This window comes from Loxodonta africana, chromosome 16 (genome assembly GCF_030014295.1).
Source record: "Loxodonta africana isolate mLoxAfr1 chromosome 16, mLoxAfr1.hap2, whole genome shotgun sequence".
NCBI lineage: Eukaryota > Metazoa > Chordata > Mammalia > Proboscidea > Elephantidae > Loxodonta > Loxodonta africana.
Window position 1 is genome coordinate 68574687 of NC_087357.1, and position 268587 is coordinate 68843273.

Genomic DNA, 268587 nt, shown 5'->3' on the forward strand with positions numbered 1-268587 from the left:
GGATCATAACAGAATCCTATAAAAAAAATTACACTCCAACAAATTTGAAAATCTAGAGGAAATGGATGAATTTCTAGAAACACACCACATACCTAAACTATCACAAACAGAGGTAGAAAATTTGAACAGGCCCATAACAAAGGAAGGAATTGAAGGGGTCAAAAAAAAAAACTCTCAACAAAAAAAAAGCCCTGGTCCACACGGCTTCACTGGAGAATTCCATCAAACGTTCAGAGAAGAGTTGATATCAATTCTACTCAAATTATTCCAGAACACGGAAAAGGAAGGGATATTTCCAAATTCATTCTATGAAGCCTGCAAAACCCTAATACCAAAGCCAGGCAAGCACAGCACTAAAAAAGAAAACTGGAGACCAATATCCCTCATGAATATAGACGCAAAAATTCTCAACAAAATCTTGGCCAACAGAATACAACAGCATATCAAAAAAATAATACACCATGACCAAGTGGGATTCATACCAGGCATGCAAGTTAGCTTAACATTAGAAAATCAATCAACGTAATCCACCACATGAATAAAACAAAGGGAAAGAATCGCATGGTCATATCAGTCGATGCAGAAAAGGCATTTGATAAAGTCCAACACCCATTCCTGATTTAAAAAAAAAAAAAAACTCTCAGCAAAATAGGAATAGAATGGAAATTCCCCAACATAATTAAAGGAATTTATATAAAGCCAATAGTTAATGTTATTCTCAATGCAGAGAATCTAAAAGCATTCCCCCTGAGAACAGGAACCAGACAAGGATGCCCTGTTATTCAACATTGTATCGGAAGTCCTAGAGAGAACAATCAGGCAAGAAAAGGAGATAAAAGGCATCCACATTGGTAAGGAAGAAGTAAATTATGCCTATTCTCAGATGATATGATCCTGTACATGGAAAATCCAAAGACTCCACAAGAAAGCTATTGAAACTATTAGAAGCATTCAGCAAGGTGGAAGGATACAAGATCAACATACAAAAATCAGTTGGATTCCTCTACATCAAAAAATAGAGCTTTGAAAAGGAAATCAGGAAAACAATACCATTTATGGTAGCCCCCCCCCCAAATATAACATACTTAGAAATAAATCTAACCAGGAATGTAAAAGACTTATTATACAAAGAAAACTACAAAACGCTACTGCAAGAAACAAAAAGAGACTTACATAAGTGGAAAAAAATATCATGTTCTTGAATAGGAAGACTTAACATTGTGAAAATGTCAATACTACCTGTGATGGTTAAGGTTGTGTGTCAACTTGGCTGGGCCGTGATTTCCAGTGTTTGTATGTGATAACCCCCATGATGGGATCTGCAGCAAGTAGCCAATCAGTTGAAAGGGAGTTTCCTCAGGCTTGTAGCCCACATCTGAATATAAGTGGACATTATGCCTTTTGACCTCTCTGGATCCTGCAGCTGTCTCTCTTTTGCCTGACCTCTTGGGACATGAACTAGCAGCTTACTTGCCAATCTTGGGGTTTGTCGATCTTCACAGCCTGTGAGCAAAAGTCCTTCTCTCCAACCTGCCAATCTTCTCCAAGCTAGCAATCTTGGGTTCACCAGCCCCTGCGGCTACGTGAATCAGGAGAAGCCTCTATCCTGATCCATGGACTCGGGATGTCCCAGCCTCTACAGTCACATGAGCAGTTTCCTTGATGTAAATCTCTCTCTATATATACATATTTATAAGCTTTACTTGTTTCGCTTCTCTAGAGAACCCAGCCAAAGACGCTACTCAAAGAGATATAACACAATCCAGATCCAAATTCTACCAGTATTCTTCACTGAGATGGAAAAACTAATCACTAACTTTACATGGAAGGGAGAGAGGCCCTGAATAAGTAGAGCTTTATTAAAAAAAGAAGAAAGTAAGAGGCCTCACACTACCTGATTTCAGAACCTACTATATAGCCATGGTAATCAAAACTGTCTGGTACTGGTACAACAACAGACACATAGACCAACAGAACAGAATTGAGAACCCAGACATAAATCCATTCACCTATGGAGCCCTGGTGGCACAGTGGTTAAGAGCGCAGATGCTAACCAAAACGTTAGCAGTTCAAATCCACCAACCACTCCTTGGAACCCTATGGGGCAGTTCTATTCTGTCCTATAGGGTCGCCATGAGTCGGAATGCACTTGAGGGCAACAGGTGTAGTGTTTTTTTTTATGGACACCTGATCTTCAGCAAAGGACCAAAGGCTATTGAATGGGAAAGAGACATTCTCTTCAACAAATGGTGCTGGCAAAATTGGATATCTATCTGTAGAAAAATGAAATTGGATCCATACCTCACACCATACACAAAAATTAACTCAAGATGGATCAGAGACCTAAACATAAAACCTAAAACTATAAAGATCATGGAGGAAAAATTAGGTACAACACTAAAATAAATTAAAAAAAAAAATTTTTTTTTTATACTACACTAGGGGCCTTAATATATGGGATAAATAGATTACCAAACATAACTAAAAATGCACACACAGAAGAAGATGAACTAGATAAACGGGACCTCCTAAAAATAAAACACGTATACTCAACAAACAACTTCTCTAAAAGAGTAAAAAGGGAACCTATGCATTGGGAAAAATTTTTTGACTATGACATATCTGACAAGGGTCTAATCTCTAAAATTTATAGAAAAATTCAATACTCTGATTAAAAAAAGACAAATAATCCAATTGAAAAATGGGCAAAGGATATGAACAAAAGAAGACATTCGGGCTGCTAAAAGCATACAAAGAAATGTTTGCGATCAGTAGCAGTTAGAGAGATGCAAATCAAAATTATAATCAGATACCATCTTACCCTGACATTACTGGTACTAATTAAAAAAACAGAAAATAACAAATGTTGGTGAGGATGTGGGGAGATTGAAACTCTTATACACTGCTGGTGGCAATGTAAAATGGTGCAACCACTATGGAAAATGATATGGCACTTCCTCAGAAAGCCAGAAATAGAAATAGCATATGATCCAGCGATCCCACTTCTAGGTATATACCCTAAAAAAAAACAAGAGCTGTGACACAAATTGACATACGCACACTCATGTTCATTGCAGCATTATTCACAATAGCAAAAAGGTGGAAGCAACCTAAGTGCCCATCAACAGATGAATGGATTCACGAACAGTCGTACATATATACATAGTGGGATACTACACAGTGATAAGAAATAATGATGAATCTGCAAAATACCTCACAACATGAATGAATCTGGAGGGCATTATGCTGAGCGAAATGTCAATCCCAAAAAGACAAATATTATATGAGACCACTTTTATAAAGTAACAACAAAAGGTTTACACACAGAAAAAATTAAAAAATAAAAAATGAAACACTCTTTGATGGTTACCAGGGATGGAAGGGGCAGGGAGGGATATTGCCAAAGAGACAGTAGACACCCTATGCATCTGTCAGTTTGTCTTACTCTGGTGGCTTGGGTGTTGCTGTGATGATGGAAACTATGCCATCGGTATTTCAAATACCACCAGGGTCACCCATGGTGGACAAGTTTAAACTGGACTTTCAGACCAAGACAGATAAGGAAGAAGGACCTGGAGGTCTACTTCTGAAAAAAAGTTAGCTACTGAAAACCTTATGAATAGCAACAGAACATTGTCTGATATAGTGGTGGAAGATGAGCCCCCCAGGTTGGAAGGCACTCAAAAGACCATTGGGAAAGAACTGCCTCCTCAAAGTAAAGTTGACCTTAATGACATGGATGGAGTCAATCTTTCGGGACCTTCATCTGCTGATGTGAAATGACTCAAAATGAGAAGAAACAGCTGCAAACATCCATTAACAATTGGAATGTAGAATGTACAAAGTATGAATCTAGGAAATTGGAAACCGTCAAAAATGAAATGGAATGCATAAACATCAATATCCTAGGCATTGCTGTTTGTTGTTGTTGTTGTTACGCACTAGTGAGCTGAAGTGGACTGGTATTGGCTATTTTGAATTGGACGATCATATTTTTTTTTTTTTACTATGCCAGGAATAACAAATTGAAGAGGAATAGCGTTGCATTCATCATCAAAAAGAACATTTCAAGATCTATCCTGAAGTACAATGCTGTCAGTGATAGGATGATATCCATACACCTACAGGAAAGTCCAGTTAATACGGCTATTATTCAAATTTATACACTAACTACTAAGGCCAAAAATGAAGAAATTAGTGGGATTTATACCAGGTATGCAAGGTTGGCTCAAAATTAGAAAAACAATTAATGTTATCCACCATATAAATAAAACAAAAGACAAAAACCACATGATCTTATCAATTGATGCAGAAAAGGCATTTGACAAAGTCCAATACCCATTCACGATAAAAACTCTCAGGAAAATAGGAATAGAAGGAAAATTCCTCAACATAGTAAAGGGCATCTATACAAACAGCCAACGTCATCCTAAATGGAGAGAGTCTGAAAGCATTTCCCCTGAGAACAGGAACCAGACAAGGATGCCCTTTATCACCGCTCTTATTCAACATTGTACTGGAAGTCCTCGCCAGAGCAATTAGGTGAGACAAAGAAATAAAGGGGATTCGGATTGGCAAGGAAGAAGTAAAATTATCTCTATTTGCAGACGACATGATCTTACATGCAGAAAACCCTAAGGAATCCTCAAGAAAACTACTGAAACTAATAGAAGAGTTCAGCAGAGTTTCAGGTTACAAGATAAACATACAATAATCAGTCGGATTCCTCTACAACAACAAAAAGAACACTGAAGAGGAAATCATCAAATCAATACCATTCACAGTAGCCCCCAAGAAGATAAAAATACTTAGGAATAAATCTTACCAAAGATGTAAAAGACCTATACAAAGGAAACTACAAGGTACTACTGCAATAAACTAAAAGGGACCTATATAAGTGGAAAAACATACCTTGCTCATGGATAGGAAGACTTAACATTACAAAAATGTCTATTCTACCAAAAGTCATCTATATATACAATGCACTTCCAATCCAAATGCCAACTACATTTTTTAATGTGATGGAGAAACAAATCACCAACTTCATATGGAAGGGAAAGAAGCGTCAGATAAGCAAAGCATTACTGAAAAAGAAGAACGAAGTGGGAGGCCTCACTCTATCTGATTTTAGAACATGTTGTACAGTCACAGTAGTCAAAACAGCCTGGTACTGGTACAACAACAGACACATAGACCAATGGAACAGAATTGAGAACTCAGATATAAATCCAACCACATATGAGCAGCAATATTTGACAAAGGCCCAGTGTTGGTTAATTGGGGGAAAGACAGTCTTTTTAACAAATGGTGCTGGCATAACTGGATATCCATCTGCAAAAAAATGAAACAGAACCCATACCTCACACCATGCACAAAAACTAAGTCCAAGTGGATCAAAGACCTAAACATAAAGACTAAAACGATAAAGATCATGGAAGAAAAAATAGGGACAACGTTACGAGTGCTAATATAAGGCATAAACAGAATACAAAACATTACTAAAAATGATGAAGAGAAACCAGATGACTGGGAGCTCCTAAAAATCAAACACCTATGCTCATCCAAAGACTTCACCAAAAGAGTAAAAAGACCACCTACAGACTGGGAAAAAATTTTCAGCTATGACATCTCTGACAAGCACCTGATCTCTAAAATCTACATGATTCTGCTAAAACTCAACCACAAAAAGACAAACAACCCAATTAAAAATTGGGCAAAGGAAATGAACAGGCACTTCACTAAAGAAGACATTCAGGTGGCTAACAGATACATGAGAAAATGCTCTCAATCTTTAGCCATTAGAGAAATGCAAATTAAAACTACGATGAGATTCCATCTCACTCCAACAACGCTGGCATTAATCAAAAAAGCACAAAATAATAAATGTTGGAGAGGATGTGGAGAGATTGGAACACTTATACACTGCTGGTAGGAATGTAAAATGGTACAACCACTTTGGAAATCGATTTGGTGTTTCCTTAAAAAGCTAGAAATAGAACTACCATACAACCCAGCAACCCCACTCCTCGGAATACATCCTAGAGAAATAAGAGCCTTTACACAAACAGATGTATGCACACCCATGTTTATTGCAGCACTGTTTACAATAGAAAAAGATGGAAGCAACCAAGGTGTCCATCAACGGATGAATGGATAAACAAATTATGGTATATTCACACAATGGAATACTATGCATTGATAAAGAACAGTGAGAAATCTGTGAAACATTTCATAACATGGAGGAATCTGGAAGGCATTATGCTGAGTGAAATTAGTTGCAAAAGGACAAATATTGTATAAGACCACTATTATAAGAACTTGAGAAATAGTTTAAACTGAGAAGAACACATCCTTCTGTGGGAGGGAGGGAGGGTGGGAGAGGGTTATTTACTGATTAGATAGTAGATAAGAACCACTCTAGGTGAAAGGAAGGAGAACACTCAATACAGGGGAGGTCAACACTACTAGACTAAACCAAAAGCAAAGAAGTTTCTTGAATAAACTGAATGCTTCAAAGGTCGGCAAAGCAGGGGCAGGGGTTTGGGGACTATGGCTTCAGGGGACATCTAAGACAATTGGCAAAATAAAATCTATTAAGAAAACATTCTGCATCCCACTTTGAAGTGTGGCACCTGGGGTCTTAAACACCAGCAAGCAGCCATCTAAGATGCATCAATGAGTCTCAACCCACCTGGATCAAAGGAGAATGAAGAACACCAAGGTCATAAGGTAATTATGAGCCCAAGAGACAGAAAGGGCTACATAAACTAGAGACTACATCATCCTCAGACCGGAAGAACTAGATGGTGCCCGGCCACAACTGATGACTGCTCTGACAGGGAACACAACAGAGAACCCCTGAGGGAGCAGGAGAACAGTGGGATGCAGACATCAAATTCTCATAAAAAGACCAGACTTAATGGTCTGACTGAGACTAGAAGGACCCTGGCGGTCAGGGGTCTCCAAATCTTCTTTTGGCCCAGGACAGGAACCATTCCCAAAGCCAACTCGTCAGACATGGGTTGGACTGGACAATGGGTAGGAGAGAGATGCTGATGAGGATTGAGCTACTTGCACCATGTGGACAGTTGAGACTATGTTGGCATCTCCCGTCTGGAGAGGAGATGGGAGGGTAGAGGGGGTTAGAAACTGGGAAAATGGTCATGAAAGGAGAGACTGGAAGGAGGGAGCAGACTGACTCATTATGGGGAGAGTAAATGGGAGCATGTAGTAAGGTGTATATAAGTTTCTATGTGAGAGACTGACTTGATTTGTAAACTTTCACTTAAAGCACAATAAAAATTATTTTTAAAAAAATGAAGAAATTGAGTTTTCACCAACTTCTGCAGTCTGAAATTGATCTAACATGCAATCAGGATGCATTGATAATTACTGATGATTGAAATTCGAAAGTTGGAAACAAAGAAGAAGGGTTGGTAGTTGGAAAATATGGCCTTGGTGATAGAAACAATGCTGGTGACAGCATGATTGAATATTGCAAGACCAACGACTTAGTCATTGCAAATACGTTTTTTTGACAACATAAATGGCAATTACACACATGGACCTTGCCAGATGGAATGCACAGGAATCCAATCGACTACATCTGTGAAAGAGATGATGGAAAAGCTCAATGTCATCAGTCAGAACAAAGCTAGGGGCTGACCGCAGAACAGACCATCAGTTGCTCATATGCAAGTTCAAGCTGAAGTTGAAGAAAATTAGAACAAGTCCACGAGAGCCAAAGTATAACCTTGAGTATATCCCACCTGAACTTAGAGACCATCTCAAGAATAGATTTGACACACTAAACACTAATTACCAAAGATCAGACAAGTTGTGGAACGACATCAAGGATATCATGCATGAAGAAAGCAAGAGGTCATTAAAAAAACAGGAAAGGAAGAAAAGACCAAAATGGATATCATAAGAGACTCCGAAACTTGCTCTTGAACATAGAGTAGCTAAAGCAAAAGGAAGAATTGATGGAGTAAAAGAACTGAACAGAAGATTTCAAAGGGCTGCTCGAGAAGACAAAGTATTAGACTGACACGTGCAAAGAGCTGGAGATGGAAAACCAAAAGAACATGCTCGGCGTTTCTCAAGCTGAAAGAACAGAAGAAAAAATTCAAGCCTCGAGTTGCAAGAGTGAAGGATTCTACGGGGGAAATATTAGGTGACACAGGAAGCATCAAGGTACTGAAGGAAGAAGTCCAAGCTGCGCTGAAGGCATTCGTGAAAAACAAGGCTCCAGGAATTGAAGGAACACCAATTGAGAGGTTTCAACAAATGGATGCAGCACTGGAAGTGCTCACTTGTCTATGCCAAGAAATTTGGAAAATAGCTACCTGGCCAACCGACCGGAAGAAATCCATACCATAGCCTTCAGTATGGATTACACCTCAACATAAAGAAAACAAAAATCTTCGAAACTGGACCAATAAGCAACATCATGATAAACGGAGAAAAGATTGAAGTTGTCAAGAAATTCATTTTACTTGGTGTCTTAGTGCTGCCATAACAGAAATATCACAAGTGGATGGCTTTAACAAAGAGAAATGTATTCTCTCACAGTCCAGTAGGTTACAAGTCCAAATTCAGGCTGTTGGCTCCAGGGGAAGGGCTTCTTTCTCTGTTGCCTCTGGAGGAAGGTCCTTGTCATCAATGTTCCCCTGGTCGAGGAGCTCCTTGGGTGCAGAGACCCCATGTCCAAAGAATGGGCTCTGTTCCTGGTGCTGCTTTCTTCCCTTTCCTTTTATCTCTTGTAAGATAAAAGGTAGTGCCCGTCACACTGCAGGGAAACTCCCTTTACATTGGATCAGGGATATGACCTTTGTAAGGGTGTTACAATCTCATCCTAATTCTCTTTAATATAAAAATGACAAAAAGGAGGACAACAGCACAATACTGGAAATCACGGCCCAGCCAAATTGATACATGCAATTTTGGGGGGACATAATTCAATCCATGACAGTTGGATCCACAATCAACACCCATGGAAGTAGCAGCCAAGACATCAAAAGATGCTTTGCATTAGGCAAATCAGCTGTAAAAGATCTCTTTAAAGTGTTGAAAAGCAACGATGTCACCTTGATGACTAAGGAGCACCTGACCCGAGCCATGGTGTTTTTGGACACCTCATATGAATGTGAAAGCTGGATGATGAATAAGGAAGACCCAAGAAGAACTGATGTCTTTGAATTGTGGTGTTGGCGAAGAATATTGAATATATCACAGACTGCCAAAGAACGAACAAATGTGTCTTGGAAGAAGTACAATCAGAATGCTCCCAGAAGCAAGGATGGCAAGACTATGTCTCACATACTTTGGACAAGTTATCAGGAAGGATCGGTCCCTGAAGAAGGACATCATGCTTGGTAAAGTAGAGGATCAGCAAAGAAGAGGAAGGCCCTCAATGAGATGGATTGACGCAGTGGTTGCAGGATGGGCTCAAGCATGGCAACAATTGTGAGGATGGCGAAGGACTGAGCAGCGTTTTGTTCTGTTGTACATAGGGTCTCTATGAGTCAGAACTGACTTGATGGCACCTAACAACAACAACAAACTCTAGCACACACAATTCTGCAACAATAGAATCAACAAACAATAATCCACAAATGGATACACAGATAGATGCATATGCCAAGATGTGAGATGGGGGTAAGGGAAAACACCCACTGGCAGATACAGATTTAGTGGTAGAAATTTCTAAATGCATGACTGTAGGCACTCCTCATATATTAACACAGACAATAGAGCACACAAGTGGCGCAGACAGGGAAATCCCTCAGACATAACTAAACGCTTTACAGGATGAAGTTCCCAGGCTTGAAGGCAAAGGATCATTAGCTATGGGAACATCTATGGCAATTGGCACGACATAGTTCTTAAAGACAATGTTCTACAGCCTACTTTGGTGAGTAGCGTCTGGGGTCTTAAAAGCTTGCAAGAGGCCATCTAAGATAAACTATCAGTGTCTTCCAGTCTGAAGCAAAGGAGAGTGAAAAAAACTAAAGACTCAAGGGAGAAATTACTCCAAAAGACTAATGGACCACACGAACCACAGCCTACACAACCCCAAGACCAGAAGAATTAGATGGTGCCTGGCTACCACTACTGACTGCTCTGACTGGGATTACAACAGAGGATCGGACAGAGTGGGAGAAAAATGTAGAACAAATTATCGAATTCACAAAAAAGACCGGACTTACTGGTCTGACAGAGACTGGAGGAACCCTTGAGACTATGGCCCCTGAACACCCTTCTAGCTCAGAATCGAAGCCACTCCTGAAGTTCTCCTTTCAGCCAAAGATTAGACAGACCTATAAACACAACACATGTGAAATCAACCAAGTATATGAGATCGAATGGGCTACATCTGCCCCAAAACAAAGATAAGACAGCAGGAAGGGACAGGAAAACTGGAGGAATGGAACTGGGGAACCCAGGGTGGAAAGGGAAAGGGGGAGAATGTTGACAAAATGCAAGATGGCAACCAATGTCATGAAACAGTTTGTGTATAAATTTTTGAATGAGAAACTAATTTGCTCTATAAACTTACACCTAAAACACAATTAAAAAAAAAAAAAAAGACCCAAAAAACTAAGTAAAATAGAGACAAGCATCATTCCTGGAACCTGAAGTGTCAAATGAAGAGATAAAGAACTCAGCCAAACACTGACTGGAATAAGAAACTGACAGAGGACAGAGAGCAAGGAGAGATACGTGCAGAGGTTCCTTACGAGCTAACACAGCAGGGATTTGCCATCTTGGACTCCTGTCGGAGATCAGCTGACAGGGAGCACAGGAAAGCAGCATCACAGAGCTCCCAGCAGGAGACAGAGCACCTGGTAATCAGTGATACATGCTTTCCCATCCCCCATTCTCTTCCCACTGCTCTATCTCCAAGCTTTCTGGCTGGCTACGGTGGCTCGACTGGCTGGGAAGTGCAGCGTCCATGCTGCTTGGATTAGCCCCACCTGCTTCACAGATCAGTGGACAGGGAGTACAGGAAAGCAGCTTCCGAAATTCCCAGCAGGAGACAGAGCACCGGCTCCATACATCACAATCTCCCCCCTCTTTCCTGTCTACCTGCACCATGCACTGAACATCACACCTCCGAGCAGCACAAGCATGGCCTACTGGAACCTGCCTGGCACTGATTCCTGCCCCACCCTGTTGGCCCTAGCACGTGCCACAAACAACCCATCTCTGCCCCTCCCCTTCAGCTGGACCTGCCCTGCTGCACCATAGCTGAGTAACTGGCCCCGCCCATTAGATAAGGAAGTGAAAAGGATCGTGAGTACAGGCGAGCAAGCAACAAAGAAAGTATTGCCCACCCGCTCAGACATAACCAAAAAAAAAACAAAAAAGCAGGACGAAACAAACAAATCTACAACCAGGAAATGAAGAAAATAACTACTGAATGTCCCAAAGACAGCAGACAATAGCAAAACATGAAAAAAACAAGACAGGATTGTTCCAGTAGGTGTCCAAAATAAAACACCAGATGGCCTTCCAGTAGAAGAGAAGGCATTAGAACTACCCGACAGGGAATTCAAATCTTTAATATTCAGAGCTATACAAGAGTTGGAGGAAAAAGCAGACAAAAATGAGGAAAAAACAGACAAATTTATGGAAAAGGCAGACAAATTCATGGAAAATACAGGCAAAAAAATGAAACAATTCAGGAAAATAATACAGAAACAAAACGCCAAAATAAATTCACAACTAGAAATCATACAAAAACAACAATTAGAAATCCAAAAGATAAACAAGATTTCAGAAATGGACAGTGTCATAGAAGGGCTGAGGAGTAGGTTTGAAACAATGAAAGACAGGGTAAGTGAAATTGAAGACAAACACTTGGATACAACTCTGAGGAAAAATCAGAAAAGAGAATGAAGAAAAATGAGGAAACCCTGAAAATTATACGGGATACAATCAAAAGCAAAAATTTGCGAGTGATCAGACTTTCAGAACAGGAAGAGAAAATGGAAAACACAGAGAGGATCACTGAAGAATTGCCAACAGAAAACTTCCCTAATATCATGAATAATGAAAAGCTGACCATCCAAGAAGCTCAACAAACCTCATATAGGATAGAATCCAAAAGAAAAACACCAAGGCACATCATAATCACACTCGCTAAAACCAAAGACAAAGAAAAAATGCTGCAAGCAGCTCGAGAAAAACAAAAAGCCACATACAGAGGAGAAACAATAAGACTAAGCTCTGATTATTCAGCAGAAACCATGCAGGCAAGAAGGCAGTGGGATGACCTATATAAAACCTTGAAAGAAAAAAATTGCCAGCCAAGAATAATATGTCCTGCAAAACTTTCATTTAAATATGATGGTGAAATTAGGTGATTTCCAGATGAACAGAAATTAAGGGAATATGTAAAAACCAAACCAAACCTACAAGAATTATTAAAGGGAGTCCTTTGGTCCTTTGAACAAACAACATCAGACCACAGCCTGACTCTAGGACACAGTATTGTAAGAGCCAGATACCAACATAGAAAACGATCTCTCAAGGATTATCCAAAATCAAAAGAATTGCTACAGAGAGCCAGAGAGGTTACTCAGTAAATGACAGCAACATCAGAACAATAAAAGAGGGACTTTCTAAAGAAAAGGAAGGCAAGGCGATACCAAGTAATAATAGACTGGTTCAAACCTAGGAAGATAAGGGTAAATTTCAAGGTAAACACAAAGAAAGTTAACAAACCTACTCATCGAAATAATGAAGAAAAACATAAAGTCTCAATAAAAACAAAATCCACAAAAACAAACAAAAGAAATCCACAAACAAAAGGAACTCAGCACAGGAGAGTAAGAGGAACAAAGAAAATGTTAGCATCACACACACACACACACAAAAAAAACTATAAAATCACAGCAATGAGCTCACACCTATCAATAATTACACTGAATGTAAATGGCCTAAATGCACCCATAAAGAGACACAGGGTGACAGAAGGGATAAAAAATCAGGATCCACCAATATGCTGTTTACAAGAGACACACCTTAGAAACAAAGATGTAAATTTATTTAAAATCAAAGGATGGAAAAAAACACATCAAGCAAATAAATACCAAAAAGAGCAGAAATGGCAATACTAACCTCAGATAAAATAGACTTTAAAACAAAATACACCATAAAAAACATCTCAATTGACATTCCAATTCAGATGTTGCAACAAACAGATGCAGCACTGGAGGTGCTCACTCGTCTATGCCAAGAAACATGGAAGACATCTTCCTGGCCAACTGACTGGAAGAGAGCCATATTTATGCCTATTCCCAAGAAAGGTAATCCAACCGAATGTGGAAATTATAGAACAATATCATTAATATCACAGGCAAGAAAAATTTTGCTGAAGATCATCCAAAAACGGCTGCAGCAGTATATTGACAGGGAACGGCCAGAAATTCAGGCCGGTTTCAGAAGAGGACGTGGAGCCAGGGATATCGTTGCTGATGTCAGATGGATCTTGGCTGAAAGCAGAGAATACCAGAAGGATGTTTACCTGTGTTTTATTGACTATGCAAAGGCATTCGACTGTGTGGGTCATAACAACCTATGGATAACACTGCGAAAAATGGCAATTCCAGAACACTTAATTGTGCTCATGAGAAACCTTTACATAGATCAAGAGGCAGTTGTCCGGACAGAACAAGGGGATACTGATTGGTTTAAAGTCAGGAAAGGTGTGCCTCAGAGTTGTATTCTTTCACCATGTCTATTTAATCTGTATGCTGAACAAATAATAGGAGAAGCTGGACCATATGAAGAAGAACGGGGCATCAGGATTGGAGGAAGACTCATTAACAACCTGCATTATGCAGATGACACAACCTTCCTTGCTGAAAGTGAAGAGGACTTGAAGCACTTACTAATGAAGATCAAAGACCACAGCCTTCAGTATGGATTACACCTCAACATAAAGAAAACAAAAATCCTCACAACTGGACCAATGAGCAACATCATGATAAACGGAGAAAAGATCGAAGTTGTCAAGGATTTCATTTGACTTGGATCCACAATCAACAGCCATGGAAGCAGCAGTCAAGAAATCAAAAGATGCATTGCATTGGGTAAATCTGCTGCAAAGGACCTCCTCAAAGTGTTGAAGAGCAAAGATGTCACCCTGAAGACTAAGGTGTGCCTGACCCAAGACATTGTATTTTCAATCACATCATATGCATGTGAAAGCTGGTCAATGAATAAGGAAAACCGAAGAAGAATTGATGCCTTTGAATTGTAGTGTTGGCGAAGAATATTGAATATACCATGGATTGCCAAAAGAACGAACAAATCTGTCTTGGAAGAAGTGTGGTCAGAATGCTCCTTAGAGGCAAGGATGGCGAGACTGTGTCTTGCATACTTTGGACATGTTGTCAGGAGGGATGAGTCCCTGGAGAAGGACATCATGCTTGACGGAGAATGGGGTCAGCGGAAAAGAGGAAGACCCTCAACGAGGTGGATTGACACGGTAGCTGCAACAATGAGCTCAAGCATAGCAACGAATGTAAGGATGGCGCAGGACCGGGTGGTGTTTTGTTCTGTTGTGTGTAAGGTTGCTATGAGTCAGAACCAACTCGACGGCACCTGACAACAACAACAACACCATAAAAGACAAAAAAGGGCACTATATAATGATTAAAGAGACAATCCATCATGAAGACTGAACCGTAATAAACATCTATGCACCTGATGACAGGGCTCCAAAATACATTAAACAAACTCTAACAGCACTGAAAAGAGAAATTGACAATTCCACAATAATAGTAGGAGACTTCAACACACCACTCTCGGTAAAGGACAGAACATCTAGAAAGAGACTCAACAAATATACAGAAGTGCTAAAGAGCACAATCAGCCAACCTGGCCTCATAGACATATTATAGAACACTCCACCCAAAAGCTGGAAATTACGTATTATTTTTCCAACGCACATGAAACGTTCTCCAGAATAAACCACATCTTAGGCCACAGAGCAACCATGAACAAAATCCAAAATGTTGAGATAATACAAAGTATCTTCTCTGACCACAACACCATCAAAGTAGAAATTAACAACAGGAAGAGTAAGAAAAAAAAAATGAACTACATGAAAACTGAATAACATCTTGCTTAAAAATCACTGGGTAATAGAAGAAATCAAAGATGGAATCCAAAAATTCCTCGAATCAAACGAGAACGAAAATACATCGTATCAAAACCTTTGGGACACAGCAAAGGCAGTACTCAGAGGTCAATTTAGGGCAGTAAATGCATACATCAAAAAAGAAGAAAGAGACAAAATCAAAACATTAGCTACACAACTTGAACAAATAGAAAGAGAACAGGAAAAGAAGCCCACAGCCACCAGAAGAAAGGAAATAATAAAGATCAGAGCAGAAAGAAATGAAATAGAGAATAGAAAAACAATAGAAAGAATTAAGAAAACCAAAAGTTGGTTCTTTGAAAGGATCAACAAAATCAACAAACCACTGGCCAAATTGACAAAAGAAAAACAGAAGAGAATGAAAAATTAACCCAAATAAGAAATAAAATGGGGGACGTTACAACTGAAATTAAAAGGATCATAACAGAGTATTATGAAAAACTGTATTCCAACAAATCAGAAAACCTAGAGGAAATGGACAACTTTCTACAAACACACTACCTACCCAAACGAACAAAAAATGATGTTGAAAATCTGAACAGGCCCATATCAAGAGAAAAGATTGAAAAGGTAATAAAAAAAACTCCCAACAAAAAAAAAAACCCTGACCCAGATGGTTTTACTGGAGAATTGCACCAAACGTTCAGAGAAGAGCTTGTACAAGTACTATTCAAACTATTTCAGAACATAGAAAAGGAAGCAATACTTCTGAATTCATTCTATGAAGCCGGCATAACACTGACACCAAAACCAGGCAAAGATATAACAAAAAAAGAAAATTACAGACCAATACCTCTCATGAATATAGATGCAAAAATTCTCATGAAAATTCTAGCCAAAAGAATTCAGCATCATCTCAAAAAAATAATACACCATGACCAAGTAGGATTCATACCAGGTATGCAGGGATGGTTCAGCATTAGAAAGTCAATCAACATAATCCACCACTGTCATGGATTGAATTGTGTCCCCCCCAAAATATGTGTCAACTCGTTAGGCCATGGTTCCCAGTATTATGTGGTTGTCCTCCATTTTGTGATTGTAATTTTATGCTAAAGAGGATTGTGGTAGGATTGTAACACCACCCTTACTCAGGTCACTTCCCTAATCCAGTGTAAAGGGAGTTTCCCTGGGATGAGGCCTGCACCACCCTTTATCTCTCAAGAGATAAAACGAAAGAGAAGCAAGCAGAGAGTTGGAGACCTCATACCACCAAGAAAGCAGCACCAGGAGCAGAGCACATCCTTTGAACCCGGGGTCCCTGTGCCTGAGAAGCTCCTCGACCATGGAAAGATTGAGGACAAGGACCTTCCTCCAGAACCGACGGAGAGAGAAAGGCTTCGCCAGGAGTTGACACCCTGAATTTGGACTTTTGCCCTACTTTACTGTGAAGAAATAAATTTCTCTTTGTTAAAGGCATCCACCTGTGGTATTTCTGTTATAGCAGCACTAGATGACTAAGACAGTCACATAAATAAAAAGAAAAAAAGAATCACATGATCATCTCAACTGATGCAAAAAAGGCATTCGACAAAGTCCAACACCCATTCCTGATAAAAATTCTCAATAAAATAGGTATAGAAGGAAAATTCCTCAACATAATAAAGGGCATCTATGCAAAACCAATGGCCAGCATTATTCTTAATGGATAGAGGGTGAAAACATTCCCCTTGAGAACAAGAACAAGACAAGGATGCCCTTTATCACCATTCCTATTTAACATTGTGCTGGAAGTCCTAGCTAGAGCAATAAGGCAAGAAACAGAAATAAACGGCATCCAAATTGGTAATGAAGAAGTTAAACTGTCCCTATTTGAGGATATGATACTATACATAGAAAACCCAAAAGACTCCATGAGAAAACTACTGGAACTAATAGAAAGATTCAGCAGAGTATCAGGATACAAGATAAACATACTAAAATCCGTTGGATTCCTATGTAAAGAAAACAATGAAAAGGAAATTGGGGAAACAATACCATTTGTAATAGCCCCTAAAAAAAAAAAAAAATACTTGGGAATAAATCTAACTGGGGATGTAAAAGATCTATACAAAGAACCTACTATACAGCTACAATAGTCAAAACAGCCTGGTACAATGACAGATACATTGACCAATGCAACAGAATTGAGAACCCAGATGTAAATCCATCTGCCTATGGTCACCTGATCTTTGACAAGGGCCCCAAATCCAACGAATGGGGAGAAAGAGTTTTTAACAAATGGTGCTGGCAAAACTGGATAACCATTTGCATTGTCTGATATAGTGCTGGAAGATGAGCCCCCCAGGTTGGAAGACACTCAAAAGATGACTGGGGAAGAGCTGCCTCCTCAAAGTAGAGTGGACCTTAATGACATGGATGGAGTGAAGCTTTCAGAACCTTCATCTGCTAATGTGGCATGACTGAAAATGAGAAGAAACAGCTGCAAACATCCATTAATAATCGGAACATGGAATATATGAAGTATGAATCTAGGAAAATCGGAAATTGTCAAAAATGAAATGGAATGCATAAACTCCAATATCCTAGATATTAGTGAGCTGAAATGGATGGTTATTGGCCATTTTGAATCAGACAATCATATAGTCTACTATGCTGGGAATGACAACTTGAAGAGGAATGGTGTTGTATTCATCGTCAAAAAAGAACATTTCAAGATCTATCCTGAAGTACAACTCTGTCAGTGATAGGATAATATCCATACACCTACAAGGAAGACCAGTTAATACAAGTATTATTCAAAATTACGCACCAACCACTAAGGCCAAAGATGAAGAAACAGAAGATTTTTATCAGGTGCTGCAGTCTGAAATTGATTGAACATGCAATCATGATGCATTGATAATTACTGGCGATTGGAATGAGAAAGTTGGAAACAAGGATTGGTAATTGGAAAATATGGCCTTTGTGATAGAAACAATGCTGGTAATAGCATAATTGAATATTGCGAGATCAATGACTTACTCATTGCAAGTACCTTCTTTCATCAACATAAACGGCGACTATACACATGGATCTCACCAGATGGAACACACAGGAATCAAACTGACCACATCTGTGGAAAGAGATGATGGAAAAGCTCAATGTCATCAGTTAGAACAAGGCCAGGGGCCGACTGTGGAACAGACCATCAATTGCTCATATGCAAGTTCAAGCTGCAACTGAACAAAATCAGAACAAGTCCACGAGAGCCGAAATATGACCTTGAGTATATCCCACCTGAATTTAGAGACCATCTGAAGAAGAGATTTGACTCATTGAACACTAGTGACCAAAGACCAGACGAGTTGTAGAATGACATCAAGGACATCATTCATGAAGAAAGCAAGAGGTCATTGAAAAGATAGGAAAGAAAGAAAAGACCAAGGTGGGTGTCAGAAGAGACTCTGAAACTTGCTCTTGAGCGTCGAGCAGGTAAAGCAAAAGGAAGAATTGGTGAAGTAAAAGAACCGAACAGAAGATTTCAAAGGGCCTCTCGAGAAGACAAAGCAAAGTATTATAATGACCTGTGCAAAGAGCTGGAAATGGAAAACCAAAAGGGAAGAACACACTTGGCATTTCTCAAGCTGAAAGAATTGAAGAAAAAATTCAAGCTTCGAGTTGCAATAGTGAAGGATTCTATGGGGAAAACATTAAACGACGCAGGAAGCGTCAAAAGATGGAAAGAATACTTAGAGCCATTATACCAAAAAGAATTAGTTGATGTTCAACCATACCAAGAGATAGCATATGATCAGAAACTGATGGTATTGAAGGAAGAAGTCCAAGCTGCTCTGAAGGCATTGGCAAAAAACAAGGCTCCAGGAATTGATGGAATATCAATTGAGATGTTTCAACAAACGGATGCAGCGCTGGAGGTGCTCACTTGTCTACCCCAACAAATATGGAAGACAGCTTCCTAGCCAACTGACTGGAAGAGAGCCATATTTATGCCTATTCCCAAGAAAGGTGATCCAACCTAATGCAGAAATTATAGAACAATATCCTTAATATCACACGCAAGCAAAATTTTGCTGAAGATCATTCAAAAACGGCTGTAGCAGTATATCAACAGGGAACTGCCAGAAATTCAGACCAGTTTCAGAAGAGGACGTGGAACCAGGGATACCATTGTTGATGTCAGATGGATCCTGGCTGAAAGCAGAGAGTACCAGAAGGATGTTTACCTGTGTTTTATTGACTATGCAAAGGCATTCGACTGTGTGGATCGTAACAAATTATGGACAACATTGTGAAGAGTGGGAATTTCAGAACACTTAATTGTGCTCATGAGGAATCTTTACATAGATCAAGAAGCAGTTGTTCGGACAGAACAAGAGGATGCTGATTGGTTTAAAGTCAGGAAAGGTGTGCGTCAGGGTTGTATCTTTTCACCATACCTATTCAATCTGTATGCTGAGCAGATAATACAAGAAGCTGGACCATATGAAGAAGAACGGGGCATTAGGATTGGAGAAAGACTCATTAACAACCTGCATTATGCAGATGACACAACCTGGCTTGCTGAAAGTGAAGAGGACTTGAAGCACTTACTAATGAAGATCAAAGCCCACAGCCTTCAGGATGGATTACACTTCATCATAAAAGAAACAAAAATCCTCACAACTGGATCAATGAGCAACATCATGATAAACGGAGAAAAGATTGAAGTTGTCAAGGATTTCATTTGACCTGGATCCACAATCAACAGCCATGGAAGCAGCAGTCAAGAAATCAAATGACGCATTGAATTGGGTAAATCTGCTGCAAAGGACCTCTTTAAAGTGTTGAAAAGCGAAGATGTCACCCTGAAGACTAAGGTGCGCCTGATCTAAGTCATGGTATTTTCCATCGCATCATATGCATGTGAAAGCTGTACAATGAATAAGGAAGACCGAAGAAGAGTTGATGCCTTTGAATTGTGGTGTTGGCGAAGAATATTGAATATGGACTTCTAAAAGAGTGAACAAATCTGTCTTGGACGAAGTGCAACCAGAATGCTCCTTAGAAGCAAGGATGGTGAGACTGCATCTTACATACTTTGGACATGTTGTCAGGAGGGATCAATCCCTGGAGAAGGACATCATGCTTGGCAGAGAATGGGGTAAGTGGAAAAGAGGAAGACCCTCAACGAGGTGGACTGTCACAGTGGCTGTAACAATGAGCTCAAGCATAACAACAATTGTAAGGATGGCCCAGGACCGGGCAGTGTTTCTTTCTGTTGTGCATCGGGTCGCTATAAGTCAGAACTGACTCGACGACACCTAACAACATCTAACAGCACAGACTGGGAAAAAGATTTTGGCTATCACAAATTAGACAAAGGTCTAATCTCTACAATCTACACAAAAATCCAACACCTCTACAATAAAAATACAAATAATCCAATTAAAAAATGGGCAAAGGAAATGAACAGACACTTCACCAAAGAAGACTTTCAAGTGGCCAAGAGACACAGGAGGAAATGCTCACGATCTCTAGCCATTAGAAAAATGCAAATCAAAACCACAATGAGATACCGTCTCACCCTGGCATTACTGGCACAAGTAATAAAACAGGGAATAACAAATGTTGGAGAGGTTGTAGGGAGATCGGAACACTTACGCACTGCTAGAGGGAATGCAAAATGATACAATCATTTCAGAAAATGATATGGCACTTCCTTAGAAAGCTAGAAATAGAAATACCATATGATCCAGCAATCGCACTCCTAGAAATATAGAGAATAAGAGTTGTCATACGAATAGACGTATGCACACCCATGTTCATTGCAGCATTGTTCACAACAGCAAAAAGATGGAAACAACCTAGATGTCCACCAACAGATGAATGGATAAACAAACTGTGGTACATACACACAATGGAATATCACACAACTATAAAGAACAATGATGAATCTGTGAAACATCTCATAAGATGGATGAATCTGGAGGGTATTATGCTGAGTGAAATAAGTCAATCACAAAAGGACAAACACTGGATGAGACCACTACCGTAAAAACTGATGAAAAGGTTTACATACAAAAAGAAACAATCTTTGATGGTTATGAGGGAGGTGAGGGGTGGGGATGGAAAAACACTTAATAGACAATAAAACCAAAACCATTGCCGTAGAGTCGATTCGGACTCATAGTGGCCCTGTAGGACAGAGTAACTGCCCCATTGGGGTTCCAAGGAGGGCCTGGTGGATTCAAACTGATGACCTTTTGGTTAGCAGCTGTAGCTCTTAACCACTCAGCCACCAGGGTAGACAATAGATCAGTGGAAATTTTGGTGAAGGGTAAGACAGTACAAAATCCTGGGGAAACCAGCACAACCTGTACATGGCAAGGTCATGGTAGCCCCATAGACACATCCTAACTCCCTGAGGAACCAAAATGCTGGACTGAGGGCTGTGGAGACCGTGGTCTCAGGGAACATCTAACTCAATTGGCATATCATAGTTTATAAAGAATATGTTCTACATTCTACTTTGGTGAGTAGAGTCTGGGGTCTTAAGAGCTTGTGAGCCGCCATCTAGGATACTCCACTGGTCTCACCTCTTTGGGAGCAAGTAAGAATGAAGAAAACTAAATATACAAGGGAAAGATTAGTCCAAAGGACTAATGGACCACATCTACCACTGCCTCCACCAGACTGAGTCCAGTAAAAATAGATGGTGCCTGGCTGCCACCACTGACTGCTTTGACAGGGATCACAATAGAGGGTCCCAGACTGAGGTGGAGAGTAATGTAGAATAAAATTCTAACTCAAAACGAAAGACCAGACTTGTTGGTCTGACAGAGACAAGAGAAACCCTGAGAGTACGGCCCGTGGACACTCAACTCAGTGATGAGGTCACTCCTGAGGTTCACCCTTCAGCCAAAAATTGAACAGGCTCATGGGACAAAACAAGACTAAAGGGGTGCACCAGCCCTGGGGCAGAGACTGGAAGGCAGGAGGGAATAGGAAAGCTGGTAATAGGGAAACCCAGAGTTAAGAAGGGAGAGTATTGACATGTCATGGGGTTGTTAATCAATGTCTTAGAACATGTGTGTACTAACTGCTTGATGAGAAACTAATTTGTTCTGTAAACCTTCGTCTAAAGTACAATTAAAAAAAAAAAAAAAAGAACCAATGGAGGGTTTTAAGCAAGGAAGCGAGGTTACTGGGTTTGTGTATCTTAGCTGATTTCCCCAGAGGCAGACCCTAAGATGAGGATTTGAAGATAGTTTATGGGAGAGATGACCTAGAAAATATCAGTAAAGGGTTGGGGAAGTGAGGCAGGGAAGGGAGGCAGCCAAGAAATCATATGTGGTCAAGGAAGTCACCACTGTGGGCCACTGGAGCTAAATCCTGCTGGAGAATTTTGGGAGCCATCGTAGAATATGTACCTCAGAGTTATTCCACCTGAGGGGCAAGGGAGCTGGGGTATTTATACACCAACTTCTATCCACATTGGTTGAAGGCTGTTCTGGGGTTATGTGGAGAATGGGCACCATTCCCTAGCACTTCTGGCCTTCCAATTAGGCAGGTGGAGTGGGCTTCAGAGAAGGTCCTCAGACAAAGAGATGGAGGTACAGGGACCGGCAGTTGAAAGTTGGGCCTGAGGGGATGTGGACAGGTTGCTGACATCACAGTGGCTGTGGTGTGAAGGGAGGGTGTGGGGCAACACAGGCCTGGAGACCAGTGAGGAGGCTACAGGAAGATTAGTCTAAGCAAGAGATTTTGCTGGCCTAGGCTGGAGAGGCCAGTGGTTATGGGCGAAGTGGACACGTTTCAGGATGTGGAAATGACTGGTTTTGGTGGTAGATGTGGGGGAACAAAGGACACTGTAGAGAGAATCAGAAGGACGGATGAATTCGAGGGAGCTAAAAGAGCCCTGTATCCTCCCCCAGGGCTCTCCGACCCGTATGCTGCCTGTCTTCCAGCAAACCCTGCCTCTCCTCAAACACATCAAGACTGCAGGGCCACCATCCCAGCCTGTCGGCATTTGGTCAGAGACACCCACACAGCCCCAAGCAACTGAGGCCCACACCCCAAAGACCACCAGGGTGTGTGTGAAGGGAGATGAAGGTGCTGTGGCAGCTGCTTAAAAAGCAAAAACTGGACCATCGTCAGTGCCATCCCCCAATCCTGAAAGAGACCCCTTGGGTCAAGAAGCTATGTGTGTGTGTGTGAGTGAGAAAATAAGGGTGAAGCAATGTAACTGAGCCCCTCCCCTAAATGCCATCATGACTTCCTTCATGCGTGTATCAGTCTCCCCCGTCAGACGTGAGCCTCGGAGGACGGACACTCTGCCTGGCTTGTTACCACTATGTCTCCAGGACCTGGCTCATGAAAGGTGCTCCGGAAGCATCTGTGGAATGAAGGAACATGTGAATGGCCAGGAGTGAGTTCCACGTGTTCTACGCTTCATGCTCTCTGAAGGAGGGAGATGCTGGGCGACAACTGAGTGGGACCTGCTGGGGGGGGAGGGGCATGATGCTGCGGAAAGGGGTGGTGGTACCAGAGCAGTGAGGGATGGTGTCATTCGCCAGGGTTTTGAGTTGCCAGCGACAGAAGCTAAGTCTGGATGAAATAAGTAGAGAAAGAATTAATCACAAAGAATATTGACTGGGTAGCTCATGGAGTCACCGGACAGCTGGAGAAGCTGAGCATCCAAAAACAGTGCTCAAAAGTCCTATCTGGGGACTGGTCCAGTGGGGATACTGCTGCAGAGCCCGAGATGCTCCTGTATGCATCTGGTAAGCATCAGACATTCTTGTTAGCCTCACCGCTACCACTGGCCCAGGAATTCCCTTCTCCTGCAATGCTAGTTCTGGATTTCAGGGGGGCAGTGTTGGTACCCCACCTGTACCCCCTTGAACAATGTCATTTCAGTTCACGTTCTGGACTTCAACAGTCAGTCTCCACTTCTTGTTGCTTGAGGGCTTCCTCAGGCCACTGGAGTCCACTCAGTGAGAAGATCAGTGAGGCAGCTGCCTCCAGGAGCCTTTAACCAGTGACTGCTGGGAGTTGGTGTATCAACGACCCAGCTCCCTAGACACCCAAGTGAGACAACCCTGAGGTGTGTGCTCTTCATTGAGTCCTTGAGTTCTCTGGTGAGATTCAGCTTCATTTGCCCATAATGGTGACTTGCTTGATAATCACCTTCCCTGGCTCACTTCCCCTCTCCCTTATGGTGGATCCTGAGATCACCTCCTACAAGTATCATTTGTACTCAAATCCTTGTCTCAGGATCTGTGTCTGAAGGGACCCCATAGCTGGGGTAGATACATCTGATTGGCTGACCTATGTCACAGGTCCTTTCCTCGTTACAAGGGAGGTTTGAAAGTAAGAATCGGGCATTTTCAGCTTCTGGGGAGAGGGGGGCTCTGGGGAGAGGGGACTTCTGGGGAGAAGGGACTTCTGGGAAGAGGGGGCTCTACTTCTCACCGGTACTCGCGAGGTGATGTGTTGCTTAGGGTTCCGACATGAAGCAGATGGCGTGTTCAAATTGTAAAAATGCAAGAAGGGTTTATTCATAAAAGGGACTTTTTACAAAGATATCAGAAGCACAAGGGACAGTGCAGTAACTGAGGATCACAGCGGGGCAGGTCCGAAGGGATGAGCGGGGCAGTAGTTACTGAAATCGGGAAAGAGAGCCCAGTAGAAGCCTCCTGGAGGGGGCGGTGACCTTCACAGCCCAGGCACAGCCAGCTTAAGTCCTCCGCACCGAGAAGGACTGATGGAAGTAAATACCTAGTCTCCACCTCTCCCCTCCCTCCAGTCTCCTGCCAGGATTCCTCATTGGCTGGCCCAGCCCAAGGGCTGGGATCCCACTGAGGGGACTCATACAGGGTGGAGAAGGGTAGGGATACGATCTGCAGGGCAAATGGAAGATACTTGGCACAGTGGGGCATTTCCTGAACAAACAGAGGAGGCCCAAGTGTGACAAAGTGTTCCAGTGACCACATGAAGTAGAAATGAAAATATCATGTTGGGTCTTGAGTTAGGGCTGAGGGCTCAACTGTTGCTGCCTCTCAACAACAGTGGGTTATTCCTTCTCGTTCATACCATACCTTTCGTTTTCAAGAGCCTTCCTTTTGGAGTCAAATTTACCTCTCCAAACTGTGCTTGGAGTGGAGTACCCAGGACTCAGAGAGGCCTGGTCCATTTTGCCACTAACTTCTTCTGTAACCACAGTTAAATCTCTTCCTTTTTCTGGGCCTGTTTCCCCATATGTAAGACCAGGAGAGTTAACCAGGTGACTTTTCAGGACCCCTTCAGGAGAATTGAGCCTTCTAGAAAGACTCATGTAGGTTCAAAATAGCCCTGGGAGGGGAGTTAAACAAAAAGATTGCCCTTTTGGGGAAACAGAGGCTGAGGGAGCAGCAGGGACTTGCTGGAGGTCACTGACCAAGTGGATATTGAAAAAGGCTCCCCACCTCTTGCTAAAGCTGTCAGCCAGGCCCACCCTGCCCCTCGGCTCTGCTTTGTGAGTATGACGCACAGCCATGTTTATTTTCAATTAGCGGAACAAACTGTGTGAAGTTTCAAGATTTCTCTGTGCTCTTGTTTGTATGTGTGGCTGTGAACGGAAATGTGTAAGAACAGTGGTTTCCATTCCAACCAGGTTTTCAGCAGTTGCTGTCAAATCAACTCTGACTCACGGTGACCCCACGTGTGTCAGAGTAGAACTGTGCTCCACAGGGTTTCCATGGCTGATTTTCTGGAAGGACATCACCTGGTCATTCTAAGGGGCCTCTAGGTGGATTTCAACCTTGAGTCGGAATTGACTTGACAGCATCGCATTTGGTTTTCGGTTTATTAGCAGCTGCCCGTATTAAAAATTTGCTCCACCCAGGGACTCTACCTAGGTTTTTAGACACCACCAATCCCTCCTGTCCCACTTGGGGACTCAGGTTCAGTGTAATACTGCTGCTTGTTTTTTGGTCCAACAAAAAACTCAAAGAGGTTTTGGGCTTTACCTATGATCTGAATGGAGTTTCAAAGGGCCTCAGGGGAGGCCGTGCCAGTTCCTCTGAGCTGCTCTGACGATGGTCTTATTCAAACAAGCCCCACCACATCTGGGAAACCCCCCACCCCAAAATACACAAAGAAAACCATTGCCTTTGAGTCGATTCCGATTCATAGAGACCCTATAGGATGGAGTAGAACTGTCCCATAGGGTTTCCAAGGATCGGCTGGTGGATTTGAACTGTCGACCTTTTGGTTAGCAGCCAAGCTCTTAACCACTGAGCCACCAGAGCTCCAAGCTGTCCGGAACCTTGCCACCCACTCAGTGGGCCTCTGCACACAAAACAAAGACCATTTTGTTTAATGTAAGAGCCCGAGGCTTTGGGGTTTGCTGCATGCCAAGGCCAGGGGTCCCCCTTGGTGGAACCACTGTCCCTCCTCCATGAATTGTGAGACAGGAGAGAGCTTTTTAGTGCGTGCAAATAGGTTCTGTTGAATTTAGAGTTTTCACACTGATAGCCTGGACCGACTGTGGCCATGTTCTCTCTGGCTTGTACCACATTTGCCCACGTAGGTTTATTTTTTTTACAAGGTGAGATTGCCAACAGTTAGAAATCAGAAGATGTCTTATAAAATCTGGGATTTCTAATTCTTTAAAAAAAATTAGAAAATCTGGCAGCACTGGGCTCAGATTCCTACAGGCTAGAGCACAGCTGTAACTACCCCTCTAGATAAGACATGCCCTCTTCAGTTCACCACAGTCCTCACCATTCCCTATTGTCTCCCAGCTGGAAGCTGCATCCCCATTGCCATTTATCACTGAGCTTATGCTGCTATTTCTAAGAGCATTAGAAGGAAAGTAAAATATTTTGGATTCCCAGGTTTCCATCAAAAGCGGGTAAGCGACTTATTTACATTACGTGCCTGCCTCTGGAGTAAACCACCTGTTCCATTGCGCGAGTGGCTAATGTAGAAGTTTAACTCCAGGGCTGTGCTTGGTCCCCGTCCTCGTTTCTGCCACAACCACCACCATCATAGTCACCATCACGTCATATTTATTGGCCCTCAGTAGGGCTGTGTACATAGTGAGACAGGTCAAGACAGCCCCTGGTTTGTCTGCGAGGCAAAGCGTGTTGAACCCAGAAGACAGAGGACACAGAGGCTGGGGCAGCAGAAAGGGTTAGATCAAATATGATGAAAAATTCGTCACACCAAAAAGGGCTGCAGGGGAAGGATCTTAAAAGACAAGCACAGAACAGCCTGATGGGAATAGCCTCCTGGCCTTCTGCCTGCTATGGGCCTAAGCTGTGGTCTGTGTAGCAGGAATTGTGGGACGTGGCCCGGCTCCAGCTCAGTTCCAGGGCTCAAGAATACTAGAGAGCTAAGACAGATTGGATGGGGAAACTCAGGGCTGGCTTGCCAATTCAGCCACCTCAATTAACAAAGAACAGCTGAGCTTCAATTTTCTCTCTGTCTAGTAGAGATATGAGTACAGGCCCTGGATCCCTCTGTGAGAACCCTTTCAATCTGGGCGTACTGGTCATCTCAAGGCCTGCTGTCCTCACCACACTGCCCCACTCCGGTTTCCTGGAGGCTCCCCCAGAAGCCCTTGGGGGGCATACTCCAGGCAGGTATTCCCTGCCAGGTGAGGCAAGCACCTGGCATGATAGTGGAATATCAGTTGACCGTGGGGCAGGGCACACTTCACTTCATGTATGCCAGATTGTGGAGACCTATCACAGGTGCCAAGGAGGTCATCATCCCAGCCATGATCTGCATCCCAGACCTGCACCCTCAGGCCACCCCCCGTGGCAAGATACACGTCCCCAAAGTCCAGCTGTGTCATCCACCTGGGGTTGTCATTGTTCCACACGGTGCTCGTCCTCCGTTGCTGGTTCCCGAAGAAGACCTTGAGGTAGGCATCTGTGGCCGTGAAAGTGTCTCCCCACAAACCTGTTGCCTGGAAGTTCCTTACCTCCAGCCGGGCCAGACCCCTCTGCCGGGGACAGCAGTCCTGGGTGGTGACCGCCGAGCCATGGCACACGCACTGGCATGGGTCATGGGGGTGCTTCTTCTTCCCCGGGGGGCAGGGCCGGCTGCAGTTCTTCCACCGTGCCCTGTCCGTCAGGTACTTGCTCACCGCCCACCTCAGGGCCTCCCGCTGCGGGTTCTGGCCCCCCAGGAGCACGTGCAGAGGCTCCAGGCTGTAGTCCACCAGGCCGGGGCTGTCCCGCAGTGAGGTCACCCAGGTGGAGAACTGCTCGGGCCCAGCCTCTTTCCCAAACAGCAGATCGTGAATGGAGGTGTGGTGGCCCCCAACCACTTCGGAATAGCGCTCCCGATAGGCCTGGTGGAAGGAGCCCTCCACCTTGTGCTGCCGCTTCTTTTCCTCACAGGCCTTGGCTTCTGCTGAAGAGTCAGCTTTGTCACCTATGCTGACCGCGGCCTCAATGGCGAGGCAGTCACTCACCTGGTTGTCTGTGAGCCCTTCAAGGGCCAGCTTGCAGGTGCGCAGGGCAGTGATGGCTGAGATCTGGCCCCCCAGCTTCACAGCCTGGATGAAGTGGGTGCCGTACTTGGAGATGAGCCTGAAGTAGTCAGGCTCGGTGGAGGCATTGAAGTAGGGGGGCAGGGTCTTTAGGGCTCGCTTGAAATCGGGGTGTATTGGGGGAGTGTGTACCAGGTGAAAGCTGTGAGGGAAGAGAGAGAAACATCAGCTGGGACTAGGGTGGGTAGTATTGTCTCCACTCAGAAACTCCCTGTAGATTGCCCAAGGGCACAGGTAAGTGGAGAACCAGGGGTTGAGGCCAGATGGCCTGGCTCCAAAGCTGAAGCTCTGACCGACTGAGCTGACAGGGAAGCCTCACTCTGTTGCTCTTTGGTGACCCAGACACTTTGTATATGTTTGTTCTCTTTTCCTTTCAACATAAGGTTTTTGGGTTTTTTTTGCCTGATTTTCTTATAAAAACAACAATACTATGTTGCAGCACTATTCACAATAACCAAAATGTGGAAACAGCCCAAATGTCCACCAACAGATGAATAAACAAAATGTGGTCTATCCATGCAATAAAGAAAAATGACATCTTGATACACGTATGGAGCCCTGGTGGCACAGTGGCTGAGAGTTTGGCTGCTAATCAAAAAGGTCGGCAGTTCAAATCCACCAGCCGCTCCTTGGAAACCCTATGGGGGCAGTTCTAGTCTGTCCTATAGGGTTGCTATGAGCTTTTTGGTTTTTTTGATACATACATGCCACAACATGGATGAACCTTGGAAACCCTATCCTGACTGAAACAAATCAGTCACAAAAGGACAAATATTGTATGGTCCCTCTTATATGAAATATCTAGAAAAGGCAAACATATTAAGACAGAAAGTAGATTAGACGTCACCAGAGGCTTCACGGGAGGGGGAAAGAGATCATTGTTCAGGAGCCTCTGACCTTCTGTGAAGGGGGATGGGAAAATTTGCAAACAGAGAGTGATGTACAACGTGTTGAACATAATTAATGTGCTGAATTGTACAGAAAAAAAAAGTTGAAATGACAATTTTTTTTTTTAACAGAAAAAAAGGTAAACAAATAAACAATTATACCATGCGGTTGGTATCCACTTTGCTTTGGAGCCGGTTATGTGGCCTTCATGTGTCTGCCCCAATGGATGGTGCCCTGTTTATACCTTGGGTCCTGACAGTGCTTGGTGATGCAGGCAGGAGGCACCCTGCTTCACTGGGAAAGAATCAGGGCTTCTCAGGCTGACAAATTAGCGTAGGTGACTCAGGGCAGCCTGTGAAGACCCTGCACTTCTTGGGCAAGGTCTGAGGGCTGGGGTAGTGACAGCAGCCACTCTCTACTGCAGCCCTATTCCTAGCTCATTGCCTGACCCAAAGCATACGTGAATATGTGTTGAACAGATGGGTGAGGCCCAGAGAGGAGGGGTGAGGTGCCCACAGTCACACAGTGGAGGGTGAGGGGGCACTCAGGTCTCCTGCCTGCCCGCCATGGAGGAGGAACCCCATGGAAGGATGACAGTGCCAGCAAAGAGGCTGCTAAGTGCTCGATAGACTTCCATGGCACCATGCCAGGTTCTTGGCACAGTCTTGCTCCCTTTCCCTCCATCCGCTCTCATCCTGACACTGTCACTTCCAGATTCCAGCCCTTGTGGATGAGAGGAGGCCGCAGGACACTACAGCACCTGATGTGTGGGGACCAGGATTTCTGGTTCCTCCTGGTGGAAGCAGGACTCAGAGACTCTATCCTGCCATTTCAGATCACCTGGTGTTACCCCTTCCCACACCTTTCTCCAGCCCCCTCCCACCTCCTACATCAGGCTGCTCACCTGTAGAAGTGACACTTCACCAAGTCCCTGCTGAAGATGTACTGGTCCTGGTGAGACTTCCCTGCTGCGAAGTTGGCCGCCTCGGAATGCGACGCAGCCACTGACACCTTCACGTTGACGTCTGTCTTGGGGCTCACGTGCAGCCCCATCTTCCAGTCATTGGTGATGCTCTTGGCCACTTCTCTAGCCACCGCCTCTGTGGAGATGGCGTTGGTCTTGATCACCTGGTGTTGGCAGCTGGAGCTATGGGCGCGCCAGTGGGTGAATGCTAGGGGCAAGAGCCAGAGGGTGCCCGGACGCAGGGCGCTGCTGCAGAGGGTGCAGGTGCCATCAGGCCGAAGGAAGCCCTGTGTGTCCACTGGGAAGGAGCCTGAGCGCTGGAGGGTGGTCACGTCCACACCTTCCCCAGCCAGCCCCATGCCAGGCACGAAACGGCGGACCCGCCGGCACTCGGATCGTTTGGCAGTGTGGCAGGGGGCTGGGATAGGTGGAGGCAGCAGCAGAAGGAGGATGCCCAGGAGGAGCGCCTGGGCAGCCATGGAGCTGTGAAGTCAGGGAACTCTGAGGGCAGAGAGGGTTGGAGGAAGGTTGACATCCTTCTCCCCAACTGTGGATTATCAGGGCACGTGGTAGGGGGAGGGATTTAGACATCTCAAATCACTGAATGCCAGAGCTAGAATGGCACTTACAGACCTTGCCCACTGCTGTCATTGGACAGATGGGCTCTGAGAGGGAAAGTGACTTGCCTAAGGTCATATAGCCAGGAGTAGTCCCTTGCTAGGATTCCACTAGGGTCTAATGGGGGTCCAGATTGATGGCTTTGTCCTCAGGGCCACAACTGCTGCTGGCGGGGAGGGGGCTCTGGGCACAGAGGAGGGGACACAGCAGCTGTATAGATTTGAGGAGGGGCCTCATCAGCCTGGATTCTGGAGGAGTGTCATCCTTGGCCCCAGAACAGGCCACTTGTTTCCTACCTGCCCGTTGCCTTGAGTCCTCCCTTCCTCTACTTTCCCTTCCTTCTTCCTATTCCTTCCCTCCTCTCTCTGTCTCTCTCACTATGCCTAGGCCCTTAGATCTTGTGTAGGGAGACACCTGTAAGTCTATAATTTAGACCACTGCACCCCACCCCATGGAAACCCTGGCGGCATGGGGTTAAGAGCTATGGCTGCTAACCAAATGGTCAGCAGTTTGAATCCAGCAGGCGCTCCTGGGAAAACATATGGGGCAATTCTACTGTGTTCTGTAGGGTCTCTATGAGTCAGAATCGACTTGATGGCAATGGGTTTGGGTTTTTTTTTCTTTTTTGGTTACCCTACTGCATGTTGAGCCTCCACTCTGACATTTCCTCCCAACCTGGCGAAGACAGGGAGCTGCTTATCACCAACTATGAGACTACTGGCTAGAAGGTCATTCTGAGGTGGCTCTGGGGCCTCACCTGGATTTGCTATGATCTGGCCTCTCCTCTCTCCCACAATTCCAGCTGAGCTCCTGTGAGACCTTTCTTTTTGGCACCTTCCCGGGACAGTAGCTTTTGGAGACTCAGGGATTACAGAGAGCAGAAATTTCCTCTGCATTCTAGCTGGAGCCTTCCATTCCTTCACCCACAAGAGTGGCTTTGTTATTGGGAGCATGGAGGGCCCAAAGGGAGAGGAGTAGGCCAAGGGGAATCTTTGAAAGACTCTAGGATCATCCCACTTAGGAGGCCAGCCTGTTCCCTGTTCTCAGCCCAGGAACTCACTTTCCATCCTGGCCCTCATCATATTATCTCCCAGGGAGCTTGTTTGAAGCTTTCTTAGAAGATTTAACTGTCAGTGTTCAAAGGAGCCTTGATGACTAGTACTCTAGTCTCTTCATTTTACACATGAGGTAACTAAGGCCCAGAGCAGCACAAAAAACCCCGGTCTCTGGTCTTACAGGTCGAGGTACTTCCTACTCCATTGACTCTCCCCACAAAGGAGGGGCCAATGCTCCTCTGTCCCCTCCCAGGAGCTCCTAGCCCCTTGGACCCTCAGCTTCCTCCGTACCTGGAATCTGATGTTGAGCAGCTTCCTTGCAGTCCTTACTCCCCACCAGAGGCTTCTCAAATGGTGGTGTCAGCCCCAAGCACAGCCCATCAACTAGGTCATTATCACATCACTGCTGCTTCCTGCCCCGCCCCCCTAGTGTGGTCACAGATCCCGTCTGCTTTCCTCCCTCCCACTAGCACCCACCCTTCAGCTCTTCATCCGGCCCTGCTGACAGCCCTCCCTCAGGAAGCCTGCTGTGAGGGTCAGAGGCTCTTCTGTGAACACCACAACCTGGGTGTGGGAAGCTGAGGCTCAGAGTGGCGAACTCGGGTGTTGATGAACAGGCCAGCAGAGCCAACTTACCTGCTTCTGACCCACAGCTCAGGTGTAAGAGGCAGGAACTAGGCTGCCTGGGCTTGGGTCAGTTCTGTTATTAAATAGCTGTGTGGCCTGGATAAGGTTTGTTAGCTTTTTTGTGCCTCAGTTACCTCATCTGAAAATGAGGTTAATAATAATGTAGGTCCCATAAAGATTTTGTGAGGATTAGGTGAGCTAAAAACAAACAAACAAACAAAAAACGCACAGTTGAATAGTGGTGATATTTGTACAACTTAATTGGTGTCACTGAAACACACATGAAAAATGTTGAATTTGCAAAAAAAAAAAACCACGGTTGCTATGGGGTCGACTCTGACCGCATGTGTGTCAGAGTAGGACTGTGAGCCATAGGGTTTTCAATGGCTGGTTTTTTGGAAGTAGGTCTCCAGGCCTTTTTTCTAAGGCGTCTCTGGGTGGACTCGAGCCACCAATCTTTCAGTTAGCAGCCGAGCACGTTAACCATTTGTACCATCCATGGACTCCAGGGGAGCTGCTACATAAACTAAATCAAGTAAGACAAATTAAAGTCTTAGAAGAGTGCCTGCCCTCAGGAAGTGTTAATAAATGTGACCATCCTCTTCTCCCTGAGCAGTGGGGAGCAAGTAGACTTTATTCAGGACTTGCCGCCCACTTTCTGCCCCTACCTAACATCCCAGCCCAGGCTCTGAACCACAAGCAAGTATCCCAGGACAGAGTCTTCTGCTCCCCCCTTTGTGAGGGTCACCTTTGTGAGTTTGCCTTTGTGAGATGAACTGGTGGCTCCCACACTGGCCCTCAGACTCCTCTCCAGCTCTGGCCTGCAGTTACAGCCACAGGGTGGGTGGGTGGAGAGCTGTGGGACCCCAATGGTGAGAAAAATCTAGGCGAGTCCAGAAGCCCAGGGTCTTCTTCACTTTTTGTCTTGCCTGAGGTCAGGGTGGGGTTAGGTTTCCATGGGTTGAGTGACTCACAGAGGTGATTTCTGGGGGACAAACTCAGACCGGTTCTGAGGTGGGGACAACTGGGTAAGTGAGGTGACTGTTATCACACACTCACCCTCCCACTGCGTATGTGATGGGAACAAACAGCCACAGGACCCAGACCACATGTGACGCCATGGGTGGCTCATCCCTTGAGTTTATGTCCCCAGCCAGTGCCCTGCTCTTACGGGAACAGGGGCTTCACTGCCTTCTTCCCCGTTTCTTCCTCCCTTCCTCTTCCAGAAACTGCAATCTCTGGACCCCTTCCAGCTCCCTCCCGTGGTGTAACCTGGAGGCCTAGACTGTCAGGAGTTTAGCTCCTGAGGGTGCTGGGAAGACTACCTTGAGGGACTTGGAACCTTGCCATAAATATGTAGGCATAGAGAGGTGGGAAAATAGAGTACTGGAAATGGTATAACCAGAATGGAATGAATGAGAATGATGACACATTGTGAAAAATGGAACCAATCACTGAATAATTTGTGTAGAAATTGTTAAATGGAAACCGATTTGCTGTTTAACTTTTACCTGAAACAAAATAAAATATTATTTTTAAAAAGTGTATATTCAAAGTGGTGCAATCATCACATATTAGAATATTTTCATTAATTTTAGAATTTTTTCATCACCCCCAAAAGAAAATGAATATCCATTAGCAGTCATTCCCCATTTCACCCTAACCCCATCTCCAGTCCCAGGCAATCACTAACCCGCATTCTGTCTCTTTGGAACATTTCATATAAATTGAGTCACAGAACATGTGGTCTTTTGTGACTGGCTTCTTTCACTTAACATAATACTGTCAAGGTTCCTCTATGTTGTAGCCTGTATCAGTACATCAGTAGCTCATTTCTTTTTTATGGATGAATAATATTCCATTCTACCACTGTCTGTCAGTTTGTCATACTGCGGTGGCTTGCATGTTGCTGTGATGCTGGAAGCTATCCCACTGGTATTTCAAATACCAGCAGGGTCACTCATGGTGGACAGGTTTCAGTAGAGCTTCCAGACTAAGACAGAGAAGGAAGAAGGACCTGGCAATCTGCTTCTAACAAAACTAGCTAGTGAAAACCTTATGAATAGTGGTGGAGCATTTTTTGATGCAGTGCCAGAAGATGAGCCCCCCCAGGTTGGAAGACACTCAAAATACGATTGGGGAAGAGCTGCCTCTTCGAAGTAAAGCCAACCTTAATGGCATGGATGGAGTCAAGCTTTAGGGACCTTCATTTACTGATGTGACATGACCCATAATGAGAAGAAACAGCTGCAAACATCTGTTAATAATCAAAACATGGAATGTATGAAGTATGAATCTAGAAAAATGGGAAGTCTTCAAAAAAGAAATGGAGTGCATAAAGATTGATATCCTAGGCATTAGTAAGTTAAAATGTACTGGTATTGGCCATTTTGATTCCAACATCATATAGTCCCCCATGCTGGGAATGACAAATTAAAGAGTAATGATATTGCATTCATCGCCAAAAAGAACATTTCAAAATCCATCCTGAAGTACAACGCTGTCAGTGATAGGATAATACCCATATGCCTACAAGGAAGACCAGTTAATATGACTATTTTTCAAATTTATGCATTGACAACTAAAGCCAAAGATGAAGGTATTGAAGATTTTTATCAGCTTCTGTAGTCTGAAATTGATTAAACATGTTATCGGTATGCATTAATAATCGCTGGTGATTGAAAATTGAAAACAAAGATGAACCGGTAGTTGGAAAATATGGTCTGGTGAGAGAAATGATGCTGGAGACTCCATGATAGAATTTTTCAAGACCACTGACTTTTTCATTGCAAATACCGTTTTCAACAACATAAACAGCAGGCAACTAGACACGTGGACCTCACCAGATGGAATACGCAGGAATCAAATTGACTACATCTCTGGAAAGAGATGATGGAAAGGCCCAATATCATCAGTCAGAACAAAGCCAGGGGCTGACTGCAGAACAGACTATCAATTGCTCATATGCAAGCTCAAGTTGAAGCTGAAGAAAATTAAAACAAGTCTACAAGAGCCAAAATATGACCAAGTATATCCCACCTGAATTTAGAGACCATCTCAAGAATAGATTTGATGTACTGAACATTAATGACTGAAGATCAGACCAGTTGTGGAAGGACATCATACATAAGAGAGCAAAACGTAATTAAAAAGACAGGAAAGAAAGAAAAGACCAAAATGGATATCAGAAGAGACTCTGAAACTTTCTCTTGAATGTAGAGCAGCTAAAATAAAGCAAATGGAAGAAATAATGAAGTAAAAGAGCTGAACAGAAGATTTCAAAGGGTGGCTCCGGAAGACGAAGTATTATAATGAAATGTGCAAAGGCATAGAGTTAGAAAACCAAAAGGGAAGAACGCACTCAGCATTTCTCAAGCTGAAAGAACTGAAGAGAAAATTCAAGCCTCGAGTTGCAATTTTGAAGGATTCTATGGGCAAACTATTGAACGATGTGGGAAGCATCAAAAGAAGCTGAAAGGAATATAGAGTCATTGTTGATGTTCAACCATTTCAGGAAGTAGCTTATGATCAAGAATCAAATAGTATTGAAGGAAGAAGCTTCCTTCAAGCTGCACTGAAGCCACTGGTGAAAAACAAGGCTCCAGGAACTGACGGAATGAACACCAATTGAGATGTTTCAACACACGGATGCGGCACTAGAGATACTTGCTTGTCCATGCCAAGAAATTCGGAAGACAACTGCCTGGCCAGCCAACTGGGAGAGATACATATTTGTGCCCATTCCAAAGAAAGGTGATCCAACAGAATGTGGAAATTATCAATGTCATTAATATCACATGCAAGTAAAATTTTGTTGAAGATAATTCAAAAGTGGTTGCAGTAGTACATCGACAGGGTACTGACAGAAATTCATGCCTGATTCAGAAGAGGGACATGGAGTGAGGGATATCATTGCTGATGTCAGATGGATCTTAGCTCAAAGCAGAGAATCCCAGAAAGATGTTTACTTGTGTTTTGCCAACAAATTATGGATAACATTATGAAGAATGGGAATTCCAGAACATTTAATTGTGCTCATGTGGAACCTGTACATAGACCTAGAGGCAGTCTTTTGAGCAGAAAAAGGAGATAACTGGGTGGTTTAAAGTCAGGAAAGCTATGCATCAGGGTTGTATCCTTTCACCATACTTATTCAATCTGTATGCAGAGCAAAGAACCCGAGAAGATGGACTACATGAAGAAGAACACAGTATCAGGATTGGAGAAAGACTCATTAACAAATGATACAACCTTGCTTGCTGAAAGCGAAGACGACTTGAAGCACTTAATGATGAAGATCAAAGACCACAGCCTTCAGCATGGGTTACACCTCAACACAAAGAAAACAAAAATCTTCACAACTTGACCAATAAGCAACATCATGATAAACAGAGAAAATATTGAAGCTGTCAAGAATTTCATTTTACTTGGGTCCACCATCAATGCCCATGGAAGCCGCAGTCAATCACATGACATATTGCATTGGGCAAATCTGCTCCAAAAGATATCTTTAAACTGTTCAAAAGCAAAGATGTCACTTTGAGGACTAAGGTGTGCCTGACCCAAGCCATGGTACTTTCAGTCACCTCATGTGAAAGCTGGACAACAAATAAGAGAGACCAAAGAAGAATTGATGACTTTGAATTATGGTGTTGGTAAAGAATATTGAATATACCATGGACTGTCAGAAGAACCAACACATCTGTTTTGGAGAAAGTACAGCCAGAATGCTCCTCAGAAGCAAGGATGGTGAGACTTTGTCTCACGTACTTCGGACATGTTATCAGGAGGGACCAGTGCCTGGAGAAGGATATCATGCTTGGTAAATTAGAAGGTCAACGAAAGACCTTCAATGAGATGGATTAACATAGTGGCTGCAGCAGTGCGCTCAAACACAGCAATGATTGTGAGGATGGTGCAGCACTGGACAGTAGTATTTCGTTCTGTTATACATAGGATCGCTATGAGTCAGAACTGACTTGATGGCACCTAACAACAACAGCAATATTCCATTATATGGCTATACCACAGTTTGTTTATTCATTCCTTTTTGATGGACACTTGGGTCATTTCCACTTTTTAGGTATTATGAATAAAGCTACTATGAACACTCATGTACAAGTTTGTGTGCGGACATACAGTTTCACTTCTGTTGGGTGTATACCTAGGAATGGAATTGCTGGGTCATATGGTGACTCCGTTTTATATTTATTTTGAAGAGCTGCTTTCCAAAGTGGCTGCACCATTTTACATTCCCACCAGCAGTACATGATGGTTCCAATTTCTCCACATCCTTGCCAACACTTACAGTTCTGAAGAGGTATTTCATTGTGGTTTTGATTTGCCTTTACCTTTGGTTAATGAGTGGATTGGAGGAAGGCTCATTAACAACCTGCATTATGCAGATAACACAACCTCACTTGCTGAAAGTGAAGAGGACTTGAAGCACTTACTAATGAAGATCAAAGACCACAGCCTTCAGTATGGATTACGCCTCAACATAAAGAAAACAAAAACCCTCACAACTGGACCAATGAGCAACATCATGATAAACGGAGAAAAGATTGAAGTTGTCAAGGATTTCATTTGACTTGGATCCACAATCAACAGCCATGGAAGCAGCAGTCAAGAAATCAAAAGATGCATTGCATTGGGTAAATCTGCTGCAAAGGACCTCTTCAAAGTGTCGAAGAGCAAAGATGTCACCCTGAAGACTAAGGTGCACCTGACCCAAGCCATGGTATTTTCCATCGCATCATATGCATGTGAAAGCTGGACAATGAATAAGGAAGACCGAAGAAGAGTTGACGCCTTTGAATTGTGGTGCTGGCGAAGGATATTGAATGTACCATGGACTGCCAAAAGAATGAACAAATCTGTCTTGGAAGAAGTGAGGCCAGAATGCTCCTTAGAAGCAAGAATGGCGAGACTGTGTCTTACATACTTTGGACATGTTGTCAGGAGGGATGAGTCCCTGGAGAAGGACATCATGCTTGGCAGAGTACAGGGTCAGCAGAAAAGAGGAAGACCCTCAACGAGGTGGATTGACACAGTGGCTGCAACAATGAGCTCAAGCATAACAACAATTGTAAGGATAGCGCAGGACCGGGCAGTGTTTCGTTCTGTTGTGCATGGAGTCGCTATGAGTTGGAACTGACTTGACGGCACCTAACAACGACAACAACAGTGGTTAATGATGTTGAACATCTTTTCATGTTCTTATTGGCCATTTGCATATCTTCTTTGGAGAAATGTTCATTTTTTAAAATTGAGTTGTCTTTTTATTGTCAAGTTGTACTAGTTCTTTATATATTCTGGGTGCTAAGTCCTTACGAGACATATGATTTGTAAACATTTTTCTCCATTCTATGGGTTGTTCTTTTTCTTCATGGTGTCATTTGAAGTGCAAACATTTTTAATTTTGATGAAGCACAATTTACCTATATTTTCTTTTGTCACTTGTGCTTTTGTTGTATCTAAGAAAGCTTTGCCTAACCCAAGCTCTGGAAGATTTACTCCTATGTTTTCTTCTAAGAGTTTTATAGTTTTAGCTCTTACACTTAGGTCTATAATCCACTTGGTGTTAATTTTTGTGTCAGGAAAGGGATCCAGCTCAGTATTTTGCATGGGGATGTTCTGTATGGTTTTGGTATCCTTTTTTTTTTTTAAGGTTAAAAAATGGATACTCCGTGTAGAATGCATGAAGGAGATAATTGATCCTGATTACATCTACTTACATAAACCGTATCTACTACATAGCCTATAGACATGAACTAAAATCTAAGAGGTCTTTTGAAAACACAAGTGTTGAGATTGTAATTATTGTGCATATTTTTAAGATCCAAAATGCAGTTACAGGTGATATTGCTTTCATCTTGTGATAGCTCTTTGCTTTTTTTTTTTTTCTTTACAGGTGTGTGAAACTTTGGGATCCTTCTTCTTCACCTCCGCCCCCCCATCCCCCACCCCATATGTTACCCACAGCGCTGGTAGAGTTTTTAGCCTTAGTCTCATAAAATGGGTTCAGGAGTGCTTCTTCTTTTTCCATTCTGTAAAAGAGTTTGTATTAGATCAGCCTGCTGTTTTTGTAACTGGGTAGAGTTTTAAAGACTGAGTCCATTCCTTTGACAGTTACAGTTCTCTTTAGATTTTCTCCTTTTTTTCTGGAATCAGTTTCCGCAAGCTACGTTTTTTAAGGGAAATTTTCAGTCCATCTAAAATTTCGTGCTTATGGGCCTGAAGTTATTTACAAAATTTTCTTCTTCTTTTTTAAATCTTTCTGAATTGGTAGTGATGCACTTTTTCCAATCACAAATTTTTAAATAATTGTCGTTTTTCTTTGTTTTCTTGATCATTCTTGCCAAAAATTAAAAAATTTGTTTTATTATTTTTTTCAGAGATCTATTCTTGGCTTTATCCTCTCTATTGTTTTTTTATTGTACCATTATTTTCCATTTTATTAATTTCATTTCCTTCCTTCTATATTCTTACCGTATCTTCTATTGTCTTTTTCTAACTTAGGTTGAACCCTGACTTTGTTAATTTTCAATCCTTCGTCCTTTTTTTTTTTCTCCTTTAATTTATTTCATATATAAAACAGAACAACACATCCAAACTACAGATATAGGTGAAAAAAATGCTTTCCAGCTAAAAATTTTGATATTATTTCATATTAACAAGAATAAAGCAGAAATTAAAGAAAAAATAATTTCTAGGTTTTTTTTGGTCTCATCATTTTTATATCATTGGAGATAAAAATCAAATCACAGTTAAAAGAGAATATGACAAATACTTTCTTAATAAAATAACTGAGAGTTGAATATAGCCAAATGTTAGGGATCTAATTTTATATGTCTTGCATCATAGGGGAAACCCTGGTGGCGTAGTGATTAAGTGCTAAGGCTGCTAATCAAGAGGTAAGCCGTTCAAATCCACCAGGCGCTCCTTGGAAACTCTCTCGGGCAGCTCTACTCTGTCCTATAGGGTGGCTGTGAGTCGGAATGGACTTGACAGCAGTGGGTTTTTTTGGTTTTTGCATTATAGGCAGTCCCCACATTACGAATTCCTTTCCTAAGTCTATCTTAAAGGTACGGTTCGAATCTGATGGCAGTTAGTCAAACGTTTGTCTTAGTATATACTATAGAGTGTATCTTTCTATGCATAAAAAACATTAAACATTTTTGAATACATTAAAACATCTTTAACATAATAATACAGTAATAATAATTAAAATGTTTTGATAAGTGTTGAAAATTAGCACCTGTTTGTTACGATGAACCTTTGCATGTACACTGAATTTTTAATGAAATAGGCTTTACGGGGGTTAATTTGCAACCATGGTTGTATGTAAGTTAGACTGTCATAACCCAGGAACTGCCTGAAATTAATAATGATATTATTACCTTTATTATTTATTATTATTATTTTATAGATACCAAATCTATAAAAAATAATTACTTCTACATAGTTAACCTCATTTTCCCATACAGACATAAAAATATAGACAGTGTTAAAACTTGTCATTATTTTGCTTGTACCCCTTCATATACTTAACTACCCCTTGCCATCAAGTTGTCTTCGACTCACAGCAACCTTAAGGACAGAGTAGAACTGCCCCATAGGATTTCCAAGGCTATAATCTTTATGGAAGCAGACTGCCACATTTTTCTCCCACAGAGCGGCCGGTAAGTTTGAAACCTCAGACCTTTCAGTTAGCAGCTAAGCGCTTTAACCATTGCACCACCAAGACTCCTCATATACTTACTAGTGTCCATGTAAAACAATCTCAGTAAATATCCTAAAAAGATCCTAAACAGGAAGAATGTACTTACTCTTTACAGCTATTGATTTCAGTGAAAGATAAAAATATCTACTGGATGTACTAAATGTAATAATAATTATCATTATCAGTATTACATTTCATATAATTATTGCAAGTTCTAATACATGTACGTTCAAACATATGCATGCTACACTATACTATATATTATATTCTATTAATTATATGATATGTATTACATCATATCATAAAAATTATATCATATCATACCATACTATATATCATATATATCTCTGTAGAGATATAAATGTTCAAACATATATTTATTTTCTTAAAAATCTTTTACATATAGTTATACAAGCTACACACTGGACTAATCCATTTTGTGATATAGTTGAGAAAACTCATAATTGAGAAGATAAGTGACTCTTCTTCAGCATTTAAAAAATAAGAAGCAAAGCCAGGAGAATAAAACACTTCCAAATATCTTATCCAGTAGCAATTACTTCATGTTTTAAGAAAGTTTAGAAGTATGAATTTTCAATCAATTGGGAAAAATAATTCTGTATTAGGAGCCAAAACACACATCATATAGCTATCATTAAAACAAAATTAAAAATAAAGAATCGACTGTGCTTATGTCACATCATTTTTCTGATTCATTATTAATCCTTTCACTCGAGCAGAATTAAACCTTATAAATAGCCACTACCTAAATTTTGATTAATGGGCTATGATTCTCAATATCCAGTTACTCCTTATTGCGTGTAAGTTTGCCTGTGTCACCAAATGCTAATGTCTTAAAAATATTAATGCGCTCCTATAAGGTGTAATTACCAAACCCACTGCCACCGAGTCGATTCCGATTCATAGCAACCCCACGGGATAGTGTAGATCTACCCTATAGGGTTTCCAAGAAGCACCTGGTGGATTCAAACTCCTACCTTTTGGTTAGCAGCTGTAGCTCTTAACCACTACGTCACCAGGGTTTCCATAATGTGTAACAGTGACCAATAATTTGGTTTAATCACATTAAGTAAAGGTATAATTAATGACAGAGTTTATTTTAAATATACTGTAGTCTACCTGCATTATAAATTTATAAATTTAAACCTGCAATGATAGAAAGAGGACTCAATGTTTTTAAAATACAATCACGCTGTTCACACACCGTGTTTGAACATCATTCCAATCTCTCAGAAGCCTTTCGTTTTCTTTCTGCAGGTGCTGGTTTTTGGCTTGGTTTTCTGCGATGGTGTCCGGGCAGTCAGAAATAAGTTCTCTAATGACCTCAGCTGGGCTTGAAACTTTCTCTAGGTTGAAAGAACCAAGCCTGAATGAAACATTTTTCAGGTTTTTCTCAAAGGAGAAATGACAAGACTCTTTAGAAAAATTAAACTTGTATGCGTCAGCTGGCCCTGCTCCCGACACCAATGCTTTTCTCAGTTCGTCAATATATTTCTCTTTTTCCATTGCCATGTCATCAGCTTCTCGGGAAATCTCTGATGCAGAAACTGTCCCAGTCCACACTGACTGACCACCAGTAAGTATAACATCAGAACCAGATCCTAGCGTCTTCACCCAAGGTGCTTGTAGAAAATGAATTCTATTGGGTTCCGAAGCAAGACAGACTCTGCTCACTTTTCTCTCCATTCTCTCATCACCTCTCGGTCACTCCACTTCCCTTTTCCCTTTTTCCTTTCTAATGGCAGCATTTAAGACTCTACTTTTTCCTCTTAGAATTTTTTAAACCATGCCTCTTATGTTTTGGTATGTAGTGTTATTGTCTAGTTTCTTAATATTTTCTAAATTTCAATATTTCACCTTTGACCTGTCAGTTATTTAACAGCGTGCTTTAAAAAATTGCAGGCGTATGGAATTTCAAACGTTATTTCTTGGTTATAGATCTCTGACATAGTTGCATGGTAGTCAGAACATGCTGACTATGTAGCATTCATTCTTAGACGTTTGTTGACATTTCCTCTGTGGTCCATTAAATGTTCAGTTTTTGCGAATGTTCTTACGTGCTTGAGAAGCGTGTGTATTTACTAATTTGAGGTGAAGGATTCTATATTCAAATCTATGGTGTCTTGTTGTGGTAATTACTGAGAGAAACATGTTAAAGTCATGCTATGAAGGTAGGTTGTTCAATTTCTCCCTATAGTTATTGAGCTGACAATTTTTGCTTTATATATTTTGAGGCTGTTTTAGTAAACAAGTTTAATATTGTCCTGTCTTCCTGGTGAATTGAACTCTATCATTAGGTAGTGGCCTTTTAGATCCCTTATAATGATTTTTGCTTCATGGCTACCTTGTCTGACATTAACAGAGCTCTCCCAACTTTCTTTTGATTAGTACTCACCATTGAGATTTTCTTCTCTCTTACTTTCGAACTCTCTGTGATCTTACGTTTTAGGTGGGTTTCTGTCACACAGACTTTAGTTGGATTTTGTTTTGTCATCCAGTCTGAGTAATTCCATTGTTCTAATAGTGATTCTTATTACTGTTTTGTTAGAGTTTACTTCCACTGTCACAGTGTATGTTCTCTCTCTGTCCCACTTTCTCTGAACTTTGTGCCCTCCTTTCTTACCCTTTTAAAAATCGATTGAACTTTCAAAAAACTACATTTTTCTCTACTGATTGAGAATGTTATACCATTTATTTCTGATTGTTTAGTGTTACCTGTAAAATGTTAACAGGCATTCTTTTTTTTTTTTTCAGTTAAAAAGTTACTTATTCAAAAATATCTCTCAATTCTTATTCCATATTAAATCAAGGAGTGATGTTACAAAGCAATAATTGATCAGTTCATCTTGTATAAAAAACCAAACCCACTGCCTTGAGTTGATTCCTACTCATAGCAACCTTATAGGACAGAGCAGAGCGCCCTACCACGCATTCTTAACAAGGTCTAAAGTGGTTTACTTCCGCTCTCCTTCCCTGGGATACAAGGACCTTAGAATACTTCGAACTAAAATCACCCTTTCTCATTCTGAGTGTTACTTTTGACCAGTATTTTAGTTCTACCTTATTTTTTATTCTCCCAAGTTTGTCATTAGTACTATCATTTGATACAGCTAATGCTTGCTTATATTTGTCCACATATTTGCCAGCTTTTCTGTTCAACATTCTTTCATTGGAGCTTCCTTTGGGGATAAGTTTCCTTTTCCTCAGAGTACTCCCTTCGAAGTGCTTTGAGTGAGCTTCCCTCATGACACACGCTCTCCGTTCCTGTTTGTCTGAAAATGTGTTTATTTCACCCTTGTTCTTAAACCGCAGTTCTAACTGGTTGACATCTCTCAGCGCGTTGACATTATTTCACTGTTTTTGGTTTCCACTGTGGTTGCTGTTTAATTGTCATTCCTTTATAGAGAAAGTCTTTTATTTCGGTTGCTTTTAAGATCTTTAAAATTTTTGGTCTTCTGAAATTTTACTACAAAGTGCCTGTCTAAAGGGGGATTTCTTTTTCATTTATTCTGCTTGGGAACCGTGGTGCTTCCTGAATCTGAGTATTCACATCTTCCATCATTCTGGAAAAAGCCTGGGCTGGCATCCCTTCATATGTTACATCTCTCTCATTCCAGGTTTTGCTGTTTGGAATGCCAGTTAGAAATGTAAGAGACCTTTTTATTTTCTCCTCCATGTGTCTTAGGTGCTCTTATTTTCTACTTTTTGTCTCTTTGTGTTGCATTCTCATTTTTTCCAGATCTTTGTTCCAATTCATCAATTCTTGCTTCAGCTGTGTCTAATTTGTGAGTTGACAGAATTCCATTGAGTTGTTAAATTAGGTAATACATACACCAAGATGCAAAAATTAAAACCATGTAAAAAGATTTATAATGAATAATCTTGTTCTTGCCCTTCTCCATTCACTTCATTTCAACTTACCTCTGCAGGTACCAGGTTTTTTTAATTTCTAGTGAATATGCTCAGAGGTTCTTTACACACATATAAGCAAATACTAATATAAATATTTTCTTATTTTCCCCCTTATACAAAAGGAAGTATATTCCACATTTTATACTGTACTTTTTGTTATTGGATAATTTAAAACCGAATTTATTATCCAATCATATTGGATAATACAAACCTCAAATTTCCATATCAGCATCTCTTGCTCTTACAAACAACGTTGCAATGAAAAACTTTGTGATGCCTCATTTTGGACATGTGCAGATGTATCTGTAGGATACATTTCCAGAAGTTTAATTGCTGAGTCAGAACCTTATGCATTTTCAATTTTGTTATAAATTACATACACACACATACATAAAGTTGAAGTTGTCAAGGATTTCATTTTACTTGGATACACAATCAACACCCATGCAAGCAGCAGTCAAGAAAGCAAACGGCACATTGCATTGGGCAAATCTGCTCTTTAAAGTGTTCAAAAGCAAAGATGTCACTTTGAAGACTAAGGTGTGCCTGACCCAAGTCATTTTCAATTGCTTCACATGAATGCACAAGCTGGACAATGAATAAAGAAGACCAAAGAAGAATTACTGCCTTTGAATTATGGTGTTGGTAAAGAATACTCACTATACCATGGACTTCCAGAAGAACGAACAAGTCTGTCTTGGAAGAAATACAGCCAGAGTGCTCCTTGGAAGCGAGGATGGTGAGACTGTCTCACATACTTTGTACATGTTATCAGGAGGCACCAGTCCCGGGAGAAGGACACCATACTTGGTAAGGTAGAAGGTCAGTGAAAAGGAGGAAGAACCTCTACAAAATGGATTGACACAGCAGCTGCAACAATGGGCTAAACCATAGCAAGGACCGAGGATGGTGCAGGACCCGGCAGTGTTTAGTTCTTTTGTTCAGAGGGTCACTATGAGTTGGAACTGACTTAACGGAACCTAACCTAACAACAACAGCAACAAACATACATACATGAGTCAGTTCTGACTCACAGCCACCCTATGAATAAAAGAACAAAACCCTGCCCAACCCTGCGCCATCCTCTCAATTGTTGATATACGTATGTATATAAAACCCTCATAGGCTTGGCATCAGTTCTAATTTCTACCAGCAGTGCCGAGTGGGCTTGTTTTCCCTCGGTCTTACCTACAGGGCGTGTGATCAAACTTTCAGATTTTTATGCAGTTCACTTTTACTTTCAGTGATTTACTTTTTATTTGTAAACTATTTCATTCTTTTCTAGATTTCATGATTATATTTTCTATCTTTTTTTTTTTTAATTTTAAAAAAACATTCAAACATACACGTTTTGGATTTTACATCTAGTCATTCCAAAACCTGAAGGCTCAGGTACATCTAATTTTGTCTCTTGTTATTTTATTTTTTATATCAGCTGAATATCCCCTCTTGGTGTGTGTGCTGAGTGTCTGGTTTGTAATTTTAGATTGGGAATTCATGCTTGGCTGGGTTTTATCTGTGGGAATCCTGCAAAAACTGGGTTGGGAGCATTCCTCCAAAGAAGGTCTACATTTGCTTTTGGGAGGCACCTCCCAGTTTTACTAACTCAGACCTCTTTATGTTTATTTTTGGCTCAGCATGTCCTGACCCAAACAGGTGGTGTCAATTTGAGCCCCAATGTACAGGAAAGTAGGCCAGTGGTTATGATGTTTTAGGAGGGACTTTGTCCTTTCATTCAGATTTGAGACTGAGAAAAGTTTCTTTCTTGACTTCCTTCCCATTAACTAGATCCTTTTTTTTTTTTTTCTAGCCTACCCTTCCATATTAGCCCTTTGAGTATTTATCTAAGTTTTGTGTGGAATGGTCTGTGCTTCAATTTCTCTACTCCTCAACCTTAAAAGACCTTATATCCTAAAACTCTTGTGGCCATTACAACCCGGAGAGGCACGTGCCCTTGGGGCACCCATGACGGCTGTACCTGCTTTACCCTCTAGCTCCTGCTTCTCTGGTTTTGGCTCCTTGAGATTGGCTTTACCTTTTTTCAGTTTACTGTATGTTTTTTGATACATGCTATTATGTTTAATCCAGCCCTTCTAGGTGTTATCTGGCAGGGGAGATTTTAAGCTTAGTTATTCTATAATGCTTTATACCTATTCTTCCTTTCAATAAATATTTATTGACTATGTGCTAGACTGCTCCTGTATTTCTAATTTAGTCCAAAAGAGTCTGGTAAGTATAGCAACCACCAGTGTATTTGCACCATTAGGTGGGGGCGGGGTGGGGGACTTGTTTTGACAAAGAAATCTAATGACACGGTAAATGATGGCTATGAACAGATTTAAGGTGATCACAAATTTCTGCAGACATTTTCATGAGATTAGCCCATTAGGAAGCATTAAGGGGTATTTATATCACCCTTAATTTGAGGCTCATTTCCGCCACATCAATCTCTATTGGTTAATAAGACATGAATCTATAATGCTAATGTATCATACATTTACCAAACCAAAACCAAACCCAGCACCGTCGAGTCAATTCCTACTCATATCGACCCTATAGGACAGAGGAGAACTGCCCCATAGAGTTTCCAAGGAGCACCTGGCAGATTCAAACTGCTGACCCTTTGGTTAGCAGCCGTAGCACTTAACCACTACGCCACCAGGGTTTCCATCATGCAAATAAGTAGAAATAGAATCTCCTGACTTTTTAAAAAAATTGATCAATGAAAAAAAACTAAGGTTATGGGGGAATCTCCTAGAATGCAGCTGGTACTTAGCGGAACTGGAAAGACATCAGGCTTTACCCTCTCTCTTCTTTCTATAAATATCTCTTTCAGACTTCATAATCTTTCATCTCCTTTGTCTGCTTCTTTCTCCACTTTCACCTGACTGCCTTCTCAGCTCACTCATCTGCTTCAATGGTCCCATCATGGCTGTTTAGAAATGGCAGCCCCAGCCTTCTTATTTGGCTCCATGGCTCACTCTATTGGCTTTGTATAGTACAAGCTTTACAGTTTACAAAGACCTGCACAAACATTCTATCATCTAAGCCTGACAATGTAGTCACGTAGGCCGGATGTTGTTATCTCTAATTTTTTAAGGAAAAAGCTGAGACCCATCAAGAAGAAGTACTTGGCCAACATTACATAGCCAACAAGTGGCAGAGAAGGGACTAGACCTGAGTTTTCTGATTTGAGACTCATGCTGTCTTAGGAACCCAACTCACATACAGCTGCCACATAAATCTACATTCAATTGGAATTCCAGTGTCTGGAAAAATTGGATTTCTAACACATCAGTGAGCTCCCATTTTCTGATATTTCTATTAAAGAATAGTAGGCCTGGGATTTTTCTGTGAGAATGGTGGCCTAGGATTATACAGTTTAAAAAATTGGTGTGGGCTTTGTGAATGTTCTGAGGGTCTGCCTACCAGCCATGCTTGGCCATGTCTGGGAGTTTTGTGACGGGTTACAAGTGGTCAAGGGCTTGTGAAAACATAAACGTTTTACTAAGCTCAAGCCTGAATGGAAAAAAAAAGTTCTGAGTAAGAGTCTGACTAATGGCTCTGGAAGAAAGTGAGCAGTGTCTGAGACATTTCCATCCACCTTTTAGCTAGAAAAGTTCCTTTCCAAACCCCACAGCCCCATGCATTTGACTGTGTACATCCGCCTATGATGTCGCCCATTGATGAAGTCTTTACTGAACACCTACCATGTTCCAGGGGCTGTGATACTGCTGTTGCTGTTAGTTGTCGTCGAGTCAATTCCAACTCATGGTGACCCCATGTGTGCAGAGTAGAACTTCTCCATAGCTAGGTCTGTCTTCCGAGGTGCCTCTGGGTAGGTTGGAACTGCCAAACTTTTATCTAGTAGTCGAGAGCCTAATCGTTTGTGCCACCCAGGGACTCTGCTAGGGGCTGCTTTGTTGCCGTTTTTGCTAGTTGGCGTAGAGTTGATTCTGACTCGTGGTGACCCCACGTGCTACAAAGCAGAACTGTGCTCCATGTGGTTTTCTTGGCTGTGACCTTAACAGGATCAGATAGCCAGAGCTTTCCTCCTGCGGTCCCACAGAGTCGGTTTGAACTGCCAACTTTTAGGTTAGCAGTTGTCCACAAACCATTTGTGCCATCTAGAGACCTTTCTGGGCCTGCTTTGTTGTGGTGTGCTGTTGAATTGACTTAACTCATAGCAACCCTATATGGCAGAATAGAACTTCCCCATAGGGTTTCCTAGGCTATAATCTTTAGGGAGCAGATTGCCAGGTCTTTCCCCAGTGGAGTCCCTGGTGGGTTTGAACCACCGACCTATTGGTTAGCAGCCGAGAACTTAACCATCGCACCACCAGGGCTCCTTCCAGGGGCTGCTAGGTGCTGATAATTATAGGAAGTGCTACAAAGACACACCAGACAAGGTCCTACCTTTAAAGGAACTTCTAATTCAGTCAGAAATATGACAGCACCATGACTGAGCTTACAGTCTCTAAAGCCAGGCTGCCTAGTCAAAATTCCTGCTCTACTACTTACAACTAACAAGCAACCTTGGATAAGTTACCTAATGTCTTTAAGCCTTAGTGTCTTCAGCTGTAAAATAAGGCCAATAAATATGCCTACCCAATGATGCCTATAACTCACAGTGTTGCTGTGGAGGTTAAATGAGGTAATGTGTCTAAAGGACCTGGCAGAGAGTTAAAGGTCTAAATAAAAGTTATATAACAGAATGAAGAGAAGTAACTGATATAAAATCTTAAAAGTGGTTTGGGATATGTGGCTTAGAAATGAGGAGCTATAGTGATCGAGAGAGGGGAATGGTGGTTTTGAGTTGGGTTCAGCTATTGGTGCCACCAGAATAAGAAGGCTTTTGAAGGATTGGCAGGTGGAAGAGACTGTACAGAGGCCTCCAGAGAGGGGAACAGCAGGAGGAAAGGTGTGAAGGCGAGAAACAAAGATTCATATTAAGGGAATATCATATGTTTATGAGTAGGACTAGAATGTAGGGTACAATGCAAGGGTTTTAATAAGTACAATTATTATAAAAACCCAGAAACTTTTATTATAAGTATTCCATATTTAACACTGGTACCTTGTGAAGAGCCTTTTAATTATCACATAACCCCAGCAACACACGAAACCTTAAAACTAACTGACCAGATATTCCTTCTTGGACAAAACCCCACCTTGAGGAGAAATGGTTGGGAGTAGAATCTAAACTGAGTAGGACAGTGAGGAGCCAGTAAACAGAAGGTTCAAATAAAAGTGGGGGAGGGTAATAAAGGAAGCAGTTCTCAAACCCCTTTAAAGCCACATTTTTAAAACATTTTGCAGTACAACAGAAGAGGAAGCCCTAGAGGCATGAGTCTTGGCCAAGATATCCTTGCCCATTTTACCCTTTGAAGAGTAGAGGAAAACCTATTTCACTGAAGTATAACCTCCAAAAAACCAAACCCACTGCACCACCAGGGCTCCTTCCGGGGGCTGCTAGGTGCTGATACGAATCCACCAGACACTCCTTGGAAACCCTATGGGGCAGTTCTACTCTGTCCTATGGGGTTCAACTCATAGCAAATCCACAGGACAGAGTAGAACTGCCCCACAGGATTTCTAAGGCTGTAAATATGTATGGAAGCAGACTGCCACATCTTACGCCTGGGGAGTGGCTGAGTGGGTTCAAACTGCTGACCTTTCAGTTAGCAGCTGAGCATTTAACCGCTGTGCCATCAGGGCTCCTTCACTGAAACATAAGCAAAAGTGTTACCGGTGGAAACCCCCGGTTTTTGTTTGGCATGACTGGTATTCGCCAATAAACGAGAGACGGAGGTGGGAGAACAAGAAAGGCACCTTTATTTCATTGTACAAGGAAAAGGAGCCAGTTGGAGCTGTTGTTGCCAAGACTGCTCCCCAAGGGTAGGGAGGCAAGTTACTTTTTAGGGGTTTACAAGTAGGGAGTTCATACAAGTTACATCAGCAATATCATACTACGCAGGCCCAATGGGGTTTGCACATAACTTCTACACAAAACCAGGATTCAAATGCAAAGCTGAGGGTGAGGAAACCCAGCAAAGGAAACAGGACCTTTAATACAACACTGTGCGGAATTAAGCCAAGCAAAGAAAACAGGATTTCCAACACAGTTTTTTTTTTTTTTTTTTAATGCGTACTATAGCAAAAGTATCACAGAAAAAGAACCCAGTCCATTCAGAGTTATAAGAAAAAAGAGACTAATGAGCATAATAAAAACCCTAGTGGTGTAGTGGTTAAGAGCTACACCTGCTAACTAAAAGTTTGGCAGTGCAAATCCACCAGACACTCCTTGGAAACCCTATGGGGCAGTTCTACTCTGTCCTATGGGGTCGCTATGAGTTGGAACTTACTCAACGGCAACAGGTTTGGCTTGGTTTAGGCAATGAAGATCTCTAGGAAGACATGCCCATAAAACAAATGAAAAATTAAATTTAATGTTTTATGATGAGCTGAGAGAAGCTATAAACCTAAAGCATAAATCAGGATTATAATATACAGATGAGACGATTGGGCGAAAGGGAGATTTAAAAACAATTCACTCAGAATTCAGTAAATAAAAACCATTTTTCTTTTTTTAAAAAGAAAAACTATTTCAGAAATGAAAACTAGAGTGAATATAAGAGTGAATAACACGAATAATGTCATAAGAGAAATAGAAGATAAAAAGGAAGAAAGTTAAAAAGCAATCAAAATAAAATGGACAACGGTGAAAAAAGGTATGAGAGAAAGTCATGTAGAAGATATAAAAGAAAAATCCAGTCTGTATATGAAAGAGGCCCCAAAGAAAAAAACTGAAGCAATAGAACAGAATAAATACACAATCATTATGAATTTTAATTTACCTCTCTCTATAACTGATAAAACAGGCAGAAAAAAATAGTAAATACCCAGCAGATTTGAATAGCAATTGATAAGCATGACCTAACTAACATACATAGAACATTGCACCCATGTACTAAAGAATATACCTTCTTTTCAAGTGCACATAGAACATTTACCTAAATAGATGACAGACTAGACTCTAACACAAAATAAGTCTCAACAAATTTCAATGGACTGGAATTTTACAAAGAACATTTTGTGACCCAGTGGATTAAGCTAGAAATCAATAACAACAACAAAATCCCAGCGTGTTTGTAAATTAACCAGTACCTTTCAAAATAACACCTAAGTTAGGAACTAGAAAATACTATGAATTGAATGATTATAAAAATATGACCTACCAAAATGTGGGGGATGCAGCTAAAATCGAACTAAGAGGCAAATTTACGGTCTTAAATGCATACATTAGAAAAGAGATATTTAATAACAATAATTAAAGTATCCATCTCAAGATGTTAAAAAAAAGAACAACAACAAAAATTAAATCCAAACAGTGGAGAAAAGAAATAACAAAGAGCAAAAATTAACGAAATAGAAAACAAATTTGCAATAAAGAAAATAATGCTGTAAGTCGGTATTTTTGAAATACCTAATAAAATTTATTAACATCCAACAAGATGAATAAAGAAAAAGAGAGAGAGAAAAAAGAGAAGACACAGATAACCAATATCAGGAATGAGAAAGTGGATGGCACTGTAGAGTCTACAGATGTTAAAAAAATTATAAGATACCGTGAGCAATTTTATACCAATAAATGTAACAATTTATATAAAGGAGTCTTGGTGGCACAGTAGTTAAATTCTTGGCTACGAACTGAAAGCCCTGAAGTTCAAAGTCACCAGTCATTCTGTGGGAGAAATATGTGGTAGTCTGCTTCAGTAAAAATTTATAGCCTTGGGAACCCTATAGGGCAGTACTCTGTCCTATAAGGTTGCTATGAGTTGGAATCAACTCAACAATAACGGGTTTATATAAAATTAACAAATTTCCTGAAAACAATAACTTATAAAAACTGACATGAAAATAAATAGAAAATCTGAGTAATGCTATATTCAGAAAATAAATTTTTAAATTGAGGTTCACATATGATAAAATGTATCCTTTTAAGGTGAATTTAATTCAATTCAGTGATTTTTAGTTTCAAAGTTGTCCAACCCTCATCATTATCTAATTCCAGAACATTTTCATCATCCCCCAAACAAATCCCGTATGTATTAGCAGTCACTCCCCATTCCCTCCCTGCTCCCAGACCCTGACAAACACTGATTTATTTTCTGTCTCTGTGGATTTGTAGATTTTGGAAATTTCATGTAAATGGAACCATACAATATGGGGCCTGTGTGTCTGGTTTATTCTACTTAGCATAATAATCTCAAAGTTCGTTCATGGTGTAGCATGTATCAGTACTTCATTTCTTTTTATGGCTACATAATATTCAATTTTGTTTATCCATTCATCAGTTGTTGGGAATTTGGGTTGTTTCCACTTTTTGGCTGTTTTGAATAATGCTGCTGTGAACATTTGTGTACAAGTTTTTGTGTGAATGTATATTTTCATTTCTCTCGGCTATGTACAAGGGAGTGAAATTGCTGAGTCATATGGTAACTTTTTTTTTTTTTTTTAGTTTTAACTTTTTGAGAAACTGTTAAACTGTTTACCAAAGTGACTGTACCATTTTACATTCCCATCAATGGTGTATGAAGGTTTCAATTTCTCCACATCTTTGCCAACACTTGTTATTATCTGTCTTTTTGACTATAGCCATCCTAGTGGGTATGAAGTAGTATCTCATTGTGGTTTTGATTTGCATTTCCCTGATGACTAATGAAGTTGAGTATCTTTTCATGTGCTTATTGGCCATATGTACATCTTCTTTGGAGAAATGTCTATTTAAATTATTTGCCCATTATAAAATTGAGGTTTTTTTTTTTTTTATTGTTGAGTTGTAAGAGTTCTTTATATTCTGTATACTAGACCTTTATCAGATATGTGTGTTGCAAATATTTTCTCCCATTCTATGGGTTGTCTTTTTACTTTTTAAATAGTATCCTTTAAGGCACAAACTTTTAAAAATTTTGGTGAAATCCAATGTATCTGTTTTTTTGTTTTTGTTGCTTATACTTTTGGTATCATATTTAAGAAACCACTGACTAAACCAAGGTGATGAAGATTTACATCCGTTTTCTTCTAAGAGTCTTATAATTTTAGCTCTTATATTTAAATTTATGATCCATTTTGAATTAATTATATGGCATGAGGTAGGGGTCCAACTTCACTTTTTTGCATGTGGATATCCAGTTGCCCCAGAATCTTTTGTTGAAATGGCTATACTCTCCCCCATTGAAAGGTCTTTGTACCTTGTCAAAAACCAATTGGTCACAGTGAGTGGGAGGGGGAGATTGGAAGGTATTGCTTAAAGGGTAGTGAATTTCTGTGAAGGGTGGTGAAAACATTTGGAAACAGACAGCGATGATGATTGCACAACCTCAGTGCTCAATGCATGCTTAACGGGGGTTCCCTTAGATGAGTTCCAGGAAACTCAAACCCACCATGTCCTAAATGGAACTCTTCTCTTTGCCTTTTGAACTTCTCTTTCTCTTTTCAAGGATGACTCCCATCCACTCCCAATCACCAAAGCAAGAACCCATGGAATCATCTTTATTTGCTCCTCCTTCTTCTTGCCCCCACCATATCCCATCAACTGTCATGTACTAGCTAGTATATTCACTTGACTTCTTGAGTTTGTATCCCCTTTACTGGACCTGCAGCCTGTGTCCTAGGTCAGGCCTCCCATTCTCCCATGGCCCGTTGCACAGCCCCTTGTGTGTGCAGATCCTCCCCTGTTCAACAATCCCTACTACCTTCTACGACTTCCTATCACCTAAAGGATAAAAGTCCAACTTGGGAAGCGAACCAAGTAGGAGTCAGACAGCTAAACAACACAATCTTGGGACAAGGGAGCAGGTAGTGGAGGAAGAGTGCATATTATAGAGACTGAAGGATTGAAGAGCAAATTTAAAAATATGGTTTTTTTACTTGGGGAAGACACTATTAAGCACTTAACGTACATTATGCCATTTGATATTTACAAGGACTGTATGAAGTAGGTATAATTATTTCTATTTTGCAGACAAGGAAACTGAAGTTTAGAGGGTTTACATAAGGTCACATAGTAACTGACAGGGCTGGGATTTGAACGTAGGTCTGCCTGAGCCCAGAATCCATGCTCTTAACCACTAGGTGGCTTTCTTTGCAATGTTGTCCACAGTCAGTCCTGGGCTAGAGCACAAGAGCAGTTATTGCCTTAATAATCTCTAGCTGTTTTTTTTTCCATTTCCTCGTCTTGACTGGTATTTTGCAGATGAAGAAAATGATGCTAAGTGAGGTCCTACAGCTTGCCGGAAGCAAACTGAAACTCTGACACAGACTGACCCCAGTTTTCTGGGAAAGACATCTGACACGACGGATGTGGCACTGGCCAAGGAATCAGGAGACCCGGCTTCTAGGCTGGGTGTTCTCATTTATGCACAAACAAGCAGTGTTGGGAAAGGTTCCTAACTTCTCTGAGTGTCCACATCTCCATGTGTGCCCAAATTAGACCCATCTACATTGCAGGGTTATAGTGAAGGTCAAACAGTTCTGCCTGTCAAAGTACTCAAGGAACTGGGAAGCTTGCAATTTGTGACTAAAGACTCCTCTGCAGACTTCAGGGAGTCCTCAGTGCTATCCAGCACAGCAATGTAAAGGAGTGAAGATAGTTGCTCTGGGTGCCCAGAGAAGGGACTAGAACCATTAGGTAGAAGGAAGAAAGAGGCAGATTTGAGCTTAGGCAAAGAAACAACTGTCTTAACATGTTAGAATTGTTCTATCATGAAATACACATCCTTTGTAAGTAGTGAGCCCCCCATCATTAGAGAGAGGCAAGCAACTATTGGAGGGTGCCCACTGGGGGAGGAGATGCAGTACTACCTAATCTCAGATTTAGATTCTTTTTTTTTTTTTTTTTGAGGAGCTCTGCTTTTAAATATAAAGGGCAGTTGAGTTTAGAGATTTTTATATTTGAAAGCTTGCAGTCAAGAAGTGAGAGAAGATTCTAAAAGATGCAGGAATTAACAGACCATCATTCGAACCCTCCCCAAGAAATACGACAAGGAAATGGCACTTGGCTTTGAGTCAATGGCACTCTGAATCAGAGAGAAGGGAAAGCAGCAGGGAATTGCAAACAGGCAAGAATCAACAAATCAACAATGAGTCGCGTACTGTAGGAAAATTGCTTCTCCCACCATCCCTGCCCCTCCCTGCAACTACACAGGCAGCTGGCGGCTGTGAACTGGGGAAGTGGCTCCATAAAGAGCATATTTCCCTAACCACCACATTTCCTGCCTGTACAAAGAGACTGGACCCCAAGCTTCTGCTCTAAAATCAACAAGACTGACTTCCCCAGGGGTCCATTTGAAGTATGCCAGCTCTTCCCCCACCAGGACACTGTTGGCTGCAAGCCTACCACGAATTGCTACAGAAGGCCTCTTGCAGTGGAGTCTGCTCTCATAGTCAACACTCTACCTGACTCCCTGTGCACCCCATAGCTCAGGTCTTTGAAACCAATAGGACAGACCTCCTGGGGAGTCAGTTTGGGGCTGGGTGTGCCCCTTTCTGGTATGCACTGAGGACTGCTGTCTGAGGCTACTGAGTGGTAGGAAGCAGACATCTGCAGTGGAGGTTAAACCCACAGCCAACATACTATGGGGGGAGGCTCTGACACAACAAGGCAGACATCACTAGGAGTCCATTTGGAGTGTGACAACTCCTTCCCCAACCAGATACTGTCACCTACAAGTCTGTAGTGAATTGTTACAGAAGGCCCCTGGAGTGGAGCCTACTCCCATAGTCAGCACTGTACCTGCCTTTCTGGGTACCCCAGAACTCAGGCCTCTGAAATCAAGAGGATAAGCCTCCCCGGGGGTCAGTGTGGGTTAGCCTGACCCCACTTCCAGTTGGCACTGAGGACTGCTGTCTGAGGCTGCTGTGTGCTAGGAAGCAGGCACCTTAAGTGGAGTCTGAATTCATAGCCAACAGTCTACCTGAGGGGAGGTACTGATAGCAACAAGGCAGATCTCCATGGGGATCTGACCCGAGTGCAACACCCCCTTCCCCACCTGGTAACCATTGGCTGCAAGGGGGGTTCAAACTGCTGCAGAAGGCCACTGGAGTGGAATTTACTCCCACTGTCAGCACTCTGCCTGAGCATCCCATAACTCAAGCCTCTGAAACCAACAGGACAGACCTTCCTGGGATCAGCTTGGGTCTGTCTACTTCCCATTCTGGTTGGCACTGAGGACTGCTGACTAAGGCTGTTGTGTGCTAGGAAGCAGGCATCTTAAGTGGAGGCTATACCCACAGCCAATATACTATGGGGCAGGCTTCGATAGGAACAAGGCAGACCTCTCTGGGGGTCTTTTGGAGTGTGATTACCCCTCCCTCAACAGGTAACTGTTGGCTGCTGGACTGATACGAACTCCTACAGAAGGTTCCCTATGGTGGAGTCAGGAGGAGGGTCACCTAAGTGGAGGATGCTCCACCAACAACCACAGGGTCACTGGGTCTCTGAAAACAAAAAGACAGTTCTCTCAGAGGTCATTCTGGGGAGTGTCAGCCCCTCCTCCTCCTGAAATGAAGGAAATTCTGCCTGTGCTTCCCCTGAATGGCAGCTCAGACCTAAGCAGCTCCCACAGAGCAGGAAAGGCAATCTCAGGCAAAGCTACAGGGCAACCCAAAAGTGGACTCACTGGGTGTGGGTATTCTGACTAAACATACTGTTGCAGAAGTAGAGATGGGAAGGCAGTAATAATCACAGAGAGGGGCCTGTACCCCCGGTGGACAGATTAATTAGTACATGATATCTCGCCTGAGTGGCAGTGCCCCCTGGTGGAGAGACTGATCACAGTGTGTTCTCTGATGTGACTGGGAGAGACTGAAAGTCGAAAAACGAGATCTGGAATTTTCAAACTCCAATTAAACCAGGGAGGGAGAAGGAGCTATCACATACAGGGAGAGGAAACAGTAAGCAAAGCTGAAGGCTCTGCCAACCTAAGAGATTCTTGCAGAAAATAGTGAGGGTGAAAACATCAAATACTGGGAAAACTGAGAAGGTTAAAGCCCTCAAAAATTCCATGCCTCAACAAAAAATCACATGACACACAAGGAACAGAGAAACAGTTCTTTAGCCCATCCAAACTAACATGACAAAGGGAGTGAAAGTGCATCTTCGGATGATCAAATAATGAAAAAAAAAGGAAGAATATAATACAACATTAAACATAATTAAAGAACTAAGAGAAAGCACAGCTAAAAGAAATAAGGAAAATAATGCAAGAACAAAACTACGATAAAAAAAAGAGATATTGCAACTGAAAGGAATAATAACTGAAACAAGAAACACAATAGAAGGATTTACCAACAGATTTAACCAGGCAGAAGAAAAAAAGCAGTGGATTAGAAGATAGGATAGTTAAATTACAGATGCTGAAGAACAACAAGAATGGAGGCTCAAGAAGACTGAGCACAGTTTAATGGAATTATGGGACAAGAACAAGAGACCTAATATATGCATCATGGGGATTCCAGAAGGAGATGGGAGAGTGAAAGGAACACAAAGAATATTTGAAGAAATAATGACAGAAAATGTCCCCAAGGACGTGAATTTACAAGTCCAAGGAGTTCAAAGAACCCCAAGTGGGTTAAACCCAAAGAGATCTATACCAAGACACATAGTAGTTAAAATCCATTGCCACTGAGTCAATTCTGACTCATAGTGACCCTATAGGACAGAGCAGAACTGTCCCATAGGGTTTCAGAAGAGTGCCTGGTGGATTCAAAGTGCTGACCTTTTGGTTAGCAGCCATAGCTCTTAACCACTATGCCACTAGGGTTTCCAAGTTAGGCTCTCAAAAATTAAAGATAAAGAGAGAATCCTGAAAACAGCAAGAGAGAAGCAGTCACATACAAAGGATCTCCAATAAGGTTAAATGCTGATTTTTCCTCAGAAACACTGGAAGATAGAAGGCAAGGGATTGATATATTTTAAGTGCTGAAAGAAAGAAAGAAAAAAACTATTAACCAAGAATACTACACCCAGCAAAACTATCCTTCAAAAATGAAGGTTAAATTAAAATATTCGTAGACAAACAGGAGCTGAGAGAGTTCATATCCACCAGACCAGCCTCCCAAAAAAGCACTAATAGGAGTTTTATAGACGGAGGGGAAAAGACTCTAGAAAGTAATTCAAAGCTATACATAAAAAGAATGATCCCTAATAAAGGGAAATGCATGGACAAGTGTAAGGGCTAGTAATAAGATATTCATGCTTGATAATTTTAAATGTTTTGTCTCTCATGTTTTCTAATAACAAATGTATAAAAGGCAGAACATATGTAATATAAAGACATAATTAGTGATAACAACAAAAGTGGTGGGGGGAGAGGAATGGTACAGATATAGAATTTCTTGTATGTTACTGAAGTTAAGTTGTTACCAACTTACCCTAGAATGTTATAAATACAAGCTCTTATATGTAATACTCATGGCAACACTAAGAAAGTGTATAAAAAACATACTCAAAAGGAAAGGAAAAGGGAACCAAAAAAGGCTCACTACAATAAACCAGTGAAACACAAAAGCAAGCAATACTAAAGGCCAAAGACAAAGAAGGCTTAAGACACACCCCCCAAAAAATAACAAAACAGCAGAAGTTATGTCTTATCAGTAATTACAGTAAATTAAATGTACTACATGCTCCAGTCAAAAGGCAGAGAGTGGCAGAATAGATTAAGAAACATGATCCGACTATCTGCTGTGTATAAGAGACACACCTTAAACCCAAGGACACAAATAGATCAGAAGTGAAAGGAGGAAAAAATATTCCATGTAATTAATAACAAAAGAGAACTGGGGTGGCAATCTTAAATATCACACCAAGTAGACTTTAAGACAAAATCTGTCAAAAGAGATAAAGATGGACATTATATAGTGATAATCAATTAATCAAGAGATTTAACAATCATACATATATATGTACCCAACATCAGGGCACTTAAATATATAAAGCAAACACTGATAGAATTGAAGGAAGAAATAGAAAGTACTACAAGTACTACAACAATAGTCGAAGACTTCAATACGCCACTTTCAATATTGGACAGAACATCTAGAAAGAAGATCAACGAGGAAACAGAGGACCTGAATAACACTATAAAACAACTAGGCTTAACAGACATATACAGACCACTCCACCCCAAAACAGCACAATATATACTCTCCTCTAGCGCACATGGATCATTCTCCAGGATAAACCACATTTTAGGTCACAAAGCAAGTCCTGATAAATTTAAAAAGACTGGAATCATACAAAGTATTTTCTCTGACTACAGTGGAGTGAAGCTAGAAATATATAACAACGACAACAAAACCCTGGAATATACATAAACGTATGGGAATTAAACAACACGCTATTAAACTACCAGTGAGTCAAGGAACAAATCAAAAGAAAAGTCACAAATTTCAGAGTCAAATGACAAGGAAAGCACAACATACCAAAATTTATGGGATGCAGCGAAGGCAGTACTCAGAGGGAAACTTGTAGCAATAAATGCCTACCTGAAAATAAGAAGAAAGATCTCAAATCAACAGCCTAACTTGACAACTCCAGTAACTAGGAAGAGAAAGCAAACTAAGCCTAATCCTACCAGAAGAAAGGAAATAACAAAGTTCAGAGCAGAAATAAATAAAATTGAAAACAGGAAAAAACACAGAGAATCAATAAAACCAGAAATTGGTATTTTGAAAAGATCAATAAAATAGACAAAACTTTAGGTAGACTGACAAAGAAAAAAAGAGAAAAAATGTAAATAACCAAAATAAAAAATGAAAGACAGGACATTACAACTGATTCAACAGAAATAAAGAAATTTATCACAGAATATTATGAACAACTGTATAGCAGCAAACTGGATAATGATGATGAACTGGACAGATTTTTAGAGGTACACGACCTACCCACATTGACTCGAGAGTAAATAGAGAGTCTCAACAGACCCATAACAGGACATAGAATCAGTGATAAAAAATCTCTCAACAACAACAAAAAGTCTTGGACCAGATTGGTTCACTGGGGAGTTCTACCAAACATTTAGAGAAGAATTGACACCAATACTGTTTAAACTCTTTCAAAAGATAAAGAAGGAAGGAATATTCCCTAATCCATTCTATGAGACAAACAAAAACCTGATACTAAAACCAGACAAAGACATCACAGGAAAAGAAAACTACAGGCCAATATCTCTTTTAAATATATATGGAAAAATCCTCAACAAAAATACTAGGGAGCAGAATCCAGCAGCATATTAAAGAGCCATACACCATGACCAAGTGGGATTTATCCCAGGAATGCAGATGGTTCAACATTAGAAAATCAATGAAAGCATTCACCATATCAATAGAACCAAGGAAAAGAACTACATGGTCATCTCTATGGATGCAGAAAAAGCATTTGATAAAATCCAACATCCTTTTTTGATGAAAACCCTAAAAAAGATTGGAATAGAAGGGGATTTCTCAATATGATCCAGGGCATATATGAAAAGCCAACGGCCAACATTATACTTAATGGAGAAAGACTGAGAACTTTCCCCTGAAATTGGGAGCAAGACAAGGGTGCCCACTTTTACCACTTCTATTCAGTATTGTATTAGAAGTCCTAGCCAGAACAATAAGGTAAGAAAAAGAAATGAAAGATATCCAGATTGGAAAATAAGTAAAATTATATCTGTTTGTGGATGATATATAACCCTAAACATAGAAAATTCCACAATGGGCTCAAGCATAGCAATGATTGACGGAATGACACAGGGAAGTGTTTTGTTTTGTTGTACATAGGGTCACTATGAGTTGGAACTGACTTGACAGCACCTAACAACAATTTCAAATAGAAAATAGAAAATTCCAAATAATCCATAAGAAAACTTCTAGAGCTAATAGAGGAATTTAGCAAAGTTGCAGCTTACAAGGTCAACAAACAAAAATCGGTTGGGTTTCTATACAATACCAATGAGAAATCTGAAGGGGAAATTAGGGACACAATTCCATTTATGATAGCATCTAAGAGAATAAAATACCTAGGAATAAATCTAACCAGGGATGTGAAGGACTTACACAATGAAAACTATAAAATACTGCTGAAAGAGATTAAAGAAGGCTAAATAAATGGGAACATGTTCAATGCTCGTGGATTGGAAGAGTTAATATTGTTAAGATGTCAATACTACCCAAAACAATCTAGAGATTCAACACAATTCCAATAAAAATTCCAACAGCCTTTTTTTTTTTACAGAAATAGAAAAACCAATCCTCAATTTTATATGGAATGACAAAGAGGCCCCAAATAGCTAAAGCAATGTTGAGAAGAACAAAGTAGGAAAACTCACACTTCCTGATTTTAAAACAAATAGTCTTATATGGCTACAGCAATCAAAGCAGTCTGGTACTGGTGTAACAATAGCACATAAACCAATGGAATATAATCGAGAGTCCAGAAATAAACCCACATTTCTTTGGTCAACTGATTTCTGATGAGGGTGCTAAGTTCGTTTGATGGGGAAAGGAGAGTCTCTTCAATAAATGGTGCTGGGAAAATTGAAATTTCCACATGCACAAAAATGAAACAGGATCCCTTCCTCACACCATACAGAGAGACAAATTCAAAATGGATTAAGGACTTAAATGTGCAAATCGAAACCATAAGATCCTTAGAAGAATAAACAGAGGTAATGCTGTCAGGCTTAGCTTTCAACAATGGATTATCTAGTATAATAACAAAAGCACAAACAGCAAAGACAAAATAAATAAATAAGACTTCATAAAAATAAAAAATTTTGTTCATCAAAAACTTTACAAAAAAATGAAAAGACAAGCTACCAACTGGGAGAATATTTTTAGAAACCATACATCTGACAAGAATCTAATAACCAAAATACACATATAAAACTCTGACAACTTAACAACAAAAAGACAAATAATCATAAAATGGACAAAGGACTTGGAAGGCATTTCACAAAAAAAGACATTCAAATGGCCACCAAACACATGAAAAGATGCTCAGCGCCATTAGCCATCAGAGAGATGCAAATCAAAACCACAATGAGATACCATTTCGCTCCCACTAGAACATCTAAGTTTAAAAAAAATAACAGAAAATAATGAATGTTGGCCAGTATGTGGGGAAATTGGAACCTTTATTCATTGCTAGTGGGAATGCAAAAGGGTACAGATGCTGTGGAAAGCAATGTGGCAGTTCCTCAAAAAATTAAAAATGAAACTACCATATAATTCAGCAATTCCCCTCCTAGGTGTATACCCAAAAGACTTGAAAGCAGAGACTCAAAAAGAGACTTGTGCACTAATGTTCTTTACAGCACTATTTACAATAGCCAAAAGGTGGAAACGACCTACATGCCCTTCAACAGATGAATGGATAAACAAAATGTGGTACATACATACACACAATGGACTACTACTCAGCCGTTGGAGAAATGAAGTCTTGATACATGCTATGGTATGGATGGAGCTTGAAGACATGCTGAGCGAAATAAGCCAATCACAAAAGGATAAATATTGTACGACCTTACTTATATAAAAAGACGAGAAAAGGCACATGTATAGTTTTTTAGTGGTTTCCGGGGTGGGAGTGAGGGTAAAAGGGAGTTAACGATGTTGGAAAAACCACACTGATTAAGGGTAGGGTTGCACAGTCAATTATCGTGATTGCTATCAATAAAAAGGTGAATTGGCGAAAGCTGTATTATAGATGTATTCACAACATCAGCAGTAACAACAACAAAAGAACAGGCGCTGACTCTGCTTATATGCAACCAAAAACTTCATGGGATTTGGTTCCTTGGTTTTGAGGTTCGGGGTTATGGTTTCATGGGACATCCCAGTTAATTGATCTAATAATGTATTCTACTTCCTAGCTCGTTTCGTAGGGTCTGGAGTCTTTTTTTTTTTTTTTTTAACCTTTTTTTTTGTGTCTGGGGCCTTAATAGCTTTCAAGGCGCAATAGTTAGTCTCTACTGGCCTGGAGTAACAGAGGAAGGGGGGAGTCAGGAATAGGAGGAGGATATGGAATGTGTGGCTAATCGCCTCCATGAAAAACTGCCTCCTTTGCCATCAGACCAGGAGAACTGGATGGTGTTCAGCTACCATTTTTGAAGATTTTGATCAAAGATTCCACAGAAGAATTCTCAGCAAGAGAGAGAAAATGCAGAACAGAATTTCAAACCCTCGTAGAGTCCAGACTTCCTGGGGCCATGGAGTTTGTATGAATCCCTGAAACTATTGCCCTGAGATCATCTTTAAACCTTAAACCAGAAATATCACCCAACATCTTCTTAAAACCAAACAATAGCTTAAATTGACTAGTAAAAAAGGTCTGCCTGGAGCATTATGCTGTTTTAAGAACTCTCTATATGGGATCAAATTGACAACGCCAACTTGATAGGAACGTTAGAAAGCAGTGAGTTTATGTTAATGGAGGAGGAACAACTCAGAAAAAGAGGGTGAGAATGGTTACACAACTCAAAGAATATAATTAATACCACTAAATTGTACATGTAGAAACTGTTGAATTGGTGTGTATTTTGCTGTGTACATTCTCAAAAAAAAAAAAGAAGTGAGGGAAAATGCTATTTTAAGTTTACCAGCAGTCTCCCCCTCCCCCCCATTTAATTTGGGGTAGAGTCAGAAGACAGAATTTATCTTTGGAGCAAAGACTGAACTTTTGTTATAGAAAAAGAACATTAAAAATGGGCATTGGAGAAGCAGAGGAATAGGCCAGACCCCGAGGGGCCTCTGGGGACAGGAACGATCTTGAATGGAAGCTGGTCTGAGTGGGAAATGAGTGATGGAGGGATTTTTCCTGAGATTAGGCCCCCCGAGACAAGGCTTCAGGGCCTGGCCTCCAGCTGAGGGCTGGGGGAGTGTGGTTATCTCCTCTCCCACCAGGGCTGGTAATGCACCAGGCAGCAGGTGTGAGAGGGTGCTGAGTCAGGGGCTGGTGAGTCTTGAGTCTCCTTGGAGGTGTTGAGTCAGGAGACTCCGTGTGCATCAAATCCAGTGAAGCCTTCTTTGCTGTGGTCTAAGTCCACCTTCTACCAGGCCAGAGGCAGAGTGGGAATAAAAGGTGGGCTGAGCAGGGACCAGCAACGTGTGGAACTTGCCACCTTTCCTCAGGGGCTGGCAGAATTTACCTGGATGGGGAAAGCTTGGATAAAGCCTGAGTTCCTCTGGTCAATTTGATAAGGGCTTGGATGAAAGCAAATCGGTTCATGGCGGGAAGAGTGATCCCTTAGAGTTGGAGAAGGACAAAGGATTCCATGAGTCTAAGGCACTTCAGAAGGAGGACATCAGTAGAACGGTCCATATTACAGAAAGACTTGTATGAATCTTTCATTTTCCTTGGAAAGAGTTTCCATCAAGAGAAATGGACTCAAGACAGTCATGTTTTTGTTTCTTGCAACCCCAAACCAGCTTCTGCCAATTTCAGAGTGTTATTTTTCCATAAATACACGCACTTGGAGAGGGTTATTAGGACTAGGAGGAGATGGAGGAGGTGGAGAGAGCGATAAGGAGGTAGGAACATCTCATTCCAACACTGGAAGAAGGAAAGAAGGCCAATAAGTGGTCCGAGGAGATTTTGAATTTAAGCAAAGCGAGTATCACTGAAGCCTATTGGCTGCCCAGCAGCAAGGGGCTTTGAGAGGGCAGGCAGGACCAGCAGCAGCCCAAAGCCCACATTCCAGAATGCTCACACTTTGCAATGGGCCATCCTCATTCTCAGAGCGCGGCAGCCCCAGGAACCAGCCTCTCAGATCTTATCACCCACCGTCAGAGTCCAGTTAAGAATTTTATAAAAATTTGTGAATGCATTACGTTGCATGCATTCATGTCCAGAAAGCAGCTGGTGGGATGAAAAGTGGATGAGGTCCTGTTCCCATCCCTACCTCCCCCCACTAGCCCTTGATCTGCCCCTGCACCAGCCCCCGGGTAAATGACGCCATCTTTTTTCTCTCTTTCCTGGGACACAGGCCCTGGGAGCAGCTACGCACCTTGCTTTCCAGCTTCCTGGTGACCCAGCTGCTCTTGAAGAAGCTAGCGGGCCAGGCCTTGGGTGGGTGGGATGAGCCGCCAGCCCTCACCACAGGGCACTGCTGTGGTTCTCCAGGCGCTCCCCTGTGACTCCCCGAGGGCTGTACTGCACGCACCTAGGACCTCTCAGGTAAGGGGCCCAAGTCACCTTGTATGTGAACTCCAGAGACCCTTCATTTAAATAACAGGTGTCTTTGATCTCTGACTTCTGGGCAGTAACCTTCCAGTCACAAGATCTGAGGAGGTCATCATCCCAGCCATAGTCCGAGTTCCAGACCTGCACCCTTAGGGGTCCCCTCGTGGCCAGGACCACCTCCCCAAAGCCCAAGGGTGTCATCCACCTGGGGTTGTCATTGTTCCATACGGTGCCTGTCCTCAGCTGCTGGTCACCAAAGAAGACCTCACATGGGTGTATGTGACAGCGACACTGTCTCTCCAAAGATTCCACACTTGGATGATGGTTATGTCCAGCTACCTGGGCCAGACCCCTCTGCCGAGGACAGCAGTCCTGGGTGGTGACCACCGGGCCATGGCATACGTACTGGCATGGGTCATCGGGGTTCTTCTGCTGCCCCGGGGAGGGGAGGGGCAGGGCTGGCTGCAATTCTTCCACCACGCCCTGTTCACAGCCTGCCTCAGGACCTCCTGCTACGGGTTGCGGGGAGGGGGCCCAGGAGTATGCGCAGAGGCTCCAGGCTGTAGTCCACCAGGCTGGGTGGGGTCTGCAGTGAGGCCACCCAGGGGGAGAACTACTCGGGCCCAGCCTGTTTCCCTAACAGTAGGTCACGAATGGAGGTGTGGTGGCCCCCAACCACTTTGGAATAGCGCTCCCTGCAGGCCTGGTAGAAGGAGCCTACCACCTTGTGCTACTGCTGCTTTTCCTCACAGGCCTTGGCTTCTGCTGAAGAGCCGGCTTTGCCACCTATGCTGACCGCGGCCTGGAGGCAGTCACTCACCCGGTTGTCCATGAGTGAGCCCTTCAAGGGCCAGCTTGCAGGTGCGCAGGAAAGTGATGAGTGAGACCTGGCACTCCAGCTTCACAGCCTGGATGAAGTGGGTGCCGTACTTAGAGATGAGCCTGAGGTAGACGGGCTCTGTGGAGGCGTTCAAGTCAGGGGGCAGAGTCCTGAGGGCCTCCGTGAAATCAGGGCAGAGAGGAGGAGTGTGCACTAGGCAAAAGCTGCAAAGGGAGAAAGCAGAGAAAAAAAAAATAGAGACATCCATTAATTCATTTACACAAACTGATTGAGTACCAGTTCTGTTCAAGTTGATAAAAATATATATGAAAGACCCTGAAAGTACTTTCCAATGGACTAAAGGAAGGAGATGAGCAAATGCCCCTGTCACCTTTAGCGAGACAAACGCTGCAAAAGCAGAAGCGGCGCACTGCCCAGGGCTGGGTGTCTGGTATCAGCAGGAGGGTCGGTCAAGGCTCCATGGAAGAGGAAACATTTTAAGATGGATCTTGATGGACTCGTAGCCTTGATTTTGTTTGTTTTTTCCTGATTATCAAAGCAATAGTTGCCAATTTTGAAAATTTGGAAAGTACAGAAAAATCATTTGAATAATGTATTAAGCATTCTCCCATCCGAATTTTCCATCCACATCACCGAGAGCACTGACCTTCCTCTTAGTTACTGTCTGCTTGATTCTGACTCATGGTGACCCCATGTGGGTTAGAGCAGAACTAGGCTCCATAGAGTTTTCAACGGCTGATTTTTCAGAAGTAGATTCCCAGGTCTTTCTTGCAAGATGCCCCTGGGTGGACTCGAACCTCCAACCTTTTGGTTAGCAGCCGAGTGTGTTAACTATTAGCACCACCCAGGAACAACTCTTAGTAAACTAGCACTGCTCAATTAGCCTTGACCCAGGTGAGGTTTCCAGGTGGCATTTTAAGGGACTTTTGTTCTAGCCACCTAAGGCCTCCGCTTGTCCACATGTTTATGTCTGTATTGTCTCTCGTCGCAGATAGAAAGATGCTACTCCTTCCTCCTTACCAACATTACGCTCACCTTGACCTTTCCCCCAGCCCGGCAAGCTCCCCTGTGCCTGCTCACCTGTACGAGCAACACTCCACCAAGCTTGTGCTGAAGCTGTACTGGACCCAGAGCATCTTCTGGGCCATGAAGTCAGCTGCCTTGGAGTGTGAGCCGGCCATGGTCACTGACGTGCTGACTCCCGACATTAGGGCTACTTTCAGCCCAACCCGCCAGTCATTGCATATGCTGCCAGCCACCTCCTGGACCACTTCCTCTGGAGAGCCGAACTTGGCATTGGCCATGTAATGGTGGCAGCTGGAGCTTTGGACATGCCAGTTGGTGAGTGCCGGGCCAGGCGCTGGAGAGTGCCCTGCTGCAGGGTGTTTTCACAGAGGGTGCAGGAGCCATCTGGCCACTGGAACTTATATGTGCCCCCTGGGAAGAAGCCTGAGCCACAGAGGCTGGTCACATCCATGTCCTTCCCAGCCAGCCATATGAGGGGTACAGACCTTTGAACAGGGTGGCACTAGGAGCTGTTGGCCGTGCAGCTGTTGGCCAGCAACTGCAAGAGGAGGCTGCCCTGGAGGAGCACGCAGGTGGCCATGGATCCTCAGAGAGAGGCAACGCCATCTCCCATGGAGCTGAGTCCGGAAAGGCAACATAAGGAGATCAGGTATCTGTAGTTTCTCACCCTTTCCATACACTGCTCCAGTCCCCTTTCTAGCACTTCTATCTGCCGTCAGGAGTACCCCCGGGCAGGTCCCCTGTGTGGAGCTGTGGAGTGCACAGCTGGAGCCAGGAATGGCTCAGCTCACGGTACTTTGGGGCTTTCAGGAAGGGAACAGGCTCCATTCTGGGGCAAGGGGTTCTTGGTCAAGCTGCATGACCAAACATCTCAGTTTGCCCGGGCGGCATCCTTTTATCAGTTTGATACCCTTTTGGAAGGAAACTTCCTTGCCGCCTCTCTTTAGGTACCTGGCTTCCCCACCAGCACTCACCTGGATTGTCCCTGACCCTGCTGCCAGGTGCCCCAGTCCAGTGCAGGGCACGGTGGAAGGAAGAAAAGAATGTGACTCATTTCTTCCCCTTAGCTTATGGAGACAGGTGACGTGTCAGGCCACGGGCTTATAGGGAGTATCTGTTGGAAGGCATTCCTGTGTATCTCTGTAGGAGCTGTCTCAACTTTTGTTTGGGACTACCTCTTGAAGAATTTTGACATAGCAAACAGCCTTGGAAGATAGACTCTTACCTCCCTCCAGGGCAGGGGCAGGCTTGTTTGCTGTCCCCTGGGGCAAACTCCAGGATGCTCAACTGTGACACAAACCCGCTGTGGGCACAGCATCCACCTGGGCCTGCCTCTGAATCACCCCGTGGGACTTGGGGGGCAAGGGCACCCACGTGAGCACGAAGCTCATGCTGCCTGCTGGGCTGTGAGCAATAAAGGCCTTGGTCTCTGACATAGGAGTTCAGTGTCTCCTGCCAGTACCTGTGTAAGACCTCAGACCCTCCATAGGCCTTGGCAGTTTTGGTGATGAGGATAGGATTGGAGAGTTGGCTTTCTGGAAAGGACAGGGCCCTATGCAGGCTGTGGAGTGGGGTATGAGAAGACCCCCAAAGATCTGATAACAAAGGCTCTCACCCAAATGGTGGTGAGGGCTGGGAGTAAGGATCCCACACCATCCTCCCTGTGAGCGAGGCTGTGAGGCTGGAGGTGGGATTGAAACAAGTTGCCAGAATGGTACCTTGGCTGTTGTTCCCTCTCCTGCAGGCAGGAGGAGGAGAAAGGGTCAGGAGTCCCCAAAGCTGACCGAAAGCTCTGGGTGGATGCAGAGCTGCAGGCTTCTGGGTACCAAAGCACAGGCGCTGCCCCTCCTAGCGGACTGATGACCAACCACCCACTGTTGGCATTTCTTGATATTACTGATAAACTCACCTTTGCGGCCCTAGAAAGGAATCTGTGTCTTGTGTTTGGCTTTCTGGGCTATTTGCAGTTTGACAATGACGAATGGCATGTCTTTCATCACCAAAGCCATTCCAAAAGGGATTACCGGTCTCACTCTACCTGTCCCAGCTCCTCCTGGTCTGTGTGCCTTAGTAAGGCAGTCTGGTCAGAGCGAGGCTGCCCCCAGCGAGGGGCTATGTCCTCTTGGCTGTTTCCTGGTAATAATCAGGATGAAAGGGGTAGGGTGCTATACCCAAACCGAACCCACTGCCGTTGACTAGATTCTGACTCATGGCAACCCCATAGGTAGAACCGCTCCATGGGGTTGTCTTGGCTGTAATCTTTATGAAATTCCCTAGGTGGTGCAAATGATTTGCACTTGACCCCTAACCTAAAGGTTGGCAGTTTGAAACCCACACAGCAGTACAGTAGAAGAAAGTCCTGGCAATTTTGCATCCATGAAGCTTGTAGCCAAGAAAACCCTACGGAGCGGTTTTGCTCTGTAACATGTGGGATGGCCATGAGTCGAAATCTACTCTGGCAATGGGTTTTTTTGTTTTAAATCTTTATGACAGGGGCTACCTGAGTAAAGGTAGTGAAATCACTTTTAACCTGACATTGGGTCCTAAGGAAAGAAGCTATCCTGATTGGGTTTGCACTTGGTACATCCAGTGCTCCTGGCTGAAGGTCTGTGCTTCCTAACTACAGCCTGTACTGCTCACACTTTGCTCCATGAACATATTATTATTACTATTGACGTGTTAATACAAGAGGTTCTCTCCTTGGGGATTTGTTTTTAAGCCTGGGAATGCCCCCAGGTCCATAAAGCATGGTGGTGATGGTCGTCTTGGGCATGTTATGAAAGCAGATGGGGTTTTCTTTGGTAGCACCACTCTGCCACCATGGGCCTGGCCTGCGGTCCCCACAGTAGTTCAAGTGTGGATATTTTGATTCTACTCTCATCCCTAATCCACACGCTCCTCCTGGGAATGCGGTCACCCTGCTCAGAGAAATCTTTCGGTCCCCTGGAGAGAGCTGTTCACCCAGTGCAGAGGCCTTGGAGGTCGGTGCACCTCAGTGCCATTCAATGCAATATGCATTTATTGAACACCTCTGTGTGCTGAGCTCTTGTGAGACAAAAGGTAAGTGATTCCTACCCTGGAGGAATTCATGAGAAATGCTTCAAAAAGAGGTGGTACGTCTTTCTCCAGATCTTAGTAAACCAGTTGCCACTGAAACAATTCTAACTCATGGCGACCCCATGTGTTGCAGAGTAGAACTGTGCTCCATAGGGTTTTCAAGGCCGTGACCTTTTGGAAACAGGCATATTTCTTCCAAGGAGCCTCTGAGTGGGTTTGAACACCAACCTTTCGGCTAGCAGTTGAGTACATAACCATTTGCCACCCAGGGACTGCCCAAACCTTAGTAGGAATCTCTTAACACTACGTAGGCTTTGCTGTGGTGGTGGTGTGCTATTGAGTTGATTCCGACTCATGGCGGCCCTATAGGACAGAGTAGAACTGTTCTATTGGATTTCCTTGGCTGTAATTTTTACGGGAACAGATTGCCTGGTCTTTTCTCCCGAGGAGTGTGGCTGGTGGGTTTGAACCACTGACCTTTCAGTTAGCAGCCAAGTGCTTAACCATTGCACCACCAGGGCTTCTTACATGGGGTTAAGAAACCATAAATAATTAATTCATGCATGCATGCATTCATTCATTGATTCATCAAGCATTTTTTGAGCATCTACTGTGTTCCAGGCCATAGGAAGGCAAGGGAAAAAGACTTCTCACGCACAGCTATTGAGCCAATGGATATTTCAGTGCAGGGGGTCTCACAGTAGACAAGCTACAAGCGTGGAGTGGAAGAAGGAGTGGTTGAGTGGTTTGCTGGTGGGAGGGTGTGGTGGCCCTGTGTCTGGATGTGTTTTATGGAGCAGATGACCACTGAAAAAGGATTTAAAGGAGAGTCAGACCTTGCCAGGTGGAGAGGAGGCATCCCAGGCTGAGAAGACAGCCTGTGGAGGGCAGTGGCTGAATCACGGGCGGTCAGCCGCTCCACAGAGATGATCTCAACGACCCACTCCAGCTGCAGATAGGGCTGGGGGCAGAGGGTGGAAGTGGCTGCCTAGAGCAGCCCAGCCAGCTGACCACAGGGTTTTGACCAGGACTCTGGTCTCCTACCCCCCTGGCTGGAGGTTTTCTCTAGCTGGACAAACACTAGACATTCTGTAAAATGCCATCTTCACCACTTGATGAATCACAAGCAGGTGTAAGTTCAAAGCTTGACAATGGAGAGCAGATCCGGAGGTGCCCACTGTTCTGGGCTCTGTCTGTTGTGCAGGGCTTTCCTGTGGGCCAGGCACAAGCTACCTGCTTGCTGAATGCTTGCTGAATGCATGCTGCTTTTTCCATGGCTGAGTGAGGGGCACACAGGCCACAGCTTTCCACTTGTGACGATTCATATGAGAGCCTGTAAAAGCTCTGGGCACATTGGAAGGCAAGCATTCTGTAGGCAGAACTCAGGTAACGGTGGTGCCTGCAGTGTGAAACGGGGAGTTCCTCTGGAAATAAGCCAATGTAGATTTACCTCTAGGATCTTGGGTGGCCCAAGTGGTTTTCAATTGCCTGCTAACCTAAAGGTTGGTGGTTTGAACCCACCCAGAGTCTCTACGGAAGAAAGGCCTGGAGATCTGCTTTTGTAAAGACTACAGCCCAGGAAACCCTATGGAGCACATGCGATCACCATGAGTCAACAGCTGCTAACAACAAGATTCACCTCTGCCCGGGTCTGCCCTTTGAGCGGGAGCAGTGAGAGGCCTCCTCAGTCACTCAGGACCTTTCCGTTTTATGGAACTAAGAAGGAAGCAGAAATGCCAGTAGTACTCTCCCTCTTCTGCCCCTGGTTCTTAAAGAGCTTCTGGACATTTGGCTGGTTGTATGTATCATTTCTGGCAGGAGATAGGTAGTACTGTTCTCATTTAGCAGATCTAGAAAACTGAGATTCAGAGAGGATGTGGCAGAGGGTGACATACTGGAGCAAAGTTAGCCATGAGTAAAGGGAAAAATCTTCACCTCTGTGGTGTGCTTGGAGCCCTGGTGACGCAGTGGTTAAGAGCTCAGCTGCTAACTGAAAGGTCAGCAGTTCAAATCCACCAGCTGCTCCTTGGAAACCCTGTGGGGCAGTTCAACTCTGTCCTTTAGGGTCACTGTGAGTTGGAGTCAACTCAACGGCAATGAATTTGGGTTTTTTGGTTTGTGGTGTGATTGCAGGGGCTCAATTCGACCATTGGATCACTACCCCACCAAGTTTAAAAAATACACATGTGCACAGACACACGTATGTATATACATATACGTAACCCATTAAACCTGTTGCTATCAAGTTGATTCGGACTCATAGCGACCCTACAGGACAGAGCAGAACTGCCTCACAGGGTTTCCAAGGAGTGGCTGGTAGATTTGAACTGCTGACTTTCTGGTTAGCAACCTGAGCTCTTAACTCACTGATGGCACACTGGTTAAGAGCTCGGCTGCTAACCAAAATGTCAGCAGTTCAAATCTACCAGTTGCTCCTTGGGAACCCTGTGGAGCAGTTTTACTCTGTCCTACAGGGTAGCCATGAGTTGGAATCGACTCGACAACAATGGGTTTGAAATATACATATACATAATATTAAAAAAAAACCAAACCCACTGCCATGGAGCCAATTCCGACTCATGGCAACCCCATGTGTTACAGAGTAGAACTTCCCCATAGGGTTTTCTTGGCTGTAATCTTTACGGGAGCAGATTGCCAGGTCTTTCTCTCATGGAGAGGCTGGGTGGGTTTGAATCGCCAACCTTTTGGTTAGCAGCCAAGCACTTAACCAAGGCTCTTTTATATATATATTGAACATATTATATATTTTAAAAAATACAGAGAATAATATTACAAGCACGTATTCCGCTATAACTTGAAGCTCTCACCCTGTTTGGCTCTAAAGACCCCAGTTCACAAACACGGTTTACTGGAATGCCTCAGTGTGGGTGAGGAATTCGAGAACAGGTTTTACATCTTAACACCTTTCTATAGCACGCTTCTGCTCCTGTTCCCTTCTAAGAACACCCCCAGTGTCTCCCAGGAACCTTCTTGGATAAAGGCCCTAAATATGGCCTTTCAGGCTCTCTGCAGCTGGATCCCTGCCCCCTTTTCCCCATGAGCCCCTCAGGCTCTTTTCTTCAGCCATACTGGCCTTAATTTAATTTCTTCCATCAGCCAAGGGTTTGTCTCTGCCTTAGACCTTCTCCCCATCCACTTGCCCTCGCTAACACCTGCGCATCCTTCAGGTCTCTGCTGAGATGGTGCTTCCTCCAGGAAACCTTCTCTGACTGCTCAGGATGAGTTTGGTGCCCCTTCTCGGTGCCCCTTCTCTGTGCCCCCACAGTGCCTGTGACCACCCGCATCCCAGCATGTCATCCCCCACTCTGGAACGCCCTGCTCCTTGGCACCCAGCATTGTGGATGATGTTGTTTTGTTTTTAAAGAAGAGAAAGTTCTCATCTATTAGCTATAGATACTGAATGAGAGAAGACTTCTGGGGTTCGCTTTCAAATAATCCAGGGTTCAGAGGAAGGGGCTAAAGTTGAAATATGACTGGCCATGTGATGATAATTATTGAGGTTGGATGATGGGTAAATGTGAGATCTTCATGCAATTCTGTCGTCTTTTGTGTATGTTTAAAAAATCTTCATAATAAAATCTTTAAAAATGGGGGATGAAAGAAGCCTCTCTTCCATTACCTCTGGTCACTAGACAGTGAGTTCAGAACCCGAGGACCAGTCTACCATGGTCATCCCTATACCCTGGCGTCCAGCACAGAGCTGGGAGAGGGTGTGCCCACCAAGTGCTTGTTAAACGTTGAGCAAACATTGGAAGATAGAGCAGGAGAATCTGTGTCCTGGCAGTTGAGGGAGGAGCCCTGAACGGTTAGCGCTAGCTGAAGGAGACTTGACCAGCTCTGCCATTTTGCTGAGTTGGTCCATTCTGGAAGGTTGGAATCATCCTTGTCTCCTGCTTAAAACCCATTCACTACCCTTCCTCCTTTCTGATAAAAACCTGATTTTGTTCATCTAACGAGCAACCATGTGCTCCTGAGGAGGGGACTCAGCCCTCTCAGGGACTGGCTAAGGAAATAAATGAGGGTAAGTCTGGGCACTCACACTTGAAGAAAAAGTCTGCTACAAAGGTTTCTGGAAGGCCTTTACCTTGCTCGTCAAAAGGGGCAGAACAATACATGAAATTCTACAGGACAAATGTCCAGGTTTCTTCAACCAGAAAAAAAAAGGGAAGGGGAAACTGTTTAGATCACAGCCAGTAAACTTTTCCTGTAAAGGGTCACATAGTAAACATTTTAGGCTTTGCAGCCCATACTGTCTCTGACAACTACTCAGCTCTGCCTTTGTAGCAGGAAATGAGCCACTGACAATAAGTAAACAAATGGATCTGGCTGGGTTCCCAAGAAGTTTATTGACAAAAATAGGCAGCGGACTGGCTTTGGCCCCAGGTGTAGTTTGCCCACCCACAGTGGCTCTGAGATACATGACCAAATGCAATGTATGGACTTTGGATCCCTATTTGAACAAACCAAGTCTTAACAACAAAACAAAAATGAAGGCCTGATTGATACATGCTACAATATAGGTGGAAACTGAAAACATTATGGGGAGTGAAATAAGTCAGTCACAAAAGGACAAATGTTGTATGATCCCACTTATATGAAATATCTAGAACAAGCAAGTATATACAGACCAAAGCTTATTAATGGTTACCAAGGTTGGGTGGGAGGGAGGGGAAAAGGAAGGTGCAAAGCCTAGGGGGACCGAGCTTCTGTTAAGGGTGATGGAAAAATTCAGGAATGGTGATGAATGAACAGCACGATGAACGTATTTAATGTCACTGAACAGTGCCTGTGACGATGGTTGAAATGGCAAGGGTTTTGTTACCTATATCTTTACCACAACAAAAAACACAAAACAAAGCACGTTTTTCCAACAGTTGGGAAAATCTGAACAATGATTGGGCATGAGATGGTTTTAAGGAGTTTATTGTTACTTTTGTTAGATATGACAAAGGCATTATGGCTTTTGTTTTATTGTTTTTGTTTTTTTGAAAAAGAGAGAGTTCTTATCTGTTAGCTATTGATAAGAAATGGGAGATGATGCCTGGGATTTGCTTTTAAATAATCCAGGGTATAGAGGGGAGGGGGATAAAGATGAAGTAAGACTGGCCTTGTGATGATAATTATTGAAGCTGCCTGATGGGTAAATGGGAGATCCTCATGCTATTCTCTCTTGTGTATGTTTGAAATTTTCATAATAATATCTTTAAAAAGAGGGGAGAACAAGGCAGAACCTAGTCACATTGGGTAAACATGTGATGCCTGGAGCTAATGCAGCCATCTTGTGACTAAGAGAAGACAAGCCAAAGGACAAGACTAACTACCAAGCATGGCCGAGTAGAAAAAAGGAGGAACTGGGGGCTTGATGATTCTGTTGGGCTGCCAAACTAGTTCCAGAACATGTCTGCTTCAGGATTTCTTGTTATGTGATATAATAAATTAAGCCATATTTAATTTGTTGTTACATTTTAGCAAAAGCATCCTAACTAATCTACAAAGGGAACAGCATGGAGACCAAGTCACTCTTTGCTGCAGGATACCAGCCATGGCATCTAAAGGGGTAACAGAGTTGGAAAAAACTTGTGAGACATAGGCCCTTGCCAAATCTGAGTCCTTTTATCGCACCCAAGGGGCCCCAGGAAATGGAGGGGAGAGTATCTGCTTTGTGCCTTTTCTCTCTTGAACCTCAATGCCAGGGGCCGCACTGGACTTTGGTTATGAGGATGTTGATGTTGCAATCATAGACCTACAGTTTTGGGAGAGGAAATGACCGAGAGCTCCCAGAAGGACAGCTGGCCTTTCTGGCAGCCCTTATTACAAGAACAAGGAGCCCTCCTCTCCCTGTGCCCCTCAACATGCAGCAACCACAACCACACAACGTCTACACACAGGGCACAAACAGCATTGTTTCTAGCTGATCTCATGGTTCAGCCCGTCTCAGGGGTATCGGCTGTTCTATAATGGATGACAAATCACTGTGGTTAACTTAACCCTCTGAGTTTCCTAGATACAGCCATGAGACGCTTGCCAAAAGCTGTGCGGAGGGGGCCCTGGGAAGAGAAAGGAAAGGGGTGATGTGAAGAGAGGCCCTGAGGCCTGGTCTCTGGTTCATCTGGAAGCCCCTGGAGCTCTGCCCAGGCCCCTGGAGTTCAGGTCCAGCTCCAGCTCAGGCTTTGGAGACCGGAGATAGGAGGTGAGGGCCACAGCCTTTAACGAGGGGCAGACTACAGAGCCTCAGTTAGTGAGCCTGTTCCCTGACATAATTTGGCCCCAGTTTTCAAAGCTTTGCTTAGAATGGAGATTCTTAAATTTAAGCGAGCATCAGAATGCCCTGGAGGGTTTTAAAAACACAGACTGCTGGGCCCCACCCCCCTGAGTTTCTGATTCCATAGGCTGGGGTAGGGCCTGAGGATTTGCATGCCTTACAAATTTTCAAGTGAGATCAATGGCACTGGAGGTGGTGGGGACACCCCAAGGTGAGAAGCCAGTGCCCTTGAAGTGGAGTCCCTGGGTGGTGTAAATGGTTAACACGTTTGGCTGCTAACCTAAAGGTTGGAGGTTGTAGCCCACCCAGAGGTGCCTTGGAAGAAAGGCCTAGTGATGTACTTCCAAAAAAATCAACCATTGAAAACCCTGTGGAGCACAGTTCTACTCTGACATACATGGAGTCGTCACGTTAGAATCAAATCCATGGCAACTCATTACAGGTTGGCCTTGAACTTCTTAGGAGAGCTGTGGCCCTCAGGAGGCTGGAGGAAGAGATCCACACTCTTCCTCCTCTTCCTTCTGGGCTGATATGTGAACTGAAGAGGAATAGTCAAAGGGCTTCACAGTCTTGGGTGAGAGGAACCAAGAGCCTGGATGTTTTCAGATCACTGGGTGGGTGTCAGAAGACCTGCGGTGTAATCCTGCCCCAGAACAACCTCAGTGTGACCTTGGGGAAGTTATCTCTACTCTCTGGGCTTCAGTTTGCCGCTCTGTAAAATGAGCGAAAGGACACTTTTTCTGTATGTATTATTTTTCAAAACAACAACAAAGTTTAAAAAAAATAAGGCAATAGCCAAAAGGTGAAAACAACCGGCAGGTACATCAATAGACAAAGGGATAAGTCAATTGGCAAAATAATTCTATTATGAAATCATTCTGCATCCCACTTTGAAATGTGGCGTCTGGGGTCTTAAATGCTAACAAGCAGCCATCTAAGATGCATCAATTGGTCTCAACCCACCTGGAGCAAAGGAAAATGACAAACACCAAGGCCACACGACAACTAAGAGCCCAAGAGACAGAAAGGGCCACATGAACCAGAGACCTACATCATCCTGAGACCAGAAGAACTAGTTGGTGCCCGGTCACAATCGATGACTGCCCTGACAGGGAGCACAGCAGAGGACCCCTGAGGGAGCAGGAGATCAGTGGGATGCAGACCCCAAATTCTCATAAAAAGACCAAACTTAATGGTCTGACTGAGACTAGAGGAATCCTGGCAGCCATGCTCCCCAGACCTTCTGTTGGCACAGGACAGGAACCAGCCCCGAAAACAACTCATCAGACATGTAAGGGACTGGTCAGTGGGTGGGAGAGTGACGCTGATGAAGAGTGAGCTAATTATATCAGGTGGACACTTGAGATTGTGTTGGCAACTCTTGTCTGGAGAGGGGATGGGAGGATAGAGAGAGAGGAAAGCCGGCAAAATTGTCAAGAAAGGAGAGACTGAAAGGGCTGACTCAAGAGGGGGAGAGCAATTGGGAGTAGGGAGTGAGATGTATGTAAACTTATATGTGACAGACTGATTGGATTTGTAAACGTTCACTTGAAGCTTAATAAAAGTTATTAAAAAAAAAAACACTAGGGAAACTTAAAAAAAAAAATGTGATACAATCATACCATGGAATATCTGGAGCTGTAAAGAGAAATGAAGTCCTGATGCATGCCACACCGTGGGTAAACTCAGAAAACGTTATGCTGAGTGAAATAGTTGCGAAAGACCAAATACTGTACGATCTATCTTGTTGATATGAAATAAGTATATAGAAACCAAAGGTTGTTAATGGTTACCAGAGGTGGGAGGGAGGAGGAGAGGGGGAGTGTCCGTTTGGGAGGCATTGAGTTTGTGTTAATGGAGGGGGGGAATATTCTGGAAAAGGATAGTGATAACGGTGGCACCACAAGGAAAATGTAATCAATCCAAGTCACTGAATTGTAAATGTGGAAGCTGCGCTGAAGATGTTTTGGTGAGTATATTTCCACCACGATTTAAAAAAAGAAAAAGAAAAATGAACTAGGTGATCTGTAAGGGTGGATGAGCCTGGAAGTTATCCGCCCCTCCCCCAGCCTGCACCCCTTTGTGATTTCAGCCAGCCCCTTCCCTGCTCCACTTAGAGCTTTCGCACCCCCTCCTCCCCCACTGCTTTCCAAAGCTCCAGGGTGGGGTGGGCCTGGGAAATCTCTCCCAGGCGTCACAATCTGCCTGGAAGCTTGTGGGTTGGAATAAGACTCTGGTTTGTCTATGGCTCTGACGTTTACTAGCTGGTGTCGCCTAACCTGGGTTACCTCATCTGTAAGTGGGGATAATGACACTGACCTCGCAAAGCTGTTGTGGTAATTGAAATAAATATGTAAATGCCTGGCCAACAAAAACCAAACAAAACCCGTTGCCGTGGAGTTGATTCCGACTCATAGTAACCCTATAGCTATAATGCTCTTTGTTGTCATTGTTGTTATTTTCATTTTGTTTTCAAGGCTTGGGGGGACAAAAAGGCAACTCTTCTTTCCCACTCCCACTCTGCAGCCTGGTGACCTTCATGTGGTTGGTGGACTCAGGACTCGAAAGTGTGTGTCTCAGATTTTCCCCTGGAATGATTATTATGGAAAATGCGTAACTTCCCAAAATTTCCATGAACTACTCCTTCCCCAGCTCCTGCTCATTTGATTATTAATTTAACTAATATTTATTGAGGGCACTGGGAATACAGTGGCAAAAAAAAAAAAGCAACCCAGTGTGGTCCCTGTGGATTTCACAGTCCGGGAAGAAGCAGATGTTGATCAAGAATGGAACAGGATCAAGTGAAACTCAACAGTGAGGAGGCTGGGAAGGAGGCAGAGCTTGTACAACAGGGGAATTAACGTAGCTGGGAGGCCTGAACAGGCTTCAGGAGGTGACTGAGGATATCTGAAGGATAAGCAGGGTGAAGAGGGAGGGTAGAACGCTCAGGGCAGGGAGAACAGCCTATGCAAGGGCCTGTGGCAAGATAAGCATGGTGAGTCCAAGGAGCTAGGCTGGAGCGCAGCGAGTGTAGGGGATGTGGAGGCAGAAGGGTTGGCAGGACCACCCCATGCAGAACCTGGTACACCAAGTTGGGAATCTGATCTTTATCCCCAAAGCAGTAGGAAGACTTCAGGTTTTACAGCAGAGCGGGTGACACGATTTGAAGTTCGTTTCAAGTATCTTCTCCACCAGGAATGCCTCCTCCTCTCGGCCTTCTTCTGGGCCCTTTCTTTCCCGGCAGCCCAGTGACCTCACTTGTGCCCCAGCTCCTTAATCTAGAGCACGTTTCTCTTTCCATTCCTACCTGGCCTTCAGGCTTTCTCTTTTAAGTGTCTGGGCTTCCCATTGGCTGCTGGTTCCACGCCCTGCAAACTTCTCACATCTTCCCCCACCCCCTCCCAGAACCTTGAACTGAAAGAGTTGGAGAAGTGTTGGGGATACATTTGCAAGAGAAACGCCTAACCCATTCTCCCCTGTGAGAACTGCCAAGACGAGAGACTGGGAAACCCAGAACCTGCTTTCCTAGGAGGGTCCCAAGCTGACACCTGTGGGTGTCTTTGCTTTGGCCCTGTTCATCTCCAGAAACGGGGCCACCCAGCCATTCCCCACCTTCTACCCCAGATTCTGAGCTGTGCTCCTGAGTCCCCTCTTCCAAACAAAGGCTTCCTCAGTAGGAAAGGGCTCGGACACACAATACTTGCCAACAAAAGCAAGCATTGTAGCCCCGCAGAACGGGGTCGGGGTAGCCAACCAGGGAGAGGTTTTGCTAGAAAGCCCCAGCCCACAGCTCATGGGGTCTTGGCTGTATTGGGTCGCTTTAAACTTGCCCTGTCCGAGGCAGGAAGTAGGAGGTGGGAGAGGAGAGGGGGGCTCAGGCCATAAGTTTTCTGGGTGAGCTTTCCTAGGATTGTCCCGTAGCAGGGAAAAAGCAAGCAATCTTCGTGCCATGACTTTTCCCTCCTGTCCCCACAGGGTCTCCACTCTGCAGCTGGGAAAACTGAGACCCTGAGAAGGGAAGCCATTTTATCCTAGGTCATTTAGCAGGTTTGGGGAAGACGGCTAGAACCAAACAGCTCCAGCCTGCTTATCTCACACCTTCTCCACCAAGCTCCCATTATCTCCCTCTCTCACTCTCTCTCACACACACACACAAACACGCCCCTCACATTCTTGCTCCATCAGCCCTCACACACAAAACCCACAGCCTGGCTCTTGCCTTAAGGAATCTTAAAGGGCCAGAGGAGTCCCTGGGTGGTACAAATGGTTAGCACACTTGGCTACTAACCAAAAGGTTAGAGGTTCAAATCCACCCAGAGGTACCTTGGAAGACAGGCCTGGTGTTCTGCTTCCAAAAAAAAATCAGCCATTGAAAACTCTATGGAGCACAGTTCTACTCTGACACACAGGGGGTTGTCATGAGTCAAAATCTAATTGACTCGAAGCCAACTGGTTTTTAAAAAAAGGACCAGAGAGAGGAGAATTAACTACTCTTTGTGAATTTAATATAAATCAGTTTGGTGGTGTCATTTCTGAATAACTGGGTGCTCTGATGTTGCCTGGATATTATAAACTTTGCATCTCCACAGGACTTCAGAGTTTATGTCCCTGTCTTCCCTGATCCTCACCTTTGGCAGGTGAGGTACTGAAACTCACAGAAGTAAATGACTTGCCCTTGGCCACATGGCCCGTACTTGGCAAAGTTCATTCTAGAACAGTCTCCGGACCCTCAGTGTTGTCTCTCTCTACTTCTCAGCCTTTACCCTGGGTTCTGTTTCTAGCTCTGCTACTAACACCTGTGTGGCCTGGGACATATCACTTCAGCCCTCTGAACCTGCTTCATAAAGGCACTGGACCTCCAGAGCCTCGGTGCCATTTCCTGCATCCTTTTCTTCATCAGCACCGCCTCTCAGGTGGCCCTGAGCCAGGTGCTGGGTCCACAGAGATGAAGAACCCACTCTTAGAGCTCAGTAAGGGTGTAAGACTGGAAGAGCTCACACGGGGAGAAGCATGCAGGAATCCGTCTTTCTCTCAGGGGCCCAGGATTCCCAAGAGAAGTCTGGTCAGATTTTTTCAACCCACAAGTCAGCTTCCCTTTAAGAAAGCCTCACAACAAAATGACTGAACTCAAAACCAGAAAGATTAGGGGGCTGCTTTAAGTCCTTCACACAAAGATTCTTTATTCCACAGTTCTTAAAAAAAAAAAAAAAAAACTCCTTTCTCCAATTCCCACTTCTTGATTGCTTGAAACAGCACTGGCTTGCAGACTGTGAGGAACACATTTACAGAGTTAAGCAAGTTGCACCAACTTTCTGTGGTCCTGGGCTGGTCACCCTGACTGCTGAGCCGGTCTCAGCACTGTTTGGATGAGGCATTATACCCATTCAGTATCCAGTCTCCTCTCCTTGCCTCTTCACGCTTTCCACCTTGGGCTGTGGCAAGTGTTTCTGGTGCCATGAGTGGAAGTGGACCAAAACCAAACCCATTGCCATCGAGTTGATTCTGACTCATAGTGACCCAGTTATCATTTATTGAGCACCTCCTATGTGCATGGGGTTTTTTTTGTTGTTGTTGTTTATGTGCTATAGGTCTCGGGGTGTCACAAACGGTTTGCACCTGACTGCTAATCTAAAGGTTTTCAGTTATAATCTACCTAGCAGCACCATGGAAGAAAGGCCTGGCAATCTGCTTTCATTAAGATTGCAGCCAAGAAAACCCTACAGAACAGTTCTACTCTGTAACACATGAGGTTACCATGAGTGGAATCAATGCTAGGACAACAGGTTTGGTTCTTTGGTTTGGTTTACTATGTGCTATAGTTAACACCCTTTTTACAGATGAGGAAACAGGCTCAGAGCTAGGGTTTCAGTCAGAGCTAACTGATTGGAAAGCAAGAGCTCTCAATTCATCTTGCTCTTGACTAGGATGCGGGCTAGTCATTGTACCCTGGGACTCAGGGGAGCTGCAGTCTGCAAAATGGATAGATCCCAGAAGTCAGTGGTTAGTGGAGACATGGAGACCACCACGAGAGACAGAGACAGGCGTCCTCTCTTCCTGAGGCTTACAGTCTCCCTTCACTAAAGTAGTTGGCCATACCTTCTGCCAGTGGCTGCGGAACAGCGCGGAGTGTGGGACAGTGGGCCCTACTGCCCAGCAAACAGTGCTCAAGGGCCAAGGAGAGAAGATTCGGACTGTCACTCTGGCAGAGGCGTCTGAGGGGGCCGTCGCCCCGCGCGCCGGGAGCCCCAGTCCCGGCTCCGCGTGGCACTTCCGATCCTGGGCCAGGCCACACGCGGCTCCGCGCCCCAGCCCCGCCCCCGGGCCGCGGCGCCCCTGGTTCCGACCCCCTCCCGGCCCCGCCTATCCCGGTGTGCCCACCCCCGGCCCGCCCCGCCGTCCCCTCGCCCGGCTACCGCCGCGTCCCGGAGCGTCACGGTATGAGCTGACCGGCCGACAGACAGTTGGCACCGGGGACGCTGGCGCTGAGTGACTGCACTCTCCCGCCGGCAGCCTCGGGCGCCCGGAGCCAGCGGTCCAGGCGGCGGTGCCGCGCGGGGGGCCGGAGCTGGCAGGCGGGAGGCGGCAAGGACCGGAGGAGGCGGTGGTGGAGGTGGTGGCGGAGGCAGGCCGGCTGGCTCTGGGGCAGCCCAGCGCGCGCGGCAGCCTCTCCCGTAGCCGGGGGCTCGGGGCTTGGGCGCCCACCCGGCCCGCATCCCCTCGCCGCCCCATGGCTCGGCTCCGCGCGCTGCTGTCCTGCCTGCTGTCCCTGCACTGCGGGCTCTGCGCCGCCGCAGGCAGCCGGATCCCAGGTGCGTGCGTGCGTGCGTGCAGGCGCGCGGGGCCCGGGGTGCACTCGGGGCAGGGTTGCCAGAGGGAGCCCGAGCAAGCCGGAGAGCGTTTAAGCGGGAGGCAGGCGGTGCGCACGCTAGGGCTGAGGTCACTTCTCCGTGTGCCACCGGCGCTGTCCCGCGCTTTCTCTCCCTTTCTGGCACAAGAGGGAGGGGGGGACCCCAGGACAGGGCTTGGGAAGCGGGCCCGGCCGAGGAGGGAACACTGGGTATCTTTTTAGGGGCTGTGTATCTTGGTCTTTCTCTCTACATCTCTCTCACTATCAGTTTCTCTTCTTTGCACCCTTCTCTGTCTCTCCCTCTCCATCTTGTGTGTGTGTCTGACCCTTTCACACACGCAGGCAGGCCGGCAGGTGATTACCCCCACCTCGGGGAACACAGAAACACATCTACACACCTCTGCCCTCCCACACCCCAGCCTTCTCACACTCTGGACAGACATCCTCACACACGGCAGGCACACTTCACCCTCACCTTGCAGGGTGGGGTGGCCCTCCTGGTGGCTCGGGGCATGGGCAGGAAGCTCCTGTCATTTCCAGGCAGGGTGCCTGCTGGCCTGTGAGCTCTGTCCACGCGCCAAAGTGAGGTTCCTTTTGCAGCAGACCTGGGGGTCTTCTGCTGGAATGGGTAAAAACAGGGGGGGAGAGTTAACCCCCCTACCCATAACCACCTTGGGCATAGGTGATTTTCCGAACACATCACTTCTGGGTTTTATCAGTGCTGTGATGAGGGAGGCAGTGTGGAAATGAAAATTCCTCCCAAACTCCTATCCATGAATCACCAGGCCTGGAAGCCAGGGAGCTGTCATTCCCATCCGGCTGGCGGACTCAGGGAGAACCGTGTGAGGACGGGGCGGCTGGCGTGCAGCCTGGAGCATGGGGCCATGACCTCACACTTAATTCAGCCCAAATGGGCAGGTCACCCTGCGAGTCTCCTTTTATTTTTGAAGATCTATATTTACCCAGCTTGGAGCTGGGCCATGGAGAAATCTCTGCTGCCCCTGTGCTTCTTAAAAAAGTTTTCTTTCTAAACTTGGAAAAACAGAACCGTGTCTTCCCTCCTTCTCTCTCTGGCTCCTCCTTTCTCCTAGACTCGTGCCCACGGTCCCCTGGGTTTCTAGGTGTGTTTGTTTTGCCAGCTGCATTCTTGAGAGTGTAGTGAGGAGGGCCCTACCCCAGGTGGGCCGGTGACTTCAGCCCACTGGGGGAGTTTGGGCAGACCTGGCTTTTCCTCTTTGCCCTGGGGGCTTTTGGGGAATTTCAGTCCTTTCCGAGGCAGTCCCATGGTTGGATCACTGTTGCTAGAGTGACAGTCCTGTTTGGCATGGTTTTCTCCCCTTCTTCTGCTAAGTTTAAAAAAAGGAGTCCCTGAGTGGCGCGAATAGTTAAGCTCTGGGGTACTAATCAAAATCTTGGTGGTTTGAACCCACACAGAGGTGCCTTGGAAGAAAGGCCTGGCAATCTGCTTCTGAAAGGTCATAGCCTTGAAATGGAGCTCAGTTCTACTCTGCAACACATGGGGTCACTCTGAGTTGGAATCAACTCGATGACAACTGGTTTGGTTTTTTGGTTTAAGTTTAAAAAGGCCCTGGGGATAGAGGGGGTAATTTATGTCCACAAAATATTTGAACACCATTCATCCAAGTGTAGAGACCTAGAGGCTCAGAAAGCAATGGATGGAAAATGGGTGAACTTGGGCTAAGGGGTGCATGCAGTTGACACTCAAGGTTGCCTACTAGGCAGCGCATCCAGTCTTCTGCCCCCATGGGATTTCAGGCTTCCCCTTACCTCTGCACGGACTGCATTGAAGTCACTCCTTGTTTACCTCCACCAGAACTGCGCCTCTCTGGAAAGCTCCACGACTATGGGGTGACGGTGCCCTGCAGCACAGATTTTCGGGGACGGTTCCTCTCCCATGTGGTGTCGGACCCAGCAGCAGTCTCTGCGAGAAGCACAGTGGTGGGTAGGCCACCCACACCACCGTCACGCTCCAGGCACCGCCGGGTGGCCCGCAGCCCCCTGCACCCCGACAGAGAGAACCTGCAGCCTGGCAGGATGGGACGCCACTCCCTGTACTTCAACGTCACTGTTTTTGGGAGGGAACTACACTTGTACCTGCGGCCCAACCGGCGGCTGGTGGTGCCGGGAGCTTCGGTGGAGTGGCAGGAAGACTTTCAGGAGCTGTTCCGGCAGCCTTTGTGGCAGGAGTGTGTCTACACCGGTGGTATCACAGGCATGCCGGGGGCAGCTGTCGCCATCAGCAACTGCGATGGATTGGTAAGGGACGAGCTTCTTGTCAAGCCGCATTCCCCCCACCACTCCCCTGCCCAAGCCCGGCCGGCTGGGCCAGGCCGACATGGTTTTCTCCTTGGTTGCCCTGTGTTTGGGATTCCTGTGGGTATACTGTAGTTGGAGCCAAGTCAGGGGATGTGCTGCCTTCCAGACAGAGAGCAGCGCACTTGGCCTGATGTGAAGTGGCTGAGTTGGGATAGGTCCTTTTTCTCATCCGTTCCCTTGTCATCCATGGGATCCATCTGGACCACAGCTTACCTGGTTGGGACCTTTGAGCCCAGACAAACACAGGGGTTAGGAAGGCGGGCTCTGGTGGCTGACTGCTGAGTTTGAATCCTGCTGAGCTACTTGCTAGCTATGAGGACTTGGATAAGTTACTTAACCTCTCTGCGGTTTTTTCCTTTACGCACAAAATGAGGATTTATTTATTCACTCTGCACATATTTACTGCACATATCCTGTGTGCTCAGCACTGTCCCAGGCACTGGGGGATATGGTAGAGCCTGGGCAGATGCAGTCCCTGCCCTCGTGGAGCTGCTGTGCTGGTGATAGCGATACGAACTACCTCTCCGGCAGCGCACTGGGTGGGTGGCACATGCCTGGCACGTGGTCAGGGCTCTGCATTAGCTGCTGTTGTGTGTTATTCTCACTGTTACTTCCTTCTTCTTCTCCTATGGACCTCTCTTCCCAAAGCCTGCTGGCTCTTTCTGGCTGCTCTGATGTTCCCTTTCTTAGCACCTCCCCTCCTCCCAGGTGCTGGGAATGCCCCCTGCTAGTTGGCTCCAGATTGCAAATGAGAAAGCCATAGGGTGGGTCCTCTCCCTCACTGTCAACTTGAGCTAGGTCTCCTTCCCCTCGCCACCGGTCCTGGGGGAGCTCAGGCCCTCAGGAGCCTGTGTGGCAGCCCCTGAGCCCCAGTGGGCAGCTCTTCCCATGGTTTCTACTTTGCCAGCGACAGCAGGTATGAGCTAATGTTTCCCAAGAAAGGACCTGCTTGTCCTCTGTCACACACCTTTAAGAGGGGTGAGTCAGATGGGGACGCTGGTAAGGGGGTGGGAGTCCCCTTCACTGGCAGGACTGAAAGGACTTCTCACTTATCAATCTCTTCCATCCTCAAGAGGTGTCTTCCTGCTGAATATCGTGGCTGCCTTTGTCTATGCCAGTATTTTCCAATCTTTTTTTTTTTTTTTTTTTTATTGTCCCCCTAAGGAGCCTTTTTGGGGGCATTGGTTGTTCAGTGGTAGAATTCTTGCCTTTCCTGTGGGAGTCCTGGGTTCGATTCCCAGCTGATACACCTCAAGTGTAGCCACCATCTGTCTGTCAGAACAGGTTTCAGAGGAGCTTCCAGACTAAGACAGACTAGGAAGAAAGGCCTGGTGATCTATTTCTGAAAACCAGCCAATGAAAGCCCTGTGGATCACAATGGTCCAATCCTCAGTTGATGATGGGGAAGGTGCAGGGCTGGGCAGCAATTCATTCTGTTGTACTTAGAGTCCGGGGCCAACTTGACAACAGCTAACAGCAACAACAAGGAAACTTTTAAGAGATTTTTTCCTTAATCATCCCCCCGCCATGGAATTTTAATACCAGCACTCCAATCTCTGTCTCTTTTGTCACATGGCTGTCTTCCCTCTGTGTCTCTTCTCCTCTTTGTGTAAGGGCATCAGTCATTTTAGATTAGGTCCCACTCTATTCCAGTATAACTTCATGTTGACTAATAAAAGTCAGAAACCCTATTTCCAAACCAGGTCACATTCATAGATACTAGGGGTTAGGACTTCAACATGTCTTTTGGGGGACACATTCAAGCTGTAACACCCCTGCTTTGTCGCAAGTCAAGTTCCTGCCTACCTAGCAGAGGGGAAACCCCACATGTAGTAGTTTTAACATCTACTTGGTTGGTTTTCCAGAACACTATGGGTACTCAGTAAATGGGAATGATGATTATTTTTTGTATCGGAGGTGGTGATATTTGAATTGGGCCTTGATGGATGAGTAGAAGTTGGGTGGAGGCAGAAGATGGGGAGTGGCCTCTGCTGGGCAGAGGAAAGCTTGAGCAAGACAGTGATGGTTGGACAGAGGACAGAGCGCCCTGTCCAGTGGGGCTAGGGAGTGGATCCCAGAAGCTGTGCTGGGCAGGTGGGCTTTGTTGTGACCTTGAGGGAATGCTAGAGGGGGCATGAGGCAGGGATGGACCAGCTTGCTGTAGGAAAAGAGGCTGGGCTAGGAGTTGGGAGACACCTTTGCATGGCTGTGTGGCCCCAGGCAAGTTGCCCTCCCTGTCTGGGCCCACTTGCCTCCTTGGTGCCTGGAGGAGGCTGGAATGGATGAGGTCAGGCCCCTTCTAGCTTGATATTGGTGCTTCATGACCATGGGGCAGGCCTGGCTAGAGGAATTTGAAGCCTGGCCGCTGTAAATAGACTCCTTCCTCCCCTGGTGGGTACCGGGGCCTGCTGGTGCCAGGCCTGGGCAGGGCTGCAGGTACAGAGCGGATGGAGAACTTCCCAGTAGAAGACATGGTCTGAACAAGCCCTGCTCTGTGTGGACAAGTCCCTGAGGTAGAGTCGACTTGATGGCAGTGGGTTTTGGTTGGGTGTGGACAAGACTTGCTGCTACTTGGCTCTTCACTGCTCTGGTGAGGAGTGCAGTGTCTAAACTGGTGGCCCAATTGTCTTTTCCAGCTGGAACCTACAGTGGTGGGGAGAGACCACCATCCTCCACTTCTGCCATCTGGTAGTGCCGCTCGCCTTTGAGCCCCTGAGACAGATGCTGGGTAGGGTTGTGTGCAGTGCGGTTAATCAAGCTTAAGAGTGACCTCCCTTCCCATCCACTTTTCTGGAGGGCCTTGTATGTGTCACAGCTGGTGGTGGTGGTAGTGGGGTGGATTCCAGGAATGAGGAAGCCAGCATCCCTGTCCTGGATGAGTTCCTAGGCTAATTGGAGTCCCAGAGATGGAAGCAGACCGATTGTAATCCTGTGAGGGGCAGCAGCAGCGGGACCAATTTATTTTGGTTAGAGCATTTAGGAAGGCTCCCTGGAGGAGGTGGCATTGGCTCAAGATTATTCAAATATTGTAAACATGAAAGAGAAGTTCTGGATCCCTGGCCCGCAGAGAGAATGACTGACCCAGCCAGGCTTGAGGGTATTTGGGGCAGGAAATAAGGAATGTAGCAGAGGCCCAGTTCTACTCCCAAAACATTCCCTCTGGGATCAGGAGCAGCTACTCTGGGATGCTGTCAGGCCCGAGGGTCCCCAGATTGAGAAGCAACCCAGTGGGCACCTGTTCACAGAGCCTTCCTTAGGGTGCCCTGCCAATCAATCCAGGACTCCTCCCGACACCCTGTGACGCCCAACCTCTGTGATTGCCTATGGGCAGGGAGAGCCTGGGTCTTCTTGAGTCTTCTTCAGACTCTCTGTCAGTGTTTGTGGCTCTGGATTCCCGGGAAGAACATAGGGACCTGGGATGGGGGCCGGTTCTTTGGGTGCCCTAGAGGGAGTGTGGGCAGCAGGGTTCATCAGAGGGGGGTCCCCACTCCAGGGTGAGGCCATGTGACCCCTCCTGCAGGTCTGCCTCCCAGTGTCCTGGCCTTCTCCTGGCCTGGCTGTTCCTGCACTGGCAGGATCAGGGCTTGGCTGCACTGCGCTTCCCTCTTTGCTTCCAGAGCCTTCTGTGAGTCACGGGCCTGGCGTGGAAGCAGCCACACATGTAGGATTTGTCACCATCTGGTTCCGCTTTCCCCTCTTCGGATGCCGCATTTTTGATGGGTTACACTGAGTGGAGCCCTGGCAGGCTGTGTTGGGGGTGGGGGGCTGGCCCCCAGGCTGGCCTCTTCCAGCAAGTCACTGATTCTCTGAGCTCCTTTTGTGTCTAAAACAGATCACCTTGGAGCGGCTGGGGGCTGATAGGTAAAGGGTGTGGGGCTTCTTTCTAGGGTGATAAAATGTTCTAAAATGGACTGATGACGGTTACACAACTCTAAATGTACTAAAAACCATTGAATGGTACACCGTAAATGGATGAATTGTATGGCATTGTGAATTAGATCTCAGCTAGCTGTTACCAGAAAATAAGAAACAAAACAAAACAAAAAACGGGATCGCAAAACCTTCTTGTGGGGTTGCTGTGAGCATGAATGGTATTATACACATAAAGGGCCCGGCCTGCCTCTCAGTGCCTGTGAAGGGCATCGTGAGTATAATCCCAAGGAGGCAGTCTAACCCATTGCCCTTGAGTTGATTCCGACTCATAGAGACCCTATAGGACAGGGTAGAACTGCTCCATAGAGTTTCCAAGGGTGTAAATCCTTACGGCAGTAGACTGCCACATCTTTCTCCCAAGGTGGATTTGATCTGCCAACCTTTCAGTCAGCAGCCGAGCGCTTAACTGCTATACCACCAGGGCTTCTTGGAGGCAGTCTACGGTGGTGGAATGTATGAGGTTGTTTTACCTGGTACAGACTAGTTGTGTGACCTTCAGTAGTTTCTCAGCCTCTCCGTGAGGATTAAATGAGATGATAAAAAGTGCAGTGTCTGCTGTATGGTGGGGCCCTAAAAAATGGGCATCATTTCAGTGATCACTATGAGGAGTGAAAAACGGTGATAAATACTAAAAATATTGTTAGAGTCCCTCCTACCGTGGGGATACATAGGTCATCGGGGTTATTGCTTCCAGTCATGTGTCTAGGAACCGAGGCCACCTCTGGTTCCTGGGCTGGCCATGCCCTGTTCCCTTCTGCCCTGCTGGGTTTTTTGCAGAGTGCTCCTGCATGCGTGGGAGACTTGAGTATCACAGATGACCCGTAGTAACCCAGGTGCCTCCCTGGGCAGCAGTGCTGAGAGGGGCCAAGTGGAGTATCTGCTAAGCATCTGTGGGCCTCTGCCCCAGGCCAACCCTGGGCTGGGACACAGGGATGAAAGTCACCCCTCCATGCCCATACTGCAGAGCCCACAGTTTAAAGAAAAGGCTGACATGCTCATGAGACAGCATGGAACCACACATACCATGCTAAACCTCTGTGGGAGTGCAGGGAAGCCGTATGGACTCAGTGGGGGCTCCTGGAGGCAGGTGCCAGGAAGGAGATGTGGTCCAGGGAGAGGACATTTGGGCTGGGTTTTAAAAGAGCTGGAGGATTTTTTCAAGCAAAGGGGTAAAAATTATGGGCATTAAATTTTTTTCTATGGTGGTAAAATAGAGCAAAATTTGCCATTTTATCCATTTTCAAGTGTACAATTCAGTGACATTAATTACATTTACAATGTTGGGCAACGATCACCTGTCTAGTTCCGAAACTTGTATCACCTCAAACAGAAACGCTGGACCTATTAAGCAATAACTCTTCACTCTTCCCTCCCCCTGCCCCTGGTGACCACTCATCTGCTTTGGTCTGTATGCATTTGCCGATTCTAGATAGTTCCTATAAGTGGGATCATACACTATTTGTCTCTCTGTGCCTGACTGATTTCAGTCGGCATGATGTTTTCAAGGTTCGTCCATGTTATAACAAGTATCAGGACTTATTTCTCTCTATGACTAGATAATACTCCATTGTATGGATATATTGCATTTTGTTTATCTGTTCATCTGTTCATGGACACTTGGGCTATTATAAATATCAGTGCAGTGAACATTGGTACACAGGTATCTGTTTGAGTCCCTGCCCAGTTCTCCTGGGCATATACCTAGGAGTGAAATTGCTGGGTCGTATGGTAATTCTGTGTTTAAATTTTTGAGGAACCGCCAAAATTGTTTTCCACAGTGGCTGCTCCATTTTATATTCCCTCCGGCAATGCATGGGGGTTCCCATTTCTCCACATTTTTGTGAACACTCGTTGTTTTCCTTTTTCTGATAATAGCCGTCTTAGTGGCTGTGAAGCGGTATCTCATTGTAGCTTTGACTTGTATTTTCTTAATGACTAAATGATGTTGAACATTTTTTCGTGTGCTTATTTACCATTTGTTTATCTTCTTTGGAGAAATGCCTCCTCAAGCCCATTTTTTTGATTGGGTGGTTGGTCTTTTTGTTGTATGGTATGCATTTTTTTATGCATTTTTCAGGGAGGAAAATTGTATACCTTCACAGGGTTCAGGAATAGAGAGTCATCCCAGCTCTCCGTGGGAGAGAGGGAGAAGCGAAAATGTAGTATGGAAAATCACCAGGGACCTTAGACTTGTTCTGGGGCGCTAGGGAGCCATGGGAGGTGTGTAAGCTGGAGTCCTGTGAGTATGTTTGGAAAAGGTACTAATCTTTCTAGCCGAGATGCTGTGTGGGTCGATTTGCCTGTGGCTTGTTGGTATCCTTATGACAAATGCACGCCCTGGGCCCTGGAGCTGCTCCTTTGCTGTCAGTAAAGTGAATACGCTTTCCCAGTGACCCCTTGGGAAGCCTCTGGCTCTGTCCCACTTTCCACCCCTGACCTGGGGATGTGGAGTATGGAGGCCAGAAGTCTTGGCTGTGGCTGTGTCGCCACCCAGCCACCCAGCTGGTCTGTCCACATACATGTTGGTCTGTGGGCTGCCTGCCCTCATGCCTCTGGGAGGAGGGGGTGCCCTGGAGCCTCGTATCTGACCCCGCGCTGTGTAGGTCTCACCACCCTGCCCCACCTACCTCTCTGGCCTCATTGCCAGCATCTCCTTGCAGATGCCGGGCCCCAGCCAGGCTGGTCAGCTCCCTCCTCACCTCCAGCCTTTGCTCCTGCTGGTCATTCCTCCCACAGTGCCTTCTCTTACCTCATTTCTAGGAGGTGCATCACCCATCTCCACTACCTGGCTCCTAGAAATCAAAGACTGTGCCATCGTTTGCGTTCCTCTGAGCACCGAGCACAGGGCTAGTGTTTTAGTTCCCGGAGGCTGCTGTAACAAAGGTCCACAAAGCAGACGGCTTTAAACAACACTTCAGGAGGTCAGAAATCCAATATCAAGATGTCAGCCAGGCTGTGCTTTCCCTGAAGTCTCTAAGGGAACATTTTTCTTGTTGACCTAGGGGGGTCCTTGGTTTGTAGCTACAGCTCTACAATTTCTGCCTCTGTCTTCATATGGCCGTCTTCCCTGTATGTCTGTCTCTCTGTGTCACTTTTCCTTTTCTTAGAAGGACACGGTCATATTGAATCAGGTCCACCCGACTCCAGTATGACCTCATTGAACTAATTACATCCGCACAGACCCTGTTTCCAAAGAAGGTCATGCTCACAGGTGCCTGGGATTTTCAAACTTCAACATATCTTTTTAGGAGACAAAATTCAACCCATAACACAAGAAAGAGAAGAGGCCCACATAATAGTAGGGAGGGGTGGGTGTTGTGGCAAATTGGGGAATTCTAGTCTAGTGTTGCAAGATCTTTGAATTTTTTAAGGAGAAATCAGAAATATGAATTTGTAAGTAAAGTGTTCTAAGTTTTGTAAGTCAAGTGTTCTAACAGCCACAGCATGGCTGTTAGCAGTATGTATATGGGGATGAGAGTGTAACCCCTGGATGCAGACTGCCTGGATTGACATCCCAGCTCTGCCCTTTACACGCTGTGTGACCTTGGGCAATTACCTAACCTCTCTGTGCCTCAGTTTCCTTATCTTTAAAATGGGGCTAGTCATAGGACTCAACCTCATAGAGTTGTCATGTATATAAAGGGTTTAGCACAGTACTCGGTACTCATTGCTATTCATTGGAAACCCTGGTGGTGTAGTGGTTAAGCGCTGCAGCTGCTAACCAAAGGGTCGGCAGCTGGAATCCTCCAGGCGCTCCTTGGAAACTCTCTGGGGCAGTTCTACTCTGTCTTGTAGGGTTGCTATGAGTCGGAATCGACTCGACAGCAGCCGGTTTGGTTTTTTTTTTTTTTTTTTGGTTTATTCAATAATGACGATTTATTGGTTGTGTTGGGGAGTTTGAGGAGATATGTGGCAGAAAAGAAGAGGAAGTCAAGAGCACCCCATTGGTCTGGCTGCTACCCCCCAGATTGCCTTGAGGTCTTCAGCTTGCAGGCAGAGCCTATCCTGGGGAAGACTAGCAGGAGTCCCAACCTCACCCAAGCCTGCTGGTTTTTCTAAGGGTGCAGTCACAGTTTTTATTCTTACCTGAACATTCCCGCTGGCAGTTCTGGAAAGGCAGGGTCTGAGGCTTGGTCCCCATGTGTCGTTAAGGCTTTGGCATGGGCCTGACCAGGGTAGACTCTCAGCGACACTGGGTCTACCGACCAGGAGGGGAAACGTGAGGAGTCTCGCTCTTGGAGGGGATGTAAGGCGCACGTCTGGATCTTTTCACCCCAGTAGGTGAGGAGGAGCATCACATCTGTCACTCTACCCCTGGCCAGAGATGACAACTGGGTCATGCACTCCCAGGGGCCCCCTCCTGTGCCCTGGCAAGCCTAGCAGATCAGCTGTGGCCCGGGGGTGAGGGGTGAGGCCTGCTTGCCTTCCTGCCCTCAGCACTCCCTTCACAGGCAAGTTTCTCTCTCCGTGAGTGTGACCTGGTTTCTCATGTTTGTTATTCACATAAACCAGTTCCCTGAGAAACACAGCCCGAGACTGTCTCTGGGCCTACTTTGCAAAACTTATGCATGTAGAATGAAAATAAGGAATTGTCTATTTGCGGAGGAGGGGGGAGTACCGTGACCTAAGGTGACCTGCCATGGTGACCATGTGTCTTCAGTGGGGAAGTTGGCCTATAGCTCCCTCTTGTTCTTTGTACATTGGTCCTTCTATGGCCACTCCTTGATTGTGGAGGTGTAGGGCCTGGAGGCCGCAGGCAGGGGCAGTGGTCAGGAGAGGCAGCCAGGTTTTCCCGGAGAGACAGGCAGATGGGGAAAGGGTTCTGCACTTGCCCCCTTGGTAACTGAGTGCCTGTATCAGTCGTTCATTGCTGTGTAACAAACCAGCCTGAATCTTAGGAACTTAAAACAACAACAGTTAATTCTTTCTTATGATCCTGTGGTTTGACCAGGCGGTTCCTGGTGGCGCCTGGTTCCTCTGGAGGGTTGGCTGGCCTGGCAGGTCCAAGCTGGTCTCATTCACATGTCTGGCAGTTGATGCTGGCTATTAGCTGGGCAGCCTCAGTTTTCCTCCATGTCGCCTCTCATCCTCCAAAAGGCAAGACAGGCTTCTTTCACTCCAGCCTCAGGGTGACATTCCAAGAGGGCAAAGGTGGAAGCTGCAAGGCCTCTTAAGACCTAGCCTCGGAAGTTGCACAACATCACTTCTGCTGCATTCTGCTGGTCAAAACAAGTCACGAGGCCATGCAGAGTCTCTGCAAAGAAGCGTGTGTACAGGAACAGAAGGAATTACTGCAATCATCTTAGCAAACATTCTTCCATGTTGACCTTTAGGCAAGTGATTTGACCTCTGGGAGCCCCAGATTCCTCATCTGTAAAGTCGGTGTGCCTAACTTATGGTTTTGTTGGTTAGAAAGCGTGTACTTAAAATGCTGTCAGCGTGCCTGGAACGATAATGGTAACTTTTATTATTATTATTGCTGATGTCTTGAAATAAATAAGGAAACTGAGCATGACCCAGAATAGGTTTGTTTCCAGACCCTGGATGTCCATTCCAGTGCCCTTGCTCTTGCTTCCTAGAAGGCCCCATCCTGTCTGTGCCCCTGTCTGAGTAGAGTCCAGCGCCTGGGTCCCGGGTGGTTTTCCAGTCCTCTAGGCGGCCTGGTCTTGTAGGGTTTCACCTCCGTAGTCTACTCCTGGCCCTGCTTCACTGTCTGCCCTGGATTCAGATATGGAATACAAGTCAGCTGACCCCTCACTGCTGTGCCCCTGGAGCAGGGCCTTCCATTCCAGCAAGGGCTGCTCTGGGGGCTGGTTTTATTGTTCTTTCTCTGCATCTTCAGGCAGTGGCTGGAGGGAGGCGGCCTCTGGGCTGCCCTGGGGCTGGTGATGTGGCGGGGGCTCAGCTTGCCTTTCCATCAGCCTCACAGACCCAGAGTGGTAGAGGCCCAGTGGTGGGCTGTCAGTGAGGACCCAGGGAATTTCCACATTCCCTGGCCTCCGCAGTGGAAAGTTCCCAAACCATCTCCAGGCCCAGCATTCCATTTCCCGCATGTGGGCTGGCCCTGCCTGCAGAGCTCTAAGAAATAATAATGATGATGATGATGATAATAATATTTACAGGCTACCTCACCCCTGGCAGTCCAGAAAGCTCCCTGTCAACACAAACCCAGCATCTTCAGATCATCCTCGCATTATGAAAACCTCCTGTCCCGAATCTCAGTTCAGCGGAATTTCAACAATTCACTCTGCCTTTGGTCTCAGTTGTAGACAGATGTGGTGGGAAGAAACTTCAGGCGCCTCTAGGTCCTGTCTTCATTTTTCACATGAGGAAACCGAGGCTCAGGGAGAGAAAGAGACTCACACGCAGGGCCACACAGCAGGTGAATGTCAGAGCCCAGCAGGGTCCAGGGTCTCTGATGCCCAGTCCAGTGCCTCTCCCATGATCCCACGTGGCCTCTCCTGAGTCAGTGGTAAAGCACTGAGTATATTGAAATGGAGGAGCCCCTGTGTGGTGCAAATGGTAAACACATTCAGCTGCTAACCGAAAAGTTGGTGCTTTGAATCCACCCAGTGGCACTTCAGAAGAAAAGCCTGGTGATCTATTTCTGAAAAATCCACCATCTAAAAACCTATGGAGCAGTTCTACTCTGACCTACATGAGATTGGAATCAACTCCACGGCAATGTCTTTTTCTTTATTTTTTTTCTAATAGTATGTGAACTAGGAACTCAAGTCACAAACCATGTGACGGCCAGTGATACACGGTAGCCATAACAACAATTTCCGAGTGATGAATGCTAAAAGCAATTGGTCCAATGGTTGCCCTCTGTGTGTGTGTGTGTGTTTGTGGGGTCTCATGGGAGTTCTTGGGCCTGGGTACTTATTCAAGCTGTTTACACAGCCCCCACAGCGTTTCCAAAGGTTGGAAGGAGGGAGGACAGCGGGGTGGGGTGCTCAATTTTCGCATGTCATTCTCATCCGCAAAACTTGGAAAGCAACTGAGAAAAAACAAATGCACAGTTAGTGGGATTTGAAACTCGGGGAACCTTTTGGCATGTTTTGGCCCAAGATACCATTGCTGCTCGCTGCCTTTTCCATTTTCAGAATATTTAGGGGTGGGGTGGGGTGCTGTTATGTACACATGATTTGTCATGGAACATTAAAAAAAAAAAAACCCTGTAGTCTAATTTTCTTCCGCATTCAGTAACACAACTGACAAGGCAACAGAAGGGGTCCCTTTCAGAGACACAGCTGAAGGCGCAGTGATTTGTCAGGACACGGTGAGGCCTCAGTGAAACCCTGTTTAAGTGTGTTGGTTGAAGCCCTTTGTCAGCCTTTGCTTTTCAGTCAACCAAATATTTACGTCTTTGATCTGACTGGAAAAGTCCCCCCCACTCCCCACCCCAGCCGCCCCAGCCCAAAGTCCGGGTTCATTACCGTCCATGCTCTGGATTGGCTCCACCAGCCCAAAGCGGCCTGTGTTCATAGCCTGGCAAACCGCTGGCCTGGACCTGTGGAGACTTTGATACTTTGTCACCTCATAATTCATGGGGAGACTTTGGGTAAAATACGCTGCCACTAATCTACGGCCACATTTTGTTGGAGAGCAAATCTCTCGTTAAGGGCGATATACCCAAGGGAGCTCAAACTGGAAGTCTGACCCAGAGGATGTTGATTTAAGGTGGTTTCATTCTGAAGGCAGTCTCACGGCTGGGAGCAGTACTTGTCCTCCTGAAACTCACATCTAGAAGACGGACAGACAGAAGTACCTGGAAGCAGGGAGGAGGGAGCAATGCTGGCCATCTGAGCTGGGCCGGAAGGGCTTCCTGGGGAGTTCACAACAGAAGCAAATGTGTGAAGTGTGTGAACACGTGGGGCCCGTGGGTGGAGCAGGCACCGGGCAGACGTTTGTTTGCTAGTGGTCTTAGTTTCCCAGGGCGGCCGTACGTAACCACCACAAAGTAGGTGGTTTTGAAGAACAGAAATTTATTGCCTCACAGTTCTGAGGCTAGAAGTCCACATCAGGGTGTCGGCTGTGTTGATTCCATCTGAGGGCTCTGAGGGAGGGACTCTTCCATACCGCTCCCCTAGCTTCCGATGACTGCCAGTGATCCTTGGCGTTCTTCGCCTTGTAGATGCATCTTCCCGTGGTGTCTTCCCCTGTATCTGTAACTGTGTCTGTTCTCCTCCAGTATGACCTCATGCTAACCTAACTGGTAACATCTCAAAGAAGCTATTTCCAGACAAGGTCACTTTCCTTTGCCCCTCTAGATGTATATCCCTATGGCGTCTTCCTCCTTCCTGTAATTGTCTTCTTCTCTGTTTTCCCCTTTTATAAAACACGACTCAGAAGGGATTAGGACTAGGACCCACCCTACTCTGGTATGACTTAACAGATAATATTTACAAAGAAGGACTTGATTTCCCCAAATAGGGTCACATTCACAGGTACAAGAATTAGGACTTCAGTGTATCTTTTGGGGGGCTACAATTCAAACTATAACACTGCTAATTCCAAAGGGAACCAAACAAGGCTTAACAAGAATGACAAGTGTTGGGGTAGTCTGAGCCCCTCTCTCTCCTAGATTATGGCAGTGGCCTTCCTGACGGACACCCCTGCTTCCACCCTTGCCCTCTGCAGTCTATTCTCCAAGAGCAGCCTGAGCTGTTGTGAGCTGCTGGTGAGTTGACCCTGGCTCATGGCACCCCATGCACATCCGAACAAAAACCTGCCTGGTCCTGCACCATCCGGGTGTTTGGCTGGGGATCAGACCGTTGTGATACATAGGCTTTTCAAAAGTAGATCACCAGGCCTCTCTTCCTAGTCCTCCTTAGTCTGAAAAAGCTCTGCTGAAATCTGTTAAGCATCATAGTGACTTGCAAACCTCTCTCCCGCAGAGTGGCTGGTGGGTTCAAACCGCTGACCTCTTGGTTAGCAGCTGAGCACTTAACCACTGCGCCACCAGGGCTTCCTGTTTGATGCCAAATGGCAGAGATATACATGAACATGTATGAATGGGAACCTGGCGAATGGGCCCGAGTGCTGGAACATGGGCATTTTTGTTGCTAGTAACTAACAGGGCTTAACACAAACTAACTTCAGTAGAGGTTCAGCGTTCTGAGAAATCTGGAAAACTTGCCAGTGGAGCTGGTCCCTGGGCAGGATGAAAGATGGCAATGTGCCACATTGGATGGGGCTTTGTAGTAAACGGCGTTTTCTCTGCTCCCCGACTTGTGCAGAGGAACGCAGTGATGCATGGAGGGTGAAGTATCTTAGGGCACGAGAGCTGCACCCAGCACAGGGGCTCAGGTGTCTGGGTCCCTGGCTCTTTCCATTCTGTCGTGCTCCCCCTGCACTTCTGAAGGGAACCCTGCCTATCCCTCCACATCCTTCATTTTACCTCTCAATACAGATCTGCCATGTGTGTTAGACCCTGTGACAGTGAGCATCTTACCTGCACGATCTCACTTAAGGAAGACATGGTTGAAAACCAAGTCAGCACCCCTGGGCCCAGCCAATTAGGGATTGAATGAAACAACCTCTGCAGGAGGGAGGCCTGGCTGGACCATGCCCGTCAGGGCCCTATCTCGGACTGCCCTCAGCTGTGGGAGGGACTAGAGGTGCCTTTCCCCGGGTGCGCCCCTGCTGTCAGCTCCCCCTTGCATTTGAGCAGTTGGGGTCCAAATGCAGAGCCTTACTTGGTGAAGAAAGCTGCTCCTCAGCTCGGGGCCTGGCAGCCTGCATGGCCTCCTGGCTGCTTCCTGTCTCCTTGTCCCAAAGCCACTGGGCTCTGCCAGGACTTGGGGCCAAGCAGGGCCCAGGTGACGCTCCCAACCCTGTGGTTGGTGAGCCAGGGTAGTGACAGAGGGGAAGCCTTTGGAGCACGTGGCTCTGGGCACTGGGGAGTGGAAAGTGGGGGTGGCTGCAGGCCTGGCAAGGGCTGCCCTGGGCTCTGGCTGGACTCCAGAGTGGGGGTTTGCAGCAGAAGCTCATCTCTGAGCACCTGCAGTGTGAGGCCCTGCCTGCCTCTAGGCTGGGACCCCTCCCACTGGGGGTGAAGTGGTCGGGGAGGGGGTAGGAGGGGAGTAAGTAGAAAAAAGCAAGCACACTTTTTGGGGGGTCTCTGGATGGTGCAAATGGTTAACCCTCTGGACTGCTAACTGGAATGTTGGAAGTTTGATTCCATCCAGAGGCATCTCAGAAGAAAGGCCTGGCAATCTCCTTTGAAAAATAAACCACTGGAAAATCTATGGAGCACAGTTCTGTTCTGACACACATGGGGCCGCCATGAATTGGAATCAGTCATTGCCAGCGTCAGCATCACCATACAGCTCATACTAGTAATTGTCCCCACTCTGCGCTGTGGGCTCCCCAGCTGGGTTGACATCGCTGACTTGCCGTTGGCTGCCCGGCAGACCACGCCCCATACTGCCCTGGGCGGTTTTGGTGAATCACAGTGGGGTTGCAGCTGGTAGGGCAGGAGGTCAGTGAGTTGTAAGACAGCACGTAGGGTGCAAATCATAGATGTTCCAGATGATCATTGGTTTCATTCCCCCAGATGCACTCGATGCAAGAGGTAGGCAGGAACCTAGCCTGGTGCTATCCCCCTTCCCTTGCTTAGGGTCTGCACCGTTGTTCTTTCCTCTCTTTCTTACCCATTTCCTGTATTATGACTAACAAATTCAGGTCAGACAGCCCCATGCTGCTGCTACTCTCTAAGCAAAACATGGGTGGATCACTCAAACATTCCTTTTAGTACCATTCCATTGCTTCAGAGCGTCCAGGATTTAGATCCATGGTCCTCAGCCCTGGCTGCACATTACAAACCCCTGGGCAGCTTTGAGAAAATGCTGATGCCCTTGCCTCCCTCGCTGAGATTCTGATTTCATTGTTCTGCGGTGTGGCCTCGGTGTCAGGAGTTTGGGAAATTCCTCAGGTGATTTTAATGTGCAATTCAGGGTGAGAACCACTTTGGTGTCCTCTTGGGCAAGTCTACTGTGTGTATGACAGAGAAGCTGGGGTCAAGCAGGTAAGCCAGGCCGAAGAAGGGAAGAAAGGAGAACACCGCCACTCAAAGGCCCTGAGATGGGCATTTCTTGTTCAGTATTTCATTGAATCCTCCCAACAATCCTTTGGCTTTAGATGTGGAAACTGAGGCTAAGAGAAGGTGGGTGACTTGCCTGAGCCCCAATCTGGGCAGGGGCCTGGCTGGGAAGGAACCCCTGTGCAGCCTCCTCTACCTCATTAGACGGCAGGAAGTTGAGGAGAGAAAAGGAGAGCTGCATTGTGTTTGTTTCTCTCCCTTTTCAGTTTTGTTTTGGGGGAGGAGGATTACACGGTGATGACCTGCTCCCTGGAGTAATGCATGTGTTACAGATTGAATTGTGTCCCCCAAAACGTCTGTCCACTTGGCTAGGCCGGGTTCCCAGTATTGTGTGATTGGCCTCCATTTTGTCATCTGATGTGATTTTCTGTGTTGTAAACCCTACTTCTATGATGTTAATGAGGCAGGACTCAATCTACAAGATTAGGTTGTGTTTTGAGTCAATCTCCTGTGGAATATAAAAGAGATAAGCAAGCAGAGAGAAGGAGGGACCTCATACCACCAAGGAAGCAGAGGTCCTTTGGACCTGAGGTTCCTGAGCTGAGAAACTTGTAGATCAAGGGACGATTGATGACAAGGACCTTCGTCTAGAGCCAACAGAGACAGAGAGCCTTCGCCTGGAGCTGGCGTCCTGGGTTCCGACTTCTAGTCTCCTAAGCTGTGAGAGAGTAAATTTCTGTCTGTTAAAGCCAGCCACTTGTGGTATTTCTGTTACTGCAGCACTCGATAACTGAGATGACATGTGTCCACAGACATCCTGCGAAGAGTTGGCTTTCCTTTTGAGATAAGGAAAATTATAGCAAAGTTAAAAAAATACCTAAGACTTTAAAAAAACAGTTGCCGTCGAGTCGACTGTGACTCATGGCAACTGCACGTGTGTCAGAACAGGACTGTGTGTGCTGCACAGGGTTTGCGATGGCTGAGTTTTGGAAGCATAGCTCCGGGCCTTTCTTCTCAGGCACCTCTAGGTGGACTCGAACTGCCAACCTTTTGGATAGCAGCTGAGTGCATTAACTGTTTGCACCACCCCAGGGACTCCCCTAAGAGTTTAGAGAAAAGGCAATTGCTGGCAATTTTGCCACCCAACCTTCTGTCTCTGCGTGTGCTTTTTCATCTTTACAATTACCCTGTTCCCATCTCTCTTTCTGGGTAAGGACTTAGCCCTCCTAAGGGCACTCAGCCACTGGTGTTTTTTTCTCATGGATTTCTTTCAGTTTATAGGCAGATGGAAGCCAGTCCACATTGGAGCCAGGAGTTAAGGACACACCCTCACTTGGTCCCAGGTTGTCGCTCCCATCACTGGACCACTGGCTCCTCCCGTGAGCCACTGGGGTGCCAAGAATAATTTGGACAATGGTCGTGGCAGGAAAGGAAGATACTTGAATAGCCCTTGCTGCACGGCAGGGACCATTCTAGGCGCTCCGTGATATTACTTTCCTGGAGCGACCCTACAAGATAGGTGCTGTTATCATCCTGAGGCACAGGGATATTACATGATGGGAGAATGACAGAGCCGGGATTTGAACCCAGCCTCTCTGGCTCTAGGGCCTCTGCATTTACCCACCAGCCCCACCATATTGCTTTTTCTCTCCTGAGAAGGATTCTTGCTGCAGATGGGCTGAGCCCAACAGGACCTCAGTAGCCTTTCACTCAGCATCTCCCAGGTCGTGCAGTCCAGTGGCCATGCCAGATAACTGCGTCCAGCTGGTGGAGCCTCTCCACTTCCTGGTGTTTCTTCTGCACCTCTGGCCTGTTCCGGAGTTCTCATGGTACCAGCGTGGGGCGTGCCAGGACATGCCAGTGCAGGGCCAACCTGACAGTTCTCCATCCTCCAAGTGCTCCTGCTTCTTGCCTGTCCCCAAGGCTGTGGCTCCATGTTAATCAGCTTCCAGACTTTCCTTGGCTGGGGCCTGAGGCCTTGGCAGCCCCAGCCTCCAGCACAGCTCCTGGGGCTCAGGGCTTCCACATCAGGTTTGAATTATATGGAATCTCAGCATCACAGGCCTTCATCTGAGCCACCCTGACTCATGCTTCCGTGGAAGCTGGTAGCCTAGGCGCCTCATGCTTGTGTGCCGTCTCCCTGCATGTGCGCCATCTGCCTGCCTGTGTGCCGTCTTCCTGCATGTGTGCCGTCTCCCTGCATGTGTGCCATCTCCCTGCATGTGTGGCGTCTCTCTGCAAGTGTGTCGTTTCCATGCATATGTGTCATCCTATGTGTTGTGTTGCCTCCGTGTGTGCCTGTTGGTTCTGCATGTTTGTCATCTCCATGCATACATGTGATTACCATGAGTCTCTTGTCTCCTCCCATGTCCGTCTTGTCTGTGTGTGTTGTCTTCCTGCATGTAGGTTGTTTCTATACATGTGTGTCACCTTGGGGCGTGTGTGTCCTCTCCATACGTGCTGTTCATTTCCATGTGTGTTGTCCCCATACATGCATGCCATCTCGGGGGCTGTGTTCTCTCCCTGCATGCATGTTGTTGTCATGCATGTCTCATAGCTTTGTGTGTGAGTGTCATTTCCACATCTATGAGTTGGAATTGACTCGATGGCAGTGGGTTTGGTTTGGTCATCTCTGTGCATCTCTGTCGTCTTCACTTGCATGTGTTGTCTCCATATGCGTGTGTCAGCTCTGTGTGTATGTGTGATCTTTGTGCATGTGTGTCACCTTCTGGTATGTGTGTTGTCTCGATGTATGTGTGTCAGTTCATGGGTTCCTGTCATCTCCCTCCATGTGTCATCTCCATATATGCATGTTGTCTCCACACGTGTGTTATCTCTGTACCTGTGTGTCATCTCTGTGCATGTGTTGCCTCCCTACATGTGTGTCATCTCTGCACATGTATGTCTTCTCTGTACATATGTGTCATCTCTGCATGTGTGTCATTTCTGTGCATGTGTGTATCAGAGCACACATGTTCTCTCTGCTTAGAGTTTAGCAGCATGATCTACACATACAGCTCAAACACCCTGATGTTTTAAAGCCCAGCCCAGGCCCCATCCTCCAGAAAGCCCTCCTCCTTCTAGAAACAGTCACTGTTTGCGCCTCTCACTCTCCACTTAATCTCAATTGCCAGGTCTGATTTCCTGACTTAATTTCCTTGAGAACAGAGGCTGGCCTTTCCCCCTCTTCCTTCCCCCCATTAAGCCCAGCCTGTGGTAGAAGCTTCATAAAAACATAAAGATGTCTTGAGTGAGGCTGAAGGTGGGAGGGATCTGGACCACCTTGAAGAGTCCTGGCAGTGGAAGTATTCCCGGGGTCTGGGGGTTAGTAATGAATTAGGTCTTGTTGGGTGCAGCCCTGGGTTTTCAGCTGAACTGACCATGACAGAACCACATGAGAACTTGAAAAGACTCAAACCCTTGGGTCCCGCTCTTCCTTGATTATTGGCTTGAGCAACTGGGAAAATGATAGTGCTATTTACTGAGATGGAGAAGACAGGGGAGGACTAGGTCTGGAAGTCAAACCAAGAGTTCTCCTTTCAAGTTTGAGATGCGTAGTGGAGACCCTGGGCTTCTGTCAAGAATAATAATGTATTACATTGCTATGGAATCATATGCAATTATTATGGAATCATACATATGGTCAGGAGCCCTTGGGTAATGCAAACGGTTAACACACTCAGCTCCTAAACAAAAGGTTGGAGGTTCAGGGCCTGGCGATCTACTTCTAAAAAATCACCAGTTGAAAGCCCTGTGGAGCACAGTTCTGCTCGGACACACATGGGGTCGTCATGAGTTGGAGTCAACGGCAAATGTATTTTTTATATGGGATCAAGGCCAGAGATGCAATTTGGGAGTTATCTGCAGATGCATGATACTTAGAGCCATGGGATCAGGGGAATGCCTGGGTAGAGCCTGTGGCTGGAGGAGCTGAGTAGAACCAGGTTAAAGTCGTGATCATGGGCTTTGGTCACACCGAGGGTGAACCTGGTGAGGGCAGTTTCAGGGAAGTGGTGGCTTTAGAAGCCCATCTGGGGCAGGTAGAGAAGAGATACTGAAGTATAGAAGTGAAGGCAGTGAGTGAAAATGGTGTGGGAGTGGCGCCTAATCTCCTCTAACTTCACAAGGGAGGAAGGAGAATCAGGATCAACAGCCTAAGGCTGATTCCTATGAGGTGGAAGTCAGACATGCCTCCTCTCTCCGCCATCTATACCAATTTCGACACCAACTGTCACTCCATGGGCACTCTCTACTTCTCTCCTGAGTTCAATAATTCGTTGCAGTGTCTCACAGAACTCAGAGCAGTATCAAGGAAATGGCTCACATGGTTGTGGAGGCTTTTTGTTGTTGTTAGGTGCCATCGAGCCAGTTCCAACTCATAGACCCACGCATGACAAAACGAAACGCCGCTGGGTGCTGCACCGTCCTCACAATTTTTGCTATGCTTTAGCCCATTGTTGCAGCCACTGTGTCAGTCCATCTCACTAAGGGTCTTCGTCTTTTTCTCTGATCCTCTGCTTTACCAATCATGATGTCCTTCTCCAGGGACTGATCCCTCCTGATAACATGTCCAAAGTATGTGAGATGCAGTCTCGCCATCCTTGCTTCCAAGGAGCATTCTGGTTGTGCATCTTCCAAGACAGATTTGTTCATTCTTTTATCAGTCCATGGTATATTCAATATTCTTTGCCAACACCACAATTCAAAGGCGTCAATTCTTCTTCTGTCTTCCTTATTCATTGTCCAGCTTTCACATGCATACGAAGTGATTGAAAACACAATGGCTTGTCAGGCTGCACCTTAGTCCTCAAGGTGATATCTTTGCTTTTCAACACTTTAAAGAGCTCTTTTGCAGCCATTTTGCCCAATGCAGCACGTTTTTTAATTAAAAAAATTTTTTTTATTGTGCTTTAAGTGAAAGCTTACAAATCAAGTCAGTCTCTCATACAAAAATTTATATACACCTTGCTATATATATATTTTTTTATATACACATACTCCTAGTTGGTCTCCCCATAATGAGACAGCACACTCCTTCTCTCCACCCAGTATTCCTGTGTCCGTTCAGCCAGCTTCTGGCCCCCTCTGCCCTCTCATCTCCCCTCCAGACAGGAGCTGCCTACGTAGTCTCATGTGTCTACTTGAGCCAAGAAGCTGACTCCTCACCAGTATCATTTTCTATCTTATAGTCCAGTCTAATCTCTGTCTGAAGAGTTGGCTTTGGGAATGGTTCCAGCCTTAGGCTAACAGAAAGTCTGGGGGCCATGACCTCCAGGGTCCTTCTAGTCTCAGTCAGACAATTACGTCTGGTCTTTTTATGAGGATTTGAGGTCTGCATCCCACTGCTCTCCTGCTCCGTAAGGGATGCTCTGTTGTGTTCCCTGTCAGAGCAGTCATTGGTTCTAGCCAGGCACCATCTAGTTCTTCTGGTCTCAGGCTGATGTGGCCATTTCTGTCTTTTGATTTGACTGCTGCTTCCATGGATGTTGATTGTGGATTCAAGTAAAATTAAATCCTTGACACCCTCAATCTTTTCTCCGTTTATCATGATGTTGTTTATTGGTCCAGTTTTGGGGATTTTTTTTTTTTTTTTATGTTGAGGTATAATCCATACTGAAGGCTCTGGTCTTTGATTTTCATCAGTAAGTACTTCAAGCCCTCTTCACTTTTAGCCAGCAAGGTTGTGTCTTCTGCATAGTGCAGGTTGTTAATGAGTCTATCTCCAATCCTGATGCCCAGTCTTCTTCGTATAGTCCACCTTCTCGGATTATTTATTGGCATACAGGTGATGAAAGGATACAACCCTGATGCACACCCTTCCTGACTTTAAACCATGCAGTATCCCCTTGTTCTGTTCAAACAACTGCCTCTTGATCCCTGTACAGATTTCTCATGAGTCTGATTAAGTGTTCCGGAATTCTCATTCTCCACAGTATTATCCACAATTTGTTATGCTCCACACAGTCAAATGCATTTGCACAGTCAATAAAACACAGGTAAACATCCTTCTGGTATTCTCTGCTTTCAGCCAGGATCCATCTGACATCAGCAATGATATCTCTGGCTCCACGTCCTCTTCTGAAACCGGCCGGAATTTCTGGCAGCTCCCTGTCAATATACTGTGGAGGCTGGCAAGTCCCAAATCCATAGGCCCAGCGTAGGCTTTTCCTGACTCACGTGGACATCGGGGCCGACAAACCCAGATTGGTGGGCCAGATGACACACAGCTGGTTCACAAGGATGTGGAAGCTGGTGCATCTGGTCAGAGGATAGACTACTGGCACATGGGGCTGCAGAAGCTGGTGAATCCCAGGACTGGCAGATCGGATGGCAGGCTGCTGGCTCAGGTCCGAAGAACCCGAGGTCAGCAGTGATGCAGGATCCAGGGGCAGAGAAGTAGAGAGTGCCTTAGGAGGAACCTTTGGTGTCAGAACTGGTAAAGACGATAGAGAGAGAAGGCGTGTCTGACTTCCATCTCCCAGGAATCAGCTTCGGGTTGTTGATCTTGATTCTCTTTCCCTCTTGTGAAGTTAGACGTCAGACACCATGCCCACGCCATTTTCACAGTTGGTGTCAGAAGCGGGCACCTTGCAATGACTCCAGACTCTTGGAAGCATGTTGTTGTTGTTGTTGTTAGGTGCCCTCGAGTTGGCTCCGACTCACAGCGACCCTATGCACAACAGAATGAAACACTGCCCGGTCCTGCACCATCCTCACAATCGTTGTTATGCTTGAGCTCATTGTTGCAGCCACTTTGTCAATCCACCTCGTTGAGGGTCTTCCTCTTTTCCGCTGACCCTGTACTCTGCCAAGCATGATGTCCTTCTCCAGGGACTGATCCCTCCTGACAACATGTCCAAAGTATGTAAGACGCAGCCTCACCATCCTTGCCTCTAAGGAGCATTCTGGCTGCACTTCTTCCAAGACAGATTTGTTCATTCTTTTGGCAATCCATGGTATATTCAATATTCTTCGCCAACACCACAATTCAAAGGCGTCAGCTCTTCTTCGGTCTTCCTTATTCATTGCCCAGCTTTCACATGCATATGATGCAATGGAAAATACCATGGCTTGGGTCAGGCGCACCTTAGTCTTCAGGGTGACACCTTTGCTCTTCAACACTTTGAAGAGGTCCTTTGCAGCAGATTTGCCCAATGCAATGCGTCTTTTGATTTCTTGACTGCTGCTTCCATCGCTGTTGATTGTGGATCCAAGTCAAATGAAATCCTTGACAACTTCGATCTTTTCTCCGTTTATCATGATGTTGCTCGTTGGTCCAGTTGTGAGGATTTTTGTTTTCTTTATGTTGAGGTGTAATCCATACTGAAGGCTGTGGTCTTTGATCTTCATCAGTAAGTGCTTCAAGCCCTCTTCACTTTCAGCAAGCAAGGTTGTGTCATCTGCATAACGCAAGTTGTTAATGAGTCTTCTTCCAATCCTGATGCCCCGTTCTTCTTCATATAGTGCAGCTTCTCACATTATTTGTTCAGCTTACAGATTAAATAGGTATGGTGAAAGAATACAACCCTGACATACACCTTTCCTGACTTTAAACCAATCAGTATCCCCTTGTTCTGTCCAAACCACTGCCTCTTGATCTATGTAAAGATTCCTTGTGAGCACAATTAAGTGTTCTGGAATTCCCATTCTTTGCAGTGTTTTCCATAGTTTGTTATGATCCACACAGTCGAATGCCTTTGCATAGTCAATAAAACACAGGTAAACATCCTTCTGGTACTCTCTGCTTTCAGCCAAGATCCATCTGACATCAGCAATGATATCCCTGGTTCCACATCCTCTTCTGAAACTGGCCTGAATTTCTGACAGTTCCCTGTTAATATACTGCTGCAGCCGTTTTTGAATGATCTTCAGCAAAATTTTAGTTGCGTGTGATATTAATGATATTGTTCTATAATTTCCGCATTGGGTTGGATCACCTTTCTTGGGAATAGGCATAAATATGGATCTCTTCCAGTCAGTTGGCCAGGAAGCTGCCTTCCATATTTCTTGGCATAGACGAGTAAGCACCTCCAGCGCTACATCTGTTTGTAGAAACATCTCAATTGATATTCCATCAATTTCTGGAGCTTTGTTTTTCACCAGTGTCTTCAGAGCAGTTTGGACTTCTTCCTTCAGTACCATCGGTTCCTGATCATATGCCACCTCTTGAAATGGTTGAATATCGACTAATTCTTTTTGATATAATCAGTCTGTGTATTCCTGCCCTCTTCTTTTGGTGCTTCCTGCATTGTTTAGTATTTTCCCCATGGAATGCTTCACTATTGCAACTCGAGGCTTGAATTTTTTCTTCCATTCTTTCAGCTTGAGAAATGCCGAGCGTGTTCTTCCCTTTTGGTTTTCCATTTCCAGCTCTTTGCACAGGTCATTATAATACTTTACTTTGTCTTCTCGAGAGGTCCTTTGAAATCTTCTGTTTAGTTCTTTTACTTCATCAATTCTTCCTTTTGCTTTAGCTGCTCGACGCTCAAGAGCAAGTTTTGGAGTCTCCTCTGACATCCACCTTGGTCTTTTCTTTCTTTCCTGTCTTTTCAATGACCTCTTGCTTTCTTCATGGATGATGTCCTTGATATCATTCCACAACTCGTCTGGTCTTCGGTCACTAGTGTTCAATGCGTCAAATCTATTCTTCAGATGGTCTCTAAATTCAGGTGGGATATACTCAAGGTCATATTTGGCTCTTGTGGACTTGCTCTGTTTTCCTTCAGCTTCAGCTTGAACTTGCATAAGAGCAATTGATGGTCTGTTCCACAGTCGGCCCCGGCCTTGTTCTGACTGATGATATTGAGGTTTTCCATCATCTCTTTCCACAGATGTAGTCAATTTTATTTCTGTCCCCCGCATGTCTGTCAGTTTGTCGTACTGTGGGGGCTTGCATGTTGCTGTGATGCTGGAAGCTATGCCACCGGTATGCAGATACCAGCAGGGTCACCCATGGAGGGCAGGTTTCAGCTGAGCTTCCAGACTAAAACAGACTAGGAAGAAGGACCTGGCAGTCTACTTCTGAAAAGCATTAGCCAGTGAAAACCTTATGAATAGCAGTGGAACATTGTCTGATATAGTGCTGGAAGATGAGCCCCCCAGGTTGGAAGGCACTCAAAAGATGACTGGGAAAGAGCTGCCTCCTCAGAGTAGAGTCGACCTTAATGACGTGGTTGGAGTCAAGCTTTTGGGACCTTCATTTGCTGATGTGGCATGACTCAAAATGAGAAGAAACAGCTGCAAACATCCATTATAATCGGAACCTGGCATGTACGAAGTATGAATCTAGGAAAATTGGAAATCATCAAAAATGAAAGGGAATGCATAAATATCGATATCCTAGGCATTAGTGAGCTGCAATGGACTGGTATTGGCCATTTTGGATCAGACAATCATATAGTCTACTATGCTGGGAATGACAACTTGAAGAGGAATGGTGTTGCATCGTCAAATAGAACGTTTCAAGATCTATCCTGAAGTACAACGCTGTCAGTGATAGGATAATATCCATATGCCTACAAGGAAGACCAGTTATTCAAATTTACGCACCAACCACTAGGGCCAAAGATGAAGAAATAGAAGATTTTTATTAGCTGCTGCAGTCTGAAATTGATCGAACATGCAATCAAGATCCATTGATAATTACTGGTGATTGGAACGCGAAAGTTGGAAACAAAGAAGAAGGATCAGTAGTTGGAAAATATGGCCTTGGTGATAGAAACAATGCTGGAGATTGAATGATAGAATTTCGCAAGACCAACGACTTCTTTGTTGCAAATACCTTCTTTCACCAACATAAACGGCGACTATACACATAGACCTCGCCAGATGGAACACTTGGAAGCATGGGACTTGGGAAGTGAAACTTTCAGTTCTTGGGTGGTTACTTAGGTTATTGTTATCTGTAATGGCTGAAAGGAAAGTGAGAGATGGTATGCTGCAGCTAAGGGGAGAAAAGCCACATCTGGAGTGGTGAGGGGCAAGGGTCAGGCCTGTTAAATGGCATGATTGGTAGGGGGCAGCAGCTAGAGGCCCAAGGCCATATGCGTATGAATGGGTGGAGAAGATGAAACTGGAATGTTTTTTAAAAGGGTCAGGTGTTTATCTGAATGTACTATGAGTATTGGATGCTTCTCCTACCTAGTGTTGTAAACATAAAACAAAAATCCTCACAACTGGACAAATAAACAACATCATCATAAACAGAGAAGAGACTGAGGTTGTCAAGGATTTAATTTTACTCAGATCCGAAATCAACACCATGGAAGTAGCAATCAAGACATCAAAAGACGCATTGCATTGGGCAAATTGGCTGCAAGAGATCTCTTTAAAGTGTTAAAAAGCAAAGATATCACCTTGAGGACTGAGGTGCTCCTGACCGAAGCCATGGTATTTTCAATCGCATCATATGTATGTGAAAGCTAGACAATGAATAAGGAAGAGCTAAGAAGAGTTGATGTCTTTGAATTGTGGTGTTGGCGAAGAATATACACCATGGACTGCTAAAAGAAGGAACAAGTCTTTCTTGGAAGAAGTACAACCAGAATGCTTCTTAGAAGCAAGGATGGCGAGACTGCATCTCACATACTTTGGACATATTGTCAGGAGGGATCAGTCCCTGGAGAAGGACATCATGCTTGGTAAAGTAAAGGGCCAGTGAAAAAGAGGAAGGCCCTCAAAAAGATAGACTGACACAGTGGCTGCAATAATGGGCTCAAGCATAGCAACAATTGTGAGGATGGCACAGGACGGAGCAGTGTTTCGTTCTGTTGTATGTAGGGCTGCTATGAGTCGTAACCGACTTGATGGTACCTAACAACAACAACAATGTTGTAAAACAAACCTTAATGTATGATAGAAGTTATATTGGGTATTATAGATTACAGAGGGCTTGCAATTCAGCCTTCAGCCAGTATTTGATCAGATATGCTAAAAGGGGAACTAGGATTTGCCTGAAAAAAACAGAGGCTTTTTGTTTCAAGCCAGTAGACCTGTGCATAGAGTGGGGGCTTAGGTCAAAAACCTGAGCCCCACCCAGATTTTGCGTTTGAAAAGACATGCAAATCTATTCAGCGTGCTGGGAGAGGAGAAGCTTTGCATTTGAAGGAAAGAGCTGCAGAAAAAAATAAAATAAAATCAATGTTCTGCTTTTTGAATTTCCAGCAAGCAGTTTGCCTTTGGATGCATTGAAGCAGGAAAAAAGACAGTGACCATCAGAAGGAGCCCCCTTCCATGACTGGAAGTTAAAGGGAGCCAGTGACCTACCTGGGTCCACTCATGAGTGGACGTGGGGGAAGTGCAGCAGTGAGGAGACAGGCTGAGTTTGGACATGTTCCATTCGCAGCTGTTGACTAGCCCATGGGGGCTAGGGATGGGAGAGAGAGAGGAAGGTCTGGTTGGTCAGAAATGCAGGGAATTGTGTGGAGTTCTGAGCTTAAGGGTGGTGCCTGTTGACCTAGCCCATTGCGGCTAGGCATGGGAGAGAGAGAAAGGGCCGGCTAGTCTGAAGTGCTGGGAGGTGTGAGTGAATTCCTGAGCCTACATGACCTAGCTTGGATGGCTAGGCATGAGCTGACCAGAACTTGAGTGAATGAAGAGAAAGATGTTTGACACTGGGAACTGGTGTAGATTGCTGCAAGTCAGTGGCTTCTTCTGGACTGAACTTTGCTTACGGAAGCAGATGCTCAAAGTTCCAGTTGGAACAAAAGATTCTTCAAGGCCAAGGAATACAGTCTCCTCAGAGAACTGATTTGATAGGGATGGGAGATTTAAACATTGGCTATCCAAAACTGGGGGTTGCGGGGGGCAGGAAGATAAAGGTATGAAGTGCCTGGTTTACACACTTTTGTAGGTGTGGTTACACTCAAAATGAGAGGGACAGGGAGGATCCCCACTGAATAGATTCTTCTTTTCCTGTTGGATCTGGGAAAGAGAGAGTGGGGGAGGATGCTGGTAGGATTATATGACTCAGCTGTGAGTGTTGATTGTTAACGGGGTTCAACGTGATTGTAAAAAATGTAATTGTGGAGGCAGGAACTGTGAAAGAGTGGACTAAGAGGGAGGCACTGCTGGACTGGAGTACAGTGGCCACCGAGCCTAAAGTCTCTTAAAGGTTTTGCTGTGCTGATACCTGTGTGAGGCTCAAAGCAAGGGAACATTCTTCTCTCAGTCAAATTTTATCAGACGCTAGGAAGGGCGAAGCTGAGATGACTTTTGGAGAACCTGACCAGATCGGATGGATACCTGCAGCAGACGACCTGAATGGCTGGTACCTGAGTAGTCTCACCCTTAGAACCCTTGCGCTACCTACCGCAGGACTAATTGTTAATGACTGTTTTGGACTGGTGTGATGGTTAAGGTTGTGTGTCAACTTGACTGGGCCATGATTCTCAGTGGTTTGCAGTGATGACGTAGTTCGGCAGTCGTATGATGGTGTAATCACTTCCATGATGAGATCTGATATAATGTGATCACCTCCACGATGGGATCTGCTATGAGTAGCCAATCAGTTGAAAGGGAGTTTCCTTGGGTGTGGGGCCTGCGTTGAACATAAGTGGACATTCTGGCAAGGCTCGTGGGCTTTTGCCTGCTTTGGAGCCTGCGGCTGGCTCGTGTGGGTTTGAACTCTGGCTCTTGAGCCAGCAGCCTACCTGCAGTCTTGCCTGCAAATCTGGGAATTCATCGATCTTCACAGCCTGTGAGCAAGAGCCCTGGTCTCTGACCTGCGGCTCTTGGGTTTGCCAGCCCCTGCAGATACGTGCGTCAGGAGACGCCTCTATCCTGACTCAAGGACCTGGGGTGTTCCAGCCTCTACAACCATGTGAGTCATTTCCTTGATATAAATCTCTGTATGTATTTATATGCTTGAGTGGTTTTGATCCTTTAGAGAACTCAGTCTAAGACAACTGGTAAAATGATTGGGAGGGACAAGTTAATCCTTCAATTATGAAAGGGTCAATGGCTAGAAGAGCTAGGGGGTGGCCTGTAGTGCAATGAATTACTTAATATGGCCCTTCTAGCCATGGTCTTTGTGACTCATACAGTGATTGAGTAAGTAAAAAAAACCCAAACCCAGTGCCGTGCAGTCGATTCCAACTCATAGCAACCCTACAGGACAGAGTAGAACTGCCCCATAGAGTTTCCAAGGAGCGCCTGGTGGATTTGAACTGCCAACCCTTTGGTCAGCAGCTGTAGCACTTAACCACAATGCCACCAGGATTTCCAGTGATTGAGTGGGACTATGCAAATAAGGTATATGGAACCTGTGATTGTTGAGGTTATATGTCAACTTGGCTAGTCCATAATTCCCAGGATTGTGTGGCTGTCTTCCATTTTGTGATCTGATGTAATTATCCTCCATTTTATGTGTTGTAAATCCTAACCCTTATATGTTAACGAGGCAGGATTAGTGTGGGGTGTGTCTTGCAATAGACAGCTCTGCTGTGTAGGGAAGCAGAGAAATGGGGCAATTGCTGGACAGGGATAGAGCAGGGGAGTTTTAAAGATAGGAGATGCTTGAGTGTGCTTGTATGTGGATGGGAATGATCCAGGAGAGAGGGAGTGGGTGGTGATGCTGCAGAGAGGGATATGATTGCAGAGCTATGTCCTTGAGCAGGTGAGAGGACGGCAATCCTGAGAACGAGGCCAAAGGGCCACACGTTGCCCCTGCTGCAGGATGGAGGTGAGGGAGGGCACAGCTGTGGGAGGACTGTTCACTGGGTGGTGGGAAGATAAGGAGCCCATCTGTTGGCGTCTGTGTTCTCTGTGTGAGCCGTACTGGAGAACTACAATGTGGACCTAACAGGGAAGAGCAGACGAATGGGCGGCCAGCTCCCCCCACCCCCGCTCACTCGAGGTTTGTGGGCACTGATTTCAAGTGAGTCCTAAGTCAAGGTGTCCTATGTCAAGGCATCCTAAGTCAGCACCTGTGTGTTTTCTCCTGCAGTGGCAGACAGGGTGTAGGTGGATGGTTGGGTTGAACCAGGGTGTAGGCATCTCTGGGAGAGTAGGATGGAGGGAAAGGGGCTGAGAGTTTTGGGTCTTCGCGAGAGAGTTATTATGCATATGGACCAGGCAGTCCAAGGTGCCAAAAAGGGAAGTGAGGATTTGAAGGGGAGGGGCAATGGATGGGAGGCCTTGATGAAGTTAATGGATAGATGGAGTCAGAGTCAGAGCTGCACACGGCGGTGGCAGAAGGGAAGGAGATACCGCAGTTGCAGTCTCCGAGGTTGGAGCAGGTGATGCAGTCTGGTGAGGGAACAGCGCTGGCTGTGGCTGAGGATAGTGCAGAAGTTGTTAGCTGGGTTGGGGTGAACCAGCCCTGCCTTCAGGGATCCCTGGTGGAAGCCATTTCTGATCCTTGCTCCCATCACATGTATCACCTCAGCCTCCAGTTGCTGGGGGTTTTGTTCCTTTTCTGACAGTGGAACAATTTCAAGCAAAAATATGCTCTCCTTGGGAGGTGGTGGGATGGTTGGGTGGGAGGTGGCTGACTCTTCTTTCTCCTTGGGGAAGATGGCCCTGGATAAGCTGGCTTTGGAAAGAAAAGGAAGAGGAGACCTGGCCCCGCTCCTCACCTGGCTCCACTGGAACCACCGTGTTGAACTGGGCCCTCCTCTGACAGCTGTGAGTCAGTAGCAAACCAGAGCATTTGCCAAAGTTGGGAAATCTGAGGGGCAACGAGGGGGCTGGGGACCCACCCCCTTCCCAGAGAGCCTGCAGCTGTCCTCTCAGCCAAGCCCAGGACACCTGCCTAGATTCCAGGCTGGGCCTTGTGTAATATTCTCTCCAACTGACTCAGCACAGATGGAGCCCTGTACTTGTCAAGCCAGGACTTCTGCACAGTCCATGGACATGTGTTCTGATTCTTGGGGGATCTCTTTGTGTGGTACCCCCTGAGGGGGTTTGTTGGCTCATTGTATCCTTGCCTTTCAATACATGTGCAAACACGTGCAATTTGCAAATAAACAGATTTATGCATTCATATACACACATACATATTAATTTCAAAATAATTCGGCTTCAATTGTCTTGTTAAAATATTTGGGACCTCATCCTAGTAGTAGACAGCTACCTGCTGACCAATAGAACTTGCTCAGTTATGACCCATGGCAGGTACAAGGTGGTCTCTAAGACAGCATCCACGCGGCCTTGTCTCCTTCGGCTGCGCTGAGATTGCACTCTGGACTTGGTAGCTTCCCTGAGAGGAACCGGGACTAGAGATGCTCAGTTAGCAGAGCAAGGAGGCCTCTGGATGAAGATGCAGCAGGAGGTGTTGTCTTTGCAACTAAAGTGGATGTCACCAGCCACACTGCAAGATTCAAAGAGGTCCCTCCTCCCATCAGCCACACCACCAGAACAAGTTGCCTCGAGTCACTTCCAACTCATGGCGACTCCCTGTGTGTCAGTAGGACTGTGCACCATATGGTTTTCAATGGTTAATTTTTTCTCCAGAAGTAGATTGCCAGGCCTTTCTTCCAAGGTGCGTCTGGGTGGAGTGGATGCAAACCTTTCTGTTGGCAACTGAGCACGTTAACCATTTGCACCAGTCAGAGACTCCCACCAGCCACACACCTTACAGTAAAGACAAATTAAAGGGAATTTGGAGTACAGCTGAGGTCCCTGCGTGGTGCCAACGGTTTGTCCTTGACTACTATCCTAAAGGTTGGTGGTTTGAACCCACTCAGTGGCACCAAGAAAGACCTGGTGAACTGCTTCTGCAAAGATTACAGCCAAGAAAACCCCATGGAGCAGTTCTACTCTGTAATACACGGGTTCACCACGAGTTGGAATCCACTCAACAGCAGTGGGGTTTTGGTTTACAGTGCACTTAAGAGTGATAAAAGCTGCCTATTGGAGAGTTTCCATTTGGAGAAGTTGGTTGTGGGCCTGTGTAGTGCGTCACTCAATTGAATGTAATCAACTAATTTTTGTTTATCATATGAAGAATCTTTCTAAGATATATTTCCTATTTATTTACTGTTTCCAAAAGAATAAGGTATAGGTGGAAACAGATACGGCTGACTTCAGCCTGCTAGAACTATTTCCTTTTTATTTTACAGAAATTTGATTTTAGCGTTTTAAAATTAGCCCCCGTTTTTCAGAAATGTAAACATCTCATGAATGGAGAGGTGAGAGTAATTTAGTGAGGAGGCACAGCCAGAAAATTCCTGTTGCCATTCTGTCTGCCCCGGACGGTGCCTGGTTTCCTGAACCACAGAGGGCCAGAGCTGGAAGGGAACCGAGGCCAAACCTCTCATTGCCCAGATGGGGAAACTGAGGTCCGGTGAGGAAGGGAACCAGCCCATCCTGTCTCTGGATCTCATGACCCCCTGGCCTTCCTATTCTCTCCCCAGGAGGGTCTCAAAGGCCCAGGGAAGCCCAGACCTGGACCAGAACTGCCTGTGGGGCCCAGCATGGTGTACAAGAAGGGACAAGGACAATTTCTTGGGACATTCTGCCTTTGATCCCTGGGGCTTGATGGGTCCGCAGTCACAGACTTATTTCCCATTCGTGTATTATGAGGCTTGGGCCTAGCTCCCTTATGTCCTAAACAGTTAACTTGTTGGGGACAGGCTAGATTCTTTAACCTTCCCTGGGGAGAGGCCTGAGGCTGTGGAGGATGGGCCAGACCCAGGAATCCTGGGGATCCCACTTCTGGTAGAGGAGAGCTGAGGGTGAGATGTGGGTGATGTGTGAGTGGGTGGAGGCTAAGAATCCTTTCAGTCTGAGGGCTGGGTGGGGAAGGGGCACCATCTGGGGAGTGGGAGGCGTTAGTTCCTTTTATGGGTTGAAATGTCTCCTCTGTTCTCACCTCCCGTTATGGGAGGTGGGCTGACTTCCATGGTATGGCTTTGTACAGGGGTGGGAAGTGAGCTCCCTGCTTGCCCTGTGTGGTCAGACCAGACCCAAGGCCCAGGGGTTTGCAGATGGGACCACGAAAGGAAGGTTTCCTTCCTCCACATGGCCCCCAAGGGCAGAAGCAGACCCAGGGATGACCTAAGGTTAGTGTAGTGTGGTGGTTAAGAACCATACAGAGCTGGGCTTACATTCTAGTGTTCAGTGACTTTGGGCAAGTAACTTAACCATTCTGAGCTTCTTGTTTGCTCATCCACGAAATGGGTCTAATATTAGTGCCTACACCGAATGGCTTTTGGAAAGATGAAATAAGATAATATATGTAAATACATAATAAGTGGCAGGTACTGTTATTAATAATAACAATAGAATAACACTGTTTATAAATGGTGGCATGTCAGATGGTGAGGTTTCAGCTGAGTAAAATGTTGGGAGCATCCCTGCAAAGAACAGGTTAGATCTTGAGGGAGGAAGCTCTCCGTCACTGGAGGTGCCCAGGTAAAAGTTAGAGGTCCTGTAATTGGAGATTTTGTTGAGGTAGTGAAGCCTCGGCCTCAGACTGGGGCAGGCATGATGGTCTTGAAAGGTCCGTGATTGTGGGCTGGAAAGCAAAGAGCAGGCTGGAAGGCAGTGGCTCGCAGCCCAGCCTGACCCCCATCTGGATCATTCTGGAGCCTCATATGAAGCACTAGACCTGGCAACCATGCTGAGTTCTCAGGCCATGGAGCTGGGAGTCCCAGATTTTGAAGGGTTCTCATTGTGCATTTGGTTAACGAGGTCCCAGAGAGGGGGAGGGCTTTGGCAAGCCTGGGTTGGTGTAACTGTGACTGGATGAAGCAGAAGCCCTCTGACTCTGGCTGTGTGGGTCTCTTGCTTTTCTTGTCCTGGGGCTGGTTGGAACAGGGCGAATTCCCTCTGGGTATCAGACCAAATCTAAGAACCAAACCTGTTGCCGTCAAGTGGATTCCGACTCAACTCATTGAGACCACGTGGGGCAGAGTAAAACTGGATTCGAACTGCTGACCTTTTGGTTGGCAGCCACAGCTCTTAACTGCAGTGCCACCAGGGCTGAGCATCAGACAGGGGTGTGGAAAGAAGAACAGATGGAGTAGCCGTGGGGTTTGTCTGAGAGTGGCCCTGCAGGCCCTCATGGAAACAGAGCTGGAGGGGCCTGCACAGGCCAGGCATGCAGTAGCTGTGGGTTACACCCTGGACCTGGAGGCCACCAGCCGGCTCCCTGTCCTACAGCCTTTGTATACCCTGGGAGACGGGCTTCCTTTGTGTGGGAGGGGGTTCTGCACACCCTCAGGGGCAGAGGCCCTTTGATTTGGCAGTCACTCATTGTCCAGGTTCAGACTCACCTTCTGCCTGTGGACCTGCCTGCCTCCCAGGTCCCCAACATTGTCCTTTATGCCTCTGCACTTAGGCCCAGAGTAATGAGGTTTAGGACACACCCTACACTGATATGGCCTTATTAACATAACCAAGAGAGCCCTATTCCCAAGCAGGATTACATCCACAGGTAAAGGGCTTAGGATTCCAAACATATTTTGGGGAGACACAATTCAATCCTTCACGGACACTGACATTTTAACAAACACACCAGAACCTTTGCAGACAGTGGAGTGTCACCTGGGGACACCTCAAACCATTCCAGTAACACTGCTGTTTTCCCCTTGAACACTTTTTTGGAGTCCTGATTGGGTCTGTTTAAAAGGCACAGAGGGCAGGTCATCTTGGTTTTGACCTGAAATGGTGTTGCTGGAAGGGACATAAGAAAGATTTGCTGCCACCGGGAGGCTCAGTGGTGGTGGGTGTCCAGTAGGTTTTGGAGGCTGTTCCCTAGAAGCAAACTCAAAATGGGCTGAGGTGGGAAAGTTGGTGACATTTAGTTGCATAAAGTGGCTGCTTTAAGAAGGGGCCGCTTCTGTTCTTATGGAGAAGGTCCAATAGATGTATAAAAACGGTTCCTTCTTTTACCCCTCTGTGTTCACAGCTGCATTCCCAGTGCCTGGAGCAGTGCCTGGTATAGCAAGCATTCAATACATATTTGTCGAATGAGTGAACAAATTCAGCGAGTATTTATTTATTGAGGGCCTACTGCTTTCCAGGCACTGTGGTAGGTGGGCTGGCTTTATTACCTCATAGAGATGACGTGTGTGTTTGTATGTGCAGCTATGAGTATGTTCACACATGTCTGGTTATGTATTTCATTGGCCACTATGATCACTGCCTTCACTGGATGTTAATTACACATTTGCTGGGCTTGGCCAGGGTTATATTTTTTATGTTTTTATTTCCAAGGCCAACACCTGCTTTTTTTTTTTTTTAAAGGAAATATTTTGATGCAGGCAAAAAATTAGATTAAAAACAGTATGCAGTCCTGCTGCAGTCTCCTGGCTGGTTCAGTGTTGGTGAACATTTGATGCCCCTCCTTGGGCTGAGAACTTGTGCATGCAACGTGCACACACACACAGAGCTTTAAATCTAAATTAATAGTACTCCGTGTTGGAGTGAGGACCGGCACCCACCTTCAGGGTAATTAACCTTTGCCGCTAGGATTTCCCTTCCTCTGCCTGTAGGAAAGATCCACGCACTCTTGCATGGGGTTGGAATGTGGTTCTCTTGTGTGTATGTATACATATCCCTTACAGCAGGAACTTTCATGCCCCCACCCCCTTTAAAACAATGGAACCCTTTGTTTAAATGAAATTTTATGTGCAACCTCATGATTGCATTACACAGTAAAAGTAAGTCTGCTTTGCTTCAAATGAGGATGGGGTTCCCTTGCTCAGCCTTCCCGCACTTCCCTACCAGGGTCTGAATATTACCTCCTGGAGTTCCAGGGCTCCCCGAGGCCCTGGAGGAAGAGGCTGTCCATGTGTGTGGCTGCGAACACTGCACTCACAAGTACTCCCCTGTGCGTCTGCTATGTATTCACGACTCTTCTCTTCTCCCTTGCACCCCCTCTTTTCCTTCCGCCCACTGTGTCCTTGGTTCAGGCTGGCCTGATCCGCACAGACAGCACCGACTACTTCATTGAGCCTCTGGAGCGGGGGCAGCAGGAGAAGGAGGCCGGCGGGAGGACACACGTGGTATACCGCCGGGACACTGGCCAGCAGGAGTGGGCAGAACTTCACGGGGACCTTTACAATGAAGGTAGGCAAGAGAGGGACTGCGACTCTACCTCTCTCCACACCTCCATGGGGAGGGGGTTTAGTAACTTCTGGCCTTCACCTTTCAACTCCTAACCTCAGTCTCCTCATCCGTAAAATGGGACTGGGCCACATAGACCTACTGTACTAGCAGGGGAACCCCAATGGGCTTTAGGAGCTACTATAAATGGCTGGAATTGGGGGCCAGAGGAGCTACTTGGGCCCCCATAACTCTGGTTCACAGGACCGTTGAGGCCTCTGAGGGTCTCAGCATTGCCTTGCAAGGCTATTTCTCAGCCAAGGCAGAAGGTGGAATGGCCACAGTTAGCTCTCCCCGATAAAAATCATCTCAACCCCCTAGGAGCCACAGGAAGGAAAATCTGAGGATGTCATAGAGAGACTGCGCACTGCCAGGGCTTCAGGGTCAGCTTTGTGTCCAAGAGAATATTTTGAAATGCTGGCTCCAGCACTGATGGCTGTATGACCCCAGGCGAGTTACTTAACGTCTCTGAGCCTCTCTTTCCTAATCAGCAAAGGAGGGTTGATCACGGTCTACCTGCTGAGGTTGTTATGTGCATTGGTGAGAGTATGTATAAAGATCCCAGGTGGAGCTTGGCAGGCAGTAGGTGCTCGATAAGTGGCTTACTCTCATCACAGTGTTGTCATTAAGGGAAAGTGGTGGTTCAGTGGTAGATTTCTCACCTTCCCTGCGAGCAACCTGGGTTCGATTCCCAGCCAGTGCACCTCATGCTCAGCCGTCACCTGTCTGTCATTGGAGGCTTGGCTGTTGCTATGATACTGGACAGGTTTCAGTGGAGCTTCCAGACTAAGATGGACTAGGAAGAAAGGCTTGGCAATCTGCTTCCAAAAATCAGCCAGTGAAAACCCCATGGATCACAACCCTGTTGTGCATGGAGTTGCCCTGAGTCAGGGGCTGACTGGACAGCAGCTAATAACAGCAGCCAACACTGACATGTTAGGATGGGAGCCCGCTGAGAGGAGGATGTCCCTGCACACACACGCACCCCTGCCCTACGACTGGAGCAGGAGCCTGCGCAGCCGAGGACTCAGGACTGTTGTTGAGCTAATGCAGGAGTGGCTGCGACATGCTGCTGGTCCTGGGCCCGTGGCCAACTGCATAGTCGAACTTAGCTCTGTCACAAAGACCCTTCAAGCAAGAGCGGACCAGAAGGCCCAGGGTGGAATCTGGTGGGGAGTAGACCGCACCCTGTTGTTAGGGCCCTAGCAGGGCTGGGCGTAGCATGAAGGAATGCCTGGAAACCATTTGTCTCCAAATACAATGACTCTTTTGAAGCTCCAGCTGCTCTCAAGTGTCACTCATAAGAGAAGCCCAGCACCCAGAGGTGTGGAGGGCTTTTATAGGCCTGGGGGTAGGGTTAGGTGAGGGGGGGGATGAGGGGCCGGGTGGAGCCTTGGGTGACTTCATGGGTTTCCTGATCAGGCTGGTGGCTGCACCACCCCCTGTACCACCCTGGGAAGATGACAAGCCTCCCTTGGGTTTATTTTATTTCAGGCCAGTTTTGAATCAAAGGAGCTTGAGTCACCCCAGTTGCACACCCAGCTCACCCGCTGTCACCCTGGTTGCAGCCACATCACCCACCACCACAGTGGGCAGCTGGGAAGACTGACCCCAAGCCTGGTGGAGGTGGAGTCCAGAGGCATGAGGGCACTGATAACCTGCCTGCCCTCTCATCACGTGGCCATCTCAAACCCCGTGGGCTGAGGGTGATGTCATACTTTGAGCCCAGCCTGCCTGGCCTGTCTGTCCTTCCTGAGAAAGATAAGGGGTGATAGAAAAAGGACTCTTGGAAACCTGTGACCTGCATCCTGTTATTTTAAGACCAGGACTGGGTGTGAGTCCAGTGAGTGGAGAAACTATTGTGGGTACGCCTGTCTCCATCAATATTCTCATCACGGCTAAGACGGAGGCTCTTACCTCACTTCCTTAGGTCTACTTTTGGCCAGTAGAGAAAGGTCTTGGAGGCTGGTGGCCAGTAAAGAGGCTGAGAGGGATCTCCCTCAGCCTGCGCCTCTTCCTTTCTCTGCCCATCCCTGTCCTGTATCAGCCCAGCTCAGACGCCCTCCCCTGGGCCCCTCAGCCCCCTGGATTTCTCCGGCATCTGCCACCCCCAAAACAGGCTGTGGAGTCCTCAGGGACAGACGCCAAGTCTTAATCATCTTTCTCTCACTCACGGGATCTCTTCTGCCCCATGTGGTCTGTCTAGCTATCCTGCGTTGGGGGTGCATCAGGGAATCCATCATACTGTGTTTCTAGCTGAGCTGTGGTCTGTGGAGGGCTCCTGCCTCCTGGCCTCCGCTCTAAGGGACTGACGTGCACCCATGACCGTGAGGGATGGAGGGGACTCTTCCCCCTTGGCACGCAGGACGTGGCTATGGCTGCTGCTTCCTGAAGTGAGCACGGGTGCACGCCTTCATCCCTGATGACCCCCAAAGAAGAGTTAAATTCTTTACTCAAGGCTCTGATGAAAAATCTGAACTATTCAGAGTGTAAGGTAAGATTCCCTGGGTTGGACCGCCTGGTGAGAGCTGGCCCTCACCCCCTGAGCACAGGGACTCCCCTGTGGATACTGCCTGAGCCCTGGAGCCCTGGTTGCTCCCAGGCTCCTAATGCTACTCTCTCCTTCCTCAGCCCACAGCCCAGCTCTCTTTTTAACCCCTTTCTGCCCTCCGAGTCCCTTTTGAGGAGGGAACTGGCCCTAACGGGCAAGTGCCCCTGTGATCAGAGTTCCAGCCCCTCAGACACCAGACAGCTCATCCCTACAGGTGCAGCCAGCCAGGCTTGTGCTGAAGCTGCTGCTTTTTTTTTTTTTAATTTTTATTATTGAGAGAACGTTTATGTAACATAAAATTCACCATTTTGTGCACCAATGTTGTGTAACGATTACCACAAATAGAGAAAGACAAAAATTAAAAAAAAAAAACAAAACCCATTGCCATTGAGTTGATTCTGACTCATAGCGACCCTGTAAGACAGAGAAGGGCTGCCCCGTAGGGTTTCCAAGGAGCAGCTGGTGGATTCGAACTGCTGACGTTTTGGTTAGAAGTTGAGCTCTTCTGCAACATTTCCGTCACCCTTCCCACCCCCTCAAAAACCCCTACCCATTAACAGTCACTCCCATACCCCCCTCCGCCAATCTCCTGGCAACCACTAACCTGCTTTCTGCCTCTGTGGGTTTGACTGTTGTGGACATTTCCTATAAATGGGATCGTGCAAGAGGTGTGGTCCTTTGTGTGGTTTCTTTTACTGAGCATAATGGTCTCAAGGTTCATCCGTGTTGCAGTGTATTAGTGCTTTATTCCTTTCTGTGGCCGAATAACATTCCATTGTATGGATACAGTACAGCCATTTATGGACATTTGGGTTCTTTCCACTTTTTAGCCATTATGATTAATGCTGCATGGACACTCGCGTATAAGTTTTTGTGTAGACCTATGTTTTTATTTCTCTCGGGTATATACCTAGGGTCATATGGTAACTCTGTGTTTAACTTTTTGAGGAACTGTCAAACTGTTTTCCAAAGCAGTTGTACCATTTGACATTTTCTTGGGGCTTCTTGGGTGGACTCATTCCAGCCTCGCAGCAGCTGGCTGGCCCTGCTCTGCCCTGAAGGTTACCTACTCCTGGCCTGAAGGACGAGAGTGACTTGACAGAATGTGGTTGCTGATGCCGGCAAAAAAAAAGGCTTCCTTCAATTCGCTCCACGCCTCTACTGAGAGTGAAATCTGGGCGCACCATGCTGCTTCCTCGGCAGGCCTGGTGACGTGGGAGCAGAGGACCCGAGTGTAGACCCTGGGCTGCTGCGTGAACCCGCCGTGTGACATGGCGTCTTAGTTACCTAGTGCTGCTGTAACAGAAATGCCACAAGTAGGTGGCTTTAAAGCACAGGTTTATTTTCTCACAGTTCAGGAGGCTAGAAGTCCAAACTCAGGGTGCTGGCTCTCTGTTGACTCTGGAGGAATGGTCTCTTTCAGATTCCGCTCCTCGGCACCTGTCTTCGCCCATTCGCGCGTGCGTATCTCTGTGTCTGATCTGCTCTTTTTATAACTCAGAAGTGATGAGGTTTAGGACTCACCATACACTGCTGGGCCTCATTAACATAACAAAAACCCTATTCCCAAGGGGGATCACATCCACAGGTACAGGGGTTAGGATTCCAGCACATGTTTTGGGGGGACACAATTCTATTCCTGACTCTCTGGGCCTCCCTTCTGGCAGACCTGGCAGGAAGGGCTGTGAGGGGTCAAGTTCAGTATTTTACTTGCACTGCTCAAGATTTCAGCACTGCTCCCATGCTGGGTGACTTATTTATTCTCCCTGTTCCATGCAGAGAGCCCTTGCCTGTCCTCCTCCCCTTCCGGGGGTCCTCTTCCTCCCCTTCTGGGGGTCCTCCTCCTTCCCAGGAATTTGTCTTGGGGGGCTGCTGCACTCTCCCTGAACTCAGACGCCAGGCCACCGATGCTGTGTGCAGGGTGGACTGCAGGGGACTCTCACTCGGGTGAGCGAGGCCTGAGACCCAGCCTGAGCCCTGCTCACCAGGCTGCACCCCACCCAGAGGGCTGGCCTTTTCTGATTTCTGGCCAGTGGCTACACAGTTTTCCAGCTCTGCAGTTTAGGGGTCTTTTCCTCTGCACTGTATAGCACCAGTAAAACTAGTTGCCCCTGAGTCGATTTGACTCACGGTGACCCCATGGGTGTCGGTAGAACTGAGTTCCCTGGGGTTTTCATTGGCTGATTTTTTGGAAGCAGATCCCCAAGCCTTTCTTCTGAGGCACCTCCTGGTGGACTTGATCCTCCAATCTTTCAGTTAGCTGCTGAGCACATTAACCGTTCGTACCACCCACGGACTCCTCTAGAGCCACTAAGGGGAAAATAAGAAGAAAATGGTATCGCTGAGCTGTGTAGTTGCTTGTTGCCCTGCCCGCAGATTTCAGCCCCCGAAGTACCCACGTCTGTAGACAGCTTAGAGGTGGAACTCAGGTCTCTGCTCGCTGACTCAGCCGTGAGGGTCACCTGCAGCAAGGGTAGTGTCATGGCGTACTTGCTCCCGTGTTTAGCACACAAAAAAGACATTGGCTTTCTCAGGCACAGTTCCCTCTGGTTGGGGCCTCTTCTCCGTGTTCTCCAACAGGGTGTCTCTTGCTCATGGTTCGGCCTCAGCTTAGATGTCACCTGTTCCAGAAACCTTCCCCAGCTCCCTGGCCCTGGATTAGGTCTCTGGTGTGGAAGCCTTCTCTAGTCAGCCCTATCCTGGCCTTTGATGCTAGTATACAGTTTTTTTTCTGTCACCTCCACTAGACTGCAGGTTCCCCAAGGGCAGGGGTCCCACCTTCATTACCCACCCGCCATCCCTCCACCTAATAAATATGGGACCACTCCTGTAATCATACCCTTTGGTACACGCCGTTGATATATCCTCACCCCTGGCTCACTACCTGGTGTGCTGTCAAATATTTATGGATAAATGAATGTTCTTAGAAATTGGTGACCCAAGTTTCAAAACTTCAGGGTGCAATGGTCAGAAAATCATTAAGAATTAAGGCTTTGAGGCTTCTCTTGGAAGACCCCACCCCCATCTTGCTTTCGAAGTCTTCTGAGAGCTTTCCCCCCCAACAGTGTCCTCATGTACCTCACTCCACTGCCCCAGTCAATCCTATTCCAGTCTCCATTCAGACTACAGTGTAAGTGACTGGCAACAGTTCAAAGTGTTATCTTTCTCAAGCATATGTGCAGAGTGGCAGTTATAGATGATGATGGCTCAGAGCATGGGCTCTTGATTGAGACAGACCAGACAAGTGACTTAACATCCTTGAACCTCAGTTTGTTCACCTCTATAATGGGGATAGTAACCTGATCGAGCTGTAAGGACTGGATTAGATGGCCCATCACCTGTTTCTGTAAATCAAATTTTATTAAAACACAGACACAGTTATTTGTTTATATATTGTCTGTGGCTGCTTTTTTTTTTTTTTAATTTTTATTGTGCTTTAAGTGGAAGTTTACAAATCAAGTCAGTGTCTCATACAAAAACTTGTATACACCTTGCCATATACTCCTAGTTGCTCTCCTCCTAATGAGACAGCACACTCCTTCCCTCCACTCTCTATTTTCATGTCCATTCAGCCAGCTTCTGACCCCCTCTGCCTTCTCATCTCCCCTCCAGACAGGAGCTGCCCACATAGTCTCATGTGTCTACTTAATCCAAGAAGCTCACTCCTCACCAGTATCATTTTCTATCCCATAGTCCAGTCCAATCCCTGTCTGAAGAGTTGGCTTTGGGAATGGTTCCTGTCTTGGGCTAACAGAAAGTCTGGGGACCATGACCTCCAGGGTTCTTCTAGCCTCAGTCAGACCACGAAATCTGGTCTTCTTACGAGAATTTGAGGTCTGCATTCCACTGCTCTCCTACTCCCTCAGGGGTTCTCTGTTGTGCTCCCTGTCAGGGCAGGGCGGTCATCAGTTGTAGCCGGGTACCATCTAGTTCTCCTGGTCTCAGGCTGATGTAGTCTCTGGTTTATGTGGCCCTTTCTGTCTCTTGGGCTTGTAATTACCTTGTATCTTTGGTATTCTTCATTCTCCTTTGCTCCAGGTGGGTTGAGACCCATTGATGCATGTTAGATGGTTGCACGCTAGCGTTTAAGACCCCAGATGCCACTCTCCAAAGTGGGATGCAGAATGTTTTCTTAGTAGATTTTATTATGCCATTTGACTTAGATGTCCCCTGAAACCATGGTCCCCAGACCCCCGCCCCTGCTACGCTGGTATGGCTGCTTTTAAGGAGCCTTTGTGGTGCAGTGGTTAAGCACTTGGCTGCTAACCAAAAGGTCAGCAGTTCAAACCCACCAGATGCTCTGCGGGAGAAAGATGTGGCAGTCTGCTTCCATAAAGATTACACCCTTGGGACCCCTATGGGGCAGTTCTACTGTGTCCTATAGGGTCACTATGAGTCGGAATTGGGTTTTTTTGGTTTTATAGCAGCTTTTATGTTTCAGTGACAGAGATGAGTAGTTGCAAAAGAGATCATATGGGCCATAAAGCCGAAACTATTTGCTCTCTGGTCCTTTCCAGAAAAATTTGCCAACTGCTGGATTACATACCCGTTGCCATCAAGTCGATTCCAACTCATAGCGACCTTATAGGACAGAGTAGTACAAGTTAATAAGTGCTAGTTAAATAAATGGAGCCCTGGTGGTGCAGTGGTTAAGAGCTCGGCTGCTAACCAAAAAGTCGGCAGTTCGAATCCACCAGCAGCTCCCTGGAAACCCTATGGGACAGTTCTACTCTGTCTATAGGGTCACTATGAGTTGGAATTGACTTGACAGCAACAGGTTTGGTTTTTGTTTTGTAGTTAAATTAATGAGTATTTTGCTTTTAACCAGAACAAAGCTGTGATGACGAAATTGCAGGCCTTGCCAGTGATGGGGACTGGTTTGAAAGGCATGTGTGCACTCTAGTGGCTCCTGAGACTGCCCTGCATATCTTACAGTGACCCCATCATTTTTTCCCTTATCAAGACGTTTTCACCCACTGCCACCTCTGAGTTTTAGAGCAACCTGGTAGGATCAAGGAGTATTCTCCCTCTGTAACAGGAGAGGAGATTGAGGCTCAGAGTAGTGAAAGGACTTGGCCGAGGACCCACCACGAGATAGGACCCACTGGGAGCTGGAACCCAGGCTTTCTGGCCCCTGGGCTGGTTCTCATGCCTCTGGTGCTGCTGACTCAAAGACTCAGCCATGCCTTCGTGCCAGACAAGAGCTCGTACCCTGCCCTGGTATGGAGTGCAGCCCTCACTGCGCTGACCAACAGAGGCAGGGAAATGGCGCGTGTGACAGGGCGGGCTGTGACAGAGGGCAGGGTGGTCTGGTGGGCAGCGTCACATGAGTCTGACCTCTGACTCTCCATCCTGCTTCCAGCCTTTGGCCTTGGCGACCTTCCCAACCTGCTGGGCCTGGTGGGGGACCAGCTGGGCGATGCGGAGCGCAAACGGCGCCATGCCAAGCCGGGCGGCTACAGCATCGAGGTGCTGCTGGTGGTGGACGACTCAGTGGTGCGCTTCCACGGCAAGGAGCACGTGCAGAACTATGTCCTCACCCTCATGAACATCGTGAGTGTCGGGTGCCCTGGGACATTAGGGGGTGCTGTGGGCCACTGGATGGAAGACTTCTCTTGAGCCTGGTGTTTCCCGGGATAGACTTGGGGGAGATGTAGATACCTGTGCAGAGGGGGCCCCCAGGCCATCAGCGCCAGCCCCTGGCAAGCTGGAGCCTGCAGGTGCATTGAGAGCCTGGTCAGGCATGGCCTGGGGCCTCGCTTGCCTTAGAGTTGGCAGGACGTCCCACAGGCTCACCACCTGGAGAAAGTCCCATCCCAGGGCTAGGGAGACTCTCCAAGGGGCTGTCGATCTGCGAGGGGGGGATCCTGGGACCTTTCAGGGCACCTGTGTTTTCATACTAATATCTGCTCTTGGGTTTGTTGTAAAGGTTCAATGAAATACTAAATGTAGAGTATTTAACACATGGAGTACTCAGGTAATGTTTTCCATGATTATTATCATGGGCTCTGTTATCAATCTGTGTGTCTATGCGTAAGTTGTCCTTTGTCTCTCTGTCTAAATGTCAGCTCCTTGAGGGCAGGGACTTTGTCTCATACTTTTTTGAACCCTGGCAAAAATGAGCCATTGAGAACCCTGTGGAGCATAGTTCTACTCTGACACAGACAGGCTCGTCAGGAGTCGGAGTCCATTCAGTGGCAACTGGCAACCCATCATACAGTGCCCGACACCTGGTAGGTGGTCAGGGAGAGTGGAAGTGAGTGGTGTCTAGGAGAGAAGCAATTGTCAGCAGGTGGCAAGATTTTCGTCGGCAATGTCCGAATCTATACAAGGCAGGAGGGGGAAGAGGGTGTTGGTGAAAATCAGCTCTAATTACAGGAGTTCCAGAGAGAGGTCGGTGCCAGAAAGTCTGCCGCCCACTAACTCCTTGTTTAGATGTGGTTATTCCTCTACGCTTTAAGCCTAGCATGTGCTTTGGGACACAAAGAGCAAAGGCTACGGCTTGGAGCTGTTTGAGAGAGGTTGGGGGAGAGAGGGAGAGTGAATATGAACATGAGCACCCCTACCGCACTTGACCACCCACCCAGACTCTAGAAATTCCAGGCCCGAGCTAAGACCACACAGCTGAGCACAAGCCCCATTATTGGGAGGCCAAATTGAGGGCCAGGTTGGATGCTGGAGGAGCAGAAGGGGAGGCCCACGGAAGACTGTGTGGTTAAGGTTGTGTGTCAACTTGGCTGGGCCATGATTCTCAGTGGTTTGGAAGTCATATGATGTTGTGATCACTTCCATGATGAGATTTGATATAATGTCGTCACCTCCATGATGGGATCTGCTGGGAGTAGCCGATCAGTTGAAAGGGCGTTTCCTTGGGCGTGGGGCCTGCATCGAATACTAGTGGACATTCTGGCAAGGCTCGTGGGCTCTTGCACGCTCTGGATCCTGCAGCTGGCTCCTGTTTGTTTGACCTCTGATTCTTGGGGACTTGAGCTAGCAGCTTACCTGTGGTCTTGCCTGCTGATCTTGGAATTTGTCAATCTTTGCAGCCTGTGAGCAAGAACCCTGCTCTCTTACCTGCCAATCTTGGGTTCACCAGTCCCTGTAGCTACTGAACCAGAAGATGCCTCTATCCTAACCCACAAACTTGGGACATTCCAGCCTCTACAACTGCATGAGTCATTTCCCTGATACAAATTTCTCTCTGTATATATTTATATGCTTTACTGGCTTTGCTTCTCCAGAGAATGCAGCCTAAGACAAAGACCCTGTGGAGCCCTAGGGTGCCAGAAGCTTGGGTCTTATGGGTCCTAAAGCAGAAGAACCCAGAGGTGTGTGCAGACCCTAGTCAGAGCCCTAGAGCCCTTCAGTTTGTTTAAAGATAGTTTTCAGACAAAGGAAAGATCATGACTCTCATTTAGCAATAAAAACAACTGCTTGCTAAAGAATTTATTCTACTCATTAATCAGTGAGGGAATCAAGCAGATGCTATAACCGGTTGAAAAGAGACCTCAAAGAATAGAAACGTTTATTACCGGTACCAGTTGCTGTTGAGTTGAACTGACTCAGGACAACCCCATGTGTGTCCGAGCAGAACCGACTCGGGGCAACCCCATGTGTGTCCGAGCAGAACCGACTCGGGACAACCACATTTGTGTCCGAGCAGAACCGACTCGGGGCAACCCCATGTGTGTCCGAGCAGAACCGACTCGGGACAACCCCATGTGTGTCCGAGCAGAACTGGGCTCTGCGGAGTTTCCAACGGCCGATTTTCTGGGAGTAGGTTGCCAGGCCTTTCTTCTGAAGCATCTCTGGGTGGCTCAAACCTTCAACCTTTTGGTTAGCAGCCAAGTGTTTTAGTCATTTGTAGCACCCAGGGACTCTGGAAAGCATCAATAGATCAGGAATATGGAAGTAAATGTGCAAATGGAGCCTGTCTTAGTTATGTAGTGCTGCTGTAACAGAAATGCCCCAAGTGGATGGCTTTAACAAACAAGTTTATTCTCTTACAGTCTAGTAGGCTAGAAGTCCAAATTCAGGGCATCAGCTCTAGGGGAAGCCTTTCTTTCTCTGTCTGCTCTGGGGGAAGGTCCTTCTCGTCAATCTTCCCCTGGACTAGGAGCTTCTCTACACAGGAACCCCCAGTCCAAAGGACACGATCTGCTCCTGGCATTACTTTATTGGTGGTATGAGGTCCTCCTGTCTCTCTGCTCACTTCTCTCTTTTATATCTTTGTATACCTCAAAAGAGATTGGCTCCAGACACAATCTAATTTGGAGTTTACATAACTGCTGCTAATCCTATCATCAGCATCATAGAGGTAGGATTTACAACACACAGGGAAATCTCATCGTGGACAATCATACAATACTGGGAATCATGATCCAGCCAAGTTGACAGATATCTGGGGGGGACACAATTCAATTCATGAGAGAGGCAAATTGTTTTTTTCACTGGGAGGGAAGATAATTTAGCTTCCACTAGAGGAAACCCCATGGGGCAGTTCTGTTACCGCAAATTGCGAGTTGGAGCCGCCTGCCACAAACGGGCAATTTTTGAGACGGGGGTGAGGTGGGTACCAAGAGCTTTATTATATGTACCGGTATATGGAAACAGCGGAGAATGATCTCCTCCTGAAGCTGTCTGTCTTGAGAAGCTGCAGTCCAGCTGGGGTTTTACAGGGAAAAGGGGACACAGGTTTTAGGAACTTGTGGAATGTCTGTTCCCTTTCTGTGTGGTTTAGGTGATCATGTCTCAAACATGTTGATCTTTTCCTGCCATTATCCCATCAGCCCATGGGGTGACTGGCGCCATCCTGATGAGCATTGTCCTGTTTGACAGGCTTAGATATCACTTGTTTTTCCACGGTCCTAGGGGAAACATCGGTTAACATTTAACTTTTAGAGGCGCTAACAGCAAAATTATACTTGGGAGACAGAGACAGTCCAGGGAAAGGAAAAATGGCGCAGGTTCTGTTCAAGATAATGGCTAAGCAGCCTGTTCCAGTTCTACTCTGTCCAATAGGGTCACTATGAGTCAGAATCCACTTGATGGCAATGGGCAAGTTAAGAGGAGGTGGTATTTGCATGTCTATAGACAGGAGTTCTGCATTGCTCTCAGTGCTCTCAATTGTAAAGTAGCTTCTGTAGAATTGGAATCAGATAGGCTAGGCGGAATGGAACTGTGGACAAAGCATCGTTTCCATTGAAGTAGATTTTTTTTTCCCTATAATATTGAGACCCGGACCAGGGGCCCAGGTAGAGAGCCACTGTGGGTGCCAGATGGCTGAAAGTCTAGTGACTTCGCTGACTTAAAAACTGAATCCTCAGCTCCTGGAGCAGGGTGGCAGTCCCACTTCTGGATTCTGGCTACGGGGGAGAATTCCCAGCAGCTACGTGGTGGGACTCTGTCCCCCACGCAAGGACTGCCCTTACTACCTACTCTGACTTTCTACATTTTAGGTGGGAAGTGGGGGGTGTGAAGAGAACTCCTAGGGTGCAGAGTGGTTGACGGTGGGGTACTCTCCCTCCCAAAAAAAAACAAAACTCGTTGCTGTCAAGTCAATTCTGACTCATAGTGACCCTACAGGACAGAGTAGAACTGCCCCATAGGGTTTCCAAGGAGCGGCTGGTGGATTTGAACTGCCGACGTTTTGGTTAGCAGCCGAGCTCTTAACCTCTACGCCACCAGTCTAGGAAAATAACTTCCTTTTTTTTTGGTGCTACCCTGGCTTCTTTATCTCATCTTTCAGAGAAATCCTGCAGTCTTGGGTACTTCCATTAAGGATTCTGTTGCCCCTCTTCTCCTTTGATATCTTTTGGTTGGGTGCCGTATCAGTAGGTCAGCAGGCTCTGGAAGGGTGGAAAAAACTTCCTGGAGCCCCAAGTCTTTGCTGTTATCCATTCATCTGTTAAGAGCCAGGTGCTGAGCTTCCTCAGTGGGCCCTGGGCATTGGGCAGTGTCTTAGTTATCTAGTGCTGCTATAACAGAAATACAAGTGGATGGTTTTAACAAAGAGAAATTTATTCTCTCATAGTCTGGTAGGCTAGAAGTCCAAATTCAGGGTGTCAGCTCCAGGGGAAAGCTTTCTCTCTCTGTTGGCTCTGGAGAAAAGTCCTTGTCATCAATCTTCCCCTGGTTGAGTAGCTTCTAAGCGCAGGAACCTCAGGTCCAAAGAATGCACTCTGCTCCTGGCATTGCTTTCTTGGTGGTATGAGGTCTACCTGTCTCTCTGCTCGGTTCTCTCTTTTATATCTCAAAAGAGATTGGCTCAAGACACAATCCAATCTTGTAGATCTCATCAACCTAACTACTGCTAATCCATCTCATTAGTTCATAGTGATAGGATTTATAACACATAGGAAAATCACATCAGATCATGAAATGGTGGACAGTCACACAAATACTGGGAATCATGGCCTAGCCAAATTGATACACATTTTTAGGGAACACAATTCAATCCATGACAGGCAGGGTGGGGTGTCAGTCAAGGCTCTTGAGGTTACAAGTGACAGACACCCAACTCACACTAGCTTAAGGCAGAGGGATTTATCGGAAGGAAGCTGCTGGCAGCACCCACAGACACTGCAAGAACTGTGAGGCAGCTCTTCTTGGTGGTGGTGGATTCCCTCCTCTCTGCTTGCTTCTGTCTGCATTCTTTCTTTTAAGGTAAAAGGTGTGACTCAAGTAAGGGTGACTTGACTTGAATAAGGATGGTAAGGGTGGTGGCTGGGGTAAGGGTGTTGACTTGAGTCACACCCTCTAGTAAGGCAGTGACTCAAGATATATCCTACCTCATTCCTGCCTCATTAACATAACGGACAACTCACTCCCAGATGGGACCATAACCACAGGCATCAAAAACCAAACCCTTTGCCATCGAGTTGATTCTGACTCATAGTGACCCTATAGGACAGAGTAGAACTGCCCCGTAGGGTTTCCAAGGCTGTAATCTTTATGGAAGCAGACTGCCACATCTTTCTTCTGTGGAGTGGCTGGTGGGTTTGAACCACTGAGTTTGCAGTTAGCAGCCAAGTGCTTAACCACTGTGCCACCAGGGCTCACAGGCATAGAGGCTAGGATTTATAACACATCACAAAATGGAGGATAATTACATCAGATCACAAAATGGAGGATAACTACATCATTACATAACTACCAAATTGTATCATTATATAACTGCCAAACCACTGAAAATCATGGCCCAGCCAAGTTGACACATAACCTTAACCATCACAGGTTCCATATACCTTATTTGCACAGTCCCACCTAATCATTATGTGGGAGTCACAAAGACTATGGCTAGAAGGGCCATTTTAAGTAATTCACTGCACCACATAAGCCCATGACCTATCCCAGCTCTCTTGGCCAAATTAACATGTTATGACTTCTGACCCTTGACCTCTGACCCATGACTCACTGTCTTGGCCAGGGAGCATCCTCAGCTTCCACCTACGACTGCGTTCCCAGCCACAGGGTCGTCCGTGTTCCTTCTCTTAACAACCTGCCAGAAATTGGGTGAGGAGGAGGGTAACTGTCTACACAGAGGTTCCTGAAGGCCCAGTGAGGCTGGTTCTTCTGCTCATCTCTGGTTTTCCTGGTGGATGTGGGAATGGAAAGAGGCTCGGGGTGGGCAAGGGGTGCAGTTGTGGCTGAACTTCTGCAAGTGCCCCATTTCCTCTGCAGAGCATCTTCCTCAGTGCTGTGGACCAGAGGAGAGGCTGACAGCACTGAGATTGGCTGGGTCTACAGAGCTGGTGCCAGGACAACCTGCTGTGGCCATGGGACAGGAAGTGGAAAGTGGGCTCTGGCTTCCTGGGTGCAGGAGGACAGCCCACCAGGGCTCCAGCCTGGGGAAGGGAGCGGATGGGGGACCGACAGCCTGTGTCTCCCAGTCTCTTGTCCACTCTCCCAGGGGACCAGCACTTCATCCTGTCCATTGTGCGGAGCTTCTATTTGGCTGGGTGCTTGAAACACTGATGCCCTTAGGGGATTTTGCGGAGCCAGCACAAAGGGTGTCACTTGGCTCTTCCCTTGGAGTGCCTGCCTGCCTCTGACCATGTCTGATCCTGGTTTCCGGGGCCAGGCTGGCCTGGTGTGATCAGAGAGGAGATCTCTTTCCCAGGATGCATGGTCCCATTGTGTTAGCCCGGGGAGGGCCAGAAACCCTTAGTGAAACACTCCATATTGTCTGATGAGGCCCTGGTCCCTGGGTTCTCAGGGGCAGCTGTGAGGCTGCGGCAGGGTTGTTCTGCCCGTTCGTCTTTTAACCTGGGGGTGTGTTATAAATATTCACGCAGCTCCAGATGACAGGCAAGGATTCCCTCCTTATCCTTCACTGTCATGCTGGTGGCCCACATGAACTTGCCTTTCTCTGTGCCTCGGTTTACCTATCTGTGCAAAGTCACTTTCCTTAAGGCTTCTTCAAATTTCAGGACTAGGGAACCATTTGAGCTCTTCGAAACAAAAGGGGCAATTGTTTGCAGTGTTTAGTGAATGCCTGTTGTATGCCTGTTTTAGAAGCTTGGGTCTGGCTGCCAGTACAAGCTCAGCCTCATTAATTAGGGAACGATTGAGGGCCCCTCTCAAGGGGCGGGGAGGACTTTCTAGAGGAGGTTAGCATTGAGGCCAGCCTTGGAGGAGAGGGAGATTTGGTGAGGTGGAGAACATGCAGGCCAAGTGTGATGGAGGCAGGAGTGAGGAGGCCGACCTGTGGGTGGGAACCAGTGGCAGAGGTCTGCAGGGAACTCTGGGGAGTCCTGTGGGAGCAGGATGGTCCAAGAGGCAGTAGCACAGGCTTTTGCATGGAGGAAGAGTGTGAGGAGCAGTTCCTGACGGGGGTGCCTGTCTTAGTCATCTAGCTTTGCTACAACAGAAATACTGCAAGTGGATGCGTTTAGCGAGCAGAAATTTAGTCTAGGAGGCTGGAAGTCCAAATTCAGAACACCAGCTCTAAGCGCAGGCTTGCTTTCTTTTTCGGTTCTGGGGCAAGGTTCTTGTCGTCAACCTTCCCCTGGCCTAGAAGCTTCCTAGCACAGGGACCCTGGGTTCAAAGGATATGCTCTGCTCTCAGCACCTCTTTCTTGGTGGCATGGGGTCCCTCGCCTCCCTGCTGGCTTCTCTCTTTTATATCTCAAAAGAGATTGACTCAAGGTACAACCTAATCCTGTACACTGAGTCCTGCCTCATTAACATCATACCAAAAAACCAAACCAAACCCATTGCCCTTGAGTCAATTCTAACTCACAGGGACTCTATAGGACAGAGTGGAACTGCCCCATAGGGTTTCCAAGGAGTGGCTGGTAGATTCGAACTGCTGACCTTTTGGTTACCAGCGGCACTCGTCAGTCTCTCATACAAAAACTTATATACACCTTGCTATATACTCCTGGATGTGCTCTCCCCCTAATGAGACAGCACACTCCTTCTCACACACCCTGTATTTCTGTGTCCATTCGGCCAGCTTCTGTCCCCCTCTGCCTTCTCATTTCTCCTCCAGGCCGGAGCTGTCCACACAGTCTCATGTGTCTCCTTGATCCAGGAAGCTCACTTCTCACCAGTGTCATTTTCTATCCCTGTCCGAAGAGTTGGCCAGCAGAACCCTAAGGTGCTGCACCACCAGGGCTCCATGGAGGTTAAGATTTACAACACATAGGATAATCACATCAGATCACAAAATGGTAGACAACCACACAATACTGGGAATCATGGCCTAGCCAAGTTGATTTACATTTTTGGGAGAAACAATTCAATCCGTAACAATACTCAAGGTTGATTTGAGCGGGGAGAGGATGGAGGCCAGAGACCAGCTGAGGCTGTGATGGGCTGGTGGAAGGACGGGACAGGAGGTCGTTGGTGCTGTCTGGAACCATCACAGTATGGTTCCAGTACCTACCTCGTGTCAGGCACAGAGCTGACCACTTTAAGCCTGCACTCATTGAATCCTCACTACAGCGTTAGGCAGTCAATATTCCTTTAACCTTGAGGCTAAGCGCCTTGCTAAAAATATACACAGCTAACAGGTGACGGGGAGTCCCTGGATGGTGTAAATGGTTAAGCGCTTGCCTGCTAACCAAAAGATGCCTCAGAAGACAGGCCTGGTGACCTGCTTCCAAAAAATCAGCTATTGAAAACCCTAAGGAGCACAGTTCTACTCTGACACACATGGGGTCACCACAAATTGGAGTTGACACGAGGAACCCGGTTTTTTAACAGGTGGCAGAGTCAGGATTCAGACCCAGATCTGTGTGATTCCAAAGTTTGTGTTTTTCCCTTACTGCTGCTGTGGCGAACTTGGGGCCAAGCATCTCTGGGCCAGAGGGAGGAGGAAGGTCCTGGCACGGGAGAATGCTAGGCCTTGATGGAAGACCTTCTTCCTGGAAGGGGTCTCTTAGCAGAGTCGGGGTCCTGAAGCTTCACCCTGGCACCTTTCTAGCTGTTGGCTCCTGGCTATAGTCGGGCCTGCTGCAGAGAGAATCTGGCAGTGCCTGGCCTGCTGGAGCTGCCAGGGGCCTCTCCTTGGCCGGAGGATGACGCACTGAGTCTCTGGAGTGAGGAATTCCCTGCAGGGCCTGGAGCTGGAGCAGAAGGAGGGCGAGGAGAGGGACAAAGAGACCCTTTCATGGGTCCTCACCAAGCCAGTCTGCAGCCAGAAACTTCCGGTCTCTGTTTTCTCCAGGACCCCTCTTGGCAGCCCACCTGCCTGGGTGGTAGGCTCCCTGCCCACCCCTCCAGTACAAAGGTGTTGGGAACAATTGCCAGCCGATGTTGGCTGCAGCCCTGCCAGGGTCCTAGTGGCGCCCCGTCTAGGCCCGAGAGGCCTGGATTCTGACAGCTGTCAGACCTGGGACTTGGCAGACTTGGCTGGGAGGGTGGCATCCTGTTGGCACTTGAAATGTGTTAAATATTCGTGCTCAGGGCTGGTTTTGAACACCCTAGAAACTGCTTTCGTGCCGACAGTGTATGTTTCTTTGCCAGGCCTTTTCCTTTCGGGGAGGCGTGAACCTCCAAAGCAGCTCATCCTTCCTGCTCATTGGAGGGATTCAAGTCCCACTTCTCCCTTTCTTTTTGGTCCTTTGCTTTTGCCCCCTCTCCTCGCCAGGAGACTTTGTATTCGTTTTGGGGGCACTCAGAGACTCCAGAAACTGTCTTTTGATGAACAGAAGTTTTTAATTTTTATAAGGTCTCATTTATTTGTCTTTTGCGGTTTGTGCTTTTGTTACATATTAAGTAATCCGTTGTTGAAAGCTAGGCCAGATAGTGTTTTCCCTGCTTGTTCTTCTAAGAATTTTGTGATTTTAGTTTGCACGTTTAGGTCCTTAATTCATTTTGAATTCGTTTTTGTGTATGGTTTGAGGCATGGATCCTCTTTCATTTTTCTCCATGTAGAAACTCAGTTTTCCCAGTATCATTTATTGAAGAGACTCTTCTTTGCCGTATCAAGGACTTAGTACCCTTGTCAAACATCAGTTGGCCATAGATGTGTGGGTTTATTTCTGGACTATCAGTTCTATTCCATAGGTCTATGTGTCTGTTTTTATTCCAGTACCAGACTGTTATGATTACTGTAGCTGTATGTTTTAAAATCAGAAAGTGTGGGTCCTCCTACTTTGTTCTTCTCTTTAAACCTTATTTTAGCTATTTGGGGCCTCTCACCATTCCATATAAAGTTGAGGATTGGTTTTTCTATTTCTGTAAAGAAGGCTGTTGGAATTTTTATTGGGATTGCATTGGATTTATAGATCGCTTTGGGTAGTATTGACATCGTAACAATATTAAGCCTTCCAATCCATGAATATGGAACGTTTATTTAAGTCTTCTTTAGTCTCTTTCAGCAGTGTTTTATAGTTTTCATTGTATAAGTCCTTCACATCCCTGGTTAGATTTATTCCTAGGTACTTTCTTAGATGCTATTGTAAATGGAATTGTTTCCCTAATTTCCCTTTCAGATTTCTCGTTGGTGGTATGTAGAAACCCAACTAATACTGTTTTGGCCTTGTACCCTGCAACTTTGCTAAATTTCTCTATTTGCTGTAGACATTTTCTTGGGGACTCTTTTGGGTTTTCTATACATACGATCATATCATCCACGACTAGAGATAATTTTATTTCTTCTTTTCCAATCTGGATAAATTTTATTTATTTTTCTTGCTTTATTGCTCTGGCTAGGACTTCTAATACAATATTGAATAGAAATGGTGAGAGCAGGTACCCTTGTGTTGTTCCTGATTTCAAGGGGAAAGCTCGCAGTCGTCCTCCATTATATATAATGTCAGCTGTTGGCTTTTCATCTATGCTCTGAATCGTATTGAGAAATTTTCCTTCTATTCCAATCCTATTTAGGGTTTTCATCAAGAAAGGGTGCTGGATTTTATCAAATGCTTTTTCTGCGTCCATAGAGATGGTCTTGTGGTTTTTTTCCTTTGTTCTATTGATGTGGTGTATTATGTTGATTTATCTTCTAATGTTGAACCATCCCTGCATTCCTGGAATAAATACCGCTTGGTCATGGTGTATGACTCTTTGTTGGATTCTGTTCGCTAGTATTTTGTTGAGGATTTTTGCATCCAAAAAAAAAAAAAATTTTTTTTTTCGTAAGAGATATTGACCTCTAGTTTTCTTTTCTCGTGGTGCCTTTGTCTGATTTTGGTATTAGGTTATGTTTGCTTCTTAAAATGAATTAGGGATTATTCCTTCCTTCTCTATCTCTTGAAAGACTTTAAACAGGGTTAGTGTCAATTCTTCTCTAAATATTTTGTAGAATTCTCCAGTGAAGCCATCTGGTCCAGGACTTTTTGTTGAGAAGTTTTTGATCACGGTTTCGATCTCCTCACTTGTTACGGGTTTGTTGAGACTTTCAGTTTCCTCTTGAAGTCAGTTTAGGTAGGTTATGTGCTTATAAGAATTTGTCCGTTTCACTACGTTATCCAGGTGGTTGCCGTACCAGTTATCCATAACAGTCTGTTTATGTAATACTCTTTATTTCTGTCGGGTCAGTTGTAATGTCTCCTCTTTCAGTTTTTATTTTGGTTATTTTCATCTTTTCTTCTTTGTCAGTCTGGCTAAAAGTTTGTCAATTTTATTGATCTTTTCAAAGAACCAACCTCTGGTTTTGTTGATTCTCTTTATTGCCTTTCTCTTTTTGATTTTATTTATTTTTCCTCTGATCTTTGTTATTCCCTTGGTTGTGGTAGGTTTAGGCTTAGTTTGCTCTTCTCTTTTGAATTCCTGGAGTTGTCAAGTTAGGTGGTTGATTTAAGATCTTTCTTCTTTTTTCATGCAGGTATTCATTGTTCTAAGTTTCTCTTTGAGTATTGCCGTCACTGCATCCTGTAAGTTTTGGTATGCTGTTGTACTACCATTTTCGTTTGACTTTAAGAAAGTTGTGATTTGTCTTTTGATTTCTTCCTTGACCCATTGGTAGTTTAATAGCGTGTTGTTTAATTTCCATACTTTGTGCATCTTCCAGTTTCTTTTTTCTATTATTGATTTCCAGCTTCCCTCTGTTGTGGGCAGAGAAAATACTTTGTATGCTTCAATCTTTTTATACTTATTGAGACTTGCTTTGTGACTAACATGTGGCCTCTCCTGGGGAATGATCTATGTGTGCTGGCCAGTGGCTTATTCTTTGCTGATTAGTCATTTCTCTCTTGATGCTTATAAGATTTTCTTTTTGACTGATGTGTGCTTTCAAAGATGTGTGTAGGTATGGGTTTCTTTTCATTTCCCCTGCTTGGTATATGTTGTACTTCCTTTATTGGGAGGTTCATGTCTTTAATCAGTTCTGGAAAATTCTCAGCTACTATCTCTTTGACTATGGCCTCTGACCACTACTTTCTATTTAGTCTCCCCTTCAGGGACTCTGCTTAGACTTATGTTAGCTCTTCTCATTCTGTCCTCCATGTCTCTTTACCTCCCATTCTTATTTTCCACCTTCCTGTATCTGTGATACATTTTGGGTAATTTTTTTGGATCTTCTAGTTCACAAATTTCCCCCTCAGCTGTATCTAATCTGATAACCTGCTAAGCCATTCACTGAGTTTTTCAATTCACCTATTATTTCTCTAGGTGAAGTTTTATGTGATTATTTTTAAACCATGCCTAATCATTTTAGCGATCTCTTATTCATTATACATTTTAAAAATCTTTTATTTCTTTAAGCATTTCATACATAGTTGTTTTGTAATCTGTCTGTGACAGAATATTGGAAGTTGTGAAAGTATACATCTGTTATTTGTTTTTCCTGCTGATTCTCATTTACAGAGGCTTATTTCCTTGTATGTGTGGTAATTTTTTTATTTTGAGCTCATATTTAGTTCTTAAGCTGTAGAAATCCCTGGGATCTGAGTTGAGGATGTTCTCATTTGGAGAGAAATTATTTTATATTCTGCAGAGCACTGTGATTTAATTTCTTGGCTGGCATTTCCTCAGCTGTATAGGTAGTGTGCCTTTGAACTCCAGACTCAAGTGAGAAAGGACTCATCTGTTGTGGTTGTACATTGTCTCAGAGAGAGCAGAGAGGCAGACAGGTGACAAGTGGATTTTTTTATAACCCACCCTTTCACGTTGGGTATGGCCCCCCTCAGAGAGTCCCAGCTTAGTGAGGAATCATAGGTTGAGCTCTCCCATGTGCCTGGGCCTAAGGCTCAGGCTCTGGTCTCTAAGATGATGTTAACCCTCAAAACTCTAGGTTCCTGCCCTCAGTGTTTGTCTTAGAGCAGCTCTAGCTCTAGGCTTCACAGCTCACTATTCTGGTTTCAGCTTGCTCTTCATTTATTGGACCATGGGGAATTTCCATTCCTTTCTCGCAAGTTCAGCAATGCATTTAAACATGAGTTTCTTATTGTTGATCCAGAAGCTGGTTGTATCATGGTAGGACGCCTTGGGGAGTATCTGGCCTGCTCTACTGACTTGTCTACCTGGGAAACTGAGGCCCAGCAGGGTTGGCCCTTGCCCATGCCCACACTGTGGGTGAGGAAGGTGAACCAGGCTGAGAACCTATCTCCCGACCCCCACTGCTGTTCACCCCGTGACGTGTGGTCTAGGCCGCCAGGCCTCAGCTGGTCCCGTGGAGGTCTGTGGAGGGTGGCTGTAGTATTAAAGGCTTTGGAGGGTTCACTTGGAGAGAAGTCTCAGACAGACTGTGGTCATCATCTGTTCCTGGGAAGGGAGCAGGCGTGCTCAGTGAGCTTTAAGAGGAGATGGGGACGGTGGAGAAGATGGACAAGAAGGCTGAACCAGGCTTGTGGCGTGGAGAACTTTCAAATTGCTGAGAGCTCCCCCTGCTGGCGGTGTATGAGTGTGTATACGTCAGATGCGGGTTGACCTCGGTTACCCGGACAGCAAATGACTCTGGCGTTCTTTTGGTGCAGTTCTGTGTGGCTCTTGCCCGCCCATTCCCTTTGCCAAGCCTGTGTCCATCTCTTCCAAGGGTCCATGGGATTCTTGGTCCAGGGATCATTCCAGCTCCTTCGGCAAGCCATGCAAACTCCTTTCCCCCAGACTCCTGTGGTATGACAGGTGAGGTCTGTGCCACAGAGCTCAGTATACCAGCCACCTGAAGCCCTGGGTCTCTGGGTTGTTTTTCAGAGTGCTGAGTAGCCTTTCCAAAGGGGATGTTGTTTTCTGCCTTCTCAGTATTCGCATTTAGGCCAGTTTCCTGGGAGGTGGCATCTGGAGCCCCCCATTCAAGCCTCCACTAATGTTGGACAGTTGAGCTCTGATTCCACCTCTGGCCCAGGAGGCAGCGGCCCCTTCCACCGGTCCCACTCTGAGTACCTCCCAGCGCCCTGTGGCTGGAAATCTAGCTATTGGAGCAGGATTCGTTGAAGGCCTTGGTGGGTGGATTTGGCCTTCTGAGGGTGGGACAGAGATGAGTACACAGAGGAGGATTCTGGCAACAGCCTGCCTGATCTACCCTTGGAGAGAGATGAAGGCAAGACTCCTCTCTTCTCCTGTCTCTGGACGACTGGTGGGTTTAGGTGTCAATATGTGGGGCACAGATGTGGCTGCTGGAGCACGCACTGCCCATGGAACCATCCTTGGCCTGCACAGCTACACGGCACAGCAAGGAGGCCCTGGACACAGACTGCACTCCCCCGTGTACATGGAGGCCATGGGCATGTTGGAGGGGGTGAGAAGTTGGGATGATTTAAGAGTCTTCCTCTTGCACAACGATTATCATCTCAGCTGATTGCAAAGAGTCCTTAGGTTTGAATCCCGGCAGAGAGAAAACGTGTGTGGCTGACTGGAAACCCGCTCCCCACCCTTGCCCTGCTCTGCAGATCCTTCTAGGACAAGCTGGGGTATAACGGGTTGAGGAGGACATGGTCTCTTGATGCATGCCATTCTTCTCCTGTGGCTTCCTTGCTCCTGCTGAGGGAAGGGCAGAAGGGCTGGCAGGAGGCCCCTCTGCCAGTTGGACTTTCCATCATCCCTTGTGGTAGCTGTTGGGGCGCCTGGTTTCCCACAGCAGCGCCGGTCTCCAGTCTCACTAATCAGTGGGGTCCAGACACGGGCGCCAGGCAGGCCCAGGGCAGGGAGCCTGGTACTGGCTGCTCCGGCCCATGTGCTCCTGGATGGGAGCAGCTGCCAAGCCTGGGCATAAAGGAGAGGGGCTGAACTGGGTTTCTGGGGCATACGCGTCCTTTGCTGTCGTGGCTCTGTGCTGCAGCCTGGCTGTCCATACCTGGCTGGCCCAGGAGGGCTCGTGGGGCCCAGGAACACGACTGCAGCTCCCCCTCTCCCAGGGGCTCTCACGCATGTGGGTTGGAAGTGCTGTTCCTCTACATTCCATTGACAGCAGCCCCTTTGTGGGTTGTAGGTTGGTGACTGCTTATGAGCAAAAAAGAATTGGTGGCTGAAGGGTATGGAGAGACAGAAGTGATGAAAACAGGAACACAAATGACACTTCACCCCGCCTCCCAGGAAACAATGTGGGTGGGAGTCAAAGGCTGGGTTCTGCTTGTGTTCCCATCCCTGACTGTCCCCGTGGGCCTCTCTGCCTTTTGTGGCTTACTTGTGGTTCCCAGACATTTACACACCACGCCAGCCCAATTCCAAACCATTACTATCCCCATTCTATAGAAAAAGAAACAGAGGTTCTAAGGGGTTACCTGACTGGCCCTGAGGCACTCAGCTCAGAAGGAGCACAGCTGGGCTTTGAACCCAGGACTTTAGTTCCCAGTAGCTGCATTGCTGCACCATTCACTGTTGTGTGCTTTCCGGCAAGTCACTTCTCCTCTCTGAGGCTCTCAACGTGCAGCAATAGGAGATTAGTTAAATGAGTGATGGTCCATCCGCACGCACACATTAAAGATTGTGCTTTTAAATACATAGAATAATGTGACATGAAACAAGCAAAATACAAACAGGTATATTCAGTATGGTCCCAATTTTGTAAAATAACCTACGCACACCCGTGGAAGAAAGAATGTTAACTGTGACTATATATCTGACGAATAATAGTGAAGTTGGTTTAATTGTCTTCACTTACTTGTTTTGTACTTTTCAGAATTTTTTATAGTGAAATGTTTTATACTCAGAAAAAAAAAATTTACTTTAAAATAGTTGGAGTTCTCTAGTAATGGGGTGGGCACCCTCAGGTAGGGTGAGCTCCCTGTCCTTGGAGGTGGGCAAGCTGAGTGTCATTTGTTGTGAATGCTCACTGTTCCAGGGGCTTTGGGTCCCTGGGCGTGTGGGAGAAAGGAATCATCTAGACCAGTGCTCCTGAAATTGGGCCATGTATAAGGGTCACCTGGGGACCTAGTTCAAATTCAGGTTTTGATCCTTCATGTCTGGGGTGAGACCTGAGATCCCGTGTGTCTAACAGGCCCCCAAGTGATACTGATGCTGCTGGGCCAAGCTCTAGAGCGCTTTTCTCCCTGAATTTGCCCTGAAGGAGTGCCCACTGCTGCTGTCCCAGTGCCTGGGCACCCTAGGGCAGACAGATTCTTCCAGTAATAATTGGAAAGGTAGAGGGTTGTTAGGATGAGTGACTTGAACCGGGGTTACTTGGGCCAGGTGACGTTTCTGGAAGGGGCTCTTCAGAGAAGATAAGAGTCGTGGTCAGAGGAGCTGGGTTGAGACCAGGCTCCTCCATACTTCGGCTTTGTGGAAAGAGCTCAGGGTTTGAACCAGACAGTCAAGGATTTGAATTCCAGCTCCACATCTTGCTAGTTGGGTGTATTTGGGCAAGTCAGTTTGTCACTCTCAGCCTCAATTTCTCTGCAAGTGGAAATACGAATGCTGGCCTGACAAAGTCATGGTAAGGATGAAATGAGAGAACATATCTTAGGTACCTAGCACATACGTGTGGTACATGGTAGGTCCTTAACCCAACCCACTGCTGTCGAGTTGATTCTGATTCGTAGTGACCCTACAGGACAGAGTAGAACTGCCTCATAGAGTTTCCAAGGAGCGCCTCGTGGATTCGAACTGCCGGCCTCTTGGTTAGCAGCCGTAGCACTTACACAGTATGCCACCAGGGTTTCCTTAGTAGTAGGTCCTTAGTAAACACATTTCCCCTTAAACGGCATTCTCTTCTCTCCTTCCAGGTGGACGAGATATACCATGATGAGTCCCTGGGGGTCCACATTAACATTGCCCTTGTCCGCTTGATCATGGTCGGCTACCACCAGGTAACACCCCTTGGCAGCAGGAGGTGAAGGGCTGGGTGGAGGGAATAGCATCTAGAAGAAACTCTGTCTTAAGCATCAGAATTCTGAGACGATTAGAATCGAGGCTTTGGTGGAAAAGGCAGTTGGGGGTTGGTAAGTGGAGACTATGGGTGCCCTCCAATCTAAGGAAGTGACAATCCTACACCCTTATAGCTGGAAGGCCCCCCTCCTTGAGGAATGGATGGGGAAACTGGGGTTCAGAGGGGGCGGCGAGGAGTCAAGTCCTGCCTTGGTTGAGCCCTGGGCTCCTGGGCTCTGCAAGCTTAGAGCAGTCACTCTCTTCCAAATGGGGGCGACAGCAGAGCTTTCCTCTGTGAAGGCTCAACTTATGAAGATCAACTAAGATAAAGTGAAGGTAAAATGCCAGCACAGGGGAAATGCTCAGTTAATATTCTTTCGTTATCCACAGAAATGTTTAACAACCCTCGCTTTGCAGGTTAGTTCAGGGGATTAGAAATAACATGTGTCGAGTTCCCAGCAGACACACGTGCTTGGCGCGTGAATGTTCAGTAATTGTTCCCCAAAGTAGGGAGGACTGCGTGCGGCAGCAGCTGGGGTCAGGACAGCTGGGTGACCTTGGGAGAGACACTGCAGCCCCATGGGCCGCAGTGTTCTCATCTCTAAGTGGGCGGAGAGTGGCCTGGGTGCCCCCTGTGGTCACTGGGGCCTCTGGGGGCTCCGCCCCAGTGCTGATCACCTCCCGGCCCCTGCAGTCCCTGAGTCTGATTGAGCGTGGAGACCCCTCACGCAGCCTGGAGCAGGTCTGTCGCTGGGCGCACTCCCAGCAGCGCCAGGACCCTGGCCACGCTGAGCACCACGACCATGTCATCTTCCTCACCCGGCAGGACTTTGGGCCCTCAGGTACGCAATGTACTGTATTTGGTGTGGCCAGGTCTGTGCCGCTCCCAGGTGAAGGCTCAGGGCTGAGCCTGGGCATGAGTGGGCTCTCTTTGGGGCCCACTTGGGGAGGTTTGAAGGGCAGTGTTCCCATCTGCAAAAAAGTCCATGGGACTCTGGGGACAAGACATAGATGAACAGGTGGGTGGGCTTTGAAGTGCCTCCTTGGGGACCAGGGGAAATGAAGGGGCCCCAACTCTGACTCCTGCTGTCTTGGCTGAGCCTGGAAGAACCTGTGAATGAATGGTCAGGCCCTAGGCCCTGTGCTTAGTGTCCCCAAGCCCTTAGTGGTCTTCAAGATGCCTCTGCCCACACCATGTCCATCTGTCCTCATTGCAGCCTGTGGCATAAGTAGGGCGGGGCTTGTGTGGGCTGCAGAAAAGGAAGCCCATGCTCTGTCCCCAGCTCCAGGCCTCACTAGCCCAGTCATTTAAGATCACTTCATCCCCTGGACTCCAGTTCTCCCAGCTGTTGAGTGAGGGAATAATACTAAAATTTGCCTGCTCCATTCAAGGGGCTACACGAGGTGTCTGTGAAAGACTGTTGATAGCTCTCAGCACTGTGCAAACATTATGAAGCTATGATCGCCCCTAGCTTTCCATATGGGGAAACTGAGGCACAGAGTGCTACAGTGGCTTGTCCCCATCCTGTAGGAGAGGGGAGACAGATTAAAGACTCAGACTCAGATCTCCAGGCTCACAAGTTGAGGGCTTTCTGCTTTATTCTGGTTTGATGGTAAAAATGAGTCAGCCAGCCATGCTCCTACCCAGTGAGCTTCTTGTCTAAATCATTGAAGTCCCAAATGTGGGTTCCCATATATGCGAACTCACACATACACAGATACACACACGTGTGTACACAGACAGACACGTGCACACACACAGTGTATGCACAGATACACATATAGACTTGCACACACAGACACATGCACACACAGACACACAGACTTGCACATATGCACACACAGACACATGCACGCACACATATACATGCATGTGCTTACATCAGAGGTACAGCAAATCCCAGACCTCAGCATAATAGAGGCCCCAGAAACCTCCCCACCACAGCCTCATCCTTTTAACCCCCAAAACCGTCTGGAGTAAAGGAACATTTCAGCAACCCTGAGTGTGGAATAGTTGTCTGGGCAGCCACAGGCCTGGGCAGGGAGTGTAAGCAGGGAGCACTCTCTCTGTCACCTGTTCAGTTCTGTAGGACCTCCCCTAGTCCAACACTATCTCCTAGCCCATGAGGAGGCCCTAGGTCAGTCTGGAGAGCTGGCCCCTGGAACCACCTAGGACTCCACATCTGTTTAGTAAGGGCTGGCGGCAGCCACAGGCCAGCCCCATAGCTCTGCCCACGGTTTCCCAAAGATGCTGCTCACTACCGTTACTCCGTTACTGCACTTGGCCCATGTGCTCCCCCACCCACATGCCCACTTCCCCACCCTAGAAACCTGTCTCACCTGCCCTCAAGGCCCAGTTCCCACGCCCCCAGTCAGTCATTCTCTGGGACCCCTGAACTCCGGTTGAAAGCATTCCCTCTTCCATGTCACTCCTGCACAGCCTGCTTTCTTCCTGGAATTTGATCCCTTCTGGCTCACACCTAATCGCCTGCTAAGCCATGCTCTCACTAAGTCTGCCCAAGTGTTGACTTGGATGGTGCTTGGATCTGATTCCTTTCTGCTGTCCCTATAGTATCTGACACAGCACCACCCGCCCCCAGGAAGCAGCGGAGCTTGTTTGTTGACTGATTGAGGAACTGACTGGCTGGGGGGGAGGATGCTCAGCCAGAAGTGGTGTGTGCAGACTCAGGTCCTTCTGGAATCCCACTGCCCAGCTGAGAGCAGGGGCTGGGAGACTCTGGGAAGCTGCTGGCCAAGAGGGAGCCGTAAGCTTTAGGTGGTGGGGCAACTGGCCCAGGTTTGTTCTGTGGCCAGGCAGGACTTTGCAAGTGTTCTTCCTCCTCCAGGGACCCTCCAGCAGAGACCAAGCTCAGATGTCCCTGCAGTGGCCCAGCTGGGGGCAGACCCCCAGGTGTCCTCCTTCTCCTGCCCATGACCTCACTCTGCCCTTTCTCCCTCTCTTCCATCAGGGTATGCGCCCGTCACTGGCATGTGCCACCCCCTGAGAAGCTGTGCCCTCAACCATGAAGACGGCTTCTCCTCAGCCTTCGTGGTTGCCCATGAGACTGGCCATGTGTAAGTGGCAGCAGGAGGGCGGGCAGTCTGGTGGCCCTGTGACTTTGGGCCTGTGATGTGAGCTCTGAGGAGGCCTGTGGGTGTAGAGGGCTTTGCTTCAGATCAGGCCCTGGCCTTGTGTCCCAGGAGATGCCAGAGGATCCAGCCTGTGGCTGTGGTGCAGGGACCCAGAGCTGCCCGTGAGGGAGGCCCTGCCCCAGCACTGTCCTAAGGGGAAGGGAGCCAAGGGACCAGGGGACCACAATTCTGGGCCCTCATTGGGCACAACCTCCCAGTGTCAAGGCCATCACAGGCACGTGTCTTCTCCCTCCAAGTGGTCTCCATCTCTGGCCTCCCTTCATCTGTCCACATCTCAGGGCTCTTCTGAACCCCGTTCCAGCCCACATCAGTGCTCAGCATACCCCAGGCAGCTTGCTTGAGCCCATCACAAGCAGCACACTCAGCGCTTAGGCAGCAGCCAGGCGAAACCTGGGTCACTTTATGCCCAGACTTGGGTTTTGTTTATAGCATACTTGTCTACCCATTCAGCAAATATTTATGAAGGACCTACTGTCTGCCAGACCGTCTCAGTTATCTAGTGCTGCTATAACAGCAATACCGCAGGTGAATGGTTTGAACAAAGATAAATTTATTCTCTCACAGTCTAGTAGGCTACAAGTCAAAATTCAGGGCGTCAGCGCCAGGGGAAGGCTTTCTCTCTGTGTCAGCTCTGGAGGGAGGTCCTTGTCATCAATCTTCCCTTGGTCTGAGAGCATCTCAGCACAGGAACCTTAGGTCCAAAGGACGTGCTCTGCTCCTGGTGCTGCTTTCTTGGTGGTATGAGGTCCCTATGTCTCTCTACCCACTTCTCTCTTTTATACCTCAAAAGAGATAGGCTTAAGACTCTATCATCTTATAGATCTCATCAGTATAACTGCCACTAATCTGACGTCTCAGTGGGGAGGCTGGGGCAAACAAATGATAAATCTCCCTAGTGTTAGACGGTGCCTCCCGACCCTGGCTGTCCCCAGGGGCAGGGCTAAGGAACAGATTCTTCCAGCCCCCGGCCCAAGGCCACAGGCTTGGAAGGAGCTGAGGAAAGGAGAGGAGCAGGTGAACTGAAAGGGCAGACTGCCGCCCGTCCCGCCTTAGCCCTTTCAGCACAGGGCCCTCCCTTCAGGCTTTACCCCAGCTCGGCCTTCATGGGCAGGGCGCACCTCCTTGGCCTGGGCCTCGGTTTCCTCATCTATGTCATAGAGGCTGACACTGGGAAACCTCTAAGGTCCCTTCCTGCAGTAAAAGCTGATGGTTCTGTGTATTCCTGGTGCCAGGAGCTTGTCTTTCTGTGGGGAGGAGTCCGCTCTTCCCTGTGGTGGAGAGACGCAGTCAAGCTCTGTGAACTAAATCCTGCCTGGGTCCTGCGCCATCCCCGTGAGCGATTATGGATCAGACCATTGTGACCCATAGGGTTGTCACTGGCTGAAAATAGATCGCCAGGGAGTAGGTTGCCCGGCCTTTCTTCCTAGTCCATCTTAGTCTGGAAACTCCACCGAAGCCTGTTTACTATCATACCAACATGGAAGCTCCACTGACAGACAGGTGGTAGCTGCACAGGAGGTTGGTTGGCTGGAAGTGAAACCCGGGTATTCCCCTTGAAAGGTGTGGATTCCACCACTGAACCACCAGTGCCCCCATTTACGGTCAAGCTTAGAGGCCCATTTATCCACCTGGTGGTCGAGAGTAGATGTGGCCATCTGGGAGTACTTAAGAATTTAGAACCTTGGGGCTTTGACATTAAATATAAAGAGCAAACTCCTCCTCCCTGCCCCCCAAGGTAATAGTTAACCTTTTGGTCCTTTAGACTTTTTTCCTACAGCAGAGGATATACATATTTATATATAAAAAAATATATACTTACATAAATGTAGAAAAATATACATTTGCATTTTTGAACAAAATTTTTCTTATAACCTGTATTCACTCAATATACAAAGTCTTCTTTCCACATTAATGTCATTTTAATGGTTGCAGTTTACTACATACTATGAAATAGTTATTAAGTTATCCAGTCCTCTATTTTAAATATTTAGTTTTGGGGTTTTTTGGGGGTTAATTTCTCCCTATGTTAAACAATGTTGCAGCGATGAATGTCCTTGTAGCTAAATCTTTTTCTTTATTTTTATTGTGGTAAAATGTACGTGACAATACATTTGCCATTTCAATCATATTCACATGTACGATTCAGTGGAAGGGCAGGCTTTTTCATTTCACCCATCACTTTAAGCTTACCTAACGTGCAAAGTTCTGTGCTGAGTATAGTGGGGTCTTGGAGAAGCTCAGGAGGCTGGCCCACAGAGGTGTCTATTCTGGTGCCGAATCAGGTAAATAAGACTCCGTTCTCGCAATCGAAGACCTTTGGGCCTTGTGGGAAGATGGCACCTGAGTTGTTAAATGATGGTGCAGGTGGCCCCTGCTGTTGGAAGGCAGCCCGCGGGTGGGGCCGCCAGGGACAGCTTCCTGGAGCAGGAATGGGGCTTGAGCTGGCCCTGGATGCTGTGAGGCCGGGAGTGGGGTTTGAGGAGGAGAAGGGCATGCTGGATGTAGAAGACAGCTGGCAGAAAGGCTTGAAGGACAGAATAAGCCCGACCCCACAGGGGCCAGACAGCAGCCTTGGAGAGAGAGGAGTGATCCTCCTCCCCACGGTCTGGTTGGGAAACGAAGGCTGGGAGGTGCAGTCCGAACCTGTGGTCAGGGCAGCGTCTCCCACCGCTGGTCCGCCAGCCTTTCTCAGGGCAGCCGCCCAGGGTGAGACTGGGGCCTCCCCTGCATCCTCCCCTCCTCTCTTCCAGGCTCGGCATGGAGCACGACGGCCAGGGAAACAGCTGTGCCGATGAGACCAGCCTGGGCAGTGTCATGGCACCCCTGGTGCAGGCGGCCTTCCACCGTTTCCACTGGTCCCACTGCAGCAAGTTGGAGCTCAGCCGCTACCTCCCGTGGGTCACTTCCGCCCTTAGAGCCTGGGGGGGGGGGCTGGCGCCTGCCACTCGGGGCAAAGCGCACACCGTTGGCTGTCCACCCCAAGTCACCCCACCTCCATATCCGCCTACCCCCTCCCTAACTTGACCCTTCTGTGACTCTTCTAGCCCCCCTGCACCCTCACCCGGCCTGGCCTAAGCACCCCTTTAGCATCCCGGGCGTGTTAGCCCAACGCTCCAGTGTGCGCGGGTGCCACCTGCATAGAATTCTTGCTAAAAATCCAGACCCCCTGGCCCCACCCGAGATGCTAAATTAGTCTGTCTGCCGGGGTTGGACCTGGGAACCTGGCTTATCAAGCACTGCAGGCAATAGTCATGTATGCTAAAGTTTAGGAGCCACCGGGCTGGGGGTGGGGCACCACTGGGTCCCCAGGGCCTCAGTAGGGGCCTGCCCCACCCCAGCCCCCCAGCCTTAATCCCAGCAGCACACACTCAGTCCCAGCCTTACTGATCGACTTCGGGGGTCTCCAGGGACATGGAGGTACAGGGCGAGTTTTAGATTCGGGAGGCCTGAGAATGGGTGCCAGACTGGATTTGGGTGGGGGTGGGTGGAGGAAGCATCGGCCAGGGCCCCTGCCCAGTGTGCATCCTGAATGGGGGCTGACTTTTCTTTTCCCCTCCGTGTGAAGTGGGTCCCCAAATTGTCCACAGAGCAACCCTTCATCTTGGCCATAGTGTGACCCCTAATGTGGGCAAAACTGACCCGCTAAGATACCTGCAAGCCGAGCCTTAGCCCTAGTCCCTGGGTGCCCTTCCAGACACAGACGCTGGTGGAAGCAAGGTCCCGAGTAGGCGTGGGGATGCTCAGGGCAGCCTGCTCCTGGAAAACCAGCTCCCGCGCAGGGCAAGTGGCTCTTTCAGGCTTTCCTTTTTCCTTAGCCATTAAAACCCCCCAGCCCCTAGGAAAGGAGAGCTTGGGAGTTTCTGCCCTGGGCCTGGCTCACCCCTGTCTCTGCCGGTAGCTCCTACGACTGCCTTCTGGACGACCCCGTTGAGCCGGCCTGGCCCCAGCCTCCCGAGCTGCTTGGGATCAACTACTCAATGGATGAGCAGTGCCGCTTTGACTTTGGCACCGGGTACCAGACCTGCACATCGGTGAGTGCCCACATCCTCTGCCGGGGCCATATCCTGTGTTCCAGGCTGGGCACTCACAGAGAACCTTCCACCCAGCCGCCTGGTGGCCTGGTGATGGACTGGGCAGGTACCCCGGGGGTACAGGGTGAATGCCCGGCCCCCCTGCCTCCTCTATGCTCTGTCCAGGTGCACCGGCGGGGGGCAGGTGTGTGCAGTGGCTTGACAATGCCTTTGCCTAGGCAAGATGTAGGCGTGGGTAGGACAGAGTGGGCTGATGGGTGTCTGGCTGGGCTGGTAGCTTCTGCAGGGTGGTCTGGGTATCAGGTCAGGTGCTGGGCTCTGGCCAGGTGGAGCAGTTGTTCCCACGGCCTGCTCTTCAGGGGTTTAGCGGAATTCTCCTGTACCCACTCCTCTCTTCTCTCCAGGGGGGCCAACTCCGTGTTCCCCTCCATGCCTGGGGAGATAGATACCAGGGGGCACAACCCTGTCCCTACCCTGAAGGCAGCACAGGGGACAGCCTGGACGTCAGACAGAGCCACCCAGGATAGAACTGAACAGCCACTGAGGGGGTGCGTAGGCTGAGGCTCCGAGAAAGGATATCTCAGGGTGAGGGCTTTCTGGAGGAGGTGGGCCTTGGTGACCTGAGAGCCTCAACTCCCCATCTGGGAAACACAGGCTCCTCCTCACCCCTGCAGAAGCAAGAGGCCCTGCTTGGTAGTATGAGGAGTCCCTGTGTGTGGCCACCTTCCCCACTGTCCAGGCCACAATGGATACACAGTGTGACAAAGCACTGCTTCAGGCTGGAGAAACAGCCTGGGCCATGGGGTTTAGATGCCCAAATGCTGCCATTTGTAGGATGCTGGTGTCACTGGCGGAGAATCGTAGGAGAGGGTATTAAGGCAGTCAAGGCTGTCCTGGACAGTCTGAGACATATGGTTATCACCCTCCGCCATGGCTGGGTATCCTCAACCCTTGTTTGGGTGCTGAGACCAGCAGCCCTTCACTGCCTCCCACACACACGGGGCTTAGGGATTGTGGGTGGGCCCAGACCTCCCCAGAGCCCCTAACCCTGGTCCCAGCTCAGTGACAGAAAGGCTTCTGCACAGGCAGGCAGGTAAGGCTTGGGGAGGGGCCAGGACAGTTTGGGCTGTAGCTGGGTCCCTTCTTATCCTGCCCTGTTGGAGAGGGCAAGGGTCGCTTTAGGCTGTGGGTGCTTGGGGTGGAGTCAAGCTTGAGTGTGTGGGGCTCTGGGTGCAGGACCCATCCTGTCTACCTCACAGTGCTCTGGGCCCCACACCTATCACATGCTCCTCTCCCCATCATTGCCCTTTATTACCCTGTGGACACCTGTCCAGAGCTGCAGAGCCAGCCCAGTCCGGTGACCCCAGTTCCCCTTGCTACATAGTTCAGGACCTTTGAACCCTGCAATCAGCTGTGGTGCAGCCACCCGGACAACCCGTACTTCTGCAAGACCAAGAAGGGGCCCCCACTGGATGGGACCGAGTGTGCGCCGGGCAAGGTATCTGCGGGACTGGGCCGCAGCAGGGGGCCCTTCCTGGGGTGCAGGTCCAGGGCACATGAATGTGGGGGTGGGCAGTGCTGAAGGATAGGTGAGCACCTAAAATACAGGTAGGTATGCATGGAGCCTTCGCACGTACTCACGCCCATTTTCCTTTCATGCCTCTCACACCCTTTGTGTAACACCACAGACATTTGCTGCTAGTCCTTTCCCAAGTATGACGTTGTCTCATAGCCCATTTGGCAGGCATCCTTACTCCCATTTTACAGATGGGGAAAATGAGGCCTAAAGAGCTCAAGGAACTTGTCTGAGGTCACAGAACAGGGAGTCAGTAGCAGAGAAGGAATTGAGGGAAGATTCCATGTGCCCTGCCAACCCTCCTACCCCCTTCTCATGCTGTCTGTTTCTCTCACACGTGTGCCTCACCCCCAACGCACACACAAATCTGCCTTTTCACATATTTCCTGGCATGTGCTGCTCTCCCGCATGTGTGGGTGCTGGGGCTTCATCTGCCGGGGGGACCTCATGGCTGGGTCCGAGAGCCCTGAGCTGGGATCCAAAACCACCTCTGCAATATTGCTAGCCCGCCCTCGATCACTGTGTGGACCAAGCACTGGACTGGTCCAGGCCCCCCTGAGCCCTGGCCAGGCAACCCACCTACCTCTCAGTTCTGAATCATGTCAGAGCATCTGAAAGAACCCTGAGGGTATGGGGCATTAAGAGGCGGGGGCACGATTATGGTTCAGCATCAGCTGTGAGCCCAGCCACAGGCGACTGTAGATTATTCTGCCCCCTCCAGCCTGCCCTCTGCCCTCACCACAGGCACATCCGTCTCATGCCTGCCCTGGGGCTGTACCCCGTGACACATGGATGGGGCTTCCCTGTGCTCCTGTGAGCCCTACACCTGGTTACACCTGCCAGGTGTTATACCTGCACAGGTGTTTCTACTTCCTAAGTTTTCCCAGGCATTTTTAAAGCTCCAGGCCCTCTCCAGCCACAATTTCACGTAACTGCTGATCAGTGACTCAGTTTTAGATGCATATTGGGGTCCTCTGGGCAGCTTTAAAAATCCCCCCACCCTTACCCAGGACAGGGAGTGACTGCAGAAGGGCAGGAGGGATCTTTTGGGGACGATAGAAATATTCTAAAATTGGATAGTGGTGATAGTTGCACAACTCTGTAAATTATGAGAAGTCCTTGAAGTGTACACTTACGCAAGTAAGTTTTATGGTATGTAAATTATACTGCATTCAAGCGTTTTGAAAAATCCCTACCCCTAGATATCCTGACTAAAATGGTCTGCGGGTAAAGGCCAGGCATGTGGAGTTTTATAAGCTCCCAAGGTGATTCCAAGGTTGAGTACAAAACGTAAACCCAAACCCACTGCCGTCGAGTGGATTCTGACTCATAGCGACCCTGTAGTTAATCTCTTGAAAAAGACCTGGAGAGTTCTGCTGTATTTCTTCCCCGTTGCCCTGCAGGAAAAGGGAGTGGAGTTAACTTTGGCTGAGGCCTGCTTTGAGACTGTGCTAAGTGCTTTGTGGGTGTTAACTGCCTTCAGTTCTTAGAATAGTCACATTTAACAGGTAGGTAAACTAGGCTCAGCAAGGTGAAGTAAATTCTGCCAAAGCCACACACAGCATGTAAGTGACCGAGCTGGGGCTCAAACCTAAGTGTCTCTGACTTGAGTGCACATACTCCCTTTATGACAGGCTTGGCTCCCAATGACTTTGGGAAGGTGATTTCAAGGTGTGGAGCCGAGATCAACTCCCGATAACGTGGGGAGATTGTGTCTTCTGTCCCCCACTAGCGCTTTATTCCACTCTTCCGGGAAGATGAACAAATAGTTCCATGTTTGTTGTCATTGTTGATAATAGCTACCATTTACAGAGGACTATGTAAAATTCCATGTTTTACATTTGAGGAATAGGCTCAGAAAGGTTTACACAGCTCAGGGCGAACTTAGACTTCTGTCTAACCCCAAAGCAAAGTGTGCTCTTAATCTCTCCTCTCAAGGCTCCCTCTCCCCTCTTCCCCATCCCCGTCTTTGGTCAAGCCCCTGGTGCCCACCGGCCAGACTGGGTGCCCGTCGGGTGGTTTCCATGGCAGGCCAGGCAGCAGTGCTGCAGGGTGACCTCACACCCTCTGCTCCACCCAGTGGTGCTTCAAAGGTCACTGTATCTGGAAGTCCCTGGAACAGTTGTATGGCCAGGATGGAGGCTGGAGCTCCTGGACCAAGTTTGGATCGTGTTCGAGGTCATGTGGGAGTGGAGTGCGATCCCGCAGCCGGAGCTGCGACAGCCCCCCGTAAGTGTGCTTGGTTGTGTGGGCAGGACAGGGGACCCCTCTTAAGGGTGAGGGCATGGAGGGGAAGGCAGAGGGGGGATGGGGCAAGGGGCAAGGGGCAAGGGAGGATGCAGGTGGTGGTGCATTCTAACGGGTGAGAGCCTGAAAACGTGGGGTACACATCACTCACACCTGCACCATCAGGTCACCCTCTGTAAATGTGTCTGAGCCAGAGATTCTCAAACAGTCGTATGCAGAAGATTCCTTAGAGGGTCGGGTGGCCCAGGAGTCCGCCTGTTTAACAAACCTTGTGTGATTGGACCCTCAGGCTAAACATTGAGAACACACTGATCCAAACTCTCAGTAAGGCTCCTGGGTGGGACGGTTTGCACTCGACTACTAAACTAAAGGTTGGCGGTTCTAATACACCTAGCAGCACCTTGGAAGAAAGGTCTGGTTATCTACTTCCATAAAGATTACAGCCAAGAAAACCCTATGGAGCAGCTCTACTCTGTAACGCATTGGGTTACCAGGAGCCAGAATCGACTCAACAGCCAAAGATTTTTTTTTTTTTTTTCAAAGTTTTCAGTAGCCACATCTTAGGAGAATAAATTCCCCAAGTTTGTTTTCTACCTCATGAAGCAAAACTTCCTTTCGTTATTCTTAACTTACTTCTTTCTAACATCAAATCTTCCTTACCACCCCTCACAAATACCAGCATTCTGGGGAGAACAAGTCCATCTCTCCTCTCTCATCCCCTCTGTGAATTGGAACTTCTCAGCCCCAGCCTTCCGTGGCCTCTATCTTTCAAACTGAAGCAGCCTGCTTTAGAGCAGCCTCATGAGAGATAGAGGCAGCCCAGGCTCCAGAAACTAGGGATTCTGAACCCCCAAACAGGCAGGACCTGGCCTGACCCCCTCACAGTGCTGAGTGCTGAGTACTGCAGACCCCAGACTCCTAGAACCCCAGTGACTATAGAGTGGTCATCCTCCCCCAGCATCCATTTATGCCATTTATTTACCTCCAGAAATGGGCAGTTCGCTAGCTGTTGAAGCAGGCTCTCCTTTGTCAGATGGCTATAGTGATGTGTTAAAAATATGAGTCAAAGTGACTGGCTTGTAACTTCTACCTGCAGGTGGTACAGAGGCCAAAGGTGTAGAAAGGCCCAGCAGTGCCTGCTCCGGTAAACCAGCCTCACAGTCAGGTCAAACAGTTATCCTCTTGGCCAGAACTACCATTTATTGAGCTCTTCCTCCGAATAATAACTTTTTTATTTTATGAAGCTTAAAGAAAGAATATGTGTCTTCTGAGCACCATGGCAGCACAGATTAAGCATTTAATAAATGACAGCTTTTGTTACAATAATTATTGTTACAGTGTATCTAGCACTTTCTCTGTGCCAGATATGGTGCTAAGCACTTAAGTCCATAAACCCGATGCTGTGGAGTCGAGTCTGACTCATAGCGATCCTGTAGTACAGAGTAGAAATGCCCCATAGGGTTTCCAAGGAGTGGCTGGTGGATTCCATCTGCAGACCTTTTGGTTAGCAGCCAAACTCTTAACCACTGTGCCACCAGGGGTCCACTTAGGTGCATAAACCCATGTCATTCTCCCAGCAGCGCTGTGAGCTGGGTACTATTAACCTCGTGCACTTGGATGCTTTTTTCAGTAATCTTACGCAGTCCTTTTAACTTAATGGAGAAGAAAGTGTAGATGGCTTTCAAATACCTTTTCTTATTTATTCTCCACAGACATGCCAGGCAGTAGGTAAGGGGTATTGTGGTCCCTCTTTTATAGTGGAAGGTAAGGCACAGCAAGGTTAAGTGACTTGCCCAAGGCCACACAGCCAGGACTTGGAAACCAGCTCTTCCGACTCCAAATCCAAGTCTCTCTCTACCACTCCTTAGTGTTTTAAGATAGTAAATGGAGGTGGATACAAATAGGAGTAGTTGGGTCATTTATTGCTTATTGAAGTTTTGTGTAATGGATTGAAGGAATATACAAAAATAAATAAGACAAATTTCTGTTCCAGTCCATGTGGAAGGGCTGAACCTCTCTCTGTCTTACACACCCACTCGTGTGCACGCACACACACACACACACACACACACACACACAGTGGAATAGGAGGCATATGCCTAAAGGGCAGAGCAATCAGAGAGCAGGCGATGGGGGTCACTCTCTAGTTTATAAGTTAGTGGAGCCCTGTTTTTTGCTACTCTAAAAGGCTGAACTGCCCCTGGTGGCCATATGGAAGCCTGTTCCCCCCCAACCCTCCTCAGCCTCACCTTCCCAGACAGCAAGGTCATCAGTCTCTCTGTGTCTGCCCCAGCCCAGCCTATGGAGGCCGCCCGTGCTCAGGGCCCATGTTCAAGTATCAAGTCTGCAACAGTGAGGAGTGCCCGGGGCCCTACGAAGACTTCCGGGCCCAGCAGTGCGCCAAACGCAACTCCTACTACACCTACCAGAATACCAAGCACACCTGGGTCCCCTACGAGCCTGAGGATGGTGAGCAGGCCCTGCTTCCCCCTACCACCCCACCCCCAGCATTGGTCCCCCACCCCCCAGTTCCCTAGGGCATCTGCTGGGCCTACATCTTCCCAAGCAGGGCCTCCCACCATTTTCCAGCTATTGCAGCTGGGAACACACCTGGGCTCACCAGTGAGGGTGGAGGGATAGTTGGGGCATTGAAAGGGACATTGAGTCCGCAGATTACCTGTACCATTGTATGGCCTGTTCACTGCTTACCTCTGGGGGCATCATCCTCATCAATGTCTCCCTGACTTGTACATTTATTATGACGGTTTCCTGGCAGATGTAAGTATAGACAGTCCTCGGGTTATGTACGAGATCCGTTCTGAACTGTGTCTTTAAGTTTTTAAGTCGAACTTGTAGGTAAGTCCGAACAGGGGCTTTTGGTTCTTATTAGCCTTACTTTAGTGCAAGAAAAGGCTCGAAGGCTTTTCAATGATTTAAAAGCTGCCTATGCGGCAGGCGAAGGGGATTATGATAAAAAATTTGTTGTAAATAGGGTTGGTTCTCTCGTTCCAAAGTGAGGACAAATATAACACTAAAGGGCAGGTAGAGTTGTCTGTGTAAGTAGGACGTCCATAACCAGGGACTGCCCATGAAGTGTCTTCAGGAAGGGGCACTTTGCCCCGAGGTGCCATGGAGGTGGCAACAGTGCTGGCTATTGGGGTTGGGTGGCTTTCAGACATCTGTCCTTACCTGCCCATGGCACTGTACAGGTGTGAGTGCCCCTCACTTTATGTAACCGGCATCCCAGAAAGCTCAGTCCTGTTACATATCATTATTTTAGGCCATATGAATTGTGTTACTAACTGGTTCCCCTGGATGATACAAACGGTTAATGCACTCAGCTGCTAACTGCAAGGTTGGTGGTTCAAGTCCGCCCAGGGCTGCCTTGGAAGAAAGGCCTGGTGATCTACTTCCAAAAATCAGCCGTTGAAAACCCTATGGAGCACTGTTCTGCTCTGACACACATGGGGTCACCGTGAGTCAGAGTCAACTCCATGGCAACTGGTAAAATTGGATTACTGTTTGAGTAGTCACTGAAGGTGACTCGAAGGGCAGGCAGAAGGGAGTCTGTGGGTTTCTCCTACTGAACCCTCCAGGCTGTGCTGGGATAGACATAGACTTCAGGACTCATACAGAGAGGCTCTGAACTTGGGTCCATGCTGGTGCCATTCCCACCTGGTTTTAAGCATCTCTAGAGATTTTTTTAGAGATGGCTCCCAGAGTGGCCAAGATAAGCCAGGGTAGGGCTGGGATTCACGGTGTCTTTGAGCCTTGTCTTAGTCATCTAATGCTGCCATAACAGAAATACCACAAGTGGATGGCTTTAACAAAGAGAAATTTATTTTCTCAGAGTTTAGTAGGCCACAAGTCCAAATTGAGGGTGTCAGCTCCAGGGGAAGGCTTTCTCTCTGTTGGCTCTGGAGGGAGGTCCTTGTCCTCAATCTTCACCTGGTCGAGGAGCTTCTCAGGTGCAGGGACCCTGGGTCCAAAGGATGCGCTCTGCTCCTGGTGCTGCTTTCTTGGTGGTATGAGGTCCCCGACTCTCTGCCTGCTTCCCTTTCATCTCTTGAGAGATAAAAGGTGGTGCAGGCCACAGCCCAGGGAAATTCCCTTTACCTTGGATCAGGGAGGTTACCATCCCACCCTAATCCTCTCAACATAAAATTACGATCACAGAATGGAGGACAACCACACAATAGTAGGAATCATGGCCTGACCAAGTTGACACATATTTTGGGGGGGAGCACAGTTCAATCCATGATAAGCCTCCAGACTGGAACGAACTTAAACAGCCCTCTAATCCCACCTCTCTCCTGCCTGGCCAGGAGGCCCTGAGGAGCAATCCCCCAGCCTCTTGTGGGCCCTCATGGATGAACACTCACCCGTCTACCCAATAGCCCTCAGCCTCAGACAGCTCTGGTTAGAACCACTTGCCTCTCCTGAGCCTGGGGAGCCTCTTTGTATCCCTGGCTGCAGAGTATCATACCACAGGACCCTAAGCTCTCTGCCTGTCCTTTAGCAACACAGAATCTTCAAGATAGAAGGTTGTCCATTGAAGCCAGGGCACAAACTCTGGGGCATCCTCGCAGGGGATGCCCTCCCTCCGTTTGGATCCCTCCTGTTCCGGGCAGCTCACCACCCCCTTGCCACTGCCACCAGCTTCCATTGCTGACCAGAGACCTGCCTGCCCAGGGTGCACTGGGCAGAGGCCTGCCTGAGTTCTGGTGGGTTTGAGCCCCACCCAGCCTAGGCCCCCCAGGAGTCTGCTGCCCGTGCATGAAATCCAGGCAGATTTGGATGTTGTGGCTTGAGTCCCAAGTGCTGGAGGCAAAAAATCACCAAGTGTCACAGGATCCCAGGGACCAGGAACAGGGACCCGCTCTGAAATCTCACTGAGGCAGGGGCTTGCTTTGGAAGCCTTCCAGGTCTGCTCAGAACCTAAACAAGCCATGGAAGGGGCTGGGAGGCCAGTGGGGCAGCTGGCTGTGGGCTTTTCCCAGGACTTTGAGACACATTCCAGGAAGTTAGCTAAGCCCCAACCTCCTTTTTTCTAAAAAGCGTAGCAAGTGTTTATATGTTCTCTGGAATCTCCTTTTTAGGACATCAATAGCCCAGATAGAGAAGAGAACATTTCATCGTTAAAGCCAGAAAGGACCCTCTTTCCTCCCTCATTGCCACTCCATTTTACGAACCTAAATACAGACCACTCTTCTACCTATTTTCACATGGCCTTTTAATGTTAGACATGTCCAGACACACCTTCCATCATGACCAATGAAGTATATGTAGAGGTCAGAGCGGGACTTGAGCAGACTGTCTGGGTTACCGTGTGGCTGTGTGGCCTTGAGAAAGTTCCTTTACCTCTCTGGTCCTCATTTTCCTCCTCTGTAATGCTGGATCCAACCTCTTGAGATTTTGAGAGGTTTATATGAGTTAATTCACGAAAAGCATTTAAAGTGGCATGTCAAGGGTGTGTAAAGTTTTGGAAGTATCTGGTACACGGTGAGCATTTACTAAGTGTTTGCCTATTCCTTTATTGTTGTTGTTGTTATTATTATTTTATCACTTGATTTTTCTCAACAACCTGCTGTGGCATTTTGCTGAACAGAGATACTGAAAATAGGGACCTAAGGCTCAGAGAGGCCAGATAATTGGCCCAAGGCTACAGGCTAATAAGTAAGTGACGTAACAGGAATTTTTAACTCCCAAATCCACAACCAGTGCTCCTGGCCCTGCCTGAGCCAGCCCTGCACTTCCTGTGTAGACCAAGTGCCGGTGTCCTCCTGAGCCAGCTCCCATCCTCAGAGCTCCGCTGGGGACTCAGGATGGCTCCTCTCCCCACAGACACCCAGAAGTGTGAGCTGATCTGCCAGTCAGCAGACACAGGTGATGTGGTGTTCATGAACCAAGTGGTCCACGACGGGACGCGCTGCAGCTACCGAGACCCCTATAGCCTCTGTGCCCGTGGCGAGTGCGTGGTAGGTTCCCACTCCCAGCGCCCAGCTTCTGCCCTTACGTGGAGACCGGGAGGACTGCGTGGACTGCCCTGACTTCTCCTGAGCTAAATAAACATTGCCTCACTTTCCCCACCATGAAACCCCTTTGATCCTCAAAACCCTGGCATGCTGGAGGGGTCACTACTCGGCCCCATTCGAGGGGACAGGAGACAGCAAGAACCATTACCACATCAGTTTTAAGACCTTGCCTTTGCCAAACGGTGAGCTCACAGAGAGCCTGTTCAGAGATGCTCTCAGTCCAGGGCTTCTTGCGTGGTTGGACACTGGGTCCACAGCAGTCAGGTGGCTGGGGCCTGGGGCCCACGAGGGGGGGCCAGGGTGGGCAGGGAACCTCTTCTCATTGACCTCGCCTCTGGCCTCAGCCCGTCGGCTGTGACAAGGAGGTCGGATCCATGAAGGCAGATGATAATTGTGGAGTGTGTGGTGGTGACAACTCCCACTGCAGGACTGTGAAGGGAACCCTGGGCAAGGCCTCCAAGCAGGCAGGTGAGCAGGCTGCATGCATGGTCTGGGGGCAGGCAGGAGGGACTGAAGTTCTGTTCCAGCCAGGGTCCCTCAGGTGGGCCCTCCTACTTGAGCCAGGAAGGGGCCCTGAAGCCCGTGTGAGCCAGAAGCTGCAGCCAGTTAACCTCATCTGGGTGTGCTACTGCCCACATTTGGGGCTCAGTAGCTCAGAGGTGCATTTTCCTGCTAGTTGATGCGTTGTGCTAGGGGCTGAACCATCTCGTCCTTCCTGGGGCAGTTGGTGGGAGTGAGGGGTCAGACAGGTCTGACCAGGCTGGGCTGGTCATTTTATTTTCCTCTCTTCTCTCTCACCTTTTTTTTTTTTTTAAACCTGTAGTGCCTCCTGCTTTGAACACCTGGTGCCTCCAACTTCCCTTTTCAACTCCAATCTAGCCAAACTTGATATTGAAAAGGGCCAGGGATTAGTCCTTTACACCTTAGTATGAACTGAATACTTCCCCGTTGGGGATGTTACAGCTTTGCCTTGCCTCTTCTTGTGGTTGATGACTCTGAGAATGGCTAATTTCCAGGCCTCCAAAGGGGAGGGCCTTGGGGCCAGGGTAGCCCTGCTGGGTTTTCATGGCCTATCTCCTCCAAATCCTACAGTGGCTTGAGGTGTGAAAAAAACAAGAGACAAGACATCGGAGAAGAAAAAAAGGAAGGGAAAGGGCAGAAGTGAGAGATAGTGGAGGATCAAGAAAGTGGGAAATAATAGCAACCAACACACACACATAACAACCCTTTAGAGTTTACAGGACACATTAAACTAGAACATCTCGTTTGATCCTCACAACAACCTTGTGGAAAAGGTCCCAAACCTATTTTACAGATGAGGAAACTGAAGTTCAGAGGGGTTCGGTGATCAAATGAGATGTTTCCTGGAGCTTTAAAGCCCTGGGTACCTGGGGGGTGGGGGTGCTGAGTGGTGGGTCCCTCAGCTCAGGGTGCTCCCTTCTTTTCTGGATCCTCCTCTCTGGCAGGAGCTCTCAAGCTGGTGCAGATTCCTGCGGGCGCCAGACACATTCAGATCGAGGAGCTGGAGAAGGTCCCCCACCACATTGGTGAGTGCTGGTGTCCGAGGAGGTTCACTGGATAGGACAAGACCCTAGTGTAGAGGGGATTCTGCAAACTTGAGTAATGGACAGAGACCCTTTTAAAATTTGTTTTTAAGTTGATGTCAAACAGGTAACCCATTCACATGGTTCACATTTCAAAGGTATAAAAAAGGATCCAGTGAAGAATCCCCCTCCCGGCCCTGTCCCCAGCCTCTCACTTTCCTTTCCCAGGGGCAACCACTGTTGCCAGTTTCTTGTGCACGTGGATGCCTTTTAAAGGAAAACCATTTTCACAGACCATATCAGTTGACTTTTTTTTTTTTTTTAATTGAGGCAAATTCACATAAAATTAAATTAACCATTTTAAAGTGAACTGCATATCATGCCACCCCAAAACTTAATGGTTTCAAATAATAACTGTTTATTGCTGCAATTCTGTGGGTCCACAATTTGGGCTGGGCTCAGCTGGGTGATTCTTCTCCTAGTCTCACCCAGATTCACTTATGAGAATGCAGTCAGCTGGTGGTCTAGGATGGTCTCACCCACGTGTCTGATGGTTGGTACTGGCTGTCAGCTGGAGTGACAGGGCCTTGTCTCTGGCAGGCCAGCCTGGCATTATATACATGATGTCTGTCACATGGTCCTCAGGAGTAGCAAGAGAGGGCAAGCCCCAGTGTACAAACACTTTTCAAGTCTTTGCTTGTATCATGTTTCCTAATGTCCCATTGGCCAAAGCAAGTCACGTGGCCAAACCCAGATTCAGGGGGTAGGAAAACAGACTCTCTCGATGGGAAAAGTGGTAAAGTCAAAGTGCAAAAGGGGCACGTATACAGGAATGGGAGGGATTTGTGGCCATTTTTGCAGTTTATCACATGGACCCTTAAATTAATTTTATTAGAATGATACTTAAACACATAGTCATGAACTGGTTGTCTACCCTTTATGCATAAAAGTTAAACGACAATAACGCCAACACATTAAAAATTAGAACCCCCAAATAAATTAAATCAATAAAGTTCAGATTAAGAACATTAATATGGTGTAAGAGATGATGTCCGCCAGGATCCAGAGGTAGGGATGGTGTCTTTGGGGACAGTAGAGTGACCTGCCTGACTGGGGAGGGCTCAGGTGGGAGGAGTGGCAGATAGGCAGGGGTGGTCCGAGGGAACCTCTGGGAAGGCCTTAAGTGTCACATTCATGGGCGCCCTAGGAGGGACTGGCTCATGCGCCCATTGAGGGGAATAGAAATCTGTGTGACCCTCTCCCCCCGCCCAGCGGTGAAGAACCAGGTCACAGGCAGCTTCATCCTCAACCCCAAGGGCAAGAACGCCACGAGCCGGACCTTCATGGCAATGGGCCTGGTGTGGGAGTATGCAGTGGAGGACGCCAAGGAAAGCCTCAAGACCAGTGGGCCCCTGCCCGAAGCCATCGCTGTCCTGGTGAGCCCCTGCTTTCACCTCTCCGGGGTCGGAGGCAGGAATGCAGTTAGGGCAGGGTGACTGGTGCTGGGCCACATGGCAGGACTCGGCTGGGAGCTGCCCTCTGCTCACCAGACTGCCTATGCTGCCCCAGCCTGTCCCCCCAGTTTACTACTGTCCCCACTGCTGAGCTGGCATGAGCCATTCCAGTGTCATCAGCAGCCCGGGCCAAGGCCAAGGTGCCCTCTGTCCTGGGCCAATCTCCTCCTTTGTGCCCAGAGACTAAACAACCCCCTGCCCCAGCATGGCAAGCCAGGAGGGAAAAAGAACAGTTTTCTCTGTCAGACCGGAGGACGCCACACACAGGGAGTCTGTCTTCCTTAATGCAGGGTCAGAAGTGGGATCTGGGGGGAGCCGTCTAGGGGCAGGAGGGACAGGGATGGTTTGCCACCTGAGCTCAGGAGGGGCCCCTTGGGCCTGTAAGACAGCTGACCAGGGGTGCTGATGGACATTGCCCACCTCCTGAGAGGGGTACAAGCCACTGTCCTGGCTGGGCCCACCTCTGCCTGTGCCCCTCCACCTCATAGACCATGGAGAGGGCTAGTTGAACAGGTTTGCTAACCCAGCAGACCAGGCCAGGGCAGCTCCGTTTGCAGTGTCCTTGGCTCCAGCTGGGGGCAGGGAGACCTTGGGCAGCTCTGTTCCTGATGAAACCTTCACTAGTGGGGAGGTCCTGGAGGGCAGCCATATTAATTCGATCCACATGTATTCCCATTTCCCAGTCTTGTGGTCTGGGAGTGTGGTGCTCCCGCCTCGTTTGAACATAGGTCTGTGGGAGGGGAAACATTAATCCCCTGGGCACACAGATGCTCTCAGGCTTGGTATACAGTAGGTGCTGAGCCTTACTGTGCTGCATGGCCACTGATCCGAGTGGACTCACCAGGCCCTGCTAAGCGCATCCTCCCCGCTTTCTCTGCTTCTGCTGTGACCCACATCCTTCTCTTTGGCATCCTGCCCTGCTGGACTCACTTCTCTGCTTGCCAGTCCTTGTGCCACCTCCCTGCCTCCCCCAGGTGCTCCCCTCAGAGGAGGGTGGCCCCCGCAGCAGCCTGGCCTACAAGTACGTCGTTCATGAAGATCTGCTGCCCCTTATTGGGAGCAACAACGTGCTCCTGGAGGAGACAGACACCTATGAGTGGGCGCTCAAGAGCTGGGCCCCCTGCACCAAGTCCTGCGGAAGAGGTACCGCCCATCCGGTCCGGAGCCCCAGCCACCTCATGGGGCAGCCCGGGGGCCTCCGAGGAGGAGGGAGCTGGGACTACCCAGGCGGGTCAGGGGCTACATTGTCTCCATCTTAGAGTCCCACTTGCTGCCTCAGCTGGGTCCCCCTAGCTCACCGTCTCTGCTGCCAGAGTGTGCAGTGCTTGCCTCAGTTTTTCCTTGGAACCCCATTCTGAGCAGGGCTCTTGGGACAGGGTTAGGGTGGTGCTAGGGCAGTATCCAGGGCAGGGTGGCTGCCCTATAAGAGCTCACGGGCTGTGCAAGGAGGCAGCTGTCCAATGCCACATGCCCACTGGAGCTACCTGGGGCACTGATCAAGGAAGGCCTCCTTCACAAAGTGACCTGGGCAGGAGAGGGTGCAGAGGCACACAGGAAGGTGGGTTTGGCCCTCAGGCTCTCCAGAGGTTGCTGTCCCTGGGGCCCCAGGCAGGGCAATGAGACACTGGTGGACCAGGCCCATGGCAGCCTGCCCTCCCCCCAGGTATCCAGTTCACCAAATATGGCTGCCGGCGCCGCCGGGACCACCACATGGTGCAGCGGCACCTGTGCGACTACAGGAAGAGGCCCAAGCCCATTAGGCGGCGCTGCAACCAGCACCCATGTGTCCAGCCCGAGTGAGTGCTCCCAGTCCCTGCCCGGATCACAGCCCCTCTCTCAGCCCTGGCCCCAGGAGGAGGGGCTGTTGAGCACAGAGGCATGCAGCCCTACAGCCCATCTTCCGGAGCCAGAGCAGCAGCCCTCCCAACCTCTCTGCCCCTCTGGGGTTTCTGGGTCATTAACTTCCGCCCCCCAGGAGAAAGAAGACGTTCCCTTTGTTCTGTCCTCCCAGCACTCTTTTACACATGTGGAAACTACAGGTCCAGTTTGGAGACCTGGTTTTTGTCAGTGATCTGGCTGGTTCACACAGGTGAAGGGACCTCAGTGCTCCCAGCCCCTGGCCCTGCCAGAATGCCGTTCCTCTCTGCTGGGTAATCTGGGGCACAGGGGTGTGGCTGCCCACTAGCCACCTAGCGCGCTCTAACCCCTGTGTGGGATTCCTCCTGTGGAGACAGGCTCTTTTGAGCACAAAGTCATGTCCTTGGGGTTAGTTGGCGGGGACTTCAGGGAGAGGAAAGAGCCATGATTTGTGGAGGAATCAAGGTCAGGCCTCTCTGAGCCCGTTGCGGAGCCCACCCAGCGCCTTCTTAGCCCCACCCAGGTCCTGTCTCCCCGAGGCAGAGCTGAGAGTGCTGCAGGAGTCCTCCCTGGGTGGGGGCGGGGGTGCCGACTTGGCCTTGATGGGACAGCAGCTCCTCCTCCCTTGGCTAGGGGAACATGGGATCAGGGGCCCAGGTGGGAGCTGGGGCCAGCAGGTGCCCTGTGCCCAGCCTCAGCCCTCCTCCACCTGGATGGCCTTCATAACCAGCCCCTCCACACTCCCCTGGGACTTTTTACTTTATGCTGTTATTCAGACCATTTACCCACAAACATCTGTGACCACAGAGTGTACAGTGTGTGAGCAGAGCCGGCCACGTGGAAGTGGGCAGGCCACCCCCGCCAACCCCTCCCCAGCTTAAAGTTGCCAGATGAAGTTTTGGGGATTTTTGTTTTTAAAAGGAAGGGGTTGGCTTTGAAAATATGCCTGAAAGAGCCCGGGTTTATTACTAAAAGATGCCCTGGGAAAGGGGGCAGGAGTTGGGGGAAGAAAAAAGCTTTGCTATTGTCTGCCTCGGGCAATGGGCTCCTACTTATAAAGTTTTTGAAGATGTTTGAAAAAGAGCTTGTGGCTAAAAGACATCTGGAGACTGTGAGCGTAGATGATCAGAACTAAAACCCTGTGGGTGAAGATGATGGTAGCAATAGTGCTTGCCACTATTAACTGCCTACTGCATGCCACAAGGAGCCCTGGTGGTGCAAACAGTTAACCATAAGGTCAGCAGTTTGAACTCATCTAGCGGCTCCATGGGAGAAAGACCTGGCGATCTGCTTCCATAAAGACTGTAGCCTAGGAAATCCTATAGGGCAGTTCCACTCTGTCACATGGGGTCACTATGAGTCAAAACCAACTCAACAGCACCTAAAAGCGAAGGAGCCCTGGTGGCACGGTGGTTAAGAGCTTGGCTGTTAACCAAAAGGTTGGCAGTTCGAATCCACCAGTTGCTCCTTGGAAACCCAATGGGGCAGTTCTACTTTGTTCTATAGAGTCACTGAGTCGGAATTGACTCGACGGCAATGTTTTGTTTTTTTTTTTCACAACAACGTTGCATGCCAGGTGCCTTACTGATATGAAGTCCTTTAATTGTCCCAAGGGTCCCATCAGAGAGGAGAGATGTTCTACTATTATCCTTTCAGGACAGTGGCTTTTATCTCGTTTGTGCAGTGCTCGCTCTCAGCACCCAGTACAGTGCCTGCCCACAGTAGACACTCAAATGTTTTTTTTTTTTATAATTTTTATTGTGCTTTAAGTGAAAGTTTACAAATCAAGTCAGTATCACACAAAAACCCATATACACCTTGCTACACACTCCCAATTACTAGACAGCCTGCTGTCTCCCTCTACTCTCTCTTTTCGTGTCCTTTTCGCCAGCTCCTAACCCCCTCCACCCTCTCATCTCCCCTCCAGGCAGGAGATGCCAACATAGTCTCAAGTTAGACACTCAAATGTTCATGGAGTGTTGAAAGAACCCTGATTTACAGATAGGGTAACTGAGGCTTGTCCCTGGGTAGCTCAAATAGTTTGCACTCAACTACTAACCTAAAGGTTGGCAGTTCAAACCCACCCAGCAGCGCCTCGCTGCTTCCGTAAAGATTATAGCCAAGAAAATCCTATGGAACACAGTCCTACTGTGTAACACATGGGCCGCCATGAGCTGGAATCATGGTGAAGGCAGTGGATTTGGTTATGTGTTCATTTGTTTTTTAACTGAGGCTTAGAGACATTCGTAGCTTGCCCAAGGACACTCAGGGTGCCAGGATTTAAATCTGCACTATACCCATTTTTCAGATGAGATGACCAAGAGAAGGAGGGAATAGTGTCCTCTCTAAGGCCACCCAGGCAGGCATTGCAGAGCCGGGTGGACAGTGGTCTTGGCCCCCAAGCATCTCAAAGCCCAAACCCACACTCTAGTTCCCACCTGCAACTGTTCTGGGGGGTGGGAGGCAGCCCTCTGGGAGGAAATGTCTCATGGTCCATTTCCCCTCTTCCTTCCACCCTGTCTGTCTCCAGGTGGGTGACAGAGGCGTGGGGCACCTGCAGCCGGAGCTGCGGGAAGCTGGGGGTACAGACGCGGGGTGTGCAGTGCCTGCTGCCCCTATCCAATGGCACCCGCAAAGCCATGCCAGCTAAGGCCTGCCCCGGGGACCGGCCTGAGGGCCGGCGGCCGTGCCTCCGCGTGCCCTGCCCAGCCCAGTGGCGCACCGGAGCCTGGTCCCAGGTGAGTGGCCTTCAGGAGGATGGGAGAGGCTGGACCAGAGGGGGCCTTCTAGGAGGCTGAGGGAGGAGGTAGTCTGGGTGGGGGGAGGTGTGGTGGCAGGAGTGGGGGAGGCAGTGGCAGAGGTAGGAGATCTGGTGTTCCCTGCAGGCAGAGAGCTTCTGGCTGAATTTCTTTCTTCCCAGATCTGATTGGGTTCTTCTCAAAACAAAGTGGAGTGCCCACCCCGCCCCGTGGCACAGTTCTGTGCTGGGCCCTGACATTCATTTACTGTCTCCTTTTCTCCTTTGAACTCACACAGAACTGTGAGGCATGGCCAATAGCCCCATGTTACAGATGAGCAGATTAAAGAGCAAATATTCACTGAGCAGCAGCTACTTGGCAGGCATTGCACGAGGAATGCTGGGAACCCAGCATCAACCAGACAGACTAGCTAGGGGCACACACTAGACGAGTGAACCAATGACGCGAGCGCTTGCAGAGTGCAGCGGTGCCGACAGCAAACAACAGCGACAGGAGATCTAGAGCGGAGGGTGGTCAGGGAGGGCCTCTCTCGGGAGGTGGTGTTTGAGCTGAGATGGAGGGATAAGGAAAGACCCTGAGGCAGGAAAAACTTGCAGTGTTTCAGAAACCGAAAGTACAGAGAGGCTGCAGCTTACCGACAGGGGCAGGGGCTAGCAGATGACATCGGAGAGGTTGTTGTTAGGTGCCGTCAAGTCAGTTTCGGCTCATAGCAACCCTGTGTGCCACAGAACGAAACACTACCCGGTCCCGCGCCATCCTTACAGTCGTTGTTATGCTTGAGCCCATTGTTGCAGCCACTGTGTCAATCCACCTTGTTGAGGGTCTTCCTCTTTTCCGCTGACCCTGTACTCTGCCAAGCATGATGTCCTTCTCCAGGGACTGATCCCTCCTGACAACATGTCCAAAGTATGTAAGACACAGTTTCACCGTCCTTGCTTCTAAGGAGCATTCTGGTCGTACTTCCTCTAAGACTTGTTTGCTCTTTTGTCAATCCATAGCATATTCAATATTCTTCGCCGACACCACAATTCAAAGGCGTCAATCTTCGGTCTTCCTCATTCATTGTCCAGCTTTCACATGCATATGATGCAATTGATAATACCATGACTTGGGTCAGGTGTACCTTAGTCTTCAAGGTGACATCTTTGCTTTTCAACACTTTAAAGAGGTCTTTTGCAGCAGATTTGCCCAATGCAATGCATCTTTTGATTTCTTGACTGCTGCTTCCGTGGCTGTTGATTGTGGATCCAAGTAAAATGAAATCCTTGACAACTTCAATCTTTTCTCTGTTTAGCATTGTGTGGCTTATCGGTCCAGTTGTGAGGACTTTTGTTTTCTTTATGTTGAGGTATATTCCATTCTGAAGGCTGTGGTCTTTGATCTTCATCAGTAAGGGCTTCAAGTCCTCTTCACTTTCAGCAAGCAGGGTTGTGTCATCTGCATAACGCAGGTTGTTAATGAGTCTTCCTCCAATCCTGATGCCCGGTTCTTCTTCATATAGTCCAGCTTCTTGGATTATTTGCTCAGCATGCAGACTGAATAGGCATGGTGAAAGGATACAACCCTGGCGCACACCTTTCCTGACTTTAAACCACATAGTATCCTCTTGTCCTGTCCAAACAACTGCCTCTTGATCTAGGTATAGGTTCCTCATGAGCACAATTAAGTGTTCTGGAATTCCCATAATTTGTTATGGTCCACACGGTCAAATGCTTTTGGATAGTCAGTAAAACACAGGTAAACATCCTTCTGCTATTCTCTGCTTTCAGCCAGGATCCATCTGACACATCAGCAGTGATATCCCTAGTTCCATGTCCTCTTCTGGCGGTTTCCTGTCGATATACTGTGATAGCTGCTTTTGAGTGATTTTCAGCAAAATTTTGCTTGCGTGTGATATTAATGATATTGTTTGATAATTTCCACATTCGGCTGGACCACCTTTCTCGGGAATAGGCATAAATATGGATCTCTTCCAGTCAGTTGGCCAGGAAACTGTCTTTCAGATTTCTTGGCACAGACAAGTGAGCACCTCCAGTGCTGCACCCATTTGTTGAAACGTCTCAATTGGTATTCCGTCAATTCCTGGAGCCTTGTTTTTTGCCAATGCCTTCAGAGCAGCTTGGACTTCCTCACTCACCACACTCGGTTCCTGATCATATGCTACCTCTTGAAATGGTTGAACGTCCACTAATTCTTTTTGGTGTAATGCCTCTGTGTATTCCTTCCATCTTCTCTTGATGCTTCCTGCGTCGTTTAGTATTTCCCCCCATAGGGTCCTTCACTATTGCAACTTGAGGCTTGAATTTTTTCTTCAGTTCTTTCAGCTTGAGATACGCCAAGCATGTTCTTCCCTTTTGGTTTTCTATCTCCAGGTCTTTGTACATGTCATTATAATACTTGGTCTTCTTGAGCAGCCGTTTGAAATCTTCTGTTCAGTTCTTTTACTTCATCATTTCTTCCTTTTGCTTTAGCTGCTCGACTTTCGTGCACAAGTTTCAGTCTCCTCTGACATCCCTCTTGGTCTTTTCTTTCTTTCCTGTCTTTTCAGTGACCTCTTGCTTTCTTCATGGATGTCATTCCATAAATCGTCTGGTCTGCGGTCGTTAGTGTTCAACGCGTCAGATCTATTCTTCAGATGGTCTCTAAATTCAGATGGGATGTACTCAAGGTCGTATTTTGGCTCATGTGGACTTGCTCTGATTTTCTTCAGTTTCCACTTGAACTTGCATATGAGCAACTGATGGTCTGTTCCACAGTCGGCCCCTGGCCTTGTTCTGACTGATGATATTGAGCTTTTCCATCGTCTCTTTCCACAGATGTAGTCAATTTGATTCCTGTATATTCCAGCTGGCGAGGTCCATGTGTATGTTCACTGTTTATGTTGGTGAAAAAAGGTATTTGCAATGAAGAAGTTGTTGGTCTAGTAAAATTCTATCATTCGATCTTGGGCATTTTTTCTATAACCAAGGCTGTATTTTCCAGTTACCAATCCTTCTTGCTCCCATCTTTCGCATTCCAGTCACAGTAGTTACCAATGCATCCTGACTGCATGTTTGATGAATTTCAGACTATAGAAGCTGATAAAAAATCTTCAATTTCTTCATCTTTGGCCTTAGTGGTTGGTGTGTAAATTTGAATAATAGTCATTATTAACTGGTATTCCTTGTAGGCATATGGATATTATCCTATCGCTGACAGTGTTGTATTTCAGGATAGATCTTGAAGTAGTCTTTGTTCTTTTTGACAATGAATGCAACACCATTCCTCTTCAAGTTGTCATTCCCGGCATAGTCCAGTTCAAAATGGCCAATACTGGTCCATTTCAGCTCACTGATGCCTAGGATATCGATGTTCATGCGTTCCGTTTCGTTTTTGACAATTTCCAATTTTCCTGGATTCATATTTTGTACATTCCACATTCTGATTATTCATGGGTATTTGCAGCTGTTTCTTCTTATTTTGAGTCATGCTACATCAGCAAAGGAAGGTCCCGAAAGCTTGATTCCATCCACATCATTAAGGTCGACTCTATTTGAGGAGGCAGCTCTTCCCCAGTCATCTTTTGAGTGCCTTCCAACCTGGGGGGCTCATCTTCCAGCACTATATCAGACAATGTTCCGCTGCTATTCATAAGGTTTTCACCGGCTAATTATTTTCATAAGTAGACTGCCGGGTCCTTCTTCCTAATCTTAGTCTGGAAGCTCAGCTGAAACCTGCCCTCCATGGGTGACCCTGCTGGTATCTGAATACCGGTGGCATAGCTTCCAGCATCACAGCAACACGCAAGCCCCCACAGTACGACAAACTGACAGACACGTGGGGGAGGTAAGTGGGGGCAAATGGTGCAGGGCCTTGTAAGGGATTAGAATTTATTCTAACAACAATGGGAACCATTTATATTTGTTTCCTAAGGGCTCCCTTAATGAAGTACCACAAAGCAGATGGCTTAAAACAACAGGAATTTCTTGTCTCACAGTTCTGAAGCCTGGAAGTCCAAAGTCAAGTTGTCAGCAGGGCCATGCTCTCTCTGAAGGCTCTAGGAGAAGGTCCTCCCTTGCCCCTTCCAGCCCCTGGTGGAGTAGTTCCCGTGGTTCCTGGCAACCTTTGGGGTTCTTTGGCTTGTGGTTGCATCACCCCAATCTGTCTCCATCTTCATGTGGCCTTCACCCTGCTGTGTCTCTTCTCTTTTTATAAGGACACCCCTTCTATCGGATTAGGACCCACCCTGTTCCATATGATCTCATGGTAACCTAACTAATTACATCTGCAAAGACCCTATTCCCAAACAAGTTCATGTTCACAGGTACTAGCGTTTAGGGCTTCAACATATTTGGGTGAGTGGGGGGACACAATTCAGCCCCTAACACCACTGAGGGTTTTAATGCAGATATTACAAGCTGTGATTTCAGGTTTAAAAGATCACTCAGATAACCCTAGTGGCGTAGTGGTTAAGTGCGACGGCTGCTAACCAAAAGGTCAGCAGTTCAAATCCACCAGGCACTCCTTGGAAACCACATGGGGCAGTTCTACTCTGTCCTATAGGGTCACTATCAGTCGGAGTCGACTCGACAGCAATGGGTTTTCAGATAGCTCTGTAGAGAGTTTGTTGTTGGGAGGCCAAGGTAGACAAAAGGAGACAGTAAGAAGGCTGTTGAGTGATCCAGGTGAGAGTTGCTAGTGGCTTGGGCCTGGAGGTTGCCACAAGGGGAATTTTTTTAATGTCTTGGGTTTTCCCTTACAAATTTCATTTGATCAAGCCAGCAAGTGCAATGATGCTGTTTTAATAGCAAAACACTAGGAAACATGCCAGAGTCGATCTAGAGGTGATTAGACAGAGAAATCGTGGTCTGTTGATAAAATAATATGCAGCAAGAAAAATGAAGACCCCTGAACTGTACTTATTAACATAGATAAATCAGAAAAATAAGCTTAGGTGAGGGAGAAAAGCACTGCCATCTGATACGTCCAACGGGATGCCATTTAGTTGAAGTTTAAAAAGACACAGGGCAGTATTTGAAAATGTGCCAGAATGCTGACTTATTAAAGCTGGGGATGGCATTTGAATGGGCTTTCTTTAACTTCTTCTCTATACTTTTCTATATGTTTAAGATATTGTGTAATAAGAAATATTCTTAAATAACCCAGATCTCCACCCAACTCGTACAGATTTTATATTCTTCTCCATCATATATAGCTTTATTAGTTTTAATAAAAAAAAAACAGATTTTGGGTCCACAAAGTACCCCATAGACAAAAGGAACGGAGAGATGCCAGGCAGAGAGAGACATTTGCCGCTTGTCAGACTGACAGAGCACTCGAGATATTAGCTGCACTTAGTAGTTATTTTCTTGGGCGGATGAATGGACTGTGGCTCTGTGGGCCATGACCCCTTGTGTCTCCCTCGGGTTGTCTCTGGCCCCAATATGAGGTGGGGCCCTACAAGTTGTTCCTCACCCAGCTGGGAGAGGCCATTGTCAGCACTAAGACAGCCCAGTGACCTGGTCACATTGGGTAACTTTCTTATCTGGGAGTTTCCGCCCCTCAGCACCCCCAGACTACCCATTTACTGGAGTAAGAACTGTGAGGTCCAGGGCACGGTGTTGGAGCAGCCCTTGCAAACAGTAGTCACGTGTTCGTCTTCTGTCCCTTGCACCCCCTTTCCCGCTCAGCAAAGACTGTTGAAAATGTGTCTGCAAGCTGATTCTTGGCAAACTGAGTCACAAAGCCATTGAATGTCAGAGCCAGAAGGGTCTGTGGAAACCCTGCCACCCAACTCTCTTGATTTATAGAGTTGAAAACTGAGCCAGAGGGGCAGTGGGTGCCAGAGTCTGGGCCCCTGCGTCCTATTAACAACATATCATCAAGGAGGTGGACCTGCAGTGTGGTGAATTGGAACAGAGAGTTTGCCAGGGTAATACAGAAGATAATTAACAACAAGACACAGACAGGCCAGATGCAGTGGACGAAGTAGTGCTGGGCTGGGGTCCCAGAAGACCCTTCTTGTGCCAGGGGACCTTGAGATCGTGGAAAAGTTCATGGGGTTCTAAGCTTGAGGCCGCAGTTCTTTACCAGCTGGCACAGGAGTGTTTGGGAACTGGTATGGCGCCCTGGCACAGCCATCTAGAAGTCCTTGCATGTCCCTTCTGGCCAAGTGAAGAATCAACCCTTTGTGCTCTTTCTGTCCCCGGGCATTGGCTGGACTTTGGCGCTCACTCTCCGCTTTCCTGTCTCTCCACCTCCCCCACCCCGGCACTGTGGCCTGGCTCTGGGCCTCCCACGGGCAGTGTTCCGTCACCTGTGGGAAGGGCATCCAGCAGCGGCAGGTCGTGTGCCGAACGAATGCTAGCAGTCTGGGGCAGTGCGAGGGGGACAAGCCGGACACCGTCCAGATCTGCAGCCTGCCCGCCTGTGGAGGTGAGTCAGGTGGGGGGGGCAGGCCCAGCCCCTGGCCTAGACTGAGACCCAGCCCCATCTTGCATCCTCGCTCCCTAACCACTAGTTGTTGTTCAATCAACTCCAACTCATGGTGACCAATCTGTTTCAGAGTAGAACCGTACTCCACAGGGTTCTCGGTGGCTTCTTTTTTTGGACATGGATTGCCGGGCCTTTCTTCTGAGGCACCTCTGAGTGAACTCAAACCTTCAACCTTTCAGTTAGCCGCCAAGGGTGTGAATCATTTACACCACCCAGGGACGCCCTTCACCCTCTAAAAGTCCCAGATCCTAGAGCCCCTAGCCCATCCTTTTTCGCCCTGCTCACAGGAGGTCTCCAGAGCTCTACGGCAAAGGCTGACATCAGGGAACTTGTGACCCCGAAGTGGACCCCACAAACTGGACCCCTCCATCCCGTTGACAAGATATTATCAAGTAAGTGCATTCTCAGGGCCCCGCCCCCCTCCCTAAATGTTCAAGGCCATGGTGTCATGAGCAAGGGCCGTGGAGTCAAACCAACCCAGTTTCTAGTCTGTCTGTGTGACTTTAGCCCAGGTACGTAACCTCCCTGAATCTCAGATGCCTGACTGTGACCTGGGGATGAAGGTAGCCAAAACCCACTGCTTTGAGGCGATGCTGACTCCTAGCGACCCTGTAGAACACAGTAGACCTGCCCCATAGGGTTTCCAAGGCTATAAATGTTTATGGAAGCAGACTACCACATCTTTCTCCCACAGAGCAGCTGGTGGGTTCAAACTGCCAACCTTTCAGTTAGCAGCCGAGTGCTTGGCCACTGCACCACCAGGGCTCCTTATGATGGAAGTACTGGTCCATAATCCCTTATCTGCAATTCCAGAATGCTGAAAGCTCTGAAAATGGAAAGGTTTTTCCTAAGTTTGCTGCAAACTCATTTGGCGCCAAAGTCTGACCTGAGCTAAAAAGAGGGAATTTATTCCTTGGCTATACAAACATTGCCTTATTTGTTCACAAGGTGATGGCCCAGACGCAGACATAACTGGGCGTGCTAGGTAACGGACAACATATGCGATATGAAAACACCTTTCAAAACCCCCAGAGAGTTCTGAATTTTGAATCACATCTGGCCCTAATATTTTTGGATAAACGTTTGTAAATCTGAGCCACCTTCAGAGGGCCCTTGAGAGGATTGGATGAGATAATGCTGCTCTGCCCAGCTGTCAGCTAACAACAGTGGTAGTCATTTCTCTCTGCTTCATGATCAGCCGTAGGTCATCCATCCAATCTGTTGAGCACTGCTTAGCCCTAGTGGCACAGTGGTTAAGAGCTCGGTTGCTGACCAAAAGGTCGGCAGTTCGAATCTACCAGCTGCTCCTCGGAGACCTATGGGACAGTTCTACTCTGTCCTATAGGCTCGCTATGGCTTGGAATCGACTCGACGGCAATGGGTTTGGGTCTTTTTTTGGTTTGCTGTGTGCCAGGCACTGCATTCTATGCTCCCTTCCTAGGTTCATTCTCTTTTCCCTTCCTCACCTCCCCAGGGATTAGGGTCTGGCAAGACGAGTAGCAGAAAGACCACAGGCCCTAACTCCTACTTAGAGGACCAGCTGGCTGTGTGTCTTCGCATAAATCTCTTAACCTTTCTGAGCTCACTGACCTCATCTGTTAAGTGAAGGCCTTGGACCAGATGTCCTCAAAGGACCTTCTGGATGCACCCTGGTGGCTTCTTTGCCCCTGTGCAAGTTCCTGGGTTTCCTCACAAGAGCTGGTAGTGGGGCCTGATTTTCTCTTCTATTCTAGAATTCTGGCTCCATCTAGTGGTCACTGGCTGTCCATTTGCCCTCATCTTACCCTGTTCCCCTAAACCTCTCTGCCCTGGGCAAAAATTAGTCAAAAGTAAAACTCCTACCTTCACCTTCTACCTGGAGAGACCCCACACTCACCTCCCTGGAGCAGTCACAGGCATGTTTTCAAATTAAATTTTAAGCAAAGAAAAGTAGTATAGAGAGCACCGCTCTATGCCAGGCACTTCATGTATGCTATTTCATCATTATTCAGTGGGACATGCAACACTGTGCCCATTTTACATGTGAACAAACTGAGGCTTGGAGAGTTTAAGTGACTTGCCTGAGGCCTTACAGCTTTTAAGTGGTATAGCCTGGGTTTGAACGTAAATGTGCTTGATTCCAAATTTACTGGTGGAGGGCTTCATTTTCCCGTGTGTGTTAATGGGTGGCAGGGTACTTAATCTGCTTGTCACTGAGTCGTCTGGGTATTTGCCTGCCTCTGCTGGGAGTAGATCAACTCCTTTGGGTTGACTGGGAGTGGGTGAGGGTTCCAGCTTCCATCTAGAGCAGAGTTCTCAAACTTTGCTGCAGGTTAGCGTCACCTGGGAAGCTTCTAAGAAGCCCTGTGCCAGGTGCAGCCCAGACTGCTCAGAATCTGGGCGTGGGAACTAGGCATGGGTTATTTGTAAAACCCTGGGTTATTCCAGAGCCTCGTCAGGTCCGAGGAGGAACGATGCTGGGCGTGGTTCTCAGATTTTAGCATGCATTGGAGTCTCCTGGAGGGTTTCATTAAAACACAGGGCTGGGCCCCCCCACCCCAGAATTTCCAATTTGTGAGGGCTGGACGAGGCGGAGAATCTGCATTCTAACTAGCTCCCAGCTGGTGCTGCTGCTGCTTGTCTGGGGTCCCTGCTTTGGGAACCTCTGCTATTGGGGATTCTAGTTCTTCTTCCAGATAATACAGGCTGTCCTGCTCAGGTGAGTTTCTCCTGTCAGGCAGCCCTGTGACCCCCTCTGGAAAGGAGCTTTATAGTGAGTCCAGCAGGGGAAGGGGTCGGGGACTGCCAATTGGTAGGGTGAGCGGGAGGTTGGGTCTGGGTCCTGGCATCAGGCTAATGGCGCCCTGTATTTCCCTCCTGACTCTGGCCCTTGTACTGCGTGTGCAGCAGAGCCCTGCATGGGGGACAGGTCCATCTTCTGCCAGATGGAGGTGCTGGATCACTACTGCTCCATCCCTGGCTACCAACGGCTCTGCTGTGGGTCCTGTACCAAGAAGGACCCCAGCCTGACTTCACCATCGCCAATCCCTACCCCTGGGAGCCCTTTCTCAGGAACCAAGTCCCCTCTAGATGCTGTGGAGCCCACTGGGGGGCCACCAGGGCCAGATGGTCATCAGCCTGGTCTAACCACACAGCTTCCAGAACTTCTGGATACAAGCTCTCCCGTGACCCAGTACCACCTTGCTCCCCAGAGACTAAGCACTAGAGCATCCTGGGTCACCTCCCCTACCACCCAGCGGGGACAGCCTTGGGGCTGGACTGAGGCACTGACGTCAGCCTCTGAGGAGAAAGAGCAGCCCAAGGAAGACCAGAAGTATCCAGGCACCAGCCGCCCCACCACCTCCCTGATGACATAAGCTGCCTGTCCCATCCCGCCAGTCAAGTTTACAGGCCATGTGCAGCCCCAGGGACCCCAGCTCAGAGCACACACAGCAGGCAGGGGCCAGCACAGGCTTCCTTTTAAATTATTTGCCTTCTTGTTCTCCTGTGGGGCTGTGATACTCTTCACCCCCGGAAGGGGTGGGGAGAAGGAAAAGATCAGGGAAAGCCCTAATCTGAGATACCTCAGCAAGCAGTCCCCGGTGACAATTGCACCTCTCAGGGTCAGCTCGTGTCCCCTCCTCACAGTGGCCAGGGCTGCCCATCTTCACCAGAACTTGGGGGGACCCTTTTGAGGTCCTACCTCTCTGGCCCCTCTGCCTGGAAACATATGTGGGACCAGAGAAGGTGGGGGCTAACAGGGCAGCCTGAGATGAAGAGGGGGCTAGAGTGAACATGGTCATGAGGGTCCTCTCCTCACTAGCAGGGTTGGGGGTGGGGAGGGAGCAAGAAGGCAGTTTCGTCTCAGGCCCAGCTTTGCCAGCCAAGACCCAGAGGCAGAATCTAGCTTGTGTTGGCTGGCTGGAGGGGAGTTCTGAGCCAGCCGAGTCGGGGGCCCCACCCCCACCCCAACCTCATAGAGAAGGGGGCTCAGGACACTTGGAACCAGGTCTTCATCATCCAGGGGTTTCCAAATTGGTACTTGACCCCTGGCTGGACCAGGAACAGCAGCTGTCATCATCACTCCGGGCCTGGGAGGAGCCTGGCCCAGAGGGTGACCGTGTCACAGAGGAGACGTGATTTTTTGGACTGTGTCAGGCCCTTCCCACTGTCTGCCAAAGAACACTCTTGCTGGGTTCAGGCATCTCCTCCCACCTGGCTTGAGCTTGGCCAGAGTTTGCGGTGCTCTGGAGGGTGGTCAGGCCCCAGGGCTGAGGAACTGGGTATCCACTCATAGTAGACTCAAGTGGTAACAACAGCTACCCAGGCCAAGCGTCCAGGGCAGGACTGGTGCCTCTGCCCGATGCTGGGGCTGAGAGAACACTTGGTCCAGTACCACAGAGCCTCAGCCATGCTCGGCTGCCCTCCATGTTACCTGCAAGGGGCAGGTAACACCCCTAGACCCCTGGCTCTCAGGAAGCTGCTCGGGTTCCCAGGATACCTCTCAGGAGTCCTCGCTCCCGGAAGTCATGGAGAGGGCCTCCCAGACCCCTCATCAGGTGTTAGAGGTGCTTGTTGTCCTTCTCGCCCTCAGCCGGGGGAGGGGGCTGTTCAGAGCTGGCTTCAGGAATTGGAGCAGTGGAGCCCCTTGGAGAACAGAGACCCCAGAGGGGGCTCCCCTGGGCTTTCTCCGAGCTATCCTCCCCATCTCTGGGATGCTGGTGCACACAACGAATCATTCCTGTGAGAACCATGCCTGGCCTGTGTTACGTACTGTGTGTAAACTCTGTGCCTTTGAGATCTGGATGTTTTAAATTTTAAGTATTTATTAACATTGTCCTTGGTGTTTTGTTTTGGACCCCCAAGAAATTGTGTTGTGTGTGTGTTTCTTCATCTTTTCACCCGTTTATTTTGGAAGAAAGGGACAACGAAATTCAGATCTCTTAATGTGCTGGGCTATGGCAAGACAGGAGCCCTGGCAGTGCAGTGGGTAAGAGCTCAGCTGCTTACCAAAAGTCAGCAGTTCAAATCCACCAGGCACTCCTTGGAAACCCTATGGGATAGTTCTACTCTGTCCTATAGGGTCCTGTGAGCAGAACTGACTCGACAGCACCTAACGACAGAGCAACATGGCAAGATTATTAGGGGTGGGTGATAGGACAGGGAGGTGACTGGAGTCACAAGAGGACTTGACCCCCCTCCCTCAGCCCTCCAGACTTGGCCCCTCACTCTGGGGCTTCTGTGTGTCAAGTCAGTTCTGACTCATGGCGACCCCATGTGTGTCAGAGTAGAAATGTGCTCCATGGGGTTTTCAATGCTGATTTTTTGGAAGTAGATTGCCAGGCCTTTCTTCCAAGGTGTCTCTGGGTGGACTTGAAACTCCAACCTTTATTTTTAACTTTTATTGTGCTTTAAGTGAAAGTTACATATCAAGTCAGTCTCTCATACAAAAACTTATATACACCTTGCTATATACTCCTAGTTGCTCTCCCCCTAATGAGACAGCATACTCTTTCTTTCTACTCTCTATTTTCATGTCCATTCAGGCAGCTTCTGATCCCCTCTGCCCTCTCATCTCTCATGCAGACAGGAGCTGCCCACAGTCTCATGTGCCTACTTGATCCAAGAAGCTCACTCCTTATCAGTGTCATTTTCTATCCCATAGTCCAGACCAATCCCTGTCTGAAGAGTTGGCTTTGGGAATGGTTCTTATCTTGGACTAACAGAAGGTCTGGGGACCATGACCTTCAGGGTTCTTCTAGTCTCAGTCAGACCATTAAGTCTGCTCTTTTTATGAGAATTTGAGGTCTTCATCCCACTGTTCTTCTGCTCCCTCAGGGGTTCTCTGTTGTGTTCCCTATCAGGGCAGTCATCGGTTGTAGGTGGGCACCATCTAGTTCTTCTGGTCTCAGGCTGATGCAGTCTGTGGTTTATGTGGCCCTTCTGTCTCTTGGGCTTGTAATTACCTTGTGTCTTCAGTGTTCTCCATTCTCCTTTGCTCTGGGTGGGTTGAGACCCCAGACACTACTCTCCAAAGTGGGATGCATGAGCCTCCAACCTTTAGGTTAGCAGCCAAGTGTTAACCATTTGTACCACCCAGCGACTCCACACACCTGTTAGAATGGCTAAAATTGGAAAGATTGACCACATCAAGTGTTGGGAGGATATGGAGCACCTAGAATTCACATACGATGTTGGTGGGAATGCAGAGTGGTTCAGCCACTTTGGAAATCATTTTGACAGCAGCCTCTTAACAAGTTAAGCATGCGCTTATCATACAACCAAGCAATCCCTCCCCCTATGTATTTTCACAAGGGAAAGAAAAAACGTTTGTCCACTAAATGACCTGGATGCAAATATTCATAGCAAGTTTATTCAAAATAGCCCCAAAGTGGAAACCACCCAGATGCACATCAAATAATGAGCGGATAAACCAATTACAGTACCTGCGTACAATGGCATATCTCAGCAATAAAAAGGAATGAACTGCTGACGCTTGCGTGTATAAATTAACTTGGATAAATCTCAAATGCATTATGCCAGGCCCAAAAGACCACATACTGCGAGATATTATGGAAAAGGCAAAACCATAGGGACAGAAAACAGATCAATAGTTGCTGGGGGTGGGAGAGGGGATTGACTGGAAGCAGGCACAAGGGAGCTCTTTGGGGTGATGAGAATGTTCCATACGGTGATAGTGGTGGTGGTAACACACTGTATACATTTGTCAAACACATTGAACTGTGCACTTTTAAATGAATTTCCATGTATGTAAACTATATCCCAGTTTAAAAAAAAATTTTTTTTTTTTTAATTATATAACCTAGGTAATGGAAAGAGCCCTGGTGGCATAGTGGTTAAGAGCTCAGCTGCTAATCAAAAGGTCAGCAGTTTGACTCCACCGTCCGCTCCTTGGAAACCCTATGGGGCAGTTCTACTCTGTGTAGCAGCTGAGCACTTAACCACTGTGCCACCAGGGCTCCTTTATACAAGCATAAGATGGGATTACCATTGTTCCTAAAAATATGATTACCAATAGTAATATTAAGGAAGAGCTGGCCGAGAGAAGGTCACATCAGTTTGTCTTGGGGCTGATTCAGTCTGCCTCTCAGAGGCTCCTGCCCAAAGCCATTCAACGGCTTCCATCGCTATTGGAGAGAAGAGCAAAGTCCTTCCCATAGCTGGTGAAGCGCTTCCAGCTGGACTTCCTCGGGGCTGTTTCTCCAACCTCTGCTTCAGAGCACCTGGCACACTCATGTGCTTACCGCTGGGATTATTGAATAAGATTTGCCACCCCCCAGACTGTGAGCCCCATACGGGCAAGAACTTGCTCTGCTTTCGTGTTTGTTCACTGATGTGCTCCTAGCAGTGTGCTTAAAAAAAAAAGCCCATTGCCATCGATTCCAACTCATAGCCACCCTATAGGACAGAGCAGAACTGCCTCATAGGGTTTCCATGGAGCGGCTGGTGGATTCGAACTGAGGGCCTCTTGGTTACTAGTTGTAGTGCTTAACCACTGCACCACCAGGGCGCTGCAGCACTGTGCTGACACAGTAAATCAAACCCGTTGCATGGAGTGGATTCTGACTCATGGAGACCCCATGTGTTACAGAATAGAGCTGCCTCCATAGGATTTTCTTGATCTTTGTGGAAACAGATTACCAGGCCTTTTTTCCAGGCACTACTGGGAGGGTTCGAACCAACAATCTCTAGGTTAGTAGTTGGGTAGGTGCCCACTAAATGCAGTGTTTGCTGGATGAATAAAGGATATGCAGAGGTGGTGAGCTCTCTGCCTCCCTCCCAGGTCCCACGGGGCTCACTTCCTGTCACCAGATATCCCTAGGGGCCAAGTCCTGGAAACCAAGAGGTGGAGGACACCAGGGATGGAGGTGGGGAGCCCACAGAATCTCAGAGCTGGTTTCAACCAGTGAGGCAGAGTCTCCTGGAGGAGCCCATGCCGATGCATCAGGGAGGGGCGCTTATGCCTTCAGCTTGTACAGGCTCAGTCGCAGGAGAATGCGTACAAGTGCCTAATCCCCTTGTTGTGCAGGTGGGGAAGCTGAGGCCCAGAGAAAGCAAACGATTATCCCCAGACCAAATCAGTTATAGTAGAGCCCAGAAGTCAGTTCGCAGTTCTGTCTATGACTCTGAGAACTCAGCATCAAGGGTCCAACCCATCACAGGCTTGTGGGAGGAAGGGTGGGGCAGGGGGGGCAGTGGGTGGTGGCCAGGCACCATTCTAGAAGGGCTGGGCCTCAGCCTACATGGCGCGGCGTGTGTCCCAGTTAGCCTGGTAGAGGAGGAGCTGGTGGCTCTAAGGACAGGCCCTCTGCCCTCGCCACACAGTGGAGCGCTGCCCCAAGGACAGCGTGAACACATGGAGACCTCTCTGCAGGGAAGGTGGCAGCAGTGAGAAGCAGGACGCCGGCACCCCAGCCTCCAAGGCCCCTGCCACCTTTCAGTCTCAGCCTCCCACTCTTCCTGTAACATGTGCTTGGTTTTCTTGTCAGTCTCCACTCTGTCCTGGCCCACCCTTTCCTTCCTGCTTCACCGTCTTTGCTCAGACTGTTTCCCCCAAAGAATTCAGGAAAGTCCACCCCATCTCTGCCTGCTGAACCCCCACTGCAGCTCCATCAGAGGGGCACCATGCCAGGGGGTGAAGAAAGGTCTTCGGAGTCACGCTGCCCCGGGGTCATATCCCAGTTCTGCCCCCCTGCTCCCTCCATTGGCCGTAGATCCTTTGCTGTGCCCAGTACCCTCGTAGAGTTGGCCTGTGGTTTGAACGAGGTCCTGCATTATGGGACTTGGAACAGTGCCAGGCACATAGTTAAGGGTACTGCTGGGTGGGCTGCTATCTCCAGTCTTTAGGTTAGGAGTTGGGCACAAGTCGTTTGTACCACCCAGAGACCCTAAGAGCTCAATCAATGTGAGTAGTATTTCCCAGGCTGCTTCTTCCATGAAGCTCTCACCCATCTTCCCAAGACACCCTCAAAGGCGTCCCCTGTGTCTAGAGAGTACACCATCAGCCCCCTCCTCCGCTGCAGGCAAGATCAGTCTACATGTTTTACCCTGTCCACCCCCCAGATGGACCCTGGGCACCTTGAGCAGGGGCTATGCGCTTACAAGCTCAGCAAATTCTGCTAAACTGTGTTTATTTCTCCCGGTGCCAGAGCTCGTTGCGATCGATAGAAGATAGAAGGTATTGTTGCAGAAAGCGTACTCTTGCCTAAAGCTTTGTCTCATTGTTTATTATTCAGATCAGCCCCCCACCGACTCCCCCAGAAGCCCCCCAGGCTGCCCTAGCTGCCCCTTCCCTCTGCTCCTCCAGGCCCCCTTGCATCCTTGTAGGGTGGTGGTTCATCGGCCTCCATCACTAAGGGAGAAGCCATGGGAGCAGGGGTTGACCTCCAGCTCAGCTCCTGGTACACGGTCTGTGATAAATGTTTATTGAATCATGAGGGACACATAAAGGAGAGTGTGTATGGCCGAGCGGGGAGGGCGGAGGGGGAATTTCCCACCAGCCCCTGGTCTGAAGGGCTTGGCCTGGAGTTCCATCTCTTACCTGTAGGGCTCTCCTCCCCCGACAGCTGCAAACACAGCCCCGTGGGGCTGGCCGACACCTCTGCCACCACCTCAAACACATTTTCAGCCTCGGCCTCCAGCTGAGCCTTCAGCTCCGCCCAGGGAAAGGGGGCGTCCACAGAGACCTGGAAATCCACTGTCAGGGCCACCCTGATGGGGGACAGTGGTTGTTTTAGGATTCCTACTCACTTAGAGCCATTGTCCAGATAATCTGGGCCCCACACCCTGCCTTGGCCAAGCCCTTGCTGAGAGGAGACTGACAGGAGTCCCAGAATCTGCCACCCACTGGGGACAGGCTTGAGAAGAACCATTCATCTAGGGGCCCCAGGACTCCTCGCCCCAACTCAGGTGCCAGACTCAGAGTGTCTTCCTATCTGGCCCAGGTGTTGGCTCTCAGTTCCTGTACCCACAGGTTTGAGTCCTCCTGAAGTGTATGTTTGTCACAGCCTGTAGTCCCTACTGCAGAGGGAGGGCTTGTGGGACCAGGGGGTGCCATGTGGTTCCCTCCGCAGACCTGGGCTCAGCCGTCCCCTGACTTTGTTTATTCTCTGTTCAAGACTAAGGTGAGATGTTTTCTCCTCTGGGACGTGCCCTCCTCTGTGCCTCCACAGCACAGACACCTTTATATACCTTTGTCATGGATTGAATTGTGTCCTCCAAAAATATCTGTCAACTTGGTTAGGCCGTGATTCCCAGTGTTGAGTGGTTGTCCTCCATTTTGTGGTTGTCACTTTCCTGTGTGTTGTAAATCCTAATCTCTGCCTGCGGTTAATAAGGCAAGATTAGATTATGTGAAAGAGGATTAGGGTGGGATCGTAACACCCTTACTAAGGTCACATCCTTGATCCAGTGTAAGGGAGGTTTCCCTGGGGTGTGGCCTACACCACCTTTTATCTTACAAGAAATAAAAGGAAAGAGAAATGAGCAGAGACTGAGGGACCTCATACCGCCAAGAAAGCAGAACCAGGAGCAGAGCTCATCCTTTGGACTGGAGGTTCCTGTGCTGAGAAGCTCCCAAACCAAGGGAAGATTTGATGTCAAGGACTTTTCTCCAGAGCTGACAGAGAGAAAGACTCCACCTGCAGCTGATGCCCTGAATTTGGACCTGTAGCCTACTAGACTGAGAAAATAAATTTCTCTTTGTTAAAGCCACCCACTTTTGGTGTTTCTGTTACAGCAGCACTAGATGACTAAGATGCCTGTCTTCACACCCTCATTTGTCTTACCACCACTACTTGACCTGACCCTCTTCTCTAACGGGCTGGGGCTCCCCAGGGCAGGGGCTGAGTCTTCACTTTGTCATTCAATCGGAAAGCATTTACTGAGTACCTGCTATGTACAATGGGGACATATAAAGGTGCACAGGGCAGATGTGATCCTTGCCCTCCTGGAGCTTATAGCCTAATAGGGGAAGCAGCTAATTAACAAGTAAAGAATGAAGAAAAATAATTATAAGTAGCCTAAATGACCCATAATGCCCTTTTACTCACACAAGTAGAAATAGTCCCCAGGCCCAAAATGTCACTTCTTACCATCTCCCTACTCCTAGTCAGAGTTGGCTTTTTTAAAAAAAAAAGTATATATATATGTACATATAGTTTTTAAAGACATATATCTTGTATTGAATGGGAAAGAAAGAAAGAAAAAGAAAATGACAGTTTGTGAATGCGCTAAAGGAAATACACAGAGCAAGGCAATACGATAGAGAGTAAAGGGGTGCACTATTTTTGGATAAGACGGCCAGGGAAGGCCTCTCAGAAGAAGGGGTGATGGTGCTGAGACCTGAAGGACAAGAGAGAATGACACGCAGGTGCTGGGAAGGGTGTTCCAGGCAGGGGGGTGGCATGTGCAAATGCCCCAAGGCAGGAATAGGTCCATGGGTTCCTGGACGGCAGAGAACCAGGGGAAGGACTCATGAAGAAATGGACGAATGGGTGGGTGGGTGGGTGGATGAATGGATGAATGGACAGATGGATGGATGGGCAAGGCTGGGCCCTGTGGGTGGGGGAGGGAGTCGGGCAAGTCGTGGAGGGTTCTAAACAAGCAAATGACAGGATCTGATGTACATTTTAGAACAAATACCTGGAAACTCTGTGGGGAATAGATGGAGGGGGGCAGGAGTGAAGGAGGAAGATAGTTGAGAGGTCCCTGCTGTCCTCCAGGAGATGGAGGTGGCATAGAAGATAGAGAAGCAGAGAGTCAGGATTTTGGAGATGGGCCTGTAGGCCTTGCTGACAGATTGGATGGAGGGGTCAAGGGTGGGCCTAGGTTTCTGGCCTCAGCACTTGGGTGGATGGAGGTGTTTTTATGTGGGTGACAACAGAGTCAAGAGCTATACATCTGATCTGCTAAATCTGAGGTACTCTTGAGCCCTGAAGGGGAGACTCAGGAGCTTGGGGGTCAGGGTAGGAGATGGGGGTGCGGGAGTTGTCAACTCAGCTCAGTGGTGGTATCTGACTGCAGGGGATTGGAAGAATCGCAGCCAGGGAGCTGGCAGTCAGGGGAAAGACGGCCCGGGGAGCCCTGTGGTTCTCTGAGGGTTAAAGTGCAAGAGGAGGAAGAGGGCCTCCAGGGCGCCTAAGCAGCACTTGTTTGCTCATCGAAGGGCACTGCTGGGCCTGGGAGGTGCTTGCAGGTGCCCATGACAGACTCCAGCTCTGGCATCACACTGGGCACTGCTGGGGGTCAGCAGGCATGGAGTGGGGGCTCAGAGACCTTGCCCACAGCCATCCTGGTTCTTCATGCTGTGTCAGGCCTCCATGCTGGGCCTGGACTACCCCTGCCCTCTGTCTGGCCAACCACCATCTCTTGCCACCACCCAGTGCCAGTCATGTACCTCCACCCAGCAGCCTTCTAGAACAGGTATGTTCAGCCTCCCAGCACAAAACTCCTCAGCGGCTCCCCAGAGCCTCTGTTGGGACCAAGTCCAAAGTTCTTAGCCTGGACACGAGACCCTTCATGACTTGGCCCTACCTACTGTCTCTCCAGACTCATCTCCCCCCTCCCCTCCCCGGCCCCATCCCCTTCCTGCCCACCTTCATGCTGCACCCAGGCCCCAGGAAGTGCTTGCAGCTTCCTGGAGACCATGCTTTCTACTGTTTCTGGAGCCTTGGCCCTTTTATTGCCTACGCCCCTTTACGTATCATGTCCTGGCCAATTTCCACTCATCTCTCAAGATTCAGCTCAAATGCCACCTCTTCTTCCTGGAAGCCTCCCCTGATTGCAGTATGTCTCCTACTTGGTTCTCCCAGGGGTCAGAGAAGCTCTCCCCAGGCCTTACCTGCTGGTGGCTCAGGATCAGCAAATACCATCTGGCCATGGGTGAGGGCTTGGTGCCACTCAGGAACACACTGGCCACAAGGCCTGTGTAGCCTCAGAAGAAGGTTGTAGGACACAGCTGCATGCCCAGCAGGGTGACCAACATACAAGTGGCCACCTCCTTCAAGCCCAGGTCCATCTCTTCTCTAATGACTCCAGGCCCTCAGCCTCCAGGGACACCTGGTGCCAAGAGCCAGGGGGGTCAGTGCCTGGAGGGGCTCTGTCACCTGTGATCCCAGCACCCCCATCAGGGGCCTCGACTTGGGCTCCCAGGGCCAGCTCTACCACTTACCCAAACTTCTGTTTTCTCATCTGAAGAATGGGGACAGCATCAGTGCCCACCTCAGAGGGCTACTGGAGTCAGCCACGTTCCTGGCACACAGTTGAATCTATAGATGAGGAGGAATAGACATTCACTACAGCAGAGAACAGATGGGCTCTGGGGACAGAGCATGCAGAGGAGGTGGGAGGCACAGAAGGGCACCCCATCCTGTGGCCAGCACTCTGCAGCTTTTCCGTGGCAAACCTCTCTAACAGCCAGCCCCAAACCACCTCATCTGTACCCCCACTGCAAGCTACTGATGCAGAAATCATTCCAATACCTGCCAACTCCAAGCAGAATTTGGCAGGTGACACTGATACACACACACAGCTTCCCGTGGGCAGGAAAGGACTGGCTTGGAACCACCCGCCCTGCAGTGGCTTTCTAGGAGGGGCTGGAGCCATCAGGAGCTGGGCAGCCCCCAGAAGTCTGACCTGCGTCAGCTGGAGCCCATGGCCGTGGCTGGACAGTGGAAGGTGGGGGTGCAGAAGCCTCCGCCGAGACATCTCCCCGCTTCGCCACATTCCCCACCCCCCTCGCAGCCCACAGAGCCACAACTTCTAACTGCGGTTTGGCCCGACCACGCTGTGGCCCTAACCACAGTTTGAATTTGGTGCCGAATCCTGCTCATGTACGAACCAAGATTTTGGTGCATGCGCAAGACCTGAAGAGCTGTGTCCTCAATCTGTCCTTGAACCTGAACATGACCGACATGATTCAACATCCGGACCTCCAAATGTGGACATGGGAGGGCTAAGGGCGGAGAGTTCCGGGCACCAAACTCAATCCCCAGACACCATTGGAAATAAAAAGCTCCCCAAACCTCTCTGACAGCGAGCACGTGGCCTTATGGTCACTAGACCCCGCCTTGCTCCTTGTCTGCGCAGACACTAAATTTCCACTTTTTGTTTCCCTTGCAAATGGTGGTGTGGCGTCTGTCTTATTTCGAACAGCTGATAGGAGAGAACCCTCGTTCGGTTATAGTGCTAGCCCCTCAGGAACCCAGCCTCGGCGAACAGCAAACCTTGGCTGAAGGTGGAGTGGAGGTCAACAGCCGCTGAGTCACAGAGAACACACCTGTTGAACCGAGCAGCCCCTTCACCAGGAGAGGTGGAGAAGGAGGGGAGGGAGGGGAAAGGAAGGAGGGAGGGCACTGGGGTGGGCCTCGGGGCAAGGCTACACTGTGGGGACTCGGGCTAGAGGGTTGGTGAAAGGGCTGTCGCTGTTGGGCGAAAACCCCAGGTTTTGCTCGGCGTGACTTGTTACAGCCAATGAACAAGTGGCCAAGGTGGGAGATCAGAAAGACGCCTTTATTTCGTTGTACAAGGAAAGGAGCAATCAGGACTGCTGCCTCCAAGACTGCTCACAGGCAGCTTGGAGAGGTGGGCTTTAACAGAGTGCAGACAAGGAAATGCAAATTCATCATGAATATTCAGGACTGACTTTCACGCAGGCGCTCAGAGCTTGGAGATGACTATACATTTTCTTTAGACAAGGGTTCGATCCCCCAGGATGGAGGAAGAAGTTGATTTTCTTTCATTAGGAGGTTAAATCTCCGCCCAGAGGCGGGTTGAGGCCATCTATGGCCCGTTCTGTGGTTGTCTTGTCAAGGACAATTTTAGAAGAATGTGTGGCTTATTCTGCTCCGTGTAGGAGGATAAGCCAGAGCAGGTGTCTCTCAGAAGGGTTGGGCTCTGAGGCTTCCTGCCTCATTCTCAGTCCTGTGAGGATTCTGGGGTGGCTACTGGTAAGCAGGTGGCAAAAGGATCTGGGGTATTGCTAGGTCTAAGTGAAGGTAGACCGAGGGAGCCGCCTCTCAGGGAGGGGCCTTGGTAACGCCCGTTGGGGGGAAGGTGATGCCAAAGGAGGGGCCTGTGGTTCCAAGACTATAGAAGGCTGGGAGCTACCGTCCATGAATAAGGAGCAAAATCTGGAGGCTTCTGTGAGAGCTCAGAGGGAGGAGATGGTGGGGAGAGGGGAGAGAAGGAGGCCAGTGGATGTAGAAGGCCACAGACCACCTTACCTGGGACTCTCAGCACAACTCCAGTAAAATCTCCGGAAATACCCAGACGCTATGATTGGATGCCTTGTAGCAATTTGTGCAGGAGCTAAATTGTGTATCCCGCTTGAGTGAGGGGCAAAGCAGAGGGACCCCCAGAGGCAGAGGGGTTTCAGACCATGCCTACAGGAGCCCCAGAGATCTTTGTTGTTGTTGTTGTTAGGTGCCCTCGAGTCGGTTCTGACTCACAGCGACCCCATGCACAACAGAACAAAACACTGCCTCGTCCTGTGCCATCCTTACAGTTGTTGCTATGCTTGAGCCCATTGTTGCAGCCACTGTGTCAATCCATCTGGCTGAGGGCCTTCCTCTTTTCCACTGACCCTGTAGTTTACCAAGCATAATGTCTTTCTCCAGGGACTGATCCCTCCTGACAACATGTCCAAAGTATCTAAGACACAGTCTCACCATCCTTGATTCCAAGGAGCACTCTGTCTTCCCTTCTTCCAAGACAGACTTGTTCGTTCTTCTGGCAGTCTATGGTACATTTGATATTCTTCGCCAGCACCACAATTCAAAGGCATCAATTCTTCTTTGGTCTTCCTTATTCATTGTCCAGCTTTCACATGCATATGATGCAAAGGAAAATACCATGACTTAGATCAGGCGCACCTTAGTCTTCAGGGTGACATCTTCGCTTTTCAACACTTTAAAGAGGTCCTTTACAGCCGATTTGCCCAATGCAACGCGTCTTTTGATTTCTTGAGTGCTGCTTCCATGGCTGTTGATTGTGGATCCAAGTAAAAGGAAATCCTTGTCAGCTTCAATCTTTTCTCCGTTTATGATGATGTGGCTTATTGGTCCAGTTGTGAGGATTTTTGTTTTCTTTAAGTTCAGGTGTAATCCATGCTGAAGGCTGTGGTTTTTGATCTTCGTCAGTAAGGGCTTCAAGTCCTCTTCACTTTCAGCAAGCAAGGTTGTGTCATTTGCATAACACAGGTTATTATTGAGTCTTCCTCCAATACTGACGCCCGGTTCTTCTTCACATAGTCCAGCTTCTCGGATTATTTGCTCAGCATACAGATTGAATAAGTATGGTGAAAGGATACAACCCTGACGCACACCTTTCCTGACTTTAAACCAATCAATATCCCCTTGTTAAGTCCAAACAACTGTCTCTTGATCTAGGTACAAGTTCCTCATGAGCACAGTTAAGTGTACTGGAATTCCCATTCTTCGCAATGTTATCCATAATTTGTTATGATCCACACAGTCAAATGCCTTTGCATAGTCAATAAAACACAGGTAAACATCCTTCTGGTATTCTCTGCTTTCAGCCAGGATCCATCTGACATCAGCAATGATATCCCTGGTTCCACGTCCTCTTCTGAAACCAGCCTGAATTTCTGGCAGTTCTGTCAACATACTGCTGCAGCCGTTTTTGAATGATCTTCAGCAAAATTTTGCTTGTGCGTGATATTAATGATATTGTTCTATAATTTCTGCATTGGGTTAGATCACCTTTCTTGGGAATAGGCATAAATATGGATCTCCTCCAGTCAGTTGGTCAGGAAGCTGTCTTCCATATTTCTTGGCATAGACAAGTGAGCACTTCCAGCACTGCATCCATTCATTGAAATTCCGTCAATTCCTGGAGACTTGTTTTTCGCCAATGCCTTCAGAGCAGCTTGGACTTCTTCCTTCAGTATCATCGGTTCCTGATCATATGCCACCTCTTGAAATGGTTGGACGTCGACTAATTCTTTTTGGTATAATGACTCTGTGTATTCCTTCCATCTTCTTTTGATGTTTCCTGCGTTGTTTAATACTTCCCCCATAAAATCCTTCACTATTTCAACTCGAGGCTTGAATTTTTTCTTCAGTTCTTTCAGCCTGAGAAACACCAAGCGTGTTCTTCCCTCTTGGTTTTCTATCTCCAGCTCTTTGTACGTGTCATTGTAATACTTTGTCTTCTCGAGTCGCCCCTTGAAATCTTCCGTTCAGTTCTTTTACTTCACCATTTCTTCCTTTTGCTTTAGCTGCTCGACACTCAAGAGCAAGTTTCAGAGTCTCCTCTGACATCCATCTTTGTCTTTCCTTTCTTTCCTATCTTTTCGATGACCTCTTGCTTTCTTCATGGATGATGTTCTTGATGTCATTCCACAACTCGTCTGGTCTTTGGTCATTAGTGTACCATGTGTCAAATCTATTCTTGAGATGGTCTCTAAATTCAGGTGGGATATACTCAAGGTCGTATTTCGGCTCTCGTGGACTTGCTCTGATTTTCTTCAGTTTCAACTTGAACTTGCATATGAGCCACTGATGGTCTGTTCTACATTGCCTCTTTCCACAGATGTAGTCAGTTTGATTCCTGTGTGTTCCATCTGGCGAGGTCTACATGTATAGTCAGTGTTTATGTTGGTGAAAAAAGGTACTTGCAATGAAGAAGTCGTGTCTGTCAGTCCAGAAATCTTTATACTGGGAATTGGAAGAATCCAAGGAGATCTCACCTGGAATGCCACAGGCAGGGGGACAGAGAGTCACAGGACCACAGGGCCACAGGGCACTAAATGTGGAGGAGGGCTCAGGATGGGATACTCATTATCACCGCATATACTAATGCTCTACCTTGGCCTGACATTGGCAGTTTGCCAGCGTGCAAGGTCCTTTCACTAAATAATTCCATTCTCTCTGTTTTATTTACACATCTGGACACTGATGGGCAGAGAAGTAAAAGGACCTGCCCAAGGCATTCAGAGCTGCAATGTGAACCCGTGAGGATGGCCTTGAGGCTCTGAGTGAAAGGACTTGGCCAAGGCCCCTGAATGGGGCATCTGCCAGGTAAGCAGCCAGGAGAGGTGCCTTGCACCGGCCACCCCTCCGGCAGTCCCTCCAGCTCCCCAGGACCCCTGAAGGCCGGTTCCCACAAGCCTCACTGCACTTATAGCTCCTCCAGGAGGATGTTCTCCTGTGGGGCCCGCCCCAGGGCCTGCACCAGGCGCCCAAAGCACTGAGCCCTGAGGATGCTGGCGGGTTACTCAGAGGCCTCTACCAGCTAGGTGCCCACTGTGGGGCCGGGTTGGAGGGAGGGCTCCAGCTGTGGAGTGGGGAGAAGTGGGAGGTTGGGGGTGGCCTCATGCCCAGGGCATCCCTCATTCCTACCTACGCCATCTGCCTTTACCCACCAACTCTGGGCACTGTCCTGCAGAATACCAGTGTGTTAGTTTACCAACTCTCAAGTTTCCCAAAGGCCTAAATTGCAAGATGACACAGAATGGTACTTCAGGAAAAAAAAAAAGAAAAATTGTGATTCAAATTTTAAATGTAACCAGGGGAGCTCACTAAAGGAATCTCAGGGGGCTTTGGGAAAGCAGCCACAAAAGAAAAAGATTGTCATGTATAACAAAATGACTGGAACCACTTTTGCCTTTTAAGGGAATGGCAGAATTTGAATCATCCTTGAGTAAAGGAATCTCTACCCTGCTGGAGGCACTGGGAGAAAGTGAGGCAGGAGAAAGGGCCTCTTGTAATAGTGGAGAGCTGACTGGCACCTTCCTGCACAGGAGAAAGGGTCTGGAGATCCCTGGGCTGCGAGTGGAGTCCCTGGCTGGTGCAAGCAAAAGGTTGGAGGTTTGTGTTCACCCAGAGATGCCTGGGAGGAAAGGCCCAGTGATCCACCTCCAGAAATCAACCCCCGAGAACTCTGTGGAGGACAGTTCTACTCTGACGCACATGGGGCTGCCATGAGACAAAATCAAAGGCAACTGGTTTGGTTTCTGATTTTTGGAGGAGTGGAGAGGGTGGTACAGTGGTTAAAGCACTCAGCTGCTAACCAAAATGTCGGCGGTTTGAACCCTCCAGCCGCTCTGTGGGAGAGGGACGTGGCAGTCTGCTTCCATAAAGATTAAGAGCCTTGGAAGCCCTGTGGTGTGGGTTCTACTTGGTCCTATAGGGTCAGAATCCACTCGATGGCAATTTCTTTTTTTTTAGTTTTGGGGAGGGTGGGGCAACAATGACAGAGAGCTGCGGGAGCTGGTGGAGGTGGCTGGGACTTTTTAGGATGCTGTTTGTCTAATATATCAAATGTTTAATTTCTGTCTCTCTCCCCTCAAGCCCTTAGGCTTATCCACCCCAAAATGAGATGCTTTGCATGAGTCAGGGTTTTTGTTTGCTTCGGTGGAAAGAGAGAAGGTTGGAAGGGCGCCTGGGTGAAGATAAGGGAGCAGTCTGGACGAGGGACCAGGGCCCAGGACAGCGGGAGGCTGGGAATGAGGTCTTGTGCAGGCAAGCCCCGACCCACCGCTCCGGGGGGCTGCGGAAATGCTGGGGAGGACACTCAGATTTGCACGGAGGGTGCAATGGGGATTTCTGGGCAGTTTTATGATGCTCTTGAGGAGCAGGAAACCCAAGCTGACATTCTAAAAAACAGTTGCCGTGAAGGCATGGAAGCTCCATAGACACATCCAGACTCCCTGAGGGACCAAATTACTGGGCTTAGGGCTGTCAGGACCATGGTCTCGGGGGACATCTAGCTTAACTGGCATAACATAGTTTACGAAGAAAATGTTCTACGTCCTATTTCGGTGAGTGGCATTCGGGGTCTTAAAAGCTTGTGAGTGGCCACCTAAGATACTCACTCCACTGGTCCCACCCCATCTGGAGCAAGGGAGAAATGAAGAAAACCAAAGAAACAAGGAAAATATTAGTCCAAAGGACTAATGGACCACAACTACCACAGCCTCCACCAGACTGAGTCTACTACAACTAGATGGTGGCCGGCCACCACTGACTGCTCTGACAGGGATCACAATAGAGGGTCCCAGACAGAGCTGGAGAAAAATGTAGAACAAAATTCTAACTCACACACACAGAAAACAACCAGACTTACTGGTCTGACAGAGACTGGAGAAACCCTGAGAGTATGGCCCCGGACACCCTTTTAACTCAATACTAAAGTCACTCCTGAGGTTCACCCTTAGGCCAAAGATTAGACAGGCCCATAATACAAACAATAATACACGTAGCTCAGCCATGTATATGAGACTAAACGGGCACACCAGTCCAGGTGCAAGGATGAGGAGGCAGGATGGGACAGGAAGACTGGGTGAATGGAATTGGGGAACCCAAGGTCCAGAAGGCGAGAGTATTGACACGTCATGGGGTTGGCAATGTCACAAAAAAATTCACGGAACAATATGTGTATTAACTGTTCAATGAGAAACTAATTTGCTCTGTAAAACTTCATTTAAAGCACAATAAAAATAAAATAAAAAACAGTTGGGGTCAACTCGTAGCCATGGCAAACCCATTTGTGTCAGAGTAGGACTGTGCTTCGTAGGGTTTTCAATGGCTGGCTTTTCAGCAGCAGATCGCCAGTCCCTTCTTTTGAGGCACCTCTGGGTGGACACGAGCCTCTTGCCGTTCGGTTAGCAGTCAAGCACATAAACAGTTTGCAATACTCAGGGACTGGGTTTCAGTGAAGAAAACAAAACAAAACAGTTGTCGTCAAGTTGATTCCGACTCATAGCAACCCTATAGGACAGAGTAGAACTGCCCCGTAGAGTTTCCAAGGAGCGGCTGGTGGACTCAAACTGCTGGCCTTTTGGTTAGCAGCCAAGCTCTTAACCACTGACCACCAGGGCTCCTTCAGTAAAGAAGCCCCCTGTAACTTAGGAACTTTCTATATGTGGTAAGCATTTGTACCGAGATAAAGTAGGGCCCATCTGCAGATATACCCCACTTTTCTCCCATGGAACTGTAGCATTTGTGGACTTGGAAGGAGCCATAAAGATAATTTAACAGGACCCATCCCCAACTTTACAGACTGCGAGACTGAGGCCAGGGAGGAAGGTACATCCAGGGTCACACAGTGAGTGGGTTTATGGCAGAGCAAGGTGGCTCCTTTTGTCCAGAGTGAAGAAAGGCTGGAGGGGAGACGCACCACGGAGCAGTAGGGCCTCTCCTGGGGCTGGCTGGCAATGGGGGTGGCAGGGCAGTGCCCAGCAGCTTCCAGGGCTTTGTGCAGGCTGTGGCTGTAGGTGCCAGGGGTGGTGGGGGTGGGGGTGCTGGGCAGGGAGGAGGAGCCCAGCTCTAGATGTTGCCTAGGGAGAAAGAGAGACAGGCAGAGAGAGGAAGGGTACCCACTGGGCATCTCATAGTCTCTAGCCCTAGAGGAGCACCCTTGGGCTGGCGGCACCCCTCCTGGCTGTCCGGTAGGTAGGGGAAGTCACACGTTTGTACCCTTCAGGCTCCTGATCCTCACCTCAGTGGCCATCCCAGACTGGAGCTGCAGCTTTAGATCCGGAGTCTGGGGGCCTCCAGCCTCATCTGCGTACAATATGTCCACCTGGTGCAGGGCGGGGAGGACAGAGAAGCCCTTGAGAACAGGAGGGCCACAGGAAGTGTCTGATGCAGGGGGGAAACTAAAACACTGTGTTCGAATGAATGAATGAATGAGATAGTCTTAGTGGTTAAGAGCTTCGTGTATGACAGACTTGGGATTGAGTCTTGGAAGTGCCACCAACATGCGGTGTGGCCTTGGCCGTGTGACTGGCTTCACAGAGACAATAACCACTCCCATGTCATAGGTGAGTGCGGACTAAGTGAGGTCGTACCTTCGTAGCATTATCACAGATAGTAATAGTAATACAGGTACCCTAAGGACCAGCACCAAGGACCCTCTTGCCATTGCAACCTTGGAAACATCCCTCACTCGCTTTAGCAACCCACTGGGAGAGATGGGACAGGAGTGATGGAGAGCAGTCAGGGGTTAGGCTGCCTGTCTGCCTGGAGGGAAACCCTCCAGCTGCTCTAACAGCTGTATCCACACTTGCCTCAGGCTTGGCACAGCTCCAGAGAGATGATGGCCAGATGCCCAGCCTTTATCAGCCCCCTCACTTCCAGAGCTCTGGTCACGGTCTGCCAAGCTTCCTCTGGCCATGGCCGGACAGCTGTCCCCGTGAGGCAGCCTCCTGGAGCCCTCCTTCTCCTTGGCCTTAGACAAGTAGGGACGGGTCTGCACCGAGTCTTTCTCACTGTCTTGCCCAAGAAGCCTGGGAGTCCTCACCACAACTATCATCAGTGTCCAAATGGCCTCTCTGGGGACCAAGCAACAGGTTCTTGAGGGCAGGGGTCAGGGATGGCTAGATCTCAAGTGTGGCGGGAGACTCACCTTCCCATTCTTCCAGTGGAGAAAGAAGGGCAGCTTAAGCCCTGTCATGTTCCTGGGAAACAGCCTGGCCTCCATGGAGGCAGCCTGGCCTCTGGGCCCATTCTTGCTGCACGCCATCTCCTGGTGGACCTCCAGGCCTTCCACCTGAAATGACAAAGCAGGCAGGGGAAGAGGGGAACGCACAGAGCCTGAGCTGTCTGACTTGGAATTCCATGGGCTGTTCTGAGGACCCTGCCTTGCTACAGGGCCTGAAGGCTTTGGGGAAGGTGGAGGTCCAAGGGGGATGGGAGCAGGAGGAAAAGAAGGAATGGGACCCAGCTTACACCACCTTGAAATCTCCAGGGCCTACACCCTAGATCTTTTTCTCTTTAAAAAATTATGATACACCTTGCCTCTATTAGGATGGCAACGATCAGAAAACAACAGGTGCTGGAAGGTGCGGAGAAGCTAGAGCCCTCATCCATTGCTGGTGGGAATGTAAAATAGGTACAGTCACTGTGGAGAAGTTTGGTGGTTCCTCAAAAAGTTGAACACAGAATTACCATATGACCCACCAATCCCAATCCTAGGTATATACCCAGAAGTGAAGGCAGGAACGCAAACAGAAAACTGTACACCAGGGTTTGTTGCGGCCTTTTCAAAACAGCCAAAACGTGGGAACAACAGAAACGTCCATCAATAGATGGACGGATGAGCAAGATGTGATCTAGACACACAGTGGAATATAATCACCCACACAGAGAAACGACGTCCTGATGCGTACCACAACCTGGATGAACCTTGAATACATCATGCTGAGAGAAGTCAGTTAGTCCCCAAAGTACAAATACTGTATGATCTCACTTATATGAAATAAGCAAATATATAGAAACCAAAGATTTTTAACTAATAATGGTTACCAGGAGAGGGAGGGAGGGGAAAGGGGAGTTTTAACTTAGGGGGCACTGAGTTTATGTTAGTGGTAGAGACATGATTTGGAAAAGAACAGTGACAACGTTTACCCAGCTTGAGAAACATAATCCGCACCACTGATCTGTACGGGTAGAAATTGTGGAGATGGGGTATGTTTGGCTATATATATTTTCACCACAACAGAATGAAATAATAAAAAATTTAAAAGTAAATATGGTTTTAAAAATTATATAAGTAATACACGCTCATTACAAAAAAATTTTTTTAAACATTGTGAGAAAAAAAAACAAAATCCTTGTCTCTAACTAGCAGTAACCAACTGTTAACAATTTGGTTATAATTCTAGATGTGTGCATGTATGTGCGTGTGTGAGACTGTGTGTCTATACATACACACACACACACACACACACACACACACCCAGGCATTACTGTATGTGCCATCGGTGACTGGCTCCACTCACTCCACCAACAATATGACATCTTTCCAACCTGAAATACCTCAAGCCACATTGTCACCTTTACTATGTACTACCCCATGGCACGGCTAGATGATAATTTATTTAACCATTCCCCACATACTATAAGTTTAGGTCGTTTCTAAATTTTAGTATTGTAAATATCAATAAACATCTGGATAGGGTAAATCTTGGCATGCTTATCTGATTTTTCTTAGGAAACATTCCCAGAAGTCAAGTGGAGGGAAACATACACAAAAACATATTTTAAAGGCATTTGATATATGCTTACAAATGACCTTCCGGGAAGGCTGTCCACATTTGGATCACCCCAGTGGTGCAGTATCACTATAGCTCAAACAGTGGATATTCTGGTTTTCATCACTGTTATGGATTGAATCGTGTTCCCCCCAAATACGTGTCAATTTGGTTAGGCCATGATTCCCGGTATTGTGTGGTTACCCTCCATTTTGTAACCTGGTGTGATTAACCTGTGTGTTGTAAATTATACCCTCTATGATGTTAAGGAGGCAGGATTAGAGGCAGTTATGTTAATAAGGCAGGACACAATCTACAGGATTAGGTTGCATCTTGCATCCATCTCTTTTGAGATATAAAAGACACAATTCAGCAAAGAGGAGGGGAACCTCATTACCACCAAGCAAGAAGTACCAGGAGCAGAGCTTGTTCTTAGCTCCAGGGTCCCTGCGCTGAGAAGCTCCTAGGCCAGGGGAAGATTGATGACAAGGACCTTCCCCCAGATCCGACAGAGAGAGAAAGACTTCCCCTGGAGCTGGCGCCCTGAATTTGGATTTCTAGCCTCCTGAACTGTGAGAGAATAAATTTCTGTCTGTTTAAGTCATCCACTTGTGTATAACTTGTGTTATTGTGTTATAGCAGTACTAGAGAACTAAGATAATCACCTTCTTTCAAAATACCTATAGGAGTTCTGAGGGTAAAAACAGATGGCATTACTGGAACCGTTTGAAGTTGCCACCTGCCTTGCAAGCATTGGCATTTATAGTGACATCCCCAGTTCCTGGGACATTTGAGGACCTTCTGGATCACTAGTGCAAGCTGACCATCTCCCTGAGTGATTGGCGGGCTGTACCAGGCAGAGCACTGGTCTGGGAGGCAGGAGACCCCTGGGTCCTCTGGGTTGAGCCCAACTCTTCCTGTCTTAGTGTTAGGCCCTTACTGCCTCACTTTACCTATCACCTGCAAAACGGGGAAAACCACTCCTGGCCCAATTGTTGTCAAGATTGACGGTGACCATGACAGCCTTTGGTAAGTGTTAGCATGTCCCCTACTAAAGAGTTGTCAGGAAAATAGACATGGTAATAATGTGTCTTTCATTCTAGATTGATTCCCTGGAAATGGATGCCGTAGTTATGATGGTTACGGTCGTATATCAACTTGGCTGGGCTGTGATTATCAGTGGTTTGGCAGTAGTATGATGTTGTGATCACTTCCATGATGAGATTTGATATAACGTGATCACCTCCATGACAGGATCTGCTGTGAATAGCCAATCAGTTGAAAAGGTGTTTCCTTGGGCCTGTGGCCTGCTTCAAATATAAGTGGATATTCTGGCAAGGCTCGTGGGCTTTGGCTTGCTCTGGATCCTGCAGCTGGCTCCTGTCCATCTGACCTCTGGTTCTTGGACTTGAGTCCTGTGGTCTTGTCTGCTGATCTTGGGGTTTGTTGATCTTTGCAATCTGTGAGCAAGAGCTCTGCTCTCTGATCTGCCGATCTTGGGTTCATCAGCCCCTGCGGCTATGTGAATCAGGAGATGCCTCTATCCTGACCCATGGACTTGGGGCATTCCAGCCTCTACAACTGTTTGAGCCATTTCCTTGATATAAATCTCTCGCTATATATATACATATATTTTGGAGCCCTGGTGGCGTAGTGGTTACAAGCTCAGCTCCTAACCAAAATGCCAACAGTTCAAATCCACCAGCTGCTCCTTGGAAACCCTATGGGGCACACTCAAAGGCACCAGACGATAACTATATACACTTACATGCTTTACTAGTTTTGTTTCTCTAGAGAACTCAGCCTAAGACATTTGGTACCAAGAGTGGTTCTAGAGAAACAAAATTGTAAGGATGAGTTTTCTAAACTGGCTCTCAAGTCTGGTTAGTCTTAAAGATGTTGGCAACTCTGCTTCCAGTACTAAAGAGGGCACTGCTAATCCATGGCGTGATGTGGCAATACAAATATGATAAATATCACCAGCAGTAGGTCAGGTATTGGTGAAAGGTGAGGCTTGGGGTGACTGCATGTGTGATACGTTTCTACAATTTTATCATAATAAAAAGCATAAGGAAGTTGGTTGGTTGGTCTACTTTCACTGGACAAACTGGCGAAAGGAAGAGATGAGCTCAGGGCTTCAGAGTCAAAAGTCAAGTGTCAAATAAATGACCTCAAAGTTTCCACTTATGCCTGGAAAGAAAGCCTTACTTCTTGCAGTAACAGAGCTGATATTGCTGAAAGCCAAATCCGGAGTCTTGTTGTAAGACTGACTGAATTACAATGCCAACTCAACTGCCAATCTCGAGAGGTGTCTGAAGTTAAAGTGAGCGCGTTGATTGGGAAGAAATGGGATCCTGAAACTTGTGATGGGGACCTCATACCGCCAAGAAAGCAGTACCAGGAGCAGAGCACATCTTTGGACCTGGGTTTCCTGTCCAGAGAAGCTCTGAGACCAGGGGAAGATTGATGACAAGGACCTTTGCCCAGAGCCAACAGAGAGAAAAAACACTCTCCCTGGAGCTGACACCCTGAGTCTGGAATCGTAGCCTCCTGGACTGTGAGAGAATACGTTTCCCTTTGTTAAAGCCACCCACTTGTTACAGCAACACTAGACAACCAAGACAGTAGTGCAGAGGAATATAACTGCTAACATTTATTGAGCACATACTATGTGTCAGGTACTATGCTATGCCCTTCACCTAATATCTTAGTACATTCTTACAACAACCCTGTGAAGTCGATGCTATTATCCCCATTTCACAGGTGAGGAAACAGTTTCCGAGAGGTTGAGCAACTTGCCTGAAGTCACACAGCTAGCAAAGGGTAGAGACAATCTTCATACAGGCAGTTCAGGGGACACTACACAGTTGACAAAATACAACATGGAATTCTATATGCAAGGACAGTCTCTGTAATGCAATAATTGACAGGGTTCAAGAAAAGAAAAGGGCTTAAGCTCTTAGTATTGAAAACAGGACCCAGATGTCCACATATCAATTAACCTGATATTCTGACTGAACACAGTTCCCATAAAATGAAGAAGCGGAGGCTCAGAGAAATGGAAAACCACAGAAGGTCACACAGCCTGTGAGTGGTTGAGCCTGGCTCTGATGCCACCAAGTCTGTCCTCCTTCCACTCTGCCAAGTAGCTGCGGAACTGGAGCAGGGTCAGGACTCTAGAGTCCTGGCCATTGGATAAAACTAAGCGGTCAATAAGCAGCTTTGGCATTGAATGGAATCGGGTCCCCATGAGCCTAATCTTCTGTGATTTAGAACACAATAAAATATGCATCACGCTGAACTTTTCCCGCTGTGACTATGGCCAAAGCCCTTCCCCTCTCTAGTTTCTTCTTGTATAAAAAAGACTATTGAACGAAATGATCAGTAGGCCTTTGTTGCAGCCAAGAGAAGGTGAAGGCCACTTCAGGTTGTCTCAGGGCCTTGCAGTCGTTGTCATGTAGAGGCAGAGCAAACAGGATGGGGGCGCTAGAAAGCCTAGTGTGTGGCTGTGAACAAACCTGAGCAGCTGAAAATGGACAGCAGGTGTGTCCAGAGCCACCTCAACCTGAAGGCAAATCTTACAAAGGAGGGTGGGGACTATGGTCCAGGGGTGTTCACTATTATTAACGGCTGATTGCTGCCTCACAGGAAGGGGGCCCAGTGTTTCCATATCTTCTGAGGTTTCAGGAGAAGCCCCAAATTCTGTTTTTAAAATGTTAGCAAAAAAAATAGCTGTCACTCTGCTGCCACCTATGGCCTTGTGGGTCTGGTATCTGTGCTTCTGGGGTCTGGTGGGTGAGGAAGGAGTAGTCACTCCTCCCACCTCTGCTCAGTCAGGTGACTTTAAGCTGAACCTGGGGAGGGGGCTCTTGATTGGCTGGGATGGGATGGAGGGGGGAAGGGTGTTCTGGGCACTTCTTCCACCCTCCTGCCCACTGCATCTGGGGTCCTACCTGAAGCTGGAGCAGCTGCTCCGGGGTCTGGTTGGCGCTATCCCATAGCACGTGCAGACTGAGGGCAAGGCCTGGTAGCATCCAGCTGCCCTGGAGAGAGGGTCTGGCCAGGTGCCCACGTGGAGCCCAGGGCATGGGGTACACATACAAGGTGCCAGGCTGAAAGAAAGGCAGGTCTGGGGTCCCTGGGAGGGGGGAGCGCAAGAGGCAGAGGCTGGAGCTCTCTGGCTGGAGAGGCTGTCCAGGTACCCAAGCCTAACTTGTGGCAGGATGGAGGGGTAGACAGGAGGAGGGAAGAGGGGTCACCTTCAGGCCAGGGATTGTTGCTATATACTCCCAGAGAAAGAGCAAGGCTGACTCAGGGGATCAAGGCCACAAGCTCCAAATACCTGTAGGGAAGAGGGTCAGACTTAGGGCAAAACTACCAATTTCACAACCTGAGTAGCAGAAACTAGTTTAAAGGCACTGTGAGGTAGTGAGCATCCCGTCCCTGGAGATGGCCAAGCACAGGCCCAATGTCGTGCATGAGGGACACAGCTAGAGAACGTCCAAACTTTCCCTTCAACTCTGAGACTCCCTGGCTACCAGATTCCAGGGAATATAATTTTCTAGGAATATTGTTTGCCTCTGAGGGCAACTGAGCAGACACTAGAGAGTCCTCTACCCCTGATCCAGTCCTGATACCAGCCCAACTTCAGGGAGCGTAATGTGACACCCAGGACCACTGGGAGCCCACCAAGTTAGTCATCTCTTCACCTCTGGTGTGCATTGGGGTTGGGGAAGAGAGATGTGCCAAGTAGACCTGGGCAGGGGTGACATTCTGGAAGGGAGAGGGTGGAGGCGGCAGGGCTGGGCTCTGGCATCCACAGGTGACTTACCTTGGACTGAGCCAAGCCAAAGTGACAGGATTGTCCAGCATGCTCCCAGAGTGACTGGCAGAGCCATGGAAAGGCAGGCAGAGAGAGGGAATGGGCAATGAATGGCCCTCCTCACATGCCCCCTCATTGATCCTGTGAGAGCCTGGAGCCAGGTGTCAGCGGCAGCTGTCACTTAGCCCAGTCCTGGATCAGAGCAAATCTACCCTCCTGGCCAGACTTGACCCAACAGCAGTGAGCAGCTGTGAGGTGGGCAAGGGGCTGAGCTGGAGTGGAGACGGGGCCTGCCTGGAGGCCCCAGAGCCCCCAGCACAATGAACACCTTTTCTCAGAGTCCCTCCTCTCCCCTCTCCTTTGCCTTCCTCTCCAAGCCCAGGGCTGCAGCTCCAGATCACGGTACTTTAAAGGGCCAGGCCTGAGGAGGCTAGGAGAGCGCTCCCCTAGCCCTGGCTAGACCAGCTTGGAGGGGCACTGCTAGTCACTCTGGAAAGAAAGGGAGGCCAGGAGGGGGTACTGACCTGGAAGCCAGGAGATCTGGGTTCTGGCTGTGCGACTTCGGGGACCACATATCTGTCTGTGCCTCAGTTTCTTCCTGATCTCCCCATGGCACAGGAAAGCAGCATGCTGTGTGATTAAATGCATGGCTTGCCACTTCCTAGCTGCATGACAGGTTATTTAACCTTCTGCCTCAGCTTACTCATCTAAAATATGGAGGTAATAGTAATATTTAATTTCATTGTTTTGAGGATTCAGTAGGATAATGTGTATAAAACGGTAAGCATAGAGCCAGGGCCATAGAAAGCTCTTAACAACTGTTACGGATCTTTATTATTGGGAACTCTACTTAATTCTGTAGTTTGAGCTTAGAATCACACACTGTCCTACTAGGAGGAAGGGCCAGTGAGCTGAGGAGTGAACTGTGTGTGGCCCAATGAGAGGAGGGACTTGCCCAGGGACATATAACCGTTTAGGGGTCAGATCAGGGCAGTGTCCACACCTGGCTGTTCCCTGGCAGGGCTTCAAGAGAGGCCTGGGATGCACACTGACCACTAGGCCCTTCACCCAAGTGCTGTCCGTGGAGGGGGCTGGGTAATTGTCCCCGTTTCTGCATGGACAGCAGAAATCAAACACTGCACTAGACTGTTTCCTGGCACATCCCCGTCTTGGAAGAGTTTTAACAGATCCTGGAGTGCTGCTAATAGGCTCCTTTGTTTTCCCTCCCAGCTGGTGGGAAGAAATAACCTAAGCAATAATTGCTCTGGGTTAATTATCTCTGCTGGCAAACAAAAGCTTAGTGGAATGACGAAAACAAAAGCTGAGCTACACCGATCTAATTAAAAATAGCAACTATTAAAGCCTCTGCCACCTATCTGTCAGCTTGTTCTTCTGGTGGGAACTAAAAAACCCCAAACCCATTGCTATTCAGCCAATTCGACTCCTGGCGATCCAGTGTGTGTTAGAGTAGAACTGTGCTCCATAGGATTTTCAATGACTGGTTTTTTGGGACAAAAATCACCAAGCCTTTCTTCCGAAGCTCCTCTGGGTGGACTCGTATCTCCAACCTTTCGGTTAGCAACTGAGTGTGTTAACCATTTGCACCCACAGGGACTCCTGTTAGAAGATATGCCACCAGTATTTCAAATACCAGCAGGGTCACCCATGGTGGACAGGTTTCGGTGGAACTTCCAGACTAAGACAAGGAAGAAAGGCCTGGAGATCTAGTTCTGAAAATCAGCCAACGAAAACCTTATGGATCACAACAGAACATTGTGCAACTTGCTTCTTGGGACATGTCATCAGGAGGGATCAACCAATAGAGGAAGACATCATGTTTGATGAAGTAGAGGGCCAGTGAGGGTGAGGGAGACCCTTGGTCAGATGGATTGGTACGACAGCCACAACCATGGACTCAAACATGCTGACTTGAACGTGCCAGTGATCATGAAGACGATGCAAGACCCGGCAACATTTCCTTCTGTTTTACATAAGGTCATCATGAGTCGGAGTTGACATGACAGCAACTAACAACATTAAAGCCTAATCAGCCAAACACTACCAGGGTCAAGCCTGTAGTCCAACAAAATCAGGTTTATTGAAGATGCAGCAAAGGAGGGTACTTCAGTGGGATTTTGAAATTCTGCACGATAAGAGGAAAGGGGAGGGTTTTTTGGAAGGTTTGAGTTCCCACTAAAGGGCAAGTAGGGGTCACTTCTAGATTGGTACCTCTTTCTGAGGGAGGATTAGGAGACCAACCATTTGCTGCCAAGTTCAGTCAGACTTGTGGCAAACCCATAGAGTCTAACTGTACTCCATAGTGTTTTCAATGGCTATGATCTTTCAGAAGCATAATGCTAGGCCTGTCTTCCGAGATGCCTCTGGGTGGATTCAAACTGCCAACCTTTTGGCTGGTAGCCTAGCACCTAAATGAATGCAGTATCACCTGGGCACTTGAGGATTGGGAGAAGTGGGGGTTAACTAGGGAGTAGGTGCTGTCAGGAGGCAAGGGTAGCTTAGCAATTGCGTATCCCCAGTAATAAATGAAAATAGCAAAATAGCTCTGGGGGGCCTCACTGGTAAGAAAGCACGAGTCATTCAAAGAAGGGGTGTCTATGGCGTTTTACAGCTGCTGCATGACCTGGGGAAAACCCATGCTTCCTGCTAACTTGAAAGCTTTGTCTGTGTTTGTCTCCCGCCTGTCGAACGGCAGGCTGCTTATACTTTCTTCAGTCCCAACTGATACTTAAGCTTTCAGCCCTAGTCAGGTTTTCACTTCTTCACAACCAAGTCAGCAATAAATAAAACACAATTACTATTACAGCATTTTGTTGCTATTTTAGTTTTCCTTTTGCACATTGAAATGACCCAAAGGAAATAAAATTAGCAAGTTAGTGTGGAAGCTCAGGAAGTGTCCCAACCCCAGCTATACACTTCATAAAGAACCGTCTACAGATGGAACAAACTGACTGAAGGCTCCAGGAACGGACACATGTCTTGTTCTCCAAAAGTGACAGTGATAGAAGTTAGGCAACGTTCAGCCTAAAAACTTCACAGGCACCCTCCAAATTGGTGTAAAAGGCCAAACGGTTTGGGGAAGTCCAGGGAAGAAAACCCAAAGGGAAGAACATGTTCGGCATTTCTCAAGCTGAAAGAAAAAAAATCAGGCCTCAAGTTGCAATTTTGAAGGATTTTACAGGCAAAATATTGAATGACCCAAGAAATACCAAAAGAAGGTAGAAAGAGTATACAGAGTCACTGTACCAAAACTAATTGGTCGAAGTTCAACCATTTCAGGAAGTAGCATTTGATCAAGAACCGATAGTCTTGAAGGAAGAAGTCCAAGCTGCTCTGAAGGCACTGGCCAAAAACAGGGCTCCAGGAATGGACGGAATACCAACTGAGATGTTGCAACAAATGGATGCAGTGCTGGAGGTGCTCACTCGTCTATGCCAAGAAATCTGGAAGCCAGCTGCCTGGCCAACCGACTGGAAGAGATCCGTATTTGTGCCCATTCCAAAGAAAGGTGATTCAACAGAATGCAGAAATTATCGAACGATATCATTAATATCACATGCAAGTAAAATTTTGCTGAAGATCATCCAAAAACGGTTGCAGCAGAACATGGACAGAAAACTGCCAGAAATTCAAGCTGGATTCGGAAGAGGACGTGGAACCAGGGATATCATTGCTGATGTTAGATGGATCAAGGCTGAAAGCAGAGAACAGCAGAAAGACGTTTACCTGTGTTTTATTGACTGTGCAAAGGCACTCAACTGTGTGGATCATAACAAATTATGGATAACATTGCGAAGAATGGGAATTCCAGAACACTTAACCATGCTCATGAGGAACTTGTACTTAGACCAAGCAGTTTGAACAGAACAAGGAGATGCTGAAAGGTTTAAAGTTAAGAAACGTGTATATCAGTAAGCAACATCATGATAAACGGGGGAAATCTGAAGTTGTCGAGGATTTCATTTTACTTGGATCCACAATCAACAGCCACGGAAGCAGCAGTCAAGAAATCAAAAGACTCACTGCGTCGGGCAAATCTGCTGCAAAAAAACCTCTTTAAAGTGTTAAAAAGCAAAGATGTCATTTTGAGGTCTAAGGTGCGTGTGACCCAAGCCATGGTGTTTTCAATCGCCTCATACACATGTGAAAGCTGGGCAATTAATAAGGAAGACCGAAGAATTGATGCCTTTGAATTGTGGTGTCGGCAAAGAATATTGAATATACCACGGACTGCTAGAAGAATGAACAAGTCTGTCTTGGAAGAAAAACAGCTACAGTGCTCCCTGGAATCGAGGATGGTGAGACTTCTTATGTAGTTAGGACATGTCATCAGGAGGGACTGGTCCCTGGAGAAGGACATCATGCTTGGTAAGGTAGAAGGTCAGCAAAAAAGAGGAAGACCCTCAACCAGATGGACTGACACAGTGTCTGCCATGGTGGGCTCAAACATAGCTATGATTGTGAGGATGGCGCGGGACCAGGCAGCGTTTTGTTCTGTTGCACACAGGTCGCTATGAGTCACAACCAACTCAGTGGCACCTAACAACAACAGGGAAGAGATGGACATAAGAACACCTAATGCTTCTTCCATTCCAGATAAAGAACGTCCCAAATGGAGCTGGAAGAACTGCTAATATGTACCTTTTCCCCCCATCCCTGTTGGCAGGAAGGAAGTATGTAAACAATAATCACAAAGAAAGAAAGGACCCAAAGCAGCTGCTGTGGAGTCGATTCCGACTCATAGCGACCCCATGTGTGTCAGAACAGAACTGTGCTCCATAGAGTTTTCAATGGCTGTGGTATTTTGGAAGTAGTTTGCCATGCCTTTATTCCAGGGCACCTGTGGGTGAACTTGGTTAGTAAAACGAAACCAGACCCATTGCCATCAATTTGATTCTCATTCATAGCAATCCTACAGGACAGAGTAGAACTCCCTCATGGGGTTTCCAAGGAGCGGCTGGTCAAGTCAAACTGCCAGCCTTCTGGTTAGCAGCCAAGCTCTTAACCACTACACCACAGGGCTCCAAGGGCTTAACCATTTGCACTGTCCAGGGACTCCTAAGCAATAATTACCCTGAGTTAATAATCTCTGATGGCAAACAAAAATTTAGCTGAATGGAATTGGCAAAATGCTGGTCTACACCAAAAGCAAACAAAAGCATGAGACCCTCTGACCAAACCTGAAAGTAGGCTTTCCCTGTAGAACTAGAAAAGCCCCAGATGGGATAGAGTATCTTCACATACAAAACCTGAGCTTTGTTTTGTTTTTAAAAGCAAAATTACATCTGAATAGACATTTCTCCAAAGAAGATATATGAAGGGCCAATTAACACCTGAAAAGGTGCTCCCCATCCTTAGCCATCTGGGAAATGCAAATCAAATCACAGTGAGATACCACTTCACACCCACTAAGATGGATATTATTAAAAAGAATATAATAAACAACCAGCGTTGGTTACTTTGGAAAACAGTCTGGTAGTTCCTCAAAAAAGGAGCAGCTTGACTCCTAGATATATACTACAACATACTTCCACACAACAGCCCACACACAAATGTTCGTAGCAGCATTATTCATAATAGTCAAAAAGTGGAAACAACTCAAATGTCCATCAACTGATGGGTGTATAAACAAAAAGTGCTATAGTCACACAGTGGAATATTACTCAGCCATAAAAAGGAATGAAGTACTGATACATTGCTACACAGCATGGCCAAACCTTGAAAACATTGTGCTCAGTGAAAGAAGCCAGACAGAAGAGGTCACAATGTATTTGATTTAAATTATATGACATGTCCAGTACAGGCCAATCTACAGAGACAGAAAGTAGATTCATGGTTGCCTAAGGCTGAGGGCTTGCAGGGAAACGGGACGTGATTGCTTATGAGTATGGAATTTCTTCTTGGGACAATGAAATTGCTCCAAAAATGATTGTGTTGCACAACTCTGAATATACTAAAAATTATTGAATTTTACTCTTTAAATGGGTAAATTTTATGGCATGTGTGTGATATCTCAATAAAGCTATTGTATAAAGAAATAAGAGGGAAAACTTTGTGGGAGGTATATGAGAACTTGACGATTTTTCTGTAAACCTAAAACTGTCCTAAAATAATAAGCCTATTTAACAAAAAATTACAGAGGAAGAGAACAGAGGCCCCATTCATTTACCGTGACTCCCAGAAACTAGGCTTCCCGTCTCTTCTGTCCCAAGCTCCTAAAGGGCCAAACAGGGAGAAGATAAACCAGTAACACTCAGCCCTCTGGCTAATGTTCCGAGCAGAGGACACGAGGTCCAGGCAGACAAAAGTGAATAGAGGAGAAGCTACCCTTGGTGCAAACGGAAGGCTTGGGTAGAAGTGTTCCGGATCTAAGGTGAGCCGAACAAAAGAAAGCTGGCATAGTACCTATGCAAAAATTCTGTAGAATAAAAGGAAGAAAGGGAGGAGGGAAGAAAGGAGAGAAAGAAAGAAGGAGGGAAGGAAGTATGTGAGGAAATTTTAAATTGTGAGGCGCTGGTAGGTCTAATGGGGAGGATTTCAGAACTAAAATTAAGCACTCCGTTCTGAAGTTAAACTGAAGGTTTTACTTCTACACTCCTGATAACCATTGGGCCTCTGTTAAAGTTGTCCTTTGAAAAGCAAAGCTCAGTCTTGTTATGCTAAGAGTATTCCCCGCAACTGGCCTTAGAAAAAGCATCGTTGAGTTGTTAAATTAGAGCCTTAAAGAGGATCCTCAGCAAGCACCTAGGCATTAGCTCTTCTCTTGAACACCCCAATCAACACCCCCTCCCTTTCTCTGTCTTGCTAACCACGAGCTTGTTTTGAGCAACATTGCTCAGGAAGTCCCAGCAGGTAGCCCAGGCTACACCTTGAAGCATGTGCAGATTGACGAGCTCACGTCCTTCAACCGACTCCGGACCCAGTTGTCACCCGAAAGAACGATATCCCCCAGCCCACGATTTCACCTGATTCCATTTTAGAAGCGAGGGGTCCCACTACGTGCACATCCAACAGAAGATGATTTACTATCCGGACCTCCAAGTGTGGGCATGGGAGGGCTGAGGGTGGCGAGTTCTGGGTACCAAACCCAACCTCCTACCCACTGGAAACAAAAGGCTCCCCAGCCCCCGCAGACTGTGAGCACGTGGCTTCGTGGTTGCTACACCCCGCGTTGCTTCTTGTATGCGCAGCCAATAAACTTGCCACTTTCTGTTTCCCTTGCAATTAGTGTCCCTCTTATTTCAATCGGCTAGTAAGACAGGACAAGAACCCAAGTGGCGTTCGGTTACAAATTCTAGCAACTCCGCCAGGACGGCAGACTTCGAAGCCGGGGTGGTGAGTATCCGGACCCCCGATACCCCTTAAGGCACGCCCCGATCTCATTTGATTGGTAAGGAGTCTTGGGCAGCCACCGGGATTCCCACTGGAAAGAAGCATGCCAGGTCCCCACTTCAGCTCAGGAACAGAAACTGGACGGGAGAGAATTTTCACTTCAGGTAAGGGCACTCAACCAGGTTGTTCCACTGGCCTCGGGGAATTAGGCAGGAAGACGGTGGCCAAGTGCAGTCCTAAGACCAGGCCCCGTAACAACAAGGGAAATGGGGGTTGTGGCCCACTGGGACCCACTCTTGCCTAGTTAAGAGGCCCTTGCCCTGTTGGTGATCTGGGGAGTTCAAGTCCCACTGCGGTTTTTTGGAACACTCTTTTCCCCTTTCTCATCCTAGTATCCGTTCTGCTCTCTTTTTGCTCTCCATCTTTTGTTTCCTCTTTCTCTCCTCTCCATGTGGAAAAGGGTGGTTTTTCACCCCTGGCAAGACTGTAATCCCAAGAACTACCAACCCTGGCTGTGGGTTGTAGATGTAGGTCTCGGTTTGGGAATAGCCCAAGAAGACAAGTTTGAGAGACCCTCTGTAACCTTGAAGTCTTTTTTTCTTTTAAAAAAGACAAATTCCAACCTCATTTGGGTTAGGGGCTGTGGCGTCAGACCCCTAATGAGATATAAGAGACAGAAACCTAGTAGTGGTAAATATCTAAATGGGGAATAAAAGTTCAATACCTTGTGCCCCACCCCCCGCCCCCGATGTGTCTTAAAGCATTTGGGATTTTTTCAAATCTGAGGGAATGAAGAAAAAGAAATTAATTTTCTTTTGTAATGTAGCCTGGCCCCAGTACCAACTAGGGAACTAACAAGAATGGCCAGTTGGTGTCTCTATAGCTTACAGCACCATTTTAGAGCTAGATTTCTTTTGTAAAAGAGAAGAAAAGTGGGACGAGATGCCCTATGTACAGATCTTTATGGTTCTCTTTAGTAAAAAGGGTCTACAAAAACAGTGTAAAATAATGGTCCAAAAGGGGGAAAGGCAAAAGCCTAAAGAAAAGCAGGGGCCCCTGTCATTATGCAACTGGAGGAGGACCCTGTTCTCGGCCCCTCGGCCCCTCCCCCATATCAACCCATCTATCCCCAGATCCCCCCCACCCCAAACGGCCCCTGCCGATCCAGGACCAGGGGCTAGAGTGTCCAGGAGTGGGGCTCAGGCCACAGGATGAAGTGGGCCAAGGGAAAAAAGCCCAGCAATAAGGATGTCTCCCCCTCCCACACCTGTAGTGGGCTGTCTTTCAGCGAGGAGCCACCTGTATCCTCAACCAGTGAAGGCCAATTCCCATCAAGACAAGCTGCAGTTGGGAGCACTGTGGACGGTCAACCATGGGGATGCACTCTCATCCACATACCTTTTACCAGCTCAGACCTGTTTAAGTGGAAAAGCAATTTACCCACCTATAGGGAGGACCCGCTAAAGATGCATGATATGTTCTCCTCCATGTTGAACATCCACCAGCCCACCTGGGCAGATTGCCAAGCTTTAATGGAGGTCCTCCTTACGGCAGAAGAAAAGAGAATGGTATTAGAAAAAGCTAGGAAACAGGCAGAGCGAGAACATATTGAGAACCTACAGGACCCAGTTAAACAGGAGACATCTTTAGCCGTCCCGGGGCAAGACCCTAACTGGGATCCCAATCAGGAACTAGGACAGAACAGACTGAGAGACACTACCGACACTGTCTACTAACCGGTCTAAAAGAGGGGGCTCAAAAACAAATAAAACCTCTCTAAAATATATGAAGTAGTATAAAAACCTAAAGAAAATCCTTCTGAGTTTCTTAAAAGAGTCTTTCAGGCCTTTCGACAACACACAGACCTGAACCCAGAAGCACAAGAGAATCAGCAGATGATTAACGTGCTCTTCATTGGACAGAGCGCTCCAGACATCGACAAAAAGCTCTAAAAGGTAGAAAGGGGGCCGGGTATGCCAATATCTCAGTTGGTAGAAATTGCTTTTTGAGTTTTTAACAGGGACCAGGACACAGAACAAAAAGAAGATCGAGAAATGAGACGACAGGCCACCCTCCTGGCAGCAGCCCTGCCCCAACCAGCACCTACAGGCCAGACCCAAGTTACCTGATGCCAAGAGAGAGAGCTGAGAGCCCACTCAGAGAAGCCCGGATAGCTGAGAGGCCACCTCCCTTTCGGCCCAAACCAGTGCGCATATTGCAAACAGAAGGGCCACTGGCAACGAGAATGCTCCTGGAGAAGGACGTATGAAGGGAATGTGAAGGGAGAATGCCAGATGGTTAGTCAAGACCCAAGTTCACAGTGACGGGCCCAGGGAATACAACTGACCCCTTAAGGTTAAAATCTCCTCCGATGAACCCTGGGTAACCCTGCAAGTGGGGGGCGGGGGGGGAGAAAAAGTTGAGTTCTTACTGGACACCAGGGCTACCCACTCAGCCTTGAACCAAGCCCCGCCCCTCTATCTAAAAAAAAAACTCGAGTTGTAGGAGTCACAGGGCGACCAAAAAAATGGAATTTCTTGAAGCTCTTCACCTGCAAAGCAGAGGCCCACCAATTGGTGCGTAGCTTCCTGTATATCCCAGAATGCCCTGTCCTCCTGCTCGGGTGAGATATCCTAACCAAATTACAGGGCCAGGTCACGTTTGCCTCACTAGCAATTGAGGTACGTGTAGCCCCAGAACAAGCATGGGCCTTACAGGAATTCCTCACTGACACCCAAAGGTCCCATAGTGAGAACTTCTCCCTAGAAAAAGACTGAGAAGGGTTGGCAGGCTCTGTGTTTGGGCTGATGAACTCCTAGGATGGGCACTCTCTGCCCAACCTGTTAGAATCCGGCTCAAAGAAGGGGCTCCCATCCTCTGCCTGCAACAGTATCCCATCAGGCAGGAAGCAGAAGACAGGCTCCAGGAGGTGGTAGACAAGTTCCTGAAACACGGATTGATCTGACCGTGCCAATCTCCCTACAACACCCCGATTCTCCTGGTGAAGAAACCAACTGAAGAGTATCGGTTTGTACAAGATCTGAGAGCCGTCGACCAAATCATAAGTGATATGCACTGTGTGGTCCCCAACCCATACACCCTGTTATCTGCACTCCTGGGAGACAGCAAGTGGTTTACTGTTTTAGACTTAAAGATGCCTTCTACTGCATCCCCCTTGAAAGAAATTCTCAAAAAATCTTCGTTTTTTTGTGTGGGAGAACAAAAGTGGGCCAACATCCCAGTATTGTTGGACAGTACTTCCCCAAGAGTTTAAAAATAGCCTCACTATTTTTGGGGAAATCCTAAGGAGAGATCTCCAAAAGTTTCAATTAGAGGAGGGGGTCCTTCTTCAATATGTTGATGACCTACTGATCACCAGCACCAATAAAGAGGCCTCAGACAAAAATACAACTAAAATTAAATTAAAATAAAATTTAAAAAATCAAATTAAAATTAAAATCACCTGGCAGCCTTGGAATATAAAGTCTCAAAAGAAAAGGCCCAGGTCACTCACCAAGAGGTCCAATACCTAGGCTTTCCCTTTACGGAGGGGCAAAGAACTCTCCACCCAGCCGGTAAAGAGGCCATTTGCCAAACTCAGATGTCCTTGACAACGTGGCAGCTCTGAGGGTTTTGGGGGATGGCAGGGTTCTGCCGAATTTGGATCCCTAACTTTGGGTTCATCGCAAAGCCCCTATATGAGGCCACAAAGGGAGCAGATAGTGATCCTTTTATATGGACACCCCAGTGCCAACAGGCATTTTAAGAACTAAAAGCCTACCTCATGAGGGCCCCAGCCCTCGGCCTCCCAAATCTAATCAAGCCTTTCGAGCTCTAAGTACATGAGAGGCAAGGAGTTGCTCTTGGGGCCTCACACAAATGCTGCAGCCACTTGTGATCTAATCCTAGAAGCTGAAAAATTGACTATGCAACAGCTCATGGTAGTATGCACCCCTCATGCAAGTTTGACCCTGCTAGAACAAAAGGGCGGATGCTGGTTAACTACTGGTCAGATGGGAAGGTACCAGGCTATTTTACTAGACAACCCCTTGATCACCCTGAAGGCATGTACCACCTTGAACCCTGCCACCCATCACTGGATGGGGACCAATGACACGATTGTGTTGAGACAATAGAAGAGGTCTTTTCCAGTCGTCCAGACCTGTGAGACCAGCCCCTAGAGGCTCCAGACCTAGAGCAGTTCACCTATGGCAGCAGCTTTGTAAAAGAGGGTATGCAGTTGTCACCTTCAGACCTACTCCAGAGGTAATCAAAGCCAAACCCCTACCCATTGGGACGTTGGCTCAAAGGCAAAAATGATAGCCTTAACCAGGGCCCTCCACCTGGCCACAGGTAAGAGGGTCACAGTTTGGACTGACTCACATTATGCCTTCTCTGTGGTACATGCGGATGGCGCCATCTGGCGAGAGAGGGGAATGTTAACAGCTAACAATAAAATTGAACACAGACAACAAATACAAGAACTCTTGGAGGCTGTACTCCTACCCACTGAAGTAGCAGTTGTGTATTGCCCTGGACACCAGAAGGGGACATCTCCAGAGGTCCAGGGTAACGACTTTGCTGACCAAGCTGCCAAACAAGCAGCATGACAGGTAAGCTCACCCTCAACCAAGCCTGCCCAGCTGTGTCCCCTTATTCCCATGGACCCCCTAAAGAATCTTCAGCCTATTTATATCCTCGAAGACAAAAAACAAGGGAAGAGTAGGGGTTCACTGAAAAGGAAGGACACTGGTATAAAAACCCTGAGGGCAAGGTACATATATCTGAGGGACAACTGTGGATGATCCTGAAAATTCTCCACGAAGGTACCCACTGGGAAGTAGAGGCTACTCAAAACTGGGCTAGACCCGTAACGGCAGGACCTCAGATGACCTGTGTCATCCAAGAAATAGTTCACAGATGCGAAATTTGTGCGCAGAACAACGCGCGACCCACACGACTACCCCCCATTCAAGGTGCACGGTATAGAGGACAATACCCAGGAGAAGACTGGCAGGTAGACTTTACAGTCATGCCCCCTTCCCCTGGAGGCCTGAGATACCTACTAGTCTTGGTAGATACCTTTACAAATTGGGTTGAAGCTTGCCCCTGCAAGACAGAAATAGCTGCAGAAGCGTCCAAGGCCTTGTTAGACCAAATCATCCCACGGTTTGGGCTCCCGGTCTCCATCCAATCAAACAATGGGCCAGCCAACGCCACAGATGAAATAATGCCATCTCCTCTGCGTTGGGAGTTAAGTGGAAATTACATGCTGCCTGGAGGCCCCAATCCTCAGGAAAAGTAGAAAAGATGAACCACACCTTAAAAAAGACTATTGCCAAAATGTATCAAGAAACCCACGTACCTTGGGTAAAGGCTCTGCCACTCTCTTTCTTGAGGATAAGGGTTGCTCCTAGAAGCGGGCTTAAATTAAGCCCTTTTGAAATGTTATATGGGAGGCCCTTCCTAAGGTGGGCAGGTTGGGACCCTCACTTAGAACAAAAGGTCTTGATCCAAGCTTACCTACAAGCCTCGCAGGCAGGTCAGCCATCAGTAACTAAACAATCTGAAGAAGCTCTGCACTTTCCTACTGATACCCCTCTCCATTCTTTCCAACCGGGTGACTGGGTTCTCCTTAAACATTGGGGGGCAGATTGTGGCCTACAGGAAATGTGGGGTGGGGGGACCCTATCTTGTTTTATTAACCACCCACTTTTCTGTAAAACTAGAGGGAGTGAGGCCTTGGGTCCGTTACACCCGGATAAAGAAGGCTCCACCTGTCGCCAAGGCTGGGGCTTCTAGAGACACAAACAGTTCACTGTGACCCTCCCTAGAAAACAACAGACAGAGAGAGAACCCTAAAGGGATAAGTAAAAACAGGTTTTTGCCTGAGATGCTCTATTTTAAATACCCTTATCAACCTTCCATATAACCTGTTTAATAGTTATTTTTAATCGCCTCTACTCTTAATGGTATGATGCTCAGCCTAACCCTCACCTTTGTCCTGGCTTGGAGTGGGAGACCTGTTGCTGCCCTCCCAATACTGGACTCAAAACCCTAGTTTCCCCATGGGGTGAAAACACTGTTATTCAAATTTCCCAGGCTGCTGCCACTGGGGGAGATCTCAAAAATTGTTGGGTTTGTCATCAACATCCCCAGAGTGAGGGGCGTGGCCTACCTACCGCTGTCCCTGTAACCAATTTGTCAAATGCACCCTAAGTAATCCAAGCAGAGAGGGCCTCAATATACACCCTTACCCCAATTTTCATCATGATCCTCCTTAACATACCACAGCAATATCCTTGTTCTAAAGTGACTGACTTTTATAACTACACCCAGGGAAACCAGTCTACTTGTGGGAACGCTAAAAACCTAGTTTGGAATCACACACTCTCCTAGCTTACTGATCCCTTCACCTTTACTGATAAAACCTGGGAACGGGCATCAGACTAGAACTCTATATCATGTTCCCCAAATACAACTCATGCTTGTCTTAACGACAGTAGAAATGTTTGTAGAAATGACTCTAAACCAATGCCTTGTAAATAGTTAATACAAGGGCCGTGTCCTTGGGCCTTAGTACCTCAATATCCCAAGAACTGGGCCCAGCTGTCTCAGACTTGTGCTGATAAGACCCTCCAGATACTCTGGGAGCCTGCATGTCAGCTAAGAACAACTTGGAGACCCCCAGGCCTCCTACCAGGGTGTGTAGGTGCTGATTCCTGGTATAACCAAACAAACATCACCCTAAATACTCATCAAACATGTGCCTCGCCTGGATGGATACATCTTTGTTTGTGGGCAATCCTCACCTCCCCACTCATATGTCCCTAGGCGAGATGACCTCTGAGTTGTAGCCACCCATTGTCTAAACCCCTTCCTCACAAATGGACAGTGTGTGCTAGCCCACATCTGACCACCCGTAACTATCTTTAACAGCAGTGGAGAGGTAATAAAATCTCACCTTCAAAAGCACGAGGGGTTTTAGATAACACTATCTTTTGGGCAGTAAAGTCATTCAACCTGGACGTGCCCGGGGCAGGCATTTTAAATCATGAGTTTATGCTGGCCAATCTCATTCACACCCTAGAGCGCATTGCTAACGAAACAGGAACTTCCATCAAGCTTCAACAACAATCCCTAGATTCTCTCATTAACATTGTCACTGACAACTGTATGGCGTTGGATTTCCTTCTCGCTGATGAAGGAGGAGTGTGTGCCATGGCTCATACCTCCTGCTGTACGTGGAGGTCAATAATCAGCACGTTCTTGAACAAGTAACTTGGTGACAAAGGCTACAAACCACCCTCATTTCCGCCAGCAATCTGCCCAACATTACCAGTGACTTAAAGGGAAGGTGGTTTTCACAGTTGTTTAGCTAGTTATGGCCCCTAGTTTCCCCAATCTGCATGACCCTCACTCTTCTTCTATTTGGCCCTCGCATTTTTAATTGTCTCGTAAAGTTTGTTTCTTCCAGACTTGAAAAACTACGTTTCCAAATGGTAGCAGTCGAGGGATTCCAGCCAATCCCCCAAGGAGAAGCAATACACAGGTTCCATGAAGTCCCCTAACTTCACCCCTTTTCATCATGAAGTTACAGAAGATGAGACCTCCATCCCAATCCCCTTTTCAAGATTAAAAGGAACCTATTAGAGGAGGGATTGAAAACCCCAATCAACACCCCCTCCCCTTTCTTTGTCTTGCTAACCACGAGCTCATTTTGAGCAACATTTTTCAGGAAGTTGAAGAAGGTCGTGGCTCCATCAGTTGAACTGGCCCAGGCTACACCTTGAAGCGTGCGCAAATTGAAGAGATCACATCCTTCAACTGACGCCGGACCCAACTGTTACCGGAAAGAATGATATCTCCCAGCCCATGATCTCACCCGATTCCACCTTAGATGTGAGGGTTCCCGCTGCATGCACGTCTGACGGAAGATGACTTAATATCCAGACCTCCAAGTGTGGCCATGGGAGGGCTGAGGGTGGAGAGTTCTGGGTACCAAACCCAACCCCAACCCCCGACACCACTGGGAACAAAAAGCTCCCCAGCCCCCTCAGATGGTGAGCACGCGGCCTCAGGGTTGCTAGACCCCACGTCGTTCCTTGTATGTGCAGCCAATAAACTTGCCACTTTCTGTTTGCCTTGCAACTAGTGTTGTCTTATTTCAGTCAGCTAATAAGACAGGACAAGAACCCAAGTGGCGTTTGGTTACACTCTTAGGTAAGTATTGTTAGGTGCAGTTGAGTCATTGAGTCTGTTCGGACTCATAGTGACCCTATAGGACAGAGTAGAACTGCCCCATAGTGTTTCCAAGGAGCAGCTGGTGGATTTGAACCGCTGACATTTTGGTTAGCAGCCAAGCTCTTAACCAGTACACCACCAGCAGAATTTATTTACACTTTGCTCACTAACAGTCAGAGCCCTGGTGGCACAGAGGTGACTACGACTGCTAACCAAAAGATCGGCAGTTTGAATGCACCAGCTGCTATGAGCCGGAATCAACTTGATAGCAATGGGTTTAGTTTTTTGGTTTATAGCCTAGCTGGAGTCCCTGGATGGTGGAAAGGGTTAACACATTTGACTGCTCACAGAAAGGTTGGAGGTTCTAGTTCACCCAGAGACACCTCGTAAGAAAGACCTGGTAATCCACTTCGAAAAATCAGGTATTGAAAACCCTATGGAGCACAGTCCTACTCTGATGCACATGGGTTTGCCATGAGTTGGAACTGACTCAATGGCAGCTGGTTGGTAGCCAAACTGACCATTCCAATATGTAAACAAAATCAACTTACATTTAATGGTGAAAAATTAGAAGTATTCCTATTAAAATAATATTAAAATACCCACTAGCATCATCATTATTATTTTTTAAATTAATTTATTTATTGTGATTTAAGTGAAAGTTTACCAATCAAGTCAGTCTCTCACACAAAAACTTATACACACCTTGCTATGTACTCCTAGGTGCTCTCCTGCCAATGAGACAGCACACTCCTCCTCTCCACCCTGCATTACCCATGTCCATTCAACCAGCTCCTGTCCCTCTCTTCCTTCCCATCTTGCCTCCAGATAGGAGTTGCCCATACAGTCTCATTTCTCTACTTGAGCCAAGAAGCTCACTCCTCACCAGTATCATTATCTATCTTTAGTCTAGTCCAATCCCTGTCGGAAGAGCTATCATTATTATTCTTTAACCTTATTCTCTGGAAATACTAGCTAATGCAATCAGACAAGAAAAATAAAAAATGAGATGGTAGAAATATTTGCAAGGAGGTGTGTTCTAATTGAAAATGCAAGAAGTCTTATTGGCCCAGTGGTTAAGAACTATGGTGAGCTATGGCTGCTAACCGAAAGGTCTGCAGTTCAAATTCACCAGCTGCTCCTTGGAAACTCTATAGGGCAGTTCTACTTTGTCCTATAGGGTCGCTATGAGTCAGAATTGACTCAACGGCAACGGGTTTGGTTTTTTTTTTTTTTTGGATGGTACAAATGGTCTGCACTCAACTACTACCCTAAAGGTTGGTGGTTTGAACCCACCCAGCGGCACCCCAGAAGAAAAGCCCTGCTGATCTCTTTTCGTAAAGGGACCAAGAAAGTCTTATTGAGCAGTTGTAATCAGTAATATATGCTGTCTCCATGAGTCAGAATCGACGGCAACAGGTTTTTGTGTGTGTGTGTGTGTCTGATTGAGACTTAATAAAAGAGGACTGACAAGAGTAAAACTTAAATAGTCAGAGGAAGATGGAAAAGATTTGACTTCTGTGGTTCCAGGGACAGAGCTAAGATTTGAGCAGCTGGGAAAGGTCACAAGATCTCTGTTGCTGTAGTTACCCCAGCAGAAACCGAATACCATGTCAGGGTGCTATCAAGGGGATTTCCCTTGGGCTGGGAAGGATGCTAGAGGACTTCTGAGAGATGGCTCAGCAGTGGGGTCCTACGGCCCTAGCAGTGAGGGCACAACCTTCCCTGCCTTTGCTGAACAGGGATCTCCAGCCTATTCTCACCTAAGTGGGGCAGGGAAGGCCTATTGCTGAGCCAGCAGTCTGAGCAGAGAGAAGCTGACTCCCACATGTGCCCTTAAGCCAGGAGTCCCAGGAATGGGTGTGTCATCTTCAAATTGCAATCTATTCTAATCAAATGTCTCCCAAGGCGTGGTAAGTGTATGCTGGTGGTGCAATAGGTGAACTTGCCTGTCACAAGGATGACCAGTTTAAATTTTAATACTTCTTTATCTGCCAGGCGCTCCTTGGAAGCTCTATGGGGCAGTTCTACTCTGTCCTGTAGGGTCGCTATGAGTCAGAATTCACTCAACAGCACTGGATTTGTTTGTTTTTTTATTTAATTTTCTGTGTATGAGAAAGTTTTATAAATAGCACATCAAAACTACGATGCCATGGATACTGCTTAGGTCAAAACTGTATTTAAGTTAAAAAAAGGAGGTAAATTTAAAGAAACATTAAGCAATAGAACAGATGGTAAACAGCTGTACCAAATTCACGGTGGGGGTATGAGAACGGCTCGTGTTTGGCAACCAAGAGCTCTTGTCAGTGACTGAGAGTCAGGGCTCTGGAGTCTAACGGGCCTGGATTATAATTCTGGGGACATCACTTAGATTGTTCAGGATTCTTTTGATCATATATGACACACACACACAAAATCAACCACGTGATTAAGAAGGAATTTTATTGCCTCACATAGTGGAGAAGAATGGGGGAGAACCTGGAGCATCAGGTATGGCTAAATCCAAGGCTTTGACCCCATGGAATGATGATGACCGATGGTGGCTCCAAATTCACTTCTTTTACTGCTGTGACCCCAGCGTCAAGAAGCGATGTCATCCTTTCAAACTCCATCATCTCTCTTTCTACCCCAACGTCCAGACTGTGATTGGCCCAGCTTGGGTGACATGCTTATCCTACCCCTGAACGCATCACTGGGTCCAAGGGATGGGGTGCTCTGGTAGGGTAGAGCTAGGTTACATGTCCACTTTGGAGGAAAGGGGAGGACATCCTGGGCAGTCCCAAATAATGGCTACCACAGTAGCTAAGGAGACTGGATTCCAGGAAGGACTTAGAGTCGATGGGAAAAAGACTGGAGAGAAAAATCTGTCTTCCCGAGCACCCGGGAACATACTTTACCCACCCGGGAACATACTTTAAGCAGAGACAAAAAGGGAGGGGATAGGAGAACTTCCAGGGCTTGGAGCCAGAGAAAGCTTAGGAGGGGCTGGGAGTGGCCATGATGTCCTGACACCCAGGAAAGGTCATCTTGGTGCCCAAGTGGGTCCAAGCCACTGTGGACAGGGAACACTGCTAAACAGGGGATAGAGACCCTGCTGGAGATTGCAGTGCAGTCCAGCAGACCTTCCAGGCCACAGCCTAATAAGCAGGCCTGGACTCTAACCTGGGCAGGGTCTGAGGGCACAGGTGGTACCAGAAAAAAAGTAGACTCCAGGGCTCAGGTACAGGTGATGAGGAAGGCAAGCCTGAGAGCACTCACACTTCCACGAAGGCCATCGACGACTCTGTTGCTTTGTGACTTGTCTGGACCCTTCAGCTTCCCGCCTGTCTGAGGGCACACAGCAGCTCCTGGGTGTGTTTCTGTGGTTTAGCAGTGAATCCCTGAACACATGGCAAGACGATGCAGGCTTGTTTGGGAGACTATAAAGGGGGCCGGGGAATCAGAGCAGACCCTGTCTTACTCCACATCGCACAGGTAGGAGAAGAGGAACCAGGAGGAAGAGGGATGAAACAGCTGGAAATGAGAAATGAGTCAGTTTCTCCTGTTCTAGGGACATGTAGGGCTTGGAGTGTGGCTTGCACCATGGCAGCATGGCAGAATGAAGGCAGCCCTGGGTTTGAATCCTATTTATTGGCTTTGTGATCTTTGGCAAGTTTCTTTTGCTCTAAGTCTTGGATTTTCCACCTGTAAATGGTAGATAATTAGGTCCACCTTATGGGTCGCCTCGAGTGTTGAGTGAGGTCATGGTCACCCCTTACAACCCCAGCTGGACCAACCATTTTTTGCATTAAAGCCGTTTCACCTTTGCTTACCACAACATTCACTTCCACCATCTTTTTATGTATACATGGTTCAGTTCAGTCCCCTTACCTTTCCTGCTCCCCGTAGGTTGTGAGGCTGCTGAGAGAGGTCCCTTCACAACCTACCCTCAAATCTGTGGATAAGAAACCAGGGCCAGAAAGTCCTGTCTTTAAGCACAATGACAATCTGTGAAAAGGCCAGTCAGTCACACAAGCATTTTGCAAGGGGTTGCAAAAGCAAGCATGAGACAGAGAAAGCAAAATAATTAAACCTGAAGGGTGGACGGCCTAAGGAACTTTGAAGAGAGGTACACTCTGTGGAATAGGAAAACGACGAGAATCTGCAGTGATGAGTATTAATCTCGCAGCCATGTTTCCTGAAAATTTAAAGGTGATTTAGGAGGTTTACCTACAGGGCCAGGGCTTTTATGCCAACATATTCGGTTTGTTTTGGAAGCAGACGTTTCTAGAATATTTTTTAAAAATCATTGTAACGTTAGAGGAAAATGCTATTTACCACCACAACGGCCAAGGAGCATGGATCCTGTTCTATGAACAGACCTTCTCAGCCCCCTGGCGAGGTTGAACAGGTGAAAGCGGGGCTGGAAAGTCTGGGAATAGAGGCTGGTAGAAGCTGAATGGCTGTGTCGATAAAAGAAATTAATGTGCGTTTTCTACTGGCAAGCTGGTGCCAGGGATGAGGACAGAAGAGACAGGCGGCAAGATGGCAAGGGGCACAGTTGTTAAGTAGGGTGTTACAGCCAGGGAAACACCCCCACCAGACTTTGAAAAACCAGGTGATCTAATATTCAATGTGAAGCTGTTTGTAGATTCGTGGCAAGTCCCCATCCATCCCCTGATCCTGACTGAAGCCTGCTGCATGCAAAGTTTTGTGTGAATGGGATCTTTGCCAAAATCCAGAGGGACTGAATCCATCGGAAATGATGTGATGTGGACCAGGGCCAGCAAGGGTAAAATGGAGACATAATCCATGGGCCAAACTGAGTCAGAGACACAGGTGAGCACAAAATCCTAAATCCTCAACACTTACTGCCCTCCTCCCCTTTCCAGGGAATTTACAGAACTCTCATGAAAGACACTGGGCTTCCCAGAGGGTCAGCTCATCTTCTCCAGATGTTACAGAGGCACTCCAGCTGAAAGCCCGATCACATTTATAATGCCTGTTGCCTCCTTGATCTTGCCAACCATCATTTTGCTAACCTCTTACCTTTTCGGGAATGTAACCACAGCTTTTGGTGATGGTTGGTTTTTGTAAGGAGTCCCTGGGTGGCTGAAACGGTTAAGCATTTGACTACTAGCTGGAAGGTCGGCAGTTCGAACCCATCCAGAGATGCCTCGGAAGAAAGGCTTGGCTATCTGCTTCTGAAAGGTCACAGCCCTGAAAACACTATAAAGGACCCTGAAAACACTATATAAAAAAAAAATGGGGCAGTCCTATTCTGTACATATGCGGTTGCCATGGGTTGGAATCGACTCCATGGCAGCTAACAGTACGTAAGGCAGCAGACTGCAGTGGTTAGAAGCAGGGACACTGGAGCCAGATAGCTTGGGTTTGGATCTTGGCTCTGCAACTTCTTAACTGTGTGACTTTGGACAAGTTATTTCACCATTCTGGGCTCAGTTATTCATCTGTAAAATGGGGGTGATGATATAAATACTCCACCCGTAGGGTTTTCGGGAGAATCAAATATATTACTGCATATAAATTGTGTAGAACAATTCACATAGAGCTCATTACTAGTTATTACATAAGTCTCTGCATCCGTGCTGGCACACTCTAAAAAAAAAGCAAACCAAAGCAAACCACTGCCATTGACTTGATTCTGACTCATAGCAACCCTATAGGACAGACTATCCCATAGGGTTTTGAAGGCTGGTGGGTTTGAACTGCCGACATTTTGGTTAGCAGCTGAGCACTTTAACCCCTGTGCTGCCAGGGCTCCTTTGGCACATGGCAGAAGCCCAATAATGAGTAATGAGACTGCCTGTGGGTTCCCTGACCTCTACTCAGAATCCCGTGTCTTCGCTCCAGGAGGGGCATAGCCCCTTTCACAGGCTTCCTCAACAACCCTCTACGCTTGGGTTTTCTAGAACATAAGAGAACCAGGTAAGCCCTACGCTAGCAGTAGCACTGGGGCTTTCTCCAGGGGAGTGGGGCTGGCTCAGTGCAGCCCAACCCCTCTCTTGGAACAAACACACGCCATCTACTGATGGGAGAGCGGTACAGTCCTCTTTAAGGGAGGGTGGTATTTTATTTAATGGACTCTTTTATATTTTTTTTATGCAGTAGGAAAGCAGGTACTGCTCTTCAGGTGGTAGGGGCAAAGGTACTCTTGACTTTGGGGGCAGCTTTTGCAACCAGGGACCGCTCAGCTCTCTGCCTTCGGCTCCGATGCTTTGTCTTCTGAGTCTTGGCTTGAGTGCATCCGGAGAACTTCCGCAGTTCCAATGTACTCTGCGGGGAAGGGAGAGGCAGCAGACAGGAGAGGACAACAAGGAGGAGCCAGGCCCTGGCGGGAGCTGCCCCGGGGGCCCAGCAGACCCTTCCTCCCTGCAAGGCCACTGCCGACATGTGAGAGCAGGTTGGGGGCAGGGGAAGACACCTGGCTTAAGCTCAGCTTCTGCTCTCGGTTTTGCTGGTGACCCGGGACGAGCTGCTTCCCTTCTCTGAGCCTCACCACCACCCTCTCTCAAAAGGCAGGTAATAGATACCATATCAGTTAAGTTCCTACTCTCTGCCAGACACTGACAGCATGTGGGATCTCAGGCTGCCCACAGGGTCCTCACACTCTAGCTGGGTGGGAGGGGATGGGGCACATCTCGGATATCCCTTTACTACCTCCTCTGGCTAATCCCTGGGTGGCGGAAAGAGCTAAGCACTCAACTACTAGCCAAAAGATTGGTGTTCGAACCCACCCAGGGATGCCTGGGAGACAGGCCTGGTGATCTGCTTCTGAAAAATTTCAGCCTTGAAAACCCTATAGAGCAGTTCTACTCTGCACACATGGGGTTGCCAGGAGCCAGAATCTGCTCAAAGGCAGCTAACAGCAACTCTCCCTTCCAGTACCGCCCCCCCAACCCTCTCGGGCTACTGCTCAGCCTCCTTCCTGCTTCCCACCCCCATGGTCCATTCTCTACATTGCAGCCAGAGAGATTGTTTTAAAATGTTCCCGTGGCTCAGGGCACCCCACTGAGAGAGCCACCAGGCCCGTGTGAACCACCCCTGCTGCCCAGCTCAGTTCTTACCACTTTCCTGGCACAAGGCCTGGCTCCCTGGCACAAGGCCTGGCTCCCCGGCACACTTGCTCTTCCCCAAACACTCCAGGCTTGCGTGGCCTCTGCTTGCAGGGCCCCCAAACCTAGGTGACTGGATCTTTTCCAGCCTTCAGCTCCAGGAGCTCACTCCCCAACCCCCTCCCTCTTACCATCCATCACATCACCCTGCTTTATTTTCCTTCTAGCTCCTGTTCCCTTCAGATGGTTTTCTCGTGTGTTGTCTGCCCCCCTCCTCAATAGAAGTAAGCTCCAGGAGACAAGAAGTTGTCTGAATGCTTCCCCTGTCATTCGCAGAGCCCAGCATGGACTTTCCAAGGGGCACCTGGTGGACTCAAACTGGCCACGTTTTGGTTAGCAGCTGTAGCACTTAACCACCTCGCCACTAGGGTTTCCAAGCCCAGCACATAGTAGGTGCTAAACAAGTATTTGTTGAATGGTTGAACAAATGAATGAATGGACAAAATGAGCAACTTCCTTGGGCAGGGACCCACCTCCAAGGTGCTTTGACTACCTGAGGAATCTAGCAGGGAGCCCCCAGATGACCCACTGCGGGGAATCGTACCTGGCTTTTCGCTCTTTGGTACAGGTGGGCTCTTCGTCTTCTTCAGGGATTGACTACAAGCAAATGATAGGAGAGGCTGGGGAGTTGAGGCCGGAACGTACTCGGCAGAGTGCAAGGTGAGGAATGGGGTGCAGTCAGCTGTCCACTCCAGAGAGAGGCAAGAGTGGCCCCTCCTCGGGACCCCCAAAGCACCTTCCTATGGCTGTCACCAGGTGGACTTCCTGTCCCACTCCAAGGTAGACTCAGACAACTGTGACTCCATTGCCTCCCTCAACCACAGAGAACCAAGGCCTGGCAGATCCCTGGAGCTGTAAAGCGAGGCCCAGTCTGCTGTGTTAGAAGGTCTAGGAGTCTGCATTTTAACATGCTCCCAGGGTGACCCTGAGCCCTGCTAGGCTTGGGAACAATAGCTTTAGAGTCAGACAGGCCTGAGTCTGAATCCCAAATCTTTTGCTGACCAGTTGGGTGAACTTGGGCAGGTCATTTTCTCATGTAAAATGGATGCAATACTGTCTCAGTGGGCCACTGTGTGGACTAGAAAGATGTAAAATGCCCAGCGGCCAGGCAAGCAGAGTGGGAACTCCATATTGTGAGTTACATTGCTGACACTTGGGCCCTACTCCTCTGCTTTGTGAGGCCTTCCCTCACCTCCCTTCCCCCAATTTGTAATCGTTCTCACCTGAGCATCTAACACCCACAGAAAGGAACTTCTGCCTGCCTTGTGTTAGCATTACTTGTCTACCTGTGTCTCCCCACACCGAGGTTTTTGGGGGGCTAGACACATCTTATCCAGCCCTGCGCTGCTGCCACAGACATTGGTGACTCCCTCGGGCCTCCCTCGCAGCCAGCAGCTCTGAGTCTGGTCTGGCCCAGCAGGTCTTCCAGCTCCGTGGTAGGATTGGAGCCACCACCAGGCTCCCTTCTCTGGGCCCATCCCCTCACCTGGGAGGGCCTCTGGGAACAGAGGGCAGGTGAGGGGGGTGAAGCTTACCTGTAGTATTGCTGTTGCTTCTCTTGGGGTGTATCTTGAGCTTCTTGAAGTTGGTTCAGGAGTTTTTCTGTTGGAATGGAGACTAGGGGCTGGGGGAGAAGCTGAGCCACTGCTGTCTGCAGGAGCCCCAGCGCCAGGTCCTTTTCTGTAAGCACAGCCCCAGGCAAGTTTCTCAGGGCAGGACCCCGAGGGTGCCCTTCCTGCCCCTGAATGGGGCAGGGCCTTCAGTACTTCTGCCCAACCCTGTTCCAGCGCAGCTTTCTCTAACCCTCTCACCTTTTGCTCTGAGGTCCTCATGGGGGCAGAGCCCCAGCCCCCCACCACTCCCCTCTTTGAGTGCACAGTCATGTGTGTGCCTTGTTCCTGTGCCCCTCTGGGCTTCCTGGCCACCACCTGGCCCTCTCTGGGAAGCCATCAGGCCTCTTCCTTTGCTTTCCAGGAAGCTTTCTCCAATAAGCTCTCACTTTCCTCACCCCTCCCCTTCCACTTACTACCCCCCCGCCCCCATCGTCCCCTGCACACTGGATGTGGATTCTGGTGTCCATGAGCATATGTGTGAGTTCTTAGGTACGTGTATTTGTATCAGTGTGTCCCACAGTGGTGATGTGAGAGGCTGTGTAGGGCAAAGTCTGGCCCTTAGGTTTCTCCCTCCCAGCTGCCTAGGTGGGCTCAGCATGAAGGGGTCCCCTCAAAGACAGAGGTCATGGGAACCCTGCTGAGGAACGGGGGAGGAGAGACAGTGCCGTTGGCAGCTAGAAAGCGTTAGTTTGGGGCTCCAAATAAGAAGAGGCCCAGACTCCCTGTCATGGAAGCCAAGTGACATCAGAGTCCTGTGGAACCAGAGGAAGGACGGGACTTCAGCAGCTGCCCCCCTTACCCTTTGGGGGAGCAGAGAGGAGCCAGAACTGGATGGCGCTTAGTGAGTCTGTTTGCAGGATCTGGGAGAGGAGCTCCAGGATCTGCGGGCAGGCGGAGGGTGTGGTCAGTGGGCTGGTTAGCAGGTGTGGCCAGGAGCCCAGGTAAACCAGGCTTCAGAGGGCGTGAGGGCTACTCCTCCACAGCGGGCTCCCAGAGCCACATGCTTGGTTAAACTGCTCCCCACAACGGTCCCTGCTTCCCCTCTGCAAGGGACCTGGCGTGTCACAGAGGGCTATCCCTTCCAACAGCCCTGGAGAAGAATTCTTGGTCTCCCACAGGACAGGTGAAGATTGGAGGACATGTAGCAGGGAGCTTGTGGCAGGACTAGGCCTCAGAAACCAGATATGTGGACCCCTCACCCCTTCAGGAGTCTCCCTGGGGCCCCTCACTGGGAAGGCAAAGTCAGAGTTGGCCAGGCAGCCCCTCAGAGACGCACCGAGTCCAAAATGCCCCAGTCCTTGGCTTGGGGATTTCGAGAACCCCACAGATCTCCCCACCCTGAAGCTCCCCAAGTCTGGAAGTGTTGGCAAAGAGTTGAGGTGGTCCCAGTGGGTGGCCTGAAGGTCAGGGCTGTCTCGCTCTGTACATGACTTGGTTTGGGGCGCCTTCCTGCCGATCAGCGTGTACACTTGGCTCCCAGCCTCCTTCTTAGCCTTTGGCAACTTTGCCACTTCAAGGCCCATTTTCTCCCATGTTTGCCAGTCAAGGATCATTGAGAAAAGATCCGGCTCTGTCTTGGATGGGCTATGGGGGATCCCTAGGCCAGGTTGCTGGTGGCGGCAGTGGCTATGGCTGGCTGAAGTTGGGGTTCTCGGTGGGAGGTGGAACCCGTGGAGTCCTAGGAGAGTGGGGTTCCCTCAGTGCTTGGCAGCTAGTCTTCTCAGGACCCAGAGGGGCCTGTCTGTCCCCAGCAGGTCTGCCTTGTCCTTGGCAGACTGGTAAATGTCCAAGGCCTATCTCCAGGCCTGTGCCTGCTTGGGTGCCCACCCTCAGCCCCAGGTACCCACCCACTGTGGTTACCCACCCTGAGCTACCCTTGGGCCCTTCCCTGTTCTCCGCATCCAACTTACCTGCCCTGTGCCCCCTCCCCACGGAACCCGAGAACCTAATTCCAGGCAAGGTGAGGCGGCCCTATGGTGGAGAAAGTACTGTATTCTAGTCCCAGCTATGCTGCTCTCTCTCTCTGGGGACCTGGGCCAAGCAATGTCACCTGGCAGGGCCTCAGTCTCCCCACCTGTGGCATGGGGATCCCAGGCCCTGTCTGCTCTCTCTACTTCACTGGCCAGTTTTCAGTCTCCAAAGAGACCACATGCCTGGAAGCACTGGACAAAAAGAAAGTGTTGAGATGCTTGGCTCAGTGTCTGGAGACCATGTGTGCATTCGAACAGGGACGTTTGATGCCTTAACTCATGAGAATGAGCAATGGATTCATTTCAGGCCTTGATGGGGGAACTTGAACACGGAGCAGGTAGGCTTTGTGTTCTGCTTAAGCATAGGCCAGACTCCTTAGAATGTGGGGAGACAAGGCTGGGACCAGCCTTGCAGTGCTATAGGGTACAGCATACCGTCATGAGAACACACTAGGCAGGACCTTCAATCCCAACGCCTCTCATTCCACCTTTATAGCTCCCTTCACGAACCCATCAAATGCCACAGCTGGAGCAGACCTTCGATGATAATGTGTTTAGGCATCCCAGCTTGCACAGATGAGGAAGTGGAGTCCCAGAGAGGGGAAAGGACTTCCACAGAAAGAGAAGGGGCTATGCAGAAACCTGGAGACAGCAGGGGACTGGAGCCCAGGCTCCTGATGCCCAAGTCTGAGGTTTCTGAGTCTTAAGAAGTCTAAGGTGACAGTCTCCCGGGAGTAGCCACACCTTCAAGTAGTTTGTAGGCATCCTAGGTGGGAGAGGTGGGAGCAGGAACCACCCTAGTCTCCCAAGGGCCTGCAGTCTCCAGCCTTCCCTGCATCTCACCAGCAGCTCCTGGTCCTGCAGGACAAATGTCTGGACGCCTCCATCTCGGCCTGAAGGGTGGCTGTGCTGACCCTGGCGGGAGTTGCGGCGGCCGATGGCACGGGTGGAAGCTGGGATGAGCCTCCCAGTCTCAGCTGAGTACTTTGCTCCCTGCTCTCGCTGCAGCTCCTCCTTTTGCTGGAAGAAAAGTGGCAGAGACTCCGGGTATCAAGATGGGGAGGGAGAAAGCAGGGAAGAAATGAGGAGTCCAGGTCGCATCTCCAGGTGTCCTGCTGGCTCTCCCTCTACAGTGTCACCCTCCCTCCCTCCTGGACACAGCACCACAGCATTGCCAGGGACCTGAGGTATCATCCAGGGCATTCCACCTCATCCCAGATGCCCCCCTTCAGCATCCCTGACCCTCTCCCAGTGCAGAGTCCTTCTGTTATAACCAATCGCCACCAAGTCGATTTCAACTCGTGGTAACTCCATGTGTGTCAGAGTACAACTGTGCTCCACAGAGTTTTCAGTGGCTGATACTCGGGAAATAGACCACCAGGCCTTCCTTCCAAGACGCTCTGGATGGACCAGCACCTCCAACCTCTTAGCTGGCAGCCAAGTGCATTAAACATTTGTCCCACCTTCCGTTATAAAGACCCATTGCTGGGGAGCTGATTTCGACCCATAGTGAGTCTATAGGACATAGCAGAACTGCCCCACAGGGTTTCCAAGGCTGTAATGTTTACAGAAACTGACTGCCACATCTTTCTCCTGTGGAGCAGCTGGTGAGTTTGAATCACTGACTTTGCAGTTGGCAGCCAAGTGCTTAACCCCTGCATTACCAGGGCTTCCCTTCTGTTATAAAAACCCAAACCCGTTGCCATCCAGTGGATTCTGATCGACCCTATAGGACAGAGTAGAACTGCCCCGTAGGGTTTCCAAGGAGAGGCAGGTTCATTCAAATTGCCAGCCTTTTGATTGGCAGCCAAGCTCTTAACCACTGTGCCACCAGAACTCCCCTCTAAGGCTTAAACAAAAGCTCTTCCTCCTGGAAGTCAGCATCAGAAGTTTGAAAGCTGGCGCCCCCTGGTGGTCCTGCTTCCTCCAGGGCAGATCCTCCCTGCTGATCCCCCCACCCCCTCCATTAGAGATTTAGAAATAGTACCCTGTGCTAAAGCCCCCTGCCTACCTTAATTTCTAGCTCAGCTGCCTCCAGGTCCTTTCCACTCCCCAGCTTGGCATCTTTGCTTTGCCCTGGGAAACCCTCCCCTAGTCAGGCTTCTGGGCACAAGGTTGGGGGCTCCTGCCCTGCAATTTCACTTAAGACTGGTAATATCCATATCCACATTTTAAAGATAAGAAAACTGAAACCAGGACAGCTTAGCTGATTGGCCGTGAGCCTTCGGTGAGTCAGCCGCAGGGCAGGGACGGGAAGCCAGGCCTCCAATTGGCCATTCTGACTGCCCAAGACAAGGGGTGGGACCAGACCCAAAGGGCCAGGCCTGTCTGCAGATGGCATCCAGCCACCTTCAAGCTGCCTTCCAACTATCTTTACTGTTTAATCACCACATAGCCCTCAGGAGGTCACCCCCACCCTGTTTGAAAACCTGCAATGACTCTCCACTCCTTATGAGATTAGAGACTCAACTAAGCTCAGAATTTGAGTACAGGCATCTCCTCCTCACTTTCAAAGCCCTGCTCTCTTGCTATGTTATCCCCCATTGCTGCCGACTTATAACCTACACTTCTCTTTCCCCATCCCTGTGATTTTGTGCCAGTTGCCTCTGCCCAGAATGCTCCTCAATTTACTTTTAAACATCCCCCTTATATTTGAGGGCCCCCCAGTGCCAGCTCTTCTATGAATCATTCTTGGGTTCCATCACCTGGACACGTTCTCTCTCTCCTTGGAACTCCCACTGTGACTTTCCTCCCTTACATTTGTGTTCATGGGCACTCCTGCCCAGTACCAAGGGCAGAGCCTCAATCGGCTGGGTTGAACCTACTCTGGAGGGATTATTGTATTACAAAGGGATGGATCCATTTCACCTCGTCCCAGGCAAGCGCCTTAGTTCAGCACTCACCTCTTTGTTCTTTATCTCATTCTCCTTGGTGAAGATGGCCACCCGGGAAGCCAGGTCCTTTAACTCCCTCTTCCAGGTCTCTGGGAGGAAGACACAAGATCCTGCCAGCTGGTATCTGGGACCCCTCCTGCCTCCCCTCCTGGTGGCACCAGGTGATGAGAGGGATATGAGAGTGGTAAGTAGAGGGGGCTCCTCCTTCCCAGCCTCCCTGCCCTGCACCTTAAAGGGAAATGGGCAGGCGTGCCCTTCAGGAAGGAGGATTAGGGATTAGAAGATGTGTGTTTGTGTGCAGTTGCTCCAGAAGGGGCTGATGTTGAGGTCTTAGCCTGTGGTGTTACTGGGAGACACTGGGGAACATTTGGCTAGGTGTGCCTAGATGTGTGTGGTTTTGCTTCTTTGGGTACCTGTAGCCAGCACTGAGACTCAGCAGCTATAGCTGTGCCTGTTATTAAAATATTGCACTTGTTCCCCAGTAGGTTGGCAAAGAACCGCAGCCTCATGTCATCTGAATCTCTCTGCCCTGCACTGGCTGTGCCGGCTCCGCCCCAGAATCGCCCCACCTCAACTTGACTTTCCCACACCCCACTCTCTGAAAGGGCGAGGCCTGGCACAGCTGAAGCCTCCAGAAAGCTGCTTCAGCACTGTGCCCGATTGTTCTGTTTGGCCTGAGCATAGGGGTTACTAATACTTCCAATAGCCTTCCTGTCTATAGCTGTATGTCACATGACTGTTGCCCAAATCTGCTTACTACTCTTCAAATGCCTGGAATGCAAGCAGGGGTGCATTTCTGAAGGCTAGGACCTGGGGAGTGGGGAGTAATGCAGAGATGTATCTGCCCAAGGAGATGAGGAACAGAGTGGGGGCCCTCTCCTCCCCAGGCACTTGCCCAGGTGGGACAGCCCTCGTGAGCAGTGTGAGTTCTAAGGGAGGGAGGGTGTGTGGCCCAAGTACCCACCAGAAGAAAGCCGAGGGTCCCGATTGGACTGTGGGTCTCCAATGGGGACAGAGATGGTGGGCATCCCCATCAGACAGCGGGGTAAGATCAGGGCCGGAGGCAATGGGGCCAGAGAGAACTCGTCCCGGACAACACAGACGGGCTTCCCGGTGAGATCTGTGAAGGGTTAGAGGCTGTAGGAAGGGGACCTGGGTGGATCCCAGGAGCTCTGGATGGCAGGGAGGAGGCCAGTGGGCAGGGAGAGCACTGGCCCCACTTCGTTCAGTAACCACAGATCATTAGAGCTAGAAGAAGCTCCCAACTCTAACCACTTAGATCAGGCGCTTATCCTACCCGTGGGGACACTTAGCGTGGACAGAGGAAGGGACACATCAGGGTCATGCAGCCAGTCAGGCAGAGGTGAGATAAGAACCCAGGCTTCCTGGGACCCTAGTCCAGGGATCCCTCTGGCTTTCTGTGGCAGGGCAAAGAACTGCTGGTGTGAGTACCCAGGCAGGGCTAGGCCACTGAAACATGAGGACATGGGGGTGGGAGCATGAAGTCACAGTCGGTGATGGGAGGGCCAAAGGCTCAAATCACAGGGAGCCAGCTCTAGCTAGACCCTCTGTTACCCTGGGCAAAGCTGAGTGCGGGGCTGCCTGCAGGAGGTGGCAAGGCAGGTTTACTTGTGAGGTTTACTCATGAAGACCGGTCTGGCCTAAGGACCAGAGATTCCTATATGATGATTGAAATAGTTAAGCTTTGAGGACCAGCATGGTTAGGACTTAATGTGGTTGCTCACTCTCTCCTTCCTGAAGTACTTTCCTTCTGCTCCCAGGACACCCTACTCTTCTGGTTCTTCCTACTTCATCTCAGTGTTGGGGGTACCGAGGGCTCAGTCCACGGGCCCTGCTCTTCTATACTACATGAACTCCAGGATGGTCTCATCCAGCAGGCCACTTAAACACCATCTCTACTCCAACGGCTTGCACGCTTGCATCTCTCCCCTGACTCCAGGTCTAACTGCCTATACTCACCTCTACCTAACTGTCTAAAGGGAATCTCATAGTTCATATTCCACATGTCCAAGACACAGTTCCTGATTCCTCCGCCCTGTGCTGTACCACCCCTACCCCCACTTCTTTGTCGCAGTAAATACAACTCTGGTTTTCCAGTTGCTGGGGCCAGAAACCTTGACCCCTCGCCTGCAATCAATCGGCAATCCTCTCGGCCTTACTTTCTCTGTTTCTCTTGAAGAGGACCACTAAGTAACTCTTCTACTGGTATCTTCCTGGTCTGAGCCACCATCGAGACAGAGGCCAGGGTGACCTTGTTAAAATATGTCACTTCTATCACGTCTTTGCTCTTAATCCTCCAGTGGCTTCTACCTGACCCAGTGAGATGGCTTAATGATGACTACATTGGCCTACAAGGGCCACATAACCATCTCCTTTCTCCTCTCTCGTTTACTCTGAGTCCTTGATGTTCCTCAGCCAGAGCCAGTATGCTCCTGCCTCAGGGCATTTGCCTCAGGGCCTTTGTACTTTCTGTTCCCTCTGCCTGGGACATTCTTCCTCTTGATATCCACATAGTTCAGCCCTCTCTTCCTTTCATTCTTTGCTCAAATGTCATATTATTGGGCTGCCTTCCCTGAGTACCTTTTAAAACTAGAAATCTCCCCTCCCCAGCCTTGGCACTTAGGCACTCTGACACCTTCTCTATTTCCTATTCATTCCCACTGCCAGCTCCACGAGGGCAGGAACTATATTTTGTTCACTGTTATATCACCAGGACCAAGAAAGCGCCTGACCCATAGTTCACACTCAGTATCTGATGGACAAATGGCCAAGTGGATGAAATAGCCTGGTTTAGACAACAGAGCGCAGCTCTGGGGCAGACTTACAGCAGTTTCTCTGATTTGTAAAATGGGGAGAATCCTGCAGGGGGCGTGAGCCCTGTCCTTGGAGCCTGTGCCTCTCTCCAGCCCCCTCTGAGAAGGAGCCTGGACTGGCAACAAGGAGCACTGGCTTTGAGTCAGACTTGGCAACTTGGCAGCTCTGTGACCCTGACCAAGCTCCTGTCCTCTCTGGGGCATTGAAAACGGGCTGGGGTAAATACTCCCTTTCCAGTTCTCAGACCAGTTAGTGAGCCCCCACCACCACCAGCAGCCAGATCCAGCCCCAGCCCTACCTTGGATGTGGGTCACGTGCTGGGGGTGGGGGTGGTGCCGGGAGAAGAAGGAGTGGTGGCTGAGGCGCCCAAAGCGGTAGGTACCAGGGGTTTGGGCCTTGGGGGCCCTCACTGCCTCTTGGGTCAGCTCGAAATCCACAATGCCTGGAATCACCAGCTCCTTCTGTGGCCTGCTGTCCCCGTGGCTCCGTGGCCTGGACCCTGATTTCTTCTCTGTCTTCAGCTCAGCCTTTGGACTGAAGGAGAGAGTCAAGGAGAAGTGAATGGAGCTCAGAGCTTATTACAGAGTCCGTTCCTGAGACATTCTGAAATATAGTTTCCAGAGTTTTGTTAAACCCCCATGGTACACAAAACTCCCTCAGAATCCCTTCCCAGTTGGTGCAATCCAGTCCCAGTGACCCTCCTGTCCTAAGATGCTTTAGTAGGGAGCTAGGATTCATTTGAGAGAGCTCAGATGGAATATCCCAGGGCCCCAGTTTTCTCCCAAGACCATCTCTAAAGACAGAAAGAGAAGCCACAGACCCACCTACTTCATCCAAACACCTGGGATTGGAGCAAAGGCACCTTATATATACCCCAGTGGCAGGGGGCTGACCCCAGTAAGGGCCTCTCCCCCAGCCAAGCTGTTGGCAGCTAAGGAGAAGCCAGCTATGGGCTGTCACCCGCCCCCCTGCCCTCAAGGGCAGTCTTTGCCTAGACTCTGTGTCCAGAAGTCAAAACTGGAGCCAAGGCCAGACCACCTGATCAAGTTCTTTTCCTCTGGGAGCCCCTCCCAGGAGATGCAGCTCTTGGGGAGGCAGCTGTCAGGGCTGAGACGCTGCAGGGAAGCTTCAAGCTCTCGCTTCGCTGGTGAGAAGCCATCTCACGTTCCCTGTCCTCCACCCTGTACCCTTCCCATCCTGAGAGTGCCGAGCCTCTGCCCCAGCGGAAGAGGTAAGTCCAGCAAGGATGCAAAGATGGGGACTCCCCACCCAGGGTCTGGTGGGACCACCTGCCTGCTTGCTGTCTGCACTCCCTTCTCCCGGTGGCCCTAGCTGAAGGGAGGCCCTCTGGAGGAAGATGGTTGGATTCTGGATACGCTAAGCAAGGCATGCTGCCCCAGGACCCCGCAAGAACTTCGCTGACCAGGCCCCTGAGTTTCCTGTTCTGTTCTTGATTCACCTCTAAGGGACCTGGGGCTTAAACAAATAAAGCAAACCTTCTCTGAAAATCAGTTAGCTGGCCTCCTCTACCTGCAACTAATGGAGGAAATCACCCCCTGAGAAACGCTGGGATTCCTGTGTTCAGGACTTCTATTCCCCTGGCATCATACCACCTCCCTACCAAAGATGGGACAGCCCTTGATCCGGGCTATCTGGGCCTGAGAACCTACTGGGACTTGGCTGATGGCAGTGGAAGGTGAAAGAGGCCTGCTTCTCTTGGACACCTAGTCTGCTGCGTTCCACCAAGATCACTTCGTCTTTCACCTTTGCCGTGTTGCCCACCCCTGCATTATCGCCTTCTCAGTCATCCAGGCAGGCATTTGGGGCCTTACCTCATCAGTGGATGTTCAGTCAATTGGGTCCTGACCTCTGTAGCCATTGTAGGATTTCTAATGGAATAAAGACCAATGCACTTAATACCAGTGTTGAAGAAAATGTGGCCAGTGGGAACCCTCATGGAAGTGTAAATGGAGCAGACACTTCGAGGAAAAAATTGGCAGTATCTTGTAAAATTGAACATTTGCATATGCCATATCACCCATCGATTCTTCTCCCGGATATATATCCAAGAGAGAATCCTGCAGATGTGCAATAGGGACTATTTATAAGAATATTCATACTAACATTGCTCAAAATAGCAAAAACCTGGTGACCATCCCAATGGCCAATGGTAGGAGAATTAATAAATAAGCTGTGCTACATTTGCACCATGGAAATGAAAGAACCACAGCGACACACAAATACATGGATCGAACTTACAAATATAATGCTAAGCGAAGGAAAAAGCAAGTTCCTGAACCCTGTATAGTACAAGATCTTAAAAAAAAAGTTCCAAAGCAAGCAAAATTATCATAAATATGTGATAAAACTAAAAAAAAAAAAAAAGATGAGGAAATGCTAAATACAGAGTTCAGTTAGCGGCTATTTCTGAGAAAAGTGGGGAGATGGGGTAGGAAAGGAGCTGTCTTAGTTATCTAGTGCTGCCATAACAGAAGTACCACAACTGGATCACTTTAACAAAGAGAAATTTATTCTCTCGCAGTGTAGGAGCCCAGAAGTACAAATTTAGGGTGCCATCTCCAGGGGAAGGGTTTCTCGCTCTGTTGGGTCTAGGGGAAGGTCCTTGTCATCACTATTCCCCCAGTCTAGGAGCTTCTCGGAAACCCTGGCGGCGTAGTGGTTAAGTGCTACAGCTGCTAACCAAAGGGTCGGCAGTTAGAATCCACCAGGCTCTCCTTGGAAACTCTATGGGGCAGTTCTACTCTGTCCTATAGGGTCGCTATGAGTCGGAATCGACTCAACTGGCAGTTGGGTTTGGTTTTTTTTTTTTTAGGAGCTTCTCAGCACAGGGACCTTGGGTCCAAAGGACGCACTCCGTTCCCAGTGCTTCTTTCTTGGTGGTGTGAGGTCCCTTTCCTCACTGCTTGACTCTCTCTTTTATATGGCAAAAGAGATTGACTCAAGATACAACCTAATAGCAGTGGGATGCAAATCCCAAATTCTCATAAGACCAGACTTAATGGTCAGACTGAGACTAGAAGGACCCCAGTGGTCATGGCCCCCAGACCTTCTGTTGGCCCAGGACAGGAACCATTCCCAAAGCCAACTCTTCAGACATGGAGTAGACTGGACAATGGGTTGGAGAGGGATGCTGGTGAGGAGTAAGCTTCTTGAATCAGGTGGACACTTGAGACTATGTTGGCATCTCCTGCCTGGAGGGGAGATGAGAGGGTAGAGGGGGCTAGAAGCTGGAGAAATGGACAAGAAAAGAGAGAGTGGAGGGAGAGAGCGGGTTGTCTCATCAGGGGGAGAGTAATTGGGAGTGTGTAAAGCAAGGTGTATATGGGTTTTTGTGTGAGAGACTGACTTGATTCGTAAACTTTCACTTAAAAAAAAATTATAACCCCCTCCAAAATACAACCTAATCTTGTAGATTGAGTCCTGCCTCATTAACATAACTGCCTCTAATCCTATCTCATTACCATCATAGAGGTTAGGATTTATAACATATAGGATAATCACATCAGATCACAAAATGGAGAACAACCAACCACACAGTACTGGGATCATCACCTAGCCAAGTTGAACACGTTTTGGGGGGACATAATTCAATCCGTAACATTCCATCCTTTGGTCCCCCAAATTCATGTCCTTGCCATATGTAAAACACTTTAACCCATCATCTTATCCCAAAAGTCTTAAATCAACTCCAAGTGTAAATACCGTCCTGGGGCAAAATTCCTCTTCATTTGTGAAATCCAGAATACAAGTTATTTGCTTCTAAAGTACAATGGTGGAACAGGCACAAGGTAGATATTTCCAAAAGGGAGAAATTGGAGGGAAAGAGGGGATAATAGGCGCTAAGCAATTCAAATACCCAGTAGAACACATTACATTAGCTCTCAAGGCTTGAAAATAACTCTCTGTTTTCTGACACCACTTAGGCAAAGACCCTGCCCTCCAGGCTCTGGGTGTTGGCCACACTGTCCAGGTTCTGGGTGTAGACCCCTCAGCCCTGGGCTTCACCTCAGCCTTCCAGGCCCACTGGGATGGCAACTGTGCTCCCTTGGATGTGGGCAGCCCTATTCTCCTAGTCTGTCTGAGTAGCGAGCCTATCTCCTTACCCCTGACAGGCCCAGTTCTTCTGCCCCTTGAGCATGGCAGCCCCACCCCATGAGCTTTGGACGGTAGATCTGGCCCCATTCCACTGTCACAGGTAGAAGGCAACCCCACACCCTGGAACCAAGTTGATAAAGATCTGACTTTTTGAAAACTAGGAGGCTGCGGCCCCACCTTTGGAGACCCAGCAGGCTATGGCTCTGCCCTTTGAGACCCCAGAGATTGAGGCCCTACCCTCTGAGATGGAGGCAGCTCTGCTTCCTATGCTCTTTCTCTCTTCAGCTTCTGCTTCCTGGCTCCAGGGCCTCTTGCTCTGAAGGTGCTCAGCTATCTTGCACTGTGGGTTGGCTCCAGCACTGTCTCACGCTGGCCTCCTGGTTCTGCTGCTGCTGCTTCTCACCATCTACACTGTCTCCAGTGTTACAGCTCTCCTTACTTCCTTCAGAGCCCTCACCAGAATTGCCTTTGATATCCATAGTTCCACCACCAACAGGCTGTTTAAGGCAATCTAGGCTTTTTGCTATTAGGCACTTGAAACTCTTTCAGCCTCCACCTGTTACTCAATTCCAAAACCCCTTGCATATTGTAGGTATCTGGTAGAGTAGCACCCCATTTCTGGTACCAAATTCTGTCTGGTACCAAATGAATGGCTTTAACAAACAGAAATTTATTCTCTCACAGTTAGGAGGCTAGAAGTCGGAACTCAGGGCGCCAGCTCTAAAGGAAGACTTTCTCTCTCTGTTGGGTCTGGGGGAAGGTCCTTGTATCAGTCTTCCGGTCTAGAAGCTTCTCAGTGCAGGGACCCTGGATCCAAAGGACGTGCTCTGTTCCTGGTGCTTTTGTCTTGGTGGTACGAGGTCCTTCTCCTCTCTGCTCGATTCTCTCTTTTACATTTCAAAGAAATTAGCTCAAGATACAACCTAATCCTGTAGATTGAGTCTTGCCTCATTGACATAACTGCCTCTAATCCTCCTCATTAACATCATTTAAAAAAAAGAAAAAGAAGTTGCCATTGAGTCGATTCTGACTCATAGTCACTCTATAGGACAGAGTAGAACTGCCCCATAGGGTTTCCAAGGAGCACCTAGTAGATTCGAACTGCTGACTTTTTGGTTAGCAGTCGTAGCTCTTAACTACTACGCCACCAGGGTTTCCACATTAACATGATAGAGGTTAGGATTTACAACAAACAGGATAATCACATCAGATTACAAAATGGTAGACAACCACACAGCATTGGGAATCGTGACCTAGCCAAGTTGACACACATTTTCGGGGGACACAATTCAACCTATAATAGGAGCTCATAAGGATATGTGTTGTTGATAATGTCCTATTTCTTGGTTTTGATGGTGCAATTATTTGTGCTCATTATACTATTAAATAAATTAAGTGGGTGAGATGATAGGTGTCAAAACGAAGAATTGTGATTAATCTCAATCTAGGGATCTGAAAAAATTTTGTGTGTGTGTATATCCAACTATACCACAAACCGCTAGAAGAATGAACAAATCTGTCTTAGACGAAGTACAGCCAGTATGCTCCTTAGAAACAAGGATGACGAGACTTGTCTCACAATGTATCTTGGACATGTTATCAGGAGGGACCAGTGCCCAGAGAAGGACATTACTCTTGGTAGAGGGTCAGTGAAAAAGAGGAAAACCCTCAACAAAATGGATCGACACAGTGGCTGTAACCATATGCTCAAACATAGCAACGATTGTGGGGGTGGCGCAGGACCAGGCAGTGTTTCATTCTGTTGTACATAGGGTCACTATGAGTCGGAATCGACTCAACGGCACTGGGTTTGGTTTTTGGTTTTTTATGGACATCCCTGATGATGGGGGCTGGGCTCTAGAGTACAGAGATGCTGCAGGCTTGGGGACAGGAAGCCCCAAACTCCCCTACCTCCAGGGAAAGGTACTCTTTAGAACAGAAAATTCCAAACGCTTTTGACTGTGATGACAGTAAGAAATTCCTTTTCACATCATGACTTAATTCACACATGCATGTGCTCATGCTTGTGTGTGTGTACAAAACTGCAACAAGGATGCTCTGAAGCTATACTCACCCTCCCTGCATGTGAGGCACACTGACACTGTGATCCTAGTTTTTCTGTTTTGGTTTTGTCAATTATAGATTTGACCCATTAAATTGACTTTATAAGCCACTAATGGGTCACGACTCACAGCTGCTGTAGAGAGGTCAACAGGGACTCTTGGAGCAGGACAAGCCAGGCCCCACTGTGCTGCCCCTGCTCTGCCCCTTCATCTCTCCCCCTGGTCCCTGTGTGGCTAGGCACCAGAGGTCTGAATGTTCACATCAATCCAGAGACACAGCCGCCCTCTTCCCCACCTCCACCTCTCTGGGCCCGACCCTGTGGCCTGGCTACGTGTTCGTTTCCTCCCAGGGAGAAGTCTCTGGACTCACCAAGGAATGTGCCCACTATAGCATGTGGGGGAGAAGCCCTGCCGCCTGAGCAGGAGCCAGAGGACAAATCAGCATGAAGGCTCCTGGGTTCTGTGGGCAGCTCTGCCTGCTTTGTGACTGTACTCAGCTCAGGGGTTGCTAGGTTACCCCTTGACAACTCCCCACCACCCCTCTCCCTCACCCCTCACCCAGCTCCTTTCTCCCCTTCCTGGCTTGAGGAGGAGCTTCTGTCTCCCTCCAAGCTTCCTCTCTACGTGGCATCCAGAGTTTTCGAAGGGGACCAAGGGAGAGAGCCAGAGACTGGGGTTGGTTTTGCCAGTGAGACGCAGGCAGAGAGAAAAACTGGCAAAGATCACTGGTGAGGCTGGACCCCTGCTTTTTCAGCCTGACCAGGCCTGGGCGAAGGCAGCTGAGGCTGTGTAGGGGTCTGCCTACATGATCCCTGTTTCTGGGGACTGATTTCCAGAGGGGTATTCCTTAGATGGAGAGGACAAGACTGCCTATGGGACCCAGGGCTGTCCCTCCAGCCCCATTCTAGGCAGGACACCTAGGTGGGACGAATCTGGGTTTTCAGTTGTACAGGGCTCTGTCTGGATTCTGACACTTCCTAGGTGTGTCACCTTGGGTAAGTCACCTGTACTGACAACAATGCAGAATAGGGAAAGGAATCCTGGGTTCAGATGTCAGCTCTGCTACTTCCTATCTGTGCGACCTCAGATGATTTACTGATGTCTCTGAGCCTCTCAGTTCCCATATCTCTAAAGTGGAGGTGATCCAGCACTTATCCTCAGGCGATTATTGGGAAGATCAAGTCCATTAATACACACTAACGTGGTTAGTTGGTATAGGATCGGGCAACATTTTGTCCTGTTATACATATGGTCGCCATGAGTTGGAGTTGACTCGACGGCAAATAACGACAACAAAGTATTTAGAACAGTGCCTGGCAACAAGTACTATCTCTTACTATTATTACCTTCCCAGGGCCCGTGAAATGAGGCACCCTCACCTTCTGCTGGGTTTGTTGCCAAGGACAAACAAGCTAAGGGAATGACGCATGCAGTCATATGCCTGGTATGCAAGAGATGCTCAAAAATAAGAATTTTTAACCACGATTATTGATAACTTGATGGAGGTAGAATTATACGGTGGGATGAGTCCTTAGTTTGAGAATTACCGTAGGTAATTCACTTCACTTCCCTGAGGCTCATCTTGGGCATCTGTAAAATAGGGGTCAGAATAATCCTCAGCGTATAGGGCTGTGATGGGGTTAGAGACCATGAGGCCTGTAAACAGGCTCTATAAACTCTAAGACAGTTTGCAGACGGTGCCAGATGCTGTTGTAGTAATGAAGCCCATGGCCCTCAAAACTAATGAGGACTGAGTGTATTCGAGTGTCTTTTTTTTTTTTCTTAGCACCCCCTCCCTCTGCTTCACTTTGTGCCCTGAGGCTTCTAGACTCTGAGTCTTCCCCAGGGGGAGCAAAGAAAAGAAAGAGTATGGCTGCAGGTGCAACCCCGGGCCTTCAAAAATTCTGTACCTCCCAGGGGAGAGGGGGAGATGCAAACTACTGTGGTGTCCCATCAAAGTGGCCTCTGATCGTGACCTGCCGCCAAAGCGTCTCCATCCACACAGGTCAGAATGTTGCCTGCTTAAACTCTGGCTTTTCCTGGGCTTGTCTCTACAAGAAAGAGATGACCCCTTTGAAGCCATTCTGAAAGCCCCCCTCTTTCATGCTTCTGGGAATCTGGGGAACTTTTCTGATAAGTAATACTATGTTTGAAAGAAGAGAGGACTTTCTTCCCTCCTGGCCACCCCCTCCCTGTGGCTTTCAGCACTCCTGAGGGAATTTCCCACCGCATGAGCCGTGAGAGATGAAAGTAAAACCCACCCACCCTTCCCACCACAGCCTCTCAATGCCTTCACTTTAGTGTTTAGACCTGAACAGCTGCATTCGGATTGCAGTTGGGGGGGTGGGGGGGGTGGGGATGTAGGAGATGTCTTAGGAAATGTCTTCAACCCGAGAAGATTTAATAAAAGAAGAGCTGAGGAAACCCTTCAAAAACAGGAGAGAGACTGTCTGCCTGGGAACGGTTTGAGGTACAGGCCTCTTCCCTGGATGTCCTAGTTAGATGAGAAGCATTATAGACTCTGAAATGCTTCTTACAGGCCAGGCACTGTGTGAACTCTTTATATCACTTAACTCTATAGATGAGGAAATTAATGATTGGAGAAATCCACAGTCAGTTATGTTTTTTGCCGTTGAGTCGGCTCTAACTCATGGTGACCCCACGTGTGCAGAGTAGGACTACACCACGGGGTTTCAAGGCTGTGACCTTTTGGAAGCAGATTGCCAGGCCTGTTTTCAAGGCATCTCTGAGTGTGTTTGAGCCGATAACCTTAAGGCTAATGGTCAAGTGCTTAGCCGTTTGCTCTCTATCCAGCCACCAGTTATACGCATTGCAAACATATCTTCCCCTCTGTGGCTTGCTCTTCTTCCTCTTTTTTTTTTTAACACAGAAAATTAGTTTCCAATTCAACAGTTCACACACAAATCGTTCCTTGACATTGGTTGCTGTCCCGGCAATGGCTCAGCACTCTTCTCACTTCTACTCTGGCCTCCCCATTTCCATCCCTCCAGTTTCCCTGCCCCTCTTTGCCTTCTCATCTTTGCTTTTGGGCAAATGTTCTCCCTTTGGTTTTGTATAACAGATTTTTCTTAGAAGCACATTCTTCCCGAGTGTCATTGCTTATTTTATAGGCCAATCTAATATTTGGCTGAAAGGGGACCTCTGAGACTGGCTTCAGTTCCAGGTTAAAAGGGTGTCTTAGGATGATAGTCTTGGGGGTTCCTCCAGCCTCTATCATTCCAGTAAGACAGTTTTTTTTTTTTTTTTTAATGAATTTGAGTGTTGTTCTACATTTTTCTCCTATTCTAATTAGGACCTCGTGTTGTGTCCCTGATCAGAGTGATGGGTAGCGGTAGCCGGGTACCATCTAGTTCTTCTGGTCTCAGGCTAGAAGAGGCTGTGGTTCACTTGGACCGTTAGTTCTGTGGACCAGTTTCTTCCTTGAGTCTTTGGTTTCCTTCATTCTCCTTTGCTCCAGACAGGAAGAGACCAATAGTTGTATCTTAGACGACTGCTCTCAAGCTTTCAAGACCCCAGATACTACTTGCCGCGCTAGGATGTAGAACATTATCTTTATGAACTATGCTGTGCCAATTGACCTAGATGTCCCCCAAAACTACAGTCCTTAGCCTTCAAGCCCAGTAACTCAGTCTCACAAGGTGTTTGGATACGTCTAAGAAGTTTTCATAGCTGTGCCCCCATGTGCTTTATTATATTTATGAATACACATGCAACACGTACAAATACGTATATACAAATACCCACAATTATACCCATGTATGCACTTGCATGCCCTCCCATGTGCCCCCCCCCCCCATAGCATGCATATCTACCTATGTAACCACTCACAAATTTTTGGATGCCATTACTGTTGCTGCAGAATCCTACACGGTATGGTAGTTACCGTAGTTGGCCTTTATTCTCGCGTACCTCTCAGTGTCCTCATCTGCCTTGGTTATGTTGTGCTGACGTCCCTCGTATGTGTATTGCCTTTCCCTTCAACTGAATTAACACGTGCCTACTATCTTGTAAGTGATTATCCCTCCCCCTCCCATCCCAGGTAACGACCAAAGAACGTTGCTTTCTGTGTATAAACCTTAACTGTTTATAAAAATGGTGTCCTACAGTATTTCTCCTTTTGTGATTGACCTATTTCACTCAGCATAACGTCCTCCGGATTCATCTATGTTATATATAAGTTGTTTCACAGACTCATCATTATTCTTTATCGTTGCATAATATTTCGTTGTATGAATGTACCACAATTTGTTTATCCATTCATCCGTTGATGGACACTTAGGTTGTTTCCATCTTTTGCTATTGTAAATAATGCAACAGTGGATACAGGCATGCGTGTATCTATCCATGTCACTGCTCTTAATTCTCTAGGATATATACCTAATAGTGGGATTGCCGGATCATACGGTATTTTTATTTCTACTTTTCAGTACGCGCCATACCATTTTCCATAACAGTTGTACCATTTTACAATTTCACCAGCATTGTATAAGAGTTCTAATCTCCGCACAACCTCGCCAGCATTTGTTCTTTTCTGTTTTTTGATCAGTGCCATTTTTGCAGGGGTGAGATGATAAATTGTAGTTTTGATTTTCATCTCACTAATGGCTAATAATTGTGAACATCTGTATACTAAGTGTCTTTGTTAGCAGCCTGAATGTCCTCTTTGGTAATGCATCTGTTCATGTCCTTTGTTCATTTTTTTTTTTCAATTGGATTGTCTTTTTGTTGTTGAGGTGTTGAAGTTTTCTATATATTTTAGAGATTAGACTCTTATTAGATATGTCATTGCCAAAATTTTTTTCCCAGTCCGTAGGTTCTCTTTTTACTCTTTTGGCAAAGGCTTTTGATGAGCATTCATATTTAATTTTTAGGAGGTCTCAGTTATCTAGTCTATTTTCTGTTGTTTGTGCATGTTTAGTTATGCTCGATAGTCAATTTATGCTGTAAATTTGGACCCCTACCTTTGTCTCTATGTTGACTTCCAGGAGCATTTTAGTTTTAGGTTTAACTTGTAGGTCTTTGATCCATTTTGAGTTAGTTTTTGTGTATGATATGAGGCACGGATTCTGTTTTATTTTTCTGCAAATGGATATTCAGTTCTGCCAGCACTGTGTAATATGCCATATAATATACCACAAATACCATATAATTCTTTTCTTGCTAATATTTTGTTACAGGTTTTTATATCTACATTTATAAGGGAATTGGTCTGTAGTTTTCAACTACTATTTCTCTGAGTACTTTTTCAGCCCTACTCTCTTTCTCCTATTCTTCTGGGACTTTGATAACCTGAACGTTAGATCTTTGTTATAATTTCATAGGTCCCTGAGGTTCTGTCTATTTTTTTAAAATCTGTTTTCTCTCTGTGTTCAGACTTGGTAATTTTAATTGTTCTATCTTCAAATCCACTGATTAGTTTTTTTCTGCCTCCTGTATTCTGCAACTGAGCACACCACTGAGCTTTTTATTTAGATTATGGTATTTTTCAGTTCTAAAATTTCCATTTGGTTCTTCTTTATATCTCCTATTTCTCTACTGAGGCTATTTCTTTGCTGAGGCTTTCTATTTTTCTCATTTGTTTCAAGTATGTTCTTGATTGCTTGTTGAAGCGTTTTTGTTATGGCTGCTATAAAATCTTTGTCAGGTAATTCTAACACCTCTGTCGTTTCAGTATTGGCACCTTTGGGCTTTTCTAGGAATTTTTCTGCATCACCTACATTTTCAATTTTATTGCGTTAAGGTCATAATATCCTCATATTATCTTTATAATGTCTCTAGGAACTATAGTTATGGTTCTGTTTTTATTGCTGATATTGGTAATTGGTTAAATATTTTTTTTTCTTCTTGGTCAGTCCTGCCAGCGGTTGTTATTTTTATAGTGTTTTTTAAAGAACCAGTTTTTGGGCTTTTGGCTCTCTTATTTCTTTCCTTCTACTTTCTTTGGATTTAGTTTGTCATTCTTTTTATAATTTCTTGAGATGAATATTTAAAACAACTTTCAATTTCCTTCTTTTTAAATATATTATGACTTTATGGCCATAATAGCTGCATCTCTTAAGTTTGTCAGCTTTAAAGGAGAAAATGCTACCTACCTCAGTATAGCTTTAATTTGCATTTCTTTAATGAGTGAAGTTGAGCATCTTTTCATATGTTTAAGTACTCTTTGTGTGTGTGTGTGTGTGTGTGTGTGTGTGATCGCTGTTCATATCCTTTGTCCATTTTTCTGTTGGCTTGTTAGTTTTTCTTATATGGATATACGGATTTACATATTACAGCATTAGCCCTTTGTAATTCAAGTAATAAACACATTTTCTCTAGTTTGTTGTTTCTCTTTCTTTGCGTATGCTATGAACACAGATTTTACATCCCTCTCCTGCTGCTGCAACTCTGCTGAGGACTTATTCACCTACCTTTGGGGCTCAGAGAGTAGTTCATTTTGACCCACTCTTTGTTGGGCTGTCATTTAACCCCACAAGAGTTTCCACAAAACAGAGGCCAGGAGCACTGGTCCCAGAGACTCTGTGTCATTCTCTAGCTATGTGACCTTGGACAGGTTTTGACAACACCTAAGTGTCAGTTTCCTCATCTATAAAATAGGGATAATAATTCTGCCAACTTTTGGGTCTACTTGATGATTAAGATAACGTATATACAATCATCTAACACAATGACTGGCCCATAATAAGGCTCGATCCATGGTAATTAAAAAAAATTGTTTACCAAAATGAAGCACAGACTTTATGAATGGCTGCTGTATTATTCTGTGCGATTTCCCCTCAGCGTACAGAAGAAAATGCGTGACCACATGCCCCTTGGCTCACCTGCTATGTCTTTTCTGCTTCATGCATGGAGTTCTGGATTGTGGCCAGTTCCATTGGGTTCTTTGGCGAGGATTGGCTGCTTTTACAGTTTGAGCCTCTGCCAGACTCTCCATGTACACTTATTGTCCCTAGGTCTGTGTGAATAACCTTCTGATGGTCTTCAGAGAAGACAGAAGGAAAGAAGAAGGCATGGCTAAGGACCTCACACAGCTCACCCATGTGTCTCCCTGGGATGATCAAAGTTACCTGGTTACCTGTCATCTGAGCAGGCCTCAGCCTTGGAGCTGACGGGTAGAGACTGGTCTAAGGCAGCACTCAGGAAGGTCACCCAACTGGAAGAGCAGGCATCAGAGGACAGAATGCAAGCCTAACCTCTCCAGAGGTCTAAGGTCTTCATGGAGCCCAGCGATTTTCCTCTACCTGTCCATAGGTCTCAACTCAGATGTATCCTCTTAGATTCCACAGGTCACCTCATACCCTCTGTTGTTGTTGTAAGCTGACGTCAAGTTGGCCCCTGATGCATGGCGACCCGATGCACAACAGAATTGGATCTTTGTGATCTGTAGAGTTTTCAGTGGCTATTTTTAGAAGTAGACTGCCAGGCCTTTCCCCTAGTCTAAGTCTGAAACCTGTTCAGCATCATAGGAACACTGACAGACTGGTAGTGGCTGCACATGAGTCACACTGGCTAGGAATAGAACCCAGGTCTCCCATATGGAGGGCAAGAATTCTGCCACTGAACCACCACTGCCCCCATACCTTCTCTTAAAACTCACTGCTATTAAGTTGATTCCAACTCATAGCTACTCTAAAGGATGGAGTAGAACTGCCCCATGGGTTTCTAAGGCTGTAGTATTTACAGAGGCAGACTGCTACATCTTTCTCCCTCGGAGCAGCTGGTGGCTTCGAATCACCAACTTTTCATTTAGCAGCCATGCACTTTAACCACTGTGCTGCTAGGGCTTCATACCTTCTCTCAGTACTCAATAAGTCTTAAAATTGCATGTATCTCTTCTGCAAGCCTGTAAGCATCAAGAGGCCAGAGGCCACCTCTGTCTTGTTTATCATCAAGTATGGAGCCCTGATCTGTGTGATAGTTACATGAGTGTGCTTGTTTTATGCTAATTCATCAGGCTTCTGGTACAGTGCCTGGTGCCCACTCAATATATATTAAAAGAATCAAAGTCTCAGGTAGTTATCCAGGCCATTCATCCACTAAAGTCTTCAATCCTTGCCTCAACATTCCTAACAAGTGTTTGCTAGTATTTGTTAGTTAAACGTCTCTAGTAGCAGGGAAGGAGCTCTGGTGCTGCAGTGGTTAAGAGCACAGCTGCTAACCAAAAAGTTGGCAGTTCATATCTACCAGTCACTCCTTGGAAACCCTATGGGGCAGTTCTACTCTGACCTATAGGGCCACTATGAGTTGGAATCAACTTGATGGCAACGGGTTTGGTTTTTTTGGTTTAGCAATACGGAGCTCTCTATTGCCCAAGGCAGCCTGTTTATTTTCTGTATAGTTCTCTGGATAGAAAGTTCTTTTTAATATTGAGCTGAAATATACCTCCTTGAGGCTTCCAGTCGGTATTCTTGTCCTTTACGGCCACACAAATCAAGTCCAGTCCTTCTTTGTCATGACAACCCTTGGGAGATTTGAAGTTAATTCTCACAGCCACTTCTTCTTTAGGCTAATCACAAAGTCACTGATTTGATACATACTTGTTGAGTGCCTACAACAAAAATCACTAACTGGAATAGGCTGGGAACACAAAGATGAAAAGGTATAATACTTGTCCTCAAGAGGTTACTGGTCTTGATGGGGCGCCAGAGAAATTAAGATAGAATGTGATAAGTGGTATGTACAAAGAACAGAGGGGAAGGAGAGCCCAAACCCACTGGGGGCTTTGTGGAAGACTCCACAGAGGAGTGGACTATAGAATTTGCTCCACAAGGGAGAACAAAGAAAACTAAAGATCCAAGGGAAAGATTAGTCCAAAGCACTAACTGAACATATCTACCACGGCCTCCATCAGACTGAGTCCAGTACAGCTAGATGGTGCCTGGCTATCCCACTGACTGTTCTGACAGGGATCACAATAGAGGGTCCTGGAAAGAGCTGGAGAAAAATGTAGAACAAAATTCTAACTCACAAAAAACCCCAGATTTACTGGCCTGACAGAGATTGGAGAAACCCCAAGAGTATGGCCTCAGGACAACCTTTTAGCTCAGTAATGAAGTCACTCCTGAGGTTAACCTTTCAGCCAAAGATTAGACAGGCCCATAAAACAAAACAAGACTAAAGGGGCACACCAGCCCAGGGGCAAGGACTAGAAGGCAGGAGGGGACAGGAAAGCTGGTAATAGGGAAACCAAGGTCGAGAAGGGAGAATGTTGACATGTCATGAGGTTGTTAACCAATGTCATAAAACAGTACATGTACTAACTCTTTAATGAGAAACTAGTTTGTTCTATAAACCTTCATTTAAAGTCCAATAAAAATTTTTTTTGCTTGAGAGACCAAAGAGGAGAGGATGTTCCAAGAAGAGGAAAGAGCAGATGCAGAAGTCTGGGGTATAACAGCCAATGGAAGGTTATGGGAACTCTAAGTAGTTCCATATGGGTAGGAAGACTACAGAAGCCTGGTGGCTCAGTGTTTAAGTGTTCAGCTGCTAACCAAAAGGCTGGTGGTTCAAACCCACCAGCTGCTCACTCCATTGGTGAACGATGTGGCAGCCTGCTTCCATAAAGATTACAGTCTTGGAAACTGTATGGGGTAGTTCTACTCTGTCTTATAGGGTTACTATGAGTTGGAATTGACTCAATGGCACCTGGTTTTGGTAGGGAGACTATAAGTGGTGAGTCATCCAGACATTCTCAGTTTATGTCTGCTGTCCCAGCAAATGTAATGTACCCCCTCTCAATCTTGAAAGTGTCCCAAATTGGAGGCAGGGCCAAGATGGCGGAATAGCTGGACACTTTCGGTGATCCCTCTTACAACAAAGACCCGAAAAAACAAGTGAAACGATTACACTTATGACAAGCTAGGAGCCCTGAACATCAAAAGCAAAGTTAGAAAACAGACTGAGTGGCAGAGGGAGGGAGAGACAGTTCAGAAGTGGAGAGGAGTTACCGGACCTGAATCGCCAGGAGCCCTCAGACACCATTCTTGGGAGTGGCTGCGGTGGGCTGGTACTAGTGTTCGGCTGCAGTTACCTCAGGCAGAAGCAGGCAGCAGCACAGCCTACTCACACCTCCGGAACCAGAGAAGAATGGCGCTCTTGGCAAAAGCTAAGCACTTGTGTATATTTTACTGCGTCCCCGCCCCCAAGCTGGCTTCAGTGGCTGTTGATTTCCCTGGGCCTCCGGTAGGCCCTGTTGAGTGCTCTGAGCCATCCTCCCAGCCTTGGAGTAGGAATAAATTCACAATTGGGGAAAAAGATAATTTGCCAGCTCCACTAGCTGGGGGAGCTCAGGACAGAAGGGGCTCGTGCCCAGGCATAAACAGTCTGTGGACTTTGAATACCTTACCCTCCAGTATGGACCTGTGTGGGACAATTTCAGGAGAATAGGCCCTTGTTGGCAGACTGCAACTGTTTCAGCTGTGCAGTGGAGAGGTGGGTGTTTGATATTTGACACCGCTTTGCCTATTAAACAAGGTCCTTACCCACATCAGGGGCATAAGGACTGGTGGCTGCACTCAGGTCACCCAGCCACCCGCAACAGGGGTCCAAGAATAACTGGTACCTCCCAGTCCTTACAACCAAATGCATTGGGTGCCCATGGTTTTTCTGCAGAACCCACCCACCCGTATGCTGTAGGGACCAGGGACACACTTTCCTCACAGACACTTGGGGGATGGTTCTCAGTCCCCTGTCTTGTTCAGAGTGTGACCCCCTGCTGTAACCAGGTACTGGTACCTACACCAATCACCCCTGTCCCTCTAAGACTGTAGGACAGAGCCTGTACCTCACACTTGATGATCAGCTGAGCTAAATTCATATAAGAAAAGTGAATGGACTCCTAGACTTCTATACCTGATAACAGCTCTAACCATCTGGTGACAGGACATCAGAGTTTCAAAGGCAAAAATAATCAAGCTAGCTCACTCCAGCAACCCATTTGGGCATATCAAAACAAAACAAAGCAAGAAGCTAGGATACAGTAAGCAAACATAAAATAAACTAATGCCATAACTTATAGATGGCTCAGAGACAACATGAATATCAAGTCACATAAAGAAACAGACCATGATCACATCAACAAGCTGTCAAAACAAAGAATCAATGGATCTTCTGGATGAAGGTGCCTTCCTGGAATTACCAGATGCAGAACTCAAAAGATTAATATACAGAACTCTTCAAGACATCAGGAACAAGATTAGGAAGGAGATTAGGCAATATGCAGAACAAGCCAAGGAACACACAGATAAAGTAGTTGAAGAACTTAAAAAGGTTATTCAAAAACATAATGAAAAATTTAATAAGCTGCAAGAACCCATAGAGAGACAGCAATCAGAAATTCAGAAGATTAATGATAAAATTGCAGAATTAGATAACTCAATACAAAGTCAGAAGAGCAGAATTGAGCAAGTGGAAGGCAGAATTGGTGAGCTTGAAGATAAGGTATTTGGCACCAATATATTTGAAGAAAACTCAGATAAAAGAACTTAAAAAAAATGAAGAAACCTTAAGAATCCTGTGGGACTCTATCAAGAGAAATAACCTACGAGTGATTGGAGTACCAGAACAGGGAGGGATAACACAAAATACAGAGAGAATTGTTGAAGATTTGTTGGCAGAAAACTTCCCTGATATAGTAAAAGATGAGAAGATATCTATCCAAGATGCTCACCGAACTCCACATAAGGTAGATTTTAAAAGAAAGTCACCAAGACATATTACAGTCAAACTTGCCAAAACTAAAGATAAAGAGAGAATTTTAAGAGCAGCTAGGTATAAACGAAAAGTCACCTACAAAGAAGAGTCAATAAGAATAAGTTCGGACTACTTGGCAGAAACCATGCAGGCAAGAAGGCAACGGGATGACTTATATAAAGCATTGAAGGAAAAAAACTGCCAGCCAAGAATCATATATCCAGCAAAACTGTCTCTCAAATATGAAGGTGAAATTAGGACATTCCCAGATAAACAAAAACTTAGGGAATTCGTAAAAACAAAATCAAAACTACAAGAAATACTAAAGGGAGTTCTTCAGTTAGAAGATCAATCATATCAGGTACCAACACAAGACTAGAACACTGGACAGAGCAATCAGGTGTCAACCGAGGCAGGGAAATCACAAAAATAAATCAACATAAAAAACCCTCAAAACAAGGAAACAGTGATGTTATTGTGTAAAAGAAGACAACATTAAAACAATAAAGAGGGACTGTAGTCATAGATCTTGCATATGGAGAGCAAGACAAGGTGATATAAAGAAATAAAATTTAGGTTTAAACTTAGAAAAATGGGGTAAATATTAATGCAACCACAAAGGCGACTAACTATCCTGCTCATCAAAACAAAATACAAGGAAAAAAATAGAGACTCTGCAGAAACAAAATCAACAACAATGAATAAGAGAAAAAGACGATATATAAACTACTCAGCAGAAGAAATGAAGTGGGAAAAGAAACTGTGAACAACACACAAAAAAAGACATCAAAATGACAGCACTAAACTCATACATACCTATAATTACGCTGAATGTAAATGGACTACATGCACCAATAAAAGGACAGAGAGTGGCAGAATGGATTAAAAAAACAGGATCCGTCTATATGCTGCCTACAAGAGACACACCTTAGACTTAGAGACACAAACAAACTAAAACTCAAAGGATGGAAAAAAATATATCAAGGAAACAACAATCAAAAAAGAGCAGCAGTGGGAATATTAATTTCTGACAAAATAGACTTTAAAGTTAAATCCACCACAAAGGACAAGGGCACTATATAATGATTAAGGGGACAATACACCAGGAGGATATAACCATATTAAATATTTATGCACCCAATGACAGGGTTGCAAGATACATAAGACAAACTCTAACAGCATTGAAAAGTGGTATAGACAGCTCCACAATTATAGCAGGAGACTTCAACACACCACTTTTGGTGAAGGATAGGATATTCAGAAAGAAGCTCAATAAAGACACAGAAGATCTCAATGCCACAATCAACCAACTTGACCTCATAGACGTATACAGAACACTCCACCCAACAGCAGCCAAGTATACTTTCTTTTCTAGTGCACATGGAACATTCTCTAGAATAGAACATATGTTACATCATAAAGCAAGCCTTAGCAGAATCCAAAACACTGAAATAATACAAAGCATCTTCTTTGACCATAAAACCATAAAAGTAGGGATCAATAACAGAAAAAGCAGGGAAAAGAAATCAAACTCTGCTCAAAAATGACTGGGTTATAGAAGACACTAAGGGTGCAGTAAAGAAATTCATAGAATCCAATGAGAATGAAAACACTTCCTATCAGAACCTTGGGGACATAGCTAAAGCAGTGCTCAGAGGTCAATTTATATCAGTAAATGCACACATACAAAAAGAAGGGCCAAAATCAAAGAATTATCCCTACAACTTGAACAAATAGAAAGAGAGCAACAAAAGAAACCCTTAGGCACCAGGAGAAAGCAAATAATAAAAATAAGAGCAGAATTAAATGAAATAGAGAACAGGAAAACAACAAAATGTTAACAAGACCAAAAGCTGGTTCTTTAAAAAAATTAACAAAATTGATAAACCATTGGCTAAAGTGACAAAAGAAAAACAGGAAAGGAAGCAAATAACCCAAATAAGAAATGAGATGGGTGATATTACAACAGACCCAACTGAAATTAAAAGAATCATATCAGGTTACTATGAAAAATTATACTCTAACAAATTTGAAAACCTAGAAGAAATGAATGAATTCCTAGAAACACACTACCTACCTAAACTACCACAAACAGAGGTAGAACAACTAAATAGACCCATAACAAAAGAAGAGATTGAAATGTAATAATAATAATAATAAAAACTCCCAACAAAAAAAAGCCCTGGCCTGGACTGCTTCACTACAGAGTTCTACCGAACTTTCAGAGAAGAGTTAACACCACTACTACTAAAGGTATTTCAGAACATAGAAAAGGAAGGAATACTCCCAAACTCATTCTATGAAGGCACCATATCCCCAATACCAAACCAGGTAAAGATACCACAAAAAAGGAAAATTACAGACCGATATCACTCATGAAAGTAGATGTGAAAATACTCAACAAAATTCTAGGCAATTGAATTCAACAACATATAAAAAAAAAATTCACCATGACCAAGTGGGATTCATGCCAGGTATGCACGGATGGTTCAACATTAGAAAGTGCCCCAATTTGGATGGCAAATTATATGGCCGGAGCATAAAGTCTGAGAGTAATGTGGAAGTAGGGGTGATGAAGCTGGAGAGAGGCAGGAGCCGATCATTATAAGGGACCTTCTGGGCCACGTTCCAGAAGGACATTCAGATAACTGGGCTTTGCATGGCTTTTGCCTTTGAGATCACCTTCTCCAGGTCTGAAGCCGGGTCATAGGTAGATCAGTATATTCATTGCTAGGTGGTTATTGTGATGAGTTACCTTTTATGGAGGGTTTACCAAATGCCTGGAGCAGTGCTAATTGCTTTCCGAAGAGCCTGGGGTGTGGCCCAGCCCACCCGTGCTGACCTTTGCTTATGCATGTCCTGTAACTGAGTCTCTGCCAGTAGGGCTTGGGTTTTAACTTGTTTTTATAGTTGTGAGGTTGTGTCCTGAGACAACATGGAGCAATCCCACAGAACCTTCTATTCCCAACTAAAAACTCTGTAAGACTTCCCTGGAGGGGGACAGCTGGGGTCAGGAGCAGACCTATTAGCCATAAACAACTTGTTTTAAAGGTCTAGTATGACTTGTGTATTGGAAGGACTTGTAAGAGTATTCAAATGAAATGATTTTAATTGGCTCTAAAATGATGCAATAGCCAGAAGAATTGAGTTAGATGTTTGAATGAGCATCCAGTGGGAATTATTTAAACATCTGAAATGCTAGAATTACGTGACAGTGGATAACAGAGAGCATCTGAAGTATGTTCGAGTGGTTCTCTCTTCCTACCCTGCAAAAATCTGTCCCAAAGTGGCAGATGTTGGTTTGCACTCCAAAACCAAACGTAGCAGTTTCCTTAAGCAGATCAAGAACAGGCTTCAGGTCAACTGCTGCTGCTTTTGCTCACGAGGAAGCCAGTGGGTGGGACACCCCAGGACTTCAGGTGTACCCTGACTGCTCCTGTTCCTCCAGTGCCCAACTGTCATGGATTGAATTGTGTCCACCCAAAAATATGTGTCAACTTGGTTGGGCCATGATTCCCAGTATTGTGTGGTTGTCCTCCATTTTGTGATTGTAATTTTATGTTAAGAGGATTAGGGTGGGGTTGTAACACCAGGGTTATTCAGGTCACCTCCCTGATGCAGTGTAAAGGGAGTTTCCCTGGGGTGTGGCCTGCACCACCTTTTATCTCTCAAGAGACAAAAGGAAAGGGAAGCAAGAAAAGAGTTGGGGACCTCATACCATCAGGAAAGCAGTAGCACCAGGAGCAGAGTGTGTAAAAGACATGGGGTCCCTGTGCCTGAGAAGCTCCTTGGCCAGGGGAAGATTGAGGACGAGGACCTTCCTCCAGAGCTGATGGAGAGAGAAAGCCTTCCCCTGGAGCTGACGCCCTGAATTTGGAGTTGTAACCTACCAGACTGTGAGAGAATAAATTTCTCTTTGTTACAGCCATCTACTCGTGGTACTTCTGTTACAGCAGCACTAGATGACCAAGACATCAACCTGCTGAGGTTTGGGGCTAGTCTGAGAATCTAGACTAGAGAGATACAGTGTCAGTGTGAATGCAATCACTTTGTGGGTGACTGCTGCAACCAATTTTTTTTTATGGGAAACTACTGAGGCAGAGGAGACCCTGGTGGCGTAGTGATTAAGTGCTACAGCTGCTAACCCGAGGGTTGGCAGTTCAAATGCGCCAGGTGCTCCTTGGAAACTCTACGGGGCAGTTCCACTATGTCCTATAGGGTCACCATGAGTCGGAATCGACTCGACGGCACTGGGTTTGGTTTTTTTGGCTATTGAGGCAGAAAGAATCTGATGTTAAGGGAGAGGTATCTCAAACCTACTGCAACAGGTTAAAGGTATAGCTCACCACCTGTAGGTTAGTTTCCACTGAGCTATGCAGGCAACTTCTCCCATGGGACTCCTTGCTTGAGGGCACATATTGGGACAGCTGGCTGAGACATAGCTGATAGCCTACAGCACTGGGAGTCTTGTTCTAATCTGCTCTCTCACTTATCAAGGGTCCATGTTCTAAAGGCATCCGCTTGTTCTACCAGAGAACCAACCATCTTCATTCCTTGCCTGGACTAATGTGAAAACCTGGTAACTGGTCTGCCCATTTGGATCCCCTCCTGGACGTTCTCCATGCTGCGGCAGAGGGATTCTTCAAAAACACAAGTAATACTGTCACATTGTGATGAAAACAATCTCAAAACACTATATCTGACAGGGGCCCCGAGGTCTCAAACAGGACGCCTGCCATCTGAATCTGGCCCTTGGTTACATTTATTTAAAAAACAAACTGGTGATCCGGTTCTTGATTTGGGTGCTAAACACTGGTCTTTACTCTGTGAAAATACATCAAGCTCTGCATTTTAATTTGTGGACGTTTCTGTACTTACAAAAAAAAAAAAAATTTTTTTTTTTTTTTTTTTGCATATTTCAATTCCAAAAAAAGGTTGAAACATTTAATTAGTTGTTTAAAATTCTGGGAGTTCCTTAGTCATATTTTCCTTTGTGACCTTTTTGATCTCTTGACAATCACCATACTGTTGGAGTTTTTTTTTTTTTTCTATCTTGGGGGAAAAAAGATGGAGATAACGAACAGGCGATTCAGCAAGTCACCACGGGCACAAGATGAATTATGCCGATTGCAACAAGAACACAACACGTACCTATAAAATTCTTATGAGTACTCTCTTTCTAGTCCAGAAATTGTGCTGGCTCACTGTTTCATGTTGCTAAGAATATAGAGCGACTGGCATGCTGCGTCAGCCCCCAACTCTCAGAGGAAGGAGGGAGGCGGGATTGGGTGCGGCACTGAATGTCATTTCCACTCCTCAGAGGGAGTCCTGCTTTCGAGCAGCAGTCCTGCCTTCCCAACAGAGCTCAGGCAAGCAGGGGTCTGTGGGCAGCCACTCTGAGGCGGCCCCAAGAAAATGGGAGTTCTTAACAGCTTGGACATATTTTAAAAAAAAAAAAGCCCTCTCCATAGATGGCCGAAAAGCATTGTGGGTAGTATCTGAAGGTTGCTTCTGTTGTCCTGGTTAGAGAATAAGTGGGCCCGTGAGAAACTCTTTAACTGGGCTCTGTTTCTTGGCTTCCTGAACCTGTTCTCACTGTTCAACATAAACAACCACAGTAGGCCTCGCAAAGAGAGTGGGAATAATCCCTGACTCTGGCAGGCTCTGGAAACATCAACATTTTAAAACTGAAAGATCTGACCACAAAAACCTGGATTTCTGGCTTTCCTTGGATAATTGAGATGTTGGGCCTACCCTACCATTCTATTTAAAATTGCAATACCTGTGATATTCCACTCCCCAGTCTATTCCCCATATTCGGCTCTGCTGCTTTTTTCCCCATAGCTCTTAAAAACCAATTGCTTTTGAGTTGGCTCCAACTCATGGCTACCCCACGTGTATCAGAGTAGAACAGTCCTCTGTAGGGTTTTAAACGGCTGATTTTTTGGAAGTAGATCACCAGGCCCTTCCTCCAAAGTGCCTTCATTTGTACCACCCAGGGACGTAGGCCTTAGCACTTTCTAATTTACCATATGCTTTTGTTGTTGTTGTTGTTGTATGTGACTGAGTCAATTCCAACTCACAGCAACCCTATATGACAAAGTAGAACCGCCCCCGCAGAGCACTTTACCATTGTGCCTCCAGGGGTCCTTATCATACAGCTTATTTATTATATTTGCCAGTATCTTTCCACTAGAATGTAAACTGCATGAGGGCAGGGATATTTGTTTTGCTCAACCATACATCCCATGCCCAGGATATTGCAATCTAGCATTTAATAGCTGAATAATTGAATAAATGAGTGAGGTCTACATCCCACGTTGTCACAGTCACATGATGTTACCTGCCTGGCTTCCCCAAGACATGTGCATCTGCCACACCAGTCCTGCACATCTGTCCCCTGCTGACCCATGTGCCAGCTGCTCCCTGTCCTTCCCTTCACTCCCAGCCCTCAGGCCACAATGGTCTTCCTTCACCCTATCACAGGGCCTTGGTGTCTGCAGCTCCTTCACTTTGCCTGGATCTGCTCATCTTGTGCTCTCAGCTCAAGCCAGCCTGACCCCTCTCTATAGGCCAGCTCCTGAGGCTGAAGAATAGTTCTGTCCTTAAGTCAGTTTAAAAAAACTTTTTAGAGAAAAGCTCTTTAATTCAGTTTTTAGAGACAAAAAAGGCTTGTCGCGGCCTTATGGAGATGGACGCCCCCTGCTTACCCTGACCCCTGAGCTGGGGTACAGGGGCTGCCCTGCTGTCCCAAGACCAGTCCCTCTGAGTCAACCCTGGAAACTGGTTCTGCAGGGCCAGGCATGGAGTCACTGTGGCCAGGGCTTGTAATTAACCCCTTAGTTCTCTGTTTATCCAGGACTTACATTACCCTGGGCCTCTTCATTAGGTCCCATCTGTGTCAACACTGGCAGTGAGGCAGAGAGCTGGCCAGGCCTCCCAGGGCATTCTCGCAACACTGCTCAGACCCAGAGCAGGACCAGAATGGACACCCGCCCCAACCAAATAACCTCGTAACTAAGGGCCCTTCCTGGGAGCTCGGGGAGAGAGGGGGTTACCAAACAGAGGCTTCTGGGAAGTGTAACCTGAGTGGGGCACAGAGAATTCCAGACTGGCTGAGCTGGAGAGTAGCTTCCCGTCTCTACCCAATTTTGAGATGAGGAAATTGAGACCCAGAGACGGTAAATTGTTAATCCAAAGCCAAACAGCATGTGAGTCCCAAAGCCAGCACAAGAACCATGCCCCTGCCCCCCCCCCCCAAAAAAAAAGAACAACAGTTACTGTTGAGTCAATTCTGCCTCATGGTGACTTCATGTTTGTCAGAGTAGAACTGTGTTCCATAGGGTTTTCAATGGTTGAATTTTTCAGAGGTAGGTCACCAGGCCTTCCCTCTAAGTTGTCTCTGAGTGGACTTGAACCTCCAACCTTTCAGTTAGTAGCCAGCAGACTGTATTAACCATTTGTACCACCCAGAGATTCCCAAGAGCCCACAGGTTTCACTAGACCTTCTGAGCCTGAGCTTTTGGGGCTGGAATATTAGGATGCTCTGAAGAGGGCAATGGGCATGTTAGAAGGACTAATCATTTTAGTGCTAATGGGGATTGAACCCGACCTTGAGCAATAAGGTGAAAGGGCTTGGTTTAGATAATCACAGAACATAGGTTGGAATCTTATTTGCACCCACCCTGGCCGTGGAGGGAGTTAGGCTTAGAGTTCTTGAGCGTCTACTGTGGCTCAGGTCTACTGTCGGATACTCTCATATCCTCTCCTGCAATTCTTAAAATAGTCCTGGGGGGTGGATGCCATTAACACTTGTTTTACAGATAATGAGAGCAGAAACCTTTAAAAGAACTTGCCTAAGGCCACATGGTGATTTGGGGGAGAAATAGGTCTGCCTGCCTTCAAAGCTGTTCTGTTATCCCAGCTGGTTTCCTTCTGCCAAAGGAAGTTTGTGTTTATTTGGCTTTCGATACACAGGCATTCCCTGTTTTCGATATTCTATGAGCCATCATGCAGTTTGAACAGCAGTGGTGGGCTGCTTTGGGAAAGGCAGCGCTGCCTTGGGAAATAACTCTTAGTCCTCCAAGGGCTTGCTCACTCTGACTTTTGGTTGAATTGGCAACTGGGCCATGTTCCTGGGCAAGGCTATTGTTAGCTGCCATCCTGGCTCATGGCGACCCCAGGTACAACAGAACAAAGACACTGCCCAGTCCTGTGCCAGCCCCATAATCCGTTGCAGATCGGACTATTATCATTCATAGGGTTTTCACTGGCTGATTTTTGCAAGTGGATCATCAGGCCTTTCTTCCTAGTCTGTCTTAGTCTGGAAGCTTCACAGTAACCTGCTTGACATCATAGCAACATGCAAGCCTCCGCTGCCAGATGTGTGGTGGCTGTACATGAGGTTATCAGCTGGGAGTCGAACCTGGATCTCCTGCATTTCCAATCCCCCCCAATCTTGGTTCCAAAGGCCAACTTGAGAGGTGTTAGTTCCCCTTCCCCCCTTTATACACACATTTTATCAGCCTCCTTAAACCACCTCTCACAAACACACAATCTTAATAAAAACATTGTGCTTTGTCTGCAAACAGGGTGCCCAGGAAAGTACACGCACCAATGCTCCTCAAACTTTTTTGTGCATATATGTTGCCTGGGCATCTTGTTGAAATGTAGACTCGGACGCGGTAGGCCTGGGTTGGGGCTCTGAGAACATGCATTTCTAATAGGTTCCCAGGTGCTGCTAGTCAGGAATCCACACTTTGAACAATGAAGTTCTAGGCAACTCCATCCTTGCCTCCCACCAGCCAGCTAAGTCTCTCCTTTGTAGAAATTCTGAAGCCCCTATTGTGGGGGTACTTAGGGGTGGGGGAAGGAGGCTGGCATGTAATCTCTCATGAGTCAACCCTTCGTTCTTTTTCGTTCCCCTCTTCTCTCCTAACTAACATTCTCTTTTTCACTTATATTCCCTTTGCCCCCCTCCCCTCTCTCTTGCTTTGTCTCAAGCCCCCAACCTATATGTCTAGGGCTTGTAAAACCAACACTTGGTACAGAGTTTGTTCCATCTTGGTTCTATGTGATCCCTCTGTGCAGGCTGATGTTTTCTCTCTTAATCCTTGTGTATCCTCTTTCCCTGGCCTTCTATCTAATGCTCCTACCTACAATCCCTGCTGTTATTCTGCAGTCAGAGGGAGTGAGGGGTAGAGGAGTGAGGGAGCCTGAAGTCTCACACACACAGTCTTAGAACTCACGGAATTCCAAGGCCAGATCCACATTCTAATCTGAGCTCTGAAGGGAACTTCCAGGAGTCATCTCCCTCTCTGGGCCTCAGTTTCTTTATAATAATGGGGTTGAGCTTGCAAATAGTTAAAAGCCCTTTAGCTCTAACATTCTTTGGTTGTAACTAATCAATAAGCATATTTCAGGTGTGCCCAGAGTACAAAGTCTGAAGCCTTGGCTTCCCATCCTAACTCCATGTCATGGACTGAATTATGTACTCCCCCCCGCCTCCACCGCCCAAACTCTGTGTATCAGCTTGGTTAGGCCATGTGTGGTTTGAATTTTATGTTAAGAGGATTAGGGTGGGATTGTAACACCACCCTAACTCAGGTCACCTCCCCCGATCCAAGGTAAAGACGGCTTCCCCGGGGTGCGGCCTGCACCACCCTTTATCTCTCAAGAGATAAAAGGAAAGGGAAGCAAGCACAGAGTTGGGGACCTCATACCACCAAAAAAGCAGCACCAGGAGCAGAGCACGTCCTTTGAACCCGGGGTCCCTGTGCCTGAGAAGCTCCTCGACCATGGGAAGATTGAGGACAAGGACCTTCTTCCAGAGCTGACAGAGAGAGAAAGACTTCCCCTGGAGCTGACACCTTGAATTTGGACTTTTAGCCTACTTTACCATGAGGAAAAAATTTCTCTTTGTTAAAGGCATCCATTTGTGGTATTTCTGTTATGGCAGCACTAGATGACTGAGACACTCCACAACCGCCCCCTGCAGCCCTGCTGCGTGTCCTTAAAAAAAAAATTTTTTTTTTAGGACTCACTATTTACCTTCCTTGGGTGGGGTGGTCTTCTCTGGGCTTTGTTGTTGTTAGTTGTCATGAAACTGATTCTGACTCATGGCAGCCCCATGTGTTACAGAGTAGAACTGTGCTCATAGGGCTTTCAAGGCTATGACCTTTTGGAAGCAGATCTCCAGGCCTGTCTTCTGAGGCACCTCTGGGTGAGTCTGAGCCTCCAACTCACCTAGTAGCGTAGCACTCAATCATTTGTACCATGGTGCTCTCATTTATAAGTTGGGGATGATGAGATTCACCTGATCTGAGGAAGTTAGGACATAAATGGAGCCTTGTATGTGAAGGTGCCCTGGATAGTTCTTGACAAAGTAAAGATTAGTGAACAGGGTTGAACCGATCGGTTCATCTGGGAAGAATGAACAGATGGCCCACTATGTGTCAGGAAAATGCAGGGAGGAGTCAGACATAGACCCTGCTCTCCAGTCAGCTGATTAGAGATTCTAGATTAAGGGATGGGAGGTGGCAGCTCAGAAGGAGACCAGGGAGGGCCATTCTTAGGAACTGCAGAAGAAGTAAAGAGGGGTATGGGGAGACGGGGAGGGTATGCCTGAAACTCCGAAGTGACTCCTGGTGAGTGGGCATTGTCAGGCCACTGCCTGACCCTCTGGCACTGACGGTGCTTGTCCATTGGAGAACAGCAGCAAAGGGGGCTGTCAGTACCCAATTCAGGGGTTCTTGACTGTAGAGTGGTCTGGGGCTTCTGATGGGTGGGGGTGGGGTGAGGAAGCCCAGAGATAACCTACTTCAGGACTATTCTGGGCTGAGAAACTCAGAAGTAGGGAGGGGTTGCAGAGGAAAGCAGTGTGACAAGAAGAAATTTCATCTTAAAGGCATTAGATAAGGATAATGATGGCAGTGATGTTGACGCCCTAAACTAGTGTCATGACAACATTTTGCAAGGGGATGGAATTGGGTAGCCTCATGGGTGACGTTTTTGTTAAGATTTCAAGATCCCATCTAGGTGCCATTTAAAAAATCTACTGAAAAAAATACCGTATACAGACAACAATCTCCTAGCTTTTGCCGTCTGGTACTTTGTAAAAACCCACCCTTTCCCTTTTTACCGTGTCAAAGCTCACTGATCCCGTCTTGGGTCTTTGTTTTGGGCCAGTATGTACAATGCTCTGCAGGCAGACTCTCTCAGGGGACCCAAGTTACCAACTGTGGCCAGAAAGTTGGTTTTTAAAATAGGAGCCTTGTTCTGACCTTCCCAGGAGGGCCTGGGTACCGTCCCCCGCCTG

The 268587-nt window shown here is 47.3% G+C and overlaps 4 protein-coding genes, 1 long non-coding RNA gene and 1 pseudogene across 10 annotated transcripts; 2 read left to right on the forward strand and 4 right to left on the reverse strand.

The window, feature by feature from the left end:
• Nucleotides 1-26798: 26798 nt before the first annotated feature.
• On the reverse strand, nucleotides 26799-32585 carry PRF1 (perforin 1). The gene is made up of 3 exons (XM_003409313.2): nucleotides 32460-32585; nucleotides 30436-30996; nucleotides 26799-28785 (listed from the first exon to the last, which is right to left on the reverse strand). The coding sequence occupies exons 2-3, from the start codon at nucleotides 30972-30974 to the stop codon at nucleotides 27657-27659; spliced, it is 1668 nt and encodes a 555-aa protein (XP_003409361.1). The 5' UTR covers nucleotides 30975-30996; nucleotides 32460-32585; the 3' UTR covers nucleotides 26799-27656.
• A 10071-nt stretch (nucleotides 32586-42656) lies between these two features.
• Nucleotides 42657-45544, reverse strand: LOC111750360 (DNA repair protein XRCC4-like). Its single transcript, XM_064269105.1, has one exon. The coding sequence runs from the start codon at nucleotides 43225-43227 to the stop codon at nucleotides 42718-42720; it is 510 nt and encodes a 169-aa protein (XP_064125175.1). The 5' UTR covers nucleotides 43228-45544; the 3' UTR covers nucleotides 42657-42717.
• A 21048-nt stretch (nucleotides 45545-66592) lies between these two features.
• Nucleotides 66593-69940, reverse strand: LOC100672229 (perforin-1-like; annotated as a pseudogene).
• Nucleotides 69941-84556: 14616 nt separating this feature from the next.
• On the forward strand, nucleotides 84557-189251 carry ADAMTS14 (ADAM metallopeptidase with thrombospondin type 1 motif 14). Of its 4 annotated transcripts, none has more exons than XM_064269668.1 (22): nucleotides 84557-84698; nucleotides 86571-87013; nucleotides 121913-122069; nucleotides 130019-130209; nucleotides 147207-147290; nucleotides 148043-148190; nucleotides 150318-150423; nucleotides 153252-153395; nucleotides 154400-154532; nucleotides 155917-156030; nucleotides 158189-158337; nucleotides 160649-160824; nucleotides 164200-164333; nucleotides 164735-164858; nucleotides 165857-165937; nucleotides 167207-167370; nucleotides 168423-168591; nucleotides 169112-169244; nucleotides 171836-172043; nucleotides 178349-178478; nucleotides 178826-178930; nucleotides 189002-189251. In XM_064269668.1, the coding sequence occupies exons 1-22, from the start codon at nucleotides 84617-84619 to the stop codon at nucleotides 189208-189210; spliced, it is 3384 nt and encodes a 1127-aa protein (XP_064125738.1). In that variant the 5' UTR covers nucleotides 84557-84616; the 3' UTR covers nucleotides 189211-189251. The 4 variants fall into 4 exon arrangements, with proteins under 4 accessions (XP_064125738.1, XP_023402810.1, XP_003409096.1 ...); XM_023547042.2 differs by lacking the exon at nucleotides 189002-189251 and adding an exon at nucleotides 181425-183349 and having other exon boundaries at nucleotides 84563-84698; nucleotides 167251-167370; nucleotides 168394-168591; XM_003409048.4 differs by lacking the exon at nucleotides 189002-189251 and adding an exon at nucleotides 181425-183349 and having other exon boundaries at nucleotides 84570-84698.
• Nucleotides 189252-214599: 25348 nt separating this feature from the next.
• LOC135227941 (uncharacterized) lies at nucleotides 214600-222888 on the forward strand. Of its 2 annotated transcripts, none has more exons than XR_010318117.1 (3): nucleotides 214600-214872; nucleotides 215982-219321; nucleotides 222172-222888. It is a non-coding gene; the product is annotated as an uncharacterized LOC135227941 (long non-coding RNA). The 2 variants fall into 2 exon arrangements; XR_010318118.1 differs by having other exon boundaries at nucleotides 222447-222888.
• A 5973-nt stretch (nucleotides 222889-228861) lies between these two features.
• Nucleotides 228862-241258, reverse strand: TBATA (thymus, brain and testes associated). 2 transcript variants are annotated; one of them, XM_023547043.1, is made up of 10 exons: nucleotides 241212-241258; nucleotides 239678-239913; nucleotides 237509-237664; nucleotides 236554-236633; nucleotides 235235-235243; nucleotides 234494-234670; nucleotides 232480-232561; nucleotides 231603-231747; nucleotides 230612-230664; nucleotides 228862-229228 (listed from the first exon to the last, which is right to left on the reverse strand). In XM_023547043.1, the coding sequence occupies exons 1-10, from the start codon at nucleotides 241256-241258 to the stop codon at nucleotides 229143-229145; spliced, it is 1071 nt and encodes a 356-aa protein (XP_023402811.1). In that variant the 3' UTR covers nucleotides 228862-229142. The 2 variants fall into 2 exon arrangements, with proteins under 2 accessions (XP_023402811.1, XP_003409362.1); XM_003409314.2 differs by lacking the exon at nucleotides 235235-235243 and having other exon boundaries at nucleotides 236548-236633.
• Between the last annotated feature and the right edge of the window lie 27329 nt (nucleotides 241259-268587).

What these genes read in the sequence shown, in the direction of transcription:
- PRF1 (XM_003409313.2), bottom strand. Translation starts at nt 30,974, where the DNA reads ATGGCTGCCCAGGCGCTCCTCCTGGGCATCCTCCTTCTGCTGCTGCCT. An exon ending in GTGAAGTGTCACTTCTACAG is followed by an intron (nt 28,786 to 30,435) that starts GTGAGCAGCCTG and finishes CTTCCCTCACAG; the next exon opens with CTTTCACCTGGTACACACTC.
- LOC111750360 (XM_064269105.1), bottom strand. Translation starts at nt 43,227, where the DNA reads ATGGAGAGAAAAGTGAGCAGAGTCTGTCTTGCTTCGGAACCCAATAGA.
- ADAMTS14 (XM_003409048.4), top strand. Translation starts at nt 84,617, where the DNA reads ATGGCTCGGCTCCGCGCGCTGCTGTCCTGCCTGCTGTCCCTGCACTGC. An exon ending in GAGCTCAGCCGCTACCTCCC is followed by an intron (nt 153,396 to 154,399) that starts GTGGGTCACTTC and finishes CTCTGCCGGTAG; the next exon opens with CTCCTACGACTGCCTTCTGG. An exon ending in GAAGGTCCCCCACCACATTG is followed by an intron (nt 165,938 to 167,206) that starts GTGAGTGCTGGT and finishes CCCCCCGCCCAG; the next exon opens with CGGTGAAGAACCAGGTCACA.
- TBATA (XM_023547043.1), bottom strand. Translation starts at nt 241,258, where the DNA reads ATGGCTACAGAGGTCAGGACCCAATTGACTGAACATCCACTGATGAG. An exon ending in ACTGAACATCCACTGATGAG is followed by an intron (nt 239,914 to 241,211) that starts GTAAGGCCCCAA and finishes TCTCTCCTTCAG; the next exon opens with TCCAAAGGCTGAGCTGAAGA. An exon ending in CCTCTCTGCTCCCCCAAAGG is followed by an intron (nt 231,748 to 232,479) that starts GTAAGGGGGGCA and finishes CTGTGCTTACAG; the next exon opens with AAAAGGACCTGGCGCTGGGG.